Here is a 287,564-nt window from a genome sequence, read left to right on the forward strand (position 1 = left end):
TGGCTGCAACACCTCCAGGCACAGAGACTCCACCACCTCCCTGGGCAGCCCATTCCAATGCCAATCACTCTCTCTGACAACAACTTCCTAACAACATCCAGCCTAGACCTGCCCTGGCACAACTTCAGACTGTGTCCCCTTGTTCTGTTGCTGCTTGCCTGGCAGAAGAGCCCAACCCCACCTGGCTACAGCCTCCCTGCAGGCAGCTGCAGACAGCAATGAGCTCTGCCCTGAGCCTCCTCTGCTGCAGGCTGCACACCCCCAGCTCCCTCAGCCTCTCCTCACAGGGCCTCTGCTCCAGGCCCCTCCCCAGCCTTGCTGCCCTTCTCAGACACCTTCCAGCACCTCAACATCTCTCTTGAACTCAGGAGCCCAGAACTGGACACAGCACTGAAGGTCTGGCCTGAGCAGTGCTGAGCACAGGGGCAGAAGAACCTCCCTTGTCCTGCTGCCCACACTGCTCCTGAGCCAGCCCAGGATGCCAGTGGCTCTGCTGCCCACCTGGGCACATGCCTCATGCCTGCTGCCTCATGTGCACTATAATCATAGCCTTCAGGTAGTTGTAGATCACAATGAGGTCACCCCTGATCCTCTTCTTTCCTGTCTGAATTCCATAATCCTAATGGCAAGTCTGAATGTAGCCTCGAAGGCAAAGGGAAACACAAACCTCCTGCAGAAGCTTCCATCTTCTCCGTTACTGTGCATCTGCTTTCGTGTTGAGGGAACATTTGTGTTCTGCTCTGAGGAGGTTCCTATGATGCTTATAGAAGAGTTAATAGAAATGCAGGGCTGGGTAATGCCTGCTCTTCATTAGTTCCTGTCCCTCTGTGGTTTTGAAAAGCTTGTTATCTCTTACCACAAAAAGAAAACGGCCATGGCTCTGCTTAGCACTGCAGAAACACAGAACACAGCCTTTCCCCTGGGAAACTATTGAAAGCCTTTATTGGAAGCTTTGGGAGGGATAAAAATCTGGACACCACTTGAATCCAAGATTAATCTAATATGAAAAAAGCCAGGTGTAAAAAAATGTTACTATAATATCATAGTATCACAGTATCATCAGGGTTGGAAGAGACCTCACAGATCATCAAGTCCAACCCTTTAGCACAGAGCTCAAGGCCAGACCATGGCACCAAGTGCCACGTCCAGTCCTGCCTTGAACAGCTCCAGGGACGGCGACTCCACCACCTCCCCGGGCAGCCCATTCCAGTGTCCAATGACTCTCTCAGGGAAGAACTTTCTCCTCACCTCCAGCCTAAATCTCCCCTGGCACAGCTTGAGGCTGTGTCCTCTTGTTCTGGTGCTGGCCACCTGAGAGAAGAGAGCAACCTCCTCCTGGCCACAACCTCCCCTCAGGTAGTTGTAGGCAGCAATAAGGTCTCCCCTGAGCCTCCTCTTCTCCAGGCTAACCAATCCCAGCTCCCTCAGCCTCTCCTCGTAGGGCTGTGCTCAAGGCCTCTCCCCAGCCTCGTTGCCCTTCTCTGGACACGCTCAAGCATCTCAATGTCCCTCCTAAACTGGGGGGCCCAGAACTGAACACAGCACTCAAGGTGTGGTCTAACCAGTGCAGAGTACAGGGGCAGAATGACCTCCCTGCTCCTGCTGACCACACCATTCCTGATGCAGGCCAGGATGCCACTGGCTCTCTTGGCCACCTGGGCACACTGCTGGCTCATGTTCAGGCAGGTATCAATCAGCACCCCCAGATCCCTCTCTGTCTGGCTGCTCTCAGCCACTCCGACCCCAGCCTGTATCTCTGCATGGGGTTGTTGTGGCCAAAGTGCAGCACCCTGCACTTGGAGCTATTGAAGCCATCCCCTTGGACTCTGCCCATCTGTCCAGGCGGTCAAGGTCCCGCTGCAGAGCCCTTCTGCCCTCCAACCCAGCCACATCTGCCCCCAGCTTGGTGTCATCTGCAAATATGTATCAAATCCAGTAGAGGCACTTATGAGCTTGTATTTATTTGCTTGAAATTCCCTCCCAACAAGCAGCAGATTCTACCACAGATCCATGTCCAAGCACTGAGGACAGAATAAATGTCCTTAAAATACATAGGAGTAGAGTTGGCTTGGTCCTTGTGGCTGTTGTTCTGGATTTCTAGCTCAGACATCAAAGAGAATTTGGAACAGAGAAACTTAGAAGTGGAAGCTGTGAGTGGAGAAGTGAACATTGTAGGGATAGGCCTCATAATGGCAACGATGGATAAGTTAATATCATTTCATTGGAGCATCAAGAGCTTTGTGTCTGGAAGCACAGCTTGGACCTTCCCCTTGCTGCTTCTGCTGCTGTGCCTGCTGCTATCTTCCCCCATTGCTGTTTTGGCTGCTGATGCTGTTGCTGCTGTGATGGTTGAGGAGCTCCCCACCCCCACACTCTTATGAAATCACTCAGACTAGACTCAGCTCACTGGAAGCTAAGGCATGAAGCTTTATATTGACAGCTTAGCACAGACTCAGCTCACTGGAAGTTAAGGCATGAAGCTTTGTATTGACAGCTTAGCACAGACTCAGCTCACTGGAAGTTAAGGAATGAAGCTTTATATTGACAGCTTAGCACAGACTCAGCTCACTGGAAGTTAAGGCATGAAGCTTTATATTCACAGCTTAGCACAGACTCAGCTCACTGGAAGTTAAGGCATGAAGCTTTATATTGACAGCTTAGCACAGACTCAGCTCACTGGAAGTTAAGGCATGAAGCTTTATATTCACAGCTTAGCACAGACTCAGCTCACTGGAAGTTAAGGCATGAAGCTTTATATCCACAGCTTAGCACAGACTCAGCTCACTGGAAGTTAAGGCATGAAGCTTTATATTCACAGCTTAGCACAGACTCAGCTCACTGGAAGTTAAGGAATGAAGCTTTATATCCACAGCTTAGCACAGACTCAGCTCACTGGAAGTTAAGGCATGAAGCTTTATATTGACAGCTTAGCACAATGTACAAGCAGAGAGTTCAGATATAGACAGGAATAAACAAGTTAAAGGTAATACAGAAACACAACAGCCCTGCCAGAAACCACAGTGCCCAGGAGGGGCTCCCAACTACCCTTCCACCTCCTTTCCACTCCTCTCCCTTATCCCAGACTTTTCCTTATCACAGCATCACAGGCTCACAGGATGTTAGGGGTTGGAAGGGCCCCAAAAAAGATTGAGTCCAACCCCCCTGCCAGAGCAGGACCACACAATCTAGCACAGATCACAGAGGAACACATCCAGACAGGCCTGGAAAGGCTCCAGAGAAGGAGACTCCACAACCTCTCTGGGCAGCCTGTGCCAGGGCTCTGGGACCCTTACAGTAAAGAAGTTTCCCCTTGTGTTGAGCTGGAACCTCCTGTGCTGCAGCTTACACCCATTGCTGCCTTGTCCTATCCCAGGCAGCAGTGAGCAGAGCCTGTGCCCCACTCCTGGCAGCCCTCAGATACTTATAAACATTTATCAAATCCCCTCTCAGTCTTCTCTTCTCCAGACTAAGCAGCCCCAGGGCCCTCAGCCTCTCCTCATCAGCCATGCCCTCCAGTCCCCTCATCATCCTTGTAGCCCACCACTGAACCCTCTCCAGCAGATCCCTGTCCCTCTGAAACTGGGGAGCCCAAAACTGAAGGCAGTATTCAAGATGGGATCTCACCAGGGCAGAGCAGAGGGGCAGGAGAACCTCCCTTGATCTGCTGGACACACTCCTCCTAATACACCCCAGGCTCCCATTGGCCTTCTTGGCCACAAGGGCACATTGCTGTGCCATGGATGTTCTCCACCAGCACCCCCAGGTCCCTCTCCACAGGGCTGCTCTCCAGCAGTCACCTCCCAGCCTGGACTGCTGCAGTTTGTTATCCCTCCCCAGATGCAGAACCCTGCACTTGGCCTTGTTCAATCTCATCTCTAGTTATTATCTCTCTTTACATTGTTATACTTAGTCTATAAGAAAACACAATTTCATCTTTCCCTGACTTTCAAAAAAAAAAGGGTTCTGTGTTGTGCTGAGTCCACTCCTCCCCGGGGGGAACCTCCCCCAACCCGGGACACAGGTGTCCAGCAGGCTATGGGAACCAAGGTCCTTTAGCTCAAAACATAGCTAATGTTTACCTTCTACTCCTCTGAAGGAGGAATCTTCTCAGGGGCCCTGTAGCTGCTGGCACAGTTACTGGAAATATAGTTTTGATTTTGAGGTGACTTGGCCTTCGTGTGAGCCACGACCCTGTTGTATAGGGTTAACACTCCAGGGGGGGCGTAACCCTGAACCTGACCCTAGGTGGTCCTGCACTAGCAGGGGGTATGGGCTAGATCTTCAGAGGGCATAGAATCATAGAATCAACCAGGTTGGAAGAGAGCTCCAAGATAATCCAGTCCAACCTAGCACCCAGAACCATCCAATCAACCAGACCATGGCACTAAGTGCCCCAGCCAGGCTTGGCTTCAACACCTCCAGGGACGGTGACTCCACCACCTCCCTGGGCAGCCCATTCCAATGCCAATCACTCTCTCTGACAACAACTTCCTAACAACATCCAGCTTAGACCTCCCCTGGCACAGCTTGAGACTGTGTCCCCTTGTTCTGTTGCTGCTTGCCTGGCAGCAGAGCCCAACCCCACCTGGCTACAGCCTTCCTGCAGGTAGCTGCAGACAGCAATGAGCTCTGCCCTGAGCCTCCTCTGCTGCAGGCTGCACACCCCCAGCTCCCTCAGCCTCTCCTCATAGGAGAGGGACTTCTACAAGTGCCATCTTAGCACACAAATGGCTTTTAAATTATTTTGGACTGTTTATTCATACTGCCTCTTACAATGTTATGTAGTGTTAATTCATACTGCCTCCATGCCAGCTTGTACTCAGTGCCTAGCACAGGGCGAGCCACACACCAGACTGGGAAGCTGAGGCCAGAGCCTGGTTCACTCTGCCCATATGTATAGGGTTAATACTCCTGGGGGAGTAACCCTGAACCTGACCCTAGGGGTCTGGGCCCCTCCCCAGGGGTGGGCCACACTCCAGGTGATGGTTAGCTCACTCCCCCCACTTCCTGTCCTATCAAACAGAGGAGCTTCCTGCTCCTCTTCCTCTCTTTCCTTCGCTCCCTCTCAACACACACACACACTGCATATGGCACACCCCGTGGCAGCCACGAGGCAGAGACACCATAGAATCATAGAATCATAGAATCAACCAGGTTGGAAGAGACCTCCAAGCTCAGCCAGTCCAACCTAGCACCCAGCCCTAGCCACTCAACCAGACCATGGCACTAAGTGCCTCATCCAGGCTTTTCTTAAAGACCCCCAGGGACAGTGCCTCCACCACCTCCCTGGGCAGCCCATTCCAATGCCAATCACTCTCTCTGTGAAGAACTTCTTCCTAATATCCAGCCTATACCTACCCTGGCACAACTTGAGACTGTGTCCCCTTGTTCTATTGCTGCTTGCCTGGGAGAAGAGGCCACCCCCCACCTGGCTACAATGTCCCTTCAGGTAGTTGTAGACAGTAATAAGATCACCCCTGAGCCTGTATCCATCCCTTTTTGTACTTTGCTGTTTTCCCTTCCTTATCCTTTGTAAACTCCCCTACCTCCAATACCTTTTCTAAGTTATTGTTAAACTTTTCCTTTTTTAACTTCCAAATCGAGTGAGATTGATTTATTTGGGTGTGCTCACCTCTCTCTCTCTCTCCCTATCTTTGGGAAAAGGAGGGGGAAGAGGGGAGGGCACTCTATAAATTGTCATTGGGTCTATTAAATTTATTAGAGTCTCTGGGAACCTGCATTGGAACCCAAGACACCTGTGTAGAAATGAGGCCTGCTGAAGGGCTTTGCTACCTTCCGTAACAGGTGGGCAATGTCTTTCCAAATGAAGAGAGCTGAAACAACACAGAAAGAATCAGACAGTTCACCCTATCTGTGTGTATGCAAATCACAAGGGGCATCTCCAAGGGTCTAGCCTGGGTTCTTGCTGTAAATCAGGGGCAGGAGGGGCTGTCTGAAGATAACAGGTGCTGAACCCATCCTGAACTTTTGAACGTCTAGGATGGAGCACAGGCTTGTTACAAATCAGCTCAGGCACAAGCCAGTTCGTGCCTTAGCAATATGAAATTGATTTGTTAAAGAGGAAGCAAACAGCGCTGGGCACCAGGGGAGTCTTTGCTCTGCCAACTCATGCGGTGAGCGCACAACAGCCTCTGCTATTTGTGCATTCAGTTCATGCACATGGATGAAGTTATGTAACATCTCTGTGGCTGCCATGGACGGAGGCACTGAGTGCAGCCTCAGCAAGTTTGCTGATGACACCAAGCTGAGTGGTGCAGCAGCCAGGCTGGAGGGCAGGGATCCATCCAGAGGCACCTGGGCAGGCTGCAGAGGTGGGCACAAGCCAAGCTCAGGAGGTTCAACAAGACCAAGTGCAAGGTCCTGCAGCTGGGTGGAGGCAATGCCAAGCACAAATTGAGGCTGGGCAGGGACTGGCTGGAGAGCAGCCCTGAGGAGAGGGACTTGGGGTGCTGCTGGAGGAGAAGCTCAACAGGAGCCAGCAGTGTGCACTTCCAGCCCAGAAAGCCAAGCAGAGCCTGGGCTGCAGCAGCAGAAGTGTGGCCAGCAGGGCCAGGGAGGGGATTCTCCCCCTCTGCTGCACTCTGCTGAGACCCCACCTGGAGTACTGCATCCAGTTCTGGAGCCCCCATTACAAGAAGGATGTGGAGATGCTGGAGTGTGTCCAGAGCAGGGCCAGGAGGATGCTCAGAGGGCTGCAGCAGCTCTGCTGTGAGCACAGACTGAAAGAGTTGGGGCTGTGCAGGCTGGAGCAGAGGAGGCTCCCAGGGGACCTCCTTGTGGCCTTCCAGCATCTGAAGGGGGCTACAAAAAAGCTGGAGAAGGACTTTTTATGCTCTCAAGGAGTGACAGGAGTGGGGGGAATGGAGCAAAGCTGGAGGTGGGGAGAGTGAGGCTGGAGGTGAGGAGGAAGTTGTTGAGCAGGAGAGTGGTGAGAGGCTGGAATGGGTTGCCCAGGGAGGTGGTTGAGGCCCCATGGCTGGAGGTGTTTAAGGCCAGGCTGGCTGAGGCTGTGGGCAACTTGATCTAGGGTAGGGTGTCCGTGGCCATGGCAGGGGGGTTGGAACTAGATGACCCCTGAGGTCCCTTCCAACCCTGACTGATTCTGTGGTTCTACAAAACGAGCCCTTGTGAGAGGGCAGAGTCTGTTCATGCTTGCTCCGAAGTTGCACCAGGTCGATAATCACTGGGTTACTAGAGACGGGATCCAGGGCTTTTAAGTATGCACATGAGCAGCAGGGAAAGATGGTATGTAACAGATTCCAAAACCAAGGAGGAGCTCTATTCTCCTGCGTTCAGCCTTCTGGGACATCCTGGCCATACGTCACAGAGTTCTGAACCCATCCACACTGACAGCCTGGGTCGCTGGGTTGGAGCGGCAGCAGTATCACCCCCATGATGGTGCAGTTCCTGGTGGGGATGCTTACCTTAAGAAGAAAAGTGCCTCTAGCCCTGTGATATACACCTCTCAGGAGGTTTGCTGGTCAGTTGGATAGGGTGAGTATAAGCTACTCTTTGATCAATAGAGTTACTTGGCATTCCTTGTCATACACCTGTGATTTACTGTTTGAGCTATAAGCATTGTAGTTACCAGCATACCTCTCTCGTTATGGCCTTAGCATTTGAGCTATAATAAAGTGTTGAAACTGTACCCAGAAGGGTTGGTGCCCATATGTGAGAGCATTCCCTGGCCCCAGAGAACTCACTGGAACAGTCCTTGAAATTCTTGCTGCATCTGAAGTCTCCTCTGTGCCTGCCGTGTCTGGGCTGCTGGCGGTTCCCCAGGTCTCTCTGGTGGTCGTTGGAGATGAAAATCGATGTCCTCCCCCACGTGCCCTCCTGACTCTGACCCCTGGTGCATGTGCAAGAGAACCTGGCCACACAAGTCCCCCTCCCCCACAAGTGGCACAACCCCACCAGTTCCCAGGAGCTACTCCCCCAGCCCAGGGAGGCACATCCCCACCCTGGTGTTATCCCAACATGAATCATACCCCTATTTATCACAGGCTTGAGAGACTACTTAATATCAACATCTCCACTCAGAGAAGTGAAGAGCCTAATTTAAGTGAAGAGCCTAACTGAAGTGAACATATGATGTGTGATGCAGGGAGATGAGATGCAGAGGAGGGGTACGGAAAATCAGTCTGATCTAGAAGCTTGTTCACAATGGAGACAGAGGAATTGGGGCAGGTCTGGGATGGATGTTAGGAGGAAGTTGTTGGCAGAGAGAGTGATTGGCATTGGAATGGGCTGCCCAGGGAGGTGGTGGAATCACCATCCCTGGAGGTGTTCTAGCAAAGCCTGGATGAGGCACTTAGTGCCATGGTCTGGTTGACTGGCTAGGGCTGGGTGCTAGATTGGACTGGATGAGCTCAGAGGTCTCTTCCAGCCTCTTTGATTCTATGATTCTATGAGTCATGTAAAACTTCATTTGAATAAAGGGAGAGGACAAGGGACAGATCCCTGTGGGGTGTGTTAAACTGCTGGAAGGCACAGTTTCCCTTTTGTCCCATATCCATGGATGCAGGCTTCCTTCTCCTTTTCCCTATTGGCTGAGGTACTCAGGATTTAGAGTCTTCCTGATAAGCCTACTACATGTTGAGATACTGGAATATGTCAATAGAAGGGCAGCGAAGCTGGTGAGGAGCCTGGAGCAGAGCCCTGAGAGCAGAGGCTGAGGGAGCTGGGGGTGTGCAGCCTGCAGCAGAGGAGGCTCAGGGCAGAGCTCATTGCTGTCTGCAGCTACCTGAAGGGAGGCTGTAGCCAGGTGGGGTTGGGCTCTTCTGCCAGGCAAGCAGCAACAGAACAAGGGGACACAGCCTCAAGTTGTGTCAGGGCAGGTCTAGGCAGGATGTTAGAAGGAAGTTGTTGTCAGAGCCAACTAGCCAGCGTTCCCACCTGGTGGTTGTGGTGGTGGTGAGCTTTGTTACGTTGGCTCTGGTCTGAGGCAAGCTGAGAAACCAGCTCGTACTCTTTCTAAGCTGCTCTCAGAGCTTTGTGAAGATGTAGTGATTATATCAATCTCTCACCTCTGTGCTAGTTTGAAGCTAGCTAGAATGTTTTGGTGAGAAGAACTAGATTACAGGCTGTGAAAGAGAAATATGGGTGATGTGTACTTCACTCATAGGCTTGCTGAGAGGTATAAAAACAAGAATCCAAACATAGATAAGGCACTTCTGCTGCCTGGGAGCTCTGAGCTGCATTTTCTCTCTCCAGCCTCTCTGCTGTCTCTCTTACTAATTCACTTTGCTTCCTAAACCCCTGGCTGAACCTCCATTCTTCCTTAGGGCTGGGGTAAGGTTGAGAGGGGTGGGAGAAGGTGGCAGGGTGGTTGAGAGCCCCTCCTGGGGACTCAGGTTTCTGGGAGGGGAGTTGTGTTTCTGTATTACCTTTTACCTTGCATATTTCTGTCTATAACTGTCTATACTGTAACTATCTGCTTGTCTATTGAGCTAAGCTGTAAATATAAGCTTCATTCAATTTCCAGAGCTGGCTGAGTCTAGTCTGGGTAATTCCCAAAGTGTGTGGGGGTGGGGAACACCCAAACCATCACAACCTCTTAACGTTTTCCCCAACATATTGTTTAACAAAACAATAAAACCGAACTACACCTGCAGTTACCCTTTTGCCACTAGGCAAGGGAAGATGCAGTTCTGCAGACTTTTATTTGCATGTCAGTCATTGTCATTGAAGTCACAGCAACAGTGGACAAGAGAAGGGCAAGTGACATCACCTACCCGGACCTGAGTAAGGCATTTGACTCTCTGCCACAGCACATCCTGGTCACCGTGCTGGGGAAACACAGACTGCATGGGTGCAGCACTGCTGGGTAAGGAATGGGCTGGATGGTGGCAGGCAGAGAGTGGTGATCAAGGGCACAATGGCCACCTGCAGACCAGTGCCAAGTGGCTCCCTCAGGGGTCAGTGCTGGCACCAGTGCTGTTTGGCATCTTTGTCAGTGACATGGACAGAGGAATCAGTGCACCCTCAGCAAGTGTGCAGATGGCACCAAGCTGTGTGGCACAGTCGACTTGCTAGAGGGCAGGGATCCATCCAGAGGGACCTGCACAGGCTGCAGAGCTGTGCCCAGGCCAACCTCATTGTGTTTAACAAGGCCAAGTGTAAGGTCCTGCACCTGGGTGGGTGCAATCCCAAGCACTGCTCCAGGCTGAGTGGGGAATGGCTGAAAGCAGCCCTGAGGAACAGGCCCTGGGGGTCCGGGCCGATGGAAAGATCAACAGGAGCCTGCAGTGTGAGTGCAGCCCAGACACACCCCTGTGCTGGGCTGCAGCAAGAGCAGTGTGGCAGCAGGGCAAGGGAGGGGATTCTGCCCCTTGGCTCTGCTCTCCTCACACCCCACCTGCAGTCCTGGGTGCAGTTCTGGAGCCCCCAGCACAAGCAGGACATGGAAGTGTTGGAGCCAGTCCAGAGGAGGCCACCAAGATGCTGAGAGGGCTGCAGCAGCTCTGCTGTGAGGCCAGGCTGAGAGAGTTGGAGCTCTGCAGCCTGGAGAAGAGAAGGCTTTGAGGACACCTTAGAGTGGCCTTCCAGTATCTGAAGGGGGCTACAGGAAGGCTGTGGAGGGACTATTGACAAGGTCTTGTAATGCCAGGACAAGGGGGAATGGGTTTGAACTGGCAGAGGGGAGATTCAGAGTAGATGTTAGGAAAGGGTTGTTTGCAGCAAGCATGGTGAGACACTGGCACAGGTTCCCCAAGGAGGTTGTGGAGCACAGAAGCACCCAATGTGATCAAAGATCACATTGGGTGCTTCTGTGCTCCACAACCTCCCTGGAGGTGTTCAACGTTGGATGAGCTCTTGAGCAACTTGTTCTAGTGGGAGGTGTCCCTGCCTATGGCAGGGGCTTGGAACTGGCTGATCTTTGAGGTCCCTTCCAACCTAAGCCATTCTATGGTTATTAGATATGAGTGTTGTCTATACCACAGGTAAGACAGAGGGTGACCTGGAACAGAACAAAGCTATGATAGTGGATTCTGAGCTGGAGAAGATGAGGACTGCAGCCATGATGTGTTGGTTAGTTGTGCATGTCAAATGTAAGACAAAATAAAAGCATCTATCTTCTGTGTAGATGGAGCTTGTAGTTAATGTAATAAAGTCACAAGCCTCACAAGTGGATTTCTGACCCCACCCTCATTATTTAATGACTCCTCCTTTTCCACTGTAATAATTCCATAGAGGTTAGTGGGTTAAAATTCCCCAGGCAGAGAGGTGAAATGATGCAAAGTAGCTCACAATGGTTTTGTCCTTGAGTAATTTTGCAGGAGGTGCAGCTGAGGTGGCTTCTGGCCAATATCCACAGAAATCACTTGGTTTATTGCCCTGTTCCTGACCATGCTAAACCAGGGTGCACTGAATGAGCACAGGGCTCTTGTTTTTGGGATCTCAGATGCCTTCTCTATAGTGTTTTGGAAACATGCAGTTGTGTTCTAATGTAGCATAAGGTATCTTGCAAATTAGATCCTGAGCCTGAGCTCAGGCAGTCGATTTGCATGTGTGTGTGAAAGTCTCTTCTCTAAAGTTCTGTGATTCTGTGGTTACACCCATAAGGGATTCTGGCTGGGTACATATGCAGACAGTTAGAATCACAGAATCAACCAGGTTGGAAGAGACCTCCAAGCTCACCCAGTCCAACCTAACACCCAGCCCTACACAATCAAGCAGACCATGGCACCAATTGCCTCCTTCAGTCGTTTCTTCAACACCTCCAGGGATGGTGACTCCACCACCTCCCTGGGCAGCCCATTCCAATGCCAATCACTCTCTCTGACAACAACTTCCTAACAACATCCAGCCTAGACCTCCCCTGACACAACTTGAGACTGTGTCCCCTTCTTCTGTTGCTGGTTGCCTGGCACAAGAACCCAACCCCACCTGGCTACAGCCTCCCTTCAGGTAGTTGTAGACAGCAATGAGGTCTGCCCTGAGCCTCCTGTTCTGCAGGCTGCACACCCCCAGCTCCCTCAGCCTCTCCTCACAGGGCTGTGCTCCAGGCCCCTCACCAGCTTCATTGCCCTTCTCTGGACACCTTCCAGCACCTCAACATCTCTCTGGAATGGAGGAGCCCAGAACTGGACACAGCACTCAAGGGGTGGCCTGAGTAGTGCTGAGTACAGGGGCAGAGGAACCTCCCTTGTCCTGCTGCCCACACTGCTCCTGATGCAGGCCAGGATGCCATTGGCTCTCTTGGCCACCTGGGCACACTGCTGCCTCATCTTCAGCTCCTCTCTGCCAGCACCCCCAGCTCCCTTTCTGCCTGGCTGCTCTCAGCCACTCTGTCCCCAGCCTGTAGCACTGCTTGGGGTTGTTGTAGCTGAAGTGTAGAACCCTGTGCCAGTGTCTCACCACGCTCGCTGCAAACAACCCTTTCCTAACATCTACTTTGAATCTCCCCTCTGCCTCTTTAAACCCATTCCCCCTTGTCCTGCCACTACAAGACCTTGTCAATAGTCCCTCCACAGCCTTCCTGTAGCCCCCTTCAGATACTGGAAGGCCGCTCCAAGGTCTCCTCAAAGCCTTCTCTTCTCCAGGCTGCAGAGCTCCAACTCTCTCAGCCTGGCCTCATAGCAGAGCTGCTGCAGCCCTCTGAGCATCTTTGTGGATCTCCTCTGGACTGGCTCTAACAGTTCCATGTCCTTCTTGTGCTGGGGGCTCCAGAACTGCACCCAGGACTGCAGGAGTGCTCTGAGGAGAGCTGAGCTAAGGGGCAGAATGCCCTCCCTTGCCCTGCTGCCCACACTGCTCTTGCTGCAGCCCAGCACAGAGTTGCTGTCTGGGCTGCACTCACACTGCAGGCTCCTGTTGAGCTTTGCACCACCCCAGACCCCCAGGTCCTGTTCCTCAGGGCTGCTCTCAGCCATTCCCCACCCAGCCTGGAGCAGTGCTTGGGACCCAGTGCACAGACCCAGATGCAGGACTTGGATATTAGAAAGAAATTCTTTACAGTGAATATGGTGAGGTACTGGAATTGGTTGCCCAGAGAAGTTGTGGCTGCCCCCTCCATGGAAGCATTCAAGGCCAGGTAGGTTGTACAGGGTCTTCCTCGAGCAACCTGGACTAATGGGATATGGGAGGGGACTCAGAACTAGGTGATCTTTAAGGTCCCTTCCAACTCATTCTAAGACATTAGTATTTGTTTGTGTGGCTCCTGGACCTGTCTGCTGGGTGCTTCTGACCTCTGTTGTTGGTTCCATACTTCAGCATGTGGGTAATGGTTTTGAATGCCAAAGCAGATGCACGTGATCTAAATATAGCAGCCAGCTGCTTACTGATCACTTTGTCAGGTCCATGACTGTTCATCAGCTCAGAATGGCACTGCTCTGTGAGCCTTCCCATCAAAGGCAGCAGGGTTTTGGATTCTGGTTGAAATAAACATACATGATGTCTCTCTGACAAGCAGCTGCTTTGAGGGTATCCTCGATCCTTAGAAGGAGTAACAAGCGCTGGGCACCTTGCTAGCTGCGGGAAGAGGGAGATGAGGAGCCCCAGGAGGAGCGTTGTAAGATCCTATGTTTTGGGCTTCACTGAGCCAATTCAGAGTGCAGGTATTTTTAGCACTATCCTTCAGCAGGGAGCATGCTGTACACATCAACAGGATGCTATGCTGCTCCTGTGAGTTGGTGTAGCTATGTTTCCACCTCCTGGCGACTATAAGGAATAGCTCAAAAGAGACTAAAGACAATTCTGGGTTTATTTTTGCCAGGCATTAGAAGACAAAGCAGGAATTTTAAAGAGGAATTCATGTTGAGCTTGAAGACCAGCAATAGAACAAGGGGACACAGACTGAGGTTGTGCCAGGGCAGGTCTAGGCTGGATGTTAGGAGGAAGTTGTTGGCAGAGAGAGTGATTGGCATTGGAATGGGCTGCCCAGGGAGGTGGTGGAGTCACTGTGCCTGGAGGTGTTGAAGCCAAGCCTGGCTGGGGCACTTAGTGCCATGGTCTGGTTGATTGCATAGGGCTGGGTGCTAGGTTGGGCTGGATGATCTTGGAGGTCTCTTCCAACCTGGTTTATGCTATGATTCTATGATAAGAGAATTTTAACTCTTCAAAGATCAGTATTCTTTGCTACAGAGATGTTGAGATACTGCAACGTGTGCAGAGAAGGGTGACAAAGCTGGTGAAGGGCCTGGAGCACAGCCCTGTGAAGAGAGGCTGTGGGAGCTGGGGGTGTGCAGCCTGCAGCAGAGGAGGCTCAGGGCAGACCTCATTGCTTTCTACAACTGCCTGAAGGGAGGATGTAGCCAGGTGGAGTTGGTCTCTTCTGCCAAGCAAGCAGCAACAGAGCAAGGGGACACAGTCTCAAGTTGTGCAAGGGAAGGTCTAAGTTGGAGTGATTGGCATTGGAATGGGCTGCCCAGGGAGGTGGTGGAGTCTCTGTGCCTGGAGGTGTTGAAGCAAAGCCTGGCTGGGGCACTTAGTGCCATGGTCTGGTTGATTGGCCAGGGCTGGGTGCTAGGGTGACTGGGTGAGCTTGGAGGTCTCTTCCAACCTGGTTGATTCTATGATTCTATGAAAAGCCTGGGTGAGGCACTTAGTGCCATGGTCTGGTTGACTGGATAGTGCTGGGAGATAGGTTGGACTGGACGAGCTTGGACATCGCTTCCAACCTGGTTGATTCTCTGATTCAGATTCTATATCCAGGCCTCCCGTGAGGACAGGGCAGGAAGGGACCACTAGATAACATCTCCACAGCTCCCTGGTGCACAGAAGCTGTCTCATAAGCAGCCCCCAGGACCAACATCCACAAGGGCTAACATCACTCTCCTCAGCACCAGGACTGCAAGTATGAGAAGATCAGAGCACGCTCGCATTGCTGCTCTTCATCTCCCACGCTCCTGTGGCTGCAGGGCTCCTCTGCAGGCTGGTAGCTGAGTAGCTTTCCTCCAGGCTCAGCATTCACTGGGATGAATCCAAGCATGAGCAGTGCCATTCCCCAGCTGGAAGGCTGACGGAAGAGTGCAGCAGACACTGCATGCTCTGTGCCAGGCATCTCAGCCAAGGCTGACTGAAAGTTAGAATTCATTTTAATGCAGTTAGTGAAGCATTCTAATTCCATCAGAAGAAAGAACGTGACAACCTACAAATAGGCATTTGCTGCCTTTAAATGAATTTGATTTGCTGCCTTTAAATGAATTGAATTCAGCTGCGCTTGGTTTCTCCTTTCTGGTCTTCTGGCTTCAGGCAGAAGTCTTCAAGGATTCTGAACTTTGAAAAATGACAATCTAAACTCTGCATTTCCTACATGAATATTGAAACAGAGTAATAATCTATTCTGTTCTGTCTGTGTGCCCCCATTTTTAATCATAGAATAGAATCATAGAACTGTTTAGGTTGGAAGGGACTACAAAGATGCTCAGAGGGCTGGAGCAGCTCCCCTATGGAGACAGACTATGTAGAAAAGGAGGATCCAGGGAGACCTTAGAGAGGCCTTCCAGTGCCTGAAGGAGCTTGCAGGAAAGCTGGGGAATGTCTTTTTATGAGGACTTCTATGACAGGGTGAGAGGGAATGGATTGAAGCAGGAAGAAGACAGTAGCTTTAGAATCACAGAATGGTTTAGGTTGGAAGGGACCTCAAGGATCAGCCAGTTCCAACCCCCTGACATAGGCAGGGACACCTCCCACTAGAACAGGTCACTCAAGGCCTCATCCAACCTGGCCTTGAACACCTCCAGGGAGGTTGTGGAGCACAGAAGCACCCAATGTGATCACACTGGGTGCTTCTGTGCTCCACAACCTCCCTGGGCATCCTGTGCCAGTGTCTCACCACCTTCAGCCTGTGCCAGTGTCTCACCACCCTCACTGCAATGAACCCTATCCTAACACTTACTTTGTGTCTCCCCTCTGCCAGTTCAAACCCATTCCCCCTTGTCCTGGCATTACAAGACCTTGGCAATAGTCCCTCCACAGCCTACCTGTAGCCCACTTCAGATACTGGAAGGTCACTCCAAGGTCTCCTCAAAGCCTTCTCCTCTCCAGGCTGCAGAGCCCCAACTCTTTCAGTCTGTGCTCACAGCAGAGCTGCTGCAGCCCTCTCAGCATCCTCCTGGCCATGCTCTGGACACTCTCCAGCATCTCCACAGCCCTCTTGTCATACGGACACCAGAGCTGGATGCAGTACTCCAGGTGGGGTCTCAGCAGAGCAGAGCAGAGGGCTAGAATCCCCTCCCTGGCCCTGCTGGCCACACTTCTCCTGCTGCAGCCCAGGATTGATGATATTTGCCATGTTGATTTTTGTTCAATGTATTCCTTTTTCAATTAAACTTTCTGTTTGCATTGATAATGGAAGGAAAAAAAAACAACAACCCCACAGCCCAGTTTGAAATTGCACTTTATATGGAAATGAGAAGCAGCAATGAGCAATTTTCTAAGATTCACTTTAAAGTAAATGTGCAAATATTTACCTAAATGGTTTCTGCAGCTCCTTGAGTCAGTGTTTATTGACCAGTTTCTGAGAAGCTAAGATCACAGCATGGATTAGTGCCATGGTCTGGTTGATTGGACAGGGCTGGGTGCTAGGTTGGACTGGATGAGCTTGGAGGTCTCTTCCAACCTGGCTGATTCTATGAGTTACTGAGAAGTGTTAAACTGCAAAAAAATGCAGGTGCTGTGCTTGCCTAAAACAAACAAAATCCCTAAGCAAGCAATTTAGTTCTCTTCCTTCTTTTGTCCCCAAGCTAAGCTCTGGCCCCAGATTAGTTTCTAATTTCAATTTGTCAGAGTTGTCAAACCTTCCAAACACAACTAAAGCAGTAAGTATACTTAAATATGTGCTTTGCATGGCCTTTATCTGCTTGTGGCTGTAAGATGTCCCTGGAGCTGTTCAAAAAAGCCTGGAGGGAGCTCTTAGGTCTGGTTGATTGGCCAGGGCTGGGTGCTAGGTTGGACTGGATGAGCTTGGAGGTCTCTTCCAACCTGGCTGATTCTATGATTCTATGAATCTTGCAGAAAAGGGTAATAGGTTGGACTTGGTGATCCTGAGGAAGGTCTTTTTCAACCTGGATGTATCTGTGATTCCATGATCTCTGCTCCATCAGTGTTCTGAGGCAGGAGGATCTCCCAGTGCATTTTAAACACACTTTATTTTAGCATTTCTAAGCAGCCATGGCTGAGCACCTACAAATGTTGCTCAAGCCTTTTGTTGTAGTCAGAAACACAGGAACAGTGACTCTGCTTTGGTGGGAAGTGCCTAAGGAAGCAGTAAGTGTCAGTGATGGGTCGACGTCCCTGGGGTTGTTCAAGGCAAGGGTGGATGTGGCACTTGGTGCCATGGTCTGGCCTTGAGCTCTGTGGTAAAGGGTTGGACTTGATGATCTGTGAGGTCTCTTCCAACCTTGGTGATACTGTGATACTGTGATACTATCTTAGAGCTCTATGCAGCTTCTTCATGCCACCTATAAGAAAGGGATGGACCTCTTCATGTGTTAAAGCCTCTGGGAGAGAAAAGTGACCCTTTGGAATTAGTGAAAAAGGGTTTTCAGCAAAGCTATCTAGGAAAAGTATTTTGTAGCTCTAGTGAAATTCCCAGCAGTGAAGTGGTTTCACAGGGCTGAGGGCCCACTGCTGGCAAAGCATGACAGAGAGTCATAGAATGGTTTAGGTTGGAGGGGACTTCAAGGATCAGCCAGTTCCAAATCCCTGTCACAGGCAGGGACACCTCCCACTAGAACAGGTTGCTCAAGGCCTCGTCCAACCTGGCCTTGAACACCTTCAGGGAGGTTGTGGAGCACAGAAGCACCCAATGTGATCAAGATCACATTGGGTGCTTCTGTGCTCCACAACCTCCCTGGGCAACCTGTGCCAGTGTCTCACCACCCTCACTGCAAACAACCCTTTCCTGACATCTACGTTGAATCTCCCCTCTGCCAGTTCAAACCCATTCCCCCTTGTCCTGGCATTACAAGACCTTGTCAATAGTCCCTCCACAGCCTTCCTGTAGGTCCCCTTCAGATATTGGAAGGCCACTCTAAGGTCTTCTTGAAGCCTTCTCTTCTGCAGGCTGCACAGCCCCAACTCTTGTAGCCTGTCCTCAGAGCAGAGCTGCTGCAACTCTCCTGAGCATCTTGGCAGCCTCCTCTGGACTGGCTCCAACAGCTTCATGTCCTTCTTGTGCTGGGGGCTCCAGAACTGCACCCAGGACTGCAGGAGTGCTCTGAGGAGAGCAGAGCCAAGGGGCAGAATCCCCTCCCTTGCCCTGCTGCCCACAATGCTCTTGCCCTCTAGCAAGTCGACTGCCACACAGCTTGGTGCCATCTGCACACTTGCTGAGGGTGCACTGATTCCTCTGTCCATGTCACTGACAAAGATGTCACACAGCACTGGTGCCAGCACTGACCCCTGAGGGAGCCACTTGGCACTGGTCTGCAGGTGGCCATTGTGCCCTTGATCACCACCCTCTGCCTGCCACCATCCAGCCCATTCCTTACCCAGCAGTGCTGCACCCATGCAGTCTGTGTTTCCCCAGCATGGTGACCAGGATGTGCTGTGGCACAGGAAGGCAGGCTTATGCAAATCATTCCCATATTAGACACATTTGTTGGAAGCCCCCCAGGCCAATGTGCATAAGCACCAGCAGGCTTGCTCCACTGGTCGAAAGCCCCGGGAGAGTTACACATATATTCCCTACAAGGCAGTAGGCACCTGTGGGGCTGCACAACCTGGTGCTGGGGTCCTTCTCTCTTAGGGCAGGCTTACCAGAGCCAACCCTCCATTGTTTGTTTTGTGTGCTCCTCAACTCCAGGCCCCTCACCAGCTTTGTTGCCCTTCTCTGGACACCTTCCAGCACCTCAACATCTCTCTTGAATTGAGGAGCCCAGAACTGGACACAGCACTCAAGGGGTGGCCTGAGCAGTGCTGAGCACAGAGGCAGAAGAACCTCCCTTGTCCTGCTGCCCACACTGCTCCTGAGCCAGCCCAGGATGCCATTGGCTCTGCTGCCCACCTGGGCACACTGCTACCTCATCTTCAGCTCCTCTTTCCCAGCACCCCCAGCTCCCTCTCTGCCTGCCTGCTCTCAGCCACTCTGTCCCCAGCCTGTAGTGCTGCTTGGGGTTGTTGTGGCCAAAGTGCAGAACCCTGCACTTGGCCTTGTTCAGTCTCATCCCATTGGCCTCTGCCCACCTATCCAGCCTGGCCAGGTCTCTCTGCAGGGCTCTACTACCCTCCAACAGGTCCACAGCTGCTCCTAGCTCGGTGTCATGCCCTGCCAGGACAATTGTACTCTGTGGAAAGGACCCACTATGGAGCTGTTCTTGGAGAACACCTGCTCAAATAGAGGACTTGTTCTAGTGTAGTTTGGAAGGGAGTGTATCCCATAAGCAGGGGATGCATGTGAAGAAGCAGTAGAAGAGACAAAGTGTTATGAACTGACCCTGACCCTCATTCCCCATCCCTTGAGGGTGAAGAAGAATAGGTTAATTTGGGAGGAAGGCTGAGGGAAAGTGTTTTAAATTGTGAATTTATTTCTCATTATCCTACTCTGCTATTAACTGGGAGCAAATTAGATTAATTTCCTTAATTCAAATGTTTGTGGCCTGTGACACCAACTGGTGAGTGATCTCCCTGTCCTTACCTCAACCTACAAGCTTTTTCATCATGTCTTCTCCCCTTGTCCTGCTGGGGAGAGGGAGAAAGCATCTGGTTGGGCAGCTGGTGGCTAGTCAAGGTCAATCCACCATTTAAGGCTTGCTCACTAACAGAGTTATAATACAAAATAGGATGCCTCATCCAGGCTTTTCATAGAATCATAGAATCAAGCAGGTTGGAAGAGACCTCCAAGCTCATCCACTCCAACCTAGCACCCAGCCCTGTCCAATCAACCAGACCATGGCACTAAGTGCCTCATCCAGGCTTGGCTTCAACACCTCCAGGGATGCTGACTCTACCACCTCCCTGGGCAGCCCATTCCAATGCCAATCACCCTCTCTGACAACAACTTCCTCCTAGCACCCAGCCTAGACCTGCCCTGCCACAGCTTGGGACTGTGTCCCCTTCTTCTGTTGCTGCTTGCCTGGCAGAAGATATCAACCCCAAATGGCTACAGCCTCCCTTCAGGTAGTTGTAGACAGCAATGAGCTCTGCCTTGAGCTTTCTCTGCTGCAGGCTCCCTCAGCCTCTCCTCACAGAGCTCTGCTCCAGGCCCCTCCCCAGCTTCATCACCTGTCTCTAGACACCTTCCAGCACCTCAACATCTCTTTTGAAATGAGGAGCCCAGAACTGGACACAGCACTCAAGGTGTGGCCTGAGCAGTGCTGAGCACAGGGGCACAAGAACCTCCCTTGTCCTGCTGCCCACACTGCTCCTGAGCCAGCCCAGGATGCCATTGGCTCTGCTGCCCACCTGGGCACTGCTGGCTCCTCTTCAGCTCCTCTCTGCCAGCACCCCCAGCTCCCTTTCTGCCTGGCTGCTCTCAGCCACTCTGGCCCCAGTCTGTATCTCTGCTTGGGGAGGGGCCTGCAGCACAGCTTTGTCACCCTTCTCTGGACACCTTCGAGCACCTCAACATCTCTTTTGAATTGAGGAGTCCAGAACTGGACACAGCACTCAAGGTGTGGCCTGAGCAGTCCTGAGTCCAGGGGAAGAGTAACCTCCCTTGTCCTTTATCTTCAACTTTATCTTCACCTTTCTTGATGTATTCAAACCAGGAGAATCAGAACAGAATGACATCACTTAGTGTGTTGTTAGGGTTGCCTCCTAAATCAGGCAAGTTAGTGTCTGCAGAGCCATGATACCATGAGCTCTGCCCACCTCCAGGTCTGAATCTCTACAAGCTGTATCTGCTAGCACATTCTGTACTATTCTCATTCTCATGTAATCAACAGTGGCTGCCTATTTCATGCTGCTATATATAGCAAAAATAAGAATATAGACATCTCTGCAAGCTTCTTGATGATTATGTAGGTTCTTCTGTGTGTGAAAACATCAACATACACCTGAAAACATTGCCTTTTTTGTCCTTGAGATATTAATTTCTTAATAATTTCCCATCATCAGCACACCTCATTATATTACAAATGTTGTGAATGATCTCATCAGAGAGACAGAACACAGGAGGGGATACAATTAAAAGTTGCTGTGGAGAACCATAACCTGAATAATCCTTCTTCTGTGCACCTCATAAATCCCACTTTTTGTCTCCTAGTAGAATACTGTTTGCTAATCACTTCTTTCTCTAGGAGAAGAATCTGAATTGCTGTTACAGAAGTAAAAATGCCATCTGACTGTGACTGTAAAGAGCATCTCAGAGGAATGGAATTCCTCCCTCCCCTTTCCTTTCCTTTAAGTATTTTAAGCCCCTCTCTTGTCCTGGTATATTTTGGTATAAGGCAGAATAAAGTAATCTCCAGTGCCTACATAGGAGTGCTGCAGCAGTTTGTCAGAACTGTTGATTTTATTGCCTGCACTGCAGTTAATTGTGATGTAGGAAAACAGCCTCAGGTAGATGACAAGAGGAGGAAAGAAGAAAGACCAAAAAGTCTTAGAATCATAGAATCAATCACGTTGGAAGCAACCTCCAAGCTCAGCCAGTCCAACCTAGCACCCAGCCCTAGGCAGTCAACCAGACCATGGCACTAAGTGCCCCAGCCAGGCTTGGCTTCAACACCTCCAGGCACAGTGACTCCACCACCTCCCTGGTGTTATAGAGGGGTGCAGCCCATTCCAATGCCAATCACTCTCTCTGACAACAACTTCCTAACAACATCCAGCCTAGACCTGCCCTGCCACAGCTGCAGACTTTGGCCCCTTGTCCTGTTGGTTCTTGCCTGGCAGAAGAGCCCAACCCCACCTGGCTACAGCCTCCCTTCAGGTGCGTGTAGACAGCAACGAGCTCTGCCCTGAGCCTCCTCTTCTGCAGGCTGCACACTCCCAGCTCCCTCAGCCTCTCCTCACAGGGCTGTGCTCCAGGCCCCTCCCCAGCTTCATTGCCCTTCTAAGGCACGGAGGAAATATTTTGCTAAACACAAAACATTCTTTAGCTCTCAGCTGCAGCTCTCAGCATCCCTCTACTGCATGTTCTTGTAAAAAACCACATAGAATCACAAAATCAGTCAGGATGGAAGAGACCTCCAAGCTCATCCAGTCCAACCTAGCACACAGGTCTAGCCAATCAACTAGACCATGGCACTAGGGCCACAAGGATGCTGAGAGGGCTGCAGCAGCTCTGCTGTGAGCACAGACTGAATGAGTTGGGGTTGTTCAGGCTGGAGAAGAGTAGGCTCCCAGGTGACCTTCTTGTGGCCTGCCAGGATCTGAAGGGGGCTACAAAATAGCTGGGGAGGGACTTTTCAGGATATCAGGGAGTGTCAGGACTAGGGGGAATGGAGCAAAGCTGGAGGTGGGGAGATTCAGGCTGGAGGTGAGGAGGAAGTTGTTGAGCATGAGTGTGGTGAGAGGCTGGAATGGGTTGCCCAGGGAGGGGGTTGAGGCCCCATGGCTGGAGGTGTTTGAGGCCAGGCTGGCTGAGGCTGTGTGCAGCCTGCTCTAGGGTAGGGTGTCCGTGGCCATGACAGGGGGTTGGAATTAGGTGAGTCTTGTGGTCCCTTCCAACCCTGACTGATTCTAAGTGCCTCATCCAGTCTCTTCTTGTACACCTCCAGGGATGGCAACTCCACCACCTCCCTGGGCAGCCCATTCCAATGCCAATCACTCTCTCTGCCAACAATTTCCTCCTCACACCCAGCCTAGACCTCCTCCAGCACAACTTGAGACTGTGTTCCCTTGTTCTGTTGCTGCTTGTCTGGGAGAAGAGACCAACCTCCAAATTTCAAATATGGCTTGTTAAATAAGCTAAAAAGCAACTTGAGCTTTCTATGTAGCAATCCCTTTGGCACAAGGAGGCTTGGTCACACTACAGCCTGTGTCCACATTCTGTCCTTGAGATTCCTCTGTAGCTGTTGTTTACTGCAGTCGTCTGCTGGCAGATACATTCATATAGTGTTAGCCTGGGTCAGGAATAGAATCATAGCATCATAGAATGGTTTCGGTTGGAAGGGACCTCAAGGATCATTCATCTCCAACCCCCCTCTGTAGGCAGGGACACCTCCCACTAGAACAGGTCACTCAAGGCCTTATCCAACCTGGCCTTGAACACCTCCAGGGAGGGAGCAACCACAACCTCCCTGAGCAACCGGGGCCAGTTTCTCACCACTCTCACAGTAAAGAACTTTCTCCCAACATCTAGTATAAACCTCCCCTCTGCCAGTTCAAACCCATTCCCCCTTGTCCTGCCTTTACAAGACCTTGTCAATAGTTCCTCCACAGCCTTCCTGTAGGTCCCCTTCAGATACTGGAAGGCCACTATAAGGTCTCCTGGAAGCCTTCTATTCTCCAGCTGCAGAGCCCCAACTCTTGTAGCCTGTCCTCAGAGCAGAGCTGCTGCAGCCCTCTGAGCATCTTCGTGGCCTGGTCTGTGCTTGTTGTGCTGGGCTCATATAGTTAAGCAGTCTTGGAGAAGAGAGAAAACACTCTCTGAAGTCTTTTCTGAAGGCAAATCAGTCTTGTAGGGGCACCCAATGCTCTCCAGCTGCTAACAGGCATTCAGTTCACAAGGTTAGACTGTGATTAGTCCAAAGTAAAATCTGCACAAGCCGTGTCAAAACCACTCCTGCTGAGCTATGCAGCTGTGATGGTTTGGGCTCTTACCCGCCCCACACACTTTTGGAAGGTACCCCAGCTAACTCAGACGGCCTCTGGGAATATAAATGAAGCTATTTATTTTACAGCAGCAAATATACAAGCAGCTATTTACAATATATACAGAAATATACAAAGGATAAACAATACAGAAGCACAACTCCCCTCCCAGAAACCTGAGTCCCCAGGAGGGGCTCTCAAACCACCCCAACACCTCCCCTTGCCCTCTCAACCTTACCCCAGTTCCCAGGAAGAAGAGAGGTGCAGCCAAGAGGTTAGGGAGCAAGGTTAGTGGGAGCAGGGTTAATGAGATGTGACTAGGTCTGAAGGCAAAGGCAGAAATGAAAGACAAAATGGAGAAAGTTTACTTCTTCCCAGAGTTCTCAGTGTGACTGTGAGAGAAGAGACACAATTGTTTTTCATTTCACTGCCCATTATCCAGTTCTTTTACCAAAACATTCTAGCTTGCTTCAAACTAGCACAGCAGCTAGTTTGAAGATGAGATAAACATAGTTTTGGTTAAAGAAGCTCTTCCTGCACTGTGAGATTTTTAAAAAACTGGGGTTTATGCAAGAAATGAGTTGGAGCATTAAGCTCCAAGATGGCACTGAAAATGCCCATTTGTAGTGCTCGCTGTCTTGATAATTACACAAATGATATGCATGGAAAAGATAATGGATAATACTAAGTATGGCCCTGTTATCTGCCTTTCTGTCTAGGAGAAAGCATTACAGACTGATTCTTCTGCTGACCTCATTGCTGTCTATAGCTAGCTGAAGGGAGGCTGTAGCCAGGTGGGGTTGGTCTCTTCTACCAGGCAAGCAGCAACAGAAGAAGGGGACACAGTCTCAAGTTGTGCTGGGAGAGGTCTGGGCTGGATGTTGTTAGGAAGTTGTTGGCAGAGAGAGTGATTGGCATTGGAATGGGCTGCCCAGGGAGGTGGTGGAGTTGCCATCCCTGGAGGTGTTCAAGAAGAGACTGGATGAGGCATTTGGTGCCATGGTCTGGTTGACTGGATAGGGCTGGGTGCTAGGTTGGCCTGGCTGAGCTTGGAGGTCTCTTCCAACCTGGCTGATTCTATGATTCTGTGATACAAATCATTCACTACTTGCTTGGGTGTTGGAGTGCTTCTGAGTGCCTGCTGTGACCAGTAGGCAAGTGCTGTCCATTGGAGCACAGCTGCTGGTAAAATAATGCAGCTCTTATATCTGAATGAGACCTGTTAAGTTGCTGTTTAATCCTTACAGGGCTGCTAGAAGGGCTTCCTCTCACTTTTCTTGCTCCGAGAGGAGGTTAGGCTGGGTTGTGATCAGACTCTGGCTCTGCAGTTGAAAAGGCAAGCAGATCCCTTCATGCTCCTTTGGTAGGAATGGGCTGCTCAGGGAGTGGTGGAGTTGCTGTCCCTGGAGGTGTTCAAGAAAAAAATGGATGATATACAGAGAACCCTGTCCCAAGAATATGTCATGGTCTGGTTGATTGGCTAGGGCTGGGGGCTAGGTTGGCCTGGATGATCTTGGAGGTCTCTTCCAACCTGGTCGATTCTATGATTCTATGATTCTATTTTCATCACTATAAAAGGCAGTGAAGAGCTTAGACACTGCAGCAAGTAAGAGTGAATTAAATTGAACAGCTCAAAGTAGGACAAAAAACTTCTGAGAGTCCTGATGTTTAAGGCTGTACTGCTTAAATATTTCTGTCAGTTCATTGTGCCCTCTGTGACCATTAAAGGCAAGGACACCAATAACATTTGCATCTCAGTGAGTTGAAGGTCTAAATAAACCCTGCTACCCACTCCAACCTTGGTCCTACTAATACAAATGTCTTTTCATGTGTTATTCTTTGCTGTTGAAAAGAAAAGCCTGTAGAAAACCTCCACACCTCTGACATGGGAGAGTGGTGTGCACTTGTGATTTTTGTGTGCTAAAATAGGAAACAAGATCCTTGCTTTTTGTGCTGCTTGAGTTTTGTGACTATGGTGTTACAGCTTGGCCCTAGTAGTATATTTAGCAACTTAGAAAAAGAGATGAGTAGATGAGCAAGGAGGTTTCACAGTGTCACAGTATCACCAAGGTTGGAAGAGACCTCACAGATCATCAAGTCCAACCCTTTACCACAGAGCTCAAGGCCAGACCATGGCACCAAGTGCCACGTCCAACCTTGCCTTGAACTGCCCCAGGGGACTGATGTTTCATAGCACATCAGTCCCCATAGTTTTAAAGGCTGTCCACAAAAGGCAACAGGAGAATACCTTTGGATTTAATGAAAACTTCTGAGACTCCTGATGTTTAAGGCTGTATGCTTAAATATTTCTGTCAGTTCATTGTGCCCCCTGTGACCATGAAAGGCAAGGACACCAATAACATTTGCATTTCACTGAATTAAAGATCTAAATAAACCATGCTACCAACTCAAACTTCATAGAATCATAGAATCAACCAGGTTGGAAGAGACCTCCAAGATCATCCAGTCCAACCTAGCACCCTGCCCTATCTAATCAACTACACCATGGCACTAAGTGCCTCATCCAGGCTTTTCTTGAACACCTCCAGGGATGGAGACTCCACCACCTCCCTGGGCAGCCCATTCCAATGGCAATCACTCTCTCTGACAACAACTTCCTAACAACATCCAGCCTATACCTACCCTGGCGCAACTTGAGACTGTGTCCCCTTGTTCTATTGCTGGTTGCCTGGGAGAAGAGGCCAACCCCACCTGGCTACAGCCTCCCTGCAGGCAGCTGCAGACAGCAATGAGCTCTGCCCTGAGCCTCCTCTTCTGCAGGCTGCACACCCCCAGCTCCCTCAGCCTCTCCTCATAGGATTTGTGCTCCAGGCCCCTCACCAGCTTTGTTGCTCTTCTCTGGACATGTTCCAGCACCTCAACATCTTTCTTGAATTGAGGAGCCCAGAACTGGACGCAGTACTCAAGGTGTGGTCTGACCAGTGCTGAGTACAGGGGAAGAATAACCTCCCTTGTCCTGCTGGCCACACTGTTCCTGATGCAGGCCAGGATGCCATTGGCTCTCTTGGCTACCTGGGCACACTGCTGGCTCATCTTCAGCCTACTATCTATCAGTACCCCCAGGTCCCTTTCCTCCTGGCTGCTCTCCAGCCACTCAGTCCCCAGCCTATAGAGCTGCTTGGGGTTGTTGTGGCCAAAGTGTAGAACCCTGCACTTGGCCTTGTTAAATCTCATCCCATTGGCCTCTGCCCACCCTTCCAGCCTGGCCAGGTCCCTCTGCAGGGCTCTTCTACCTTCCAACAGCTCCACACCTGCTCCTAGCTTGGTGTCATCTGCAAACTTACTGATGCTGGACTCAATCCCCTGGTCAGATCATCAATAAAGATATCGAACAGGACTGGGCCCAGTACTGATCCTTGGGGCACACCACTAGTGACAGCTGCCAGCTGGATGTGACACCATTCACCACCACTCTCTGAGCTCTGCCATCCAGCCAGTTCTTGATCCAGCACAGAGTGAATCTGTCCAAACCATGAGCTGCCAGCTGTGCCAGGAGCTTCTTGTGGCAGACAGTGTCAAAGGCTTTGCTGAAGTCCAAGTAGACTACATCCACAGCCTGCCCCACATTCACCAGGCAGGTAACCTGATCATAAAAGGAGATCAGGTTGGTGAGGCAGGACCTGCCCTTCCTAAACCCATGCTTCGGCCCAACCTGGTTGATTCTATCAGTCTATGATTCTAACCCTGGACAAGAAAAGACAGGAGCCCTGGCTGCATGCAGATATTCTTCCCAGCAAAGCCTCGTGTTTTCTCCACCAATGCTGAAATACCCCAGAGGATGATGCAATGTCAGCCTGCACAAGTGTTTGCAAATGCATTGAGTCCCTTTGGACTTGCTCAGGGTTATAGCTATAAAAACATAAAGTGGCACAGAAGTTCTACTGTTCCAACAGCTGGCATTTGCAAAGCCATTGTGCTGGAGTGCAAACTGAGAATCAGCATAGCAAAAAGGAAATAATAACAAAATCCAAATGCTCAGGTACAATGTCAGCACCAATCCCAGTCTGAGAGTTCACACTCAGCAAATATCTTATAGGCAGACACTATCAGGGCCAGCAGTTTTTTTCTGCTCATTTTCAGTGCCATTGATGGAAGAGCTCAGCCCCAGTGGAATATGACTGATTTTTTTTTCCTGAACTGTGATGGTTTGGGTGTTCCCTGCCCCTCCACACTTAGGAAATCACCCAGGCTAGACTCTGGAAAATTGAATGAAGCTTATATTTATAGCTTAGCACAACAGACAAGCAGATAGTTACAGTATAGACAGAAATAGACAGAAATAGACAAGGGAAAAGGTAACACAGAAACACAACAGCCCTCCCAGACACCTGAGTCCCCAGGAGGAGCTCCCAACTGCCCCTACACCTTCCCCCTAACCCTCTCAACCTTACCCCAGTGCCAAGGAAGAATGGAGGTTCAGCCAGGGGGTTAGGAAGCAAAGAGGATTAGTCAAAGTGGCTAGAGAGAGATGCAGCAGCAGCAGCAGCAGTAGTGAGTAATCTATGTTTTGATTCTTCTTCTTGTATCTCTCAGCAAGCCTGTGAGTGAAGCAGACATCACCACTGTTGTCCTTCCACAGCCTGCAATCTAGTTCTTTTCACCAAAACATTCTAGCTAGCTTCAAACTAGCACAGTGCCAGAATGATCCTCAAAGAAGAGTATGTTATGGTGAGCTTTGGTAGAATCCTTTCAGTCCTTGGAAGGAAGTCTGAAACAGAGATAAAGTTACTGCTAGCATACTGCAGGTGATGTGCAGAGAATGTAGCTGTGAATGTGATGTTGACCACACTGAGGTGGAGTTAGCAGCAGTAATCATTGCATGGCAAGGAGCAATCATTTGGGATATTACAGTTTAAAGGCAGTGGACGCATAGAATAACAATTTAAACTTGTGAAGAAATAAGAATAAAAGTAATTACAATGTGGATAGCTTAGTTACAATCCTTCCCTAGGAAAGGGTGGCAAAGCAGACCCTTCTGGGATAGATTGAAGAGCTGAATGTGGATACCAACAAAGAAGTATTTAATGCTATTAGTGAGAGAATGCTCCTGAGATTTGCAATGCAGAAAATTCTAATTTCACAGTCATTGAGACTGAAAACTATTAGCAATCATAGACCATGGGTGACAAAAGATGTAGAATCATAGAATCAACCAGGTTGGAAGAGACCTCCAAGATCATCCAGTCCAACCTAGCACCCTGCCCTATCTAATCAACTACACCATGGCACTAAGTGCCTCATCCAGGCTTTTCTTGAACACCTCCAGGGATGGAGACTCCACCACCTCCCTGGGCAGCCCATTCCAATGCCAATCACTCTCTCTGTGAAGAACTTCTTCCTAACATCCAGCCTATACCTACCCTGGCACAACTTGAGACTGTGTCCCCTTGTTCTATTGCTGGTTGCCTGGGAGAAGAGGCCAACCCCCACCTGGCTACAATGCCCCTTCAGGTAGTTGTAGACAGTAATAAGATCACCCCTGAGCCTCCTCTTCTCCAGGCTAAACAGGCCCAGCTCCCTCAGCCTCTCCTCATAGGATTTGTGCTCCAGGCCCCTCACCAGCTTCATTGCCCTTCTGTGGACACGTTCCAGCACCTCAACATCTCTCTGAATGGAGGAGCCCAGAGCTGGACAAAGCACTCAAGGTGTGGCCTGAGCAGTGCTGAGCACAGGGGCACAAGAACCTCCCTTGTCCTGCTGTCCACACTGCTCCTGAGCCAGCCCAGGATGCCACTGGCTCTGCTGCCCACCTGGGCACTGCTGCCTCAGCTTCAGCTTACTATCTACCAGCGCCCCCAGGTCCCAAGAACCAAATGAGGGGGGACCTCATTGCTGTCTGCAGCTACCTGCAGGGAGGCTGTAGCCAGGTGGGGGTTGGGCTCTTCTGCCAGGCAAGCAGCAACAGAACAAGGGACAGAGTCTCAAGTTGTGGCAGGGGAGGTCTAGGCTGGATGTTGTTAGGAAGTTGTTGTCAGAGAGAGTGATTGGCATTGGAATGGGCTGCCCAGGGAGGTGGTGGAGTCTCTGTCCCTGGAGGTGTTGAAGCCAAGCCTGGCTGGGGCACTTAGTGCCATGGTCTGGTTGATTGGCCAGGGCTGGGTGCTAGGTTGGGCTGGCTGAGCTTGGAGCTCTCTTCCAACCTGCTTGATTCTATGACTCCATGGACATTAGGAAAATCCAGAGACCTGGGTTAAAATACCAAGAAGGTCAGGGAGAGCACAGGCATTGCCAGTGTCTGCTCTAAGAGTGAGCTTGCAAAATACTTTGAAATGCCAAACCCCCCCAGAGAAATGTTTGGATTCGTTTTGGTAACAAGGGCAGGGTGGCTGTGCAGCCAGGCGGGCTCAGTGCCGCGGGAGGCAGGCTGGAGCAGCTACGGGAGGAGAGCTGCTGAAGCGAGGCCAGGGAGGGAGCTCAGACTGCGAGGGGAGACCCTTGGTCCGCGGGCGAGCGGCCCTTGGCTCTGCGTGAGAAAGGACCCGGGGCTGCGGAGCACTCTGACCCTGCGGGACACGGCGCGGCCGCCGCCGATAGGCCAGGTGGAGGCGGGCGGAGCGGGCGGGCGGGCGGAGCGGGCGGGCGGGCGGAGCGGGCGGGGCGGGCGGGCGGGCGGAGCAGGGGGGCGAGCAGGCGTGAGGAGCAGGCGGGCGGGCGGAGCAGGGGGCCGAGCAGGCGGGAGGAGCAGGCGGGCGGAGCGGGCGGGCTGCGCTGCCGGGCCGCTAGGGGGAGCCGCCCGCCCGGGAAACACGGGCCGCCAGCCTGCTCGTCATGCGGCGGCGCCTTTCGGCTGCGGCTTGCCTGGCGGCCCGGTTGCGCCTGCCGCTTCCCGGCCAGCGGCAACGACCTAACTCAGAATCGTAGAATCATAGTCAGTCAGGGCTGGAAGGGACCACAAGGATCAGCCAGTGCCAACCCCCCTGCCATGCCCAGGGACACCCTACCCTAGAGCAGGCTGCACACAGCCTCAGCCAGCCTGGCCTCAAACACCTCCAGCCATGGGGCCTCAACCACCTCCCTGGGCAACCCAGTCCAGCCTCTCACCACTCTCCTGCTCAACAACTTCCTCCTCACCTCCAGCCTGAACCTACCCACCCTCAGCTTTGCTCCATTCCCCCCACTCCTGTCACTCCCTGACAGCCTAAAAAGTCCCTCCCCAGCCTTTTTGTAGCCCCCTTCAGATGCTGGCAGGCCACAAGAAGGTCACCTGGGAGCCTCCTCTGCTCCAGCCTGCACAGCCCCAACTCTTTCAGTCTGTGCTCACAGCAGAGCTGCTGCAGCCTCTGAGCATCCTCCTGGCCCTGCTCTGGACACTCTCCAGCATCTCCACAGCCCTCCTGTAATGGAGGCTCCAGAACTGGATGCAGGACTCCAGGTGGGCTCTCAGCAGAGCAGAGCAGAGGAGGAGAATCCCCTCCCTGGCCCTGCTGGCCACACTTCTGCTGCTGCAGCCCAGGCTCTGCTTGGCTTTCTGGGCTGCAAGTGCACACTGCTGGCTCCTGTGGAGCTTCTGCCACTGCAGCATGTCTCCTTTGAAAGGAATGGCCAGGGACAGCCAGGACCACTCAAAAACTGCCTTCTGTTTCCCCTGTTTCTAGATTCTGGCTAGTGTACGATGTGATTCCTTGCCTTCAGTTTGCACTTAATAAATGCAACTGAGCCTGAACTTCTCAGCAGCTCAAATCAGTCAGAGCTAAGTCACCTCTATAGCAGATGGCTACCACCCTGCTCATTCAGTTTAGGCTCTGTTTGTGCCTTCCCTGCTCCTGCCCAGGTGGGCAGGGGTCTGACTGCAAGAAGGATAAGGTCCAGAAGGCTGAGGCTCACGCAGCTCGCTGCACCTTGCAGTAAAGGTCTGGTGGCTGAGGGAAGGTGCTCTGGCCCTTGAGAGTGTCCCTCTACCAGGGAACAAATGCTACTCTTGGTGAAAGCCTGTTCTGCTGCTTTGGCTTTTCTGCTTGTCTCTGACACTTCTTTCATCTCTGCTGTGTTGCTCTGGCCTCAGGTTAGTCTGTTATGCATTGCTCTCCTTCATTTTAACTTGAACAGCTAAGGATGAGAGAAGGCAGAACAGGTTATGATTTCAGTAGCCTTCCTTATTCCCTTGAGGAATCTTTAAATGAGCTCTTTTGTCCAGTAATGCAAACTGAGGCAGACCTTCTACTGGAACAACTCTGACCCTTCATTCACGGCGTGCATTGTGTTGTGAGTAAGAACAGTTAAAGCAGGGAGTGGGGTGAGTGGAAGGCATCTTTGAAAGCAGTGTTAATTGTTTTCTTTTCAATTTTACCTAGACTGCTTCATTGTCTTCTATTATTTTTCCTCTTATTTTCCTGTCTTGTTTGCAGGGTGTTTCAGCTGCTTTTTGTTATTCTTCTTCAGTCAAAGAAAGAGGAGATGCGGTGGAGAAAGTTGGTTATGAAGTGCTTAACAGGGTGTTCAGTGCACTGGAGGCACGGCCAGAGGCAGGCTGGTAGGGTTTGATGTGGGTTGGCATACACCAGGGTATTTAAGAAGGAGGGACAGGCAACATGTCAGTGGTTTGAGTTTGAGTAGCTTGTATTTGTGGAGCATAAAGCAAGATAAGCAGATATCTTTGACCGTGTCTAAAGCAGGGGATGAAGTGTCTGTTCAACACTCTGCCTGTGCTCAAGGTGGCTTTTGAGGGAACAGCCTCGAAATGTAGATAAGATTTTAAAGCATTTGTTTTGATACTACTCAAGTCTTTGCTGTTTCTAGCCCTTAAAGTTTGAGTACTTGCAATTCCTCAGTCTCACTGGCTATGCATGCCTGGTGCTGACCAGTATTGCCACACTAGTCTTCAAGAAGGATCCTCTGTATTCAGATAAAGAGTGCTGTATTGACATTGTGTGGGATGGAGATGATAAAACAACCTCCTCTTCCTCTCTCAGCTCCTGGAAGGTGCCAGACAGCTTTAATGTGATCTGGCATTCCTATTAGGTGGATCTGAGCTGTGATGTGTTCAAGCATGTTTATTTCAAAGTTGCCTGGCTCTTTAAGGGGAATCACAGAATCATAGAATGAACCAGGTTGGAAAAGACCTCCAAGCTCCTGTCCAACCTAGCACCCAGCCCTGTCCAGTCAACCAGACCATGGCACTAAGTGCCCCAGCCAGTCTTTTCCTGAACACCTCCAGGGATGGCGACTCCACCACCTCCCTGGGCAGCCCATTCCAATGCCAATCACTCTTTCAGGGAAGAACTTCCTCCTAACATCCAGCCTATACCTCCCCTGACACAACTTCAGACTGTGTCCCCTTCTTCTGTTGCTGGTTGCCTGGCAGAAGGCATCAGCCCCACCGGGCTACAGCCTCCCTTCAGGTAGATATAGACAGCAATGAGGTCTGCCCTGAGCCTCCTCTGCTGCAGGCTGCACACCCCCAGCTCCCTCAGCCTCTCCTCACAGGGCTCTGCTCCAGGCTCCTCCCCAGCTTCATTACCTGTCTCTAGACACCTTCCAGCACCTCAACATCTCTCTTGAATTGAGGAGCCCAGAGGTGGACACAGCACTCAAGGTATGGCCTGCGCAGTGCTGAGCACAGAGGCAGAAGAACCTCCCTTGTCCTGCTGCCCACACTGCTCCTGAGCCAGCCCAGGATGCCATTGGCTTTGCTGCCCACCTGGGCACACTGCTGCCTCATCCTTCAGCTCCTCTTTCCCAGCACCCCCAGCTCCCTTTCTGCCTGGCTGCTCTCAGCCACTCTGGCCCCAGTCTGTAGCTCTGCCTGGGGTTATTGTGGCCAAAGAACTTGGCCTTGTTCAATCTCATCCCATTGGCCTCTGCCCCCCAGGAGAAATCTGATCAGTCTTTGTCTGATCCTCTCTTTACCGCTTTATGAAGTGCTTTATTGCACTGCTCTTGTCTTCCTTCAGGCTGTAGTATGTGATTCCTCCAAGCTTTGAAAACACAGTTTGTTCTGTTTCCTTCTTTTATATGCTTAGTAGGCACTTCCAGGATCTCACTCAAGTTGAGGTACTGGGAGCCTACTTCCTTCAACTTCTGGTTTTCCACCTCCTACCTACTTCAGATATCTTGTTAATTAATGTTATCAGTTGATTAATAATGTGGGGTGATGAAAAGCTCAACATGAGCCTGCAGTGGGAGTGCAGCCCAGACAGCAACCCTGTGCTGGGCTGCAGCAAGAGCAGTGTGGGCAGCAGGGCAAGGGAGGGGATTCTGCCCCTTGGCTCTGCTCTCCTCAGACTCCACCTGGAGTCCTGGGGGCAGTTCTGGAGCCCCCAACATGACAAGGACATGTAAGTGTTAAAGCAAGTCCAGAGGAGGTCCATGAATATGCTGAGAGGGCTGCAGCAGCTCTGCTATGAGGACAGACTACAAGAGTTGGGGTTCTGGAGCTGGAGAAGAGAAGGCTTCCAGGAGACCTTATAGTGGCCTTCCAGTATCTGAAGGGGACCTACAGGAAGGCTGTGGAGGGACTATTGACAAGGTCTTGTAATGCCAGGGTGAGAGGGAATGGGTTTGAACTGTCAGAGGGGAGATTCAAAGTAGGTGTTAGGAAAAGGTTCTTTGCAGTGAGGGTGGTGAGGCACTGGCACAGGTTAAGGGTGGTGAGACACTGGCACAGGTTGCCCAGGGAGCTTGTGGAGCACAGAAGCACCCAACATGATCAAAGATCACGTTGGGTGCTTCTGTGCTCCACAACCTCCCTGGAGGTGTTCAAGGCCAGGTTGGATGAGGCCTTGAGCAACCTGTTCTAGTGGGAGGTGTCCCTGCCTATGTCAGGGGCTTGGAACTGGCTGATCCTTGAGGTCCTTTCCAACCTAAACCATTCTGTGATTCTGTTTCCTCCACACTTCAAAAACAAAATGAGAGAAATACTTGTCAGAATGAAAAAGACTATCAGTGAATGAGGTTAGAAACAGTCCAGTGGGAATATAACTTGTATTTATGTGCATGGAAAAATAAGATCATGCTTAACTGTTATGGAGGTAGATCTTGCTTGGAAAACTGTTTTGAATGCAGCTTGCTTGCTGTCAAAGTAGATGTAGAAGACAAGCCCACAGCCTGGAAACAATTAGCTTGAATTTTTGTCATCTTAAATCCAGGATTTTGGTGTTTACCCAAGTGGAGTGATGACCTTAAGCTTCAAAGCTGAACTGTATGATGGCAGGGCATGCAAATCATGTACCGACAAGTGCAGAGTTGATGAGGTAGTTCAACACTGTCTTGTAGAAGATGCTAGAAGGGCTGAAAGAACCCCACTCAAGACAGACAAGAGGCTGCAGGAGCTGATATTAAGGGACTGTTAATATCTGGTTGAACTCCTCTTACCAGTGAAGGGGGTCAGGTGCTGGATTGCTTTTTGCTCTGTTAGTAGTTAGTACTGACTGAGTTTGCTGCTGGTGACCCCCAGAAGCACCCCCCCCTCCACCCCCCCCCCCCCCACACAATTGCATGAGTGAGGCTGTGAAGTCAAATCTTCAGTAATAAACCAGCAGTGCCTTTCTATTTGGTATTCACCCCTTCACCCCATGTACAGCTGTCAAGTTGAGGGCAGTGTGGTGGGCAGCTTGTGGTGGATGGCTCCCTCCCTCCCCACTGCCCTGCCCACCCTCGCTCTCCCAGACACAGCCCCCAGCACCTGCCAGGGACCTTTTACAGGTGCTGTTCCCCAGAGCCATCCCTGGCTGCCCCAGGGTTGAGGCCCTGTCCCTGGAGGTGTTTAAGGCCAGGCTGGATGAGGCTCTGGCCAGCCTGATGTAGGGTAGGGTGTCCCTGCCCATGTCAGGGAGGCTGGAACTAGATGATCCTTGTGGCCCCTTCCAACCCTGACTGATTCTATGACTCTATGACATTGTCTCATTTTGCATTTGGTTGGGGAATGGTGCTGATCTGTGTTGAGCCCACCTGGACATGAGTCAGTTCAGGCTGCCTCCAGGGTGCCTCCAAAATAATAGATGGACCTGAAAGACTTTGACTGTTTTAGCTGTGGATAAAGACACAGCCTGGATCCTGCTGGTTAATGGTGTATGTTTGCAGAGCAACTATCTCCTAGTGACTGCCAGACTAGAAATGACTGGGATGCAAACTGGCTGATTCCTTGTTTCATGGCTCTGGACTATTTTATACATCTTCCTACTGTGAAATACTGGAAACCAGGCTTAACCAAAACTGAGTTCCTTAGCAGACACTTGCTGTCATACAAATTAGCCACAGCTTCTGCATCTTGGACTGCTGCCAGCAGAGAGCTAGCTATTGCATCAAATGTCTGCTGCCAGTCATGATCTAAACTGAAAGTGAGAAGATTAATTGCTTTTCTTGCATGATTTTAGCATTTAGTGCTTTTTGTGCTGTTAAATGTGGTTTTCATCCTTAGACCCAAACTATAAAATACTCTGCAGAGTTTCAAATCAATGAGTGTAGGGGAGGGAGAGGAAAAAAAAGGTTAATTTAGTGAGAGAAAGTAGCACAGGTGTATAGCAACTATCTTGGCTTAAACTGGTTCACAGGATCACAAGCTCACAGGGCAGCAGGGGTTGGAAGGGGCCCAAGGAGATCACCAAGTCCAACTCCCCTGCCAGAGCAGGACCACACAATCTAGCATGGACCACAGAGGAACACATCCAGACAGGCCTTGAAAGGCTCCAGAGAAGGAGACTCCACAACCTCTCTGGAGAGCCTGTTCCAGTGTGACCCTAACAATAAAGAAGTTCCCCCTTGTGTTGAACTGGAACCTCCTGTGCTACAACTTACACCCATTACTCCTTGTCCTATCCCAGGCAGCAGTAAGCAGAGCCTGTCCCCCCTCTCCTGGCAGCCTTCAGATGCTTATAAAAGTTCATCAAATCCCCTCTTAATCTTCTCTTCTCCAGACTAAGCAGCCCCAGGTCCCTCAGCCTCTCCTCATCAGCCATGCCCTCCAGTCCCCTCATCATCCTCATAGCCCTATGCTGGACCCTCTCCAGCAGATCCCTGTCCCTCTTCAACTGGGGAGCCCAAAACTGAAGGCAGCATTCAAGATGAGGTCTCAGCAGGGCAGAGCAGAGGGGCAGGAGAACCTCCCTTGATCTGCTGGACACACTCCTCCTAATACACCCCAGGATCCCCATTGGCTTTCTTGGCCACAAGAGCACATTGCTGTGCCATGGGGAACTTGTTAGCCACCAGGACTTAATTTAATGCTGCCCATTTGGTGTATTGAAATCTATAGTTTATAAATAACTATACATCTTAAAGAATGGATACAACAGATTGGGGTTACCAGTGAATAAAAAGTAAGAGCATTCAATAAGTGTGTTCTGTGACTTTGCCTTAATCAAGATTTTAATAAATAATTATGCTAACATAGTTTAGTTTGACTACTGAATCACAGTACCTTCTCCTTGCCTAAAAAGATTTCCTTCTGAAATTTTCCTGAGTTGCAAAGTTCTTACTTAAGAAGTAACTCACTTGGACATGAAGTAGACACCCAGAATTTGGGAGGTCGGTCTCTTCTGCCAGGCAACCAGTAACAGAACAAGGGGACACAGTGCCAAGTTGTGCCAGGGGAGGTATAGACTGGAATGGGCTGCTCAGGGAGGTGGAGTCACCGTCCCTGGAGGTGTTGAAGCAAAGCCTGGCTGAGGCACTTAGTGCCATGGTCTGGTTGATTGGCCAGGGCTGGGTGCTAGGTTGGGCTGGATGAGCTTGGAGGTCTCTTCCAACCTGGCTGATTCTATGATTCTATGATACAAACCATTCACTACTTGCTTGGGTGTTGGAGTGCTTCTGAGTGCCTGCTGTGACCAGTAGGTAAGTGCTGCCCATTGGAGCACAGCTGCTGGTAAAATAATGCAGCTCTTATATCTGAATGAGACCTGTTAAGTTGCTATTTAATCCTTACAGGGCTGCTAGAAGGGCTTCCTCTCACTTTTCTTGCTCTGAGAGGAGGTTAGGGTGGGTTGTGATCAGACTGTGGCTTTGCAGTTAAAAAGGCAAGCAGATCCCTTCATGCTCCTCTGGTAGGACCACCAGAGAAGGGCAATGAAGCTGGTGAGGGGCCTGGAGCACAGCCCTATCAGGTGAGGCTGGGGGAGCTGGGGGTGTGCAGCCCGCAGAAGAGGAGGCTCAGGGCAGAGCTCATTGCTATCTGCAATTACCTGAAGGGAGGTTGTAGCCAGGTGGGGTTGGTTTCTGCTGCCAGGCAACCAGCAACAGAATGAGGAAACACAGCCTCAAGTTGTGCCAGGGGAAGTATAGGCTGGATGTTGTTAGAAAGTTGTTGTCAGAGAGAGTGATTGGCACTGGAATGGGCTGCCCAGGGAGGTGGTGGAGTTGCCATGCTTGGAGGTGTTGAAGCCAAGCCTGGCTGGGGCCATGTTCTGGTTGATTGGCTAGGGCTGGGTGCTGGGTTGGCCTGGCTGAGCTTAGAGCTCTCTTCCAACCTGGTTGATTCTATGATTCTATGATTACTACACTGACGTCTCCAAGGAAGCAGGGCTAAGACCCAGTGCAGGTTAAGTGCAGTATTTCCAGCAACAACTCAGTGATGACTGTGCGGGGCTGGCCAAGGAGACCTCATAGCTACATTGAAATATCTGAAGGGCACCTGTAGTAAGGCTGGGGAAGGACTGTTTAGAAGGGCTTGTAGCAATAGGACAAGGGACAGCTGTTTTAAGCTGGATCAGGATAGATTTATGTTGGACACAAGGAATAAGTTCATTAGAACGAGAGAGTTAACTACTGGAATAGGCTGCCCAGGGATGTGTTTGAGGCCATGTCCCTGGAGACATTCAAGATCAGGCCCAGTGTGGCCCTGAGCAGCCTGATCTATTTGTAGGTGTCCATGCTTACTGCAGGGGGGTTGGACAAGATGACCTTTGAGGGTCCCCCAATGCAATCCATGAATCTGCCATTTTGCACCAGTGGCATTGAGTGCTGCTAGCTGAGATCAGCCTGGGCCAGGGTCAGATGATGGCTTTGCAGTTAAAAAGGTGAGCAAGTCCCTGTATGCTCCTGTATCAGGACCACCAGATCTGGCAAAACCCATGAGACTGACGTGGCAGACACAGGGTAGAGCTAGGACCCGGTCCAGGCAGTTGGAACGCAACGCTTCCAGCAATGACTCAGTCAGTGTGGGACTGCCCTGTGTGATCTGTGCACCAGCTGCATGGAGCACTGTGGGCAGAGATCATGCTGGGTCCCTGGCAGCCAGTGGTGAGGTTCCTGGTGAGGTTGTGTGCCTGACTGTGAGGGTTTGGGGGCTGTGCTGGTGATTTCCTGGTGAGGTTGTGTGCCTGACTGTGAGGGTTTGGTGTCTGTACTGGTGATTTCCTGGTGAGGTTGTGTGTCTGACTGTGAGGGTTTGATGGCTGTGCTGGTGATTTCCTGGTGAGGTTGTGTGCCTGACTGTGAGGGTTTGATGGCTGTGCTGGTGATTTCCTGGTGAGGTTGTGTGCCTGACTGTGAGGGTTTGATGGCTGTGCTGGTGATTTCCTGGTGAGGTTGTGTGCCTGACTGTGAGGGTTTGATGTCTGTACTGGTGATTTCCTGGTGAGGTTGTGTGTCTGACTGTGAGGTTCTAATGGTGACATTGGTGACCTTCTGTTTCCCTCCTGCACCTCCCTGTGAGGTTCTAATAGCTACAGTGTTGATTCTGTGTTTCCCTTCTGTGCCTGCCTGTGAGGTTCTGGTCTGACTGTTTCACTTCTATGCCTGACTTTGAGATTCTAATGGCTGCAGCAGTGCAAGGGAATCTCACATGCAGTGTCTGGACTTGCGTAAGAATAATGTGCTTAGTTTGTAACAAATGGAGGGGGGAAAAAAAGACACATAGTGATTTCCATGTACCTCCCTAGCACCAGGAGCAATTAGGCACCAGCTGAAGACAGTGACTACCAAAATCACATTTGGATCATGTGGGTGTTTCTGGGTGGTACAGTCACGCATTACTGAGTTTGACTGCAGCAGTTAAACAAAAGTATGATTGCATTCCCAAGCCTTTTGTAGGGATATGCCACCCTCAGGAGGAAAGGACAACAATAAAGCATCTGGCTGGGAGGAAAGGCACAAAAATGAGTACAGGATAATGAGGTGGATTTAACTCTATGCTGTTAGCAAAAACCATCCACCTGAACTGGATGTAGTATTCACAGCTGCTTCGGGAATCATTCTCTCTGAACGCTGAAGTGGGAGCAGTTCAGCTGCTCTGCCTGAACATGAGCCAGCAGTGTGCCCAGGTGACCAAGAGAGCCAATGGCATCTTGGGCTGCATCAGGAGTGGTGTGGTCAGCAGGAGCAGGGAGGTCATTCTGCCCCTGTACTCTGCACTGGTTAGACCTCACCTTGAGTGCTGTGTTCAGTTCTGGGCCCCCCAGTTTAGGAGGGACATTGAGATGCTTGAGCGTGTCCAGAGAAGGGCAACGAGGCTGGGGAGAGGCCTTGAGCACAGCCCTACGAGGAGAGGCTGAGGGAGGTGGGATTGGTTAGCCTGGAGAAGAGGAGGCTCAGGGGAGACCTTATTGCTGTCTACAACTACCTGAGGGGTGGTTGTGGCCAGGAGGAGGTTGCTCTCTTCTCTCAGGTGGCCAGCACCAGAACAGGAGGACACAGCCTCAGGCTGTGCCAGGGGAATTTAGGCTGGAGGTGAGGAGAAAGTTCTTCCCTGAGAGAGTCATTGGACACTGGAATGGGCTGCCCAGGGAGGTGGTGGAGTCGCTCTCCCTGGAGCTGTTCAAGGCAGGACTGGACGTGGCACTTGGTGCCATGGTCTAGCCTTGAGCTCTGTGGTAAAGGGTTGGACTTGATGATCTGTGAGGTCTCTTCCAACCTCAGTGATACTGTGATACCATGAAACCCAGTTCTGAGGGTGGTAGGAGAAGTCTAAACTGATGGGTGGATGAGTGGGCAGCAAATAGGAACAGAAAGGGCAGCCGCAGTAGGAATAAGGATCCATGCAGTATCCACACAGAGTCTTCTGACAGAGACAGGAAACCAGACCTGAGGTGATTTTTTGCTTTTGCTTTTTTTGGGTGAAACTGAACTTTCACAGGGCACAGAGCTGCTTGCAAAATCTTAGCTCCAGTACGTAAAGTATCACTCACTCTCGCTCCTTGAATCCAGTGTTAAGATTCAGTGGATGTCTGTGTACTTATAAATCTTAACCTTGATGCATTTTGAAAGAGGAACTCAATGTTTTTTTTGTCACATATGACATGAGTGGGTAAATGCTAGAGATTAAATTATTGGAGTTGTGTGATAAAGTTTAACACCCTGGATTGTATTGGAGAACGAGAGATGAGCTGCGGTCAGGCACCAAAAGTGATGGTCCACAAGCTGCAAGTGCTTTTAATAGGATAACTACCCACTCCTTTGCTTAGATTTCTTGGAGCTGTATCTTCCATCACTGGGGAGTTGAAGGTGAGCAGATACAGCACAGTGAAAGTGATACAAGTGAAGCCACCCTTCATCTTGAGAAATGTTTAGCAGCTTAATTAGGTTCAGAGTATATACTGTTAGCAGTGCATAAATGACAGCTGTTTTCTGCATATCTACATAGCATTCCACTCTTTCAGCTTTCTCCATTATTAGTTGAGTATTTAGAGTATCTCTTCTTCTCAAATGCAACACCTGTTTTTGGTTCCAGTAATTTGGTTTAGCAAGATACTGTTAAACTTTGTACATGTAAGAGGATAAACAATGTACTACACCCTGCAGCAGCCATAAAGGGAGAAGGAGGGAGATAAGAAAACCTGGCCCTAGATATCTAATGTTATGACTCTGGAAACATGGGAAACAGAGGTCTTTAACCTTAAATGCTTTGGTGGGATTTTCTTTGCTGCCTTCTGCTGATCCTTTTAGAATGCTGAATGCTGTGGTCTTTCTGGAGACAGCAGAGCACAGCTGATGCTTAAAGCAGTGTTTTAACATCATGCAGCCATTGCTGAGGCTGCAGGGTCTGCAGAGGCTGTGCTCTGACTGCAGTGGTAGTAAAATGCAGTAACTGGCAGTGAGCATGAGCCAAATTCCATTCTGTCACATCCTAGTAGCTTCAAAATTTAGCTGTGCTTCTGCTGTGCTAGAGCTACATGGCATGACAAGTCAGTGTTTCATTAGATTCCTGGCTGGGGTAAAATGAACAGCAGAGCAAATGAACCATTTCTAGTACTTCTGAATAGCACCCCGCTTGGACTTGGGGGTGAAAGAAGAATACAGTAAGTTGCAAGTAACAGAAACAAATTAGTTCAGTGTCTGAAGTTTCAAACCCTGTCATCTGGGAAGAAATATCTCTAACAGCTGTTGTGTCAGCTGGTAGCTAGTGAGCAACATACAAAATTATTGAACTCCAGAGCTTCTAACACAAGAGGAAGGAAAGGGGAGGGAGGAAGGACAGTTGATGACCTTTCTGGGTTTTCTTGTGTAATGTAAATGGCTGAGTCTCTTGGGAGGAGGACTGCAGAAACCAATGATACCTTTCCCAGACTAAGAGCATGCATGGTGGTCTCATGACTCAGATACTCCCTAAGCTGCTGGCCCCTGTGCCAAATTGGAGTGCCCTTGCAGGAGACTGATGTTGCTGACAGTGGCGTTTGTAGCTCTTGTAGGGAGCTTCAGGTTCCTGCTAGACAGCATTGAATGACTGGAAATGAATTCAGAGCCGTGGTCTTAGTGACACAGTCTGACTCTGTTTGTCTCTGGGTTCTGATGTGACTCTTGGTGACTCCATCTGCACTCAGGGGTAAATGCCCACTGCTCTGTTAGTACCCTTGGCTGTTGGCAGACTTGCACTGCTGGATTTGTGGCAAGTTGTTGTTGCATTGATGAGTGGATGAGTGGCGTAGTTTGGCATCTAGAGCATGTGGATGCCTAGATGGACAATAAGGCCAATGGCATCCTGGCCTGCATGAGGAATAATGTGTCCAGCAGGACTGGAAAGACAATTGTCCCACTCTACTTGGCACTGGTGAAGCCACACCTTGAGTACTGTATTCAGTTTTGGACACCGCAGTTAAGAGAGTCGTGGAGGTGCTGGAGTGAGTCCAGACAAGGGCATCAAAGTGGGTGAAGGGTCTTGGGAAGAAGTCTTATGAAGAGTGTCTGAGGGAGTTGGGATCATTTAGTCTGAAGAAAAGGAGGCTGAGGGAAGACATTATTGCTCTCTACAACTACCTGAAAGAAAATTGCAACCTCTTTTGGTGTTGTGGTAGATGCTGATCTCTTCTCACAAGACACAAGTGACAGGACAAGAGGAAATGTCACCAGGGGAGATTTAGATTAGACATTAGGAAATCCTTCTATACCAAAAAAGGGTTATCAAAGCCTGGAACAGGCTGCCCGAGGGAGTGACTGAATCCACATCCCTGGATGCATTTTAAAGCTATCTAGATATAGGGCTTAAGAATATGGTATAGCAGTGACCCTGAACAGAGCTAGACAGTGGTTGACCTTGATGATCTGAGAGGTCTTTTCCAACCTATGAATCAGGACTGGACAAGATGCCATCAGCCTACAGAGGAGTTTGTTCATTGTGGTTGTCTTTGCCTGAACAGTGCTGGAGGGAATGACTACAAAGTCCTTTTAGCTTAGGGAGTAGATGCTCTGAGGGAAGATTTAGAGGTTCCAGCCAGTGAGCAGCCCACAGGATCCCCTGCCTAGGCATGCACTGCATACTGAGGTCACTCTCCTTGCTGGAGAAGTTGCTGCACAACTGTTTCCAGAGACCCACACTGCCAGAGTCATGGTCAGTCTCTGCCTTCTCACATGCTTGGATAGAGAGTGCACAGCCCTGTTACTTGAGGCAGCTGAAGGAAGACTTGGGGGACGTCAGGCTTCTGGAGTTGGAGCACTGAGCATGCTGAGCCAGTGCTGCCAGCCCAAGTTCTTCACTCAAACAAACCTCACTAAGCCACCTATCAATAGCAATGCTCAGGGAGTAGTGGCATAAACTATGTTTCTAGGTTTGGTGCTGAAAGTCTACAGGGTCTGTGCTTGGCCAAATGTACGAGGTAGGAATAAGGACATGAGCAAGGGAGTGTCTAATGCTTGTCTCCCTTATAACATCTCCAAGATTTGGGGGACATCAGGCTTCTGGGGTTGGAGTGTTGAGCATGCAGAGCCAGAGCTGTCAGCCCAAGTTCTTCACTCAAACAAACCTCACTAAGCCACCTATCAACAGCAATGCTCGGGGAGTAGTGGCATAAACTGTGTGTCTAGGTTTGGTGCAGCAAGTCTGCAGGGTCTGTACCTGGCCAAATGTATGAGGTAGGGATAAGAACATGAGCAAGGGAGTGTCTAATGCTTGTCTCCCTTCTAACATCTCCATAAGCAGGACCATCTGCTCTGTATGAGCTTACCCTCCTTAGTCCCTAATGAAGTGGTTTCAGAGCACTAGGCACTATGTGTACCCAGCTTGCTGTAGCTACCCCAATTATCTGGCTGTTTCTCTTGAGGATATGCCAACATCTCTTGTGGGTATGCAGTAGCAGAGGACTCACAAGACTGATTTAGTATGAAACTTATAACCCATGAAAGTGCTTTGCCAGGCAAGCAGCAACAGAACAAGGGGACACAGTCTCCAGTTGTGCCAAGGGAGGTCTAGGCTGGATGTTAGGCAGAAGTTGTTGGCAGAGAGAGTGATTGGCATTGGAATGGGCTGCCCAGGGAGGTGGTGGAGTCACCATCCCTGGAGGTGTTGAAGCCATGCCTGGCTGGGGCACTTAGTGCCATGGTCTGGTTGATTGTCTAGGGGTGGGTGCTAGGATGGCCTGGATGATTTTGGAGGTCTTTTCCAACCAATTGATTCTATGATTCTATGTTTCAAGCTGCTTCCCATTCCTGGGAATGGTTTGGCTCTGTGCTGCAGTCCTGTGCATAAGCAATGAAATCATATCTTAATTCCAAGGTTTATTTTCCATCTTCTTATTTGTGACCAGGGTTTAAAAGCCTGCTTGTTTTACTTCAAATTTCATTTGTAACTGGTGTTACTTAAAATTTGTTAGACTTAAAATTTATTTATAACTGAAAATTAAATATTGTTTTTAAAAGAATTCTTCCTTTGTCTACTTCAAATGTGCCTTTCTTTCATGTTTAAGGTAATAGCTTATGCTTCAAGCTAGACAGCTGTGCAAATCCTGACTGGATTAGAGACACAATATGCTACCTGCTTTTTTTTTTCACCCAGAGCAAAACTGATCCCAGATGATTCATCTCTTTAAAACATTTCATGCTCCCACTATTACTGAGACCAAGAGAAGTCATAATGTAACTGCAGTCTTGGTGCTTTTCCTTAAATACAACAGCTATTATCTCAGTTACAGAAACTTATACAAGTTAAAAACCAGTTAATATGTCCTCCTTATACGAAGCTCTTAAAGATATTGCCTACAATGCACAAGCTTCTGGAAGGCTTTCTTGAAGTCTTCATTAAAGATTGTGTAGATGAGAGGGTTAATAAGAGAATTGATATATCCCAGCCAGGCCAGGAAATTAGACATCTCTTCTGAAATGTGACACCTTTCACAGGTATTAACAATCACTTCTTTTACAAAGAAAGGGAGCCAACAGATGACAAACGCCCCCAAGATCAGACCCAGAGTAGTCGCTGCCTTTCGCTCCCGTGTGCTAGAGATTCTCTGTCTTTTCCACGACTTCTCATGTTTAGATTCAGACCTGGGGCTTTTTATGCTGATATTGATTTTATCACAGTCCACCAGGGCATCTGATGTTTTCTCTGTGGTGCTGGGCATTGAAGCTGATTTGGTGCTTCTTTCTCCTGCATCCAAGAGGACTTGGCCATTGACTTCCTCCCTTACAATCCGGCTGACGCTTCTCCTGTGAAACGTCTTTGCCGCCTTGTAGATCTTGTAGTAAAGGATGAGGATCAAGGCCAGAGGGATATAGAAGGCGCCAAAGGTGGAGTAAATGGTGGAGACAATGTGGTCGTGTTTGATGATGCATTCATCATCCCTGCTGGTCGTCTGGTGCCGCCAAAACAAAGGGGGCATGGAGATGAAAATCGATATGAGCCACACCACCGCGATCATGATGCCTGCGTGCTTCGGTGTCCTCTTCCTTGCGTATTCCACGGCGTCTGTGATTGCTCGGTACCGGTCCAGCGCGATGGCGGAGAGGTGCAGGATGGAGCACGTGCAGCACGTGATGTCCACGCTCAACCAGATGTCGCACACCACTTGCCCCATGATCCAAGTCTCCTTTACGATGTAGACAATGCTGAAGGGCATCACTAGGACCGCCACAAGAAAATCAGTCACTGCAAGAGAGCAGATCAGGTAGTTGGCAGGGTGGTGGAGCTTCCGAGTCACAATTATTGCAGTCATCACTAGGGAATTGATGGCTGTTGTCATTAGTGCAAGCACAGACAGAGTAATGGAAATGAGAATCTTGGATGTCACCCATTTGAATAGTTCTTCAGATGTGCTGTTTTGTTCCGTTGAGTTGATTAAATCCATGGCCTCTTTTAAAGGTGGTCTTTATCAGGAGGAGTTACCTGTTGGAAACAATAAAAAACATTCAGAAAATGTATACTTAGTCTCCAAGGTGCCTTTAGTTTTGTCATCTGAAGTGGCCCAAGACTTATAAGAACCTCAGATTTACCATTAGAAATGATTCTGGCTCAGGATAGATTTTCCTGGTCAGCACTATGTGAGATCATAGAACGTGTCCAGAGAAGGGCAATGAAGCTGGTGAGGGGCCTGGAGCACAGCCTTGTGAGGAGAGGCTGAGGGAGCTGGGGGTGTGCAGCCTGCAGAAGAGGAGGCTCAGGGCAGAGCTCATTGCTGTCTGCAACTATCTGAAGGGAGGTTGTAGCCAGGTGGGGTTGGTCTCTTCTGCCAGGCAAGCAGCAACAGAACAAGGGGACAGAGTCTCAAGTTGTGTCAGGGGAGGTCTAGGCTGGATGTAGGAGAGAGTGATTGGCATTGGAATGGTCTGCCCAGGGAGGTGGTGGAGTCGCTGTCCCTGGAGGTGTTCATGAACAGACTGAACAGGGCACTTAGTGCCATGGTCTGGTTGACTGTCTAGGGCTGGGTGCTAGGTTGGACTGGATGAGCTTGGAGATCTCTTCCAAGCTTGTAGATTCTATGATTCTGTGATCCTCTGCCTTCAGAATAGGAACTTACTCTTTCTCCTTAGTTGTGCTGTTGGGAAGTGTATGCTTGCACGGCAAGGGAGAAGGCTGTGTGACACTTGAGCTGGCACAGTGTAGGAAGCACCAGAGGGTGCTGGGCAAGCAGCTCAAAAGTGACTTATTTCTCAAATGGTGTTTGGGAGGTTTCCTGTTTTGCACCAGAGCTCTGCTGACGCATGTGTTGTGGTTGAGCAGCCAGCTGACAGGTCTTACAGTTTTCTCTGCCTACTGAGCAGGTGCTAGGTCAGTGATTTTACAGAGGGTCTCATGTGATGTGAGCCCTGAAATAGCCCTCTTGGCACACTGAGCCTGCACCAAACCGTCCCCTGACACCATGCCCACCATGCATATGCAAGAAGTTTTCTGGAGCTGGGCAGAGATCCTGGGTCTCAGAGTGTCTAAAAATGGTACCATTGGGGGACAGAAAAAGAAGAATCATCCCCCTGGAACTCTCCCACTACCAAGTCATCAGCTACAATGGAGGAGGACCTCTCTCTCCCACTAACAACAGAGAAGGACCTCCCCCCATGGAACTCATGGGGAATGCAGGGCCCACAAGATGCTGTTGGATCCTCCATGGTGGTGAATTTTCTTGCAATCTGTAAAGTCATCTTCACTCACATTTCTGTACCTTTTCTGTTATTGCTCCTTTCCTAACTTGCATGTCTGTCTTGATGGTAATCAGCTGGTGGCCAACATTTGTCTCATTTGTGTCTTAACTCTCTGTGATTGAACCATAAACAACCTTCCATGCAGACTGGAACAGGACACACAGCTCGGCAGGGTCTTGCATGTCACTACATAAGAGAACAAGCCTTGTTCCTCAAGCAGGGCAGCAGCATCTGTGTGGCTCCTGGTGTGCAGAGAGACCCTTCCTGCTAAATAGTCTTAAAAATGGTCAAATGTGGAAAATCTCACCTAGCCTTTAGGCTAAACTTGTCTACTCCACTGAGCAATGAAATGAGCCTTTACTGATGAGTGCCATGGTCTAGTTGATTGGATAGGGCTGGGTGATAGGTTGGACTAGATGATCTTGGAGGTCTCTTCCAACCTGGTTGATTCTATGATTCTATGATTCTATGATCTGGACCAGAGGATTGAGTCCAGCATCAGTAAGTTTGCAGATGACACCAAGCTAGGAGCAGCTGTGGAGCTGTTGGAGGGTTGGAGAGCCCTGCAGAGGGACCTGGCCAGGCTGGATGGGTGGGCAGAGGCCAATGGGATGAGACTGAACAAGGCCAAGTGCAGGGTTCTACACTTTGGCCACAACAACCCCAAGCAGTGCTACAGGCTGGGACCAGAGTGGCTGAGAGTAGCCAGACAGAGAGGGACCTTGGGATATTGGTAGAGATTAGCTGAAGCTGAGGCAGCAGTGCCCAGGTGGGCATCAGATCCAATGGCATCCTGGGCTGGCTCAGGAGCAGTGTGGGCAGCAGGACAAGGGAGGTTCTTGTGCCCCTGTGGGCAGCAGGACAAGGGAGGTTCTTGTGCCCCTGTGCTCAGCACTGCTCAGGCCACCCCTTGAGTGCTGTGTCCAGTTCTGGGCTCCTCAATTCAAGAGAGATGTTGAGGTGCTGGAAGGTGTCTAGAGACAGGTGATGAAGCTGGGGAGGGGCCTGGAGCAGAGCCCTGTGAGGACAGGCTGAGGGAGCTGGGGGTGTGCAGCGTGGAGAAGAGGAGGCTCAGGGCAGACCTCATTCCTGTCTGCAACTGTCTGAAGGGAGGCTGTGGCCAGGTGGGGTTGGGCTCTCTTCTGCCAGACAACCAGCAACAGAAGAAGGGGACACAGTCTCAAGTTGTGGCAGGGGAGGTCTAGGCTGGATGTTGTTAGGAAGTTGTTGTCAGAGAGAGTGATTGGCATTGGAATGGGCTGCCCAGGGAGGTGGTGGAGTTAATGTCCCTGGAGGTGTTGAAGCCAAGCCTGGTTGGGGCACTTAGTGCCATGGTCTGGTTGATTGGCTAGGGCTGGGTGCTAGGTTGGACTGGATTATCTCGGAGGTCTCTTCCAACCTGGTTGATTCTATGATTCTATGCCCTCTGAAGATCTAGCCCATACCCCCTGCTAGTGCAGGACCACCTAGAAAAACTCACGCACGAACATGCACAGGCAGAATTCTCTCCTCTAATGGACATAAATCATTGCCATTTCCTTTGGAGAACTGTGAACACAGGTCTGAATTTTTCCCTTTCTCCAGCCAAATGATCGAGTTCATAAGAGGCTCACTCTTCAGCCACCCAAGAACTGTAGATTTGGGAGGCAAGCTTATTGTTTTATGTAAACAAGTCTGCCAGCCTGTGGATGATGTCTTTCTTGCTTCCCCCCTCCCAGAAGGCTGGCCTAGTAGATGGTTTGCCTTCCTTCCCATCCCTCTGAGCTAGATTAAAACAGATGACAGAGGGACATGAAATAAAGACCAAACAATGATGAGTGACTGATTTTCCAGAAGGAGACAAAAAAACCCCCAAACCATCCACTTCAACACTAGGAGCTGTAAGGAATGCATCATTATTTTCTGAACATCATTCTTCCATATAAGCAAATGCAGCATTTGCTGCAGATACAGTGAGCAAAAGCAGGGGAACTACACTCTACCAGGCTTGACAAGCAGCACAGGACTACACTGCAGTCCAACAGATGCAAGTAGGGAATGTGGCAAAAGAGTCAAGGAGTGCATCACTGAGCTTTGTCAGTGCCATGGACAGAGGCACTGAGTGCACCCTCAGCAAACTTCTTTAGAAAAGAAGCTGTGTGGTGCAGCAGCCAGGCTGGAGGGCAGGGATCCATCCAGCAGCACCTGCACAGGCTGCAGAGGTGGGCACAAGCCAAGATCAAGAGGTTCAACAAGACCAAGTGCAAGGTCCTGCAGCTGGGTCAAGGCAATGCCAAGCACAAATCCAGGCTGGGCAGGGAGTGGCTGGAGAGCAGCCCTGAGGAGAGGAACTTGGGGGTGCTGCTGGAGGAGAAGCTCAACAGGAGCCAGCAGTGTGCACTTGCAGCCCAGAAAGCCAAGCAGAGCCTGGGCTGCAGCAGCAGAAGTGTGGCCAGCAGGGCCAGGGAGGGGATTCTTCCCCTCTGCTGCACTCTGCTGAGACCCCACCTGGAGTACTGCATCCAGTTCTGGAGCCCCTGGGATAAGAGGGCTGTGGAGATGCTGGAGCATGTCCAGAGCAGGGCCGGGAGGGTGCTCAGAGGCTGCAGCAGCTCTGCTGTGAGCACAGACTGAAAGAGTTGGGGCTGTGCAGGCTGGAGCAGAGGAGGCTCCCAGGTGACCTTCTTGTGGCCTTGCAGGGTCTGAAGAGGGCTACAAAAAAGCTGGGGAGGGACTTTTTAGGCTGTGAGGGAGTGGCAGGAGTGGGGGGAATGGAGCAAAGCTGGAGGTGGGGAGAGTGAGACTGGATGCGAGGAGGAAGTTGTTGAGCAGGAGAGTGGTGAGAGGCTGGACTGGGTTGCTCAGGGAGGTGGTTGAGGCCCCATGGCTGGAGGTGTTTGAGGCCAGGCTGGCTGAGGCTGTGTGCAGCCTGCTCTAGGGTAGGGTGTCCCTGGGCATGGCAGGGTGGTTGGAACTGGCTGCTCCTTGTGGTCCCTTCCAACCCTGACTGAGCCTATGATTCCATGACTTACCCCACCTTTGTAGCAACCCTGCTTCCCAGTCAGGGTTTGCAGAGCTCATGTGACAGCTCCCCAGGAACTGCAGGGGCACCTTTGAAATGCACCAGATAAAGCAAGAGCTGCTCCTCTGCAAGAGATGTGTGGGAAGCCTCATTATGTGGGGGGGGTTGTCATATTTGGGCTTGAAGAGTATGATATTTTGCAGAGTGGAAAACACAGAGCACTTAATAAGGCTCATGAAGTGATCAAAGAAGGACCAAAGCCTCGTGGAGAGAGATGTGTCACCAAGGGCACAGCCAGCATGCTGCAGTTTATACAGCCTCAGTAGCAACATGAAGGTGAGTTAATCACACCAGGGAGATGAGCACAGAGGCTATTTTAGTGGTTTAGTCTGCCCATTTTTTTGGCTCAAGTCCTGATGGAGGTGATGTTTCCATCTTTCCTGCTGGCATCCAGTGGAAGAGAGCAAGTTCACCTTCCCTGGCAGCTGGAGCAAGCCCTTAGGCTTTGCATTTCAACTGCTTCAGTGCATTTCAGCTGCTTCAGTGGAAGCACTACCTGCGTGCTGTTGATTTTGCTCCAGGAGCAATAACATGACAGCGCAGGCGTACGGTGTGGTACTTTTTCAGGGGAAAGTCTGTCAGGCTTTGTCATTTTAGCCATTTGGGATTATTTCTGCTTGCTGAAAGAATTTAAAGAGCCATCCAGAGAATGAAAGCAAGCATCATCTTTGTTGTGCCCCACACAAAATGTGCTGTGGCATATAGTGCTGCCAACGCAAGAGCTCTTAGAATGCAACCTGACTAAGAGAAGCCTCAAGTGCAGACTTGCTACACAACTTGCATGCCTTGCATTCGAGGCACTGAAGTGGACCTTTCTGTGTCATCTATCAGAAATCAGAGTGCCTGTGTCCAGACAATAAATGCACCTGGCAGATGTCCCTAGTGGTGTTCCCCAAGGGTCAGTGCTGGGCACAGTCCTGTTCAACATCTTTACTGATGATCTGGAGCAGTGTGGGAGAATTTCTCCCGCAGCGGGGCAGCTGTAAACATCAGACCTTGTGATGGGAAATGTCCTTCAGGCTCCCAGGAAGCTAGGCTGTGGACTGTGAGCAACCCTCGCACACCTGCTAGAGGGTGGAACCTGCTGGCCCCTGAGGCAGGCACAGCTCCAGGGGGCTGACCCCTACCAGCCCCCTGGGGTGGGAGCCACAGGTTGTTTACCACAGGGAAACCTATCTCTGCCTTACACATAACTTCGAGCCAATCTGTACCTTCCACTTGTACCAGCCCCAGGCTGGTTGTGCACATCCCCTCTGGGCACTATATAAGCCATTGTATTGCCTTAATAAATTGTACTGATGTGCTGATGCTTAGCAGCTGCTGTCTCGAGTTGTCTGTACCCCGATCTCGCCTCTCGACAGCCTCCATACCCCAACAGAGCAGGGGATTGAGCATCAGTAAGTCTGCAGATGACACCAAGCCAGGAGCAGGTGTGGAGCTGTTGGAGGGTAGGAGAGCCCTGCAGAGGGACCTGGCCAGGCTGGATGGGTGGGCAGAGGCCAAGGGGATGAGACTGAAAGAGGCCAAGTGCAGGGTCCTACACTTTGGCCACAACAACCCCAAGCAGCACTACAGGCTGGGGACAGAGTGGCTGAGAGCAGCCAGGCAGAGAGGGAGCTGGGGGTGCTGGGAGAGAGGAGCTGAAGATGAGGCAGCAGTGCCCAGGTGGGCAGCAGAGCCAACAGCATCCTGGGCTGGCTCAGGAGCAGTGTGGGCAGCAGGACAAGGGAGGTTCTTGTGCCCCTGTGCTCAGCACTGCTCAGGCCACCCCTTGAGTGCTGTGTCCAGTTCTGGGCTCCTCAATCCAAGAGAGATGTTGAGGTGCTGGCACGTGTTTTAACCATGCAGAAATGAAGAGTGGATAAGGAAACCTGGCAACTTTGAGATTTCTGCTTCACACTTCAAGCTGCTGATAGACATTTACTTTGTGTTCCAGGAGCAGCAGGTTTGCAGCAGCTGCTTTCAGCTGGCAAGCAGCTTCTCTTACAAACTTGTCTGTCACCACTGTCTTGTCCCAGACAATGGCAGGGGGTTGGAATTGGATGGTCTTTGAGGCCCCTTCCAACCTAAACCATTCTGTGATTCTGTGATTCTGAGATGCACTGTTACTTTCACAGGATCACAGAACTTTAGAGGTTCGAAGGGACCTCCAGAAATCATCCAGTCCAACCCCCCTGCCAACCCCTAGGGTACTCAGCACAGGAATGTATCCAGGTGGGTTTTGAAAGTCTCCAAAGAAGGAGACGCCACAACCTCTCTGGGCAGCCTGTGCCAGTGCTTTGTCATCCTCACTGTAAAGAAGTTTCTTCTCATGTTGAGGTGAAACCTTCTCTGTTCCAGTTTGTATCCATTGCTCCTTGGCTTATTGCTGCTGACCAGTGAAAAGAGCTTGGCCCCAGCCACTTGACACCCACCCCTTAGATATTTATAGACATTACAGAATCACAGAAGCTTTTTACTTTCAGAGCCTTAGAAGGAGTTACTGGGAGGAAAACAAATTAAGGACAGGACACTAAGAATCAAGTGAAAGCATCCCACTGCTTATCTGGATAGGATCCATCCTAGGGTGCTGAAATAGCTGGCAGATAAGCTGGCCAAGCCACTCTCCATCATTCATCAACAGTCCTGGCTCACTGGAGAGGTCCCCAAATACTGGAAGCTGCCAATGTGATCCCATCCAAAAGAAAGGTTGAAAGGAGGAACCAGAAAACTACAGAGCTGTCAGCCTGACCTCAGTGCCAGGCAAGGGCATGGAACAGGTCATCTTGAGTGCCATCACACAGCACCTACAGGATGGCCAAGGGATCAGGCCCAGCCAGCATGGGTTTAGGAAGGGCAGGTCCTGCCTCACCAACCTGAGCTCCTTTTATGATTAGGTTCCTGCCTGGTGAATGTGGGGCAGGCTGTGGATGGAGTCTGCCTGGGCTGCAGCAAAGCCTTTGACACTGTCTGCCACAACAAGCTCCTGGCACAGCTGTCAGCTCATGGCTTGGACAGATTCACTCTAATATGGCCAAGAACTGGCTGGAGGGTTGGGCCCAGAGAGTGGTGGTGAATGGTGCCACATCCAGCTGGCAGCTGTCACAAGTGGTGTACCCCAGGGATCAGTGCTGGGCATAATCCTGTTCAATGTCTTTATTGATGATCTGGACCAGGGTATTGAGTCCAGCATCAGTAAGTTTGCAGATGACACCAAGCTAGGAGCAGGTGTGGAGCCGTTGGAAGGTAGGAGAGCCCTGCAGAGGAACCTGGCCAGGCCGTCCCTGGAGCTGTTCAAGGCAGGACTGGACGTGGCACTTGGTGCCATGGTCTGGCCTTGAGCTCTGTGCTAAAGGGTTGGACTTGATGATCTGTGACGTCTCTTTCAACCTTGGTGATACTGTGGTACTGTGATACTGTGATGGACATTTCTTCAGCAGGGTTGAACATTCAGCAGAGAATACTGTATGTGCCTATCCCTTCTCTGGAAGGCAGCTAGCTATAGACTGGCAGTTACTGACCCAGGCACTAAGTGCCCCAGCCAGGCTTTTCTTGAACACCTCCAGGGACAGCGACTCCACCACCTCCCTGGGCTGCCCATTTGTGCTAGTGTGAACCTAGCTGGAATGTTTTGGTGAGAAGAATCAGATGACAGGCTGTGGAAAGGAAACAGTGGTGATGTGTGCTGCACTCATAGGCTTGCTGAGATGGCTAAGAACAAGAACTGTAGTGGTTTGGGTGTTACCTGCCCGCCCCCCCCCCCCCCCCCCCCCCCCACTTTGGAAATCACCCAGACTGGGCTCAGATACCTAAAATTGAATGAAGCTTATATTTACAGCTGGCACAATAGACAAGCAGATAGTTACAGTATATACAGTTATAGACAGAAATAGACAAGGTAAAGGTGATACAGAAACACAACAGCCCTCTCAGAAACCTGAGTCCCCAGGAGGGGCTCCCAACCACCCTGCCACTTTCTCCCACCCCTCTCTACCTTACCCCAGTCCCAAGGAAGAATGGAGGTTTGGCCAGGGGGTTAGGAAGTAAAGTGGATTAGTCAGAGAGATGGCAGAGAGGTGAGAGAGAAGTGCAGCTCAGGCATTGCCCCAGGCAGAAGAAGTGCCTTATCTATGTTTGGATTCTTCTTCTTACACCTCTCAGCAAGCCTGTGAGTGCAGCAGACATCACCACTGTTTCCCTTTCACAGCCTGTGATCTAGTTCTTCTCACCAAAACATTCTAGCTAGCTTCAAACTAGCACAGAATATAAACATAGATAACACAGCTGCTGTCTGGGCTTTGTGAGCTGCACTTCTCTCTAACCTAACCTGCCGTCTGTGTGACTAATCCAACTGCTTCCTAACTCCCCTGACCAACCCTCCAAGCTACCTTGAGCATAAGGCAAAGTCTGGGGTAAGGTACAGGGGTGGGAGGAAAGGTGGAAGGGTGGTTGGGAGCCCCTTCTGGGGACTCAGGTGTCTGGGAGGGCTGTTGTGTTTCTGTATTCCCTTTTACCTTGTCTATTCCTGTCTATAACTGTCTGTACTGTAACTATCTGCTTGTCTATTGTGCTAAGCTGTAAATATAAGCTTCATTCAATTTCCAGAGCTGCTGAGTCTAGTCTGGGTGATTTCCAAAGTATAGGGGGGCAGGGAACACTCAAACCATCACACCATTCCAAAGCCAATCACTCTCTCTCTGACAACAACTTCCTCCTAACATCCAGCCTAGGCCTGCCCTGGCACAACTTCATACTGTGTCCCCTTGTTCTGTTGCTGCTTGCCTGGGAGAAAAGAGAGACCCTTCTAACTCCTACCATTCTGTGAACTGTGATTCATTGTTTTTTCTGTTTGAGCCTGGTCTGAATCTTTAGTCCAGATTTCTCAGGACAATGGTGTGGATAGTTGCCTCTCATGTTCTGTATGGTATGAAAGATCTCCAGAGGACCAGGTCAGAGACAATAGTGCCTGTGGGGGCTGTTTCCAGCTTCTGCTGATGATATTCTGAGCTGTGTAAATAAGTATCTGTGAGAAATGAAGTATTGTGTGGGCACCCCATCCCACTCTGAGTTCTACATTAAGCATGCTGGCGTCTTCATGATGGCAAGTAGTCAGTACAGACAGTCTCACAGTCAGCATCTTGTCCTTAGAGGCATATATCCCCTAGGATGGTTGGGAGGTGAACTTACACCTTCCCTATCATCGGTGGGGCATTCATTTCCTAGCTCCATTTTGTTCATAGAATCAAGCAGGTTGGAAGAGAGCTCCAGAGCTCCATAATATACCTTGTTCTTTCAAAACAGATAAATGCCTTGTCCTGCTTTCCAGGGGAAGTATCACAGTGTCACAGTATCATCAGGGTTGAAAGAGACCTCACAGCTCATCAAGTCCAACCCTTTACCACAGAGCTCAAGGCCAGACCATGGCACCAAGTGCCACGTCCAGTCCTGCCTTGAACAGCTCCAGGGACGGCGACTCCACCACCTCCCCGGGCAGCCCATTCCAGTGTCCAATGACTCTCTCAGGGAAGAACTTTCTCCTCACCTCCAGCCTAAATCTCCCCTGGCACAGCCTGAGGCTGTGTCCTCTCGTTCTGGTGCTGGCCACCTGAGAGAAGAGAGCAACCTCCTCCTGGCCACAACCACCCCTCAGGTAGTTGTAGACAGCAATAAGGTCTGCCCTGAGCCTCCTCTTCTCCAGGCTAACCAATCCCAGCTCCCTCAGCCTCTCCTCGTAGGGCTGTGCTCAAGGCCTCTCACCAGCCTCGTCGCCCTTCTCTGGACACGCTCAAGTAGATGGGGAAGAGCCCAGAACAAACCTCTAGGTCATCTTTGTCCCTGCCTCTGTTTCCCTTCTGCTCTCAGTGGTACTCCACAGCCTGCCTTTTAACTGTGTCTTCCAGTAGAAGTGTTTACACCAGCAGGAGTGCCAAGGAGAATTCACCATCAAAAAGAGATGAAGAGAGCAGAGCAGTGCTTTCTGGAGAGTGTGCTGGCATGCTTAATGAATGGAGTTGGGGAGATAGTCTTTTATTTTTGTCCCTCTGCCAGCTTGGCCTTTCTCTCTGGTGGGCAGTAGGAGCAGCACTTGCTCCTCGTCAGGAGGTAAGGAGATCTCCAGTGTCTTTGTAGGTGCACACCTGCTGTGTGGAACAAGGAACAAGGCAACCTCCCTTGCAAGTGCACTGTCCCAGTGTGAAGTTACCCTGCTTGTGTCACTCCCTTCAGACACCATTAAAAGAAGAAGGGTTTTGCTAAAACAGAGAGATGCTGCAAGCTTCTTCTTTCTGCAGCCCACAGCCTGTGCTGTGAGGCTCAGCTCCAGAGGGATCCCTCCTTTCCCTATCCTCCTAAATACTGAAGCTCTTGCATGCTTAGGAAACTTGAACCTTCCCCTCTCATGGTGATTTTCCTCTCATCCCCAGAGAAGCTCCAGATTTCTTGCCTCCTGGAAACATCTGTGTTTCACAGCCTGGTACACTTAAGACACTGTGATTGCCTACAAGAAACAGAGAAGGGAATCAAAGAATCAAAGAATCAATTACCTTGGAAGAGAGCTCCAAGCTCAGCCAGCCCAACCTAGCACCCAGCCCTAAACAATCAACCAGACCATGGCACTAAGTGCCCCAGCCAGGCTTGGCTTCAACACCTCCAGGCACAGTGACTCCACCACCTCCCTGGGCAGCCCATTCCAATGCCAATCACTCTCTCTGACAACAACTTCCTAACAACATCCAGCCTAGACCTCCCCTGACACAACTTGAGACTGTGTCCCCTTCTTCTGTTGCTGCTTGCCTGGCAGCAGAGCCCAACCCCACCTGGCTACAGCCTCCCTTCAGGTAGCTGCAGACAGCAATGAGCTCTGCCCTGAGCCTTCTCTTCTGCAGGCTGCACACCCACAGCTCTCTCAGCCTCTCTCCTCACAGGGCTCTGCTCCAGGCCCCTCACCAGCTTCATTGCCCTTCTCTGGACACCTTCCAGCACCTCAACATCTCTCTTGAATTGAGGAGCCCAGAACTGGACACAGCACTCAAGGTGTGGCCTGAGGAGTGCTGAGCACAGGGGCAGAAGAACCTCCCTTGTCCTGCTGGCCACACTGTTCCTGAGCCAGCCCAGGATGCTCTGCTGCCCACCTGGGCACTGCTGCCTCAGCTTCAGCTCCTCTCTCCCAGCACCCCCAGCTCCCTCTCTGCCTTGCTGCTCTCAGCCACTCTGTCCACAGCCTGTAGCACTGCTTGGGGTTGTTGTATCCAAAGTGTAGAACCCTGCACTTGGCCTTGTTCAGTCTCATCCCATTGGCCTCTGCCCACCCATCCAGCCTGGCCAGGTCCCTCTGCAGGTCTCTCCTACCCTCCAACAGCTCCACACCTGCTCCTAGCTTGGTGTCATCTGCAGACTTACTGATGCTGGACTCAATCCCCTGGTCCAGATCATCAATAAAAAATATTGCACCCATCCTTAAGTTAGTTTGCACCTAACAACCTGAAATGTTCTGTTCACTCAGATTTTTTATTTTCAGCAAGAAAAGATACTTCAATCTCTTGGGTTTAGTTCTGTTGGCTTTGGTTGTTTGTTTTTATTTCAGGTTTATTTTTGGATTGGCAGTGAACCAAAGTGGCTCTCTCAGTAATTTATACAACTGATACAACATGCAGGGGTGGTTTGCTGTCATGATTAGCAACTGAGTATGTACAGACAGGTGAAAATGTGGGGTGGCTTTGCTTGTGTTTCAAGGTACTGCCTTTCAGGTACAAGTGTGAAACCTGTAGGAGTCACAAAGCAGCATTGGAGCAAGGAGATTTAGAGGTTGTTTTACTTCCTTTTAAAGGCAATAAAGCACAGCCTTGTTTCTCTCACTTCCCACTCTTCCTTATGCTTTGAGGCCATATGTTCTTTGCCAGCCCTCCGAAAACACATGCAGGCACAGTTGTAGGTCACAAACTGATACACCTACCTCTAAAACCCATTTCCAAGGAGGACTTGAACTTAAAAAAGGAGTATTTTCTGGTTAATAAGCATGTTTATGGAGCTGCTCCTATACTACTTGGCTTCTGGGATAATATGCAACAGCAGACAGCAACAGTAGACAAGGGAAGGGCAAGTGACATCACCTACCTGGACCTGAGTAAGGCATTTGACTCTGTGCCACAGCACATCCTGGTCACCACACTGGGAAAACACAGACTGCATGGGTGCAGCACTGCTGGGTAAGGAATGGGCTGGATGGTGGCAGGCAGAGAGTGGTGATCAAGGGCACAATGGCCACCTGCAGACCAGTGCCAAGTGGCTCCCTCAGGGGTCAGTGCTGGCACCAGTGCTGTGTGACATCTTTGTCAGGGACATGGACAGAGGAATCAGTGCACCCTCAGCAAGTGTGCAGATGGCACCAAGCTGTCGACTTGCCAGAGGGCAGGGATCCATCCAGAGGGAGTTAGACAGGCTGCAGTGGTGTGTCCAAGCCAACCTCATTGTGTTTAACAAGGCCAAGAGTAAGGTCCTGCACCTGGGTGAGTGCAAGCCCAAGCACAGCTCCAGGCTGAGTGGGGAATGGCTGAGAGCAGCCCTGAGGAACAGGACCTGGGGGTCTGGGGTGAGGAAAAGCTCAACAGGAGCCTGCAGTGGGAGTGCAGTCCAGACACAACCCTGTGCTGGGCTGCAGCAAGAGCAGTGTGGGCAGCAGGGCAAGGGAGGGCATTCTGCCCCTTGGCTCTGCTCTCCTCAGACCCCACCTGCAGTCCTGGGTGCAGTTCTGGAGCCCCCAGCACAAGAAGGACATGGAACTGTTGGAGCCAGTCCAGAGGAGAGCCACGAATATGCTGAGAGGGCTGCAGCAGCTCTGCTATGAGCACAGGCTGAGAGAGTTGGGGCTCTTTATCCCAGAGAAGAGATGAAGGAGACCTACAGGAAGGCAGGTTGAAACAAGGGGGAATGGGTTTGAACTGGCAGAGGGGAGATTCAAGGTAGATGTTAGGAAAGGGTTCTTTGCAGTGAGGGTGGTGAGACACTGGCACAGGTTAAGGGTAGTGAGACACTGGCACAGGTTGCCCAGGGAGGTTGTGGAGCAGAGAAGCACCCAACGTGATCAAAGATCACATTGGGTGCTTCTCTGCTCCACAACCTCCCTGGAGGTGTTCAAAGCCAGGTTGGATGAGTCCCTGAGCAACCTGTTCTAGTGGGAGGTGTCCCTGCCTATGTCATGGGGTTGGAACTGGCTGATCCTTGAGGTCCCTTCCAACCTAACCCATTCTGTGATTCAATGACCATGTACAAATAGGGTAATTTCTTTGGAGAACTATGGTGCCCAATGGTATGTGCATGTGGTGCAGTGGAAGTCAGCATTACACATGGGTGTGGTGTGGTGAAAGTCATCATTTGGGAGTTCTGAGCTGTCTGAGCAAGCTGGCATATTTAGTTGGCTGTGTGTGGGCTGAAGGAGATGCCTCTGGGCCTGGAATGGCAGCTGGGCTGGAATCCATAGAATCACAGAACATTAGGGGTAGGAAGTGACCTCAAAAGATCCAACCAAAGCAGGATCACCTAGACTAGATTTCACAGGAACACATCTAGGTGGCTTTGGAATGTCTCCAGAGGAGGAGAGTCCATGACCTTTCTGGGCAGACTGTTCCAGCATTTTGTCACTGTCACAGTGAAAAAAAATGTTCTTTGTGTTCACTTGGAACCTCCTGTGCTCCATCTTGCACCTGTAAACCATAGAATCATAGAATCAACCAGCTTGGAAGAGACCTCCAAGCTCATCCAATCTAACCTAGCACCCAGCCCTGTCCAATCAACCAGACCATGGCACTAAGTGCCTCATGCAGATTTGTCTTGAGTTGTATGTCCCTGCTTCTCTTTCCCTCCTCTTACCCTTGAGAGGAGCTCCAGCTGCTGCAGCCCATAGCACAGGTGAGAATCATAGAATCGACCAGGTTGGAAGAGACCTCCAAGCTTAGCCAGTCCAACCTAGCACCCAGCCCTGGCCAATCAACCAGACCATGGCACTAAGTGCCCCAGCCAGGCTTGGCTTCAACACCTCCAGAGATGGCAACTCCACCACCTTCCTGGGCAGCCCATCCCAATGCCAATCACTCTCTCTGCCAACAACTTCCTAACAACATCCAGCCTTGGCCTGCCCTGGCACAGCTTGATATTGTGACCTCTTGTTGTGTTGCTGCTTGCCTGGCACAAGAGCCCAACCCCACCTGGCTACAGCCTCCCTTCAGGTAGTTACAGACAGCAATGAGCTCTGCCCTGAGCCTCCTCTTCTGCAGGCTGCACACCCCCAGCTCCCTCAGCCTCTCCTCACAGGGCTCTGCTCCAGGCCCCTCAAATGGCTTTGTAACCTTTCTTTGGACACCTTCCAGCACCTCAACATCTCTCTTGAATTGAGGAATTGAATCATAGAATCAATGATGTAAGCAATCCTCCTAACAAGGCAAGCTTCTTACACACACAATACTCAAGCATACTCATAACAGCTGATCTGAAGTTCACAAACAGCTTCCCTACTTCTGTGTGTTAGCAAAAGATCCACCAGAACACCAGCTTCTTGTACTTTGAAGACAAGTCAATGTTCTCTGTCCTCCTGGGTATTTAGTAGCAACCAACATGGCAGCAAAAGAGTTCTAATTATATTAGGGTGGGGGAAAAATTGCATTATTGAGAAAACAATCAAACAATTCTTTCTTTAGAGCCTATTAAGGCTAACAGACCTTAAGCTTGGGTCTGGTAAGCATTCAAGCAGACAGTGACAAACAGTCATGCTGCTGTCAGTGGTACAGGGCAAGGAGCCCCAGCTGGACTGCATCTGTTTTTCTAGGTGGAAGGCAATCTTTGGGGAAAAAGGACTGAGAAATAACCACCCTGTGCTCAAAGGTCCTGGCATATCTGATGAATAGAATCATAGAATCAGCCAGGTTGGAAGAGACCTCCAAGATCATCAATTCCAACCTAGCACCCAGCCATAGCAAATCAACTAGACCATGGCACTAAGTGCCTCATCCTGTCTTGTCTTGGATTGTGTGTCTCTGCTTCTCTTGCCCTTGAGAGGAGCTCCAGCTGCTGTAGCCCATGGCACAGGTAAGAATCATAGAATCATCAGGTTGGAAGAGACCTCCAAGCTCAGCCAGCCCAACCTAGCACCCAGCCCTGGCCAATCAACCAGACTATGGCACTAAGTGCCCCAGACAGGCTTGTCTTGGGGAGGAAGTTCTTCACAGAGAGAGTAATTTGCCATTGGAATGGGCTGCCCAGGGAGGTGGTGGAGTTGCCGACCCTGGAGGTGTTCAAGCCAAGCCTGACTGAGGCACTTAGTGCCATGGTCTGGTTGATTGTCTAGGACTGGGTGATAGGGTGGACTGGATGAGCTTGGAAGTCTCTTCCAACCTGTTTGCTTCTATGATTCTCTGATTCTATGATTCTCTAACCCTTCTTTTACCCTGGAGAGGAGCTCCAGCTGCTGTAGCCCATAGCACAGGATAGAATCATAGAATCAAGCAGGTTGGAAGAGACCTCCAGGATCATCCAGTCCAACCCAGCACCCAGCCCTGACCAATCAACCAGACCATGACACATTCTGTGGACAGGGATCTCTGTATCACGTTTTGGCAGAAAATGATTTGTCTCTGGTCAGCTGGCATTAAAGGATGTTGAATAATTCCTGGAAACTTTTTGGTCTTGAGTATATCTTTAGGTGTACAACACTTCAAAGAAATCTGGTACCAGCAGGACAGTGTTAAAATATATCTGTGGCAGTTTGAGCTAGGTTTCTAGCTCAGACATAGGAGAGAGGTGAACATTGTAGGGACAGGCCATAGAATGGCACCAATGGATAAGTTAATATCATTTCATTGGAGCATCAAGAGCTTTGTGTCTGGAAGCACAGCTTGGATCTTCCTCTTGCTGCTTCTGCTGCTTGAGCTGCACCTGCTGCTATCTTCTGTAAGAGTTGGGGCTGTGCAGTCTGCAGAAGAGGAGGCTCCCAGGTGACCTTCTTGTGGCATTTCAGTATCTGAAGTGGGATACAAAAAAGCTGGGGAGAGACTTTTCAGTATACCAGGGAGTGGCAGGAGTGGGGGGAATGGAGCAAAGCTGGAGGTGGGGAGATTCAGGCTGGAGGTGAGGAGGAAGTTGTTGAGCAGGAGAGTGGTGAGAGGCTGGAATGGGTTGCCCAGGGAGGTGGTTGAGGCCCCATGGCTGGAGGTGTTTGAGGCCAGGCTGGCCGAGGCTGTGTGCAGCCTGCTCTAGGGTAGGGTGTCCCTGGGCATGGCAGGGGGGTTGGCACTGGCTGATCCTTGTGGTCCCTTCCAACCCTGACTGATTCTGTGATCTTCCCCTCACTGCTGTTTTGGCTGCTGCTGCTTTTGTTGCTGTGCCGCTGCTTGACCCCTTCCCCACCTTCCTTAAGGTTATGATATTTCTCTAGTAGCTTATTTTCTCCTTATACTCTTATATCTAAACTATAAGAAATGCTAATTCATTTTCCCCTGACCTTTCCAAAAAAATCCAAGTTGTGGTGAGTTTGCTCTAGCAGGGTGGGGGAATCCACCCTAACCTGGGGCTGTATCCAAACACAGAAACAAGAATTTGTCTTCCCTGGGAAGCTTTCTGGATCTGTCACATCTCCTGATGCAGATGCTGTGATTAGTAAATAAGGGTCTTAAGTTTTCTGAGGCTTTGTACTCATTTGAATTTCTGGTAGGAAAATAACAGGCTGTCACTCACAACTTTTGTTCCCTTTGCACAACTCTGATGTAGCTGTGACACTTGACATGCAGCACAGATGACTGTAAATGGCTTCTTAAATTTTAAGCAGATGATTCAGAATTAGTTTGGAGAAAAAAAAAAACCAACCCCAAACTTAATATTGTCCCAGGAGTTCAGTACAGACAGCACTTGTCTAATAAGATTATCCATGGAATCATAGAATCAGCCAGGTTGGAAGAGACCTCCAAGATCTCCTGTTTAGGTCCATTTTTTTTCGTCTGGCTTAATTTGTGATTATAGAAGAAATCTGATCATAGAATCATAGAATCACTGAATCAAGCAGGTTGGAAGAGACCTCCAAGATCATCCAAGCCAACCTCACACCGAGCCCTAGCCAATCAACCAGACCATGCCACTAAGTGCCTCAGCCAGGCTTTTCTTCAACACCTCCAGGGACAGCAACTCCACCACCTCCCTGGGCAGCCCATTCCAATGCCAATCACTCTCTATGCCAACAACTTCCTAACAACATCCAAACTAGACCTGCCCTGCCACAACTTGAGACTGTGTCCCCTTGTTCTGTTGCTGCTTGCCTGGCAGAAGAGACCAACCCCACCTGGCTACAACCTCCCTTCAGGTAGTTGCAGACAGCAATGAGCTCTGTCCTGAGCCTCCTCTTCTGCAGGCTGCACATCCCCAGCTCCCTCAGCCTCTCCTCACAGGGCTGTGCTCCAGGCCCCTCACCAGCTTTGTCACCCTTCTCTGGACACCTTCCAGCACCTCAACATCTCTCTTGAATTGAGAAGAGACCAACTCCCACCTGGCTACAACCTCCCTTCAGGTGGTTGTACACAGTAATCTACCCTAAATTGATCCTCAGAGCTTATCCTTAGTAAAGCTGCTAAAATTCTTAAATGATAAGCCTAAAATAACCTCTTTCTAAACAGAATTCCAGAGGTATTTTTACTCTTGTTGAATTTTTCCCCCCTCTTCAGAATTTATGTTTGCTTTCTAAGGTCTTCTAACACATTGGGATTCCCAAAGCCTTCAGCACTGCAGGGAAGTTTAGATATTACTTTCTCCTAGGGATGCTTGCAGATAGCATAACTCTTCTTTTCCTGCCTAAGAAAAGAGTGTGGAGTTTCAAAAGAGGGTTGAACCAAGTCATCTTTCTCACTTAGATTATAGTTCTACCATAAAGAAGAAAACGTTCCAGCAGCTCCTTTCTGTGCTGAGAAAATGACTTTTTTCTTGGAGTAGAAGAATATTTCTCTGTAAGCTTGCAATGTGCTTGCCATACACTTCAAAATACATTGCAGAAGGACTGCTTGAAAGAAGGTGTTTGACAGTGCTTCCATGTGACACTGGGAAATCATAGGATCATGGAATGGTTTAGCTTGGAAGGGACCTCAAGGATCAGCCAGTTCCAACCCCCTGCCACAGGCAGGGACACCTCCCACTAGGACAGGTTGCTCAAGGCCTCATCCAACCTGACCTTGAACACCTCCAGGGTGGTTGTGGAGCACAGAAGCACCCAACGTGATCAAAGATCATGTTGGGTGATTCTGTGCTCCACAACCTCCCTGTGGAACCTGTGCCAGTGTCTCACCACCCTTAACCTGTGCCAGTGTCTCACCATCCTCACTGCAAAGAACCCTTTCCTAACATCCAGTTTCAATCTCCCCTCTGCCAGTTCAAACCCATTCCCTCTTGTCCTGTCATTCCCAGACCTTGTCAATAGTCCCTCCCCAGCCTTCCTGTAGGAGGCATATGGAGCTGGGATTGTTTAGCCTGGAGAAGGGAGGCTCAGAGGTGACTCATTGCTGTCTACAACTACCTGAAAGGAGGCTGTAGCCAGGTGGGGTTGGGCTCTTCTGCCAGTCAACCAGCAACAGAACAAGAGGACACAGTCTCAAGTTGTGCCAGGGCAGGTCTAGGCTGGATGTTGTTAGGAAGTTGTTGCCAGAGAGAGTGATTGGCATTGGAATGGGCTGCCCAGGGAGGTGGTGGAGTCTCTGTGCCTGGAGGTGTTGAAGCCAAGCCTGGCTGGGGCACTTAGTGCCATGGTCTAGTTGATTGGATAAGGCTGGGTGCTAGGTTGGACTGGATTATCTTGGAGGTCTCTTCCAACCTGGTTGATTCTAAGATTCTATGACTTTATTAAGATTGTACCTATGTTCATACTGTTTAAAAGTTACTTTGATTTCTTTTGTATGACCTGGTCTGACTGCAGTGTTGATGGCAAATACTCTCCATTCCCTAGCAAGGATGCAGCACTACGTGGAAGAAAACCTCATCAACATAGTAGTTCAGTCATCCACTAATCTGCTGTAGGAAACAGCATAGGAGGCTTCAAAACAATATGTGCAAGTTAAAACAGTGCTGTAGGAGGGAAATAAATGCTCTCAAGTACTGAAGTCCTTTTGCTCTCCTATTATTTTTAGGTAGCAGTAGAAAAAAAATGCTGCAGATCTTTAAATGCTGTGAAGATTTCTTCTACATCTCAAATGCTGGATGTTAGGAGGAAGTTCTTCACAGAGAGAGTGATTTGCCATTGGAATGGGCTGCCCAGGAAGGTGGTGCCCTGGAAGTGTTGAAGCAAAGCCTGGCTGGGGCACTTAGTGCCATGGTCTGGTTGATTGGCCAGGGCTGGGTGCTAGGTTGGGCTGGCTGAGCTTGGAGGTCTCTTCCAACCTGGTTGATTTTATGATTCTGTGGTCTCAGTTGGAGATGTGGAAAGGAAGTGCAGGAGGATGCTGAAGAAAAAAGCCAAACAGAAGGTCACAGAATTTCTTAGGTCAGCAAAGCCCTTCAAGCTCATCAAGTCCAATCATTAGTTTCACACTGACAAGTCCTTGACTCAATCAAATCCCTCAGCACAACATCTCATCACTATGAATCACTGTGGTTGGAAAGGACCACCAGGATCATCCAGTCCAACCTTCATCCCAGCATCCTTCATCACCAGACCATAGCCTCAAGCACCACATCCACTCTCCTTTTAAACACCTCCAGGGATGGTGACTGCATCACCTCCCTGGGCAGCCTGTGCCAGTGCCTGACCACCTGCTCAGGAAACAACTTCCTCCCAACAGCCAACCTAAACCTAAACCTGCTTCATGAACAAAAGCAACACTCACCAAAAAACCCAACCCTTAATGATCAAACAACAACCCCCCAAGCAAACAGAAAGCCATACCACAACAAACCAAGCCCTGAAATAACATTTAACTACTTCTAATAACCATAACTACTTGTAATATGGGCTGAGCTCATTAGATTAACCTTCTGTTCTGATGCAAAGCATTGCTGTCAGATGTGTGCCAGCTGTATTTAATGGGATCAGTAGGTTTGTGCTCCTTATTAAGTTGAAATGGATAGATGTTAATGGGTTCCTGTCGTGCTCTGTTGTTTTGTTTTGGTTTGAGTGTTTTGTTGTTTGGGTTGTTGTTTTGTTTTTTTTTTGGTAGCATTTCTACTGCTTTTATGTTGGTTTCTGAGTTTTGTGATGATTAACAGATCATTATGTTTGCCTTGGTGAGAAGTGTTGAACTTGGATGGGAAGAAGGAAGTCTGGTCTGTGTGAAGACATTGATGCTGCAGCAACAACCACCAAGAATGGTGGGGCTGGTGTTCTTGTGGGTGATGCATGACAAAAGCAGCTGCCTCTGCCAAACACACTGAGCTTGGCTACCTTTTTGGCTGTTTGCCTCCTGTCCCAGGTTACAGGTAACAATGTCCCGGGTTAGGGTGGATCCCTCCCCCCATAGAATAAACTCACCACAACATGGATTTTTCTGGGAAGTCAGGGAAAAATGAAATTGTATACGAGAGGACACAGCCTCAGGCTAGGCCAGGGGAAATTTAGGCTGGAGGTGAGGAGAAAGTTCTTCACTGAGAGAGTCATTGGCTACTGTTGGGGTCGGGAGGCTGGCGAGATGCGGATCAGGGCACTGAAGAGTTGACTCCGTAGCTGCTATGCATCAGTACAATTTTATTAGGGTAATGCAGTGTCTTATATAGTGCTCAGAGGAGGTGTATGCAGCCAGCCTGGGGCTGGCACAAGTGGACAATACAGATTGGCCCAAAGCCACGTGCAGGGTGCAGATAGGTTACCCGGTAACAAAACAACCTGTACTCTGCACTGGTTAGACCACACCTTGAGTGCTGTGTTCAGTTCTGGGCCCCCCAGTTTAGGAGGGACTTTGAGATGCTTGAGCGTGTCCAGAGAAGGGCGACGAGGCTGGGGAGAGGCCTTGAGCACAGCCCTACGAGGAGAGGCTGAGGGAGCTGGGATTGGTTAGCCTGGAGAAGAGGAGGCTCAGGGGAGACCTTATTGCTGTCTGCAACTACCTGAGGGGAGGTTGTGGCCAGGAGGAGGTTGCTCTCTTCTCTCAGATGGCCAGCACCAGAACAAGAGGACACAGCCTCAGGCTGTGCCAGGGGAGATTTAGGCTGGAGGTGAGGAGAAAGTTCTTCCCTGAGAGAGTCATTGGGCACTGGAATGGGCTGCCCGGGGAGGTGGTGGAGTCACCGTCCCTGGAGCTGTTCAAGGCAGGATTGGACGTGGCACTTGGTGCCATGGTCTAGCCTTGAGCTCTGTGGTAAAGGGTTGGACTTGATGATCTATGAGGTCTCTTCCAACCCTGATGATACTATGATGATACTATGATGAACCTGTGGTTCCACCCCAGGGGGCTGGCAGGGTCGCCCCCTGGAGCTGTGTCCGCCCCAGGGGCCAGCAGATTCCAGCCCCCAGCAGGTGTGCGTGGGTTGCTCACAGTGCCTTCCAGCTCAAGGACTTTCTCCCATCACAAGTTCTCATGTTTACATCTCATGCCCTTCTGCAGGAGAAATTCTCCCACAGGCTACTGGAATGGGCTGCCTGGGGAGGTGGTGGAGTCGCCGTCCCTGGAGCTGTTCAAGGCAGGACTGGACGTGGCACTTGGTGCCATGGTCTAGCCTTGAGCTCTGTGGTAAAGGGTTGGACTTGATGACTTCTGTGAGGTCTCTTCCAACCTTGGTGATACTGTGAATATAACAGCATGAGGAGAAATAAACTACTAGAGAAATATAATAACCTTAATGAGGATGGGGAAGGAGTCAAGCGGCGGCGAAGCAGCAAAGCAGCAGCAGCCAAAACAGCAGTGGGGGAAGACAGCAGCAGGCACAGCTGAAGCAGCAGAAGCAGCAAGGGGAAGGTCCAAGCTGTGCTTCCAGACACAAAGCTCTTGATGCTCCAATGAAATGATATTAACTTATCCATTGGTGCCATTCTATGACCTGTCCCTACAATGTTCACCTCTCCCCTATGTCTGAGCTAGGAATCTAGCTCAAACGGACACAACCCACCCAATTTAGAGAGCTGTGGTGAAGTCTGCCTCTTCGAGCTGAAGCAATAGAGGAGTCCATCTAAACATTAGAGATCATTATTGACCTGGAAGAAATTTTTATATTTACCAGAACTCTTTTGGGGAGGTCCCTGTTAGATGGTGAGTAACAGATGCCAAGCAAGTGTGCTGCCACCTTCATGGCTCCTTGAGCTCATTTCTCTTTTCTCCACCAGGGCATCTCCTTGCTACCTTGGCACTCACTGTGCATGCCCAGGATACTACATAGAATAGAATCATAGAATCGACCAGGTTGGGAGAGAGCTCCAAGCTCAGCCAGTCCAACCTAGCACCCAGCCCTAGCCAGTCAACCAGACCATGGCACTAAGTGCCTCAGCCAGGCTTTGCAACAACACCTCCAGGCACGGCGACTCCACCACCTCCCTGGGCAGACCATTCCAATGCCAATCACTCTCTCTGACAACAACTTCCTAACAACATCCAGCCTAGACCTCCCCCACCACAATTCAAGACTGTGTCCCCTTGTTCTGCTGCTGCTTGCCTGGTAGAAGAGACCAACTCCACCTGGCTACAGCCTCCCTTCAGGTAGTTGTAGACAGCAATGAGCTCTGCCCTGAGCCTCCTCTGCTGCAGGCTGCACACCCCCAGCTCCCTCAGCCTCTCCTCACAGGGCATGGTACTTTAATTGGCTGGGATTTTTTTATTAACCTTTCAGATCACAGGATATTAGGGGCTGGAAGGGACCGCAAGGAGCAGCCAGTTCCAGCCCCCCTGCCATGCCCAGGGACACCCTACCCTAGAGCAGGCTGCCCACAGCCTCAGCCAGCCTGGCCTCAAACACCTCCAGCCATGGGGCCTCAACCACCTCCCTGGGCAACCCATTCCAGCCTCTCACCACTCTCCTGCTCAACAACTTCCTCCTCACCTCCAGCCTCACTCTCCCCACCTCCACCTTTGCTCCATTCCCCCCACTCCTGTCACTACCTGAAAGCCTAAAAAGTCCCTCCCCAGCTTTTTTGTAGCCCCCTTCAGATGCTGGCAGGCCACAAGAAGGTCACCTGGGAGCCTCCTCTGCTCCAGCCTGCACAGCCCCAACTCTTTCAGTCTGTGCCCACAGCAGAGCTGCTGCAGCCCTCTGAGCATCCTCCTGGCCCTGCTCTGGACACACTCCAGCATCTCCACAGCCCTCTTGTAACAGGGTGTAATTTCTTTGGTTTCTATTGCAAGAGAACTGACAATGAATAACTTTTTAACAGTTCAGCTGGTCAGAAGCAGGAAACTGCTCTCCAAGTAAAGGCCATGGAAAAAAAATCCTTGAATGAGTACTCTTTGATGTGTCAAAGAATAATAAGGCAGAAGGATGTCCTTGGGCTTTCTTGCATCCAAGGCTGAGCTAGAGGTCGAAGGTCTCACATAAGAAGATGTGAGTCAGATGCAGCCTTGAAGATTAATTTTACAGGATTTCTCTCCAAGTCTTATTTTTTCTAAGTGAGAAAATGAATCTTCCAGAAACAAGACTGTGCCAGAAAATAATGATGCTTTTAAGGGCCACATTCTTCTCCCTGTGAAGTTAGCTTGACTGGAAAGTTGAGCATTTTGCCATTTCATATGGCTGAAGCTAAACTGTGACACATTCTTGCTGTTGGCAAGAGGTATTGTTTGAAAGCAGTGGGAGCAGAAAAGAGTTTCTTTGCCAAGGATGGCAGATGACCCAGCACTGGATGAGGCATCATCCATGTTGCTCTGGGGCACGTTCTGCATGCCACAGAGAAAAGATGTTTTGGTTGAGTCAGATGAAGTAGAATCATAGAATCATAGGTTGGAAGAGACCTCCAAGAACATCCAGGCCAACCTAGCACCCAGCACTGGTCAACCAGACCATGGCACTAAGTGCCTCAGCCAAGCTTGGCTTCAGCACCTCCAGGCACAGCGACTCCACCACCTCCCTGGGCAGCCCATTCCAATGCCAATCACTCTCTCTGACAACAACTTCCTAACAACATCCAGCCTAGACCTGTCCTGGCACAACCTGAGACTGTGTCCCCTTGTTCTGTTGCTGCTTGCCTGGCAGCAGAGCCCAACCCCACCTGGCTACAGCCTCCCTTCAGGCAGCTGCAGACAGCAATGAGCTCTGCCCTGAGCCTCCTCTGCTGCAGGCTGCACACCCCCAGCTCCCTCAGCCTCTCCTCACAGGGCTGTGCTCCAGGCCCCTCCCCAGCCTTGCTGCCCTTCTCCAAATACCTTCCAGCACCTCAACATCTCTCTGCAATGGAGGAGCCCAGAACTGGACACAGCACTCAAGGGGTGACCTGAGCAGTGCTGAGTACAGGGACAGAATAATCTCCCTTATCCTGCTGCCCACACTGCTTCTGATGCAGGCCAGGATGCCATTGGCTATCTTGCCCCCCTGGGCACACTGCTGGCTCATCTTCAGCTACTCTCTACATGGTTGCATGGGGGCCACAATGAGATCTAACGTTAGCCTTAGTGTACTTGGCCCCTGAGCAGTCAAGCTATACACGTGAAGTCCAAGAGAAGGAAATTGGAGCTAGCTTAAAGCACATCTCATTTTGGCCCCTTCCTCTCTTTGCCTGAGTTTTATCCCCATTTTTACACTGAGTAAACTCATCTTTCTTAGGAGAAGGTCAATGAAGGGTTAAAAGCAGAAGAGAACATTTTTTTTCCTGTCAGAGAATGCTATCCCTGAGCTTGAGCTCCTGATAGTGGAGAAAACTCCAAAAGTAATATTTAGTCCAAGCCAGTGGTACCTTAATTGAGTGTATGGATAGCACACACTGTAGCTTGTCTGTCTTTGTGCTATTGACATTAAACACAATGGACCTGGGGACCGGAGAAGTCAGCTGGTTCCCAAAGCAACCACTCTGAGTCCCCTCTGCCAAATTCCCATGGAAAAGCTTGGCAGAAATGGTCTTATCAGTCACCCATGATATAAATCCCACAGGGGCAAGCTTCAGCTGGCACCTTGCCTCCTAGCCTGCCCTGCTCTGAAGGATTGAACCTAATCACTCAGCAAGTGGATGGGAATGACAGCTGCCTTGTGCGCCTCTGGCGTGGCTGGAGGCGGTGTATGTGTCATCCCCCCTTCACGTCTTCATCCATGAACTGTGGCTTGAAAGCCCCATGGGGAAGCTCAGAGAAGCTCTTCTCACAGGAGAGCTTTCTGCTGTGCTCTGAGTTAAAAGTGCACCCCACTGGAGCAGGAGCAGAGCAAGCTGGAAATAAATGAAGGCAAATCAATTAGCGGCGAGCGCCATTCGGTGAGTCCTTTGGGTTGGAATGGGCACCTCAGAGCACAAAGCATTCTGTCAGATCATTGAACTGAAGCATGGCAAATGGAAGAAGTCCCTCTTAGTACTCATGCTCAGCCACATTAATTGGAGCAGACTGATTATTTCCTTCTGTTGGGAAACATTGAGTCTGCGTTCTCCAAACAAGAGCAGTGTTTCAGAAGGCAAACTCTCCAGCGTGCTGTCATGCTCAGCTTCCCTTTATGGCTGGGTAAGAGTTCAGTAGCCATGTGTCACACCTCGTGTTGGAAGTGTGAGGGGAAAAATAATGCCTCAAAACACAACTGGTGGAATTTATTGGACTTAATGTAGTCATCTAATGCTGAACTGTCACCCTACACACAGAAGCAGACATCTTTAGGGCACAGTTATTTGCATCCAGAAGAGATGTTTTCACTGAGTCAGATGAAATAGAATCATGGAATCAACCAGGCTGGAAGAGACCTCCAAGCTCATCCAGGCCAACCTAGCACCCAGCCCTAGCCAGTCAACCAGACCATGGCACTAAGTGCCTCATCTAATCTTGTCTTGGATTGTATGTCCCTGCTTCTCTAACCCTTCTCTTACCCTTGAGAGGAGCTCCAGCTGCTGTAGCCCATAGCACAGGTGAGAATCATAGAATCAACCAGATTGGAAAAGACCTCCAAGCTCATCCAGCCCAACCTAGCACCCAGCCCTGGCCAATCAACCAGACCATGGCACTAAGTGCCTCAGCCAGGCTTTGCTTCAACACCTCCAGGGATGGCAACTCCACCACCTCCCTGGGCAGCCCATTCCAATGCCAATCACTCTCTCAGTGCCTCTGCTTCTGTGGCTGTGGGACTCTGGCCTCTCTGGGGAAGGAAACTGCTGGTGGAGCTTGGAAGTGGCCTGAGGAACACTCACACTCAAGCACACAAAACAGCCACTACAATGTTGGTGCCTTTTGCAGGACCACAGGATGTCAGGGGACCCAAAGAGATCATTGAATCCAACCCCCCTGCCAGAGCAGGACCACACAATCCAGCACAGATCACAGAGGAACACATCCAGACAGGCCTTGAAAGTCTCCAGGGAAGGAGACTCCACAACCTCTCTGAGGAGCCTGTGCCAGGGCTCTGGGACCCTTACAGTCAAGAAGTTCCCCCTTGTGATAGAATGGAATTAATTGATTAATTAACTAGAATTAAGGAACCACTAATGAAGCATCATTATGGCAAACCTGCTGGTTACTGCAGAAAGCCTTGCTCATCTATGCTGCTCTGCTCTGTCCCAGATGGTAGTCCAGAGACCTGGACTGCCCTTCAATGAAAAGAAAGTCCAGAGAGGATCTCTGTCTGTAGAGATAAACCAAGGATACTTTGTATGACAGCCCCAGAGTGGTTTGAGGTCATCCACTGAATTGTTGGCTCCTGAGCACAGCCAACTCTGAGGACATTTATGAGGCAACTAACCAGCCTAAGAAAGGTGCAGGCAGAGGACAGTGCAGAGTGGGCAAGGATATTGGAAATATATGATCCTTCCTATAGAGACTCTTAGAATTCCCTGCCAGTCATCCTCTCCAAAACACAAAACATCTGCTCAGCGATTCCCAGAGTTCCCCTTTACCACACACAATGCTGCCATTGCAAAGGAGAAGGATGAAATGTATGCAGCAGCAATTTAGGGACCCTTTTTTTCAGATCAAAGCCTTCATTTTATTACTGGAAGAAAAATCTTTTGCCTATCACAATCACCAGAACTGCTGCAATGCAGGATTCAGGTGTCTCTTGCTAAAACAATGCTTCCTGCTAGCCTAATGGCAGTATCCTTTAAATCCCAGTTTCTAGGTCAAAGGAATGAGCAGGAAATTACAGTTGTCAGACAGCACTTCAAGATTGTTCAACTGAATGCATGAGACAGCACTAATCTGATGATGAAAGGGAGAAGATCTGAGAAGTCCTTCAGATGCAGAGGTTTTCATAGACTCATAGAATGGTTTAGGTTGGAAGGGACCTCAAGGATCATTCAGAGAGGTTATTCTGCTCCTGTACTCAGCACTGCTCAGGCCACACCTGGAGTGCTGTGTCCAGTTCTGGGCTCCTCACTTCAAGAGAGATGTTGAGGTGCTGGAACATGTCCAGAGAAGGGCAACAAAGCTGGTGAGGGGCCTGGAGCAGAGCCCTGTGAGGAGAGGCTGAGGGAGCTGGGGGTGCGCAGCCTGCAGCAGAGGAGGCTCAGGGCAGAGCTCATTGCTGCCTGCAGCTGCCTGAAGGGACGTGGTAGCCAGGTGGGGTTGGGCTCTGCTGTCAGGCAGCCAGCAGCAGAACAAGGGGACAGAGTCTCAAGCTGTGCCAGGGGAGGTCTAGGCTGGATGTTAGGAGGAAGTTGTTGTCAGAGAGAGTGATTGGCATTGGAATGGGCTGCCCAGGGAGGTGGTGGAGTCACTGTCCCTGGAAGTATTGAAGCAAAGACTGGGTGGGGCACTTAGTGCCATGGTCTGGTTGCTTGGCCAGGGCTGGGTGCTAGGTTAGACTGGATGATCTTGGAGCTCTCTTCCAACCTGGTTGATTCTATAATTCTCTGATTCTGTGAATTAACTGAGCAGGAGTGAGTGTCACTGGAATGGCAGCATCTCTCTCTATTATTGGGAACTCTGGGCACACAGAGGTCCAAGACTGACTGCTGTCATCCACTGTTCAACAGTTGTGCACTCCAGAGGGATGCCATCGCTCAGCACTTTGCCTCTTGCATAACATATCACTTGATAGTGAGCTCATTACAACACAAACTTGACTTCCAGAAGCCTAAAGCTATGTGGAGGTTCAGTCCTGCTCTTTGCAGTTAGTGCAGATAAATATGTGCTGTCTGGTGAGAGCATAATATGCATGTTCAATATTTGACTCAGAGACAGATTGACTTCTAAAAGAGTGGTTTTATTCATCACTGTATAAGAAACTGCAAACCTGTTTTTCTATGATAAATAATCATGGAATCATAGAATCACAGAATGGTTTAGCTTGGAAGGGGCCTCAAAAATCAGCCAGTTCCAACCCCCTGCCACAGGCAGGGACAACTCCCACTAGAACAGGTTGCTCAAGGACTCATCCAACCTGGCTTTGAACACCTCGAGGGAGGTTGTGGAGCACAGAGGCACCCAACGTGATCTTTGATCACGTTGGGTGCCTCTGTGCTCCACAACCTCCCTGGGCAATCTGTGCCAGTGTCTCACCACCCTCACTGCAAAGAATCCTTTCCTAACATCAAATTTGAATCTCCCCTCTGCCAGTCCAAACCCATTCCCCCTTGTCCTCTCATTATACAAGACCTTGTCAATAGTCCCTCCACAGCCTTCCTGTAGCCCCCTTCAGATCCTGGAAGGCCACTCCAAGGTCTCCTCAAAGCCTTCTCCTCTCCAGGCTGCAGAGCCCCAACTCTCTCAGCCTGTCCTCACAGCAGAGCTGCTGCAGCCCTTTGAGCATCTTCGTGGCCTCCTCTGGACTGGCTCCAACACTTCCATGTCCTGCTTGTGCTGGGGGCTGCAGAACTGCCCCCAGGAGTGCAGGTGGGGTGTGAGGAGAGCAGAGCCAAGGGGCAGAATCCCCTCCCTTGCCCTGCTGCCCACACTGCTCTTGCTGCAGCCCAGCACAGGGTTGTGTCTGGGCTGCACTCCCACTGCAGGCTCCTGTGGAGCTTTTCCTCACCCCAGACCCCCAGGTCCTGTTCCTCAGGGCTGCTCTCAGCCATTCCCCACCCAGCCTGGAGCAGTGCTTGGGATTGCACCCACCCAGGTGCAGGACCTTACACTTGGCCTTGTTGAATGTCCTGAGGTTGGCCTGGGCACAGCTCTGCAGCCTGTGCAGGTCCCTCTGGATGGATCCCTGCCCTCTAGCAAGTCGACTGTGCCACACAGCTTGGTGCCATCTGCAGACTTGCTGAGGGTGCACTGATTCCTCTGTCCATGTCCCTGACAAAGATGTCACACAGCACTGGTGCCAGCACTGACCCCTGAGGGAGCCACTTGGCACTGGTCTGCAGGTGGCCATTGTGCCCTTGATCACCACTCTCTGCATGCCACCATCCAGCCCATTCCTTACCCAGCAGTGCTGCACCCATGCAGTCTGTGTTTTCCCAGTGTGGTGACCAGGATGTGCTGTGGCACAGAGTCAAATGCCTTACTCAGGTCCAGGTAGGTGATGTCACTTGCCCTTCCCTTGTCCACTCTCACTTCATCATAAAAAGCCACTAAATTCATCAGGCATGATCCTGTTCTTACCTTTTAAGCCTTTGATTTGTCAGATATCATTAATCTTGACAGAACTCAACTGCTCAAAGTAACCAGATTGTCCATCCTGAAAGGGCCTGCTGCAAGGCTTTCAGTGTTCTTATCTCTCCAAGTTATGTCATGCTGATAGCACCTTGAAAATATTAATCTCAGTTTGTAAACAATGAGTTTTGACAAATGGCAATGTGTTGGCCAATGATCAGTCTTGTACCTTGTCTTCACCTTCAGGCTGTCAGAACCAGAGATGGGACAACTGTTAGCCCTACTGGGTGTGACAGAGGGGCCTGGAGCAGAGCCCTGTGAGGAGAGGCTGAGGGAGCTGGGGGTGTGCAGCCTGCAGCAGAGGAGGCTCAGGGCAGAGCTCATTGCTGTCTGCAACTCCCTGAAGGGAGGCTGTAGCCAGGTGAGGTTGGGCTCTGCTGCCAGGCAGCCAGCAACACAACAAGGGGACACAGCCTCAAGCTGTGTCAGGGGAGGTCTAGTCTGGATGTTGTTAGGAAGTTGTTGTCAGAGAGAGTGATTGGCATTGGAATGGGCTGCCCAGGGAGGTGGTGGAGTCACCATCCCTGGAGGTGTTGAAGCAAAGCCTGGATGAGTCACTGTGATGGTTTGGGTGTTCCCTGCCCCCCTACACTGTGGAAATCACCCAGACTAGACTCAGCATCTCTGGAAATTGAATGAAACTTATATTTACAGCTTAGCTCAATATACAAGCAGATATTGACAGTATATACAGTTATAGACAGAAATAGACAAGGTAAAAGGTAATACAGAAACACAACAGCCCTCCCAGACACCTGAGTCCCCAGGAGGGGCTCCCAACCACCCCTGCACCTTCCCCCTGACCCTCTCAACCTTACCCCAGTCCCAAGGAAGAATGGAGGTTCAGCCACGGGGTTAAGAAGCAAAGGTGAGTGGCAGGTGAGGTTAGGGAGATGCAGCTCAGTCAGAAACCCAAGGCAGAGAGATACAAAATGGCCTGAGTGTTATCTAGTGTTGTCCTCTCTTCTTCAGCAAGACTCTGAGGGCAGCAGACATCACCATTGTTTTCCTTTCACAGCCTATGATCCAGTTCTTCTCACCAAAACATTCTACCCTGCTTCAAACTAGCACAGCTACTTAGTGCCATGGTCTGGTTGATTGGGCAGGGCTGGGTGCTAGGTTGGGCTGGCTGAGCTTGGAGGTCTCTTCCAACCTGCTTGATTCTGTGATTCTATGGACATTAGGAAAATCCAGAGACCTGGGTTAAAATATCAAGAAGGTCAGGGAGAGCACAGGAATTGCCAAGTGTCTGTGCTAAGAGTGAGCTTGCAAAATACTTTGAAATGCTAAACCTGTGTGCTAGGTTGGACTGGATGAGTTTGGAGGTCTCTTCCAACCTGGTTGATTCTATGATTCCATTTTGTCCCAAAGGGTAGAACTGCTACCACTTGATGTGTGGATCTGGCAGCAGTGCTGTCCATCCATGAACAAATTAAATGTGTACCATTAAGGATGATCAAAGGACTCCTGAAGTTTTCTATTACCTCCTCATAAAGCCTTTTAGAAGCTGGTTCTCAGCATGTGAGAGCTCCATAATATACCTTGTTCTTTCAAAACAGATAAAGCATAAGCAAGATAAATGCCTTGTCCTGCTTTCCAGGGGAAATAGATGGGGAAGAGCCCAGAACAAACCTCGAGATCATCTTTGTCCCTGCCTCTGCTTTGTTTGTTATCTTCCCTTCTGCTCTCAGTGGTACTCCACAGCCTGCCTTTTAAGTGTGTCTTCCAGTAGAAGTGTTTACACCAGCAGGAGTGCCAAGGAGAATTCACCATCAAAAAGAGATGAAGAGAGCAGAGCAGTGCTTTCTGGAGAGTGTGCTGGCATGCTTAATGAATGGAGTTGGGGAGATAGTCTTTTATTCTTGTCCCTCTGCCTGCTTGGCCTTTCTCTCTGGTAGGCAGTAGGAGCAGCACTTGCTCCTCGTCAGGAGGTAAGGAGATCTCCAGTGTCTTTGTAGGTGCACACCTGCTGTGTGGGACAAGGAACAAGGCAACCTCCCTTGCAAGTGCACTGTCCCAGTGTGAAGTTACCCTGCTTGTGTCACTCCCTTCAGACACCATTAAAAGAAGAAGGGTTTTGCTAAAACAGAGAGATGCTGCAAGCTTCTTCTTTCTGCAGCCCACAGCCTGTGCTATGAGGCTCAGCTCCATAGGGATCCCTCCTTTCCCTATCCTCCTAAATACTGAAGCTCTTGCATGCTTAGGAAACTTGAACCTTCCCCTCTCATGGTGATTTTCCTCCCATCCCCAGAGAAGCTCAAGATTTCTTGCCTCCTGGAAACATCTGTGTTTCACAGCCTGGTACACTTAAGACACTGTGATTGCCTACAAGAAACAGAGAAGGGAATCAAAGAATTAAAGAATCAATTACATTGGAAGAGACCTCCAAGCTCAGCCAGTCCAACCTAGCACCCAGCCCTGGCCAATCAACCAGACCATGGCACTAAGTGCCTCAGCCAGGCTTGGCTTCAACACCTCCAGGCACAGCAACTCCACCACCTCCCTGGGCAGCCCATTCCAATGCCAATCACTCTCTCTGCCAGGAACTTCCTAACAACATCCAGCCTAGACCTCCCCCAGCACAACTTGAGACTCTGTCCCCTTGTTCTGTTGTTGGCTGTCTGGCAGCAGAGCCCAACCCCACCTGGCTACAGCCTCCCTTCTGGTAGCTGCAGCCAACAATGATCTCTGCCCTGAGCCTCCCCTTCTGCAGGCTGCACACCCCCAGCTCCCTCAGCCTCTCCTCACAGGGCTGTGCTCCAGGCCCCTCCCCAGCCTTGCTGCCCTTCTCTGAACACCTTCCAGCACCTCAACATCTCTCTTGAATTGAGGAGTCCAGAAGTGGACACAGCACTCAAGGGGTGGCCTGAGCAGTGCTGAGCACAGGGGCAGAATAACCTCCCTTGTCCTGCTGCCCACACTGCTCCTGAGCCAGCCCAGGATTGCCATTGGCTCTGCTGCCCACCTGGGCACACTGCTGCCTCATCTTCAGCTCCTCTCTACCATCACCCCCAGCTCCCTCTCTGCCTGGCTGCTCTCAGCCACTCTGTCCCCAGCCTGTAGTGCTGCTTGGGGTTATTGTGGCCAAAGTGTAGAACCCTGCACTTGGCCTTGTTCAGTCTCACCCCACTGGCCTCTGCCCACCCATCCAGCCTGGCCAGGTCCCTCTGCAGGGCTTTGCTACCCTCCAACAGCTCCACAGCTGCTCCTAGCTTGGTGTCATCTGCAAACTTACTGATGCTGGACTCAATCCCCATGTCCAGATCATCAATAAAGCTATTGAACAGGTCTGTGCCCTGCAGTGATCCCTGGGGCACACCACTGGTGACAGCTGCCAGCTGGATGTGGCACTATTCACCCCTACTCTCTGGGCCCAGCCCTCCAGCCAGTTCTTGGCCATATTAGAGTGAATCTGTCCAAGCCAGGAGCTGCCAGCTGTGCCAGGAGCTTGTTGTGGCAGACAGTGTCAAAGGCTTCGCTGCAGTCCAGGCAGACTCCATCCACAGCCTGCCCCACATTCACCAGGCAGGAACCTGATCATAAAAGGAGATCAGGTTGGTGAGGCAGGACCTGCCCTTCCTAAACCCATGCTGGCTGGGCCTGATCCCTTGGCTATCCTGTAGGTGCTGTGTGATGGCACTCAAGATGACCTGTTCCATGCCCTTGCCTGGCACTGAGGTCAGGCTGACAGGTCTGAAATTTTATGGTTCCTCCTTCTGAGCCTTCCTGTGGTTGGGCATAACTGTGTTAGTTTGAGCTTAGATAGGTTGTTTTGGTGAGAAGAATTAGATGCTAGGCTGTGAGAAGGAAACACTGGTGATGTCTGCTGCACTCATAGGCTTGCCGAGATGGATAAGAACAAGAACACAAACATAGATTACAAAGTCTCTCTGGGCTTTGGGCTGCACTTCTCTTTAACCTAACCTGCTGTCTGTGTGATTAATCCATCTGCTTCCTAACCCCCCTGGCCGACCCTCCAAACTTTCCTGGAATATAAGGCAAGATCTTGGGTAAGTTTGAGAGGTGGGAGGAAGGTGGCAGGGTGGTTGGGAGCCCCTCCTGGTTTCTGGCAGGGCTGTTGTGTTTCTGTATTACCTTTACCTTGTCTATTCCTGTCTATAGCTGCAACTATTGTAACTCTCTGATCGTCTCTTGTGCTAAGCTGTAGATATAAGCTTCATTCAATTTCCAGCTGGGCTGAGTCTAGTCTGGGTGTTTTCTAAAGTGTGGGGGGGCAGAGAACACCCAAACCATCACAATCACGTTGGCCAGCTTCTGTTCAGTCCTATAAAGCACAAAGCTGTCTTCTCTTAAAGGAGAGGAATCATTTTGGCTTTTAAAACCTTTGATATGGGATAAAAAAAACCCCAAACATAAAAAACCCTCCTGCCCAAGTTCTGTGAGCTAAATCTGTTGGGAACTCAGGCAGATTCTGAAATACAGTTAAGAAATACATTGGTTGCATTACTGCCTCTGCCTCTAAGTTATTGGTATTGAAAACATCTTAAACTCCATTTACAAAGTGTTCCAAGATTTCACATTCCCATCCCATTAAATATGATTTTATTCTCTGGCCACCTACACCTCCAGTAAGAGATTTCTCCCCCAGGAATACCACAGGCTCTGTAGGGCACAGTCCCTGCTGTGGATGTGTCTGGCTCTCGTTTTACAAAGACTGATACCCAACTTGGAGTGGGTGGTGAATCCTAGCAAACTCAGCTGAGGAGTAGGTGGATTATCACTGTGATGTCTTGCTGACAGGTTTGAAAGGCTCTGATAGCAGCCTGGGTACAGCAAGAGCATCACCAGTCTGAATTAAGATGCTTGACCCAAAACTGAAGGGATCAGATAAAGATTAGTCCAGATTCATGGAGTGGTTTAGCTTGGAAGGGACCTCAAGCATCAGCCAGTTCCAACCCCCTGCCATAGGCAGGGACACCTCCCACTAGAACAGGTTGCTCAAGGACTCATCCAACCTGGCCTTCAACACCTCCAGGGAGGTTGTGGAGCACAGAATCACCCAATGTGATCTTTGATCTTTGATCACGTTGGGTGCTTCTGTGCTCCACAACCTCTCTGGGCAACCTGTGCCAGTGTCTCACCACCCTTAACCTGTGCCAGTGTCTCACCATCCTCACTGCAAAGAACCCTTGCATAACATCCAGTTTCAACCTCCCCTCTGCCAGTTCAAACCCATTCCCCCTTGTCCTGCCATTCCCAGACCTTGTCAATAGTCCCTCCACAGCCTTCCTGCAGCCCCCTTTCAGATCCTGGAAGGCCACTCCAAGGTCTCCTCAAAGCCTTCTCCTCTCCAGGCTGCAGAGCCCCAACTCTTGTAGTCTGTCCTCAGATCAGAGCTGCTGCAGCCCTCTCAGCATATTTGTGGCCCTCCTCTGGACTGGCTCCAACAATTCCATGTCCTGCTTGTGCTGGGGGCTGCAGAACTGCCCCCAGGACTGCAGGTGGGGTGTGAGGAGAGCAGAGGCAAGGGGCAGAATCCCCTCCCTTGCCCTGCTGCCCACACTGCTCTTGCTGCAGCCCAGCACAGGGTTGTGTCTGGGCTGCACTCCCACTGCAGGCTCCTGTTGAGCTTTGCACCACCCCAGACCCCCAGGGCCTGTTCCTCAGGGCTGCTCTCAGCCATTCCCCACCCAGCCTGGAGCTGTGCTTGGGATTGCACCCACCCAGGTGCAGGACCTTACACCTGGCCTTGTTGATTGCCATGAGGTTGGCCTGGGCACAGCTCTGCAGCCTGTGCAGGTCCCTCTGGATGGATCCCTGCCCTCTGGCAAGTCGACTGTGCCACACAGCTTGGTGCCATCTGCAGAATTGCTGAGGGTGCACTGATTCCTCTCTCCATGGCACTGGCAAAGATGACAAACAGGACACGTCCCTGGGGCAGTTCAAGGCAAGGTTGGATGTGGCACTTGGTGCCATGGTCTGGCCTTGGGCACTGTGGTAAAGGGTTGGACTTGATGATCTGTGAGGTCTCTTCCAACCTTGGTGATACTGTGATACTGTGATACTGTGATACCTGATGAATTCGGGGGCTCGATTATGTTATTGTTTATGTCTTACCTCTCCTGTCAGCTGGTGCCACTGTTTGCTTTTTATTTTGCCATAGCTCATGATCAGTTTATCCTGATTTAGAATCAGGAGATGGACAAAATCCAATTGTGCTCTTAAAGCCTGGCTTCAGAGCCTCATGAATTGATGATTTGTCTGATGAACAAATTTTGTCCTAGCTGTTGAGACAGGTCAATAAATACACTTGTGGAACATAATTTGGAGCAGGAAGAAACACCCTTTTGTAGTGCTTCTGTGGAATGCAAACCCTTCACATCTCTGATACCTCAACCTTTCTGTTTTTTCCAGAGGCAGACAGGTGCTTTGTGCTCTAACCTAAAAACCTTCCATGTGCCTTACTGTGCAGCATCAGCTGTCTCCTTCCACTGACTGCATCTGCAGAGAACGAGGGCATTTGCTGGCTCAGCTCTTGCAAACAGAGTGGGCTGGCTTCACCAAATGATACTTGGAGCATGGCAGCTGGGCTGTAGGGATTGTTAGGCAGACCTGAATCATGATGTTTTAGTTCAACTTCCTGCTTTTCACTGCTCAAAGGCGTTAGTAAGTTGATTGGACAGAGCTGGGTGCTAGGTTGGACTGGATGAGCTTGGAGGTCTCTTCCAACCTGGTTGATTCTATGATTCTGTGATACAGCTTCTTCTATAAGGAAAAAAAATTCTCTTCCCTACTAAATTGCTTCCTTTCAAGAATAAAACAGCCTTGCCTCTGGATCAGTTCATATAGAACCATAGAATGGTTTAGCTTGGAAGGGACCTCAAGGATCAGCCAGTTCCAACCCCATGCCATAGGCAGGGACACCTCCCACTAGAACAGGTTGCCCAAGGACTCATCCAAACTGGCCTTGAACACCTCCCTGGGCAACCTGTGCCAGTGTCTCACCACTCTCACTGCAAACAACCCTTTCCTAACATCTACTTTCAATCTCCCCTCTGCCAGTTCAAACCCATTCCCCTTGTCCTGCCATTACCAGACCTTGTCAATAGTCCCTCCTCAGCCTTCCTGTATCCCCCTTCAGACACTAGAAGGCCACTCTAAGGTCTCCTCAAAGCCTTCTCCTCTCCAGGCTGCAGAGCCCCAACTCTCTCAGCCTGTCCTCATTGGAGAGCTGCTGCAGCCCTCTGAGCATATTCGTGTCCCTCCTCTGGACAGACTCCAACACTTCCATGTCCTTCTTGTGCTGGGGGCTGCAGAACTGCCCCCAGGACAGCAGGTGGGGTGTGAGGAGAGCAGAGCCAAGGGGCAGAATCCCCTCCCTTGCCCTGTGCCCACACTGCTCTGGCTGCAGCCCAGCACAGGGTTGTGTCTGGGCTGCACTCCCACTGCAGGCTCCTGTTGAGCTTTTCATCACCCCAGACCCCCAGGGCCTGTTCCTCAGGGCTGCTCTCAGCCATTCCCCACTCAGCCTGGAGCTGTGCTTGGGATTGCACCCACCCAGGTGCAGGACCTTACACTTGGCCTTGTTGAATGTCCTGAGGTTGGCCTGGGCACACCTCTGCAGCCTTGCTATGCCTATTTCTGCTCCTTGATGAGCTACCAAGGGCACTGCAATGACCAAAGTCTTAACAGAACTCCTACAATCTAGCTACTGATTTGCCTACTGCATAGTATCCCTGAGCAGCAGCCAGGCATTGTGTGACAGCAACCATGCAGAAATCTGGACCTTTGTGCAAGAGCAGAAGTGGTTAGCAAAGGACACACAGCAGGAGGCAGGCCAAGGCAGAATAGGCAAACCATTGGTCTCTCAGGCCAGCTGTGCCCCATGAACCCAAACTAACAATCTCAGAACTAGCAAAAGTCAGTTTCTTTCTTGTCATAACCCTAAAAGAGAACACAGACTTCACCTGTCAGGTTGGCTCTCTCTTTCCTTTCTTGTGACTTCTTTATCTGTGAAATGTGAGTTAGCCATAGATAATCTGTCCTCTAGGTTTTGTAGCAGCTAGGTGAAGGTGTAGATTGTTCTAGATACATTTTGGAAGCAGGAAGTGTCCTGTCTGCCAGTCATAGAATAGAATCATAGAATCAATTACGTTGGAAGAGACTTCCAAGCTCAGCCAGTCCAACCTAGCACCCAGCCCTGGCCAATCAACCAGACCATGGCACTAAGTGCCCCAGCCAGCCTTGGCTTCAACATCTCCAGGGATGGCAACTCCACCACCTCCCTGGGCAGCCCATTCCAATGCCAATCACTCTCTCTGACAACAACTTCCTCCTAACATCCAGCCTAGACCTCCCCTGCCACAGCTTGAGACTGTGTCCCTTTGTTCTCTTGCCTGGCAGCAGAGCCCAACCCCACCTGGCTACAGCCTCCCTTCAGGTAGTTCACAAGCTCACAGGCTCACAGGATGTTAGGGGTTGGAAGGGACCCAAGGAGATCACCGAGTCCAACCTTCCTGCCAGAGCAGGACAATCCTATCTGACACAGATCACAGAGGAACACATCCAGACAGGCCTTGAAAGGCTCCAGAGAGGGAGACTCCACAACCTCTCTGGGCAGCCTGTGCCAGGGCTCTGGGACCCTTACAGTAAAGAAGTTCCCCTTGTGTTGAGCTGGAGCCTCCTGTGCTGCAGCTTACACCCATTGCTGCTTGTGCTATCCCAGGCAGCAGTGAGCAGAGCCTGTCCCCCCCTCCTGGCAGCCCTCAGATACTTATAAACATTGATCAAATCCCCTCTCAGTCTTCTCTTCTCCAGACTAAGCAGCCCCAGGGCCCTCAGCCTCTCCTCATCAGGCAGTGCCCTCCTGTCCCCTCATCATCCTCGTGGCCCTCTGTTGGACCCTCTCCAGCAGATCCCTGTCCCTCTTCAACTGGGAAGCCCAAAACTGAATGCAGACAGCAATGAGGTCTGCCCTGAGCCTCCTCTTCTGCAAGCTGCACACCCCCAGCTCCCTCAGCCTCTCCTCATAGGGTTTGAACTCCTCTCTAGTAGTACAAGTAGAAAGACTTGTTGTGACACTACAGGAGAAGGGAGACATTTCATGTCACATGCCTGCTCATCAGTTTAATCTTGCTACCTCTCAGACTTTGTCACAACTTCTCTGTTGCACTCTACAATTTTGCAAGAGTTGCCATACAAAGCCAAAAGTTCCTGCTTCAAATGAGTATTTCAAGGCTAAAGCAATACTGTGGAGCTAAACTCTGCATTCCACACTTCCTCTGTAGGCACTTGCAATCACTACTGACTCAGCACAAGGAGATGGTTAACTCATTGCAACAGCTGCTGTGCTTGCATGGCTAATTTATCCAGGCAGCTGTACTTGAAAGCAAAGACATACAGAAGGGTTGCACATTTACCTGCTCACAGACTCATAGAGTGGTTTAGATGGGAGAGGACCTCAAGGATCAGCCAGTTCCAACCCTCTGCCATAGGCAGGGACACCTCCCACTAGAACAGGTTGCTCAAGGCCTTATCCAACCTGGCTTTGAGCACCTCCTGGGAGGTGTTTTCAAACATACTGAAATGTAGCTCCTTTGGGGCTTGGCCTTCTCACAGCAGATAATAAATCCATGTAGCAAGTTGTTAGCCTGTCCCTTTAATGCCAAATACAAGCAATTGCTCATTGTGATAGGCATCATGAATTTCATCTTACCTATGGATTAGCAGATCAACAGAGCAGCTTCAAGCAATCTCCTTCTTTTGTTACCTTCTGCTGTTTAGAGGGAAAGGATCTCCAGTTCACTTCTGTTAGAGTCTCCCACTCAGCATTTCCTCAAGTGAGGGTCAGTCCTCACAGGGACATTTAAGCAAAGGCTCACAGGATGTTAGGGGTTGGAAGGGACCCAAGGAGATCACCGAGTCCAACCCCCCTGCCAGAGCAGTATCACAGTATCACACAGTATCATCAGGGTTGGAAGAGACCTCACAGATCATCAAGTCCAACCCTTTACCACAGAGCTCAAGGCCAGACCATGGCACCAAGTGCCACGTCCAGTCCTGCCTTGAACAGCTCCAGGGACGGCGACTCCACCACCTCCCCGGGCAGCCCATTCCAGTGTCCAATGACTCTCTCAGTGAAGGCAATACTGTCTGACACAGATCACAGAGGAACACATCCAGACAGGCCTTGAAAGGCTCCCGAGAAGGAGACTCCACAACCTCTCTGGGCAGCCTGTGCCAGGGCTCTGGGACCCTTACAGTAAAGAAGTTCCCCCTTGTGTTGAGCTGGAACCTCCTGTGCTGCAGCTTACACCCATTGCTGCTTGTGCTATCCCAGGCAGCAGTGAGCAGAGCCTGTCCCCTCCCTCCTGGCAGCCCTCAGATACTTATAATCCTTTATGAAATGCCCTCTCAGTCTTCTCTTCTCCAGAGTAAGCAGCCCCAGGTCCCCCAGCCACTCCTCAGCAGGCAGCACTCCAGTCCCCTCATCATCCTCGTTGCCTTCCTCTGGACCCTCTCCAGCAGATCCCTGTCCCTCTTCAACTGGGGAGCCCAAAACTAAACACAGCAGGGCAAAAGCATTTTTGTTCCACAAAAAATAAGAGGTTTCATCAGTGAAAGCATTCTTCAGTGAAACCAAAGACAGAAAAAAAAGGTAAACTCTTTTGTGAAAGCAGCTTGTTTAATTGGTATTGACCATGAAATTAAGGTGTGATCTGTGCTAGATTATGTGGTCCTGCTCTGGCAGGAGGGTTGGACTCAAGGATCTCTTTGGGTCCCTTCCAGCCCCTAACATCCTGTGAGCCTGTGGTCCTGTGAGTACTAAAACCAGTAATTAACCTTCACCTTTGTGTAATATTGGTGACCCTTTACACCGTAGCATGCTGGAAATGCTGTTGCTTAGGATGCTGAAATGTTTACAACCAGACAGGTGAGGGAAAGAGAGAGAGAAATGCCAAAAGAGATAGCTACATTTGCCAGAAAATCCAGTTAGAACAGGTGAAAAACACTTGGAGGCAATGGCCACATACATGGCCACGTCCAATGGACATCAAAGCTGGAGGGTGAAATGAGTCACACTTCCTGCCAGCTTAGAGCAGCAGCTTCTCTGGCAAACAAAATAGACCTCAGATTAGAAGGCAGCAGACAAAACCTCTCCAAAGCTCAACAACTAAATACCCCACAACGGATTGAAAATTAGAAAGAGTGTTGACTATGTTTTGCCTATGTACATAGAATCATAGAATCAACCAGGATGGAAGAGACCTCCAAGAGTATCCAGTCCCACCCAGCCCTAGCCAGTCAACCAGACCATGGCACTAAGTGCCCCAGCCAGGATTGGCTTCAACACCTCCAGGCACAGAGACTCCACCACCTCCCTGGGCAGCCCATTCCAATGCCAATCACTCTCTCTGACAACAACTTCCTCCTAACATCCAGCCTAGACCTCCCCTGGCACAACTTCAGACTGTGTCCCCTTGTTCTGCTGCTGGGTGCCTGGCAGAAGAGCCCAACCCCACCTGGCTACAGCCTCCCTGCAGGCAGCTGCAGACAGCAATGAGCTCTGCCCTGAGCCTCCTCTGCTGCAGGCTGCACACCCCCAGCTCCCTCAGCCTCTCCTCACAGGGCTCTGCTCCAGGCCCCTCACCAGCCTTGCTGCCCTTCTCTGGACACCTTCCAGCACCTCAACATATCTCTTCAATTGATGAGCCCAGACCTGGACACAGCACTCAAGGTGTGGCCTGAGCAGTGATGAGCACAGGGGCAGAAGAACCTCCCTTGTCCTGCTGCCCACACTGCTCCTGATTTTGGGTTTTTCTCCATCCTAGAGAAGAATGTAAGCACATCTGCAATGAGAGGCCTTTGCAACCTTGAATATGCCAGACCATAAACACTTGTCCAACATTTGAATAACACATATGTGATAATACTTGAAAAAGTGATAAATCTTATCTGCAACAAATGCAAAGACAATATTTCTGGGATTGCTTTTCAGCTTTTCTAAGGCTTCCTAGGATTTATAGGCATGAGTTCAGATGCAAGACATATCTAATAATGTTACCCTAGAGCTCTTGTCTGTGATAATTTACTCAGTTGAGTCCCTGTGGGACAGCATCCAAATCCTTCACAGGCATTCAAACTTCTCCAGATCTCCAGACTGATGGAAAAAACAAGTTGGCAATGTTCACAGCTTTGTACAACTCCAATCCTCATCGTCACTGGGAGCATTCAGCTTAAATTATTAAAAACATGACAAAATTCCTAGGAATTTTCTTTTCTTAGCACCCCCAGGGGACTGAGGAGTTGCTTTCTACCTGATTTGTTTCATGGCTTTCCTCTCATTGCAAATTACTTCTTTCCTCCCTTTGAGGTCTCTCTGCTCAAACACAAAATGAATGAATCACAGTATCACAGTATCATCAGGGTTGGAAGAGACCTCACAGATCATCAAGTCCAACCCTTTAGCACAGAGCTCAAGGCCAGACCATGGCACCAAGTGCCACGTCCAGTCCTGCCTTGAACAGCTCCAGGGACGGCGACTCCACCACCTCGTTCTGGTGCTGGCCACCTGAGAGAAGAGAGCAACCTCCTCCTGGCCACAACCACCCCTCAGGTAGTTGTAGACAGCAATAAGGTCTCCCCTGAGCCTCCTCTTCTCCAGGCTAAACAATCCCAGCTCCCTCAGACCAATATGATCAGAGTGATGCCACATGGACTCCACATGATTCAACATGAATCTCACCAGAGACCTTTATTATTTGTTCTCATAGCAATAATGTCATAGAATATATCATAGAATCAGCCAGGTTGGACGAGACCTCCAAGCTCATCCAGCCCAACCTAGCACCCAGCCCTAACCAATCAACCAGACCATGGCACTAAGTGCCTCATCCAGGCTTTTCTTGAAGACCCCCAGGGACGGTGCCTCCACCACCTCCCTGGGCAGCCCATTCCAATGCCAATCACTCTTTCTGGCAACAACTTCTTTCTGACTCCATTTATACAGTCTTGAGCACAGAGACCACCCCTACACATTAACATAATCTAGGCAAACACAGCCCAGTCTTTTACATCCATCACACCCTTCTTTTCTCATTAACCAGATGTCCACTGTCTCTGCTGCCCCAGATAAGGTATCCTGCAGCTGTGGGGACCAAGATCGGAGTGCTCAGCCTGCTTGTTATTATTCCTTCTCACATTGCATTCCCACAGTAACTGAAATCACTTACCTGGACCAGAGTAAGGCATTTGACTCTGTTCCAAATGACAGCCTGGTCACCCAACTGGAAAAAGTACTCTAGTTTTGCCTGTTCCCTGCATGTATAAATTTCCAACCTCTGCATTTTTGAACCTGTGAATAAGTTTTCTGGTGAGTTTTAATGTTAATAAACAGTTTTCATAGCTATCAACAATCATCACCTGGATATCAAAATTAATAAAGGGAATTAATTTTGCAGAATCCATCACAGTCAGACAGGCTGGATGTTAGGAGGAAGTTTTTCACATAGAGAGTGATTTGCCTTTGGAATGGGCTCCCCAGGGAAGTGGTGGAGAGGCAGTTCTGAGCTACTCAATTCAAGAGAGATTTTGAGGTACTGGAAGGTGTCCAGAGAAGGGCAACAAAGGTGGTGAGGGGCCTGGAGCAGAGCCCTGTGAGGAGAGGCTGAGGGAGCTGGGGGTGTGCAGCCTGCAGCAGAGGAGGCTCAGGGTAGAGCTCATTGCTGTCTGCAGTTGCCTGAAGGGAGGCTGTAGCCAGGTGGGGTTGGGCTCTGCTGCCAGGCAAGCAGCAACAGAACAAGGGGACAGAGTCTCAAGTTGTGGCAGGGGAGGTCTAGGCTGGATGTGAGGAGGAAGTTGTTGTCAGAGAGAGTGATTGGCATTGGAATGGGCTGCCCAGGGAGGTGGTGGAGTCTCTATGCCTGGAGGTGTTGAAGCCAAGCCTGGCTGAGGCACTTAGTGCCATGGTCTGGTTGATTGGCCAGGGCTAGGGCTGGGTGCTAGGTTGGACTGGCTGAGCTTGGAGGTCTCTTCCAACCTGTTTGATTCTATGATTCTATGCTATAGTGGCTATCACTTAGCATTTTCTAGGGAAGGCTCTCAGAAGAAAGAAAATTCCAATTTTCACCATGGTTATTCACAGTAGCATCTTTAGCTACAGGCTTGACTCATTCATTGATTGAATTATTGAAGGTTTTGACTTATGCACTGATGGCAAAATTAGTGTTTTTGGCTCCAACAGAAGAATAGTTGAGATCTTTTTGCTAACCCTTCAGTGCATTATCTAAAAATATATGTTCTGTGTACTGGACAAAAACAGATAGAGAAATATGATTTCTTACTTTCCTTTTAGAAGTACTTCATGGACATTAGAACTTTAGTTTAGCAACATTCCCTTTCCCCATAAATCTGAAGAAAGATCAGGATTTTATTGCAGCTGTAGATGAGCCAAACAAAATGATTTAGAAAGATGCATCATGTTGTTTTATAGAATCATAGAATGCTTTAGGTTGGAAGAGACCTCAAGGATCATCCAGTTCCAACCCTCTGCCATAGGCAGGGACACCTCCCACTAGAACAGGTTGCTCAGGGCCTTGTCCAACCTGGCCTTGAACACCTCCAGGGAGGTTGTGGAGCACAGAAGCACCCAACGTGATCTTTGATCACGTTGGGTGCTTCTGTGCTCCACAACCTCCCTGGGCAACCTGTGCCAGTGTCTCACCACCCTCAACCTGTGCCAGTGTCTCACCACCCTCAACCTGTGCCAGTGTCTCACCACCCTCACTGCAAAGAACCCTTTCCTAACATCCAGTGTCAATCTCCACTCTGCCAGTCCAAACCCATTCCCTCTTGTCCTGGCATTACCAGACCTTGTCAATAGTCCCTCCCCAGCCTTCCTGTGGCCCCCTTCAGATACTGGAAGGTCACTCTAAGGTCTCCTCAAAGCTGTCTCTTCTCCAGGCTGCAGAGCTCCAACTCTCTCAGCCTGTCCTCATAGCAGAGCTGCTGCAGCCCTCTGAGCATCCTTGTGGCATCTTCTGGACTGGCTCCAACAGTTCCATGTCTTGTGTTGGGGGCTCCAGAACTGCACCCAGTATGTGTCTATATGTGTGTGTGTGTGTGTATATATATCCATAAGTACTGTGTTGGTGGACATTCACTCACTGTTTCTGATGGCTTTCTGCATGCCTCAAGTATGGAACGTTGACAGCAGCTGAGCAGTAAGCCCTTCTGCGTTCGCATGCTGCTGCCTGCCCTGCAGTGCAATGCCTGCGGCAGTACAGTGCCCTTGTTTCCTTCCCACATCCTCCCCCAGTGGAAATGTGTGACTTGCCTCTCTCACCTCAGAGCCCTTTCCTCTCAAAAGTGTGCAGAGCCACATCCTTCTTGATAGCACGTTGCAGACACAGCTAGTCACTTTTAACTCCACAAGAAACAGTGCTACTAAGTGCTTCTGCTGGGGATTAATCTTTCTGTCCCTTACCCTTTGAGCTGCTGCCAGCTGACTGTTATTGGAAAGCAAGCTCTTTGGTGATGATGGCAATAAGCTCATAAGTTGATGCTTAGCTTTTGCTCAGGTTGCCCAAGGAGGTTGTGGATGCATCCTCCCTGGAGGTGTTCAAGGCCAGGTTAGATGAAGCCTTGGGCAGCCTGTTGTAGTGGGAGATGTCCCTGCCTACAGCAGAGGGTTGGGATTGGATGATCCTTGAGGTCCCTTCCAACCTAAACCTTTCCATGATTCTATATAAATTGATCCAGGGGCAAGGCGGTTTAGGAACTGGAAAACTACAGAGCTGTCAGCCTGACCTCAGTGCCAGGCAAGGGCATGGAAGAGGTCACCTTGAGTGCCATCACACAGCACCTACAGGATGGCCAAGGGATCAGGCCAGGAGGAGGTTGCTCTCTTCTCTCAGGTGGCCAGCACCAGAACAAGAGGACACAGTCTCAAGCTACACCAGGGGAGATTTAGGCTGGAGGTGAGGAGAAAGTTCTTCCCTGAGAGAGTCATTGGACACTGGAATGGGCTGCCCGGGGAGGTGGTGGAGTCGCCGTCCCTGGAGCTGTTCAAGGCAGGATTGGACGTGGCACTTGGTGCCATGGTCTGGCCTTGAGCTCTGTGCTAAAGGGTTGGACTTGATGATCTGTGAGGTCTCTTCCAACCTTGGTGATACTGTGATACTGTGATACTGTGATACAGGCCCAGGCAGGTTAGGAAGGGCAGGTCCTGCCTGACCAACCTGAGCTCCTTTTATGATCAGGTTCCTGCCTGGTGAATGTGGGGCAGGCTGTGGATGGAGTCTGCCTGGACTGCAGCAAAGCCTTTGACACTGCCTGCCACAAGCAGTTCCTGGCACAGCTGGCAGCTCCTGGCTTGGACAGATTCACTCTGATATGGGTCAGGAACTGGCTGGAGGGCTGGGCCCACTCCCACTTCCTGTCTAACCCCCTATAATAACAGAGGATCTGCCTGGTTTTAGCTCTCTTGCCCTGCCTCCCTGCCTGCCAGCAGCACCCTTTTGTTGCTGTTGCTCTTTGGTTTACCACATGGCCATCAGTGTGCCAGGTGGACAAAGCCATTGCCATCAGTCTAGTTGTGTGTATCTATTATCTTGTTTTTCCCTTCCCCATACCTCTTTGTATCTCCCCTACCTCAAATACCTTTTATTCATTGTTCAAGTTTTCTCTTTTAACTTCCAAATCGAAGTGAGACTCTTTATTTGGGTGTGCTTTGCCTTTTCCTCTCTGCATCTAACTCCTTCACAGAAAGGGTGGGAGAGGGAAGGGCATCCTATAAATTGTTGTTGGTTCTATTAACTATATTTGAGTCTCTGGGAAATTTTAAACTAGAACTGAGCCAATGTAGTTTTTCATTTGTCACATACAATGGTATGGATGAAAAATACAGGGCAGGAGTTACTCTGCTCTGGTCTTCAGCAAAGGTATGCAGAAATCATAGAATCATAGAATCATAGAATCAACCAGGTTGGAAGAGACCTCCAAGATCATCCAGTCCAACCTAGCACCCAGCCTTAACCAATCAACTAGACCATGGCACTAAGTGCCTCAGCCAGGCTTTTCTTGAAAACTAGGAACACTGCTACTGAAATCTCCTCCAGGAAAATGTGCTCTTGGGAGAGAAATGGGTTTTGTATTTCAGAAGTGAAGGTTGATCCTTCTGAAGGTGCTAAACCTGAGCTTTAGCAGTGTTTGCATGAAATGGCCTTTATAACTCCTTCCTTTCTTTACTTCTGAAGCTATTCTAAGATCTCATCCATGTCTATAAACATCTGAGAGGTGGGTGTCAAGTGAATGGGGCTAACTATAGAATCATAGAATCAACCAGGTTGGAAGAGACCTCCAAGATCATACAGTCCAACCCAGCCCTAACTAGACCTCTCTTTTCCTTGATATGCACTAATAAGACAAGGAACAATGGATGCAAACTTGAACATAGAAGCTTTCAACTCAACTTGAGGAGACACTTTACAGTGAGGCTGACAGAGCACTGGAACAGGCTGCCCAGAGATGTTGTGCAGTCTTCTTTTCTGGAGACTTTCAAAACCTGCCTGCATGCATTCCTGTGCAGACTATCCTAGGAGATCCTGCTTTGGCAGGGGTGTTGGATTTGTGTCCAGTTCTGGGCCCCTCAATTCAAGAAAGATGTTGAGGTGCTGGAACATGTCCAGAGAAGGGCAACAAAGCTGGTGAGGGGCCTGGAGCACAAATCCTATGAGGAGAGGCTGAGGGAGCTGGGCCTGTTTAGCCTGGAGAAGAGGAGGCTCAGGGGTGACCTCATTGCTGTCTACAACTACCTGAAGGGGCATTGTAGCCAGGTGGGGGGTGGCCTCTTCTCCCAGGCAACCAGCAATAGAACAAGGGGACACAGTCTCAAGTTGTGCCAGGGTAGGTATAGGCTGGATGTTAGGAAGAAGTTCTTCACAGAGAGAGTGATTTCCCATTGGAATGGGCTGCCCAGGGAGGTGGTGGAGGCACCATCCCTGGGGGTCTTCAAGAAAAGCCTGGATGAGGCACTTAGTGCCATGGTCTGGTTGATTGGCCAGGGCTGGGTGCTAGGTTGGACTGGCTGATCTTGGAGGTCTCTTCCAACCTGGTTGATTCTATGATTCTATGATTCTATTCTATGATGATCTCTGGAAGTCCCTTCCAACCTATAACATTCTGTGATTTCATAAGAGTGGGGGGTGGGTAAATCCTAAACCCTCACAGCCCTCCAGGAAAATCTGCTTTTGGGAGAGAAATGGGCTTTGAATTTCAGAAGTGAAGGCTGATCCTTTTGAAGGTGCTAAACCTGAGCTTTAACAGTGTTTGCATGGAATGGCTTTTATAAGTCCTTCCTTTCTTTACCTCTGAAGCTATTGCAGTCTTTCTGATAGGAACTTCATAACCCACTGCTCCTAAGAGAGCCGTGGAAGCAAGGAAAGGCATAGATCTTATTTCATCTGTGACTTGTGCCATGCTTCAGCTAGACTCCAGATGAGACATGGATGGTTAATATTGTGCTAATCACAAAGCAGTTCTGCTCAGAGAAGCCTTGACAATTTTGGCTGTTTACCCAATGAATAGTGTGCAAGTCTCTTGCAACTCTTTCTGAAGCAGCAAGCTGTCTGTGGGATGCCAACTATTGTAATTTTTACTTCAGGCTTAGTCATACACCCTGAAAAAAACACACCACACCACTTTTCCTACTATTTTGTAACATTCCTGCTCTTGATATTATTCAAGAAATGCAGAAGACAGAAATGTGGGAGAGGACTGTGCTAAACCCCAGCTGAGGGAGCTGGGGGTGTGCAGCCTGCAGAAGAGGAGGCTCAGGGCAGACCTCACTGCTCTCTGCAACTAACTACCTGCAGGGAGGCTGTAGCCAGGTGGGGTTGGGCTCTTCTACCAGGCAAGCAGCAACAGAACGAGGGGACAGAGTCTCAAGCTGTGGCAGGGGAGGTCTAGGCTGGATGTGAGGAAGAAATTGTTGTCAGGGAGAGTGACTGGCATTGGAATGGGCTACCCAGGGAGGTGGTGGAGTCTCTGTGCCTGGAGGTGTTGAAGCCAAGCCTGGCTGGGGCACTTAGTGCCATGGTCTGGTTGACTGGCCAGGGCTGGGTGCTAGGTTGGGCTGGCTGAGCTTGGAGGTCTCTTCCAACCTGGTTGATTCTATGATTCTATGATTCAAGGCAGGTAAGGGCTAGGTAAAAGGGAGCATCTTTTAATGGGAGAAAAGATGTGCAGCTACTGAGAAGGATGGCAGCAAAAAGGCATTAAGCTGACGAGCCACTGCCTTGCTCTCTCTTGGCAGTACCAATTTGTCTTCTCAGCCCATCAGGATGCTGGATGCAGACGCATGAAAAGCCCACTGCTGAGGGGGAGTGAGTGTGACATTCTCTTCAGTGGGATTCTGAGTTAAATTGGATCAGTCCTCCTCTTCCATTTTTGCCTCCATGCATTGCTGTGCTCTGGCTGTGTTAACGAAGCTCTGGTCTTGTGCAGTTTGCCTTCCTAGTGGAAAGGTTCAGCTGGAGGTTGGTAAGGCTGCCTCTGAATGTTTATTTCTCTACAATTGCAGATTGCAGTTTAAACCAAAAGCCATAATTTAATTCCTTCTACAGTGCATTGTCCTTGTTTCTTTCCTTCCTTCATGACAAGCATTAAAAGATGTCCCAGTTTTCATAAAGACAAGCCTACCCTTTCAATTTTATTGTCTCCCACTCTGTTCCAGCCAGGAGTTTACCCAAGCCAGAAGGCATCTCTGGTGGTGTTAGTGGTGAGTAGCAGTCACGGATATGATGGTTGACTGAGCTCACAGAAAGTGAACTTACAGATAATAACCTTGAAAGTTTATTGCATTATTTCACCCTCTGAAATGTGAGGTCTGGATGAAAGATGACCCAAACTGGCTGGAGGGCCGAGCCCAGAGAGTGGTGGTGAATGGTGCCACATCCAGCTGGCAGCTGTCACTAGTGGTGTCGCTCAGGGATCAGTGCTGGGCCCCATCCTCTTTAACATCTTCATAGATGATCTGGATGAGGGCATGGAGTCAGTCATCAGCAAGTTCAATAGCTCTAAGTGCCAGGTGCTGCACTTTGGCCACAACAATCCCAAGCAGCACTACAGGCTGGGGCCAGAGTGGCTGGATTGCAGCCAAGAGGACAGGGACCTGGGGGTACTGATAGATAGTAGGCTAAAGATGAGCCAGCAGTGTGCCCAGGTGGCCAAGAGAGCCAATGGCATCCTGGCCTGCATCAGGAACAGTATGGCCAGCAGGACAAGGGAGGTTATTCTTCCCCTGTGCTCAGCACTGCTCAGGCCACACCTTGAGTGCTGTGTCCAGTTCTGGCCCCCTCAATTCAAGAGAGATGTTGAGGTGCTGGAAGGTGTCCAGAGAAGGGTGACAAAGCTGGTGAGGGGCCTGGAGCACAAACCCTATGAGGAGAGGCTGAGGGAGCTGGGGGTGTGCAGCCTGCAGAAGAGGAGGCTCAGGGCAGACCTCATTGCTGTCTACAACTCCCTGAAGGGAGGCTGTAGCCAGGTGGGGTTGGGCTCTGCTGCCAGGCAACCAGCAACAGAACAAGGGGACACAGTCTCAAGTTCTGTCAGAGGAGGTCTAGGCTGGATGTTGTTAGGAAGTTGTTGTCAGAGAGAGTGATTGGCATTGGAATGGGCTGCCCAGGGAGCTGGTGGAGTCGCTGTGCCTGGAGGTGTTGAAGCCAAGCCTGGCTGGGGCACTTAGTGCCATGGTCTGGTTGGTTGGCCAGGGCTGGGTGCTAGGTTGGACTGGCTGAGCTTGGAGGTCTCTTCCAACCTGGTTGATTCTATAATTCTATGACATATAATGGCATCAATGGCTAAGTTAATATCATTGCATTGGAGCATCAAGAGCTTTATGTCTGGTAGCACAGCTTAGACCTCCCCCTTGCTGCTTCTGCTGCTGTGCCCTCTGCAATCTTCCCCCACCACTGTTTTGGCTGCTGCTGCTTTTGCTGCTTTGCCACCCCTTGACCCCTTCCCCATCCTCCTTAAGGTTATTATGTTTCTGTAGTGTTTTATTCACCTTAGGCTGTTACATTTAGTTTAAACTGTAAGAAATACAATTTCATTTTTCCTGACTTTCCAAACATTCCATGTTGCAGTGAATCTACTCTACCAGGGGAGGGATCCACCCTAACAGGGGACACTTTGGAACAAAGAAGGTAGTCAGGGACATTGGACAAATGGGCTGTGTGACACGGCAGTGGCTTACTAATCTGTGCACTGACAAGAGTTGTCTTTCCAACAGTGAGCAGGAGCAGGACTGCTTAAAAACCCCACCAGATCCCTGAGCCTTCACCTGCACATAGTGCAGATGATGGTTTTCCATGGCTCCCGTCACTGGCAGCATCACTGCACAGCTGGCTTCTGATTTTATCAACCTCTACATTGCAGTCTGAAAAATCTGGGTGGGGGAGGAATTCTTTTAGGACACTATAAAATCATCACTTTCTTGTATGCTCTTCTGCTATGATGTGAAGATTATTACACTCCCTGAAAATGCATAAACTGCTTTAATCTGAAATAAGATGTGTGTTTTTTTTCTCCTGTATAAGGAAACAAGAAGCAGGATCTAAGGACAGTGTTTATTTTTAAAGTCATAGATGAGGTTGGAAGAGGCCTCCAAGCTCATGAGGCCTCCAAGTTCATTCAGTACTTGGAATTACAAAAAAGTCTCTAATTAGCTTGACTTCTTTAGGCTTTCCTCTATATTCCTTGGGTTTTCATGGATTTGAAGATAGAATCATAGAATGGTCTAGGTTCAAAGTGACCTCAAGGACCATCCAGTTCCAACTCCCTGCAATAGGCAGGGACACCTCCCACTAGAACAGGTCTCTCAACTCTCAAAGCCTCATCCAACCTGGCCTTCAACCCCTCAAGAGAGGGAGCAGCCACAACCTCCCTGGGCAGCAGGAATGCAGATACTTCCCTATTTTCCACAAAAGTCTGACTTTTCCTTCTGTTGCATAAACTGATAAATTCTGCCACTGGTTCCTTTACTATGTGGAAGTGTGTAAGGTACCAAGAAATGTTCTTACCCTTCAAACGAGGATAGGCATTTTGTGTGTGCTGCTTTGATCACACTTAACATACCAGCAACCACTGATGGGTTTTGGCACTGCAGTTCAATGCAAATGCAGGCTGGAATCACAGCTTGCTGTCAGCAAAGAGAGCTGTGCTGGCCCATCTGCTTTGCAGACTAAAGTGAGGTTGTTCATAGTCATGCTGTTTTCAGCCTCAGGCTGCGCCAGGGGAGATTTAGGCTGGAGGTGAGGAGAAAGTTCTTCCCTGAGAGAGTCATTGGACACTGGAATGGGCTGCCCGGGGAGGTGGTGGAGTCGCCGTCCCTGGAGCTGTTCAAGGCAGGACTGGACGTGGCACTTGGTGCCATGGTCTGGCCTTGAGCTCTGTGGTAAAGGGTTGGACTTGATGATCTGTGAGGTCTCTTCCAACCTTGGTGATACTGTGATAGGTTTTGAGGCCACACTACTCAACCTGCTTCAAGTCATTACTGATGACCCAAGGGCAGCTGAGTATTGATTATATGCATGTTAGGTATAGAATAAAACCCATTCTTTCTTGTGCTACTTTGAGACAACTTGGAATACTTTAGTGAGAGAAATTAGATGATAGGCTGTGAGATGGAAATACTGGTGATGTCTGCTGCACAAAGAGGCTTGCTGAGATGTATCAAAACAGGAACATAAGCACAGGTAAGACAGTGAGTGTGTCTGTTGGAATCAGTGGCTCTGTCTCTCCGGGATTCTTCTGTGTAGCTAATCCTGCTGCTTTCTACCCTCCCCTTGCCAATCCTCCTGGGGACAGAATGGTTGGATTGCAGACAGGCAGAGAGGGACCTGGGGGTACTGGTAGATAGCAGGCTGAAGATGAGCCAGCAGTGTGCCCATGTGGCCAAGAGAGCCAATGGCATCCTGGGCTGGCTCAGGAGCAGTGTGGCCAGCAGGACAAGGGAGGTTCTTCTGCCCCTGTGCTCAGCACTGCTCAGGCCACAGCTTGAGTGCTGTGTCCAGTTCTGGGCTCCTCAATTCAAGAGAAATGTTGAGGTGCTAGAATGTGTTCAGAGAAGGGCAGCAAGGTTGGGGAGAGTCCTGGAGCACAGCCCTGTGAGGAGAGGCTGAGGGAGCTGGGGGTGTGCAGCCTGCAGCAGAGGAGGCTCAGGGCAGAGCTCATTGCTGTCTACAGCTCCCTTAAGGGAGGCTGTAGCCAGGTGGGGTTGGGCTCTTCTGCCAGGCAACCAGCAACAGAAGAAGGGGACACAGCCTCAAGTTGTGCCAGGGCAGGTCTAGGCTGGATGTTGTTAGGAAGTTGTTGTCAGAGAGAGTGATTGGCATTGGAATGGGCTGCCCAGGGAGGTGGTGGAGTCTGTGTGCCTAGAGGTGTTGAAGCCAATCCTGGCTGGGGCACTTAGTGCCATGGTCTGGTTTGATTGGCCAGGGCTGGGTGCTAGGTTGGACTGGCTGATCTTGGAGGTCTCTTCCAACCTGGCTGATTCTGTGATTCTGTGATCTTACATACAACATATGTCAATAGCCTCCAAGTCATGCTCCTTCTTTATCCTTTTGAAACATAAACTCTAAATGTCAAAGGTTGTTTATGTGTCTTTAAAACAGCAAGGAAGAAAGATAAGCAAAAACTCCAGAAACAGCACCATCACTGTACTTGTGAGCAAGAGCAGCAAAGCTGTCAAGTCTTGCCCTTTCTTCTTATGGGTCATTTCAAAAACCATCTTCCTGAGCAGCATCTGCTCATCAGGGTTGCTGCCAGATGGGCAGTTTCCTTTATTACATATATCTGCCTGCATTCACACCAAGTTTCTCAGCTGCTTCTTTATTTTAAGTAATGGATCAGCAGAACAGCTGCTAATTACTACACTCTACAAATCATTTTATGGAGGCAATGACCAAGACAACCCAGGACTTGAAATGAAAATATGGGTTTAATTTTTCCTCTTGGTCAAGCATTGCTTTTTATTAGGGTTCACAGGCTTACAGGATGTTAGGGGTTGGAAGGGACCCAAGGAGATCACTGAATCAAACCCCCCTGCCAGAGCAGGAGAATACTATCTAACTCAGACCACAGAGTTGCTTTCTTGTAAGTTGGAGTAACAAGATGTAAACTGCTTAATGACTCAATTTGCCTTGATATTAATTATATTTGAGAAGCAGTTTCTGATTTTAGGTGGGGTTTTTCCTCTATCCTGCTGCTAGGGTTTTAGATAGTTAAAGGGATAGTGGGCATGTTTGTCCAGCTTAGGAGGATATGTATTTGGAGTTTTAAAGTAAATCATAGAATCAACCAGGTTGGAAGAGAGCTTCAGGGTTATCCAGTCCAACCTAGCACCCAGCCCTGGCCAATCAACCAGATCATGGCACTAAGTGCCTCAGGCAAGCTTTGCTTCAACACCTCCAGGGATGGGTAGAGAAATGCTCATAAATGATCTCAGAGAACAGGGTATTTGTTTGCCTGGTCAAGTAAATAGAATCATAGAATCAGTCAGGGTTGGAAGGGACCACAAGGAGCAGCCAGTTCCAACTCCCCTGCCATGGGCAGGGACACCCTACCCTAGAGCAGGCTGCACACAGCCTCAGCCAGCCTGGCCTCAAACACCTCCAGCCATGGGGCCTCAACCACCTCCCTGGGCAACCCATTCCAGCCTCTCACCACTCTCCTGCTCAACAACTTCCTCCTCACATCCACTCTGAGTCTCCTCACCTCCAGCTTTGCTCCATTCCCCCCACTCCTGGCACTCCCTGAGAGCCTAAAAAGTCCCTCCCCAGCTTTTTTTGAGGCCCCCTTCAGATCCTGGAAGGCCACAAGTAGGTCCCCTGGGAGCCTCCTCTGCTCCAGCCTGCACAGCCCCAACTCTTTCAGTCTGTGCTCACAGCAGAGCTGCTGCAGCCTCTGAGCATCCTCCTGGCCCTTCTCTGGACACTCTCCAGCATCTCCACAGCCCTCTTGGAATGGAGGCTCCAGAATTGGATGCAGTACTCCAGGTGGGGTCTGAGCAGAGCAGAGCAGAGGGGGAGAATCTCCTCCCTGGCCCTGCTGGCCACACAGAATGAAATGTGTATTTCCAGCTTGATGTGGGGATAGGCAGACATCTGATTAACACTGTCTAAAAATTTCCATTCCAAAGCCCTGTTTCCTTGGCTGTTTTCTCTGCTTCTGAAGCTAACCTTAACCATCTGGATGACATTTTCTGTCTGTCTTGGGTTCTTTTATTTTAAAGTAGGAATGGAAGGAAGAAGCATTTCCAGGAAGTGTATGTTACAAAACTTTCCAGGAGTTTTGACAGTGCAAAACCTCAGTGAATATTTTTATTGACTGAGAAATTCCAGCAGACTTTTATGACCTTTGCAATTTGTCATGAAATAACCTTGCTGGTGAAAACTCAAGAATCTGACATCTCTGAGAGAGCTGAATCAAGTTTGTGTTACTTAAAAAATAATAATTAAAAATGCACAATGTATTCAGGCTTAGAACAGGCTTTGATCCTGGAGGGCAGGGATCCATCCAGAGGGACGTGGACAGGCTGCAGAGGTGGGCACAAGTCAAACTCATGAGGTTCAACAAGACCAAGACCAAGGTCCTGCAGCTGAGTTGAGGCAATGCCAAGCACAAATCCAGGCTGGGCAGCGAGTGGCTGGAGAGCAGCCCTGAGGAGAGGGACTTGGGGGTGCTGCTGGAGGAGAAGCTCAACAGGAGCCAGCAGTGTGCACTTGCAGCCCAGAAAGCCAAGCAGAGCCTGGGCTGCAGCAGCAGAAGTGTGGCCAGCAGGGCCAGGGAGGGGATTCTCCCCCTCTGCTGTGCTCTGCTGAGTCCCCACCTGGAGTACTGCATCCAGTTCTGGAGCCCCTGGGACAAGAGGGCTGTGGAGATGCTGGAGTGTGTCCAGAGCAGGGCCAGGAGGATGCTCAGAGGCTGCAGCAGCTCTGGTGGCCAGCACCAGAACGAGAGGACACAGCCTCAGGCTGTGCCAGGGGAGATTTAGGCTGGAGGTGAGGAGAAAGTTCTTCCCTGAGAGAGTCATTGGACACTGGAATGGGCTGCCCGGGGAGGTGGTGGAGTCGCCGTCCCTGGGGCTGTTCAAGGCAGGACTGGACGTGGCACTTGGTGCCATGGTCTGGCCTTGAGCTCTGTGGTAAAGGGTTGGACTTGATGATCTGTGAGGTCTCTTCCCACCTTGGTGATACTGTGATACTGTGATATTATATTTCTCTAGTGGTTTATTTCTCCCTATGCTGTTATATTTAAACCACAAGAAATACAACTTCATTTTCCCTGACTTCCCAGAAAAAAATCTGTGTTGTGGTCAGTTTATTCTACAGGGGGAAGGATCCACCCTAACCTGGGACACTGTTACCTGTATTTATCTCAGAAATAGGTTGCCTTTATAAAGCACTTTTTAAAACAAGTATTTGAAAAGGTTCTGGGTTTTGTCATTAAAATATTTATGCCTTCCTCAGAATATGGGGAACCTGCATAGAAACTGCTAATGAGACACATACTTGCCTTTCTCCAGTGTTCCCTGTTCCTCTCTGGCTTATGTTATTTCTTCTCTTCAGCATGTCAAGCCAGTATTAAACAAAAAGTGGCAGTAATACCTGTCTGATACTCCCCTGCATCCCTCCCTGCCTGTCGAGCTGTGCTGCTGCTCTTGACAAGCTGTGGGAAGTCAGGAATGCAGAGAGGGTGTACAGCAGAAGCTGACACTCTACATCCAGCCACCCAAAGACAAGTTATTATGATGCTGATATCTATCTCCATTGACTTCTGTGACTATGCCAAGACAAAAGGTCCTGCCTGGGACAAAGCAACCTTTGGTACTGCAGCAGAGATGGCACAAATGTGCATCATAAGACACAAAGGCTTAGAAAACTCCATGTGCACTCCAGTGTGCTGTCAAGACCAGCTTTCTTTTAGCTGCCAGTCTGACATTGTCTTCTTATCTTTTGTAAACCTGCATCCAGTCAGCAAACCATTTCCATTAAAATAAGGGGAAAAAAGCCTTGTTTACACTTCCCTTCCATTTCCTCCTACAATGGCATCCTGGTCTGGATCAGGAGCAGTGTGGGCAGCAGGACAAGGGAGGTTCTTGTGCCCCTGTGCTCAGCACTGCTCAGGCCACACCTTGTGTGCTGTGTCCAGTTCTGGGCTCCTCCATTCAAGAGAGATGTTGAGGTGCTGGAAGGTGTCCAAAGAAAGGTTCAAAAGCCATTTGAGGGGCCTGGAGCAGAGCCCTGTGAGGAGAGGCTGAGGGAGCTGGGGATGTGCAGCCTGCAGAAGAGGAGGCTCAGGGCAGAGCTCATTGCTGTCTACAGCTACCTGAAGGGAGGCTGTAGCCAGGTGGGGTTGGGCTCTTCTGTCAGGCAAGCAGCAACAGAAGAAGGGGACACAGTCTGAAGCTGTGCCAGGGGAGGTTTAGGCTGGATGTTGTTAGGAAGTTGTTGTCAGAGAGAGTGATTGGCATTGGAATGGGCTGCCCAGGGAGGTGGTGGAGTCACTGTGCCTGGAGGTGCTGAAGCCAAGCCTGGCTGAGGCACTTAGTGCCATGGTCTGGTTGATTGTCTAGGGCTGGGTGCTAGGTTGGACTGGCTGAGCTTGGAGGTCTCTTCCAACGTAGCTGATTCTGTGATTCTTTCTGTGCCACTGCAGGTATTGCAGTGGAATTAACAAGTAGCCAAAATTTCTCTTGTACCAGATACAAAACAATAAATAATAAGCAAGAAAATTGGTTTCAAAAATGCTAAGAGACAAACAAATGGAAGCTTTCAAACCAATTATTTTCCACACCTGAATCTGCTGAACTTCCCAGGCATGGTATAAAGCTCCTCTTTTTCTGTATTATGGGCAGAGCTGTGCTGAGAGGCACTATGCCCTACTCACAGCTGCTTCAGACACTGCTAACTTCCTTAGCTGAACCCAGTATGCACTGGAGCATATATTTCATGCAGTCCTGCACTCAGCTCATAGATTAAAACTCTCTTGCAGACAAAGCACATCATCTGCCTTGCTGTTTTAAAGAGCCTTGACAGTTATTCTGCCTTACCACATGAGTCTCATTGCAGCCTGCTCTAGGGTAGTGTCTGTGCCCATGGCAGGGGGGTTGGAACTAGATGATCCTTGTGGTCCCTTCCAACCCTGACTGATTCTGTGATTCTATGAACTCTGACCTGGCTACATAAGTTTACCTCCATATTATTATAGGCTTCTCACATTGCAGACTTTTCTCCCATCCTGGCCCACCTGGAAGAAAAGTCATCCTTGCAGAGCTCAGCAAATCTCTCTATTCAATGTCCTTTGCAGACCCAATTAAATGAATTTGATCATATTTAAATGACAAACACACATGTAAAGTCTCTGTTTATGAAGGTAGAAAGCAACTCACCATCTGCCACATTTGGAATAGCCTTGGGAAAGCTGACTCTGGAACAGGAAATCTGGGGGTGGGAGTGGAAGTAAGAACGAAATGACCCTTGGCAACACGGGATACTGCCAAAAACCTGTGGGCAAACAAAAATCATCAGTGTAAACTCTGCAAGTGAAAATGGAAGATCTCTTCTTCAGGGTAAGGAAAAGCTCTTTCAGAAGGTCTGAACTGTAATTTGCAGGATCTCTTCAGCTAACAGGTGATGATTCTTTAAAAGCTTAGAGGCCAGTGTTAGGAAAACCCTAAGAGAAGATGTTCTAGATTGAGCCTAGCTGGGATATTTTAGTGAGAAGAATTAGAATTGGAGTTGTTGTGGCCAAAGTGCAGAACCCTGCCCTTGGCCTTGTTCAGTCTCATCCCATTGGCCTCTGCCCACCCATGCAGCCTGGCCAGGTCCCTCTGCAGGGCTCTCCTACCCTCCAGCAGCTCCACAGCTGCTCCTAGCTTGGTGTCATCTACAAACTTACTGATGCTGGACTCAATCCCCTCCTCCAGATCATCAATAAAGATATAGAGCAGGGCTAGTGCAACTTTAGGAAGGTCAGGTTTCTCCATTGCTAAACAAAGCACAATAGCCTCTCTTGCAGGGGGGCATACAGCAAGTCAGACCTGTACTTGGTGAACACATCTGGAAAGGTGTAAGCTGTCATTACTTTTGTATCCATCTTCTGCTCCATACAGAGAATTAACCTCAGGAACCTAACTTATGTGCAGTAATAGTAGATTCCAAATAGTAAAATGAGTGTCCCTGCTCTCTCTTTGCCTGCCTTCCTCTACAATTCATTTCTCTAACTCTAAGTAAGGTTAGGAATGACAAAAGTTGGGGGGTGGCCTCTTCTCCCAGGCAACCAGCAATAGAACAAGGGGACACAGCCTCAAGTTGTGCCAGAGTAGGTATAGGCTGTGTGTTCTTCACAGAGGGAGTGATTGGCATTGGAATGGGCTGCCCAGGGAGGTGGTGGAGGCGCCGTCCCTGGGGGTCTTCAAGCAAAGCCTGGCTGAGGCACTTAGTGCCATGGTCTGGTTGATTGGCTAGGGCTGGGTGCTAGGTTGGACTGGCTGAGCTTGGAGGTCTCTTCCAACCTGCTTGATTCTGTGATTCTACTATGGAAATATGCAGCAATTAAGGCATGAGTGATGATGTACTTAGCTGCATCTCCTTAAGCATCCAACAGAGGATCAGTAATAACTGACCAAGGTGAGGACAGAGTAATCCTCTTGTCTGGTTCTGCTGGGAAGTTAGTATAACTGTTGTCTGTATTCTCTTCCTTCAGCACACTGCATTAGATGTGGCAAAACTATGTTCTGTGTGAGAATGCAAGAGTTCAGGTGAGCTGGGATGATTTTAGGGTGATCTTACAGTACTTGTTTTCCATCTTCAGGAGTGGAGGGAGGGGAAGCTGTCTTTAGTTCTCATTTGTGTTCTTGTATGCTGTGTTTCATTCCAAGGTTAGAAAGTGTAGCCAGCAGGTCAAGAGAGGTGATTCTCCACCTCTACACTGCTCTTGTGAGACTCCACCTGGAGTATTGTGTCCAGTTCTGGTGCCCCTATTACAGGAAGGATATGAACATTCTGGAGCATGACCAGAGAAGGGCCACGAGGATGATCAGAGGGCTGGAGCACCTCTCTTGTGGGGACAGGCTGAGAGAGTTGGGGCTGTTCAGTTTGGAGGAGAGAAGGCTCTGAGGAGACCCTGTTGTGGCCTTCCAGTATCTGAAGGGGGCCCATGAGAAATCTGCTGAAGGAATTTTTTAGATGGTCTGGTAGTGATGGAACTAGGGGGAATGGATCCAATCTAGGGGATGGTAGATTTGGATTAAATGTTAGGAATAAGTTGTTCACCATGAGGGTGGTGAGTCACTGGCTGGAACATGTCCAGAGAAGGGCAACAAAGCTGGTGAGGGGCCTGGAGCACAAACCCTATGAGGAGAGGTTGAGGGAGCTGGGGGTGTGCAGCCTGGAGAAGAGGAGGCTCAGGGGTGATCTTATTACTGTCTACAACTACCTGAAGGGGCATTGTAGCCAGGTGGGGGGGTGACCTCTTCTGCCAGGCAACCAGCAATAGAACAAGGGGACACAGTCTCAAGTTGTGCCAGGGTAGGTATAGGCTGGATATTAGGAAGAAGTTCTTCACAGAGAGAGTGATTGGCACTGGAATGGGCTGCCCAGGGAGGTGGTGGAGGCACCGTCCCTGGGGGTCTTCAAGAAAAGCCTGGCTGAGGCACTTAGTGCCATGGTCTGGTTGATTGGATAGGGCTGGGTGCTAGGTTGGACTGGCTGATCTTGGAGGTCTCTTCCAACCTGGTTGATTCTATGATTCTATGATTCTGTGGTGGAAGCCCCAATCCTGACAGTCTGTACGGCTAGGCTGGATGAGGCTCTGAGCAGCCTGATCTAGTGTGCGGTATCCCTGCCCTTGGCAGGGCAGCTGGAACTAGGGGGTCCTTGAGGTCCCTTCCAGCCCTGACAGTTCTGTGATTCTATAATTACAAGTGTCAGAATGTATAGGTAGCACCTACACACCTCAGAGATTTGGTTTGGCTTTTTTAGAGAGAAATGTCCTGATTCTTGTCAAATTCAATTCCTGTTTTGTGTATGCCTTCCCCCTACAGTCTATCCTTTTCCTGCTCTCCTTTTGTTCCACCTTCTCCACCTTTCTTCTTCCTTATCTCAGCTGTTGTTTGCAGGCAGATGACTCTTTGCACTTGGGGCCTTCCTACTTGGCACTGTCTTTTCTCTCCTGGTGCTCTAGTCTAGAACAGGCTATTTCTGAAGTGCATGTGCTTCCCCCTTTGACATGACATCCAATGCCTTCATTCTGCCTGAAATGGGGAGAGAGTGTCTTCTGAAGGGCATTAGGAAGCCACTGTTGGCACCGTTGGCACCTTGTTATCTAGCTTGGGATGTTGCCAGGCACTCATGCACAGGCACATTTCCAAACTGCCTACAAGCTCTTGTAAAGACCTTGTTAGATGGGCAGGGGAAACTGATGGGGAGCAATAATAAACTGCACCAGCACAGGTTTGGAGGTGAGCTGCTGGAGAGCAGCCCTGTAGAGAGGGACCTGGGGGTGCTGGTGGCTAACAAGTTACCCATGGCACATCAATGTGCCCTTGTGGCCAAGAAGGCCAATGGGATCCTGGGGTGTATTAGGAGGAGTGTGTCCAGCAGATCAAGGGAGGTTCTCCTCCACCTCTACTCTGCCCTGCTGAGACCTCATCTTGAATATTGTGTTCAGTTTTGGGCTCCCCAGTTGAAGAGGGACAGGGATCTGCTGGAGAGGATCCAGCAGAGGGCTACGAGGATGATGAGGGGACAGGAGGGCACTGCCTGGTGAGGAGAGGGTGAGGGACCTGGGGCTGCTTAGTCTGGAGAAGAGAAGATTTAGAGGGGATTTGATCAATGTTTGTAAGTATCTGAGGGCTGGGGGTCAGGAGCAGGGGGACAGGCTCTGCTCACTGCTCCCTGGGATAGCACAAGCAGCAATGGGTGTAAGTTGTAGCACAGGAGGTTCCAGCTCAACACAAGGGGGAACTTCTTTATTGTTAGGGTCACACTGGAGCAGGCGCTCCAGAGGGGTTGAGGAGTCTCCTTCTCTGGAGCCTTTCCAGGCCTGTCTGGATGTGTTCCTCTGTGATCTGTGCTAGATTGTGTGGTCCTGCTCTGGCAGGGGGTTGGACTCGATGATGTCTTTGAGTCCCTTCCACCCCCTAACATCCTGGGATCCTGTGGGACTCCTCACTGATGATATAGCAGTATGGATGTAGCTGTTTAGCCTTCTGTAATTTTCAGCTAAAATGAAACCTAGACCTAGAGGTTCCACACAGAAACTGAACAGGCATCTCCAAGAAGAATTCTGCATAGCCAACAGGTAAAGTTCTTAAGGAACTGTACTTTCCTTCAGCTTTCTAAGAACATCTGGGGAAAAAAAACCCTGTGAAGTTAATAATTAGCCAAGGCTGTTTTCAGAATAGCAATTTCTTTACACTGAGAAAGAAGTCATTGCAGAACCACAAAAATAAGGACTTCTCCAGTCACAGATGACTAATTCACAACCAAGGTATTTTTTTTGTCATGACAAAACATCCCCAGGCAAAGGAGATGCCCAAAATGCTATGAACTCACTCTATTGTTTAATAAACAGAAGCCAAGCTTTTAACAGATGAAGAAGGTATCACAGTATCACAGTATCACAGTATCACAGTATCATCAGGGTTGGAAGAGACCTCACAGATCATCAAGTCCAACCCTTTAGCACAGAGCTCAAGGCCAGACCATGGCACCAAGTGCCACGTCCAGTCCTGCCTTGAACAGCTCCAGGGACGGCGACTCCACCACCTCCCCGGGCAGCCCATTCCAGTGTCCAATGACTCTCTCAGGGAAGAACTTTCTCCTCACCTCCAGCCTAAATCTCCCCTGGCACAGCCTGAGGCTGTGTCCTCTTGTTCTGGTGCTGGCCACCTGAGAGAAGAGAGCAACCTCCTCCTGGCCACAACCACCCCTCAGGTAGTTGTAGACAGCAATGAGGTCACCCCTGAGCCTCCTCTTCTCCAGGCTAACCAATCCCAGCTCCCTCAGCCTCTCCTCGTAGGGCTGTGCTCAAGGCCTCTCCCCAGCCTCGTTGCCCTTCTCTGGACACGCTCAAGCATCTCAATGTCCCTCCTAAACTGGGGGGCCCAGAGCTGAACACAGGACTCAAGGTGAGGTCTAACCAGTGCAGAGTACAGGGGCAGAATGACCTCCCTGCTCCTGCTGACCACACCATTCCTGATGCAGGCCAGGATGCCACTGGCTCTCTTGGCCACCTGGGCACACTGCTGGCTCATGTTCAGGCAGGTATCAATCAGCACCCCCAGATCCCTCTCTGGTTGTCTTGTACATCTCAGGACTTAATATTTCTAAACATAGCAAATCTCTTTTTGCTCAATATTAGATAATTTCATATCTGCACTGATCGCAGTGCATTGGTCTGATTTAAGCTTCCCAGAGATTCAAGTACCTAACAGAACAATACATTAATAGGATGCTTCCCCCTCTCTCTCTTTTGGAAAGAAAGGAATTAGATGGAGAGAGGAAAAGGGGTGAAACACCCAAAGAATAATCTTGCTTCCATTTGGAAGTGAAAAGGAAAACGTTAATGATAAATAAAAAAGTATTTAAGGTAGAGGAGTTACAAAGAGGTATAGGGAAGGGAAATAAGACACAAAAATAGATATACAAGCAGATCGATGGCAATGGATGGAGGAAGATTCAGCAAGTGGTGGCCCCACCATGTGGCAGGATGGCCACATGGCAAAGTGGGAGCAGCAGGAGTGAGGGTGGTGCTCCTAGGCAGGCAGGGAGGGTGAAGAGAGAAAGAGGAAGAGCAAGAGTGGGCTAGCTTGAAGCTAGCTAGAATGTTTTGGTGAGAAGAACTAGATCACAGGCTGTGAAAGGGAAACAGTGATGATGTCTACTTCACTCATAGGCTTGCTGAGAGGTATAAGAACAAGAGTGTAAACTTAGATAAGGCACTTCTTCTGCTTGGGGCATTGCCTGAGCTGCACTTCTCTTTCCCCTCTCTGCAGTCTCTCTGACTAATCCACTTTGCTTCCTAACCCCCTGGCCAAACCTCCATTCTTCCTTGGGACTGGGATAAGGTTGAGAGAGGTGGGAGAAGGTGGAAGGGCAGTTGGGAGCCCCTCCTGGGGACTCAGGTTTCTGGGAGGGCTGTTGTGTTTCTGTATTACCTTTACCTTGTCTATTTCTGTCTATAACTGTCTATACTGTAACTATCTGCTTGTCTATTGTGCTAAGCTGTAAACATAAGCTTCATTCAATTCCCAGAGCTGCTGAGTCCAGTCTGAGTGATTTCCAAAGTGAGGGGGGGCAGGGAACACCCAAACCATCACAAAGAGGAAGAGGAGGAGAAGGAGGAGGAGAAGGAGGAGGAGGAGGAGGAGGAGGAGGAGGAGGAGGAGGAGGAGGAGGAGGAGGAGGAGGAGGAAGAGAGAGAAAGAGAGAGAGAAAGAGAAAGAGAAAGAGAAAGAGAAAGAGAAAGAGAAAGAGAAAGAGAAAGAGAAAGAGAGAGAGTAAGAGGAAGTTCCTCTGTTTTTGTAGGGGGTATAGACCAGAAGTGGGAATGAGCTAACCACTACACCTGGGGTCAGGTTGAGGCCACTCTCAGGGAGGAGTCAGGAGAACCTGGGGTAAGGTTCAGCCACTCACAGAGTGGAGTCAGGAGGACCTGAGGTCAGGTTGAGCCACCCCCAAGAAGAAGTCAGGAGGACCTGGAGTCACTTTCAGACCACCCCCAGAAGTGTTAAATCTTTACACTCAGTTTATGTGGAGCAGCAATTACCATGAGGAAGGTAGTGCAGCAGAAGTAATTCTGAACCTGCTTCCATCCCTGAAGCAGATTCATTGCTTCTCAAATCTCAGCACTCTCCCGCTTCAAGTCTCAATATTTATTACGTCAGGGAGAGTTCTGGCAGCAAGCAAAAAGGAGAAATACCACTTCCAGCCCTCCTTTCCTGGGAGAGAGCTTTAGTCTTGTGAAAAACAATGGGAAAGCTCTTGTGCAATGTGTGGAATATGAAGCCTGGGGTTTTTTTTTGTGGTGCTTTAAAATAGTATCTACAATAACTCTGCTACAAGACTAGAAGTGACTTTCTTGCTGCGTGGAGGATGCTAAATAAGACTTTTTAAATGGTATCTTGTACTAAGATAATTATGGGAACAAAACAGCTCTACATGAATCTGACAGCTGTTATAAAAGCTCAACAGGCAGCACCATTTGCTGTAATGCAGAAGACCCAGGTTCACAAGCACACACAGGTTTTTGTCTTCTCAAATGCCAGCAGGAACTGGAGGTGGTGGCATAAAGAATATGACAGCTTTGCTGCAAAGGCAAACAGAAGTCAATCTGTGCTCTTGAGCTGGGTTTGTGTGTTCCTGTATAAAAGCAGTAAGGACTTACAAACAGATGAACCTTCCTGGAATGGCTTGATGTCCACAGCTGGACTAGAACCCTCTGCTTCATCCAGAGAAGGGCAACAAGGCAGGTGAAGGGCCTGGAGCACAAACCCTATGAGGAGCTGGACTGGGTTGCCCAGGGAGGTGGTTGAGGCCCCATGGCTGGAGGTGTTTGAGGCCAGGCTGGCTGAGGCTGTGTGCAGCCTGCTCTAGGGTAGGGTGTCCCTGGGCATGGCAGGGGGTTGGAACTGGCTGCTCCTTGTGGTCCCTTCCAACCCTGAATGATTCTGTGATTCTATTCTATTCTATTCTATTCTATTCTATTCTATTCTATTCTATTCCATTCCATTCCATTCCATTCCATTCCATTCCATTCCATTCTATTCTATTCTATTCTATTCTATTCTATTCTTTTCTATTCTATTCTTTTCTATTCTGGGTTTTGTTATTGAATGTTCTTTCAAGGAAGAAGGATTTTTTTTCTTCTGAGTTTTATTTCCACTGATGTTCCCTGTGCAAAGTTGCAGTCCTCTGATAGCTGGTATGAAGAGGATTAGAACATGTCATCACTAATTGAAGACCAGGATTTAAGCAAGGGATGTGCAAGAGCAGCAGAAAGATGAGGCTCACTGACTTGTCTTAAAATCATAGAATCACAGAATCAACCAGGTTGGAAGAGACCTCCAAGCTCATCCAGTCCAACCTAGCACCCAGCCCTAGACAATCAACCAGACCATGGCACTAAGTGCCCCAGCCAAGCTTGGCTTCAACACCTCCAGGCACAGAGACTCCACCACCTCCCTGGGCAGCCCATTCCAATGCCAATCACTCTCTCTGACAACAACTTCCTCCTGACATCCAGCCTAGGCCTCCCCTGGCACAACTTGAGGCTGTGTCCCCTTGTTCTGTTGGTTCAAACCACATAGACACTGCTCCAGCAGGTTGGCCTGGCTTCCACATCTGTCCTCATCTCGTGGCAAGGGCAAACTGTCATACTGTGGAATGAGATGAAGGACTAACATTGCTGCTGGAACACTGATTTCTTTCTTCCTAAAGAGCCATTTCTACCACGAGGACTACATAAAATTAGTTGATTGATAGAAAAGAACAAAGGAAGGGCCAGCTGCAAACAGAAATCACCTCAAAACTACAAAGAAAACCTCACAGACTTCCTTTGAGGGATGGTATCTTCCTCCTCCACATTTGGTTTCATCTTGTTCTGCTTCTGTTTATCTGTAAGCTTCTGAGTGCTGTTGTTTTTGTGTCTGCACATATACCATGAAAGATTCTTCCTGTGACTGGAAATTGTGAGGTAGCATATGGAAGCCCCAACCATCTGCAAACATTACTGGTGCTTAATGTCAACAAGGGGGAGCAATTTGACTAATAAGCTTAAGGAATTACTTACTATAAGTAGCAATTGAACAAAATTATGTCAGCATGCATTTCCCCCCTCTTTTGGCTCAGGATGACTCAATTGTGAAACACAAATCATAGTAATGGATCCATGTTTATAACAATTTAGGGTCCCAGGCATTGATTAACTGCAACTGAGAGAACTTTTTGTCACAGAGGTAAATGTTGTACCTAAAAGCTCCTATGTGAGGCTATGAACTGTTAGGACAATTCTTATTAGCCCTAACATTGTTTGATGGGTTGAGGTCTAAAGAGGTAAGACACTGTGCCCAGTTCTGTGTTCAGTTCTGGGCTCCTCAAGTCAAGAGAGATGTTGAGGTGTGTGAGAGTCTGATCCTCTCTCTTGTTAATCAACAAAGATAAAGATTGCATCGTCCCTCCTCAATCAACAAAGATTGCATCATCTCTCCTTAATCTTGTTACTTCTGGGACTCAGACTGGGTGCTTGGCCCAAAAGCTCAGGGATGCAAATCAACAGACAATACCTTTGAAACTCCTGGACCTCACCCTGGCTGGACTGCCCAGGAAGCCTCCATCTTATCTCAGCTACCCCCAAGGGATGTGTATGCAGGGTGTGGACAGGTGTAGCCGATAGAGAGTGGACGCCCTCCCCCCAGCAACGCCGGACCCCTGCGAATGCATGAGAATGCACAGGAAGATGCCCTGGGGGGCTGCAGCTGGACACTGAGCAGAAAACTGTATAAAAAGGCAGGAGAAATGCCTGCCAGAGTGTGGCATTCCCATCGGACCACCCGTGGCATCCCCACCAGACCAAGAGTGGCACCTCCACCGGACCACCAGTGACATCTGCACCGCACCACCGAGGCCAGACCATCACCAGACCACCAGAGCTGCACACCACCTGAAGAACCTCTGACAAACTCTGCAGAAGATCATCCCTGGGCCACGCACCCTTCTCTCTCCCCTCCATCTGCGACTGAGGGTAATATGGTCACAGCCTTTTTCCCTTCCCTGCTCCTTCTTCTCTTCTCCATCGATCTCTTTATCTTTCTCTCTCCCCCTTCTCCCCTCTCTCCCTCCGTTTTGCCCAACCTTATCCTTTAATAAACAGTTTCATGGTGATCTATGGTCTCGTTTGCACCTTAATTTCACAACACGGAATCCATAAGAACTGGTCTCGCTCCTCTGGACAGAGATACTGCTCATCTCTGCTCCTCTGGACCTTGACAAGGTGCTGGAAGGTGTCTGGAGAAGGGTGACAAAGCTGGTGAGGGGCCTGGAGCAGAGCCCTGTGAGGAGAGGCTGAGGGAGCTGGGGGTGTGCAGCCTGCAGAAGAGGAGGCTCAGGGCAGAGCTCATTGCTGTCTACAACTCCCTGAAGGGAGGCTGTAGCCAGGTGGGGTTGGGCTCTGGTGCCAGGCAAGCAGCAACAGAAGAAGGGGACACAGTCTCAAGTTGTGCCAGGGCAGGTCTAGGCTGGATGTTAGGAGGAAGTTGTTGTCAGAGAGAGTGATTGGCATTGGAATGGGCTGCCCAGGGAGGTGGTGGAGTCTCTGTCCCTGGAGTTGTTGAAGCCAAGCCTGGCTGGGACACTTAGTGCCATGGTCTGGTTGATTGGCCAGGGCTGGGTGCTAGGTTGGACTGGCTGAGCTTGGAGGTCTCTTCCAACCTGCTTGATTCTATGATTCTATGACAACCTCAAGAAACCACTGACTGACTAGCCTAGGCTACAGTGTCAAGTAGGTGGTGCAACACACAGCTCTGTAACTATGCTCAAAACCTGCTCCTGACAGCTCTGAGCTGTAAGACCTCAGTTTAGGAGGGACACTGAGATGCTTGAGCATGTCCAGAGAAGGGCAACGAGGCTGGGGAGAGGCCTTGAGCACAGCCCTACGAGGAGAGGCTGAGGGAGCTGGGATTGGTTAGCCTGGAGAAGAGGAGGCTCAGGGCAGACCTTATTGCTGTCTACAGCTACCTGAGGGGTGGTTGTGGCCAGGAGGAGGTTGCTCTCTTCTCTCAGGTGGCCAGCACCAGAACAAGAGGACACAGCTTCAAGCTATGCCAGGGGAAATTTAGGCTGGAGGTGAGGAGAAAGTTCTTCACTGAGAGAGTCATTGGACACTGGAATGGGCTGCCCGGGGAGGTGGTGGAGTCGCCGTCCCTGGAGCTGTTCAAGGCAGGATTGGACGTGGCACTTGGTGCCATGGTCTGGCCTTGAGCTCTGTGGTAAAGGGTTAGACTTGATGATCTGTGAGGTCTCTTCCAACCCTTATGATACTGTGATACTGTGATGCTGTGGTACTGTGATGCTGTGGTACTGTGATTTGGTACCAAGTCACAGTCAGATGTTAGCAGAACTATATTCTGCATAAGCCACTATAAATGCCTCTTCTTCTGCTTTAAAAGAGATTATTTGCCTTCAAAGCCAACTTTCTTCAGGCCTTGCAATAAGTGAACCAAGTGGCTTATCAGCTCCAGAGTAATGCAAAGCTGAGACAGAGGGAATGTAATTATCTTCAGACATCGAATGGAAACTGCACACTTTTGTCTCAGTGTTCAGGACTTATCTGTCAAACCAAGACAGATGAGGGAAGTGAAAAGGACACTTTCTTGATTAAGACTGAGAAACAGCTTGAACTTCATTTTCAAGGAGAAAGGACATTGTTTAATTAATAAATACACAAGTAAAACTACCCTGTCTAACCTTCCAACAAAGTTGCAACCAGAGCTCCACATTCTGTCCCTCCTGTGTAAAATTTTAGGCTTTCATTTAGGGGGATGGAAAAATGTTTTTTCTAAGCCATTTGGGCAACAAGCTGAGATTCATTTGAGGGAGGAATGAAATGTCTCAGTCTTCTCAGAATGGAAAGAAAATGAGAGTTTCAGTTGTGTTAAAAGGACTTGTTGATGTAACATACTAATTGCTGATCATCTGTGCTAGGCTGAGGCTAATTGGAATAAGTTAATGAGAATCATTAGATGCTAGGCTGTGAAAAGGAAGCACTGATGATGGCTGCTGCACTCATAGGCTTGCTGAGATGGACAAAAGCAGGAATACAAAGACAGTGGAGACAGGGGCACTGTGGCTGTGTCTCTGTTGCAGTTGGTGCCATGAGCTGTTTCTGTGTAACTAATCCTTCTGCTTTCTAACCCGCCCCTTGCCAATCCTCCAACCTCACCTTGCATGTAAGGCAAACTTTGGGATAAGGTAAAGGGGTAGAAAGAAGATGGCAGGGTGGTTGGGAGTCCCTCCTGGGCACTCTGGTTTCTGGCAGGGCTGTTGTGTTTCTGTGTTACCTTTACCTTGTTTATTTCTGTCTATAGCTGTAAATAGAATCATAGAATCATAGAATCAGTCAGGGCTGGAAGGGAGCACAAGGAGCAGCCAGTTCCAACCCCCCTGCCATGCCCAGGGACACCCTACCCTAGAGCAGGCTGCACACAGCCTCAGCCAGCCTGGCCTCAAACACCTCCAGCCATGGGGCCTCAACCACCTCCCTGGGCAACCCATTCCAGCCTCTCACCACTCTCCTGCTCAACAGCTTCCTCCTCACCTCCAGCCTCACTCTCCCCACCTCCAGCTTTGCTCCATTCCCCCCAGTCCCTCACAGCCTAAAAAGTCCCTCTCCAGCTTTTTTGAGGCCCCCTTCAGATCCTGGCAGGCCACAAGAAGGTCCCCTGGGAGCCTCCTCTGCTCCAGCCTGCACAGCCCCAACTCTTTCAGGCTGTGCTCACAGCAGAGCTGCTGCAGCCTCTGAGCATCCTCCTGACCCTGCTCTGGACACACTCCAGCATCTCCACATCCCTCTTGTCCCAGGGGCTCCAGAGCTGAATGCAGTACTCCAGGTGGAGTCTTGCCTGACCAGAGCAGAATAGAGAGGGAGAATCACCTCCCTCACCCTGCTGGCCACACTTCTTGTAACTGTCTGCTTGTTCACTGTGCTAAGCTGTAAATCATAGAACCAACCAGGTTGATCGAAGATCACATTTGGTGATTCTGTGATCCACAACCTCTCTGGAGGTGTTCAAGGCCAGGTTGGATCAGGCCTTGAGCAACCTGTTCTAGTGGGAGGTGTCCCTGCTTATGGCAGGGGGTTGGAACTGGCTGATCCTTGAGGTCCCTTCCAACCTAAACCACTCTATGATTGTATAGTTGGGACCTGCCAAGGGTACTGACTACAAAGAAACAGCCTAGAGACCTGGCATAAGATGGTCTGCAGAAGCATTTCCATTCTTTCACTCTTTTGGGTTGCTTTCCTTAAAATATTGTTGGAAGACAAATGGCTTCAGCCAGCCTGGAAGGGGAATATTTCCATTATTGTTTAATCTGTTGCTCAGAAAAGCTGGGTTGGTATTGGAGAAAATGTCAATAGATGCTGTCAGGGAGGCACAAGGAGGAGTACATGAGCAGGATGTGACCAGAATGAAAGCTCTGCCTTATCCAAAGCAATTTCTCACCTGACTTTCCTCAAAGTGACAAGAGTGTACCAGAAAGAATCCCCACTGCATGTGTCCAGCTTAAACAGCAAATGAATCACTAAGGGCAGGTACTATTGTGAAAGGAAGATATGATCTGAGCAATCCAAGAATCTCAGCATCTCCCCAGTATTCTCAAACCTGACTGGTGTTTGTGGGGCCCTGCTGAATACAGCTCCAAGGATGCTACTTTCACAGCTACCTCCTGAAACAGATTTCTTTGATGGTGATGTGAAGTCAGAGAATTGATCTCTGTGCTGCTAAGCTGCATTTCATTTCAGGGCTCCAAACTGAAGTCATACTCTAATTTGTTAGTCAGCAACCTGGCTGAGTTTACCACTCAAACACATTGTATTTATATGTGCTGTGTATTGTATGCTGTTGGAAGGTAGGAGAGCCCTGCAGAGGGACCTGGCCAGGCTGGATGGGTGGGCAGAGGCCAATAGGATGAGACTCAACAAGTCCAAGTGCAGGGTTCTATACTTTGGCCACAACACCCCCAAGCAGCACTACAGGCTTGGGACAGAGTGGCTGAGAGCAGGCAGGCAGAGAGGGAGCTGGGGGTGAAAGGTTGGAAGAGAGCTCCAAGCTCAGCCAGCCCAACCTAGCACCCAGCCCTGGCCAATCAACCAGACCATGGCACTAAGTGCCTCATCCAGGCTTGGCTTGAACACCTCCAGGGATGGTGACTCCACCACCTCCCTGGGCAGCCCATTCCAATGCCAATCACTCTCTCTGACAACAACTTCCTCCTCACATCCAGCCTAGACCTCCCCTGACACAGTTTGAGACTCTGTCCCCTTGTTCTGTTGCTGGCTGCCTGGCAGCAGAGCCCAACCCCACCTGGCTACATCCTCCCTGCAGGCAGCTGCAGACAGCAATGAGCTCTGCCCTGAGCCTCCTCTTCTGCAGGCTGCACACCCCCAGCTCCCTCAGCCTCTCCTCACAGGGCTCTGCTCCAGGCCTCTCCCCAGCCTTGCTGCCCTTCTCTGGACACTTCCAGCACCTCAACATCTCTCTTGAATTGAGGAGCCCAGAACTGGACACAGCACTCAAGGTGTGGCCTGATCAGTGCTGAGTACAGGGGCACAAGAACCTCCCTTGTCCTGCTGCCCACACTGCTCCTGAGCCAGCCCAGGATGCCATTGGCTCTGCTGCCCACCTGGGCACACTGCTGCCTCACCTTCAGCTGCTATCTACCAGCACCCCCAGCTCCCTTTCTTCCTGGCTGCTCTCAGCCACTCTGTCCCCAGCCTGTAACGCTGCTTGGGGTTGTTGTGGCCTCTTCCTTATCATTTTCCAATCCAGGCTGGCTAACTTATCATCCTGCCTGGTTTTGATTGCAGTTGAGGTACAAATCCGATCCAGCATGGTAATTACTGTATTGCAGTGTCAATCACAAAGCAGTACTGCTATTATTTATTCTGAAATCATTCATCCCAGCAGCCACAGGCTGCAAATTTGTAATGGCTAAGCTTTTGATAGAAGTGAAAGTAGCATTATTGCTCATTCACTCCAAGCTGCTCTGGACCACCTCTCCTGTGACAACTGTACTATCTCTCTGGAAAGATGTAAAGTTTTCCACTGCTCTCTTTCACTATGGATCACTGTGCTAGTTTGAGCCTAGCTGGGATATTTTGGTGAGAAGAATTAGATGCTAGGCTGTGAAAAGGAAACAGTGGTGATGTCTGCTGCACTCATAGGCTTGCTGAGATGGATAAGAACAAGAACATAAATAAAGATAAGGGAGTTGCTTTCTGGGCTTTGGGCTGCACTTCTCTATCTAACTTAACCTGCTGTCTGTGTTACTAATCCATCTGCTTCCTAACCCCTCTGGCCAACCCTCCAAACCCACCTTGCATGTAAGGCAAAGTCTGGGATAAGGTAGAGGGGTGGGGAGAACATGGAAGGATGGTTGGGAGTCCCTCCTGGGGATGCTGGTTTCTGGGAGGGCTGCTGTGTTTCTGTATTACTTTTAGCTTGTCTATTTCTGTCCATATCACTTAGTGCCATGGTCTGGTTGATTGGATAGGGCTGGGGGTAGGTTGGACTGGATGAGCTTGGAGGTCTCTTCCAACCTGGCACCTCCAGCTCCCTCTCTCTGCCTGGCTGCTCTCAGCCACTCTGTCCCCAGCCTGTAGTGCTGCTTGGGGTTGTTGTGACCAAAGTATAGAACCCTGCACTTGGAGGTCTCTTCCAACCTGGTTGATTCTATGATTCTATTCTATGATATTGCAACTATGTGCTTGTCTATTGTGCTAAGCTGCAAGTATAAGCTTCATTCAATGTTCTAGAGTGGCTGAGTCTAGCCTGGGTGATTTCCTTAAGCATGGGGGGGCAGGTAACTCCCAAACCATCACAATCAGGAACTAGATACATTTTCAGTGTTAAGGATGGTCACTTGCACCTCATCCAGTTTCTCTCCGCTTACATCAGTGCACAGACTCTCAGTGCTGTTTGTGCCGTAGAAACCTGTGCTCCTTGTCAGAATAGCTGCAGGTATCTGTGCACACTTGAGCCTCTCTTGGCAAATTCCAAGGAAAAAAATGGATGGTAGACCAAGGAGCTTATTTAATGTCTTTTCTGAAGATTGTCCCCACCGTGATGAATCATAGAATGGTTTAAGTTGGAGAGGACCTCAAGGATCAGCCAGTTCCAACCCACTGCCATAGTCAGGGAAATCTCTCACTAGAACAGGTTGCTCAAGGCCTCATCCAACCTGACCATGAACACCTCCAGGGAGGTTGTGGAGCACAGAAGCACCCAATGTGATCACATTGGGTGCTTCTGTGCTCCACAACCTCCCTGGACAACCTGTGCCAGTGTCTCACCACCCTCACTACAAACAACCCTTGACTAACATCTGCCTTGAATCTCCTCTCTGCCAGTTTCAACCCATTACTCCTTGTCCTGTCATTACAAGACCTTGTCAGTAGTCCCTCCCCAGCCCTCCTGTAGGTCCCCTTCAGATACTGGAAGGCCACTCTGAGGTTTCCTCAAAGCCTTCTCTTCTCCAGGCTGCAGAGCCCCAACTCTTGTAGCCTGTCCTCAGAGCAGAGCTGCTGCAGCCCTCTGAGCATCATCGTGGCCCTCCTCTGGACTGGCACCAACAGTTCCATGTCCTTCTTGTGCTGGGGGCTCCAGAACTGCACCCAGGACTGCAGGTGGGGTCTGAGGAGAGCAGAGCCAAGGGAACAAGGCCAAGTGCAGGATTCTGCACTTTGGCCACAACAACTCCAAGCAGCACTACAGGCTGGGGACTGAGTGGCTGGAGAGCAGCCAGGCAGAAAGGGAGCTGGGGGTGCTGGTAGATATCAGCTGAAGATGAGGCAGCAGTGTGCCCAGGTGGCCAAGAGAGCCAATGGCATCCTGGGCTGCATCAGGAACAGTGTGGCCAGCAGGACAAGGGAGGTTCTTGTGCCCCTGTGCTCAGCACTGCTCAGGCCACCCATTGAGTGCTGTGTCCAGCTCTGGGCTCCTCAATTCAAGAGAGATGTTGAGGTGCTGGAAGGTGTCCAGAGAAGGGAGACAAAGCTGGTGAGGGGCCTGGAGCACAGCCCTGTGAGGAGAGGCTGAGGGAGCTGGGGGTGTGCAGCCTGCAGAAGAGGAGGCTCAGGGGTGACTTCTTTGCTGTCTGCAGCTACCTGAAGGGAGGCTGTAGCCAGGTGGGGTTGGGCTCTGCTGCCAGGCAAGCAGCAACAGAACAAGGGGACTCAGTCTCAAGTTGTGCCGGGGTAGGTCTAGGCTGGATGTTGTTAGGAAGTTGTTGGCAGAGAGAGTGATTGGCATTGGAATGGGCTGCCCAGGGAGGTGGTGGAGTCTGTGTGCCTGGAGGTGTTGAAGCCAAGCCTGGCTGGGGCACTTAGTGCCATGGTCTGGTTGACTGGCTAGGGCTGGGTGCTAGGTTGGACTGGATGATCTTGGAGGTCTCTTCCAAGCTGGCTGATTCTATGATTCCATGACAGAATCCCCTCCCTTGCCCTGATGGCCACACTGCTCTTGCTGCAACCTAGGACTTGGTTGCTATCTGGGCTGCATGTGCTCAGTGTCAGCTGGTGTTGAGCTTTTGAGCCTGTCTTGGCAAGTTCCAAGGGAAAAAAATAGCTGGCAGGCCAATGAGTTTGTTAAATGTCTTTTCTGAAGATTTTCCCCACGTGAGGGAAGTGAGGTCTGCTTCATTTTATACCAACCCAGAGGCTAATGTGATATGGAAGCCTATAGATAAGCATAAACCCCAAACCAGCCCCGAGCCCTCCAACTTTTTTTCTCCCAGAACTGCTTAATATAGGAAGAAGTTGAGTGTACAAAGTCACTCCATTGTGGGCTTGTGAGTCACTGCTTCCAATCTGGATTTCTTAATTTGAGGCTGACACATTTGCAGCTGAACTTTTTCAGGCTTGCCACTTCTCTGGAGCAGATGTATGTTACAGGAGAGCTGGGAATTTGCAGCTCTGTCTCACCAGTGCACCGTGTACAACGCATCTGAGAAGTGAAGCACCTGATGGGAGGGAGGGGGAGGGGAAGGGAGGGGAGGGGAGGAAAGGAAAGGGAGGGAAAGGTAGGGAAAAAGAGGGAAAGGGAGGGAAAGGGAGGGAAAAAGAGGGAAAGGGAGGGAGGGAGGGAAAGGGAAGGGAGGGAATGGAGGGAAAGGTAGGGAAAAAGATGGAAAGAGAGGGGAGGGAAAGGTAAGGAAAAAGAGGAAAAGGGAGGGAAAGAGAGGGAAAGGGAGGGAAAGAGAGGGAAAGGGAGGGAAATGGAGTGCAGGGAAAGGGAGGAGAAGGGAAGGAAAGGGAGGGAGGGAAAGGGAGTGGAGGGAAAGGGAGGGGAAGGAAAGGGAGTGGAGGGAAAGGGAGTGGAGGGAAAGGGAGGGGAGGAAAGGGAAGGAGGGAAACGGAGTGGAGGGAAAGGGAGTGGAGGGAAAGGGAGTGGAGGGAAAGGGAGGGGAGGAAAGGGAAGGAGGGAAACGGAGTGGAGGGAAAGGGAGTGGAGGGAAAGGGAGGGGAAGGAAAGGGAGTGGAGGGAAAGGGAGTGGAGGGAAAGGGAGGGAAGGAAAGGGAAGGAGGGAAACGGAGTGGGGGGAAAGGGAGGGAAAGGTATGGAAAGGGAGGGAAGGGGAATGAGGAAAAATGAGAGGAGGGAGGGAAAGCAATGAGGGGGAGGGAAGGAAAGTGAGGAGAGGGAGGGAGAGAAAGCAAAGAGAGGGAGATACTGATCACACTTCAAAGCTTGCAGAAGTGATTTCACCTTGTTAGAAAGCTTTAGGGCATAAAACCTATTAACATTTAAACACCTGCCTTGAAGAAGCTCCAGGCTTTAAGCAGCAGCATTGGGTTAAAGCATTATTATTATTCTTTGGAAGAAGTAAATCTATTGATTTGTTAATGGAAGAATCCACACAGCCTGCCACAAAGTGGTAGATGTTTTTCCAAGTAGATAAATACAGCATGAATTAATGGCATGGCTTTTCCTGCCATATCTTACTAATGAATAAAACATTAGGAAAGCAAGGATAGGTCAAAGAAGGGTGTCCCTGGAGGTGTTCAAGCAAAGCCTGGATGGGGCACTTAGTGCCATGGTCTGGTTGATTGGCTGGGACTGGGTGCTAGGTTGGACTGCACCTGGGTGGGTGCAATCCCAAGCACAGCTTCAAGCTGGGTGGGGAATGGCTGAGAGCAGCCCTGAGGAACAGGACCTGGGGGTCTGGGGTGGTGCAAAGCTCAACAGGAGCCTGCAGTGTGAGTGCAGCCCAGACACAACCCTGTGCTGGGCTGCAGCAAGAGCAGTGTGGGCAGCAGGGCAAGGGAGGGCATTCTGCCCCTTGGCTCTGCTCTCCTCACACCCCACCTGCAGTCCTGGGTGCAGTTCTGGAGCCCCCAGCACAAGAAGGACATGGAAGTGTTGGATCCAGTGCAGAGGAGGCCACCAAGATGCTGAGAGGGCTGCAGCAGCTCTGCTGTGAGGACAGGCTGAGAGAGTTGGGGCTCTGCAGCCTGGAGAAGAGAAGGCTTTGAGGAGACCTTGGAGTGGCCTTCCAGTATCTGAAGGGGGCTACAGGAAGGCTGTGGAGGGACTATTGACAAGTTCTGGGAATGCCAGGACAAGGGGGAATGGGTTTGAACTGGCAGAGGGGAGATTCAAAGTAGATGTTAGGAAAGGATTCTTTGCAGTGAGGGTGGTGAGACACTGGCACAGGTTGCCCAGGGAGGTTGTGGCTGCTCCCTTCCTGGGGCTGTTCAAGGCAGGACTGGACGTGGCACTTGGTGCCATGGTCTGGCCTTGAGCTCTGTGGTAAAGGGTTGGACTTGATGATCTGTGAGGTCTCTTCCAACCCTGATGATACTGTGATACTGTGATGCTGTGATACTGTTTATGATCTGTGCCTGAGGAGCTGGTGGAAGGTGGCCAATTCCAGAGCACCTCAGAACGCACACAGCTGGGTGAGCGTTAGTGCCAGGAAGGGTTTCTGCTGTGTGAAAGACCTTTGCAGAGGTTAGTGCCTTGGTGCAGAAGTCACCAATGAGAGAGAATATGCTCAAGATTTGTCTGTAGTGGAGACCAAGTTGAAAACTTTGACCCAAGAATGAGGGTCAGGCCTAGCTGAGGCAATGGAGAGAGGGAGGCAGAGGGGGAGATTAGTGGTAGGGAGAGTGACATTCGCTGCTGTGGCTGTTGCTGTGTGGAACAGGAAGGAAGATGGCAATTCCCTGAGCACTGTGACTGCACTGCTATGGCAGCCAAACAGGGCTCATGGGGCCCCAGCATGGGCAAACTTGGAAGTTGAGCATATAACTTACATTGGCAACTCACTGAATGCCTGTAGTTGATTTTGATCTGAAGATTTCGGTTTATTCCTGGTTGCTGCAGGACCTTTAGTGCTTGTATTGACAAAACCCATTGGTGGATGGATATCTTTGCAGAAGGAAGCTGTCATGGCACTCTGAGCTAGGCTGTGCTTCAGGCAAAGATTGCAGCTGGCAAAAGGGCTCACTAACTGTGTGGATTTCTGTGGCCAAACAGGATTCCATGGCAAGTAAAGGAAAGAACTGGAGATGAAGCTGGTGAGGGGCCTGGAGCACAGCCCTGTGAGGAGGGGCTGAGGGAGCTGGGGGTGTACAGCCTGCAGAAGAGGAGGCTCAGGGCAGACCAGGTTGGAAGAGATCTCCAAGCTCATCCAGTCCAACCTAGCAACCAGTCCTATCCAATCAACCAGACCATGGCACTAAGTGCCTCAGCCAGGCTTGGCTTCAACACCTCCAGGGACAGCAACTCCACCACCTCCCTGGGCAGCCCATTCCAATGCCAATCACTCTCTCTGACAACAACTTCCTAACAACATCCAGCCTAGACCTCCCCTGGCACAACTTCAGACTCTGTCCCCTTCCTCTGTTGCTGCTTGCCTGGCAGAAGAAACCAACCCCACCTGGCTACAGCCTCCCTTCAGGTAACTGCAGACAGCAATGAGCTCTGCCCTGAGCCTCCTCTGCTGCAGGCTGCACACCCCCAGCTCCCTCAGCCTCTCCTCACAGAGCTCTGCTCCAGGCCCCTCCCCAGCCTTGCTGCCCTTCTCTGGGCACCTTCCAGCACCTCAACATCTCTCTTGAATTGAGGAGCTCAGAACTGGACACAGCACTGAAGGTGTGGCCTAAGCAGTGCTGAGCACAGGGGCAGAAGAACCTCCCTTGTCCTGCTGGCCACACTGCTCCTGAGCCAGGCCAGGATGCCATTGGCTCTGCTGCCCACCTGGGCACTGCTGCCTCATCCTCAGCTACTCTCTCCCAGCATCCCCAGCTCCCTCTCTGCCTGGCTGCTCTCAGCCACTCTGTCCCCAGCCTGTAGTGCTGCTTGGAGTTGCTGTGGCCAAAGTGCAGAACCCTGCACTTCAGGCTATATGCTGAATTAAAGCACACCTTGTTGAGAACTGAGCACTCCAAAAGCTACACCTTTCTGTTATGTTTACAGTGAATGATCTGGTACCTGCTTAATTGAACACAGCCTCTTGCTCCCATACTTTTCAGCAGAAGACAAGACACATGATTTTTTCTGAGGGGCTTTCACTCTGAGTGTTTTATGTAGATAGTTCTATATTGTGTCTCCTCAGATCTCTGGCTGTTGGTCCTTACTGTTCACAAGAACAGGAATAATGTGTCACAGCTGCTACTGAATGAATAAAATGTATAAAGGGCTATTTTATATCTGTGTCTTTACATCTATGCCTATACTTGTGGGCAAGTGAAGGACTGAAGCACCAAGAATAGCTGACTCTAAATAAAAGCAGAATCACTTCTGGCTTGAACAAAAGAGGAAGCAAGATACTGACTGTAGGTGACATGCTACTGCAACTTGAAAACTAATTAAGGGCAGAACAGATTGTAAATAACATTTGGAAAGAACAGCAGGAAACACAGGGATCAGATGTTTAACAAGATTTCCTTAGGCTGTTTAACCTCTTCATTAATGCCAAAAGCCAAACTCTGTCAGACTTTGGCTTTGTCTTGCTTCTTTAGTTGTGCTTTTGGCTGTTCCATGCCTCAGAGGATTTCTTCTGCTGCTCATTTTTTCTAGGGATCTTTAGAATCATAGAATCAATGAATCAACCAGCGTGGAAGAGACCTCCAGTCCACCCTAGCACCCAGCCCTGGCCAGTCAACCAGACCATGGCACTAAGTGCCTCATCCAGGCTTTGCTTCAACACCTCCAGGGATGGTGACTCCACCACCTCCCTGGGCAGCCCATTCCAATGCCAATCACTCTCTCTGACAACAACTTCCACCTAACATCCAGCCTCGATCTGCCCTGGCACAACTTCACACTGTGTCCCCTTCTTCTGTTGCTGGGTGCCTGGCAGCAGAGCCCAACCCCACCTGGCTACAGCCTCCCTTCAGGGAGTTGCAGACAGCAATGAGCTCTGCCCTGAGCCTCCTCTTCTGCAGGCTGCACACCCCCAGCTCCCTCAGCCTCTCCTCACAGGGCAGTGTGCAGGAACCAAACCAGTCTCCAGGATACTGAAAGGACAAAGCAGAATTCAGAGCTGAAAGGCCCATCACTAGGTCCATTGCTAGTATCCCTAGCTCACCTTCCTCAGAGTGCTTAGCCTGAACACATTCTGTGATCTGAAGTCAAAAGTGACCTGTGACTTATGGAAATAGGGAGTCCATCAGGTGATATGATCCAAACCTTTGCAGCAGTTTACTTGAAACCAAGGTTTGGGCACCATTGCTAAACCATTGCTAAGCTCCTAGGAAGTCTGAAACCTGAGTGCATCTGCAGAACACAAAAGAGTGCATGTAGATCCTGATAGCTTCCTACCTGACAGGGTGGCTTTGAGGGGGTTAGACACAGCAGTGATTCAACCCATTAAGCAGACAGATGCTTTACAGACCTTATGTTACACCATTTCTTCCCCTAGAGAGCTGCTTCCTGTCTAACATTTCATCTTTTATCATCTTAATTAACACTAACTGGTATATGATTGCCTCTAAAAATACTCTTCTATGGGGAAAACTAATCTTTGATGGTGCAGGGGTTGGTAGCTAAGAGAAATCAGAATGTACCACAGCCCTTTGTAAATGACTAAATAGATCATCTTCCTCTGGTTTGATTTGTGTGCATCTGTCTATATATTGTTTTACCTGTATAGCTGATAATTGTAACTCCTACACCTGGAACTTGCACCATAGATTTTGAACCATTTAACAAGTAACACATGACTAGAGGATATCACAGCTTTGGAAACTGCAATGAAAAACTCTTATTAAATGAGAGAGGGAGGGGTTGTCCTCCCTCTCCCTTTTATGGTTCAGTTTGACATCCATCACCATATCATGCTGACTTTATGTAGAAGTCACTCCTGCATTCACAGGGCAGAGTGGTTTCATTTTTTGTCTGATCCTGTTTTGAGAAGAGATCCTCCTGCATACATCCCCAAGATTCATCTTCTGTCATGGGTGGAGTTGAATTTATTGATGAATGTATTCAATACCATGCTGCTGTCCTGACAGCTTCAGTGTGAAAGTGCTGGCTGGAGCAAACAATCGTGGGGCTTCAAGTGCAGATTGTAACATCAGAGGCTTCCTGTTCACAGAATCAGACTCACAGAACCTCATAGGTCTGCAAAGCCCTTCAAGCTCATCAAGCCCAACCATTAGTTTCACACTGGCAAGTCCTTGACTCAACCAAACCCCTCAGCACAACATCTCATCACTATGAATTGCTAGGGTTGGAAAGGACCACCAGGATCAGCCAGGCCAACCTTCATCCCAGCAGCCTTCATCACCAGACCATAGCCTCAAGCACTACATCCACTCTCCTTTTAAGCACCTCCAGGGATGGTGACTCCACCACCTCCCTGGGCAGCTCATTCCAATGCCAATCACTCTCTCTGGCAACAACTTCCTAACAACATCCAGACTAGACCTCCCCTGCCACAACTTAAGACTGTGTCCCCTTGTTCTGCTGCTGCTTGCCTGGCAGAAGAGCCCAACCCCACCTGGCTACAGCCTCCCTGCAGGTAGCTGTAGACAGCAATGAGCTCTACCCTGAGCCTCCTCTTCTGCAGGCTAAACACCCCCAGCTCCCTCAGCCTCTCCTCACAGGGCTCTGCTCCAGGCCCCTCCCCAGCCTTGCTGCCCTTCTCTGGACACCTTCCAGCACCTCAACATCTCTCTTGAATTGAGGAGCCCAGAACTGGACACAGCACTCAAGGGGTGGCCTGAGCAGTGCTGAGCACAGGTGCAGAAGAACCTCCCTTGTCCTGCTGCCCACACTGCTCCTGAGCCAGCCCAGGGTGCCATTGGCTCTGCTGCCCACCTGGGCACACTGCTGCCTCTTTTCAGCTCCTCTCTACCAGCACCCCCAGCTCCCTTTAAAGGAAGGTTCTGCCGAGAATACACTGCCCTGTCACTGCAGGTGAAACAAATGGCAATAGCATTACTTTGCTGATTTTGCAGCATGTTTTTTCAGTAAAACTGAGTCTAATGATGGGCTGGGGGTCAGGAGAGGGGGAACAGGCTCTGCTCACTGCTGCCTGGGACAGGACAAGGAGCAATGGGTGTAAGCTGCAGCACAGGAGGTTCCAGCTCAACACAAGGGGGAACTTCTTTACTGTGAGGGTCCCAGAGCCCTGGCACAGGCTGCCCAGAGAGTTTGTGGCGTCTCCTTCTCTGGAGCCTTTCAAGACCTATCTGAATGTGTTCCTCTGTGACCTGAGCTAGGTTGTATGGTCCTGCTCTGGCAGAGGGGGTTGGACTCGATGATCTCTTTGGGTCCCTCCCAACCTCTAATATCCTGTGAGCCTGTAAGGGCATCATAAATATTCTGAATGCCTTCCTTCTGACTTGTGGGATTGGCTCAGTTACAGAGCATTGTGGTGTAAGTCAGCCCCAGCAGAATCAGTTTGGTCCCTGTTTATGGTGGTGCACAAAGGTGGTGGAGTGGGCTTGGAGGGGGAGGGAGGCCAAGTAGCTTTTGAAGGTTATCTGGAGAAGGGGAATCATAGAATCATAGAATCAACCAGGTTGGAAGAGACCTCCAAGATCATCCAGGCCAACCTAGCACCCAGCCCTAACCAACCAACCAGACCATGGCACTAAGTGCCTCATCCAGGCTTTTCTTGAAGACCCCCAGGGACAGTGCCTCCACCACCTCCCTGGGCAGCCCATTCCAATGCCAATCACTCTCTCTGGGAAGAACTTCTTCCTAACATCCAGCCTAGACCTACCCTGGCACAACTTGAGACTGTGTCCCCTTCTTCTATTGCTGGTTACCTGGGAGAAGAGGCCACCCCCCACCTGGCTACAATGCCCCTTCAGGTAGTTGTAGACAGTAATAAGATCACCCCTGAAGTGATCTACAATGAAGCAGGGGAGATGCTGAATGTTGTAGGTAGCCTTTCAGTGGAGAAGAGAAAATACTCTGTGGTCTCTCTGTACAGTAAGTATTTGAGGATAGTCTCTGAAGTTAGTTATTGTCAACCAGAGCTGCTGATCAAGGAGGAGGTGGTAAAATCAGACTTGGGGGGTGGAGGAGTGGTAGGGATTAGATCTGACTTGAGCATTTAACTGTGTTTTAGCAATCTGAGGCTCAGAGTAAGGTTTTAGAGCTTGCTGCTGATTGTTTCAAACAGCTTCAAAAATGCTTCTGCCTAAGATAAATACCACCAGCTTCAAATAATTCAACTGCTGCTTCAGAGCACTTACATAAACATATGCTGCACATCTACAGTCACAGAACTACATTTCTTTGAAGCACTACTCATGGTCTGGAGGGATTTTGCCAGCCTTCAGCATGCACAGACTGTTTGACAACAGGTGTCTGATTGTCAGGAACTGGCTGGATGGCAGAGCCCAGGGAGTGGTGGTGAATGGTGCCACATCCAGCTGGCAGCTGTCACCAGTGGTGTGCCCCAGGGATCAGTGCTGGGCACAGTCCTGTTCAATGTCTTTATTGATGATCTGGACCAGGGTATTGAGTCCTGCATCAGTAAGTTTGCAGATGACACCAAGCTAGGAGCAGGTGTGGAGCTGTTGGAGGGTAGGAGAGCCCTGCAGAGGGACCTGGCCAGGCTGGATGGGTAGGCAGAGGCCAATGGGATGAGGTTGAACAAGGCTAAGTGCAAGGTTCTGCACTTTGGCCACAACAACTCCAAGCAGTGTCACAGGCTGGGGACAGAGTGGCTGGAGAGCATCCAGGCAGAAAGGGATCTGGGGACCTCCAATGTCATCCACTCCAACCTAGCACCCAGCCCTATCCAATCAACCAGACCATGGCACTAAGTGCCTCAGCCAGGCTTTTCTTGAATACTTCCAGGGCCAGTGACTCCACCACCTCCCTGGGCAGCCCATTCCAATGCCAATCACTCTCTCTGCCAACAACTTCCTCCTAACATCCAGCCTAAATCTCCCCTGCCACGATTTGAGACTGTGTCTCCTTGTTCTGTTTCTGGTTGCCTGGCAGAAGAGACCAACCTGACTTAACACTTTTGTGTTTCCCTTGCCTACAGTAGAAGCGTATCACATTGTAAATTCATAGAATCATAAAGTCATAGAATCAGTTTGGAAGAGACCTCCAAGCTCATCCAGTCCAACCTAGCACCCAGTCCTATCCAATCAACCAGACCATGGCACTAAATGCCTCATCCAGGCTTTGCTTAAACACCTCCAGGGATGGCAACTCCACCACCTCCCTGAGCAGCCCATTCCAATGCCAATCACTCTCCCTGCCAAGAGCAAGTGTTCTGATTTACACCAACAGCTATGACATTTGAAAACACATCAGAAAAGTATTGTTACTGTGCCTGACTTGCAACACCAAAGCACAGCTTGCCAAGAACAGAAGAGGCTCAAACAGAATGTGAAGAGTGTATTGTGAGTTCTAATCCTAACCTTTCTCTCCTTCTGAAGCTTTCTGTGTGCCATCTGCTTTCCTCAGGATGTCTGGAGTGAAAGGCACTAATGACACTTCAGAACCTTCTAAAGATGATATTTGCAAAGTGTTTTGAAGATCAAAAATAGAATCAATGAAACAACCACATTTCTGCTACTGGGACATGTAGGTGTAGGTGCACTGAGGATAGAAGGAGCTGGTCAGGTAAGCATAAGAGGAAAAGAGAGCTTTGTGAAGAAAAGTTTACCTGAAAACATAAGGCTTTTGCCAAAGCATTAGAAATTCAAATTCACAGAAAGCCAGAGAATAAATTGCTGCATAAAAACTAACATCTGAAGTGCTGACATGCAATACTTGTGCTGAAAAGAAACACTGCACAGGAGTTGTTGGGTGTGCCAAGGACTTCATACAGGGTTTTCTGAAGGGGTAACACAGCTAAAGGCCATTGGCTCTGTGACAAGGAAGGGGAGCAGCCAAGAGATTGAATTATTTTAAGGTATTCATTTAAAGAAGAGATGAAATTGATATAAAATTCAAGCACTGTGGTCAAGACAGTTCATAGAATCAAAGAAGCATAGAAAGGTTTAGGTTGGAAGGGACCTCACGAATCAGCCAGCTCCAACCTCTTGCCACAGGCAGGGACACCTCCCACTAGAGAAAGTCACTCAAGGCCTCATTCAACCTGGCCTTGAACACCTCCAGGCAGGAAGCTGCCACAACCTCCCTGGGCAACCTGTGCCAGTGTCTCACCACCCTCACTGGAAAGAACTTCCTCCTAACACCTAGTCTAAATCTCCCCTCTGCTGGTTTAAACCTATTACCCCTCATCCTGTCATTACAAGACCGTGTCAATAGTCCCTCCACAGCCTTCCTGTAGGTCCCCTTTAGATACTAGGCCACTCTAAGTTCTCCTCAAATCCTTCTCCAGACTGAAGACCTCCTACTCTCATAGCCTGTCCTCATAGCAGAGCTGCTGCAGCCCTCTGAGCATCTTCGTGGCCCTTCTCTGCACTTGTTCCAACAGTTCCATGTCCTTCTTGTGTTGGGGGTTCCAGAATTGTTCACAGTACTCCAGGTGGGGTCTGACTAGAACAGAGTAAAGGAGGAGAATCACCTCCCTTGCCCTGCTGGCCACACTGCTCTTGATGCATCCCAGGACACAGTTGCTGTCTGGGCTGCATGTGCACTGTTTCCTCATGTTGAGCTTTTCATGACCCCAGACCTCCAGGTCCTTTTCCTGAGGGCTGCTCTCAGCCATTCACCACCCAGCCTGGAGCTGTGCCTGGGACAGTGCTGACCCAGGTGCAGGACCTAGATTGCAGTTCATTTAGGTTGGAAAAGATCTTTAAGACCATAAAGTCTGACTCTCAACCTGGCATTGCCAAGTCTACCAGTAAAGCATGTCACTCAACACCACATCTACACATCTTTTAGATGCCCTCAGGGAAGATGACCCAACCACCTGCCTGGGCAAAGTGTTCCAGTGCCTTACAAACTTTTCAGTGAAGAACTTTTTCCTGATGCTCAATGGAAACCTCTCCTAGTGCAACTTGGTGTCATTTCTACACATCTTTTAGATGCCTTCAGGGAAGGTGACCCAACCACCTGCCTGAGCACAGTGTTATCCTACAATATCATGGGTGGGCAGAGGCCAGTGGGGTGAGATTTAATAAGGCCAAGTGCAGGGTTCTACACTTTGGCCACAACAACCCTAAGCAGTGCTACGGGCTGGAGACAGAGTGGCTGAGAGCAGCCAGGAAGAAAGTGACCTGGGGGGACTGGTAGAGAGTAGCTGAACATGAGCCAGCAGTGTGCCCAAGCAGGCAGGATTGTTGGTTGCCTGGGAGAAGAGCCCAACTCCTGCCTACAGACTCCCTTCAAGGGAGTTGTAGACAGCCATGAAGTCACCTCCTCTATGCCAGGCTGCACACCCCCAGCTCCCTCAGCCTCTCCTCACAGGGCTGTGCTCCAGGCCCCTCACCATCTCTGTCACCTTTCTCTGGACACGTTTCAGTACCTCAACATCTCTCTTGAATTGAGGAGCCCAGAATTGGACACAGCACTCAAAGTGTGGCCTGACCAGTGCTGAGCACAAGGGGCAAGGGAAGGTAATGATGTAGTTCAGATGCTGTAGTCTACATACTTATTCCCAGTCATATTCACCAGGTACATGACCTGCACACACACGATATTAACTAACCCATGACTGTTAAAGGCTTGTAAAATAGTACAGCATGCTGCTCAAATATGAACTAGTTAGCTGTGTAGTGGTTTGCTGAAGGCCTAATGAGAACTTTGGAATCACCTTTTGCTGATGAATTCTGTCTTCCTAGAAAAACAAATGCTCCCTTTAGTTTCAAGCCATAGTGCTGTGCCCAGCTGTAGAGGCGATGCTACTGCCATGGTGTTTCTGCCCAATCAGTTCAGGCATTCAGCTCAAATCTGCTGTTAGAATTACCTTCTATTTCTCAGTGGGTATTGCAAAAGGGCAAAGGAGAACAACAGTGACATGCAGTGCATCTGGAGAGGCTAAATAAATTTGAAGATAAGACTTCAATGAAAACACCATTACCTCAGTGCCTTTTCTCTAAGGGTTTTGTAGATGACTATCTGAGAGCTAGACACATGAAAGGCACTAATCTCCCCACCTGAATATATAGCAGCTACAGGATGGCCAAAGAATAAGGCCCAGCCAGCATAGGTTAGGAAGGACAGATCCTGCCTGACCAACCTGATCTCCTTTTATGATCAGGTTCCTGCCTGGTGAATGTGGGGCAGGCTGTGGATAGAGTCTGCCTGGACTGCAGCAAAGCCTTTGACACTGTCTGCCTTAACAAGCTCCTGGCACAGCTGGCAGCTCATGGCTTGGGCAGGGGCACTGTGAAATGGGTCAAGAACTGGCTGGAGGGACAGGCCCAGTGGTGGTGAATGGTGCCACATCCAGCTGGCAGCTGTCACCAAGGATCAGTGCTGGGCCCAGTCCTGTCCAATATCTTAATTGATAATCTGGACGAGGGGATTGAGTCCAGCATCAGTAAGTTTGCAGATGACACCAAGCTAGGAGCTGGTGTAGATCTGTTGGACAGCCTTGAAGAGGGACCTGGCCAGGCTGGATGGGTGGGCAGAGGCCAATGTGATGAGATTGAACAAGGCCAAGTGCAGGGTTCTGCACTTTGGCCACAACAATCCCAAGTAGCCTTCAGGCTGGAGATAGAGTGGCTGAGAGCAGCCAGGCAGAGACAGACCTGGGTGCGCTGATAGATAGGAGCTGAAGATGAGGCAGAAGTGTGCCCAGGTGGCCAAGAAAGCCAGTGGCATCCTGGGCTGGCTCAGGAGCAGTGTGGGCAGCAGCACAAGGGAGGCTCTTCTGACCCTGTGCTCAGCACTGCTCAGGCCACACCTGGAGTGCTGTGTCCAGTTCTGGGCTCCTCAATTCAAGAGAGATGTTGAGGTACTGGAATGTGTCCAGAGAAGGACATCAAGGCTGGGGAGGGTGCTGGAGCAGAGCCCTGTGAGGAGAGGCTGAGGGAGCTGGGGGTGTGCAGCCTGCAGAAGAGGAGGCTCAGGGCAGAGCTCATTGCTGTCTGCAACTACCTGAAGGGAGGCTGTAGCCAGGTGGGGTTGGGCTCTTCTGCCAGGCAAGCAGCAACAGAACAAGGGGACACAGTCTCAATCTGTGTCAGGGGAGATCTAGGCTGGATGTTGTTAGGAAGTTGTTGTCAGAGAGAGTGATTGGCATTGGAATGGGCTGCCCAGGGAGGTGGTGGAGTTGCTGTCCCTGGAGGTGTTGAAGCCAAGCCTGGCTGGGGCACTCAGTGCCGTGGTCTGGTTGATTGGCCAGGGCTGGGTGCTAGGTTGGGCTGGCTGAGCTTGGAGGTCTCTTCCAATCTGTTTGATTCTATGATTCTATGATAGAAAGCGCAGCTTGAATGTTCAAATAATATATTACTATAAAAAAGAGAGTAGATTCCCAAGTTTTTGTGCTAAATTTGATATATTAATTTGTTTATATTTCATATCTCTGCTGTGTGCCAGCTTCCAGTAGGCAATTTGTCTTTTATTTACTGACACATTTAGTTGTGTTCAACAGAAGGACTACAGAATTGTTTGCCCATAAATTTTACTCAAAATTATTTGCAATTTAAAAATATTCAAGAGTGAGGAAGAATATATTTAAAATGCTAACCAAAGAGCAGTTAAACATCACTCAGACTGTGCCATCTGGCACAGCTGTAAATAACAGTCATTTTGAAAGTGTCGTCTGTTGGCAATGTTAGCAAACCTTAGGACTGTTTGCTATTAACTGCAATTTAATCTTTGAGTACAGTTCTATACATGGTTTCTTGCAGATCAGTGTGCTGCTGGAAGAATCTTTGTGCAGACATATTTCATAGAATAGAGTCATAGAATCAATCAGGTTGGAAGAGACCTCCAAGCTCAGCCAGCCCAACCTAGCACCCAGCCCTGGCCAATCAACCAGACCATGGCACTAAGTGCCCCAGCCAGGCTTGGCTGCAACACCTCCAGGCACAGCCACTCCACCACCTCCCTGGGCAGCCCATTCCAATGCCAATCACTCTCTCTGACAACAACTTCCTAACAACATCCAGCCTAGACCTCCCCTGGCACAACTTAAGACTGTGTCCCCTTGTTCTGTTGCTGCTTGCCTGGGAAAAGAGCCCAACCCAACCTGGCTACAGCCTCCCTTTAGGGAGTTGCAGACAGCAATGAGCTCTGCCCTGAGCCTCCTCTTCTGCAGGCTGCACACCCCCAGCTCCCTCAGCCTCTCCTCACAGGGCTGTGCTCCAGACCCCTCCCCAGCCTTGCTGTCCTTCTCTGGACACCTTCCAGCACCTCAACATCTCTCTTGACTTGAGGGCCTCAGAACTGGACACAGCACTCAAGGTGTGGCCTGAGCAGTGCTGAGTACAGGGGCAGAATAATCTCCTGCTGGCCACACTGCTCCTGATGCAGGCCAGGATGCCATTGGCTTTCTTGGCCACCTGGGCACACTGCTGGCTCCTCTGCAGCTACTGTCTACCTGCACCTCCAGCTCCCTCTCTGCCTGGCTGCTCTCAGCCACTCTGTCCCCAGCCTGTAAAGCTGCTTGGGGTTGTCGTGGCCAAAGTGCAGAACCCTGCACTTGGCCTTGTTCAGTCTCATCCTATTGGCCTCTGCCCACCCCTCCAGCCTGGAAAGGTGCCTCTGAAGGGCTCTGCTACCCTCTAACAGCTCCACACCTGCTCCTAACTTGGTGTCATCTGCAAATTTACTGATACTGGACTCAGTCCCCTCGTCCAGATCATCAATAAAGCTATTGAACAGGACTGTGCCCAGCACTGATCCTTGGGGCACAGCACTAGTGACAGCTGCCAGCTGGATGATTCAAATACCTTCATCTTTATGTCTGAAGACACTGATATAGACAGAATTAGAGATGTTCATCACTCTCTTTACCTGGATCCCATTTACTGTAAAAAGGCAATAAGCTGGAAAATTCCATCAATAAGCTGGAAAATTCCATCAATAAGCTGGAAAAGTGAGGTAAAAATGTGCTTGGTCTCTTTCCCAAGCAATATGATTCTGTGCTTCTATGATCTCCCACTGAAAGCAATCACTTAGACATACATCATTGACTGACCTCTGGATGTGAGCAGGTACAGCATAGATGTCTTTTAGATGTCATGTGTGGCATAGTGGTCTTTCATATGGATGTTTCCTCACTACTACTGTTGGAGAATTAGCTGCTTGCTTGCTTGCTTGCCTGCAAGGATTGTGGTCAAGGTCCACATAGATCAGTGTGATCAAAGGCAATGCCACATGGACTCCAGATGATTCAATGTGAATTATGCCAGAGATATTATTGATCATTTGGCTCCCAATAAATACCCTCAGGGCATAAGGCCATGCCCACACATTAGCATAATTAGTCAAGGACAACCCACTCCAGCAGCATAAACCATGCCTTGTTTTCCTCATTAACAAGGTGTCTGTTATCTATCCCTTCTGAGATAAGTTAGCCAGCAGCTGGTGGGAACCAAGGTCAGCATCTGCTTGTTATTATCCTTCTTCACTTTGCATTCCCACAGCTCTTCTTCACTTTGCATTCCCACACTAGACCAATGGTGTATAATATGATTTCATTAATTGTTATGGAAAGCAGACAACACTACAGTCAATGGAAATAGTGGTTGATCATAGAATCATAGAATCAACCAGGTTGGAAGAGAGCTCCAAGATCATCCAGTCCAACCTAGCACCCAGCCCTAGCCAGTCAACCAGACCATGGCACTAAGTGCCTCAGCCAGGCTTTTCTTGAAGACCCCCAGGGACGGTGCCTCCACCACCTCCCTGGGCAGCCCATTCCAATGCCAATCACTCTCTCTGGGAAGAACTTCTTCCTAACATCCAGCCTAGACCTCCCCTGCCACAGCTTGAGACTGTGTCCCCTTGTTCTATTGCTGGTTACCTGGGAGAAGAGGCCACCCCCCCACCTGGCTACAATGCCCCTTCAGGTAGTTGTAGACAGTAATAAGATCACCCCTGAGCCTCCTCTTCTCCAGGCTAAACAGGCCCAGCTCCCTCAACCTCTCCTCATAGGATTTGTGCTCCAGGCCCCTCACCAGCTTTGTTGCCCTTCTCTGGACATGTTCCAGCACCTCAACATCTTTCTCGAATTGAGGGGCCCAGAACTGGACACAGTACTCAAGGTGTGGTCTGAGCAGTGCTGAGTACAGGGGAAGAAGAACCTCCCTTGTCCTACTGGCCACACTGCTCCTGATGCAGGCCAGGATGCCATTGGCTCTCTTGGTCACCTGGGCACACTGCTGCCTCATCTTCAGCCTACTATCTATCGGTACCCCCAGGTCCCTTTCCTCCTGGCTGCTCTCAGCCACTCAGTCCCCAGCCTATAGAGCTGCTTGGGTTTGTTGTGGCCAAAGTGCAGAACCCTGCACTTGGCCTTGTTCAATCTCATCCCATTGGACTCTGCCCACCCATCCAGCCTGTCCAGGTCCCTCTGCAGGGCTCTCCTACCTTCCAACAGATCCACACCTGCTCCTAGCTTGGTGTCATCTGCAAACTTACTGATGCTGGACTCAATGCCCTCGTCCAGATCGTCAATAAAGATATTGAACAGGACTGGACTCAGTACTGATCCTTGGGGAACAGCACTAGTGACAGCTGCCAGCTGGATGTGGCACCATTCACCACCACTCTCTGAGCTCTGCCATCCAGCCAGTTCTTGACCCAGCACAGAGTGAATCTGTCCAGGCCAGGAGCTGCCAGCTGTGCCAGGAGCTTCTTGTGGCAGACAGTGTCAAAGGCTTTGCTGAAGTCCAAGTAGACTACATCCACAGCCTGCCCCACATTCACCAGGCAGGAACCTGATCATAAAAGGAGCTCAGGTTGGTGAGGCAGGACCTGCCCTTCCTAACCCATGCTGGCTGGGCCTGATCCCTTGGCCATCCTGTAGGTGCTGTGTGATGGCACTCAAGATTACAGCGGACATCTGGTTCATGAGCAGAACAAGGCATGATGTATGTAAAAGGCTGGGTTGTGTTTGCCTAGATTATGCTACTGTGTAGGTGTGTGCTCTGTGCTCAAGGCTATATAAATGGAGTCAGAACAAACAATAAAGATCTCCAGTGGGATTCACACTGAATCATGTGGAGCCCATGTGGTATCCCTCACTAACAGGTTGTGACCTGCTCTGCCTTCCTGAAGGAAGATTTGCAGCTAACACTAAACTGTCTAATGATCTCTCTCCAAGCCCTGAAATCTTATTTGTCCTGGACTTTTTTTTTTGTCATGGGGTTTGATGATGTGATGTTTCCACAGATTTATTACAAAGGACAGAAGGAAACAAATCTTGGTGGCTGTGGGGAGGCCTGTGGATGTGGTCTATCTGGACTGCAGCAAGGCCTTTGACACTGTCCCCCACAGCAAACTGCTGGCTAAGCTGTCAGCCCATGGCTTAGATGGCAACACTCTGTGCTGGGTTAGGAACTGGCTGGAGGGCCAGACCCAGAGAGTGGTGGTGAATGGTGCCACATCCAGCTGGCAGCTGTCACTAGTGGTGTCCCTCAGGGATCTGTGCTGGGCCCCATCCTCTTTAACATCTTCATAGATGATCTGGATGAGGGCATGGAGTCAGTCATCAGCAAGTGTGCAGATGACACTAAACTGGGGGCAGATGTGACTGAGTTGGAGGGCAGAAGGGCTCTGCAGCAGGACCTTGACCGCCTGGACAGATGGGCAGAGTCCAAGGGGATGGCTTCAATAGCTCCAAGTGCAGGGTGCTGCACTTTGGCCACAACAACCCCATGCAGAGATACAGGCTGGGGTCGGAGTGGCTGGAGAGCAGCCAGACAGAGAGGGATCTGGGGGTGCTGATCGATACCTGCCTGAACATGAGCCAGCAGTGTGCCCAGGTGGCCAAGAGAGCCAGTGGCATCCTGGCCTGCATCAGGAATGGTGTGGCCAGCAGGAGCAGGGAGGTCATTCTGCCCCTGTACTCTGCACTGGTTAGACCACACCTTGAGTGCTGTGTTCAGTTCTGGGCCCCCCAGTTTAGGAGGGACATTGAGATGCTTGAGCGTGTCCAGAGAAGGGCGACGAGGCTGGGGAGAGGCCTTGAGCACAGCCCTACGAGGAGAGGCTGAGGGAGCTGGGATTGGTTAGCCTGGAGAAGAGGAGGCTCAGGGGTGACCTTATTGCTGTCTACAACTACCTGAGGGGTGGTTGTGGCCAGGAGGAGGTTGCTCTCTTCTCTCAGGTGGCCAGCACCAGAACAAGAGGACACAGCCTCAGGCTGTGCCAGGGGAAATTTAGGCTGGAGGTGAGGAGAAAGTTCTTCCCTGAGAGAGTCATTGGACACTGGAATGGGCTGCCCGGGGAGGTGGTGGAGTCGCCGTCCCTGGAGCTGTTCAAGGCAGGACTGGACGTGGCACTTGGTGCCATGGTCTGGCCTTGAGCTCTGTGGTAAAAGGTTGGACTTAATGATCTATGAGGTCTCTTCCAACCTTGGTGATACTGTGATACTGTGATACTGTGAAATCCAAAAGACAGCCACACTCAGTCCCAGATACATCAAAAGCTGCATTAAGAAGAGACTTTATCTAACATCTCCTACTCCAATCTAAAATTACCACCTACTCGGTATGATATTTATGTGTATTCAAAGTCATAGCTGCAAGCTTGTCTTTAAAACTGATGTTTTGAATGTTGGTTTTGTTTCTTTTTTTTCCTGATGTTTTTGGGATGGGGTCGGGGAGCGGTGTGTTCCCCTGGAAATTCATGAGGAATTAGTTCAGGACCTGCTGAGCCATCTGGACACCCACAAGTCCATGGGACCAGATGGGATCCATCCCAGGGTGCTGAGAGAGCTGGCAGCTGAGCTGGCCAAACCACTCTCCATCATTTTCCAGCAGTCCTGGCTCACCGGAGAGGTCCCAGGAGACTGGAAAATGGCCAACGTGGTCCCCATCCACAAGAAGGGTCGGATGGAGGAACCTGGGAACTACAGACCCGTCAGCCTGACCTCAGTGCCAGGGAAACTGATGGAGCAGGTTCTCTTGGGGCCAATAACTGCGCACCTGAGGGATGGCAAAGATCTCAGGTCCAGCCAGCATGGGTTTAGGAAGGGCAGATCCTGCCTTTCTAACCTGATCTCCTTCTATGATCAGGTGACCCGCTTGGTGGATGTGGGGAGGCCTGTGGATGTGGTCTATCTGGACTTCAGCAAGGCCTTTGACACTGTCCCCCACAGCAAACTGCTGGCTAAGCTGTCAGCCCGCGGCTTGGATGGTAACACTCTGTGCTGGGTTAGGAACTGGCTGGAGGGCCGGACCCAGAGAGTGGTGGTGAATGGTGCCACATCCAGCTGGCAGCTGTCACTAGTGGTGTCCCTCAGGGATCAGTGCTGGGCCCCATCCTCTTTAACATCTTCATAGATGATCTGGATGAGGGCATCGAGTCAGTCATCAGCAAGTTTGCAGATGACACTAAGCTGGGGGCAGAAGTGACTGAGCTGGAGGGCAGAAGGGCTCTGCAGCGGGACCTTGACCGCCTGGACAGATGGGCAGAGGCCAATGGGATGGGGTTCAATAGCTCAAAGTGCAGGGTGCTGCACTTTGGCCACAACAACCCCATGCAGAGATACAGGCTGGGGTCGGAGTGGCTGGAGAGCAGCCAGACAGAGAGGGATCTGGGGGTACTGATTGATACCCGCCTGAACATGAGCCAGCAGTGTGCCCAGGTGGCCAAGAGGGCCAGTGGCATCCTGGCCTGCATCAGGAATGGTGTGGTCAGCAGGAGCAGGGAGGTCATTCTGCCCCTGTACTCTGCACTGGTCAGACCACACCTCGAGTACTGCGTTCAGTTCTGGGCCCCCCAGTTTAGGAGGGACATTGAGATGCTTGAGCGTGTCCAGAGAAGGGCAACGAGGCTGGGGAGAGGCCTTGAGCACAGCCCTACGAGGAGAGGCTGAGGGAGCTGGGATTGTTTAGCCTGGAGAAGAGGAGGCTCAGGGGTGACCTTATTGCTGTCTACAACTACCTGAAGGGTGGTTGTGGCCAGGAGGAGGTTGCTCTCTTCTCTCAGGTGGCCAGCTCCAGAACAAGGGGACACAGCCTCAGGCTGCGCCAGGGGAAATTTCGGCTCGAGGTGAGGAGAAAGTTCTTCACTGAGAGAGTCATTGGGCACTGGAATGGGCTGCCTGGGGAGGTGGTGGAGTCGTCGTCCCTGGGGCAGTTCAAGGCAAGGTTGGATGTGGCACTTGGTGCCATGGTCTAGCCTTGGGCACTGTGGTAAAGGGTTGGACTTGATGATCTGTGAGGTCTCTTCCAACCTTGGTGATACTGTGATACTGTGATACTGTGATACTGTTTTTTCTTCTTTTTTTCTTTTTTTTGGGGGTGCAAGTCCAGCAGAGATGTGCTGATAATAAACTGAGTGCAACATTTTCTTGTATATCAGCATTGTTTGTTAAGCTCTGCTCTGCCCTGGCTGTATAAATAATGTTTAGAGGAAAACCAAATGTTCAAGTGTCAGTGAATCAATTTGGCCAGAAAATTCTTCTTTAAAGGTAATTATGTATGAGAAGAAGTTTGACTGATTGTCAGCTTGAGCCTGTAGAACTATCAGACTGGGGAAAACAGAACAAATTTAACTTGCAAATAGTGTATACTTTATGTGAAGTTCCTGCCTACTGCTGTTATGGTCACTTTGCTGGTAGAGCTATCCTTTGTATGGAAGCACCAAACATTGCCACCCTCTCCTGAAGACTTCACTGTGATCAAGCTTAGAATGGGAGAGTTGAGTGCAGAATTCCTTTTAAGGCAACAGGAGGGCACTGCCTGATGAGGAGAAGCTGAGGGACCTGGGGATGCTTAGTCTGGAGAAGAGAAGACTGCGAGGGGATTGGATCAATGTTTATAAGTATGTGAAGGCTGCCAGGAGAGGGGGGGGACAGGCTCTGCTCACTGCTCCCTGGGACAGCACAAGGAGTAATGGGTGTAAGCTGCAGCACAGGAGGTTCCAGCTCAGCACAAGGGGGAACTTCTTTACTGTAAGGGTCCCAGAGCCCTGGCACAGGCTGTCCAGAGAGGTTGTGGAGTCTCCTTCTGTGAAGCCTTTCAAGGCCTGTCTGGATGTGTTCCTCTGTGATCTGTGTTGGATAGGATTGTCCTGCTCTGGCAGGGGGGCTGGACTCGGTGATCTCCTTGGGTCCCTTCCAACCCCTCACACCCTGTGAGCCTGTGTGATCCTGTGATAAAAAAACTGTTGATAAATAACCTGACCCTTGTATGAAACAGACACTCAGTAAAAAAAAACATCTTTAATGGAAAGGTCTGTGAAGTTTAGTGACTGTGAAGTAGTCAGATAGACCACGGTTGGGGTTTTGGTTGTTTGGGTTTTTTTTTTGTTTGATTGGGTTGGGTTCAGGTTTTGTTGTTATTTTGATGTGTTTTGGGTTCGTTTTGTTTTGTTGTTTTTTGGTGGTTTTTTTTTGTTTGATTGTTGTGGATTTTTTTTTTTTTTTGCTAAAGTAGATACATAGAAGCAACAGTTTTCTTCTTAAAGTTGAACCTTTTTTCTTTAGTGTGCTAGTTTGAGCCTAGCTAGAATGTTTTGGTGAGAAGAATTAGATGCTAGGCTGTGAAAAGGAAACGCTGGTGATGTCTGCTGCACTCATAGGCTTGCTGAGATGGATAAGAACAAGAACATAATATAGATAACAGAGTCACTGTCTGGGCTTTGTGAGCTGCACTTCTCCTTAACCTAACCTGCTGTCTGTGTGACTAATCCATCTGCTTCCTAACCCCCATGGCTGACCCGCAAAACTACCTTAAACATAAGCCAAGACCTTGGGTAAGGTAGAGGGGTGGGAGAAGGTGGAAGGCTGGTTGGGAGTCCCTCCTGGGGACTCAGGTTTCTGGGAGGGCTGCTGTGATTCTGCATTACCTTTTAACTTGTTTATTTCTGTATATTTCTGTGTATATTGTAGCTATCTGCTTGTATATTGTACTAAGCTATCAATACAAAGCTTCATTCAATTTCCAGAGTGACTGAGTCTAGTCTGGGTGATTTTCCAAAGGTAGGAGGGGGGCAGGGGACACCCAAACCATCACATTTTGAAAAAAAAAGAACTACTGTCTTGCATAAGCAGGAAGGACTTCATTGTTGAGACTGCAAAATGTGATGGTTTGGGTGTTCCCTGCCCCCCCACATTCAGGAGAATCACCCAGACTAGACTCAGGCAAGCTGGAAATGGAAGAATGAAGCTTTCTATTTACAGCTGAGTGCAATATACAGGCAGGTATTTACAATAGATACAGCTACAGACAGAACTATACAAGTTAAAGGTAATACAGAAACACAGCAGCCCTGCCAGAAACCAGTGTCCCCAGGAGGGGCTCCCAACCACCCTTTCACCTTCTTCCCACCCCTCTACATTAATCCAGACTCTGCCTTACGTTCAAGGTGAGTTTGGAGGGTCTGCCAGGGGGGGTTACAAAGCAGAGGGTTTAGTCACACAGACAGCAGGTTAGAGAGAGAAAAGTGCAGCCCTAAAGGCAGAGAGAGACTCTGTTACCTATGTTTATGTTCTTGTTCTTATCCATCTCAGCAAGCCTATGAGTGCAGCAGACATCACCAGTGTTTCATTTTCACAGTCTATCATCTAACTCTTCTCACCAAAGTATCCCAGCTAGGCTCAAACTAGCACACAAAAGCAAAGAAAATCTCTCTTAAAACCCAGTCCCCAAACCTTCCTCCGTGTGGCATCTAAGGGTAATGATGTCCTGGCATCTCACCAGGCTCCTCCCATGCTTCAGCTGGGGAAAAAGGGGAGTGGAACCTCTGAGGCTTCACATAATCCCTGTTTCTCTTGCTTAACTGATTGGTAGAGGTGTTTTAAATACATCAAACTGATGTTTTGAGGATGAGAAATAAGTTGCTAGGGAATTTAATTTTCAGCTTTGGGGAAAAGTCTGTAATCATATTGAATTGCATAACTATATATCAATTGTTACGAGGGCAAAATGCTTTGAGAAGATTCAGCAGGAACAGAAATTGGGTTTGGGAACAAATAAATACAGGTTAGCAATGAAATTTCTTTGTTCAGTGACTAGGACAAGGAGTACAACTGAAGTGCATATTTGTTATACTTCTTTCTGTGCTTTTGAGAATAGCAGAATTTAGAGTTGACAAAAAGGCAAAATTACATAATTGGAATTTATGATGCATACATATTTGCAATTCCTACTTAATAGATACATTCAGAAGCAGAGAAAGGCTTTGTGGAAACTTTATAGTAACTGAAAGAGACCTACAGGAAGGCTGGGGAGAGCGAGTCCAAAGGAGGGCCATGAGGATGCTCAGAGGGCTGCAGCAGCTCTGCTATGAGGACAGGCTACAAGAGTTGGGGCTCAGCAACCTGCAGAAGAGAAGGCTCTGAGATCTTATAAAAGCCTTCCAGTATCTGAAGGGGGCCTACAGGAAGGCTGGGGAGGGATTATTGAGAAGCTCCTGTAATGAGAAGTTCTTGCAATGACAGGATCAGGGGTAATGGGTTTAAATGGGCAGAGGGGAGATTCAAAGTAGGTGTTAGGAAGGGGTTGTTTGCAGTGAGGGTGGTGAGACACTGGCACAGGTTACCCAGGGAGGTTGTGAGACACTGGCACAGGTTACCCAGGGAGGTTGTGGCTGCTCCCTCCCTGGAGATGTTCAAGGCCAGGTTGGATAATGCCTTGGGGGACCTCTTCTAGTAAGATGTGTCCCTGCCTATGGCAGGGTGTTGGAACTGGATGATGCTTGAGGTGTCTTCCAACCGGAACCATCCTATGATTCTAAAGTAATAGGCACTGAAAAGAGTGGACATGGAAGAAAACTGCATCAAAAAAATAATGACATTGGATTTCAAGCCATTCATTGCACAGTGGAAATAAACTTAGAAGAAGACATGGCTTGTCAAGCAGAGTAATTAGTTGAGATGGGTGTATGCATTAAAAGGTTGTGTCAACATCCACAGACAGCTGCAGTGACCTTGTCTGGAAGGAGATGGGGAAATTTGCCTTCAGACTGCTGGAGGGTAATTGGCACTGCACTCCTGTTTTCCATAAATAGAATAGCAAAGGCTATTCTTTGTTCACAGAACCCTTTTCTCTTAGACAACTGCATGGATGTTTGACAAGAAGCCTTAGAGTTTATTTCTGAAGTAAGTCAGATATTTTAACTGAGTATGCTGAAGTGAGTTTGGCAAAGAGGGTTCACCAAGGTGATGGGTCAGGGGCAAAAAGCTGCCTGAAGAGCTCACAAACGAAACACATACTCAAGTATGGCAAAATCCATGGTGGGAATATCCCATGTGCTCCACACATGAGAAACATAAAGGCTGGTACATTCCTCCCCAGTCTCATACTTTAACACTGCCAATACTTTGGTTTGACTTTGACAAACTTTCCTGGTAGGGCATAAATCCTGCCAGGTCCTTTTAACCCTTGTTCTCCTCCTCCTGTTCTGGGTCCAGGAGTAGAGTCTGATGAGGAAACAATAAGGGTTTGTTCCTGGCAAAGCCTTGAGGGCTGAGGGCTTAGCACCACGTGTCAGGTGTCTTGTGCTGCCCCTCAATGTGCCTGCGTGCTCACATGAGGCATGAAGCTTTGAATTCACTGCTCAGAACAATGATGCCAGTGCCTATTGGCCAGTTTAGTTTTCAAAATCACAGTATCACAGTATCACAGTATCATTAGGGGTTGGAAGAGACCTCACAGATCATCAAGTCCAACCCTTTAGCACAGAGCTCAAGGCCAGACCATGGCACCAAGTGCCACGTCCAGTCCTGCCTTGAACAGCTCCAGGGACGGCGACTCCACCACCTCCCCGGGCAGCCCATTCCAGTGTCCAATGACTCTCTCAGGGAAGAACTTTCTCCTCACCTCCAGCCTAAATCTCCCCTGGCATACCTTGAGGCTGTGTCCTCTTGTTCTGGTGCTGGCCACCTGAGAGAAGAGAGCAACCTCCCCCTGGCCACAACCACCCCTCAGGTAGTTGTAGACAGCAATAAGGTCTGCCCTGAGCCTCCTCTTCTCCAGGCTAACCAATCCCAGCTCCCTCAGCCTCTCCTTGTAGGGCTGTGCTCAAGGCCTCTCCCCAGCCTCGTCGCCCTTCTCTGGACACGCTCAAGCATCTCAGCGTCCCTTTTAAACTGGGGGGCCCAGAACTGAACACAGGACTCAAGGTGTTGTCTAACCAGTGCAGAGTGCAGGGGCAGAATGACCTCCCTGCTCCTGCTGGCCACACCATTCCTGATGCAGGCCATTATGTATTTCATGGTGGGGTGTGTGTGTGTGTGTGTGATTTAGAAACCACCTTTCTGCACCAAGCCTTTTTGCACTGAGCCTTTCTGCCTTCCTGCACTGACCCTCTGTATAGGGTTAACCCTCCAGGGGGAGTAACCTTGAACCTGACCCTAGGTGGTCTTGACCCCTCCCCAGGGGTGGGTCTGAACACCACCAGGTGATGGTTAGCTCACTCCCCCTTCCTGTCTAAAGAGCCATAAAAGCAGGGGGATGTCCTGTTCTCTCTCTCTCTCTGCACTCCCTGTCTCCCTGCTGACCACCATCACCATCCTGTTCCTCTTTGTTCTACCACGTGGCCATCACCCACGAGGCAGACAAAGCCATCACCAGCAAAATCTGGCTGTATTTACACAGTTTGCATTTGTATTCCCTTCCCTACACCTTTGTAGCTTCCCTACCTCAGATACCTTTTTAATTTATTGTTAAACTTCTTTTTTTAGCTTCCAAATCAGAGTGAGATTGATTTATTTGGCTGTGCTTACCTTTTCCTCTCTCTACATCTAATTCCTTTCTTTTGGGAAAGAAGGGGGAAGAGGGAAGGGCACTCTATAAACTGTTATTTGGTTCTATGAAATTTGTCTGAGTCTCTGGAAATTTAAATTAGAACTGGACACCCTCCACTGGCAGCAGCACCTGATTTGTGTCTCATTAGCTGGGAATCATGGAGCCACCTGTATGCAGCTTGCACCTGCAGCTCAGCAGCAGCATCTCAGTTCTCCTCTCCTTCCCCCTGCCTGGAATATTTTGTATTTTACCTCGGGATCATTATCGTGAGTTTTGATAGCGACTTTGCAGAGTATCACAGTATCACAGTATCACCAAGGTTGGAAGAGACCTCACAGATCATCAAGTCCAACCCTTTACCACAGAGCTCAAGGCCAGACCATGGCACCAAGTGCCACGTCCAGTCCTGCCTTGAACAGCTCCAGGGACGGCGACTCCACCACCTCCCCGGGCAGCCCATTCCAGTGCCCAATGACTCTCTCAGGGAAGAACTTTCTCCTCACCTCCAGCCTAAATCTCCCCTGGCACAGCCTGAGGCTGTGTCCTCTCATTCTGGTGCTGGCCACCTGAGAGAAGAGAGCAACCTCCCCCTGGCCACAACCACCCCTCAGGTAGTTGTAGACAGCAATAAGGTCTGCCCTGAGCCTCCTCTTCTCCAGGCTAACCAATCCCAGCTCCCTCAGCCTCTCCTCGTAGGGCTGTGCTCAAGGCCTCTCCCCAGCCTCGTTGCCCTTCTCTGGACACGCTCAAGCATCTCAATGTCCCTCCTAAACTGGGGGGCCCAGAACTGAACACAGCACTCAAGGTGAGGTCTAACCAGTGCAGAGTACAGGGGCAGAATGCCCTCCCTGCTCCTGCTGACCACACCATTCCTGATGCAGGCCAGGATGCCACTGGCTCTCTTGGCCACCTGGGCACACTGCTGGCTCATGTTCAGGCAGGTATCAATCAGCACCCCCAGATCCCTCTCTGTCTGGCTGCTCTCAGCCACTCCAACCCCAGCCTGTATCTCTGCATGGGGTTGTTGTGGCCAAAGTGCAGCACAGGAGACATACTCAGGCACAAAGCATCACGAGTACAGCTGGTGGAGTTAATGCTAAGGCTCTGTAAGCACAGTTAGAATCTTCCTGGGTTTGTGTTGCTATTTTTCCCAGTTCTGATTGTTTAAACTGTTTAATTCTGTGTTTATAAGTACCCTCTGTGCGACTGCTTCCTGTCAACTGAAAGTCAAAGAATCTCAGGGAGTTTTCCTTAGATTTTGAATAATAATAATAAAAATGAACATTCATGCAGAAATTACTACTAATAATTCATAAGATATTGTTAATTTCACAACTCAAACTTGGCACACATTCCATTAAAGCCTCAAGCTAATGACCCGAGGGCAAATACTTAATTGCTGCTGCTCAAATGTATCTCTCATCTGGGCAGCATGGGAGCAGTGGATTACATGGATGGTGTGGGATGTTGAGCCAGCCAGGGAGGTCATTCTGCCCCTGTACTCTGCACTGGTTAGCCCTCACCTTGAGTACTGTGTTCAGTTCTGGGCCCCCCAGTTTAGGAGGGACATTGAGATGCTCAAGCAGGACTTGACATTGCCATTTCCACTCTTGTCTCAAGGAAGAAGTGGCAGAACTAGAAAGCTCTGTGCTGTGTCATCACATACAACAGAAAACTGCCCTGCAGTTTTGGATGCATGTACCCTGTTTGTTGCTGGGCTGAGAGACATGCAAGATGAATGATAGTTAAGCTGGTTGTGAGAGGTAGCAAGGTAAATTATTACAGAACCATAGAATGGTTTAGGTTGGAAGGGACCTCAAGGATCAGTCAGTTCCAACTCCCTGCCATAGGCAGGGATACCTCCCACTAGAACAGGTTGCTCAAGGCCTCATCCAACCTGGCCTTCAACACCTCCAGGGAGGTTGTGGAGCACAGAATCACCCAATGTGATCTTTGATCACATTGGGTGATTCTGTGCTCCACAACCTCCCTGGGAAACCTGTGCCAGTGTCTCACCACCCTTAACCTGTGCCAGTGTCTCACCACCCTCAACCTGTGCCAGTGTCTCACAACTCTCACTGCAAAGAACCCTTTCCTAACATCTACTTTCAACCTCCCTGCTGCCACTTTAAACCCATTCTCCCTTGTCCTGGCATTACCAGACCTTGTCAATAGCACCTCCCCAGCCTTCTTGAAGGTCCCCTTCAGATACTGGAAGGCTACTCTAAGGTCTCCTCAAAGCCTTCTCTTCTGCAGTCTGCAGAGCCCCAACTCCTGTAGTCTGTCCTCATAGCAGAGCTGCTGCAGCCCTCTGAGCATCCTCATGACCCTCCTCTGGACTTGCTCCAGCAGCCCCATGTCCTCCTTGTGTTGGAGGCTCCAGAACTGCACACAAGACTCCAGGTGGGGTCTGACAAATTATTACTGAATGCTGGAATATTCTCTAGGGAACTGTGGAGAAATTACAGAGATTTGAAAATAAAGAAGCTTGCAGAAAAGAAAAGGTCCAAAAGGACTAGAAATGGTCTCCTACCTGCCTCAGGTGAACAGATCACTAAATCCATTTCCCAGATTGATCAGTCTCCATTTCTAACTAGTTTTGTGCCAGTTATTCTCACAGGAAGATTGTTCCTAAACTTTCATTGCATTGAAGGTTAGATATGGGGTTTTTTTTCTGCTTTTATGATGTGTGTCTCACATTGACATTGACCTTTAGCTAAAATAGTATATTCCCCTCACTAGATTTTACTTCAGTGATGTGTTTGTAGACAACCCCCACCCCGTTCTCATGTTGGCTGTTAGTTTGTCAAGCTCAAGCATTCTTCCAGTAACATTTTTCAGCTGTATAACCATTTAAGAATGAATTGACCTGGCAGAATTATTCAAAATACTACTTACTCTAACAGCTATGTTGCATCTGGTTCTTCCAGAATTCAGCTGGAATCGTTATTTGCTCTCAAAAGATAAAATAAGCTCCTTAGCAAGTTCCCTAACCTGATTCCTTTTAACCGTTCTGGCTTTCGTTCCATACTGAACATCATATCATAGAATCAACCAGGTTGGAAGAGACCTCCAAGCTCAGCCAGTCCAACCTAGCACCCAGCCCTAGCCAGTCAACCAGACCATGGCACTAAGTGCCCCAGCCAGGCTTGGCTTCAACACCTCCAGGGATGGCAACTCCGCCATCTCCCTGGGCAGCCCATTCCAATGCCAATCACTCTCTCTGACAACAACTTCCTAACAACATCCAGCCTAGACCTCCCTTGACACAACTTGAGACTGTGTCCCCTTGTTCTGTTGCTGCTTGCCTGAGAGAAGAGCCCAACCCCACCTGGCTACAGCCTCCCTTCAGGTAGTTGCAGACAGCAATGAGCTCTGCCCTGAGCCTCCTCTTCTGCAGGCTGCACTCCCCCAGCTCCCTCAGCCTCTCCTCATGGGGTTTGTGTTCCAGGCCTTTCACCAACTACGTCACCCTACTCATCTCCCCTGACTGAAAGGAGGCAAAGCATTAGCTCTGATTTTGGACTCTACCTACCCAGCTTATCTTTAATCTCTGTTCCATTCTTCCTGCACAGCATCTCCATCTCTCCCCCATCTGTTTTAATATCCTTTCAGTCTGTGTTGTCATTGCTTCATCCCTAATGCTCAGCTTGCTTTGCTGCTCAGTATTTTCTTGTTGTTCAATATGTTATGTATAACCAGCAGCTGTTTTTGTTGCCAACGTGCATCCTACTGGGCAAGCCTATTTACACATTTAAAATAGCAATTAAGGATCTAAATGAGAAAAGCACATTTCCTAAATGTGATACTGCACTATGCTTCACCAATTCCACGTCAAGTTACTTAGTTTAGCAGCATGGGGTGGTTTGGTGCTAAAGGAAACTCATATTGGGCAGATGCAGCCTTCTCTTTGCTTGCTTAATAATGCTGGTATGTACCATTTTGCATTTAAGTGCTGGTTTTCAAGTCTGGTTGAAATACTTATTTTTTGAGCTTTGTTCTTCATTTTCTGATCAAATGAAACTTTTCTGTTTCCTCCATGGATTACATTTATGGAATGAGTAGAAATGATGTAACATAGTGCATCAGGAATGGTGTGGCCAGCAGGACAAGGGAGGTTATTCTGCCCCTGTGCTCAGCACTGCTCAGGCCACACCTTGAGTACTGTGTCCAGTTCTGGGCGCCTCAGTTCAAGGGAGATGTTGAGGTGCTGGAAGGTGTCCAGAGAAGGGCAATGAAGCTGGTGAGGGGCCTGGAGCAGAGCCCTGTGAGGAGAGGCTGAAGGAGCTGGGGGTGTGCAGCCTGCAGAAGAGGAGGCTCAGGGCAGAGCTCATTGCTGTCTGCAACTCCCTGAAGGGAGGCTGTAGACAGGTGGGGTTGGTCTCTTCTGTCAGGCAAGCAGCAACAGAACAAGGGGACAGAGTCTCAAGCTGAGGCAGGGGAGGTCTAGGCTGGATGTTGTTAGGAAGTTGTTGTCAGAGAGAGTGATTGGCATTGGAATGGGCTGCCCAGGGAGGTGGTGGAGTGGCTGTGCCTGGAGGTGTTGAAGCCAAGCCTGGCTGGGGCACTTAGTGCCATGGTCTGGTTGATTGGCCAGGGCTGGGTGCTAGGTTGGACTGGATGATCTTGGAGGTCTCTTCCAACCGGGTTGATTCTATGATAATCTCTTTTGTAACTCATAAGAAAAACATGATGGCTATATTGATTTCCTAGCAGCAGACATATGTTTTCATATGGTGGTGCAAAATGAACACTAAACAAAATTTGACAATGAAGCCTTATAAGAGTGCATGAAGGTTTCCTATGTATTATAGCATCACACAAGTTTTCTACTCTGCCTCATACCTATGTTTTGCTAATTTCATTTTTCATATTCCCTACCTGCTCCCACACTCTTAATAACATCTCCTTCCTTAGTGTTGCCTTTTGTTGCCTCTCTTGATGCTTCTCTTTCATTTGCTTGATTTGCCTCTTTTTCCTATGGCTGCTTATTTTTAACTCTTCCTTTCAGAGTCATGTCTTGTTTCATCTGTCTGCCTTCATAATACTAAGCTGGTATTGTCTTCACTATTTTGCAATGGACAACTTTTAGCAGTGTAAAGTCTCTTGCCATCTCAGTGCTAGGGGAAGGGAAGCTGCCCGTTGCAGCATCTGTTGCCTAGCAATCTGTTTCTCAGGTGCCTTTAGCAGCAGAGCATTGTGATCACAGCTTAAAAGGCAAGCACGAGGCAAAGAGCAAATGGGCTTGAAAAACACTGCAATCAAAGCACAGCCCTTGCTGCAACATTTATGAGCTTTACGTGGTGGTGAAGAGGGCCCAGCAACACTCTGCACTATGTGCCATTACGTACAGAAGTCCTTCTGCTCAGTGCATTGTGTCTCTTAAAGGAGAGGAAGTAGTTGTCACCATCTTGCAGCTCTCCACTATTCAAGATTCAAACTAGTGTTGCTCAGACAGTTCATAGAATCATAGAATGGTTTAGGTTGGAAAGGACTTCAAGGATCAGCCAGTTCCAACTCTCTGCCATAGGCAGGGACACCTCCCACTAGAACAGGCTGCTCAAGGTCTCATCCAACCTGGCCTTGAACACCTCCAGGGAGGTTGTGGAGCTCAGAATCACCCAATCTTCGATCACATTGGGTGCTTCTGTGCTCCACAACCTCCCTGGGCAACCTGTGCCAGTGTCTCACCACCCTCACTGTAAAGAACTCTTTCCTAACATCTACTTTGAATCACACCTCTGCCAGTTTAAACCCATTCCCCGTTGTCAGTAGTCCCTCTCCATCCTCAATTCAAGAGAGATGTTGAGGTGCTGGAATGTGTCCAGAGAAGGGCAATGAAACTGGTGAGGGGCCTAGAGCACAGCCTTGTGAGGAGAGGCTGGGGAAGCAATTAAGAATATATTTGCCTATCACCATGCTTCCCATATTTGTAGACCCTAGCCATTCTATTCACCTTATCCACCTGAGTTTCAAGTTTAAAGTCATTATTTGCTACTAAGAGGATCTTTTAATAACAAGCACGTAAGAAGATAGTAGATGCTTTGTTGAGAATGCTACCTCAAAGAGCTGATTTGTAATAACATTTTCCTTAAACATCCAAGCTTCAAAACCACTTTTTCTCTCTGTATTTCTGAGGTGGGATACTTGCCTAGCTGACTGTTAGGCAGGAGGGCAAGCTGATTCATCACACTTCAGGACCAAGAGCATTTATAATCAGCAGGTGTTTGTGTCAAATGAAGAGGCACAAAACTGGCCTCCCAACAGCCAAAGGGCAGAGTCTTGTGAAGATAAGAGCCCTGCTTTGGCTAAAGCTGATGAAAGAGAGCTCAAACAATATAAAGACCCAACCTGAAAACAGAATTTCAAGAGCAGAGTACCTGAACAAAGAGCTTTGCCTAAGTGCAATTTTAACATTAAAGTTAGTGCTACTGTGTGTGCTGAAGAGCCTGTCTGGGAAAAGCCTAAGCATACATGTCTATGTTACTCAATATGAATTGGGAGGGATGATGAAAAGGTTGTGGGATGAGGGAGGCAGGGAAGAATCAAGCAAGGACAGATCATCTACTCTCCTTGACGAGATGTGCAAAAGTGAAGTCATAGAATCATAGAACCAAGCAGGTTGGAAGAGACCTCCAAGATCATCCAGGCCAACCTAGCACCCAGCCCTGGCCAATCAACCAGACCATGGCACTAAGTGCCCCAGCCAGGCTTGGCTTCAACACCTCCAGGGATGGTGACTCCACCACCTCCCTGGGCAGCCCATTCCAATGCCAATCACTCTCTCTGCCAACAACTTCCTCCTAACATCCAACCTAGACCTCCTGTGGCACAACTTCAGACTGTGTCCCCTTGTTCTGTTGCTGGCTGCCTGGCAGAAGAGCCCAACCTCACCTGTCTACAGCCTCCCTTCAGGTAGTTGTAGACAGAAATGAGGTCACCCTGAGCCTTCTCTTCTCCAGGCTAAACAACCCCAGCTCCCTCTCTGCCTGGCTGCTCTCAGCCACTCTGTCCCCAGCCTCTACTGCAGCTTGGGGTTGTTGTGGCCAAAGTGCAGAACTCTGCACTTGGCCTTGTTCAGTCTCATCCCATTGGCCTCTGCCCACCCATCCAGCCTGGCCAGGTCCCTCTGCAGGGTTCTGCTACCCTCCAACAGCTCCACACCTGCTCCTAGCTTGGTGTCATCTGCAATCTTACTGATGATGGACACATCATCACATTATCACCTTCTCAGTGCTGAGACTGTGATTAATACAAGATGAACATCTTAAAATCTGTAGACATCTTTAAGTATCTTGCCCTGGATAATCTACCTTATGAAAAGTAGAAGCAGCTGAAATCTCAGAGCATCATTCAGACTGTAGAGCAAACTACTATGTCAACTACGTTTTCTCCTATTCCTGCTATCTTGGTAACCCTGTTTGGGTTATATAATAACCCACATTCTTACATATATATATAGAATAAGCTTATACTAAGCTTCTTTTTTAACCCTTGTGCCACTATCATATTGAGTGAGAGAAGGTTCTTATTAGAATGAAGGAAAGTGTCTGATATTCTCTAAATCCAAGTATCCCAAGTCTCACTGCTTAACCACTGCTGCACCATTTGGAAAATGGCAGAGGGCAAACTTTGTCAAGGCCTGAGAAGCATCAGGAGGCAGAAGAAAATGTTAGAAAATCCTGTTGTGACAGATGGTGAGATGGTAGGCTGTTCTCAGATGGAGACATGTTGAAGAGTTTTACTTATCCAGTCTGGACAGCTTCTTGAGAACAAGCTGTGGGCAAAAACTACATGAAAGCCTGAGAAGGATTTCATCTGCAAACTTCAACTACTGGCAGGAATAAAATTAGCTAGCAACTCTGCAGGTAGCTCTGTTAAAGTTGAACATGTTCCACCAGCAGTGTTGGCTGCCCACAATGTTCTGTTGGAAGTTCTGGCTGGACATTGCCATGTCTTGGGTGAGAAATGTTAGTGCTGGCTACAAAATGGGGGAGCATAATACTGGTCTTCTTGAGAAAGCATCAGTGACATTTGAATGCATCAGGAGCAGTGTGGCCAGTAGGACAAGGGAGGTTCTTCTGCCCCTGTACTCGGCACTGCTCAGGCCACCCCTTGAGTGCTGTGTCCAGTTCCGGGCCCCTCAACTCAAGAGAGATGTTGAGGTGCTGGAAGGTGTCCAGAGAAGGTCAGCAAGGCTGGGGAGGGGCCTGGAGCACAAACCCTATGGGGAGAGGCTGAGGGAGCTGGGGGTGTGCAGCCTGCAGAAGAGGAGGCTCAGGGGTAACCTCATTGCTATGTACAACTTCCTGAAGGGAGGCTGCAGCCAGGTGGGGTTGGTCTCTTCTGCCAGGCAAGCAGCAACAGAACAAGGGGACACAGTCTCAAGTTGTGCCAGGATAGGTCTAGGCTGGATGTTAGGAGGAAGTTGTTGTCAGAGAGAGTGATTGGCATTGGAATGGGCTGCCCAGGGAGGTGGTGGAGTCACTGTCCCTGGGAGTGTTCAAGAAAAGCCTGGATGAGGCACTTAGTGCCATGGTCTAGTTGACAGTCCAGGGCTGGGTGCCAGGTTGGACTGGATGATCTTGGAGGTCTCTTCCAACCTGATTGATTCTATGATTCTATGAAGCCAAATCAGCATCTGCTGGGAGATACTTTTGTCAACAGACCTTGTCTTAGCTTGCAATAGTGAACTATCCAGATGCTCCCTTCTCAGCTAGTGGCTCTTCTGGATTTGTACCATCAGGTCTGGCACTATTTCAAATGCTAGAATGTTTCATTTGAGTAACTCTCTGTTAGCGCTTGCTTAGGTTTTGACTAGGATGATTTGCAATCTTGAGATAGGTATAGAGTTCTGCAACTGGATCAGTTGAAGGCTTTGAGAATCACAGAATTAATCAGGTTGTAAAACACCTCTAAGACCATCAAGTACAACCTATCACCTAATCCTTCTAACTAATTAAACCATGGCACTAATTGCTTCATCCAGCCTCCAGCATTTAAAGTGCAAATGGCACCTAGGCACCTGATGGGGGCAGTGAGTTTCCAGGTGAACTGAGAGTACAATGAGTAAAGCTGAAGGAGAGTTAACTCAAACTGTAGAAGTGCTTGCCTTATCACCTGATTTTGAAGATAAATTGATTTCACAAAAGTATATACTAATTGTATAGATGTTTTCCTGCAGATAAGAGGCAATTCAATTAAAAAACAAAACAAAACTGGAATGTGTCCAAAGAAGGGCAGCAAGGCTGGAGAGGGGCCTGGAGCACAGCCCTGTGAGGAAAGGCTGAGGGAGCTGGGGGTGTGCAGCCTGCAGAAGAGGAGGCTCAGGGCAGAGCTCATTGCTGTCTGCAGCTACCTGAAGGGAGGCTGTAGCCAGGTGGGGTTGGGCTCTGCTGCCAGGCAAGCAGCAACAGAACAAGGGGACACAGTCTGAAGCTGTGCCAGGGGAGGTCTAGGCTGGATGTTGTTAGGAAGTTGTTGTCAGAGAGAGTGATTGGCATTGGAATGGGCTGCCCAGGGAGGTGGTGGAGTTGCTGTGCCTGGAGGTGTTGAAGCCAAGCCTGGCTGGGGCACTTAGTGCCATGGTCTGGTTGATTGGCCAGGGCTGGGTGCTAGGTTGGACTGGACAACCTCAAAGGTCTCTTCCAACCTGGTTGATTCTATGATTCTATGGAAAGAAAAAAAACAAAAGGACTAAACCTAACCATCTTTTAATACCTGCACTCACTTCTGTCCATCCCTTCTCCCAAATTACCCAAATTAGAGACCTTCCTTTCTCCACATATTCAAAGCTTATTTGCGTACATGTAGATTCCAGAGTGCTGAGTGGGCTTGACATACCATCAGGCTGGAACGTGTTAGGAGCTAATTCTGGGATGTGTGAGTACAGGAATTGTCATGGGAACACAGCTGATAACCAAGAAAGTTAAAAGATTCAGTAGGAAAACAGGCTACAGGAGGCTTCTGTCATATGGCTCAAAACAACTTTAAAGAGATAACGATTTTGCAGTTATTCCAAAGGAGACACCATGCAGTGAAAACCTATGGCAAATCTCTGGGTATTAGCAAAGAAGACACTTTAAAAACAATGCAAAGGATATAAACCTGTCCTGCTTCTAGACCCTATGAACAATAAATAAATAATTAAATCACAGACTCACAGAATCTCTTCGATTGGCAAAGCCCTTCAAGCTCGTCGAGGCCAATCATTAGTTTCACACTGACAAGTCCTTGACTAAACCACATCCCTCAGCACAACATCTCATCACAACATCTCATCACTAGGAATCACTGTGGACCACCAGGATCAGCCAGTCCAACCTTCATCCCAGCAGCCTTCATCACCAGATCATAGCCTCAAGTACCACATCCACTCTCCTTTTAAACACCTCCTGGGATGGTGACTCCACCACCTCCCTGGGCAGCCTGTTCCAGTGCCTGACCTCCTGCTCAGGAAAGAACTTCCTCCCAACAGCCAACCTAACCCTCCCCTGACACAGGTTGAGGCCATTTCCTCTTGTCCTGTCATTAGTAATTCTGGAGAAGAGACCACACCAGCCTCACTACGACCTCCTTTTAGGTAGTTATAAAGGACAATAAGGTCCCCTCTCAGCCTCCTCTTCTCTGGACTAAACACCCCCAGCTCCCTCAGCCACTCCTCATAGGTCATATTTGCCAGACCTCTCTCCAGCCTCATTGTACTCCAGCACCTCAGTGTCTCTCCTATGCTGTGGTGACCAAAAGTGGGGAGTTAGTTCCTTCTGCCTGAAACTCTACTATAATAAACATTGTTAAAATACACCCCTTGAGTACTGTGTCCAGTTCTGGGCCCCTCAATTCAAGAAAGATGTTGAGCTGCTGGAACATGTCCAGAGAAGGGCAACAAAGCTGGTGAGGGGCCTGGAGCACAAATCCTATGAGGAGAGGTTGAGGGAGCTGGGCCTGTTTAGCCTGGAGAAGAGGAGGCTCAGGGGTGATCTTATTACTGTCTACAACTACCTGAAGGGGCATTGTAGCCAGGTGGGGGGTGGCCTCTTCTCCCAGGCAACCAGCAATAGAACAAGGGGACACAGTCTCAAGTTGTGCCAGGATAGGTATGGGCTGGATATTAGGAAGAAGTTCTTCCCAGAGAGAGTGATTGGCATTGGAATGGGCTGCCCAGGGAGGTGGTGGAGGCACCGTCCCTGGGGGTCTTCAAGAAAAGCCTGGATGAGGCACTTAGTGCCATGGTCTGGTTGATTGGATAGGGCTGGGTGCTAGGTTGGACTGGATGATCTCGGAGGTCTCTTCCAACCTGGTTGATTCTATGATTCTATGAAAAACCAAAAAATAATTCTCACATTTTGAGTTTTTTGCTGCCATCAAAGAAAGGTTTGAATTAGCAAACCACACTGCCAGGTGCCACTCATTTAATCCAATCTCCTTGGAAAATGGTGCTTATGAAATTCTGCTGCCTGTCAGTCCCCATCAGTTACTTTTGAACTCATTGCCCAGGTTTGATTGAACTTGCAAAACAATTTAGAGCCCCTGTATGGTTGATGAAAATACATTGACAAATAGAATCATAGAATCAACCAGACTGGAAAAGACCTCCAAGCTCATCCAGTCCAAACTAGCACCCAGCCCTGGCCAATCAACCAGGCCATGGCACTAAGTGCCCCAGCCAGGCTTGGCTTCAGCACCTCCAGGCACAGCAACTCCACCACCTCCCTGGGCAGCCCATTCCAATGCCAATCACTCTCTCTGACAACAACTTCCTAACAACATCCAGCCTAGACCTACCCTGCCACAACTTGAGACTGTGTCCCCTTGTTCTGTTGCTGCTTGCCTGGCAGCAGAGCCCAACCCCACCTGGCTACAGCCTCCCTTCAGGCAGTTGCAGACAGCAATGAGCTCTGCCCTGAGCCTCCTCTGCTGCAGGCTGCACACCCCCAGCTCCCTCAGCCTCTCCTCACAGGGCTCTGCTCCAGGCCCTTCAACAGATTTGTTGCCATTCTCTGGACACCTTCCAGCACCTCAACATCTCTCTTCAATTGAGGAGCCCAGAACTGGACACAGCACTCAAGGGGTGGCCTGAGCATTGCTGAGCACAGGGGCAGAAGAACCTCCCTTGTCCTGCTGGCCACACTGCTCCTGAGCCAGCCCAGGATGCCATTGGCTCTGCTGCCCACCTGGGCACTGCTGCCTCAGCTTCAGCTCCTCTCTCCCAGCACCCCCAGCTCCCTCTCTGCCTGGCTGCTCTCAGCCACTCTGTCCCCAGCCTGTAGCACTGCTTGGAGTTGTTGTGGCCAAAGTGTAGAACCCTGCATTTAGCTTTGTTAAATCTCAAGGCAAGCCCCTGTTACTAGAAAGGCTGCAGCATGTGATCAGCTTATTATTAGGTGTCAGATGAATCTCTGTGCTGGATCAGAAAGAATGAAAACTTTTGCTTTCTTGCAGCTCTTTTTTCTTATACGTTTTGAATGTTTCACTGCTCAGATAACTTGTTGAGAGTTGAGATGCTGTGCTAGTTAATTTGAGGCTAATTGGAATATTTTAATGAGAAGAATTAGATGCTAGGCTGTGAAAAGGAAACACAGGTGATGTCTGCTGCACTCATAGGCTTGCTGAGATGGATAAGAACAAGAACACAGAGATAGATAAGACAGAGGGAGACAGTGGCAATGTGCGTGGGTGTCTCTGTCGGTGTCTGTGCTTTCTCCCGGGGCCTTTTGCTGTGTACCCCAAATAATTCTGCTTTTAACCCCCCTTGCTGATCCTCGCAGCTCACCTTGCATGTAAGATATACTCTGAGGTAAGGTAGAGTGGAACGAAGGTGGCAGGGTGGTTGGGAGCCCCTCCTGGGCACTCTGGTTTCTGGCAGGGCTGTTGTGCTTCTGTATTACCTTTAACTTGTCTATGTCTGTCTACAGCTGTAACTATTGTAACTCTCTGCTTGTCTCTTGTGCTAAGCTGTGAATATAAAGCTTCATTCCTCAACTTCCAGCTCAGCTGAGTCTAGTCTGGGTGATTTCATAAGAGGGGTGGGGTGGATAACTCCCAAATCATCACAGATACTCAGTGTCATGGTTGTGGTAGTTTAGAACTAACACTTTAACTTAGTTCTTAATTATAAAGAAGAATAGGAGCTTTCTGGACATCTTTGAGTAAAGGTAAATAAAGTAAGGGATTGGATACAGAAGAACAACAAAAGATAGGTCTGTATCATTCCTTTTGGAATGCTGGATTAGGATATAATTAGCTGCACAAACTATTGTTGCTTCCTTTCCTCTGCTCAGCTCTGCTCTGGCTGCTGCTGGCTGCTGTTTTTACATGAGTTCACTGGCGTAGGCTGGGAGCCTTGTTATGGCTAAGTAGTAGCAGGGTTTTCTCCCTGTTTGCTCTCTTTTCCCTTACACATGGAGGGGATCAATACAGGGGGATCCTTATTTCTGAATTGTATATATATGTAAATGTATTTTGTGTATATTTATTGTATTTTATCCTTTTATATAGTCCACCCTTTGTAAATATAACGTTCATTTTCCTCCCAGGTTCTGAGTTTGTTTGGTTTGGAATTTATCCTCTGGATAAACTATTCTCTGGATAAATTCCTCTTTAACCTCTTTATTTGTCTTCTTCATTTATCCAGAGGATAAGTTCCAATTTGTTGGAGTCCAAATCCAACCCACTACAGTGGATGGAATAATCACCCACCTGTGAATGGAACAATCAGGAATCCCATTCCTGCTAACTGAAGTGTCAAATCTCAGTGATGATCAGTTGATATTGCTGCATGCAGGAAAGATGGGAAAGTTCTGTGCAGGTCTTCAGAACCAACTGTGAAAGCTTGCTGACACATTGCTGGGACAAGGGGTTGGAACTGAATGGTCCTTGAGGTCCCTTCCAACCTAAACCATTCTATGATTCTATGATTGTAAGTTCTACTCTGGTCTCTCACTTGTAATTATTCAAACTCTTTCTTATGGTCCATGTGTAATCTGCTGCATTTTGGATTACAAGCCTCTTTAAAACCATGTTTAATGTGTGTATTTACATTTTCAGTACTGTTCTTACTGGAATGCCTAATTCAGACTTGCTGAAATTTTTTCAGTTCATTAATGACTTTTGTTTCTCTGAACCAGAAAAGCAGGCACTGTCCAGAACCCAGCTCAGCTCCTGCCTTCTTGCTATGGAAGAACTTCTCAGCAATTCACTCAGAGAGGCTAGCATGGAGCGTTGCATAGAATAGAATGGAATCCTTGACAGGCTGGATGGGTGGGCAGAGGCCAATGGGATGAGATTGAACAAGGCCAAGTGCAGACTTGTACACTTTGGCCACAACAACCCCAAGCAGCACTACAGGCTGAGGACAAAGTGGCTGGAGAGCAGCCAGGCAGAAAGGGACCTGGGTGTGCTGGTAGACAGTAGCTGAAGATGAGTCAGCAGTGCCCAGGTGGGCAGCAGAGCCAAGGGCATCCTGGGCTGGATCAGGAATGATGTGGCCAGCAGGACAAGGGAGGTTATTCTGCCCCTGTGCTCAGCACTCCTCAGGCCACCCCTTGAGTGCTGTGTCCAGTTCTGGGCTCCTCAATTCAAGAGAGATGTTGAGGTGCTGGAATGTGCCCAGAGAAGGGCAACAAAGCTGGTGAGGGGCCTGGAGCAGAGCCCTGTGAGGAGAGGCTGAGGGAGCTGGGGGTGTGCAGCCTGCAGAAGAGGAGGCTCAGGAGTAACCTCATTGCTGTCTACAGCTACCTGAAGGGAGGCTGTAGCCAGGTGGGGTTGGTCTCTTCTGCCAGGCACCCAGCAACAGAGCAAGGGGACAGAGTCTCAAACTGTGCCAGGGGAGGTCTAGGCTGGATGTTAGGAGGAAGTTGTTGGCAGAGAGAGTGATTGGCGTTGGAATGGGCTGCCCAGGGAGGTGGTGAAGTCACCATCCCTGGAGCTGTTCAAGCAAAGCCTGGGTGGGACACTTAGTGCCATGGTCTGGTTGATTGTCTAGGGCTGGGTGCTAGGTTGGACTGGCTGAGCTTGTAGATTCCTTCCAGCCTGGTTGATTCTATGAAAATAACATAAAAAAGCAGCTAGCTGGATGACCTTTCCGAAAGCAGAAATGTGTTCTGAATTACCTCTTTATTTCTTTCCTTTAGCACGTTATCATCACTTTGATCTAAATTGAATTGACTCTAAGGCAGTTTGTTGCAATGTATGAGTTGTTTCCCTGCAGATTCTGGAGATGAGGCTCATGCCTGAAAGCCAGGCATGGCCCTGCTCAGTCTCAATGGCACCAAATGAGAGAGGCAAGAAGGAATTCTTGTAGTTCCCTGCACTACAGAGACAGAAGTAAAAATTAATCCAATTTTAGGATATGCTCTAGAAGGAGATGAAGATTCAAAGAAAGGAATAAAGGTGTTCTTCCCCCAGACTCTGCCCTCAGTCAAATCTACTCTCTCTTCCCTGCCTGGGGGCTATGCATTGAGAACAGTTCTGTTCACAGGGCCTCTTCACTCTTCCAGGATATTCTTTGTTGCCATTGTAGGCAGGAGAAGCAGAGTCTGAAGAAAGGAGATAGGGTTGACAGGTGTTGCTCCAGAAGATGGGTAACGTGAGGGCTATGGGCTTGTAATTATTACAGCAAGAAGCTTTCTGTTTCACTTAGACAAACAACTCTTTCTATTGCTTTTATTATTTATTTCTTTAATTACTTCACCAAATGATTAAAATATTTGCTGTTACCTTCCTAATATCATAGAATCATAGAATGGTTTAGGTTGGAAGGAACCTCAGGGATCAACCAGTTCATAGAATCATAGAATCATAGAATCAAGCAGGTTGGAAAAGACCTCCAAGCTCAGCCAGACCAACCTAGCACCCAGCCCTATCCAATCAACCAGACCATGGCACTAAGTGCCTCATCCAGGCTTTTCTTGAAGACCCCCAGGGACGGTGCCTCCACCACCTCCCTGAGCAGCCCATTCCAATGCCAATCACTCTCTCTGTGAAGAACTTCCTCCTAATATCCAGCCTATACCTCCCCTGGCACAACTTGAGACTGTGTCCCCTTGTTCTATTGCTGGTTACCTGGGGGAAGAGGCCACCCCCCACCTGGCTACAATGCCCCTTTAGGTACTTGTAGACAGTAATAAGATCACCCCTGAGCCTCCTCTTCTCCAGGCTAAACAGGCCCAGCTCCCTCAACCTCTCCTCATAGGGTTTGTGCTCCAGGCCCCTCACCAGCTTTGTTGCCCTTCTCTGGACATGTTCCAGCACCTCAACATCTTTCTTGAATTGAGGGGCCCAGAACTGGCCACAGTAGTTCCAACCCATTGCCATAGTCAGGGACATCTCCCACCTGAACAGATTGCTCAAAGCCTCATCAAACCTGACCTTAAGGGAGCAGGGAGGGAGCAGCCACAGTTAGACTTCAGCAGGCAGATGTACCCAGGTCTGTGCTAGTGTGAAGCTAGCTAGAATGTTCTGGTGAGAAGAACTAGATGACAGGCTGTGAAAGGGAAACACTGGTGATGTCTGCTGCACTCACAGGCTTGCTGAGATGTATAAGAACAAGAATGTAAATATAGATAACAGAGTCACTCTCTGGGTTTTGTGGTTGCACTTCTCACTCTAACCTAACCTGCCATCTGTGTGACTAATCTACCTGCTTCTTAACCTCCCTGGCTGACCCTCCAATCTTCCCTGGGCACAAGGCAGTATCTGGGGTAAGGTAGAGAGGGGTAGAAGGAAGGTGGAAGGGGAGTTGAGAGCCCCTCCTAGGGACTCAGGTGTCTGGGAGGGCTGTTGTGTGTCTGTATTACCTTTTACCTTGTCTATTTCTGTCTATAACTGTCTATACTGTAACTATCTGCTTGTCTATTGTGCTAAGCTGTAAATATAAGCTTCATTCAATTTCCAGAGCTGGCTGAGTCTAGGCTGGGTGATTTCCAAAGTGTGTGTGTGTGGGGGGTGAGAACACCCAAACCATCACAAGGTCACAGAAAAATTATTTGACTTTTCATCTTTCTGGTTTTTAAGTCCATTTGAATCAAATTTTTTTTGCCAGATAAATTCAGTCCACATCTGTTGCTCTGGTATGTCATACAAAACTTCTTCTTACAAATTTTCTGATGGAGGTGAGCATTTTCTAAACTGCTAAAATTTCCCTTTGACTGTTACCAGCAGATACATGCATTGCAGTGGCTCTGGTCACCAGTTTCTCCTCGCTTTGCAACTAAGAAGTTAGTCAATGTAATCATAGAATCATAGAACCAATCAAGTTGGAAGAGACCTCCAAGCTCAGCCGGGTCAACCTAGCACCCAGCCCTGGCCAACCAACCAGACCATGGCACTAAGTGCCTCATACAGTCTGTTCTTGAACTGACTGTTTAGCCTGGAGAAGAGGAGGCTCAGGGGAGACCTCATTGCTGTCTACAACTACCTGAGGGGTGGTTGTGGCCAGGAGGAGGTTGCTCTCTTCTCTCAGGTGGCCAGCACCAGAACAAGAGGACACAGCCTCAGGCTGTGCCAGGGGAAATTTAGGCTGGAGGTGAGGAGAAAGTTCTTCCCTGAGAGAGTCATTGGGCACTGGAATGGGCTGCCCGGGGAGGTGGTGGAGTCACCGTCCCTGGAGCTGTTCAAGGCAGGATTGGACGTGGCACTTGGTGCCATGGTCTGGCCTTGAGCTCTGTGGTAAAGGGTTGGACTTGATGATCTGTGAGGTCTCTTCCAACCGTGGTGATATTGTGATACTGTGATACCTCCAGGGATGGTGACTCCACCACTTCCCTGGGCAGCCCATTCCAATGCCAATCACTCTCTCTGCCAACAACTTCCTCCTCACATCCGGCCTAGACCTCCCCTGGCACAACTTGAGACTGTGTCCTCTTTTTCTATTGCTGCTTGCCTGGCAGAAGAGCCCAACCCCACCTGGCTACAGCCTCCCTTCAGGTAGTTGTAGACAGCAATGAGGTCACAAGAGACAAACTGATTGTCCTAGTGTACTGTCCCTGGCTTTGACCATATGCAGGAATCTGTCTTTCTGAATTGACAAAATGAATCATAGAATGGTTTAGTGTGGAAGGGACCTCAAGGATCAGCCACTTCCAACACCTTGCCATAAGGGTGCACCACCACTAGAACCAACCTCCCACTAGGACATGTTCCTCAAGGCCTCATCCAACCTGGCCTTCAACACATCCAGGGAGGTTGTGGAGCACAGAAGCACTCAATGTGACCTTTGGGTGATTCTGTGCTCCACAACCTCCCTGGGCAACCTGTGCCAGTGTCTCATCACCCTCACTGCAAAGAACCATTTCCTAACATCTACTTTCAATCTCTCCTCTGCCACTTCAAACCCATTCCCCCTTGTCCTCTCATTACAAGGCCTTGTCAATAGTCCCTCTCCAGCCTTCCTGTAGGTCCCCTTCAGATCCTGGAAGGCCACTCTAAGGTCTCCTCAAAGCCTTCTCTTCTCCAGGCTGCAGAGCCCTAACTGTTGTAGCCTGTCTTCAGAGCAGAGTTGCTGCAGCCCTCTGAGCATCTTTGTGTGTTACATCAATTAGAAGTCACAAATAGGTCTTGAGAAAGCAAAAAAAATCAATGGAATTGTCTCCAAACAGGTATTGAAAAGAGGAATGTGGTTTGTTTTTTTTTTTCATATAAGTGCAAATAAAATCCCTTCATTATATTTTTTTTTTATACACTTTTGTTCCAGCAGAGGTCAGCTCTGCCTGTTCTGGTGAAGGGGAAAGCAGTTGTAGTGCGGACACCTACACAATCAGTGACACAAAGTGTCTGTTTTTTTCCTACTCTGCCCTTGCAGCTACTAACCAAAGCTCATTGGAATGGGCTGCCCAGGGAGGTGGTGGAGTCACAGTCCCTGGAGGTGTTCAAGACAAGACTGGATGAGGCACTTAGTGCCATGGTCTGGTTGACTGGATAGGACTGGGTGCTAGGTTGGACTGGATGATCCTGGAGGTCTCTTCCAACCTGGTTGATTCTATGATTCTAAGATTCTATGATTTCTGGCCCTTATCTTAAACAGAGAAAAAGGGTCTTTGAACCAGGTGTATAGGGTTAACACTCCTGGGGGAGTAACCCTGAACCTGACCCTAGGGGTCTTGGCCCCTCCCCAGGGGTGGGCCACACTCCAGGTGATGGTTAGCCCACTCCCCCCACTTCCTGTGGTATAAAAGAGGAGCACTTCCTGCTCCTCATCCTCTTTTTCCTTCGCTACCTCTTGACCCACACACTCATACTGCATACCATCACACCCCGTGGCAGCCACGAGGCAGAGACACCATCACACTACTCGGGTTGTATCCATCCCTTTTTGTATTTTGCTGTTTTCCCTTCCTTATCCTTTATAAACTCCCCTACCTCCAATACCTTTTCTAAGTTATTGTTAAACTTTTCCTTTTTAACTTCCAAATCGAGTGAGATTGATTTATTTGGGTGTCCCTACCTTTCTCTCTCTCCCTGTCTTTTGGGGGAAGGAGGGGGAAGAGGGGAGGGCACTCTATAAATTCTATAAATTGTCATTGGGTTTATTAAATTTATTAGAGTCTCTGGGAACCTGCATTTGAACCCAAGACACCAGGTCACCTATACACTCAAGACTGCTGTGAAAAGCTGCTTAGAGAGCCATTCCTGCTTCTCTGGTGTGGCTCCAAGCCTATTTGACAACAGCCTGTAAAGTGCAGGAGGAGCAGGGAAGCCAGAGAACATGGTTCTTGATAAGGTTAAAAGTGCTGCTAGATGAGCAGCTCCCAAAGAGCAAGAAGCTAAGTCTAGAATGTGCTGTGTCATTACTGGACTACTAGGGAAACAGAAATACTGCGGTCCTGTTGCAGCTGTCTTCCTTGACTGCTTTAGCAAAACTGCTAGAGAAATTAAAGCCTCTGTGCTTCATAATGTTGGGTTTCTGGGGAAAAATCTATCCACAAACAAATTTACTGCTGCAAATGGCATCATTTTCTTGGGTGTATGGTTACAGCAGATCTTCACCATCACCTATTCAGAGCACAAGGACAGAAGGGCAACGAGGCTGGTGAGAGACCTCAAGCACAAGCCCTATGAGGAGAGGCTGAGGGAGCTGGGATTGGTTAGCCTGGAGAAGAGGAGGCTCAGGGGAGACCTTATTGCTGTCTACAACTACCTGAGGGGTGGTTGTGGCCAGGAGGAGGTTGCTCTCTTCTCTCAGGTGGCCAGCACCAGAACGAGAGGACACAGCCTCAGGCTACGCCAGGGGAAATTTAGGCTGGAGGTGAGGAGAAAGTTCTTCCCTGAGAGAGTCATTGGACACTGGAATGGGCTGCCCGGGGAGGTGGTGGAGTCGTCGTCCCTGGGGCTGTTCAAGGCAGGATTGGACGTGGCACTTGGTGCCATGGTCTGGCCTTGAGCTCCGTGGTAAAGGGTTGGACTTGATGATCTGTGAGGTCTCTTCCAACCCTGATGATACTGTGATACTGTGATACTGTGATTTTGATGCTGAAGGCAGACTATGCTTTCAAAACTATCTGGTAGTGAACTCTTTGGTTTGGTGTCCCTCAGTTAACGTTGTTCGTTTTCCAGTTTTGTGGTGAACAGTCCTAAAGGGCATAAAATGGGCTTGTGCCTGTCCTGTCTTATTTATCTGCCTGTCTACGTTGCAGCCAGGCAGGAAAACAGGACAAAAGAAAGCCAGGCAGCCTAGTCTGGTTTACTCTGGTTACCTGAGAGGGGTTTCATGGGGCCCACGTCCCTGTCACGTGCAAGACAAATGCACCCCCCAGTTTTGGAAGACAACAGCCTGTGGGTTCTGCCATTTTTGTGTCTACTTGGGTGATTGCCAGAGGTGGTTGGGTGATTGTGTGGCCAGTGAGACCAATTACCCTATAAATGGGGGTGAACAGGTGAATAAGGAGCTTGCGTGCTCGTTCATTCCTTGCTCACCTGCCGCTCGCCCGCCCATCACCTCAGCCGCCTCAGCCGCCTCAGCTGCCTCAAGCCGCCTCAGCCGCCTCAGTATCCTCAAGCTGCCTCAGCCGCCTCAAACCGCCTCAGCCACCTCAGCTGCCTCAAACCGCCTCAGCTGCCTCAAACCGCCTCAGCCGCCTCAAACTGCCTCAGCCGCCTCAGTATCCTCAAGCTGCCTCAGCTGCCTCAAACCGCCTCAGCCGCCTCAAACCGCCTCAGCCGCCTCAGTATCCTCAAGCTGCCTCAGCTGCCTCAAACCGCCTCAGCCGCCTCAGCCACCTCAAACTGCCTCAGCTGCCTCAGTATCCTCAAACCGCCTCAGCCGCCTCAAACCGCCTCAGCTGCCTCAGCTGCCTCAAACCACCTCAGCCACCTCAGTATCCTCAAGCTGCCTCAGCTGCCTCAAACCGCCTCAGCCGCCTCAGCCACCTCAAACTGCCTCAGCCGCCTCAGTATCCTCAAACCGCCTCAGCTGCCTCAAACCACCTCAGCCGCCTCAGTATCCTCAAGCTGCCTCAGCCGCCTCAAACCGCCTCAGCCGCCTCAGCTGCCTCAAACCGCCTCAGCATCCTCAAACCGCCTCAGCCGCCTCAAACCGCCTCAGCTGCCTCAGCTGCCTCAGTATCCTCAAGCTGCCTCAGCTGCCTCAAACCGCCTCAGCCGCCTCAGCTGCCTCAAACCGCCTCAGCATCCTCAAACCACCTCAGCCGCCTCAAACCGCCTCAGCCACCTCAGTATCCTCAAACCACCTCAGCTGCCTCAAACCACCTCAGCCGCCTCAACCTGCCTCAGCCGCCTCAGTATCCTCAAGCTGCCTCAGCCACCTCAAGCCACCTCAGCCGCCTCAGCCGCCTCAGCCAGCAGCTGATTTCACTTTGCAGCCCATGTGGAATTTGCCACAGGACTTCTGTTGAATATTTTCCTGCCTGTGTTTTGGGCCAGGGACATCAGGACTAGTGAGTATTCTTAACTCTGTATTCAAGTTGCTAAAGGCTTTTAATCAACCTCTGTGACAGTTTGGGTGTTCCCTGCCCCCCCACACTTTGGGAATCACCCAGACTAGACTCAGCAGCTCTGGAAATTGAATGAAGCTTATATTTACAGCTTAGCACAATAGACAAGCAGATAGTTACAGTATAGACAGTTATAGACAGAAATAGACAAGGTAAAGGTAACACAGAAACACAACAGCCCTCCCAGACACCTGAGTCCCCAGGAGGGGCTCCCAACCACCCCTGCACCTTCCCCCTACCCCTCTCAACCTTACCCCAGTCCCAAGGAAGACTGGAGGTTCAGCCAAGAGGTTAAGAAGCAAAGTGGGTTAGACCAAATGGAGGGTCAGGTTAGAGAGTAAGATGCTGCTCAGCCAGCAGCCCAAGTGAGAGTGAGAGAAAAAATGGTGAGAGTGTTGGCTAATGTTTTCATTTCTTGTTCCCATACACCTCAGCGAGACTGTGAGGGAAACAGACATCAGCACTGTCTTCCTTTTGCTGCCTCTAATCTAGTTCTTCTCACCAAAACATTCCAGCTAGCTTCAAACTGGCACAACCTCACAAGAGGGGAGTGAAGCTGCCAGACTCTCTACCAAAGACACTTTCTGAAACCTTTCAAAATTCCATTGTACAGAGACATTCTGTGGCATAGTTCTGCTAACCGCATCAAAGAGCTTGCCTGGAGAGTTGTGAATAAATTTGGGGGAATTATTTTGTGTCTATTAATAAATTATTTAATCACTTTTAAATCAGCCCCATTGTGTTTTGCCCCAAACTCAGATTTCAACTAGTCCACTTCGTAACAAGTTTCCAGGTGTCAACATTCATTTTGCACCTAAACAAAACCCTCTTACTTAGTCACTGTTGTTTGAGGGCTGCTCTTGTGAGTGACAGCTCCACTCTTCTTTCTTCCCCTCCTCTTTGGTTTCACAAGTTAGTCTTTTCCTTGTGCCTTCTCCTCTACCTTCCGCCAGCACCCAAGAAGGAAGCTGTTTAAATGCAGAGAAGTACTGCTCATGGCAGAGTTTTGTGCTACAGAGTCCTGAAAACATGCAAGACACATTCATCCTCTTTTCAAATCACTGCCATATTCAGGATGTTTGTTCATTGGCACTGATGATAGACAAGCTTTACAGACTTTTGGAGTCAGAAATGAATGGCTGCTTTGAAAGAGATTTAGTAGTTTGAAATGACTGAAAAGACTAAAAATTATCTGCTTATTTCTTACCTGTAGCCACAGATATGACAAGAAATGAATACTGTTAGTCTAACAAACAGCCAAGACAGCCAGTTTCAGTACTAGGTCAGTGGTGTGGATAAGGAACAGGAGTGGCTTCTCCCACTCTTTTATCTTCCCCTCCTCTTTGGTTTCACAAGCTAATCTTTTCCTTGTTCCTTCTCCTCTTTCTCGCACCAGTACCCAAGAAGGAAGCTGTTTAAATACTGAGAAGTACTGCTCATGGCAGAATTTTGTATGACTTAGTCCTGACAAAGTGCAAGACGCATTCATCCTCTTTTCAACTCATTGCCACATTCAGGATGTTTGTTCATTGGCACTGGGGACAGACAGGCTTTACACACTTCTGAAGTCAGAAATAAATGGCTGCTTTTAGAGAATCATAGAATCAAACAGGGTGGAAGAGACCTCCAAGATCATCCAGGCCAACCTAGCACCCAGCCCTAGACAATCAACCAGACCATGTGCCCCATCCAGGCTTTTCTTCAATGCCTCCAGGGACAGCTACTTCACCACCTCCCTGGGCAGCCCATTCCAATGCCAATCACTCTCTCTGCCAACAACTTGCAGACCAGGATGCCATTGGCTCTCATACCCACCTGGGCACACTGCTGCCTCATCTTCAGCTCCTCTCTACCAGCACCCCCAGCTCCCTCTCTGCCTGGCTGCTCTCAGCCACTCTGTCCCAAGCCTGTAGCACTGCTTGGGGTTGTTGTGGCCAAAGTGTAGATCCTTGCACTTGGCCTTGTTCAGTCTCATCCCATTGCCCTCTGCCCACCCATCCAGCCTGGCCAGGTCCCTCTGCAGGGCTCTCCTACCCTCCAACAGCTCCACACCTGCTCCTAGCTTGGTGTCATCTGCAAACTTACTGATGCTGGACTCAGTCCCCTGGTCCAGATCATCAATAAAGCTATTGAACAGGACAGAGAGCTTTAGTTGTTTGCAGTGACTGAAAAGACTAAAAATTATCTGTTTATTTCTTAAGTGTAGCCATATGATTGACAAGATGTGAGTAAAATTAGTCTAACAAACTACCAAGACAGCCAGTTTCAATACTAGGTCAGTGATGTGCCTAATGAACAGGGGACTTGGCTTGTGACCTAAGAACTGAGAGAAGAAATGTAACTACAGTAGCAAGAGATAATTAAGGCATACCATCATGGCAGAACTTGCACTCCGTGTGTGATTGTGTCGACCCAGCTGCCATGTTTTTGGAGTGTCAGATGAATGTTAATGAAAGCAAATAAAGCTAGTTCCCATTTTAGTGCTTGTTTCTCCTGATGGCATTATCTGTTATAGGTCAGCACCTACAGACAGCTTAATAGGGCATCTTAAAAGCAAGACATAGAGTCTGAGCTGTTGCTGCTGATTAGAGACCACACACCTAAGTGCAGATGACATGCCTGGCTGACATATGTGGCTGTGGTGCATTGAGAGTTCCAGTGTGAACAACAAATCATATGCACATGCCTCAAACTGCTGTGCACTAGAAACCATGCAACTGCTTCACCAAAGGGCAAGTCATCTAGAAAACTGAAGGCATTTGGAAAGCTCACATTCTTTGTTGTTTCTTGGGGGTCTGGTGTGCCAGTTTGAAACAGGGTAGAATGTTTTGGTGAGAAGAACTAGATCATAGGCTGTGAAAGGAAAACAGTGGTGATGTCTACTGCCCTCAGAGTCTTGCTGAAGAAGAAATGAAAACAATAGATAACACTCTGGCCATTTTGTCTCACTTTCTGGCTGGGCTTCTGACTGAGCTGCATCTCCCTAACCTCACCTTCCACTCACCTTTGCTTCTTAACCCCCTGGCTGAACCTCCATTCTTCCTTGGGACTGGGGTAAGCTTGAGAGGGGCAGGGGGAAGGTGCAGGGGTGGTTGAGAGCCCCTCCTGGGGACTCAGGTTTCTGGGAGGGCTGTTGTGTTTCTGTATTACCTTTTACTTGTCTATTTCTGTCTATAACTGTATATACTGTAACTATCTGCTTTTCTATTGTGCTAGCTGTAAATAAATAGCTTCATTTATATTCCCAGAACCGGCTGAGTCTAGTCTGGATGATTTCTAAACTGGGGGGGGGGGGGGGGGGGGGGGAGGGGTAGGGTACACCCAAGCCATCACATCTGGATAGCTCACCACTGAGACATACTTGCTAACAGTGCAAACAGTCATAAGCAGACTCCACGCTTAAGCCTTCTTTACTCAGCTTTCCTTAGTAGCTGTACCCAAATAAAGATATTTTTTCATGTCAAATTTATCTTTATAGATAGCTCAAAGCACCACTAACTTCTGTGCCAAAAGCTGATGGAGCTGTTCTAGGCTGCCTGTCTTGGTGTTTTATTTTGTCATCTGCCTGCTGGTAAATGGTTTGCCCTGGACTGAAGAGAACCTTTTCTACTTTCATAAAACTGCAGAATGGACCTCTGGAAATCATAGAATTATAGAATGAACCAGGTTGGAAGAGACCTCCAAGATCATCTAGTCCAACCTATGCCCCAGCCCTATCCAGTCAACCAGACCATGGCACTAAGTGCCTCATCCAATCTTTTCTTGAAGACCTCCAGGGACAGTGCCTCCACCACCTCCCTGGGCAGCCCATTCTAATGGGAAACCACTCTCTCTGTGAAGAACTTCCTCCTAAGCAACAGCATAGACATATCCATAGCTCCTTACTATTATTTGGAAATAGTTATTTAGACTAGCAATAAGCATCTGAAAATTGTAATCAAAAGAGTACAAAACCGCCCTCAAATGCTGTGCTAGTTTGAAGCAGGCCAGAATGTTTTGGTGAGAAGAACTAGATTGCAGGCTGTAAAAAAAGAAAACAATGGTGATGTCTACTTCGCTCACAGCCTTGCTGAGAGGTATAGGAACAAGAAATAAAACCATTAGAAAACGCTCTTGCCATCACTCTTGCTGGGGCTGCTGGCTGAGCTGCATCTCTCTAACCTCACCCTTCATTTTGGGCTAATCCATTTTGCTTCTTAACCTCTAGCTGAACCTCCATTCTTCCTTGGGACTGGGGTAAGGTTGAGAGGGGTAGGGGGAAGGTGCAGGGGTGGTTGAGAGCTCCTCCTGGGGACTCAGGTTTCTGGGAGGGCTGTTGTGTTTCTGTATTACCTTTTCCCTTGTCTATTTCTGTCTATAACTGTCTATACTGTAACTATCTGCTTGTCTAATGTGCTAGCTGTAAATATAAGCTTCATTCAATTTCCAGAGCTGCTGAGTCTAGTCTGGGTGATTTCTAAAGTGTGGGGGGGCAGGGAACACCCAAACCATCACAAATGCCAAACCCAAACCTCCACAATCACCCAAGACTTTTGGTCTAGATGAAAAGAAATGCACATTCTGTCTTTTCCAAAGCAGCAGAGGCCCTTTTTGCTGCTCGCGGTCTTTGTCTTTTTGCCACTTCCTCAGTCTTAAGGTACTTTCATAAGACCTGCAGTACAGTCCTTAAGAAGAATAAGCCTTGGCTGGAAGGGGGAAAAAAAAATAAAGCCCTTCAGTTAAATGCAGAGTGAGAATGAGCTTAATTTATAACCCTAATGTAAAAATAGTTTGTGTGCCAGCGATGGTAATGATGCCATTATGCTGGGCAAGCCCCATAGAGAAGATTGTTTATGTAGATTCAAGCTTTTAGAGAGGGCTGAATGGAAGTCATTTCCCTAGGAAAGAAATCAACAACCTTAAATGCATCTTTTACAGAGACCAAACTGCTATTTGATTTCTAAAGTTTGAGTTCCCTATTTTCTCCAACAGTTAATTATATTATTTGAATGTTTTGTCCAGTATATTTGGATTTCTTCCTGTGCCATTAAATAATGTCAGTGATGTTTTTTTGCTTCTGGCTGTGGCCTTGGGTTGCCCCTGACCCTGGTTCATCCTTTCAGTGTGCTGGGGATGGGTGCCCTCAGTGTTGATGGGTCCCATTACCAGCACTTTGCTGTGCTTGCCTGCACTTGTCTGTGCCCCCACTGGGGTCACCTTGTCTCTCATTATGTCACCCATTGCAGGGTAACCCTGCTCTCTCTGTTCCCTGCATGCCCAGATACATAGAATCATAGAATCAGCCAGGTTGGAAGAGAACTCCAAGATCATCCAGGCCAACCTAGCACCCAGACCCATCCAATCAACCAGACCATGGCACTAAGTGCCTCATCCAGTCTGTTCTTGAACACCTCCAGGCACAGTGACTCCACCACCTCCCTGGGTAGCCCATTCCAATGCCAATCACTCTCTCTGACAACAACTTCCTAACAACATCCAGCCTAGACCTCCCCTGGCACAACTTCAGACTGTGTCCCCTTCTTCTGTTGCTGCTTGCCTGGCAGCAGAGCCCAACCCCACCTGGCTACAGCCTCCCTTCAGGCAGCTGCAGACAGCAATGAGGTCTGCCCTGAGCCTCTTCTGCTGCAGGCTGCACACCCCCAGCTCCCTCAGCCTCTCCTCACAGGGCTGTGCTCCAGGCCCCTCACCAGGATGTGGATGGCTCATAGCAGTTTTTCAAGAAGGATCTGCTGATGATATCACCTGAAGCTCTGAAGGATATATGAATCCAGGAAGACTGAGCATGCTTCAAAAGGGAAGTCTTAAACACATAGGAGCAGGGCATTCCTGCATGCCAAAAACCAAATCTGTGGGGAAGGAGTCTGACCTGGCTAAACAGAGACCTTTGGCTGGACCCCAAGAACAGAAGGATATTCTGTGGCCTTCGGAAGAAGGGACAGGTCTATCACAAGTTGTATAAAGATGTAGTGAAGCTATGCAGGGAGGAAATCTGAAGAGCTGAAGTGCAGCCAGAGCTCACACTAGCTACAGCCATTAAGGATAATAAAAAATGTGTCTGTAAATTCATTAACAACAAAAGAAGGACTAGGAAAAAATCTCCATCCTTTATTGGATGCAGAGGGAAACACAGCGACTAAGGATGAGGAAAAGACTGAGGTGCTCAATGTCTACTTTGCCTCAGTCTTTAGCACCAGGACTAGCTGTTCTCTAGACAGCCAGACTCATGAGCTGGGAGACAATGAGGGAATGCTGAATGAGGTTGGCACAGTGAAAGAGGAAGTGGTCAGCGACCTGCTATGTGTCATAGATGCACACAAGTCTGTGGGGCCAGATTGGATACACCTGTCAACAAGCAGCTGAGTATGAGAAAACAGTGTGCCTAGGTGGCCAAGAAAGCCAGTGGCATCCTGCCTTGTACTAGAAATGTTGTGTCCAGCAGGTGCAGGGAGGTGACTGTCCCCCTATACTCTGCACTGGTGAGGCCATACCGCAAGTACTGTGTTCAGTTTTGAGCACCTCAATACAAGTGGGCTGTTGAGGTGTCAGAGCAAGTGCAGGGGAGGGCAGCAAAGCTGGGGAAGGGCCTGGAGAATAAATCTTGTGAAGAGAGACTGAAAGAACTGTTTAGTTTGGAGAAGGCTAAGGGGAGACTTCATCACTACCTACAGCTACTTGAAAGTATGTTGTAGAGAGGTTGATGCTGGTCTCTTCTCACAGGTATTTAGTGATAGAACAAGAGGTAATGGCCTCAAACTGCAACAGGACAGGTTTAGACTGGACACCAGACACCATTTTTCATGGAAAGAGTGGTCAAACATTGGAATGGGCTGCCCAGGGAGGGGGTTGAGTCACCATCCCTGGATGCATTTAAAGGTTGTTTAGATGTGGTGCTTGGGGATATGGTTTGGGGGTGAACTTTGAGGGTAGGGTCAATGCTCAGACTTAATGATCCCAGAAGTCTTTTCCAATCTGAATTATTCTATCTAACCATAAAACAGCTCTATGATAATACTGGCATATATTGGGCTGTACATCTCTGCCTGGTCTCTCATTTTTGGACTTATAGTTGCACTCTTGGCTGTTCCTGTCCAAGAGTACAATGCTGGCATATATTGGGCTGTACATCTCTGCCTGGTCTCTCATTTTTGGTCTTATAGTTGCACTCTTGGCTGTTCCTGTCCAAGAGTACAATGCTGGTATATATTGGGCTGTACATCTCTGCCTGGCCTCTCATTTTTGGTCTTATAGTTACACTCTTGGCTGTTCCTGTCCAAGAGTACAATGCTGGCATATATTGGGCTGTACATCTCTGCCTGGTCTCTCATTTTTGGTCTTATAGTTGCACTCTTGGCTGTTCCTGTCCAAGAGTACAATGCTGGCATATATTGGGCTGTACATCTCTGCCTGGCCTCTCATTTTTGGTCTTATAGTTACACTCTTGGCTGTTCCTGTCCAAGAGTACAATGCTGGCATATATTGGGCTGTACATCTCTGCCTGGTCTCTCATTTTTGGTCTTATAGTTGCACTCTTGGCTGTTCCTGTCCAAGAGTACAATGCTGGTATATATTGGGCTGTACATCTCTGCCTGGTCTCTCATTTTTGGTCTTATAGTTGCACTCTTGGCTGTTCCTGTCCAAGAGTACAATGCTGGCATATATTGGGCTGTACATCTCTGCCTGGTCTCTCATTTTTGGTCTTATAGTTGCACTCTTGGCTGTTCCTGTCCAAGAGTACAATGCTGGTATATATTGGGCTGTACATCTCTGCCTGGTCTCTCATTTTTGGTCTTACAGTTGCACTCTTGGCTGTTCCTGTCCAAGAGTACAATGCTGGCATATATTGGGCTGTACATCTCTGCCTGGCCTCTCATTTTTGGTCTTATAGTTGCACTCTTGGCTGTTCCTGTCCAAGAGTACTCTCGCTACTTGTTCTATTGATCTACTGTTTTGAAAACAATTTACAACTCAACTCTTCAACTTGTTTGCACTCTCTCTCAACCTTGTACCACTTGGTGAATGTACAAGTTACTCACTCAGCTAAGCTGCTAACGAATAATGAAGTACTAAACTATTCATCAGAACATTAGATGATGCCCAGGAGAGCTGCCTAGACAGCCACAAGCGGTGTAAGCCTCCAAACTTGACAGGTGTTACAATGAGTTATTAGACCTATTTCTGAGCAACATTTTCCAGAAAGTGGTACACATTCCTCCTTGTATTTTCACCCAAGCTACATTTATTGCTTTGCATGTGGTGGTGTTAGAAGTTTGTTCTGTGATTTACTATAAAAGCAGTTGGAAGGAAGCACTACAACTGGGCTGCACCTGCAAACAATACAGATGTGATCCAGATTGGCCTACATCCTCCAGCAGTTGAGATACTAGTAAGCCACAGCTTAAAATCTCTCCAGAAGACAATATTTTGATAATAGACCTCTGTGTTTCAGTTGTCTCTCTCTTGGTTTCAGAGCACCTCCTTCTCATCAGTGACTCAGTGAACTGCAGTCATCGCAGTGACTTAGGAAACTTGTACTCCGTGGGCTACATCACCACCCACTGCAGTAGTTTGTCCAAACCATGCTGATCTTTCATAATCTAGCACAAATCTAAGGATAAGAGAACAAGTACTGATAGCTACTCTTTTTTTTTTCCCCTATTGAATTTCATAGATAATCTTATCCCGAGTACAAATAAACTGAATAAATGTAATGCTATCAAATAAGCAGCATTTATGCTGCTATGTTCCTTTCCTCCCAGGGATCACTCTTCTTCAGCAGAAGATGCAATTATGGCCCAATGCTATGCATTCAGCAACTGACAAATGTGGTTATGCTACAAAGAAACCATCTAGACTTACAAGTGGAAAAGGCTTGGTTTTCACATACTGCAGTGATCCTTCAGCTAGCGTTGTGCACGCTGGCTTCTGGACTCGGGCTAAAACCACAGCCCACTGCTCACGCAGGAAGTTCTTCAGACAGGGCAGTGGCAGCACATTCACCTGAGTGCAATCAGTAACAATCCAGGAGGTCAAAAGACCAGGAAACTCAGACAGATGAGGATGAAAGGACGTGATTTGCCTGAAGTCTAGCTGCTGTGAGGCAAGATAGATGATGAGACTGAAAGAGGGAGGGGAGAGATGCAAAGTGATGCTGAAGCCACTCTATGGTGCTGACCTTACGAATGATTCACTGAGCATTGCATCCTGTGTCAGAAGTAGGAAGCAATAAACTGAGAACATTTTGCATTCCCATCCATGGGAAAACCCAAGCCAGCTGTTCTGCTCTCCTCATTCAGCTGTTGTAAAAACCAACTACAGATAGATTTAGGAAGAAAGTGCTACTCTGGGAAAAAAGAATGATACTTGACTAAAATAAACTTTTTATTCCATTATTGTATAAAAGGAGGAAGAGGAGCATGACTGTTATGTGCTCTTGACTGTTATTTGTTCTTAACTCTTATTTGTTCTTAACTCTTCTTGCAGCCTTGACTATCCAGTGACAGGTGTAGTAATTAAATGTTCATAAATTCAATTTTGAAGGTCAGAAGTTTCTAAAATTGTTGCATTTTGGATTATGACTCATAGCAGCAGAGTTCAGAAGTTCTCCTCTAGTCAGGAGAAGCTGCCAAATGCAACCATACCTCACTAGGTACATAGTGCCCTTTGGAGGAATTCCTGGTTTTGTGTTAATGTAAAAGGTGGATCAGATTCTAATCACCTCTCCCTACTGCACAAAGCAGGAGCTTTTCTGGGTTAGGGAAGGCAGTTCCAGTCCTTCTAGCCTAGTCTGTCCGAAATTTACACAACGGCTCAGACCTTCTTGTGACTCTTTCAGTTTTCATTTCTGTTGTCCTGCCCTGTCTTTCCAGCAGGTCACTGTAACGTTTTGTTCACTCATATTTGTTTTATAGGGGGGCTGCACTGAATTAAGTGTGCCTGCATACATACTTATTTAAGCATACACATGTATTTATGTACAGAAGAATCACAGAATCTTACCAGGTTGGAAGAGACCTCCAAGCTCAGCCAGGCCAAGCTAGCACCCAGCCCTAGCCAATCAACCAGACCATGGCACTAAGTGCCTCATCCAGTCTTTGTTTCAACACCTCCAGGGACGGCAACTCCACCACCTCCCTGGGCAGCCCATTCCAATGCCAATCACTCTCTCTGCCAACAGCTTCCTCCTGACATCCAGCCTAGACCTCCCCTGCCACAACTTGAGACTGTGTCCCCTTGTTCTGTTGCTGGTTGTCTGGAAGAAGAGACCAACCCCACCTGGGTACAGCTAGATCACAGAATCACAGAATATATTTGGTTGGAAGATCATCCAGTCCTTAACACAGCACTGCAAGCTCAACACTAAACCACATCCCTAAGCACTGGTCCATACACCATTGAAACACCTCTATGGATAGTGACTCCACCACCAGCCTGGGCAGACTATTCCAATGTTTGATAACTCTTTCAGTGACAAATCATTTCCTAATATCCAGCTTAAAACTTTCCCTGGTGTGGGCTGTTTTCATTTCACAGAATCATATCATGGTTTGTGCTGGAAGGAACCTTAAAGATCATCTAGTTTCACTCCCTCTGCCATGGGCAGGGACACCTCCCACTAGACCAAGTACTCAAAGTCTCATCCAACTTGGTCTTCAACACTTCTAGGCATGATGCATCCACAATTTCCCTGGGCAACCTGTTTCACTTTCATGCCACTCTCATTGCTTCTTCCTGATGTGCAATCTAAATGTATCTTGCTCTAGCTAAAACTATCGTCTCTCGTCCTACCACTACAAGCCCTTGTAAAATATCCCTCTCCAGCTATCCTGTAGGTCTCCTTCAAATACTGGAAAGCTGCTATGTAAACTCCCCAGAGTCTTCTCCAGGTGGAGCAGCCCCAACTCTCTCAGTCTCTCTCCATAGATAAGGTGCTTCAGCCCTCTGATCATCACCATGGCTCTCTTCTGCACTCTTCCCAGCAAATCCATATCTTGTTTTGGGGGCTCCAGAGCTGAACACAGTATGAGAATATCATCATTGCTTCTCTTTGTAACTCATTGTGGATGCTTCTTGTTGCAACTCATTGTGGATGCTTCTCTTTGCAGCTCATTGTGGTAGTCCTGCCAATAACCTATCTATGAAATCCAGTATTTTCCCTTGGGCTGAGAATAGCTTTTGAACCATTTGGCACCTAAGACATAACTTGCTGTGGTTGCAAATTTGACTTGCTCATTTTTTGTTTGGTTGGGGTGGGTTTTTTTAAAATTTGTTTGGCTTTTGTTGTTGTTGTTGTTTTGGTGGTTTTAAATCATAGAATCATAGAATCAGCCAGGTTGGAAGAGACCTCCAAGGTCATCCAGGCCAAGCTAGCACCCAGCCCTGTCCAGTCAACCAGACCATGGCACTAAGTGCCTCATCCAGGCTTTTCTTGAACACCCCCAGGGACAGTGACTCCACCACCTCCCTGGGCAGCCCATTCCAATGCCAATCACTCTCTCTGACAACAACTTCCTCACAACATCCTAGATCTCCCACCCTGGCACAGCTTCAGACTGTATCCCCTTGTTCTGTTGCTGCTTGCCTGGCAGAAGAGACCAACCCCACCTGGCTACAGCCTCCCTGCAGGCAGCTGCAGACAGCAATGAGCTCTGCCCTGAGCCTCCTCTGCTGCAGGCTGCACACCCCCAGCTCCCTCAGCCTCTCCTCATAGGGTTTGTGTTCCAGGCCCCTCACCAGCTTCGTTGCCCTTCTCTGGACACCTTCCAGCACCTCAACATCTCTCCTGAATTGAGGGGCCCAGAACTGGACAAAGCACTCAAGGTGTGGCCTGAGCAGTGCTGAGCACAGGGGCAGAAGAACCTCCCTTGTCCTGCTGCCCACACTGCTCCTGAGCCAGCCCAGGATGCCATTGGCTCTCTTGGCCAACTGGGCACACTGCTGCCTCATCTTCAGCTACTATCTACCAGTACTCCCAGGTCCCTGTCTTCCTGGCTACTCTCCAGCCACTCTGTTTTTGCCATCAAATCTTCCTGCTTTTCAGTATCAACAAAGGCCCAGATCAGCCAAAGTCAGTTCCTAGGATGTTCCAGGGCTGCATAGTTTGCTGCACTTGCATGTTCTTTTCTTCCCCAAGGAACTGCCACTTCTATGATTCTGTGAACTGTGGGAGAGCTGAGGACAGTTGGAAATGACCACCAACTGTTTTCTTGTAGTCCATCAGTAATTTGCAAGATGAAACACCAGGAAATTAACACATGGTATTCAATACATATAACACAGATTGCCAGAATTTTCTGTGGTGTGCCCTGTTTTTAACCAAAATGTAAAGTGTGTACACTGAAAGGCTTTCTCCTCTGCCAGCAGCAACTGTGCAACTTTCTCACCAAGGGCATCAAATAACAGCATTGTATTGCCTTGAAACTTAGAATCATAGAATCAGTCAGGGTTGGAAGAGACCAGAAGGATCAGCTAGTTCCAACCCCTCTGTCATGCCCAGGGACACCCTACCCTAGAGCATGCTGCACGCAGCCTCAGCCAGCCTGGCCTCAAACACCTCCAGCCATGGGGCCTCAACCACCTCCCTGGGCAACCCATTCCAGCCTCTCACCACTCTCATGTTCAACAACTTCCTCCTCACCTCCAGCCTCACTCTCCCCACCTCCAGCTTTGCTCTAATCTCCCCAGTCCTGACACTCCCTGATATCCTGAAAAGTCCCTCCCCAGCTTTTTGGTAGCCCCCTTCAGATCCTGGAAGGCCACAAGAAGGTCACCTGGAAGCCTCCTCTGCTCCAGACTGAACAACCCCAACTCTTTCAGTCTGTCCTCATAGGACTTGTCCAACTTCAATGCAGTTGCAAGCATAATGTAGTAGTAGAGGGCCACATTGTTTCAGATACACATAATTGGTTTGAAAAAACTATGAAACTGGGGGCATACTTCAGATAAAATCAGTCCTTCACAGAATAGCTGCAGAATAATTGATCACATTGACTGATCCTTCTTGCTAACTGCTTCGACAAGGTAAATGAGCAGCTGCATAAAAATGTCATAACAGTTGAAGCTTGAAATACAGAGTTTGTAACCTTTGTTTGTTATCATAAATTAGAGAGAAACCCTGCAGGCAAGAATGTCATGTACAAAAAAAAATAGAACAAGAAAAGGCAGAAAAGAAGAAGAAGAGATGCAATGGGCAGCACAGGGATGTGGTGGAGTCTTTGTCTGAGAGGTGTTCAAGAAAAGACTGGATAAAGCACTTAGTGCCATGGTCTGGTTCATTGGCTAGGGTTGGGTGCTAGGTTGGACTGGATGAGCTTGGAGGTCTCTTCCAAAATGGTTGATTCTATGATTCTATCCTGTGCTATGGGCTACAGCAACTGGAGCTCCTGTCAAGGGTAAGAGAAGCAGGGACATACAAGACAAGACTGGATGAGGCACTTAGTGCCATGGTCTGGTTGACTGGATAGGGCTGGGTGCTAGGATGGACTGGAGGTCTCTTCCAAGCTGGTTGATTCTATGATTCTATCATGATAGGTTGGATTGGATGATCTTGGAGATCTCTTCCAAGCTGGTTGATTCTATCATGATAGGTTGGACTGGATGATCTTGGAAGTCTCTTCCAACCTGGTTGAGTCTATGATTCCATGATGATAGGTTGGACTGAATGATCTTGGAGGTCTGCTCCAACCTGGTTAATTCTATGATGATAGGTTGGACTGAATGATCTTGGAGGTCTGCTCCAACCTGGTTAATTCTATGATGATAGGTTGGACTGAATGATCTTGGAGGTCTGCTCCAACCTGGTTAATTCTATGATGATAGGTTGGACTGAATAATCTTGGAGGTCTGTTCCAACCTGGTTAATTCTATGATTCTATAATAGGTTGGACTGGATGATCTTGGAGGTCTATTCCAACCTGGTTGATTCTATGTTTCTATCATGATAGGTTGGACTGGATGATCTTGGAGGTCTGTTCCAGCCTAGTTGATTCTATGTTTCTATGAACAGATCATATATATATCTATGCATTATATTGGGTACTTAATGTTAATTACTTAAGATCCTATAGTACAAATTGCCCCCAGCATTTTCTGAAGTTATCTCATAGGTTATATGGACACCCACAGGTGGAGATTAGTCATTTAAAAAGACAAAGGCATAAAAAACTGATTTCAAATACTGAAGTTTTCTTACAGTAAATTTCTCTTTTATTCTGAAGCTGTGCATTTTCCTCCCATTTCTGACTGAAGAACTAATACTAGAGGCAAGCCACTGAATCTGGCAATATATATATGGCTGTTTCCAATTCCTAAATGAAATTGGGGTAAAAAGGTATTGCTCTTTCTCATCTCATGTCTTCAGTTGTAATTTCTAACAGCTGTGAATCAGTAAGTTCTTAAAGAGATTGGGATTTTAATCACTTGTGCCCTCTTAAACATTAATATAGGGGTTTTGTCATCCTCAGGTGTGGACTTAGCACAAAATGCCGTGAGCACCTGAGAGATGTCATGTGCAGCATGAGCCCTTTTTTGCCTGTAACCTCAGCTCAAGAGGAATCTTAGTATGGGAAATTCATACTCTACAAGCAGTGAATGCATTTTGCCTGTAATAACAGTATGCTCTGTTAGCCCTTTCCTTGGCTGTCTGGGTGAAAAAAAACCACAGGTAATTTGGAGCTCACAGCAGGAAAGCATGGAAGGAGGAGGAATTCTTCCAGGAAATATGCAAGGAAAGCTTTTCTTTTTGGGTTTTACTGAAGAGATTAAGACCTGTAGAGTAAAAAATTTTTTTTTGGGGGGGGGGGGGGGGGGGGGGGGGAGGGGAAATAATTAAACCAAACCAAACCAACAGCAAAAATCCCCCACCAAAACAAACAGCAAACAACAGGCAAAGGCTTTATTACTCTCTTCTGAAGAAAGTAGAATTTCTGACTGACTTAGAGAGGAATTTTAGTATTGATATTTATATTTTAACACAGCCTTCATTTTTCTTTTTAACCCTTTTGGCACTCTCAAGCACTTCAATCTCCACAATCAAAATGAGGACATTTCCAGGTATTTATGCCAGGCTTGGCAGAAATCTGGGCTTGGCAGAAAGCATACCAAAGAAAGACAGCACCGTCGTGCTTGCTGTTAACGAAGGGCAACTGTCAAGAGGCAGCAGTAGCAAGATTACTGTTCTTACAGTGCCTAAAAACAACCCAATGCAAAGGTCACTGCGGTACCTACTGCGGTGTTCAGACAGTAATGTTCCCCAGCCTCACTAATGGTTAGAGCAATGCTGCTGACCAGTCACTTAACATTCATGTCCTAGGTGCAGAAGAAAGAACATCCCCTATTGCCATTTTCCTGTTCAATGCAACACTGGAGAAAGTGAGTGTGCAATGTCACAGGCTCACAGGATGCTAGGGGTTGGAAGGGACTCAAGGAGATTATCAAGTCCAACCTCCCCTGTCAGAGCAGGACCACACAATCTAGCACAGACAACAGAGGAACACATCCAGACAGGCCACGCTGGTGTCAGCACACACGGCTTTGTGTCTTCATGAACAAAGATTATTTTCAGCCTCTAAGCAAAATACTGGTCTCTTGGGCCAACAGATTTTAAGATTTAGCAGACTAGCAATGACCAGCACATGCATATTGTATCCCATTCTCAACAGCAACAAGCTAAAGAGTGACAGAATAGAAGTGTTTGGAAGATAATGCAAATAGAGGCATAATCACAACAAGGAGCAGTTTAGAGCAGAAGCCGATGCTAGGCACTTTGACAGGCATGTGGGGTCCCATCTCTCTTCAGCTACAGAGACCAGTCTCCAAACTAAGGCTTTTAATATATGTGCCCAAAAGTAAGTGCAAATCTCACATCGTTTTTCCTTTCCCTTGCACTGTTTGTAGTCCTCTGTGGCTCACAAACCACAATCACAAGTGCTGCACTTGGCCACTACCAGGTTGTTATGTGGGGCTGTGCACTGTGTATGCACACATAGGTACAGGTAGGTGGATCAATGCTTGTTAGGAAGGAAAGAAACAAAGTTAACAAAGAGTACCAGAGTCTTTACTAAGCTAATTTGTTTTCCTGGAAAACGTGGAAGTTTAGCTCAGATTTTACAGCAAAGCTCAGGTCAGTCCTTTTTTTTTTTTTACCAACTATGCAACTCTGATTTTCTCTTAATTTACAAGGATAAACTTTTTGTTTCTTTTTGAACTAACCTCTCATTTTTCTTCTCCTCAAAAAAGTCTGCTGGGTCGATGCTACAGGAGGAATGGCTAATAGCAGAAAGCATAAATGTCTGTGAAATGATGATATCTAGTAAAGCAAAGCCATATAAGCTGTTTCTCCCAGCTGGGTCAACACTACAAGAGGAATGGCTAATAGCAGAAAGCATAAATGTCCACGAAATGATAATATCTAGTAAAACAAAGCCATGTAATCTCCTAAAGCTCTTTCTCCCAGCTGGGTCAACACTACAGGAGGAATGGCTAATAGCAGAAAGCATAAACGTCCATGAAATGATAATATCTAGTAAAGCAAAGTCATATAATCTCCTAAAGCTGTTTCTCCCAGTGTGCAGGGCTTTCCCAGTCTTACAAAGCATCCAACCAATACAGCAACTGTGTAGTATTTATAACCTCCCAAACAAAAGCCTACTGGATGAAGAAGCTGTACAAATTGTGCAAACTGGAACATGTCTCCATCACACAAGTGGAAACGAAATAATTACAAGGCTGAGAAATACCACTTCATTAGGTTAGGGAGACCTTGCCTTGGTAGGAAGCTCGAGTTGAAAGAGGATGAAAACAGGAGGCAAGTTCACACGTTAACATCACAAACTAAAGAGATTCCAAACCTGCTTGGATTCTCAGCTGTGAATGCAAGCATACAGAATCAGCCCGGGTACAAGATTGCATGTGTGTAGCATGAACACATCCATGCTGTATTAGATAGCACTGGCAAAAATTAAACTAAGGAATAACAAACTCCAGGGGATGCTGCCACACGAAATCTCAGCCACATTCAGGTTGATCAAACAAGTAAACATATCTGCGTGCTGGTATGAACTAGGAACGTTGTCATTCCTCAGTCCAAGTTCAGGATGAAGCTGAAAGAGAGTCCTACTCTGTTGCAAACCCAAATATTCCAAGTTCTCCAGCAGTGCAAGAGAAGCTAATCAACAAACCCGAAAGGAATAGAAGCCAGAGAAGCCATAAATATCTACAGAGATAAGCACACAGCAAGCAAGACAACGAAAAGTTAGCTAGATTTACCGTTTTAATTATCCAAGTGGGCGGTTTGTTTGGGTTTGGGTGTTTTTGGGGTAACGTCGGGAGCTGTTTTCACGAGGACTTGTCCACACGCATCCGCATCGCGGCAGGCGCCGGTCCCGGGGCGCGGAGAGCAAAGCGCTTCCCTCCGCTGCCACCGCTCCCCCCGCCAAGAAGGGAAAACGAGAAGGAAACGCAACCGGGGGAAGGAAAGAAGGAAGGAAGGAGGAAGAAGGGAGGAGGCAGCAGCCGCCCGGCCAAACTCCGGCGCCGCCCCGACCGGTCCTCCGCCCCCGGGGCTGCGGGTGAGGCGGCCCGCGCCTCTCCGCGCCTCTCCGCGTTTCTCCGCGCCTCTCCGCGCCTCTCCGCGCCTCTCCGCGCCTCTCCGCCGCCTCGCAACTTGCGCGCGTCGCGGGAGCCGCCGGGGAGGGGCTGGGGAGGGCGGCGGGATGCGGCGCGGCGGTGGCCGAGGCGAAGATGCTCCTTCCGCGCTGCCCACGGCTCCCGGGTTGCCGCGGGGATGCGCCGGCCAGGCGGGCGTGACCCCCCCGCTCCGGTGCGATGTGCCATGGAGAGGGATGCCCGCCCAGCCTGGCCGCGCAGGGAGCAGCGGGGGGTCCCTTGCGGGGGCTGCCCTGCGCTGCTGACACCTTCCCGGCTCCCCCGGCAGCGTGCGGGCTGGGAGGAGCCGTGCGGGTCCCCGGTGGAGGGGAGGGACGAGACAGGCTGTATCCTAAATTGTGCGGAAAGCCTGCTGCTGAGGCGTCATTTTGGCAGCCTCTGTCTCGGCGGGGGAAGAAGGGGGAAATGTGTTTCCAACACCCGGCTTCTGTGGGATTTTGGATGCCCAGAAGGGCCTGTTCAGGGGTGAGACTGTTAGCCTCCTCCAAAACGTTACGGCTGGGCTGGGAAGAGAAAGTGCCAGGCTGTGCATGCCATGGTGCAAATGCAGACAGTACGTGCTCAGGTCTGCAAAGGGAAAGGAGCAGCGTTTGGGCCAGCAGATTTTGAAGTGATGCCTCAGTGGTGTGCTTTGGCATGGCTGGGCCTGCCATCTCTGGTGTGAGCCCCGGGCTCTGCAGCCTTCTCCCTCCCTGTTCTTATGCTCATCACTGGGCTTCAACATGTCTCAGGGGCTGCTTCTAGCCCATCGGCCAAGGAGGTTGAGTACAATACAGAGGACCTATTTGCAAGCAGTGCTTTGAGCTCCTCTTTACATACTGTGTGCGATTCATTTATCTGATGCATATCAAAGAATCATAGAATGATAGAATCAACCAGGTTGGAAGAGATCTCTGCTCATCACCCAGCCCTAGCCCATCAACTAGACCATGGCACTAAGTGACTCATCCAGGCTTCTCATAGGCTCACAGGATGTTAGGGGTTGGAAGGGACCCAAAGAGATCATCGAGTCCAACCCCCACTGCCAGAGCAGGACCACACAACCTTGCTCAGGTCACAGAGGAACACATTCAGACAGGCCTTGAAAGGCTCCAGAGAAGGAGACTCCACAACCTCTCTGGGCAGCCTGTGCCAGTGCTCTGGGACCCTTACAGTAAAGTTCCCCCTTGTGTTGAGCTGGAGCCTCCTGTGCTGCAGCTTACACCCATTGCTGCTTGTCCTATCCCAGGGAGCAGTGAGCAGAGCCTGTCCCCCACTCCTGGCAGCATTCAGATACTTATAAACATTTATCAAATCCCCTCTCAGTCTTCTCTTCTCCAGACTAAGCAGCCCCAGGCCCCTCAGCCTTTCCTCATCAGCCATGCCCTCCAGTCCCCTCATCATTCTCGTAGCCCTGTGCTGGACCATCTCCAGCAGATCCCTGTCCCTCTGAAACTGGGGAGCCCAAAACTTTTCTTGAACACCTCCAAGGATGGCTACTCCATCAGCTCCCTGGGCAGCCCAATCCAATGGCAAATCACTCTCTCTGTGAAGGACTAAGAACTATTCTGCCTTGATACTAAGTAATCCTGGGTGCTAGCTCATAAATGCTACATACCCTTTCCTTCAACCTGTGACGTCTGCTGTTTGCTTGGACCTCTATATATACAAGTCTTTCATTTTGAGGCAAGCCAAAATATGTTTCATGGAAATCAGCCCTGACATATTGTTGTAAACTTTTATTGCACAAAAGCTTTTTAAAAGATGTGATTAATTTAAAACTTTAGCTGCCCAAAAAGGCAAGGAAAACCTCTACAGATAGCATTTGTAACAGCTACTTGCATAAGAAAACCACGTTGTGGTTTCACCAGTATTTGGGACTCTCAATTCAAGAAAGATATGTAGGTGCTGGAACATGTCCAGAGAAGGGTGACAAAGCTGGTGAGGGGCCTGGAGCACAAATCCTATGAGGAGAGGTTGAGGGAGCTGGGGGTGTGCAGCCTGCAGAAGAGGAGGCTCAGGGCAGAGCTCATTGCTGCCTGCAGCTACCTGAAGGGAGGCTGTAGCCAGGTGGGGTTGGGCTCTGCTGCCAGGCAAGCAGCAACAGAATAAGGGAACGCAGCCTCAAGCTGTGCCAGGGGAGGTCTAGGCTGGATGTTGTTAGGAAGTTGTTGTCAGAGAGAGTGATTGGCATTGGAATGGGCTGCCCAGGCAGGTGGTGGACTCACTGTCCCTGGAGGTGTTCAAGCAAAGGCTGGCTGGGGCACTTAGTGCCATGGTCTGGTTGACTGGATAGGGCTGGGTGCTAGCTTGGACTGGATGATCCAACCTGGTTGATTCTATGATTCTATAACTAGAGACAGCCTCCCTAGATCACTTGGTGTCTGTTGAGTTTTCAGGTTGCTGTTTAGGACTTATTGTCTGCAGGCTTAAGTTTCAGTTTTGTATGAGCTGAGCACAGGCTTTCTTTTGCAGGTTTTGGCACTTTGTGAACACAGTCTTCTCCCCCACCTAGCAGTCCTGGGTACCTCCTGCTATTGTTCAAATTAATGAATGAAGTTTTAATCATACCACAACTGACCTTAGAAATAGCAGAGGTTAAGCAAAACAGTCCTGGTCTGTCCACTACTCCTGATGAGTAAGAGCTGACTTTATGACTAACCTGTGCTCACTTTTTGATCTGCATCTGGCTTCGGACTGATGCTGCCACACTCAGCCTAATGGCAGTGTGAAGCTACCACCCTAGAGCTGAGACTTTAGCATTATTTTTCTGTAGTGACAATACAACTTTTTAAAAGATTTTTCTCCTGGGGAATACTGCTTTTGTGACATTGATGGGCCCCTCAAGTCAGGAGAGATGTTGAGGTGCTGGAATGTGTCCAGAGAAGGGCAACAAAGTTGGTGAGGGGCCTGGAGCAGAGCCCTGTGAGGACAGGCTAAGGGAGCTGGGGGTGTGCAGCCTGCAGCAGAGGAGGCTCAGGGCAGAGCTCATTGCTGTCTGCAGCTACCTGCAGGGAGGCTGTAGCTAGGTGGGGTTGGGCTCTGCTGCCTGGCAGCCAGCAACAGGAGAATGGGACACAGTCTCAAGCTGTGGCAGGGGAGATCTAGGCTGGATGTTGTTAGGAAGTTGTTGTCAGAGAGAGTGATTGGCATATAGTAGCCACTGTTCAGTCTCTAGAGAAGACTTCTTGCATGAAGAAGTTCCTCCTTGGCACACATACTTATCAGCAACAACTCTGCAACAGAGAGGATGACTTTTTGGTTTTTACTCCTTTGTTTTTCTTAGAAGAGGTCTGGCTGATCATCTGCCTCTCTTTTAAAATCCCTCTACTCGTTTGCTCTCCTTTCTGAGCTTACTTGTTGATTGTAGATACCTTGACTAACTTTATGATGTGACATAGAGATTTGGAGCAGGCTCAGCTCAAGGACAAAACTTCAGGGCACCATGAAATGGCTCAAAGAGTGACTTTGTAGACAGGGAGGTAAGAAGGAGCTTGCTGAACCAGTGTTTGTCATCTGAGTCATCTTGGGAACTGTTGCTGAGTCCCAAGATGACCCAGGCTCTGCTGCCTCACAGTTTTGCCTTTTCTACTTTACTATAAATATCTACACTTTGAGGATAAAATATGATCTGTAGATGCCAAGCCACATTCAGCTAAATGACAAGGGTTGTGATGTTACTATTTCCATTGTGGTGTCTGGAGAGCAGGGGGTGTAACCCCATTGACTGCCTTGCATAGCTGCCATAGCAGTGGGCCTGATGTGCCCTTAACGAGGGTCAATGGAGCAGTTAACAGAGGCAGGCACAGACCATCTGTGGTATGCAACACCAGGTGCTCAGCATCTCTCAAAATCAGTCTGCATCCTTTATTCAAACCACTCAGTTATCTGAAAGCCTGGCTAATAAGTGAGAGTGGAGATTGATATTAGGAAAGCAAGATGACCATTTTTGCCTAATGAAATGTGTGTATCTCATTGCTGCATCTCTGGACAGGTGGAAATGGGTAAATGTTTGATCTGCAAAGAACATTTAACCTCCACATATTCAAAGCTGCTCTCATCACAGAGGCTGTTGCCTTAAGCCTGCAGACAAGCTCCACAGCAGCTTTAGCATGGCATATATAGGGCATGGCATGAGGTGTTACTCTTCAGCAAAATAAAGTGGAGGCTTCCTCTCGAAAAGAGGAATCATAGAATCACAGAATCAACCATGTTGGAAGAGACCTCCAAGATCATCCAGTGCAACCTAGCACCCAGCCCTAGACAATCAACTAGACCATGGCACTAAGTGCCTCATCCAGGCTTTGCTTCAACACCTCCAGGGACAGCAACTCCACCACCTACCTGGGCAGCCCATTCCAATGCCAATCACTCTCTCTGACAACAACTTCCTAACAACATCCAGCCTAGACCTGCCCTGGCACAACTTGAGACTGTGTCCCCTTGTTCTGTTGCTGGTTGCCTGGCAGAAGAGACCAACCCCACCTGGCTACAGCCTCCCTTCAGACAGTTGTAGACAGCAATGAGCTCTGCCCTGAGCCTCCTCTTCTGCAGGCTGCACACCCTCAGCTCCCTCAGCCTCTCCTCACAGGGCTGTGCTCCAGGCCCCTCCCCAGCCTTGTTGCCCTTCTCTGGACACCTTCCAGTACCTCAACATCTCTCTTGAATTGAGGAGCCCAGAACTGGACACAGTACTCAAGGTGTGGCCTGAGCAGTGCTGAGCACAGGGGCAGAAGAACCTCCCTTGTCCTGCTGCCCACACTGCTCCTGAGCCAGGCCTGATGTCATTGGCTCTGCTGCCCACCTGGGCACTGCTGCCTCATCTTCAGGTCCTCTCTCCTAGCACCCCCAGATCCCTCTCTGTCTGGCTGCTCTCAGCCACTCAGTCCCCAGCCTGTAGTGCTGCTTGGGGTTGTTGTAGCCAAAGTGTAGAACCCTGCACTTGGCCTTGTTCAGTCTCATCCCATTGGCCTCTGCCCACCCATCCAGCCTGGCCAGGTCCCTCTGCAGGGCTCTCCTACCCTCCAACAGCTCCACACCTGCTCCTAGCTTGGTGTCATCTGCAAATGTACCGATGCTGGACTCAATCCCCTGATCCAGGTCATCAATAAAGATATGGAACAGGAAACGCCTCACTTTCTATGGGCAGAAGGTGGGAAAGGGAATGTACAATATTGGGTAACCCAAGAAGTTTAAAAAGCACGAATGTTGCCTCATAATGGAGAGAAAAATAAGCATGCACTGCAAAGTCGCTCATGAGAAACACACTGCTAAATTACTAGATCACTACACTTAACAGATTACTTCTTTAGGCAGACTCTTATCTCTAGAATGTGTGCCCTTCTTTGCTGGGAAATGCATTTTCACCTTGGCTAGGTGCTGATGTTCTGTCAGCTGATGTGATCCTGATTGCACACATGCACACAGACACACAGAAGGTAATGTTATCAGGACAGCAAGCGACTGGAATAGGAGGAGTGTGAGTAACACTGAAGGGAGGCTGTAGCTAGGTGGGGAGGTGGCCTCTTCTCCCAGGCAACCAGCAATAGAACAAGGGGACACAGTCTCAAGTTGTGCCAGGGGAGATCTAGGCTGGATGTTAGGAGGAAGTTGTTGTCAGAGAGAGTGATTGGCATTGGAATGGGCTGCCCAGGGAGGTGGTGGAGTCACCATCCCTGGAGGTGTTGAAGCAAAGCCTGGCTGGGGCACTTAGTGCCATGGTCTGGTTGACTGGATAGGGCTGGGTGCTAGGTTGGACTGGTTGAGCTTGGAGGTCTCTTCCAACCTGGTTGATTCTGTCATTCTAACAGAATGAGGAAATGTTAATTTCACTGCAAAATGTTGTACAGTATGCTGATAGCTACAGGTAATAATGGCCTTACTTAGCACTACATTACAATACATTTGATAACTCCAGCAAAGTAGCAGCCTGTTGCATGTAAGCCTCTAATGCAAACAACTTCATAGAATCATAGAATCATAGAATCATAGAATCAACCAGGTTGGAAGAGACCTCCAAGATCATCGAGTCCAACCTATCACCCAGCCCTAGCCACTCAACCAGACCATGGCACTAAGTGCCTCATCCAGTCTTTTCTTGAAGACCCCCAGGGACGGTGCCTCCACCACCTCCCTGGGCAGCCCATTCCAATGCCAATCACTCTCTCTGGGAAGAACTTCTTCCTAACATCCAGCCTATACCTACCCTGGCACAACTTGAGACTGTGTCCCCTTGTTTTATTGCTGGTTACCTGGGAGAAGAGGCCAACCCCCACCTGGCTACAATGTCCCTTCAGGTAGTTGTAGACAGTAATAAGATCACCCCTGAGCCTCCTCTTCTCCAGGCTAAACAGGCCCAGCTCCCTCAACCTCTCCTCATAGGGTTTGTGTTCCAGGCTCCTCACCAGCTTCGTTGCCCTTCTCTGGACATGTTCCAGCACCTCAACATCTTTCTTGAATTGAGGGGCCCAGAACTGGACACAAGGGGCCCAGAACTGGACACAGACCTCACAGAATCATTTAGGTTGGAAATGGCCTTTAAGGTCATCTAATCCCATTGTTAACAGAATTGCCTACCAGTAAACCATGTCCCTCTTCTCAGTAATGGAAAAAAAAAACAGACAGAGAGAGTCTATTTCTTTAACTAAAGAGAAATGTTTTGCATACACATTGGTGAGTGGCTTAGAGCACAGCCCTGTGAGGAGAGGCTGAGGGAGCTGGGGGTGAGCAGCCTGGAGAGAAAGATGCTCAGGGGGGACCTCGTTGCTGCCTACAACTACCTGAAGGGAAGCTGTAGCCAGGTGGGGTTGGGCTCTGCTGCCAGGCAAGCAGCAACAGAACAGGGGGACACAGTGTGAAGCTGTGCCAGGGGAGGTCTAGGCTGGATGTTAGGAGGAAGTTGTTGTCAGAGAGAGTGATTGGCATTGGAATGGGCTGCCCAGGGAGGTGGTGGAGTCATCGTCCCTGGAGGTGTTGAAGCAAAGCCTGGCTGGGGCACTTAGTGCCATGGTCTGGTTGACTGGATAGGGCTGGGTGCTAGGTTGGACTGGATGAACTTAGAGGTCTCTTCCAACCTAGCTGATTCTATGATTCTATGGTTCCAAGTTCTGACTTCCTCTAAGACTTCTGAACTTCTCTTTGAACGTTCTCTTCTCTTATCCTTCTTAACTCAGAAAGATTTTGCTAACTTTCCAACCCATCCTGGCACTAAGTACCTCCTGCTAGTTCCCTTACACAAACGTTTGTGTATGCTTCTGATGGACTAAATAGTAACTAGAGCAGACAAGACTGATAATGTTTTATTTAAGTTAAAATTATTAAGGTTTACTCAGCTGTCTCTGAGCCTTTTTGTTTTCTGCTGCTTTGATTGATATTTAGAAAACTCAACTGGAAAATTAAAAGCCCAGGGACATATTTATTGCAAAGTTCTTGAATCTTCCATTATCAGACTTGACTGATTGCACTGTTGTCAAGCAGACTCAGCTCAGGTGAGGCTGTGGAAGAATAGATGAGATGAGTGTTCTAAATGAATGCATCTTTCCATGACAGCCTTTGCTTTTAAGAATCCCACTCTCTGACATAACTTCTTACATCATTAATGAACAGTGGTGTGCAGCTGGCTGATTGTTCACCTTGTTTTGTGCAGGAGCTTGGTGAATTTACATTGAATACAGACTATGAAATGGATGTGCTTGAAATGTTAAAAATCTCTGCTTTCTAAAATGCAGCTTTGGCACCAAACTCATGTTTGGGAATGTGGAATAATATCTTTTCCCTTGCCACATTTTTTTTGCTTGTAAAAAATGTAAATCATATTTTAGGACTCTCACCAAGCTATCTGTGTGTTTTCTTCTGCTCCTGAATACTCTTTCACAGCTCAGAGAAATCTGAAAGTGTAATTTGAAGTCCTGCTTCTCTATCCTGTTTTGTCTTAGCATAGCCTATAAGACTTAGGAACCATAGAGTCATAGAATCAACCAGGTTGGAAGAGACTTCCAAGATCATCCTGTCCTCAGTTCTTCTACAGTTCGCAGAATCACAGGAGAGGAAGTTCCTGGAAGAAGAAAAGAGCATGCAAATGTAGCAAAATATGCAGCCCTAGACATCCTAAGAACTGACTAAACACTTTTGTGCTTCCCTTGCTGTGATAGTTTGGGTGTCACCTGCTGCCCTACACTTAAGAAAACCACCCAGACTAGACTTAGCTGAGCAGGAAATTAGAATGGAGCTTTATATTCACAGCTTAGCACAGTGTACAAGCAGATAGTTTCAATAGTTACAGCTATAGACAGAAATAGACAAGTTAATAAAGAAGCACAACAGCCTTCCCAGAGACCAGAGTCCCTAGGAGGGGCTCCCAACCACCCTTCCACCTTCTCCCACCCCTCTACCCTATCCCAGAGTTTGTCTGAGATTCTAAGTGAACTTGGAGGATCAGCCAGGGGGTTAGGAAGCAGAAGGATTAGTTACACAAAGAGCAGTTTAGGGAGAAATGTGCAGGCAGCCAGAGACACAGAGCGACTGTGTTGTCTGTGTTTGTGTCCTTGGTTTTATACATCTTGGCAAGTGAGTGCAGCAGCCATCACCACTGCCTCCTTTACATAGCCTATCATCTAATTCCACTCACTAAAATATCCCAGCTAGCTTCAAACTAGCACATTTGCCTAAAGTAGAAGCATATCACATTGCAATTTCATATAATCATACTATCAACCAGGTTGGAAGAGACCTCCAAGATCATGCAGGCTAACCTAGCACCCAGCCCTGTCCAGTCAACCAAACCGTGGCACTAAGTGCCTCACTCAAGCTTTGCTTGAGTACCTCCTGGGATGGCAACTCCACCACCTCCCTGGGCATCCCATTCCAATACCAATCACTCTCTCTGACAACAACTTCCTCCTAACATCCAGCCTAGACCTGCCCTGGCACAGCTTGAGACTGTGTCCCCTTCTTCTGTTGCTGCTTGCCTGGCAAAAGAGACCAACCCCACCTGGCTACCGCCTCCTTTCAGGTGGCTTTAGAGGGAAGGAATCGTAAAATATGATTAGGAGATCTATCACATCCATAACTTTAAGATTTATTTGATACAGGGGTGACCAGTGGACCACTAGTTCAGTCCTGCCATTTAAAGTTGACTTTTTGTCTTTCCATTACACTCAGAGAGCTTGAATATACTAAACAGAACATCTGTTTATAATATATTGATGATGATCCATCATACTCAATCAAATAAAGAAGAACTTTTATGTTTGTTCTTTTTTTTCCCCTCTGAAAAGGGAAAATAAGCTGAAATGTCACAAGTTCTGCAGGATAGATCAAAGGGAATGTTGTGCAATAATTTGATGCAAAAGTCATCCAGTAGGAAACTGTCATAGTTATTTCTGGGCAATGATACACATCGGTGTACTCTGAACAATGAAAGTTGTGATTTGCTGAGGCTGTATGTAATGATATACAGAATATACTTGAAGGGAGGTGGGTTTGGGCTCTTCTGCCAGGCAAGCAGCAAGGGGACACAGTCTCAAGCTGTGCCAGAGCTGGTCCAAGTTGGATGTTGCTAGGAAGTTGTTGTCAGAGAGAGTGATTGGCATTGGAATGGGCTGCCCAGGGAGGTGGTGGAGTCACTGTGCCTGGAGGTGTTCAAGCAAAGGCTGGCTGGGGCACTTAGTGCCATGGTCTGGTTGATTGGATGGGGCTGGGTGCTAGGTTGCATTGGATGAGCTTGGAAGTCTCTTCCAAGCTGGTTGATTCTATGATTCTATGATTCTATTTTCATGGTTTATATGAAGTACCTATTTTACAAATATAGTTTCTCATACCCTTTTAATTTTATCCAGAAATCCTTGCAGTGTGAATGAAAACATGCCCCAAAATACAATTAGAAATAAAAATTAGTTGTTATAAAACCTATAAGTGTTTTAATCAAAGGTCATATGAGAATATTCAGAGATGACTGAAAGTGCACATATGTGATGGTTTGGGAGTTACTCGCCCCCCCTCCCAATGAAATCACCTAGACTAGACTCAGCCAGATGGAAGTTAAGGAATGAAGCTTTATATTCACAGCTTAGCACAACTTACAAGCAGGTAGTTACACAAATATTTACAGTTATATACCAGTTTTAAGTAATACAGAAGCACTGGGCCCCCCAGTTTAAAAGGGACATTGAGATGCTTGAGCGTGTCCAGAGAAGGGCAACGAGGCTGGGGAGAGGCCTTGAGCACAGCCCTACGAGGAGAGGCTGAGGGAGCTGGGATTGGTTAGCCTGGAGAAGAGGAGGCTCAGGGGAGACCTTATTGCTGTCTACAACTACCTGAGGGGTGGTTGTGGCCAGGAGGAGGTTGCTCTCTTCTCTCAGGTGGCCAGCGCCAGAACAAGAGGACACAGCCTCAGGCTGTGCCAGGGGAGATTTAGGCTGGAGGTGAGGAGAAAGTTCTTCCCTGAGAGAGTCATTGGACACTGGAATGGGCTGCCCGGGGAGGTGGTGGAGTCGCCGTCCCTGGAGCTGTTCAAGGCAGGACTGGACGTGGCACTTGGTGCCATGGTCTGGCCTTGAGCTCTGTGGTAAAGGGTTGGACTTGATGATCTGTGAGGTCTCTTCCAACCCTGATGATACTGTGATACTGTAAAATAGACCACGGCACTAAGTGTCTCATCCAGGCTTGAACATGTTGCACTACAAGCAAGGGTAAGCTTACTTTTCCTTCAAATCCAGAACTACCATTCCCCCAAGTTCAGACCAAGGGGGAAGTTAAGAACTGCATGGGATGTGTGTGGTGGTTTGAGGCTACTTGGAATATTTTACTGAGAGAAATTAAATTTTTGGCTGTGAGAAGGAAAGAAAAAATAAAGTACCCTATATCACTCCCTTTTCTGCTGAGAAATGCAACTAGTCAAAATATAGATAAGACACTTCTCACACACTGCTCAGCTCTCACTTCTGTTCCTCCTCTCTGGAGGTGTGGTGGAGGGCCACACAGGCCCAAATAGGCTTGTTTACAGGCCTATGCTTGCCTGGACATGTTTTCCTGATGAAAGGTGTTCTTCTGTCTAGCCCAGGGGAAAACAAATTAAGCAGACAAAGGAGCACAATAAGCCAGGCACCTTCAAGTCTGGCCTGCCCTGGCTATATAAGGTTGATGTGAACAGGCTGCATAAGCCCACGCGCTCTAGCGTGTGGCCCACCTGTGCTCTTCCCATATTTGGGGGTACCAAGCCCATGGACTCTACCTTATTTGGCATGTTTTGGCCTGCTGCCAGATGCTTATTGGAGAGGATTGTGGCCAAAGGACCATCAACCTCGGCCCACATCTCATAAATAGGGCAATTCAGGGCTCCTGCCACCCTTCTCCTCCACTTACCACTCCCAGCCTCTTCGTTGCCTGGGGCCACTACCGCTGTGTATGCCTCCATCCCATGGTACTTGGCACCGATCCAGTAGGCAATCAACCAAGGCGCTCCCAGCCGGCCGCCACTCCAGCTCGCCGTTCCCAGCCCGATCGTGCCCGTGGAGCCTTCTCAGACAGCATGCCCCAATATCCAAACTGAACTGTTTGGATCCACGAGGATCAACCACGTGGCTTTCGTTACGCATATTTGGAACCACAGAGACTGTGACTCCAACTAGTGAGTAACTGAGCAATCTCAATTCGAGCAGATAAGAAATCTCAGTGACTTTACCCGTGACACTTTTATGCCACAAGACTCTCTACCCAAAGTGACTTTACCTGTGGCACTTTTATGCCACAAGACTCTCTACCCAAAGTGACTTTACCCGTGGCACTTTTATGCCACAAGACTCTCTACCCAAAGTGACTTTACCCGTGGCACTTTTATGCCACAAGACTCTCTACCCAAAGTGACTTTACCCGTGGCACTTTTATGCCACAAGACTCTCTACCCAAAACCTTTCCAAACCTCTGCCAAATTCCTTAATCCTGCTGTAAATAGACATTCTGTAAAATAATTTCACTGACTGCATACAAAGGATTTGTGTGGGTTAACTGTAGATAAGTTTGGCTCTCTTGGCCACCTGGGCACACTGCTGCCTCATCTTCAGCCTACTGTCTACTAATACCTTCAGGTCCCTTTCTTCCTGGCTGCTCTCAGCCACTCTGTCCCCAGCCTGTAGCACTGCTTGGGGTTGTTGTGGCCAAAGTGTAGAACCCTGCACTTGGCCTTGTTCAGTCTCATCCCATTGGCCTCTGCCCACCCATCCAGCCTGGCAAAGTCCCTCTGCAGGGCTCTCCTACCCTCCAACAGATCAACACCTTGTCACCTTGATCTTTCCCACACTGTTACATCTGTGTAGACTCCTGTAATAGCAGGAATGGTATTTACAAAAATAGCAGATTGCTAAACTGCAGTGAACATCTACTGTAACCAAAATCCTCACTTATAAATGCTATCCCTTTAACTTGGGAACTATCTTGCTCACTGGATAAGTGTTTCTACTTTGTCCTCAGTCCCTCTGTGAACTACAGTTGGCTGCAATTGGATCATCTGGGGAAAACCTGGGGAAAAGAAATACATATTGGGATGGGTTTTTTTTCCTCTCATGCAATAATCACAAAATACAGCTTGACTGGTGCAGGAGGAGAGCAAACTTCTTTCCCTAGGGGGATGGATGTCATTTAGTCTAAAGATATTTGTGACAAAGCAAAGAAGTATTGCACTCTGGGGGGAGTCTGGCTTGGTTTGTTTTTTCCTTCTCCCTGGATTAGAATAAGGATATTTCTAGCAAAATCAACTCTGCCTCCTATATGGGAAGGGAAATGACAGCAAGAATTGAGCTGCTTCCTCCTCTTGACTTTAAGAAGTTTCTTCAGAGGAAACAGTAGGGCAAGAAAGATAAAAACAATGCTTGTAGAATGGAGACTCAGAGCCTTAAAAGGAAAGAATCTGAAGCACAAACAATGTTGCTGTGCAAACAGCACAGAAGCCAGTGTCAAGGAAGCAGGTTTTCTGCCATGGGTGGGAACAGTTTGTAGCTGCTTGTATGTTCATATTTAATTAGTTGCAAGGAAATGGAGGCCAGTGAGAAGCGGAGTCCTGGGACCAATCTTGTTCAACCTCTTTGTGGGCGTTGTGGACAGAGGCACTGAGTGCAGCCTCAGCAAGTTTGCTGATGATACCAAGCTGTGTGGTGCAGCAGCCAGGCTGGAGGGCAGGGATCCATCCAGAGGGACCTGGACAGGCTGCAGAGCTGGGCACAAGCCAAGCTCAGGAGGTTCAACAAGACCAAGTGCAAGGTCCTGCAGCTGGGTCGAGGCAATGCCAAGCACAAATCCAGGCTGGGCAATGAGTGGCTGGAGAGCAGCCCTGAGGAGAGGGACTTAGGGGTGCTGCCAGAGGAGAAGCTCAGCAGGAGCCAGCAGTGTGCAATTGCAGCCCAGAAAGCCAAGCAGAGCCTGAGCTGCAGCAGCAGAAGTGTGGCCAGCAGGGCCAGGGAGGGGATTCTCCCCCTCTGCTCTACTCTGCTCAGACCCCACCTGCAGTACTGCATCCAGTTCTGGAGCCTCCATGACAAGAAGGATGTGGAGATGCTGGAGTGTGTCCAGAGCAGGGCCAGGAGGATGCTGAGAGGGCTGCAGCAGCTCTGCTGTGAGCACAGACTGAAAGAGTTGGGGCTGTGCAGGCTGGAGCAGAGGAGGCTCCCAGGTGATCTTCTTGTGGCCTTCCAGTACCTGAAGGAGGCTACAAAAAAGCTGGGGAGAGACTTTTCAGGCTCTCAGGGCATTACAGAACTGGGGGGAATGGAGCAAAGGTGGAGGTGGGGAGAGTGAGGCTGGAGGTAAGGAGGAAGTTGTTGAGCAGGAGAGTGGTGAGAGGCTGGAATGGGTTGCCAGGGAGGTGGTTGAGGCCCCATGGCTGGAGGTGTTTGAGGCCAGGCTGGCTGAGGCTGTGTGCAGCCTGCTCTAGGGTAGGGTGTCCCTGGGCATGGCAGAGGGGTTGGAACTAGATAATCCTTGTGGTCCCTTCCAACCCTGACTGATTCTATGATTCTATGAAATGCATCTTGGCTTCCAGTTGGTATCAGCAGCTTCTATTTACAACAAACAGTTGTCACTTCTCTTCTTTGTCCAGCATCATTTATCTGTCAGTGAGGCAGCATCGGTGCTCATTTTCACAGTACCACAGGTGAGGATATCATAGAAGTATTTCACACCTTCATTTTCTACCTGTTTTATTATTGAAGAGGTATCTTATTTGGATTAGCAGTGGCATGAAAACAGCAACTGAAAATGTATGAAAGAGCATGAGAGGTTAGGGGAAGCTCATAGTGGCTGAAGACAGATTTATCGCTGTAATGATATTTTACAGAGTGCTCCTGAGTATGAATCAACAGGTTGTAAATAATCCAAAGAGAGGATTTGCACAAGCCCCAAAACGCTTTCTGTGTCCCAGTCCAATTTCAGGCTGTGACAAATAAACATAAATACTGCAGGCAGCGTTTTGCTCATCTCCTTAGCACTCAATCACTCGTAAAAGAGACTCGAGAGGAGCAATGCTGTGAAATCTGGCTTAACTGACCACTGGGGAGAGTGACAAAGAGGAGCAAAAATCATTACCTGGAGTGTTTTATGGAGAGCACCTTTTTGTTACAGAAATGGCTTGTTGCATAATTCTTGGTGTGTGTGAAATGTCAGGTAAGGACATTATGGCCCAGTGTTCTGACCGCTGCAAACACTTGATCAGCAGCAGTGGTATCATAGTGACCCCTTTCTTTTACTGAGGTCTGCTGGCTACATGAGGGTGCTTCAAATTAGCAACAACAGTGAACTTCACAGTGGAAATTGCTTGGAAATGTGCCGTTTCAGGTGGAACTAAGGAGGGAAAAATACCCCACTCTTGCATCCTGGATGGGATGGCTTTGTTAGGGGTCAGTTAAGCTTGTTGCACCTCCTACTAATGTATACTGGCAAATCCTGCTCAAGTACAGCAAGATCACAGGCTCACAGGATGTTAGGGGTTGGAAGGGACCCAAGGAGATCATAGAGTCCAACCCCCCTGCCAGAGCAGGACAATCCTATCTGACACAGATCACACAGGAACACAGCCTGTGCCAGGGGAAATTTAGGCTCGAGGTGAGGAGAAAGTTCTTCACTGAGAGAGTCTCTTCCAACCTTGGTGATACTGTGATACTGTGAGATTGATTTATTTGGCTGTGCTTACTTCTCTCTCTCTCCTTCTAATCCCTTTCTTTTGGGAAAGGAGGGGGAAGAGGGCAGGGCTCTCTGAAACAATTGTTATTGGTTCTATCAAATTTATTTCAGTCTCTGGAAATCTAAACTGGAACCGAGACACTCTCTAATCCACCTATCCTCTTTTTCCTCTAACCTCCTTGTTGTCTCTTTGTTTGACAGCTCACCTCAGATCTCCTGATTTATCTCATGAGATATACATGGCTTGATCTGGTTATTTCTAAAGGGAGGGAAAGACAGAGGGAGAAGAGGGTTTGGGTCGGGAGCCCTCCTGGGGACTCTGCTTGTTTCTGGGAGGGGTATTGTGTTTCTGTGTTACTTTTACTTTGCATATAACTGTATATATTTGTGTATATCTGCTTGTATATTGTGCTAAGCTGTAAATGTAAAGCTTCATTCTGACTTCCAGCTCAGCTGAGTCTAGTCTGGGTGATTTTCACAGGATTCGGGGGGCAGGTAACATCCAAACCATCACAATGAGCAATTTAAACAGTTAAGAAGGCTAGGAATATATCAACATTGTTTTGAACTGTTGAAGAGATCCTTGCAGTCAATACACTGCTTGCCCTCTGTGGGGGACTCAAGAGACTTCTTTCTGCTAAAGCAGAAGGCACAATCAGTTACAATTACAGAATCAAATCAGGACTCTAATTGCAAAGGGGCTTTTTAGAATATTCTCTCACAAACTAATGTCTCCAGATTCCCAGAGCTGCATTATAGTTCCAGACAGTACCCAAAACACGTGGAGGGGTTCTGTCAGTTGTATGGTACCAGTTGGAGGCTTTTGGAGTTTCCCCAGGACTCTTCTTGCAGGATGCTGGGGTTTTGCTCATATTCTCCCCTTTCACTCTGCTCTTGTCAGACCTCACCTGGAGTACTGTGTGTGGTTCTGGAGCCCTCAACACAAGAAGGACACAGAACTGTTAGTGTGAGTCCAGAGGAGGGTCACAAAGATGCTCAGAGGGCTGCAGCAGCTCTGCTATGAGGACAGGCTACAAGAGTTGGGGCTCTTCAGTCTGGAGAAGGGAAGGCCTCAAGGAAGCCTTGAGCATGGCACTTTGCCAAAACTGACCATATTAGGTGAAACCAGGGGCTTACTCTACTCTTATTTGGGAAAACATAGGGCATGCAGTCCTGGTAGGGCATAAATCCTGCCAGGCTGGTTTAACCCTTGCTCTTCTCCTCCTGTTGTGGGTCTGGGAGTTGAGTAGAATGAGCAAATAGAGAGTTTGGCCCCAGCAAAGCCTTGAAGGCTAAGGGCATAGCACCACATGTCAGGTGCTTTGTGCAGCCCCTCAATGTGCCTGCATGCTTACATGAGGCACGAAGCTTTGAATTCCTTGGCCAGAGCAATGATGCCAGTGCCTATTGGCCAGTTTCATTTTCAGTGATGAGGGAGGATTTCAACTACCCAAACATCTGCTGGAGGGACAACACAGCAAGGCATCAGCAATCCAGGATGTTCCTGGCTTGCATAGATGACAACTTCCTCCTCCAAATGATAGAGGAGCCAACAAGCAAAGGTGCTATGCTGGACCTCGTTCTCACCAACAGGGAAGGGCTGGTGACCAGTGTGAGGCTCAGGGACAGCCTTGGCTGCAGTGATCATGAAGCAGTTGAGTTTAAAATCCTCAGGGCACCCAGGAGGAGGTATTCTAAGCTTGCAACCCTAGACTTTAGGTGTGCAAACTTTGATTGCTTCAGGGATCTGCTGGCCAAAGTATCATGGGACAAAGCCAAGAGGGAAGAGGGGCCCAGGACAGCTGGTCAGTATTCAAGGATCACCTCCTGTGTGTCCAGGAGCAATACTAACAAAGAGGAAAGCAGGGAAGAATGCTAGGAGGCTGCCTGGCTGAGCAAGGAGCTCCTGGACAGGCTGTCACACAAAAAGAAACTCTACAAGGAGTGGAAGAAAGGTCAGCTGGAATGGGGGGATATAAGGAAGCTGCCCAAGCAGCCAGACATCTGGTTAGGAAGGCCAAGGCAGAGTTGGAATTGAGTCTAGCCAGGGAGGCCAAAGGGAACACCAAGAATTCCACTCAATATTTGTTCCTGATTTGTATGCATGATACAGTGATTTTAATGGGTTTTTAGGGTGAATTGCCATGGCTGATGTATTCTAAATTTGGAAAATATAAAATATCCTTATGGAACACTAATGCTGCTCTATGGATATAATAAATGCTGAAATATCACTTATATGAATAAATTAAACAAGACCTTTAAAACAATATGGCTCCTTCCTTGATACTGCAAGATTCTTCACATAGGAAATGTAATGCCTCAAATCTTGTTTTGAGATTGATTACTGACTTTTCTCATGATGTAACCCCAACTGGAAATTAAGCACTACATAGGCTGAACATGAGCCAATAGTGTACTGAGTTGGCCAGAAGAGCCAATGGCATCCTGGTCTGGATCAGGAGCAGTGTGGGCAGCAGGACAAGGGAGGTTCTTTTGCCCCTGGGCTCAGCACTGCTCAGGCCACACCTTCTGGGCTCCTCAATTCAAAACAGATGTTGAGGTGCTGGAAGGTGTTCAGAGAAGGGCAGCAAGGCTGGTGAGGGGCCTGGAGCAGAGCCCTGTGAGGAGAGGCTGAGGGAGCTGGGGGTGTGCAGCCTGCAGAAGAGGAGGCTGAGGTTTGATCTCATTGCTGTCTACACCTACCTGAAGAGAGGCTGTAGCCAGGTGGGATTGGTCTCTTCTCCCAGGCAACCAGCAACAGAATGAGAGGACACAGTCTCAAGTTGTGCCAGGGCAGGTTCAGGCTGGATGTTAGGAGCAAGTCCTTGCCAGAGTGATTGGCATTGGAATGGGCTGCCCAGGGAGGTGGTGGAGTCACCATCCCTGGAGGTGTTGAAGTGAAGCCTGGATGGGGCACTTAGTGCCATGGTCTGGTTGATTGGCCAGGGCTGGGTATTGGGTTGGACTGGATGATCTTGGAGGTCTCTTCCAACCTGCTTGATTCTATGATTCTATGAAAAGAAAACATTACTAGAATACACAAAGCAAGTGCTGTACAATGCCATGCTTTGTTGCCTAGCCAGTCCCTGAGGCACAGTGCCTCCTGTACGGCTTTCTCCAGTTTATAAACTGAGCATGATGTCATGCAGCTGTCCTTGGTTTTCCCCCTCTGTCTTCATTGTCAGGGCAGTAGGAGAAGCTGAGAATTCCTTGGCTTATAATTAACACTGCTTAGCAAGAACTGAAACATCAGCGTGTTGTTGACATCGTTCTTATCCTACATCAAGATCACAACCACGTTTCAGCTCCTAGAAAGAAAATGAGGTTTATTTTAGCTGAAAGGAGGACAACTTTCAATTTCAGTATAAAGACTGTGGGGTGCAAAGTGCAGAAGAGCTGTGGGAACGGAATGAAGAAGGATAATAACAAGCGGGTGCTGACCTTGGTTCCCACCAGCTGCTGGCTGCCTTATCTCAGAAGGGATAGATAACAGACACCTCGTTAATGAGAGTAACAAGGTGTGGTTTATGCTGATGGAGTGGGTTGTCCTTGACTAATTATGCTAATGTGTAGGCATGTGCTCTACTGGCTGGGTGTATATATTTGAGCTGTAACACAATAAAATGGGCTCTGGCATAATTCACATTGAATCATCTGGAGCCCTGCGTGGCAAGGCCTTGATCACACTGCTCTGCAGGCCTTTGAGCCATGGTTCTCGTGGACAAGCAATCATAACAAGCAGCACAGCCTGCAACAAAAGGCAGTCATTTTTATTTATATTCTGCTTTAGTGGATAGAACTTCTTTTGGATGATTCTTAAAGTTTGTATCTCCCCCCTGGCTTTGTTTGTGTGCGTGTGTGTATGAAATAGCCACACTGACAAGTCCTTGCTGGTGAGAACCACAGAGCTCAAGGCCAGACCATGGCACCAAGTGCCACGTCCAATCCTGCCTTGAACAGCTCCAGGGACGGTGACTCCACCACCTCCCCGGGCAGCCCATTCCAGTGTCCAATGACTCTCTCAGGGAAGAACTTTCTCCTCACCTCCAGCCTAAATTTCCCCTGGCATAGCCTGAGGCTGTGTCCTCTTGTTCTGGTGCTGGCCACCTGAGAGAAGAGAGCAACCTCCTCCTGGCCACAACCTCCCCTCAGGTAGTTGTAGACAGCAATAAGGTCTCCCCTGAGCCTCCTCTTCTCCAGGCTAACCAATCCCAGCTCCCTCAGCCTCTCCTCGTAGGGCTGTGCTCAAGGCCTCTCCCCAGCCTCGTTGCCCTTCTCTGGACATGCTCAAGCATCTCAATGTCCCTCCTAAACTGGGGGGCCCAGAACTGAACACAGCACTCAAGGTGTGATCTAAGCAGTGCAGAGTACAGGGGCAGAATGACCTCCCTGCTCCTGCTGGCCACACCATTCCTGATGCAGGCCAGGATGCCACTGGCTCTCTTGGCCACCTGGGCACACTGCTGGCTCATGTTCAGGTGGGTATCAATCAGCACCCCCAGATCCCTCTCTGTCTGGCTGCTCTCCAGCCACTCCGACCCCAGCCTGTATCTCTGCATGGGGTTGCTGTGGCCAAAGTGCAGCACCCTGCACTTGGAGCTATTGAACACCATCCCCTTGGACTCTGCCCATCTGTCCAGGCGGTCAAGGTCCCGCTGCAGAGCCCTTCTGCCCTCCAACCCAGCCACATCTGCCCCCAGCTTGGTTTATGGGGAAGATTTTGTTACCACTGGTGTTGTTTTAAATGACACTTCCATTCAGGTCTTACCAAAGGCATTACTATGTCATATTTAATACTGTTATTATTAGTTGTTGGCATAAACTGCTGCTTCTTCATGAGAAGGTAAAGCTGTGGCTATCCATTTCAACTTGGCATTTGTTACCAAATGGTTTAGTTCCAGGGCTGGCTTAGATAGAAACCAACAGGAACAAAGTTATGTGGTGATGGAGTGTTAGCAATGCTACAAAACAGGATAAAGTAGTGCCAGAATCTTCATCTTGATAAATTTAAACCTTCATCAAGGGTTTTGAAAGCACTGCATTCACAGCTTCTCAGCTCTTCATGTTTGGCACAGAATGCACTGAGCAGTACTGCAACGGGATTGGTATGAAACACTTCTGCCTCGCTAAGAAGTGTAAGACATTCTTCTACTCCACTCTATTACTACAACACTCTGGTTATAAATGATCTGAATTCTGCACTTTAGGGGAATTTGACCTCTTTTCTATAGAGAGGAAGATTTTTTCTTTCAGTGAGATCTTGCCAAGAACCTGTGCTCTTTCAATAACCTCCAAATGTTTTAAGTCTCACAGCTCTGAGATGGTGAAAAATCTGTAACTGGTGAGCCACTATTTACCTTCCTATTTTTTAGCTGTTGATTGAGTTTCAGAACTTCTGTCTTGGTTTGAAGCTAAGTGGAATATTTTACTGAGAGAAATTAAATCCTTAGCTGTGAGAAGAAAGGAAAAAAACCCAACAGTACCCTATATCACTCACTCTTCTGCTGAGAAACACAGCTACTCAAAATATAGATAAGACACTTCTCACACACTACTCAGTTCTTACTTCTGCTCCTTCACCAACCAGGTTGGAAGAGACCTCCAAGATCATCCAGTCCAACCTATCCCACAGCCCTATCCAGTCAACCAGACCATGGCACTAAGTGCCCCAGCCAGGCTTGTCTTGAACACCTCCAGGGATGGTGCCTCCACCACCTCCCTGGGCAGCCCATTCCAATGGCAATCACTCTCTCTGTGAAGAACTTCTTCCTAATATCCAGCCTAGACCTCCCCTGGCACAACTTGAGACTGTGTCCCCTTGTTCTATTGCTGGGTGCCTGGGAGAAGAGGCCACCCCCACCTGGCTACAGCCTCCCTTCAGGTAGTTGTAGACAGTAATAAGATCACCCCTGAGCCTCCTCTTCTCTAGGCTGCACACCCCCAGCTCCCTCAGCCTCTCCTCATAGGGTTTATGTTCCAGGCCCCTCACCAGCTTTGTTGCCCTTCTCTGGACATGCTCCAGCACCTCAACCTCTCTCTTGAATTGAGGGGCCCATCAATGCAAGGCATGCTTTTTCTGTCTCTAGAACAGGTGAGAGCTCCTGTGCTCCTGCTCCTAATACTTTTGAACTTTTGAAGTGTGTGTGTGAAAATCCCACTTTTGGAGATGCTAATGTGACTGGAGACTGATATCCTGGTTGGAGTCTGTTACAGACCACCCAACCATGAAGAAGAGGTTTATTTATTACTCTTTAAACAATTGGAGGCTGCCTCAAGATCACCTGCCCTTGTTCTAGTGGGCGACTTTAACCTACCAGACATCTACTGGGACTTAAACACTGCAGAGACAAAGCAGTCTAGAAGGTTTCTAGAGTGTGTGGAAGACAACTTCTTATCCCAGCTGTTATGTGAGCCTACCAGGAGGGCAGCTCTGCTTGACCTGCTGCTCACAAATAGAGAGGGGCTGGTAGGGGATGTGGTGGTTGGAGGCTGCCTGGGGTCCAGTGACCATGAAATTATAAAGAGATAGTAAAATGGTACTATGTCAATCTAAAATCTGGGTGACACTTGAACTAAAATGCCCTCTCTGGAATGGTGACTCAGTACTGCTGTGGATTGCAACCTGAGGGGTTTGAGATGGAAACTAGTTTTCTTTTCAAAGTGTGTTTATTATATGTTACTTCACTTCAGCATCACTGTCTGGTTCTGTATCTTTATCCTCTCCTCACTGCAAATGATAGGAGACAAAACTTCACCTTACTAGACTGTGGGTCTAAAGGATTCAAATCTTCACTAGTATGATTCCACTTACTGTCTCTTCCAGATGGGAAAAGAAGGGCTCCAGCCCTTCCACAGGGGAGGGCTGGAGTACCTCTCCTGTGAGGACAGACTGAAAGAGTTGGGGCTGTGCAGTCTGGAGAAGAGGAGGCTCCCAGGTGACCTTCTTGTGGCCTTCCAGCATCTGAAGGGGGCTACAAAAATGCTGGGGAGGGACTTTTTAGGCTATCAGGGAGTGCCAGGAGTGGGGCGAATGGAGTGAAGGTAGGTTCAGGCTGGATATGAGGAGGAAGTTGTTGAGCAGGAGAGTGGTGAGAGGCTGGAATGGGTTGCCCAGGGAGGTGGTTGAGGCCCCATGGCTGGAGGTGCTTGAGGCCAGGCTGGCTGAGGCTGTGTGCAGCCTGCTCTAGGGTAGGGTGTCCCTGCCCATGGCAAAGGGGTTGGAACTGGCTGATCCTTGTGCTCCCTTCCAACCCTGACTGATTCTGGACAACCTGTGCCACTGTCTCACCACCCTCAACCTGGGCCAATGTCTCACCACCCTCACTGCAAAGAACTTCTTTCTAACATCTACTTTCAATCTCCCCTCTGCTGGTTTAAACCCATTACTCCTCATCCTGTCATTGCAAGACCTTGTCAATAGTCCCTCCCCAGCCTGCCTGTAGGTCCCCTTCAGATACTGGAAGGTCACTATAAGATCTTCTCAAAGCCTTCTCCTCTCCAGACTGCAGAGCCCCAACTCTTGTAGCTTATCCTCATAGCAGAGGTAGGGTGTCCCTGGGCATGGCAGGGTGGGTTGGAACTGGCTGCTCCTTGTGGTCCCTTCCAACCCTGCCTGATTCTATGATTCTGTAACTGCATATCTTTTTTCTTGTAAAAAGATGTAGAGATATCTGTTCAACATTTTCAGCACGATAAGATAAATGTTGCTAATGCTTTCCTAGGAAATAAACCAGACTCAGGGTTGTTAGAGTATTTTGAAAGTAGTAAGGAGTAAATAAAATCCTGAGGATAGAATGAATCTCTTTCTTTATTTATTGAAATATGTTGCCTATGCAGATTGAATAACAATATGATTTTTAAGACTGAAAATCAATTTATATCTCTACATTATATTGTTTGATTTATAATTATATTACTGGAAAATCTGAAGGACTTATGGAATACCATGCAGGGAGGATGGAGCTGAGGAGTGAGATAAATGTATATGAAATGTTCCAAGCTGGAGAACCAGAACCTTCTCTTCATTTAAAGTCTTTTGTCTTTAATGAGGTCAGCTGTATCATTGAAATGAAGTAGATGCATTTGCAGTGTTTGGATATTAGCTGCAAAACCAATTTGGACTTGGGTGTTTCTACCTTCCTCACCCCCCAAATGTCTTCCTTTCTTTTCTTTTTTTTTCCTTCTATTTCCTTTTTTTTTTTTTTTAAGGGTTACATTTTCCTTTGACAAGTAATGATGATTGAAAATTTGCTTAGGGAGCTCTTTAAGTTGGCATTTCTTCACATCAAGCTTTTAAGCAAATTGAGACTGCTGTGTGACAAGTATGTGAGCAAGCCCTAGGAGGAGAGGCTGAGGGAGCTGGGGGTGTGCAGCCTCAAGAAGAAGAGGCTCAGGGCAGAGCTCATTGCTGTCTGCAACCACCTGAAGGGAGGCTGTAGCCAGGTGGGGTTGGGCTCTGCTGCCAGGCAAGCAGCAACAGAACAAGGGGACAGGGTTGCAAACTGTGCCAGGGTAGGTTTAGGCTAGATGTTAAGAAGAAATTCTTCCCAGAGAGAGTGATTGGCATTGGAATGGGCTGCCCAGGGAGGTGGTGGAGCTGCCATCCCTAGAGGTGTTCAAGCAAAGCCTGGATGAGGAACTTAGTGCCATGGTCTGGTTGATTGTCTAGGGCTGGGTGCTAGGTTGGCCTGGATGATCTTGGAGGTCTCTTCCAACCTGGTTGATTCTATGATTCTATACACTGTGCATCCTCAAAAGACTTTGGAAGATGATATTTGGACCTAAAATGATTTTCAATTCTTCATTTAGTTAGTAATGAATGAATAAGCAAAATGTTAATTTCATTAGATTTTGCTCTAAGCCAACAGAGCTGTCTGATTTGGAGGACCTTGGAGAGGTTTGGTAATTTTCCAAGGTAAGTTACATCATGTCTGGGACAAAGAAATGCTTTGATTACCATCAGTGCCTTGTGCCACTATGGACCATTTATTTTTTTGTCATTCCTACTTGTAAAATCTTGTAGTACAGTGCTTGCTGGCATGCTCACATGCAAATCAATGCAGTCCCATCTCAATTCAAAAAAGAACAGGAGCAAATTCTACTAAGGAGGGGTCTGAATCTGGGTTAGGAGTGAATTGTAATGAGGCTGATGTAAAAATTATTAAGTACTTTATTAATTACACTTATTTACAATTAACACAGAGAGATTCCATTATGTGGTTGGCAAAACTGTTTTGCAGGATGTGTCTATCCAGTCAAATTAAATGACTTAGGAAAAGATTTTAGAAGACATTTATAAGTAGAGAGCCTTGCAGCTCTCTAAGCAGCCTTACAAACTGCTGCTTAAAGGTTAAGCATAAAGTTTTACAAACTTGAGTAAAGAGAGATAGGTTCCTCACTGGTTAAGAGTCTCAGTACTTGCACTCCAAAAGCATAAGGGCAAGAAAGAGGTTCCAGGAAACTATAGAACAGCCAGCCTCACCTCCATCCCTGGAAAAATGATGGAGCAGCTCCTGCTGCAGAGCACCTCAAGGCACTTGGAAGAGAAGAAGGTTTTCAGGAGTAGTCAGCATGGATTTCCCAAGGGGAAGTCATGGTTGACTAACCTGGTAGCATTCTATGATGCCATAACTGAGTGGGTAAATTCAGGGAGAGCAGTGGATGTAGTCTGCCTTCACCTTAGCAAGGCCTTTGACACCATCTCCCATGACATTTTAGTGAGCAAGCTGAGGAAGTGTGGGATGGAGGAGCAGGCAGTGAGGTGGATTAGGAACTGGTTGCAAGAGAGAGTTCAGAGGGTGCTGATCAATGGTGCCAGGTCCAGCTGGAGAGCTGTGACCAGTGGTGTCCCCCAGGGATCAGTGCTGGGGCCAGTCCTGTTCAACATCTTCATCAGTGACATTGATGAGGGGACAGACAGACAGAGTCTGCTCAGCAAGTCTGCTGATGACACCAGGCTGGGAGGCTTGGCTGAGACAGCTGCAGGCTGTGCTGCCATCCAGAGAGCCCTGGGCAGACTGAGAGCTGGGCACAGAGGAACCAGATGAGGTTCAACAAGGACAAGTGCAGAGTCCTGCACCTGGGGAGGGATAACAAACTGCAGCAGTCCAGGCTGGGAGGTGACTGCTGGAGAGCAGCCCTGTGGAGAGGGACCTGGGGGTGCTGGTGGAGAACATCCATGGCACAGCAATGTGCCCTTGTGGCCAAGAAGGCCAATGGGATCCTGGGGTGTATTAGGCAGAGTGTGTCCAGCAGATCAAGAGAGGTTCTCCTCTTCCTCTACTCTGCCCTGGTGAGACCTCATCTTCAATGCTGAGTTCAGTTCTGGGCTCCCCAGTTTAAGAGGGACAGGGATCTCCTAGAGAGGATCCAGTGCAGGGCTATGAGGATGATGGGGGGACAGGAGGGCATGGCTGATGAGGAGAGGCTGAGGGCCCTGGGGCTGCTTAGTCTGGAGAAGAGAAGACTGAGAGGGAATTTCATAAATGTTTATAAGTATCTGAGGGCTGCCAGGAGGAGGGGACAGGCTCTGCTCACTGCTGCCTGGGACAGGACAAGGAGCAATGGGTGTAAGCTGCAGCAAAAGAGGTTCTGCCTCAACCCAAGGGGGAACTTCTTTACTGTGAGGGTCCCAGAGCCCTGGCACAGGCTGCCCAGAGAGGTTGTGGAGTCTCCTTCTCTGGAGCCTTTCCAGGCCTGTCTGGATGTGTTCCTCTGTGATCTGTGCTAGATAGGATTGTCCTGCTCTGGCAGGGGGGTTGGACTGGATGATCTCTTTGGGTCCCTTCCAACCCCTAACACCCTGTGAGCCTGTGACCTGGTATTGCACTGCATTAGTGCTCCAGGTCTGTGCAGGTGCCCTTTTTATTAAAGTAATATAACTGCAGGCTTCACCCCACATACAACCCTCTGACAAGTGATAGTATACTTCTGGGCATAATATATATTACAGCATGCCCTGGTGCTCCTTCTAGGTACATCTGGCAGCACAGACAGTATAGTCTAGCACTGGTAATTCTGCTGCTATGGGCAATATGGTCTGATAGTGGCTTACACTCTGATCACCCACCAGCTTCTAGAAGGGTTAGTTGGAGATCTCTGTGTGAAGCATCACTGAGAGCAGTGCTGAGCCAGCAGCTATTCCTCTCTTAGTGCTCCCTTGTCACTGCTAGTGTGGCTGAAAGCCAGCCAGAAATGTCTTCCTCAGTTTCATCCTGAGACTCTGGAGCTGGCTCTCAATGAAGATAAATGGCTCTCACCTTCCAGTGCAGCCATTCTGCTGTACAGAGAGAAATATTATATGTGTGCCCTCCTCTCAGAGAAGCTGGTTCTGAAACATGCACTCTGCCAGCACTCATTCTGCCCCCAGCACCTTAACTCTAGGCTGTTTGTCCCAGGATCTATTAGTGCTGCTGCACATCTTCCTGAAAACATTGCTTTGTCCCCCTTAGTCTGAACTTTTCTTGGTGCATCTTAATGAGCACATGGTTGGTTACCTTCTAACTGATCATTTTTGCTGTCCTGAGTGAGGTGAGGTGGGACATTCCTGAGGGAGAAGGACCTGTCTTTCCCTAGTGAACAGTGGGGAGCCCTCTAGCCAGGTCCCATTTTATGAAACTGACTCAGGGATTGTTTTGGGTCTCTGCCTGGATTCTGCCTTGCCTTACCTTGCCAGGTGGTTGGTTTATGTGTGACTTCTAAGTTAATTCAATGAGACTTAGTTTGTGTCTGCATCTCTTGAGCGAGAGGCTTATGTGACACAGCTCAGGCTCATTTCCTCTTTGGAATCATAGAATAGAATCAGTCAGGGTTGGAAGAGACCACGAGGAGCAGCCAGTGCCAACCCCCCTGCCATGCCCAGGGACACCCTACCCTAGAGCAGGCTGCACACAGCCTCAGCCAGCCTGGCCTCAAACACCTCCAGCCATGGGGCCTCAACCACCTCCCTGGGCAACCCATTCCAGCCTCTCACCACTCTCATGCTCAACAACTTCCTCCTCATGTCCAACCTGAATCTCCCCACCTCCAGCTTTGCTCCATTTCCCCCACTCCTGACACTACCTGATAGCCTATAAAGTCCCTCCCCAGCTTTTTTGTAGCTCACTTCAGATGCTGGAAGGCCACAAGAAGGTCACCTGGGAGCCTCCTCTGCTCCAGCCTGCACAGCCCCAACTCTTTCAGTCTGTGCTCATAGCAGAGCTGCTGCAGCCTCTGGGCATCCTCCTGGCCCTGCTCTGGACACAATCCAGCATCTCCACATCCCTCTTGTCCCAGGGGCTCCAGAAGTGGATGCAGTACTCCAGGAGCAGTCTCAGCAGCGAGCAAGGAGCATACTGCATATTGTGTGTATAACATCCAACACGTGGGAGGCAGTTTACTATCAAATTAGAAGGCTTTACAACATTACAATATGCATCTGACTTCCTAGAAAAGTGAGATAACAGCATTTGAGCTGAGCAAGAAGGAGACAGTTTTCATGTCTTGACACCATCCTCCCTGCCTCCTTTAACTCAAACCTACAACTTGGGAATTTACTGATCCTGTAAGTAAAGCTATGAGTAGTACATTTAAGCTGTAAAACAAGCTGTCCTCCTTGCCCAAAAGCCTCCTTTGCTGCAGGGGCTACTTTGCATGAAGCTTTCATGGTCTGGAAAATAACTCAATGAGGAGAGGCAAAAGCTCAGCATTATTTGTGGAGAATTTACGTGCAGAGAACAAGGGCAGAAGCAGAGTTCATTGATCCAGATCATGATGATAAAGCACAGCCTAAGTATGCTGCCTCGGAAAGAAAGGGCTAAAACTCTCAACTGTAGTCAATTCTGTGCACTACATGAGAGTTCTGTATGCAGTAGCAGGGATTTACCAGATTATCTATATGATTTTTGGAGGTAATTTTGTTTCCTTCCCCATGTGCAGTGAGTGAGTCTACCTTCCTAATCTTGTTTGCATCTAAAATTGAGATGATTTCATACTCTCTTCAGAACTGGGGGATATGGGGTTTTTTTTTTACTGAATATTTTGATGCAATCAGCTCTTAACTGGAAAATCAAGTTCCAAAGCAGCATGAAGTAGTTTGACCAAAAACCATCACCATGATATCCAAGGGGAGCTCTACATGCTCTGTATTCCCATTTTATAAAGACTGGATTGCACAGTTTGAGAGGTACATGGGGCTCTGGCCACTTGAAGAGGAGGCTCAGGGGTGATCTCATTGCTGTCTGCAACTACCTGAAGGGAGGCTGTAGCCAGGTGGGGTTGGTCTGGGCTTCTCATTTCAAGAGAGACGTTGAGGCACTGGAAAATGTCCAGAGAAGGGTGACAAAGCTGGTGAGGGGCCTGGAACACAAACCCTAGGAGGAAAGGCTGAGGGAGCTGGGGGTGTGCAGCCTGCAGCAGAGGAGGCTCAGGGCAGAGCTCATTGCTGTCTGCAACTACCTGAAGGGAGGCTGTAGCCAGGTGGGGTTGGGCTCTGCTGCCAGGCAACCAGCAACAGAACAAGGGGACACAATCTCAAGTTCTGCAAGGGGAAGGTCTAGGCTGGATGTGAGGAGAAAATTGTTGTCAGAGAGAGTGATTGGTATTGGAATGGGCTGCCCAGGGAGGTGGTGGAGTTGGCATCCCTGGAGGTGTTGAAGCAAAGCCTGGCTGGGGCACTTAGTGCCATGGTCTGGTTGATTGGCCAGGGCTGGGTGCTAGGTTGGACTGGATGAGCTTGGAGGTCTCTTCCAACCTGGTTGATTCTCTGATTCTAAGAAGATAGGTTGTATGAGGAGCCTGTGTAAGGACAAGAATGAAAGAACCTGACCTCAACTACAGTTCTCAGGACACCCTGGTCAGTCATCTGTGTGGAAGGAACTACTCTCAAATCAGGCTAGAAATGCTTTTGACTTGCCTTTTTTTTCTGTTGTTCCCCCCTTAATTATGCTTCCTGTGTGTGGCCTATGACTTTTTTCCAGACATTTGAATAATTTATATTTGCTCCTCCTGAAATCCCAGAATTTTTGACACTGTAGTGTTCTTGAAATAGGACAGGCAGAAAGATTTGCTACTGCAGGCTAAGCGCTGGAATGCAGTGATCTTGATTTATGACAGCTTCATGAACACCAACTACTGCACTTTTGAAGGAAGCTTTTCTGTTTGAAGATGAAATATGACCTCCACAGTTTAGTCTATCTGCATAAGGAAAATCTTAGCTGCAACTTCACCTTCTACATTTAGCAGCAACAATTTTAGTAACTGTCCTTGTATATGTTGCCATGGACAGATACTGCACTGCTGCTTGTGTGCTCTGTTCTGAGTTCCCTGGTGTGTGTTTTAGAGTTAGAATCACAGAATCAACCAGGTTGGAAGAGAGCTCCAAGCTCATCCAGGCCAGCCTAGCACCCAGCCCTGGCCAATCAACCAGACCATGGCACTAAGTGCCCCAGCCAGGATTTGCTTGAACACCTCCAGGGACAGTGACTCCACCACCTCCCTGGGCAGCCCATTCCAATGCCAATCACTCTCTCTGACAACAACTTCCTAACAACATCCAGCCTAGACCTGCCCTGCCACAACCTGATGCTGTGTCCCCTTGTTCTGTTGCTGCTTCCCTGGCAGAAGTGACCAACCCCACCTGGCTACAGCCTCCCTTCAGGTAGTTGTAGACAGCAATGAGCTCTGCCCTGAGCCTCCTCTTCTGCAGGCTGCACACCCCCAGCTCCCTCAGCCTCTCCTCATAGGGCTGTGCTCCAGGCCCCTCACCACCTTCGTTGCCCTTCTCTGGACACCTTCCAGCACCTCAACATCTCTCTTGAATTGAGAAGCCCAGAACCGGACACAGCACTCAAGGGGTGGCCTGACCAGTGTTAAGTACAAGGGCAGAACAACCCCCCCTGTCCTGCTGCCCACACTGCTCCTGAGCCAGCCCAGGATGCCATGTAGCAATGTATCCCTAGGTCTATGTGGAATCTTTTGCTGTAACTGTAATTTCTCTCATTAAATTGTCCCAATTTGCCTCAGACTAGCACATACTGCTACAGGGTATGTGTTTCAGGTGTAGAGTCTAATACAACCTCAGTTGAAGCATCAGTGGAGACCTGTGCTTCTGTGGGCAGATACTAACAGCTGCAATGTAGAAAACCATCTGAGAAACAACTTCCTACTATTTTACCATGCTGGGCTCTTCCCAGGCTGTTGTTTGCTTTCCAGAAGCCTGCTTTACTGCCTTTCCCTTACTTTCTGTTGGAGAATTTCTTTTTAATGTGCCACCAAGGTGCTCACACTGCAACTTGCTCAAAAAACCTGTACCTGTGTGTGCTGGAGCTGATGCTTCTTTTATTCCAGCAATTTTGAGTGTGGCTTCTCTCTCTATGTAGTGTTTCTCATGGCAGCATTCTGGTGTTTCCTTGCCTCTGTGTAACATTTCAGTGATCTAAGTGGCTTTATGGTTTGTTTTCCTTTGTGCTTTCTGAATTGCTTTCCAAACTGAACGTTTTTGGAGAGAGTGGCTAGTGCTGTAGGTGTCCCTGGTGCATTCCCAGTAATGCTTTTGGAAGGCTTCTGTCATGCAGAAAGGAGAATGACCGCCTGGACAGATGGGCAGAGTCCAAGGGGATGGGGTTCAATAGCTCCAAGTGCAGGGTGCTGCACTTTGGCCACAACAACCCCATGCAGAGATACAGGCTGGGGTCGGAGTGGCTGAGAGCAGCCAGACAGAGAGGGATCAGGGGGTGCTGATTGATACCCACCTGAACATGAGCCAGCAGTGTGCCCAGGTGGCCAAGAGAGCCAGTGGCATCCTGGCCTGCATCAGGAATGGTGTGGCCAGCAGGAGCAGGGAGGTCATTCTGCCCCTGTACTCTGCATTGGTTAGACCACACCTTGAGTATTGTGTTCAGTTCTGGGCCCCCCAGTTTAGGAGGGACATTGAGATGCTTGAGCGTGTCCAGAGAAGGGCAACGAGGCTGGGGAGAGGCCTTGAGCACAGCCCTATGAGGAGAGGCTGAGGGAGCTGGGATTGGTTAGCCTGGAGAAGAGGAGGCTCAGGGGAGACCTTATTGCTGTCTGCAACTACCTGAGGGGAGGTTGTGGCCAGGAGGAGGTTGCTCTCTTCTCTCAGGTGGCCAGCACCAGAACGAGAGGACACAGCCTCAAGCTACACCAGGGAAAATTTAGGCTTGAGGTGAGGAGAAAGTTCTTCCCTGAGAGAGTCATTGGACACTGGAATGGGCTGCCCGGGAAGGTGGTGGAGTCGCCGTCCCTGGAGCTGTTCAAGGCAGGACTGGACGTGGCACTTGGTGCCATGGTCTGGCCTTGAGCTCTGTGGTAAAGGGTTGGACTTGATGATCTATGAGGTCTCTTCCAACCCTAATGATACTGTGATACTGTGATACTGTGAATGGTTTTGCAGTGAAGCAGCTTTCCTCTTAAAAGGGCAGACCTCACATGTGCCTCTTCAGGAGGGAGTTACTAAGCTATTTGCTGACTTTGTATGTGTGTGGGGAACCCTCAGAAATAATAGCACAAACACCTAAAATTAATAGCCAGTATGTCTTCGTGCACTTTGCTACTAGGTGTTGTGCAGCAGGCATCTCTTGGTCCCTGTTATGTCTTTGCTATGTCATACAAATAGAAATTTCTGGGCCAAATTCCCTTGGCCTAATTCCCCCAAATACCTGTATTCAACACTCATGAGACCACACTTGGAGTACTGTGTCCAGTTTTGGTCACCACAGCATAGAAGGGACATTGAGGTGCTGGAGCAGGTGCAGAGAAGGACGATGAGGCAGGTGAGAGGTCTGGCAAATATGAGCTATGAGGAGAGCTGAGGGAGCTGGGGGTGTTTAGTCTGGAGAAGAGGAGGCTGAGAGGGGACCTTATTGCCCTCTACAACTACCTAAAAGGAGGTTGTAGTGAGGCTGGAGCTGGTCTCTTCCCCCAAATTACTAATGATAGGACAAGAGGAAATGGCCTCAAGTTACATCAAGGGAGGCTTAGGTTGGCTGTTGGGAGGAAGTTCTTTCCTGAGTGGGTGGTCAGGCACTGGAGCAGGCTGCCCAAGGAGGTGGTGGAGTCACCATCCCTGGAGGTGTTTAAAAGGAGAGTGGATGTGGTGCTTGAGGCTATGGTCTGGTGATGAAGGCTGCTGGGATGAAGGTTGACTGGATGCTCCTGGTGGTCCTTTCCAAGCACAGTGATTCCTAGTGATGAGATGTTGTGCTGAGGGGTTTGGTTGTGTCAAGGACTTGTCAGTGTGAAACTAATGATTGGACTCGAGGATCTTGAAGGTCTTTTCCAACCTAAGAAATCCTGTGATTCTGTGTAAACTGACATCAGTCTTGCTTACCTGGGGAACAAATGCAGAACAAGAGTCCCTGTAATTGCAGTTTCAACATTCAGAGGTTTTCAAGGGCTTTTGCAGTCTAAGAGATTCTGTGATTCTGTGCCATGCTTCTCTGTATATGCTGGCAAACCTGTCCAAGGCTCCAGTTTTATGTGGCCTCTACACCCACAGAGATAAATATACACACACAGACACATGCTATCTGTTTTTCAGCTCCTCCTCTAGAGTAAGAGAGCTGCAGGAGAAACAACTGGATCCATCCTGTTTCCTTCCTTTTACCAAGCAACTGAATTTCATTGGAGCCCCAAGGAGATGCTTCACAGCTGCAGAACAGATGCTCTGTGTGTTCACACTCTGGAATTTTTCTTCCTTAGCAATTTGATCTGACTGCTTATCCTGAAGTGTTTGCTCATTGCTGCTTCTTTAGGGGAAAAAAGGGTTTCATCCTTCCTCCAACTGAGGGAAAACATCCTTCAGCACTGGTCACAAACAGCAATTTGAGATACTGTGAGTGCAGCAGACTGGGAGGAAGTGTCAATACAGATGCTAAACTGGATTAAGTGGTGTCTGGAAATTCCTGACATTCTGCTCTTTGGCTGAGTGGTAGTTGTTGCCATGGGAAGCCATTGCAACAAACACTTCTCTTGATGCAGTTCAAAGAAATGAGGTAAAAACAAACTGTGTTTGCAGAGGGGATTTTTGTTTGTTTGTTCTGGTTTTGATTTGCTTTATTTTTGTTTCCTTTATCCTCACCATAAAGGGAAGGGAAGTAAAAAAGGAGAAAACTTTTCTAGCAGAATCTAACTATCTACAGCACAGATGAACCCTGGCTTGAATTCTCTTTCTGAAATGCAAAGACCATTGTCACTTTAACTAGGAGACTAGATAGCTGTTGGAAAAGAGAATCAATGCTGTATTGGACTGTACTTACAGGTAGTCATCTGAGGTTGTCTGCAATGGGTGAAGAACAGAACATGGTGCTCCTTGTTTTTCTGTCTGTCTCTCTGTCCCTCCTAGAGTCTCTGTCTCTGTTTCTCTCTAGTCTTTCTCACAGACCTAAGGGTTTAGAATAGAACATAATTGACCAGCTTGGAAGATCATCCAGTCCAACCTAGCACCCAGCCCTAGACAATCAATCAGACCATGGCATTAATTGCCCCAGCCAGGCTTTGTTTCAACACCTCCAGGGATGGTGACTCCACCACCTCCCTGGGCAGACCATTCCAATGCCAATCACTCTCTCTGACAACAACTTCCTAACAACATCCAGCCTAGACCTCCCCTGCCACAGCTTGAGACTGTGTCCCCTTGTTCTGTTGCTGCTTGCCTGGCAGAAGAGCCCAACCCCACCTGGCTACAGCCTCCCTGCAGGTAGCTGCAGACAGCAATGAGCTCTGCCCTGAGCCTCCTCTGCTGCAGGCTGCACACCCCCAGCTCCCTCAGCCTCTCCTCACAGGGCTCTGCTCCAGGCCCCTCACCAGCCTCATTGCCCTTCTCTGGACACCTTCCAGCACCTCAGCATCTCTCTTGAATTAAAGAGCCCAGAACTGGACACAGCACTCAAGGTGTGGCCTGAGCAGTGCTGAGCACAGGGGCAGAAGAACCTCCCTTGTCCTGCTGCCCACACTGCTCCTGAGCCAGCCCAGGTTGCCATTGGCTCTTGGCCACCTGGGCACACTGCTGCCTCATCTTCAGCTGCTCTGTACCAGTACTCCCAGGTCCCTCTCTGCCTGGCTGCTCTCAGACACTCTGGCCTCAGCCTGTACTGCTGCTTGGGGTTGTTGTGGCCAAAGTGCAGAACTCTGCACTTGGCCTTGTTCAGTCTCATCCCATTGGCCTCTGCCCACCCATCCAGTCTGGCAAAGACCCTCTGCAGGGCTCTGCTACCCTCTAACAGTTCCACACCTGCTCCTAGCTTGGTGTCATCTGCAAACTAACTGATGCTGGACTCAATCCCCTCATCCAGATGATCAATAAATGTACTGAACAGGACTGTGCCCAGCACTGACCCCTAGGGCACACCACTGGTGACAGCTGCCAGCTGGATGTGGCACCATTCACCACCACTCTCTGGTCCCAGCCCTCCAGCCAGTTCTTGATCCAGCACAGAGTGAATCTGTCCAAGCCACGAGCTGGCAGCTGTGCCAGGAATTGCTTGTGGAGAACAGTGTCAAAGGCTTTGCTGCAGTCCAGGTAGACTACAGGTAATTTTCAAATGACCTGCAGTAGAGCTGTAAATATATTTGGCTTTTGCAATCTGCTATTTGTGCAACTGAGTGTCCTGGAGTCCTGGATACCCCAAAATTCCTCTTCCTCCAAGGTTTGAATGTGAGAGGAAAGGCGTGAAAAACTGTTTCCCCCTCCTTGCCCTGCAGGTGTGAAGTGGGGGAGCAAAGGGTCCTTCTGGCATGAAGTGTGACCTGTGCAGATGCCTGTGCTGGAATCAGGCTGATGATTGGCTGTGGTCTTTGCACCTAGGAAGTGGTAAATCAACTCTTTTTCTGGGAAAGGTATAAATATTGGGGTACTTCCCACCTTAGGGTGCTTGCATTAGAGTTTTCCCCTGCCTGGATAGTTCCTGCACAGAGTCCCCTGGCACTGTGAAGAACAAGCTCCTGAGGGACAGGACCATCCCTGCTTTGGACAGCTTCTTACCATAAGCACCCTTTGTGCAAGCTCAATAGGCCTAATAAGACTCAGATGTCTTTGGAAAGAGAGAGAGAGCTGACAAGCATCTGGACTCCCCTTTCTATCAGGCAGCCCAACTCTCCTGTGAGTAGTGAGCTTTCTGCTCAGCCTGCCTGATACTGGGAAAGTTGTGTTTGTTAGCTTCGCCTTCTCCATTTCCTGACTTCTAAGGCAGCCAAATGTATCTATAGCATCCTCTGTAAGATCTTCTCAATCAAACTGAGTCTGCTAATTAAACTATGTTAATTTCTGTCTATAGTTTTGAGGGTGGGTTTCAGGACAATAAAATAATTCTATTTTCCATAGCTTCCTGACCTGGCCACATTAATTCCCTGCCTCCACAACACTGAGGCAGACACAGAATTCCTCTGAATTAAAACTTGTTTTTATCTCTGCCTGTTTCCTCATGGCAGTTTGTTCTGCTTGTTTCTCTTTTAGTAACCACAGTGTTTTACAGCTCTCCCACCTTTGCTTTTTTGTGTTCCTTTCCAAGAATTTTCATTTACATTTTTAAACTACTGAGTCATCTTGTGGAAGTGTTGCCTTAGTTCTTGTTTTCTTTGCTGCAACACCCTTACTGTGCTGCTCATTTACCTACATTCATCAGTGTGTGTTTGTTGCAGAAGTAGCTGCTTGCTTGCTCGTGGGAAACGTGGTCAAGGCCCCACAGACCAATGTGATCAAGGCAATACCACAGGGACTCCAGGTGATTCAATGTGAATTATGCCAGAGGCCTTTATGGGTCATTCAGCTCTCAATAAATACCCTCAGGGCATATGGCACATGCCCACACATTAGCATAATTAGCCAAGGACAGCCCACTCCATCAGCATAAACCATGCCTTGTTTTCCTCATTAACAAGGTGTCTGTTATCTATCCCTTCTGAGATAAGTTAGCCAGCAGCTGATGGGAACCAAGGTCAGCATCCAATTGGTATTATCCTTCTTCACTTTGTTCTCACATCCTTCTTCCCTTTGCATTCCCACACTGTTATTGATAGATAGATAGATGGAACATGGTAGCCTCAGAAATTAATTTTCTTGGAGAGATCTATTTTGGGTCCAGCCAGGCAGATTTCTTATTGTTACTTCTGGTCATACTTCCAAGTGATAAAACATGGAGTTTACTATGAAGAGCAACCAACATCCAATTGTGGGCCAACTTGACTCACACCACTGGTAACCTATTTTACAGAGAGTTTCACTGATTCCAATGCTGTAGTAATCTGCTGTCCTGTCTGTGTTTGCATCTGGATACACTTCTCTATTGAATTGAGGAGCCCAGAACTGGACACAGCACTCAAGGTGAGGCCTGACCAGTGCTGAGCACAGGGGCAGAAGAACCTCCCTTGTCCTGCTGCCCACACTGTTCCTGAGCCAGGCTAGGATACCATTGGCTCTCCTGGCCACCTGGGCACACTGCTGTCCCATCTTTGGCTACAGTCTATCATTACTGCCAGTTCTCTTTCAGTTTTCTCTCCAACCACTCAGTCCCCAGCCTGTAGTGCTGCTTGGGGTTGTTGTGGCCAAAGTGCAGAACCCTGCATTTAGCCTTGTTCAATCTCATCCCATTAGCTTCTGCCCACCCATCCAGCCTGTCAAGGTCCCTCTGCAGGGCATTGCTCAAGGATTGATCCTCCAAGAGAACTAGATCCATAGTCTGAGTTTGCAGTAGTAAGCATCAGAAGAGTGACTTTGAGTTTTGTGAAAGAGGTATAGACATCCTTGGATTTGCATTCTTTCTGCCTTCCAACTGAGCTCAAGGCCACTCCTTGAATACTGTATCCAGTTCTGGGCTCCTTAATTAAGAGACACGTTGAGGTACTGGAAGGTGTCCAGAGAAGGGTGATGAAACTGGTGAGGGGCCTGGAGCACAGCCCTGTGAGGAGAGGCTGAGGGAGCTGGGGGTGTGCAGCCTGCAGAAGAGGAGGCTCAGGGCAGAGCTCATTGCTGTCTACAACTCCCTGAAGGGAGGCTGTAGCCAGGTGGGGTTGGGCTCTTCTGCCAGGCAACCAGCAACAGAACAAGGGGACACATTCTCGAGTTGTGTTGGGGGAGGTCTAGGCTGGATGTTGTTAGGAAGTTCTTCACAGAGAGAGTGATTGGCATTGGAATGGTCTGCCCAGGGAGGTGGTGGAGTCACCATCCCTGGAGGTATTGAAGCCAAGCCTGGCTGGGGCACTTAGTGCCATGGTCTAGATGACTGGCTAGGGCTGGGTGCTAGGTTGGGCTGGCTGAGCTTGGAGGTCTCTTCCAACCTGGTTGATTCTATGACTCTATGATTCTATGGTACATGTCGAAGTTAGATGCCTGAACAACAAAGCATCTTATTTGCTCATTACTACTACAAGCACATACTACCCCAAGTGGTCCTGCAGGGAGCTGGCAAAATAAGGCAGCTGTGTTACACATGATAGGTGAAACTGAGTGTTGTATGCAAGGAACTGTATAACAGTAGGAACACTGCTTGCTGTTTACATTCTCCTTTTGCTAGTTTCAGAATTTACAGCAGTCTACAAATAAGGAAATGGTTTGGTACAGTTAAGACACAACAGTACAAGCAGGCAGTCGAAAGAACAGGGGAAATAATACTTTATGTCAGTCACCCTGACTGTGGAGTGCAGCCATCTGGAAAGCAGTGCATGCTCCTGGCTTGCTTTTGACAAAAGAGTCGAGATGGAGGTGGAAGAAGCAAAAATAATTAGAGGTATGGAAAAATCCTGCTAAGAGGAGGCGTGAAAAACTAAGAGCATTCTCCTGGAGACAAAATGAATACAAGAACCACTGAAGAAAGCTTCAAAATGGATTAAGTTGTTGTGAGAGTGGAATTGCTGGACAAGGGAAGTATGAATATACTTCTCTATTTAATATTCTTCTCTGCTTTCTCATGACTAGATAGTAGTCCTGAGGAGAAGGATCTGGGGTGATGAATACATGAACTGGCAATGTCTGCACGCAGCCCAGACACAACCCTGTGCTGGACTGCAGCAAGAGCAGTTTGGACAGCAGGGCAAGGGAGGGGATTCTGCCCCATTGCACTGCTCCTCTCAGACCCCACCTGCAGTCCTGGGTGTGCTTCCGGAGCCCCCAACACAGGAGGGACAGCAAACTGTTGGAGCAAGTCCAGAGGAGGCTATGAGGATATTCAGAGGGCTGCTGCAGCAGCTCTGCTATGAGGATAGGCTACAAGAGTTGGGGCTCTGCAGTCTGGAGAGGAGAAGGCTTTGAGAAGATCTTATAGTGACCTTCCAGTATCTGAAGGGGACCTACAGGCAGGCTGGGGAGGGACTATTGACAAGGTCTTGCAATGACAGGATGAGGAGTAATGGGTTTAAACCAGCAGAGGGAAGATTGAAAGTAGATGTTAGAAAGAAGTTCTTTGCAGTGAGGGTGGTGGGACACTGACACAGGTTGAGGGTGGTGAGACAGTGGCACAGGTTGTCCAGAATCAGTCAGGGTTGGAAGGGACCACAAGGATCAGCCAGTTCCAACCCCCCTGCCATGCCCAGGGACACCCTACCCTAGAGCAGGCTGCACACAGCCTCAGCCAGCCTGGCCTTAAACACCTCCAGCCATGGGGCCTCAATCACCTCCCTGAGCAACCCATTCCAGCCTCTCACCACTCTCCTGCTCAACAACTTCCTCCTCACCTCCAGCCTGAACCTACTCATCTCCAGCTTTACTCCATTTCCCCCACTCCTGGCACTCTCTCACAGCCTAAAAAGTCCCTCCCCAGATTTTTTGTAGCCCCCTTCAGATCCTGGAAGGCCACAAGAAGGTCCCCTGGGAGCCTCCTCTGCTCCAGCCTGCACAGCCCCAACTCTTTCAGGCTGTGCTCACAGCAGAGCTGCTGCAGCCTCTGAGCATCCTCCTGGCCCTTTTCTGGACACTCTCCAGCATCTCCACAGCCCTCTTGCAATGGAGGCTCCAGCACTGGATGCAGTACTCCAGGTGGGGTCTCAGCAGAGTAGAGGGGGAGAATCCCCTCCCTGGCCCTGCTGGCCACACTTCTGCTGCTGCAGCCCAGGCTCTGCTTGGCTTTCTGGGCTGCAAGTGCACACTGCTGGCTCCTGTTGAGCTTCTCTTCCAGCAGCACCCCCAAGTCCCTCTCCTCAGGGCTGCTCTCCAGCCACTCACTGCCCAGCCTGCACAGGTACCTCCAGGTATCAACTGGCTGAATGCCACCCCTCTGATACTTCAATCTCTTGACCTGGTGGGGACTGTCTACAACTACCTGAAGGGGCATTGTAGCCAGGTGGGGGGTGACCTCTTCTCCCAGGTAACCAGCAATAGAACAAGGGGACACAGTCTCAAGTTATGCCAGGGTAGGTCTAGGCTGGATATTAGGAAGAAGTTCTTCACAGAGAGAGTGATTGGCATTGGAATGGGCTGCCCAGGGAGGTGGTGGAGGCACCGTCCCTGGGGGTCTTCAAGAAAAGCCTGGATGAGGCACTTAGTGCCATGGTCTGGTTGACTGGCTAGGGCTGGGTGATAGGTTGGCCTGGCTGATCTTGGAGGTCTCTTCCAACCTGGTTGATTCTATGATACACTAACAACTTCTATGACTCAGGGAACTGCTTAAAGCAGGTTGAAAGCTGCAGGTGTTTTCTACCTTTCTTTTCCATTTTTCAACCTGTACATCAGAGCTCCTCACCTGGCTCATAGTGCTATATACAGCCGAGACTTTTTCACAGGAAAAAAAAATATGGCATGCTAAATTCATTTTGAATAAAGCAATTTTCAATTTAGATGTGACATTAAGTGGCATCAAAAATGGTGTCTGTGGGAGTTACTCATCAGCATTATCAGTCATTAAAAGATGATGAAGGATATTCCTACAGGTGCGTGAGCAGTTATGGGAAAGATAAGCCTGGAAGTACTTAAGGAATTGCTGACTTTCAACTTTGTTTTAAACCAGAAAGGATATGTGCTGGGAGACTTGGCTGAGACAGCTACAGGCTGTGCTGCCAGCCAGAGAGACCTGGGCAGACTGAGAGCTGGGCACAGAGGAACCAGATGAGGTTCAACAAGGACAAGTGCAGAGTCCTGCACCTGGGGAGGGATAATAAACTGCAGCAGTACAGGCTGGGAGGTGACTGCTGGAGAGCAGCCCTGTGGAGAGGGACCTGGGGGTGCTGGTGGAGAACATCCATGGCACAGCAATGTGCCCTTGTGGCCAAGAAGGCCAATGGGATCCTGGGGTGTATTAGGCAGAGTGTGTCCAGCAGATCAAGGGAGGTTCTCCTCTCCCTTTACCCTGCCCTGCTGAGACCTCATCTTGAATACTGTGTTTAGTTCTGGGCTCCCCAGTTGAAGAGGGACAGGGATCTGCTGGAGAGGATCCAGTGCAGGACTATGAGGATGATGAGGGGACTGGAGGACGTGGCTGTTGAGGAGAGGTTGAGGGACCTGGGGATGCTTAGTCTGGAGAAGATTGGGAGGGGATTTGATCAATGTTTATAAGTATCTGAGGGCTGCCAGGAGGGGGGGACAGGCTCTGCTCACTGCTGCCTGGGATAGGACAAGCAGCAATGGGTGTAAGCTGCAGCACAGGAGGTTCCAGCTCAGCACAAGGGGGAACTTCTTTACTGTAAGGGTCCCAGAGCACTGGCACAGGCTGCCCAGAGAGGTTGTGGAGTCTCCTTCTCTGGAGCCTTTCAAGGCCTGTCTGGATGTGTTCCTGTGGGATCTGTGTTAGATAGGATTGTCCTGCTCTGGCAGGGGGCTGCACCAGACGATCTCCTTGGGTCCCTTCCAACCCCTAACATCCTGTGAGCCTGTGATATATATATTATTTTTTAATGTTTTTGTGATTTATTATTTTTTTTAGTGATGTGACTTTAGGCAGATGCAATTTCGTTGAATTTAAACAGAAGAGTCAATACTTCATTGCAGACAACATAAGTCCTTGACTCAACCAAACCCCTCAGCACATCTCATCACTAGGAACTGCTGTGGTTGCAAAGGACCACCAGGATCAGCCACTCCAACCTTCATCCCAGCAGCCTTCATCACCAGACCATAGCCTCAAGTACCACATCCACTCTCCTTTTAAACACCTCCAGGGATGGTGACTCCACCACCTCCCTGGGCAGCCTGCTCCAGTGCCTGACCACCCACTCAGGAAAGAACTTCCTCCCAACAGCCAACCTAAGCCTCCCTTGATGTAACTTGAGGCCATTTCCTCTTGTCCTATCATTAGTAATTTGGGGGAAGAGACCAGCTCCAGCCTCACTACAACCTCCTTTTAGGTAGTTGTAGAGGGCAATAAGGTCCCCTCTCAGCCTCCTCTTCTCCAGACTAAACACCCCCAGCTCCCTCAGCTCTCCTCATAGGTCATATTTGCCAGACCTCTCCCCAGCCTCGTCGACCTTCTCTGCCCCTGCTCCAGCACCTTAATGTTCCTCCTACGCTGTGGTGACCAAAACTGGACACAGTACTCGAGGTGATGAATACAAGGGCATGATCACCTCCCTCCTCCCACTGGGCACACCATTTCTGATCCAGGCCAGGATGCTGTTGGCCTTCTTGGCCACCTTGGCACACTGCTGGCTCTTGTTGAGCTGGCTGGCTACCAACACCCCCAGGTCCTAGTTTTCTTTGTTTCAGATACTCATTAGCAGTACTCTAAGAGCCTTGTCTTTTGCTACCAGTCTTGTTTCCAAGGTACAAAAGACTTAACCAATCACATCATGGAACAGCACATTAACATTTCTGTGTCACAGCAGACAAATTAAATGTCAAATGGCATTAAAACTGCTTTTTATGTCCACACAAGAGGTCACTTTTATTTTTTTATTGAATAATCTGTAGTTGCTTAGAAATTTATATTCTTGGCAATGGAGTGTCCTTAATCTCACATCTGTCTGCTGTTCTGATGCATACACATTATCTGCATGGTACTGCAGAGGTGATGAAGTTAACTACCTTTACATCAATAACAATAACATTGTCAGAGCTGCTGTATTAATTAATTTGATCTACTTTTACCCATAAAACTAGCTAACAATCTGTAGCACTATGTGCTAGTTTGAGCCTAGCTGGGATATTCTGGTGAGAGAAATCAGATGCTAGGCTGTGAAAATAAAACACTGCTGATGCCTGCTGCACTCTTAGGCTTGCTGAGATGGATAAGAACAAGAACACATAGATAACACAGTTGCTGTGTGGCTCTGGCTGCCTGCACTTTTCTCCCTAACCTGGGCTGCTTCTGTGTAACTAATCCTTCTGCTTTTCTAACCCCCCCTTGCTGATCCTCCAAACTCACCTTGAACATGAGGCAAACTCTGGGATAAGGTAGAGGGATGGAAAGAAGTTGGAAGGGTGGTTGGGAGCCCCTCCTGGGGACTCTGATTTCTGGGAGAGATGTTGTATTTCTGTATTACTTTTTAACTTGTCTATTTCTCTCTATAGCTGTAAATATTGTAACTATCTGCTTGTCTATTATGCTAAGCTGTAAATATAAAGCTTCATTCCTTAACTTCCATCTTGGCTGAGTCTACTCTGGGTGATTTCATAAGGGGGGGGGGGGGGGGCAGGCAACTCTCAAACCATCACAACCTATTACATAAACACACTGATTTTCATGGTGACCTGCTGTTAACAATTCATCTAAGACAATTCTTCAGCATGAAGTGGTTTTATGTAATGCAGCTGAAAGCTGTTTTGGACCAAATATCCACTTACAATCACTTATCTTGTATTATTACTTAATGAAGAGCAGTGCAAAGAATATCTTAGAATGTGTATGGCTTGGACCATCTTCAAAAGTATAAGGACAGAGAGCTGCTTGAAAGCATCCAATACAGAGCCACAGAGATGATTAAGGGGGTGGAACATCCCTCTTATGAGGAAGGGCTGAAGGAGCTGTGCCCTTTAGCTTGGAGAAGGACACTGAGGGAGGGCCTCATTGATGTTTATAAATAGCACAGAATCAAGCAGGTTGGAAGAGAACTCCAAGATCATCCAGCCCAACCTAGCACCCAGCCATAGCCAATCAACCAGATCTCATCCCGGCTTTGTCACCTCCAGGCACGGTGACTCCACCACCTCCCTGGGCAGCCCATTCCAATGCCAATCACTCTCTCTGACAACAACTTCCTAACAACATCCACCCTAGACCTCCCCTGGCACAACTTGAGACTGTGTCTCCTTGTTCTCTTGCTGCTTGCCTGGCAGCAGAGCCCAACCCCACCTGGCTACAGCCTCCCTTCAGGTACCTGCAGACAGCAATGAGCTCTGCCCTGAGCCTCCTCTGCTGCAGGCTGCACACCCCCAGCTCCCTCAGCCTCTCCTCACAGGGCTGTGCTCCAGGCCCCTCACCAGCTTTGTCACCCTTCTCTGGACACCTTCCAGCACCTCAACATCTCTCTTCAATTGAGGAGCCCAGAACTGGACACAGCACTCAAGGTGTGGCTGAGCAGTGCAGAGGCCAGGGGCAGAAGAACCTGCCTTGTCCTGCTGGCCACACTGCTCCTGATACAGACTGTCAGTGCCATCCTTGTGCATCTTGGTGCTGACTCCAATGCAGTACCTGTGCTGGGGAGCTGGGATGGTCACTAGTCCTGCCACTTGTGGAGGTAGGTAGAGACTCTGGTCTACATTACCCCTTGGAAAAGAGGTAGAAGTTGTTAAAACCTGTCCTTCTTGCCAGGAGGCCTCCAGCCACAATTAGAGAGTAATGATGAGTAGACAAGGATAGGGTGATACCAAGGAGGAAGAGAAATCACAAGCAGAGCAAAGGGGAAGAGTGGCTTAGAGAAAAGCAAAACCACCCCACAAAGGAGACAGCCAAAACACCACCTCAAAAAGGGGACAGCCAAAACACCACCCCACAAAGAAGACAGCCAAAACACCACCCCACAAAGGGGACAGCCAAAACACCACCCCACAAAGGGGACAGCCAAAACACCACCTCACAAAGGGGACAGCCAAAACACCACCCCACAAAGGGGACAGCCAACTTACCACCGCAAAGGGCATCAGCCAAAGGCTTCTGCCTTTCCTGGGACAGCTTAAAAAGGGGAGTGGGCAGGGCTGGCAAAGTGGCCCCAGATGGGCTGGGAGGAGACTCCAACAGAGCCCAGCTGCTGTGGGGTTAGGGGAGGGGAAAGGGGGAACATGGTGCAAGGGGGGTGGAAAAGGAAAGATGTAGAGAGGAAGATGATGGGGATGTCTCTGGCATGATGACATCTGCCAGATGTGAAGCTGCATTTCACAACAGTGCTCCATCACTGCTCATGGGCAGTGCCCATTGTACATTTGTCTTTCCCTAACCTACGCCAACGCAGCACTTGGGCATTCAGTCTGCAGATCCAAAGGAAAGATCAGGCTGGAGAACCCATTCCAGAGGTTCTGAGGAAAGGGCACTGGGCAGAACTGGGACTGAGACTGTTTTTTTTCTGAGGCAATGTAATTGCCCCAGCATGGCAGAAGTCAGTGCTGGTGGGCTGAGCCAGCTGTTCTGGTGTAAGCACTCTTCTCTAGTGCTTTGTGGAACTGATATTAGCAGGAGTGGTATTTCTCAAATTGTATTCTCCTCCAGGGGAAGCAGGATCACCATAAAACGTGGGGGAGTACATGTTTGTCACACCTTTATATTTAAACCATGAAGGAATTTTATCTAGAAACCTTTTTAACCTCTTAGAAAGCAGGTTCTCACGAGAGTATTGTTGCCAGGTTTTCTAAGCCACAGCAGAGCTGTCTCAGAGGAGCACCTAAGCTATTTAGTTATGTAATTTCAAATAGGTAACGTGTAATATAACTCACAGAGCTGGAGAGCACACTATGTATGCTGTGGCTCTACTGAGCTGAATAGATCACTTGTGTTGCCTGTAGTAGATAGTTCATAGGCAGTCAAAAATACATAGACACGTTTTGCTTTGCCTGCAAAGACCCTGAGTGATTGACAAAGAGGCTACAACTCCTCAGAGAAATACAAACACCATTAAACATTTATTTGCTTGTATTAGTAACCTGTTGCCTCTTCCTCAGTAACCACAAAAGAAAAACCTTTTCATTGTTTTAAGCCTAAAGCAGAAGAGATGTCACTAGTGAACACTTAATGTGCCAGGAAGAAACAAAATAATATATGCTATGGTGTTTCCTCTGGATCCAGTGGGGAGGAGCACTAAGAGAGGTATTTTACACTGGCATTTGAATGGGGAGTGTTGCTGTATTGTGGCTCCTGCATGGTGGTGGTTGCAGTGCTGCATAGAATTGCAGAATCATAGAACAATAGAATCAACCAGGTTGGAGGAGACCTCCAAGATCATCCAGGCCAACCTAGTACTCAGCCCTGTCCAATCAACCAGATCATTGCACTAAGTGCCTCGTCCAGGCTTTTCTTCAACACCTCAAGGGTCAGTGACTCCACCACCCACCCTCTGGACAGCCCATTCCAGTGCCAATCACTCTCTCTGCCAACAACTTCCTCCTAACATCCAGCCTAGACATGCCCTGGCACAACTTGAGACTGTGTCCCCTTCTTCTGTTGCTGCTTGCCTGGCAGAAGAGACCAACCCCCACCTGGCTGCTGTGGGAATGCAAAGTGAAGAAGGATAGTAACAGGCAGATGCTGACCTTGGTTCCCACCAGCTGTTGGCTACCTCATCTCAGAAGGGATAGATAATGGACACTTCATTAATGAAGAAAACAGGGCATGGTTTATGCAGATGGACTGGGTTGTCCTTGCCTAATTATGATAACGCTTAGGTGTGTGCTCTATGCTCACAGACTATATAATGAGAGTTAGAACAATCAATAAAGTGTCTCTAGCATAATTCACATTGAATTGGTCTGGAGTCCATGTGGTGTTGCTTATAATCACACTGATCTGTGAGGGCCTTGATCCTGTCTCCTGTGGCGGCTAACAGGAAGTTGCAACAGGCTACAGCCTCCCTTCAGGTAGTTGTAGACAGCAATGAGGTCTGCCCTGAGCCTCCTCTTCTCCAGGCTGCACACCCCCAGCTCCCTCAGCCTCTCCTCACAGGGCTGTGCTCCAGGTCTCTCACCAGCTTCATCGCCCTTCTCTGGACAAGTTCCAGTATCTCAACATCTCTCTTGAATTGAGGAGCTCAGAACTGGACACAGGACTCAAGGTATGCCCTGACCAGAACTGGACACAATACTCAAGGTATGGCCTGATCAGTGCTGAGTACGGTGCTGAGTACATAGATCTTGACTTCTTTGAGGTGATGAAATTTGAGATGAGGTTGTTGGGAAGATTAAGTCCAGATGATCAAAGCCAGACATGGAATTTTGTGCTTTGAGGCCTGGAGTAGCTGTACCAGCAGAATGCATGTGCCTTTAAGAACTGTGAAAGAGATATTGTCAATGTATAAATTCAGAGTAGCGATATAGAGAGCAAGCCTGATAAGGAACAGCTGAGGGAAATGGGATTGTTTGGTCTGAAAAGAAGGAAGCTGGTGGGGGGAGACCTTGTTGCTCTATACAGCTACCTGAAAGGAGGTAGTGATGAGGAGGGTGTTGGTCTCTTCTCCTAAAGTACAAGCAGTAGGACAAGAGGAAATGGCCTCAAGTTCTGCCAGGGGAAGTTTAGATCAGATATTAGTTACATAATGCAGGCAGAGGAGATACTTGAGTGGTACTGTGGATGGCTGCCCACTAAGCTATGTGATTATTTTACATGGAAACCTATAGAAACCAAAAGCTGAGGGAATTAATGACAGTGAGAGAGACTGTCAAGGATTATATGATGAAAAACCCCACCATCACTTGTTCAGAAGATCTTTGCAGCCAACATCAGAGGTGCCTGTTCTGCAGAAGGTGGGCACAGGCATCACGCTCTTACCTAAGCAATTGTTCATGGCTAGCCATGTTGACAGGCTATGAGGTCAGGGATTCCTTACACTTGATCTGATTTAGTGTGTACAACTCCCACCTGTAAGCAAAACCAAGCTAAAAGGCCATATAGCATTATATGTTGTTTAGCTGATCAGCTGATAGCAATTCGTGCTACCAGCTGACAGATCTTTGAGTGACTCTGTCATGATAAAAAAGTGGATACTGGGATCCCATCATTGCACTGGTCTATAGAGAGATTAAATGTGTTAACTATTTAACCTCTACTAAATGACTAGATTGACTCTTCTGAATCTTTGCATTACAAGCACTGAGTTTCAGAAGATGAGGGTATGAAGTTTGTAAATAGCTCTTGTTTCTTATTCAGTTCCTTGGCATGAATTTGGCAGAATTGAGTACTCACAAGGCCCTGTTTCAGTTTTTCCTGACTCTGTGTCATGGAGGCAGGGAATTAATGTGGCTGACTCTGGAAATATAAGAAAATAGACTTATTATACTTTCCTGGAACACTGCCCCCAAAACTATATACAAAAAGTAGTTTAGTTTAGTAGCAGACTCAGTTCGATCAAGAATATCTTACAAAGGGTATTATAGACAAATGTGGCTATTTAGGAAGTCAGGAACTGGAAAAGGCTAAGCTATAACACAGCTTTACCCCACTATCAATCAGGCTGAGCAGAAGATGAAGGGAAAAACTACTCATGGGTGTAAGATATACGCTTGTCAAAGATCTCTTGCTGGATTCTTCTGCAGGAGTAGCCTGGGATGTTACTGGCAATATCCAATAATAGAGATCTGTGCCACAGAAGACTGAGATGAGTCACAGAGCTGCCAAACTCAGAAATGTCTTGAGCACTTCTTCCTGAGTGGGATGGTCACTGGACAATGCTGCCCTCACAATGGTGGGGGAGAGCCAAATACTGCTAGGGTCCCCCATCCAGGAGGCAGCCAGCAATTAGCTACTAATCAGGTCTGAGATAGGGCAGTCCAGGTGCTGCCGTCTCTCTCTAAGGATCTGAGGCTCACTAAGACTGCTGCCTTGCACAAAATAGTGCAAAGTGGGGAGAGCTATCTAAAGCAGGGATGGGATAAAACCACGAACCGTACAAAGGCAGGAGCCATCCAAAAGCGGGCATGGTCCAGTCACGGCAGAAACTTGTCCTTTGTGGTGGCAGGGGACTCTCCAAATGGGAACTATCAAGGCAGGAAGAACCCCAAGGCAGGAACCCTTGTTCTATTTATCCTTTTCTCTACACAAAGTGTCCATTTACCATTTACTAGGCATGAAAACACAGCCAATCACCAGCCTGACTTCAACACAGGCAATCTGCATAGGTCACCCCACACACAGTAAGGACTCACCAACCTGATCTCCTTTTATGATCAGGTTCCCTGCCTGGTGAATGTGGGGAAGGCTGTGGATGGAGTCTACTTGGACTTCAGCAAAGCCTTTGACACCGTCTGCCACAAGAAGCTCCTAGCCAAGCTGGCAGCTCATGATTTGGACAGATTCACTCTCTGCTGGATCAAGAACTGGCTGGATGGCAGAGCTCAGAGAGTGGTGGTGAATGGTGCCACATCCAATTGGCAGCTGTCACTAGTGGTGTTCTCCAAGGATCAGTGCTGGGCCCAGTCCTGTTCAATATCTTTATTGATGACCTGGACGAGGGGACTGAGTCCAGCATCAGTAAGTTTGCAGATGACACCAAGCTAGGAGCAGGTGTGGAGCTGCTGGAAGGTAAGAGAGCCTTGCAGAGGGACCTGGCCAGGCTGGATGGGTGGGCAGAGGCCAATGGGATGAGATTGAACAAGGCCAAGTGCAGGGTTCTGCACTTTGGCCACAACAACCCCAAGCAGCGCTATAGGCTGGGGACTGAGTGGCTGGAGAGCAGCCAGGAGGAAAGGGACCTGGGGGTACTGATAGAGAGTAGGCTGAAGATGAGCCAGCAGTGTGCCCAGGTGGCCAAGAGAGCCAATGGCATCCTGGGCTGGCTCAGGAACAGTGTGGCCAGTAGGACAAGGGAGGTTATTTTGCCCCTGTACTCAGTACTGCTCAGACCACACCTTGAGTACTGTGGCCAGTTCTGGCCCCTCAATTCAAGAAAGATGTTGAGGTGCTGGAACATGTCCAGAGAAGGGCAACAAAGCTGGTGATGGGCCTGGGGCACAAATCCTATGAGGAGAGGTTGAGGGAGCTGGGCCTGTTTAGCCTGGAGAAGAGGAGGCTCAGGGGTGATCTTATTACTGTCTACAACTACCTGAAGGGGCATTGTAGCCAGGTGGGGGGTGGCCTCTTCTGCCAGGCAACCAGCAATAGAACAAGGGGACACAGTCTCAAGTTGTGCCAGGGTAGGTCTAGGCTGGATGTTAGGAAGAAGTTCTTCCCAGAGAGAGTGATTGGCATTGGAATGGGCTGCCCAGGGAGGTGGTGGAGGCACCGTCCCTGGGGGTCTTCAAGAAAAGCCTGGCTGAGGCACTTAGTGCCATGGTCTGGTTGATTGGATAGGGCTGGGTGCTAGGTTGGGCTGGATGATCTTGGAGGTCTCTTCCAACCTGCTTGATTCTATTCTATGATTCTATGACTCTTTGCTGCCCCCCTTCAAGACAGAAAGGCTGAGGGGGAGAAACAGGTTTTCCATGTCTTTCTTTTCCCAGAGTGAGAGCAATGTGGGGTGTCCAGGACATTCTGGCAGCTGTGGAGTTACTTTTTCTCACATGGCAGCAACAAATGATGCTCTTAATTTAACAAACACAAAATGTTTAACATATCATTGTACCAAAAATATCTGCTTTGTGGTCCGTTTGACAGCTGTTTGAAGACTATGACACACTGTGTAATGTGTCAGTACATAGGACCAGGCTTGCCTGCAGCAGCTGTGCTGGATATCGAAAGGAGTCAGCACGAGGTCTATGATAGTTTGGGAAATCTGTTGGTACAATGGGAACAATGTGGGGTGTTACCTTTTTTTGTTGTTGTTGTATGTTTTTCTTTTCTCATTTCTCACTTTCCAGGATAGGCAGTTCTATACAGCTGTATTTCCATATTACTGCATTTCCGCTCTCCTCATCCAATGTTAGAGATGTCTGTCATATTTATTGTGACAACTAAAACAAGGCTTAAACAAGGGAGCTGTAAAGGATCACAGTGTCACAGTATCACAGTATCATCAGGGTTGGAAGAGACCTCATAGATCATCAAGTCCAATCCTTTACCACAGAGCTCAAGGCCAGACCATGGCACCAAGTGCCACGTCCAATCCTGCCTTGAACAGCTCCAGGGACGGCGACTCCACCACCTCCCCGGGCAGCCCATTCCAGTGCCCAATGACTCTCTCAGGGAAGAACTTTCTCATCACCTCCAGCCTAAATCTCTCCTGGCACAGCCTGAGGCTGTGTCCTCTTGTTCTGGTGCTGGCCACCTGAGAGAAGAGAGCAACCTCCTCCTGGCCACAACCTCCCCTCAGGTAGTTGTAGACAGCAATAAGGTCTGCCCTGAGCCTCCTCTTCTCCAGGCTAACCAATCCCAGCTCCCTCAGCCTCTCCTCGTAGGGCTGTGCTCAAGGCCTCTCCCCAGCCTCGTCGCCCTTCTCTGGACACGCTCAAGCATCTCAATGTCCCTCCTAAACTGGGGGGCCCAGAACTGAACACAGTACTCAAGGTGTGGTCTAACCAGTGCAGAGTACAGGGGCAGAATGACCTCCCTGCTCCTGCTGGCCACACCATTCCTGATGCAGGCCAGGATGCCACTGGCTCTCTTGGCCACCTGGGCACACTGCTGACTCATGTTCAGGTGGGTATCAATCAGTACCCCCAGATCCCTCTCTGTCTGGCTGCTCTCCAGCCACTCCCACCCCAGCCTGTATCTCTGCATGGGGTTGTTGTGGCCAAAGTGCATCACCCTGCACTTGGAGCTATTGAACACCATCCCCTTGGACTCTGCCCATCTGTCCAGGCGGTCAAGGTCCTGCTGCAGAGCCCTTCTGCCCTCCAACTCAGTCACATCTGCCCCCAGCTTAGTGTCATCTGCAAACTTGCTGATGACTGACTCCATGCCCTCATCCAGATCATCTATGAAGATGTTAAAGAGGATGGGGCCCAGCACAGATCCCTGAGGGACACCACTAGTGACAGCTGCCAGCTGGATGTGGCACCATTCACCACCACTCTCTGGGTCCGGCCCTCCAGCCTATTCCTAACCCAGCACAGAGTGTTGCCATCCAAGCCATGGGCTGACAGCTTAGCCAGCAGTTTGCTGTGGGGGACAGTGTCAAAGGCCTTGCTGAAGTCCAGATAGACCACATCCACAGGCCTCCCCACATCCACCAAGCAGGTCACCTGATCATAGAAGGAGAATTAGGATTAGGCTGGTTCGGCCACTAAATGACTGACAGATGTTCTCTACTGACCCCTTTCCCTTCTCAAAGGGAATAGGGGAGAGAGATTTATGACAATAATAATACAATATTGTCTTGGGTTGAGTTGAAAATCTGATGCTGTTATTCAAAAGCATCTTTCTGTCATGCCATCTTCAAAATTGCTGGCTGGAGTAAAGTGCTCTGGGGCTTGAAATTCAAATTGTAATATGTAAGGTTTCCTGTTCCAGTTGCTTCTTTGGTTTCCAGGTTTGGGGGTTGTTGCTCTTTTCCAGTGAGAGGGCAGTGAAGAAGAAAATTTGATGCTCACAATCCCTCCACTTGGCACTGAAAATGATGAATATGGAATCAAATACCTCACTGGTCAGTTTAGGTTTGTTATGGAGGGGCAATTAATTAATTGCAAGATGATATTTTCAAAATGAATATTGATTATTAATTTTGATATTCAAAACTCTCTCCACTCTCGACCACTAAATTTTAATAATAATCAGTTCTTTTCATGGCTATGGAAATGTTATAGAGAGGAATAACTAGATCTGGAAATAACTTGCAAAAATATATAAATATTAACTGAACTGGAAGAGAAGGTTCCTGTGGTCAAATACTGCTTGCAGTCAATATACTGCTTGCCCACCAGGTGGACTCAAGGAGCTACTTTCTGCTTATGGCAGAAGGCAGTGGTGAATTACAAGAGGCTTTAAGTATTTACTCACAAAATATTGTCTCCCAACTCGCAGGGCTAGCTAAAGCTTCAGACTACCCAAATGCTTTCAGGGAATACTGTAGTCTGCAACTACCTGAGGGGAGGTTGTGGCCAGGAGGAGGTTGCTCTCTTCTCTCAGGTGGCCAGTGCCAGAACAAGAGGACACAGCCTTAAGCTACACCAGGGGAAATTTAGGCTGGAGGTGAGGAGAAAGTTCTTCACTGAGAGAGTCATTGGACACTGGAATGGGCTGCCCGGGGAGGTGGTGGAGTCGCTGTCCCTGGAGCTGTTCAAGGCAGGATTGGACGTGGCACTTGGTGCCATGGTCTAGCCTTGAGCTCTGTGGTGAAGGGTTGGACTTGATGATCTATGAGGTCTCTTCCAACCTTGGTGATATTGTGATACACCTATGATACACCTGTGACTGTCAGCTGCTGAGGCTTCTGATTCTTCCCAGGCTTCTGGGGAAAGGAAGCAGACAATCTCTGACCTTGTCCCTTGGCTCCTCTGGATGATCTGTATATCTCCAGGACTTCCCATTTTGGCAGGAGACTTTCAGGTGTAGGCAGGATTTCTTGTGATGTGCAGTCTTAGCATGATGCCATGCTGGCTGTGCAGGCTGATTACATGAAGGCATCTAGAGCCTGTTCCTGGTGAACTTGAGTCAGGCAGTTTCCAGGCAATTCAGGATGCACTGAAGCAGTAAGCAATGGAAACAGGCAAACAGTAAGCATGAATACAACAGCAGACCATGCACTATGTTGCCTGCATATTTCTTTTATCAATGTAGCTCGAGACTAATGGTTCTTTGGACACATAATAGCAAATCAGAATGGCAGTTATCCAAGCTTGACCATATTAGGTGAAACCACAGGCTTGCTTTGCTCAAAATTGGGAAAAGCATAAGCCTTGCACAAGGCAGACACAAGCTAAGCTTATGCACCTTGTTTACCACAGAAGCAAAATGAGTCAAGGCAGGCCAGAGTCCTTAGACTCTGTGGCTCCAGATTCTTTGTCCTCTTTCCTGCAGTTGCTTCTTCCCGTAACAGAAGGAGGGAGAGCAGAAAAGCAAGCCAGGACATGTTTAAGCCTATCTTAGCCTGTCAAGCCTACCACAACAAGGTTCACCTGAAGTGTCCACTCCTCCTGGCAGGTCTGGTCTTTTACTGCTCTCCCAACATAGTACACAAGATCTAGCAGTCACCTTGGCCTGCATACTGATCCTTGGTGCTAACTATAAACATCAAGCTTGTCACTGCTAGAAGTGGGCACTGTCTGCAATAATACTCCTTTGACTCAGTGCAGTTTCTAAGAGGAGACTGATCCGAAAAGTAAAAGCTCTGAACATAATTGGTGCATCCTGCAGAACCTCCTGGCTCAGCTTCAACTGTGGGTAGGTCTCTATCTCTCCTAGATACTGTTTCACCTTGGAATAGAATCATAGAATCAACCAGGTGGGAAGAGACCTCCAAGCTCAGCCAGTCCAACCTAGCACCCAGCCCTAGCCAGTCAACCAGACCATGGCACTAAGTGTCCCAGCCAGGCTTTGCTTGAACACCTCCAGGGACACCTCTTCTGCAGGCTGCACACCCTCAGCTCCCTCAGCATCAAAAGAGGAAACTTTTGCCCTGAGAAATGTGATCGAGCCAGCTCACTTCTGCTAATTTCACAAGGAAACCAAAAAACCAAAACTGAATGAGTTTGTTTGGTTTGTTTTGGTGGTGGTTTGTTTTGGGGGGTTGTTTGTTTGTTTCTGGTATTGTAATTTGGTTTTGTTTGGTTTGGGTTTGGATTTTTTTTTGAGGAAGACAGGCTTAAAGGAACTTGCAACAGAAATTCAGAGCTCTGTTCTCCTCCTGGCTTTCTGCAGGATGCTTGCTTCTACTGAGAGAATGCCATATTGCACAGGAAATTACTCCTGATCCTTAAATGGGAAAATAATCATTTGTTTCTGTGCAGACAAATATAGCACTTGGGATTATCTTACCTGCACAGTCTCTGGGCTGAAGGCTCAGATAACAATTGTGTTTATGGCCCTGATCTTTTTAGAAGGCCTTTACAGATCATTGGTTTGAGCAAGGAGTGTTGGGAGCAGAGGAACCCTCAAGGTTTTGCCATTAAATAAAAATATATATATTGCTTAAATTCCTCAAAAACACAATATTTTTTTTTGCTCAAAATGTTCCATGCTGTTGGTTTTTATATTTTCCTTATCTGCAGTGTTATTTCATGGAAGACTGCTTTTTGCCCTAGTCTAGATCCTTTAAGTGATGTTAAAACCGTCATATGTTAGTGGAAACTGTTGTACTTTGTAGATGTCTAAATCCTCTCTCCCTTGTTCATCAACAAAGATAAAGATTGCTTTGTCTCTCCCTAGTCAACAAAGATAAAGATTGCCTCTGTTAACCTCCTGGGCTCAGCTGAGGTGCTTGGCCAAAAGCTCAGGGATGCAAATCAACAAATAGTGCCTGTGTCTAAATTCCCAGACTGCAGCCTAGCTTGAATGCCCAGGATGTGTACATCTTATGTTAGAATCATAGAATCATAGAATCAAGCAGGTTGGAAGAGACCTCCAAGCTCAGCCAGCCCAACCTAGCACCCAGCCCTGGCCAATCAACCAGACCATGGCACTAAGTGCCTCAGCCAGTCTTTTCTACAACACCCCCAGGGATGGTGACTCCACCACCTCCCTGGGCAGCCCATTCCAATGCCAATCACTCTCTCTGTGAAGAACTTCCTCCTAACATCCAGCCTATGCTTCCCTTGGCACATCTTATGCTTATGTGTATTTGGGGTACGGACAGGTGAGCAGCGCAGAGAGGGGGCAGAGACCCTCCCTGGTGCTTCTGCCAGACCCCTGCAAATGCAGGAATACTCAGGAAGATTTCCTGGGGAGCTACACCTGGACCCCCATCTAAAAAACTGTATAAAAAGACGTGAGCAATGCCTGCAAAAGTGTGGAGCTACACCAGGGTGGCACCACCAGAGCTGCACCTCCACCAGAAGAACTCCTGACAAACTCCACAGAAGACCATCCCTGGGCCATGCACTCATCTGTCTCTCCTCCCCCCATCTACGGCTGATGGTAACATAAGCCCTGCTCTTTTCCTTCCCTGCTTCTCTTCTTTTTTCTCTGTTATTCTCTCTCTTTCTCTCCCTCCTTCTCTCTCTCCCTCTGTTTTGTTCAACTTTATCCTTTAATAAATAGTTGTGTGGTGATCTGTGGTTTTTCTTGCACCTTAATTTCACCACACGGAAATCTGTCAGAACAGATCTTGCTCCTCTGGACAGAGATATTGTTAATCTCTGTTCTCTGGACCTTGACAACATTCCAGGTACTGAATGTTCTGAAAAATCATGTCTTAGTATTATTTTTTTATATTGAGTGCACAAAATGCACAAGTAGGAGGATTTCTGTGTGGTGGATGCGATGGTTTGGGAGATACCTGCCCTCCCACTCTTATGAAATCACCCAGACTAGACTCGCCAGCTGGGAGTTGAGGAATGAAGCTTTATATTCACAGCTTAGCACAAGAGACAAGCAGAGAGTTGCAATAGTTACAGCTACAGACAGAATAGACAAGATAAAAAGTAATACGCAAACACAACAGCCCTCCCAGAAATCAGAGTGCCCAGGAGGGGCTCCCAACCACCCTGCCACCTTCTTTCCACTCCTCTACTTTATCCCAGAGTTTGCCTTATGTTCAAGGTGAGTTTGGAGGATCAGCAAGGGGGGGTTAGAAAGCAGGACTAGTTACACAGAAGCAACCCAAGGAGAGAAAGCACAGGCTCCAACAGAGACACACACACACTGTCTTATCTATGTTTTTGTTCTTATCCATCTCAGCAAGCCTAGGAGTGCAGCAGACATCACCAGTGTTTCCTTTTCACAGCCTAGCATCTAATTCTTCTCACTAAAACATTCCAATTATCATCAAACTAGTATGGTTGAAGTGTATCATTCTGGTGAAGGTTTTTCTAGATGTACTGCAACACCTTTATGATGGCAAAAGGCAGGGGAACAAAAAAAGGGTACTTATTAAAGTTAGCTTTCCATCTGCTTTGAAATGTGCCAGATATGGCACAACGATGATTATAGCTTGTGAAGAAAAGCTGGCACCAGTGAAAGAGGAATCAGCTGCAAAAGTGACTGGAACACAGGAATAGGGAAAAAGCTTCATGCATATAATTCCCTTGCATGGCATTGTGTGGTGGTTTGGGTGATCCTCTCCCCCCACTTTGGAAATCACCCAGACTAGACTCAGCAGCTCTGGAAATTGAATGAAGCTTATATTTACAGCTTAGCTCAATAGACAAGCAGATAGTTACAGTATAGACAGTTATAGACAGAAATAGACAAGGGAAAAGGTAATACAGAAACACAACAGCCCTGCCAGACACCTGAGTCCCCAGGAGGGGCTCTCAAATGCCCTTCCACCTTCTCCCACCCCTCTACCTTACCTCAGATATTGCCTTGTGCCCCAAGGAAGAATGGAGGTTGGCCAGGGGGGTTAGGAAGCAGGTGGATTAATCGGAGAGATGGAGGGTGAGGTTAGAGAGAAATGCAGCTCAGAGCACAGGCTGTGATCAAACTCCCTTATCTATGTTTTTACTCTCACTCTTATACATCTCAGCAAGCCCATGAGTGAAGTAGACATCACCATTGTTTCTCTTTCACAGCCTGTGATTTAATCCTTCTCACCAAAACATTCCAGCTAGCTTCAAACCAGCACACATTGGCAGAGGGTGCATCAGTCTCTGCAGCACCAAGCTCAGTGAGTTTGTGGGTTGCCATGATCACACACAAGCAGTTGATGTGTCTTTAACCTCTACTCTTAACCTTCTGACATGTACTCCCTAAAAGAAACTGCAGCCCTTGTAGTGGTACATCACAATGCGCTGTACTGGAAGGTAGGAGAGCCCTGCAGAGGGACCTGGCCAGGCTGGATGGGTGGGCAGAGGCCAATGGGATGAGATTGAACAAGGCCAAGTGCAGGATTCTACACTTTGGCCACAACAACCCCAAGCAGCACTACAGGCTAGGGACTGAGTGGCTGGAGAGCAGCCAGGAGGAAAGGGACCTGGGGGTACTGATAGAGAGTAGGCTGAAGATGAGCCAGCAGTGTGCCCAGGTGGCCAAGAGAGCCAATGGCATCCTGGGCTGGCTCAGGAACAGTGTGGCCAGTAGGACAAGGGAGGTTATTCTGCCCCTGTGCTCAGCCCTGCTCAGACCACACCTTGAGTGCTGTGTCCAGTTCTGGGTTCCTCAATTCAAGAAAGATATTGAGGTGCTGGAAGGTGTCCAGAGAAGGGCAACAAAGCTGGTGAGGGGTCTGGAGCACAAATCCTATGAGGAGAGGCTGAGGGAGCTGGGGGTGTGCAGCCTGGAGAAGAGGAGGCTCAGGGGTGATCTTATTACTGTCTACAACTACCTGAAGGGGCATTGTAGCCAGGTGGGGGGTGGCCTCTTCTCCCAGGTAACCAGCAATAGAACAAGGGAACACAGTCTCAAGTTGTGCCAGGATAGGTATAGGCTGGATGTTAGGAAGAAGTTCTTCCCAGAGAGAGTGATTGGCATTGGAATGGGCTGCCCAGGGAGGTGGTGGAGGCACCGTCCCTGGGGGTCTTCAAGAAAAGCCTGGATGAGGCACTTAGTGCCATGGTCTGGTTGATTGGATAGGGCTGGGTGCTAGGTTGGACTGGATGATCTTGGAGGTCTCTTCCAACCTCGTTGATTCTATGATTCTATGATTGATGGCATTGGTGGGCAAATATTGACTCTCCAGGAGCTTCTGTGTTTGTGTCATTTAGCTGAAGCAATGAAGAAGTTTAGAAATTCAGTCTCTGAAGTCTGAATTTGATTAGGATAATTAGAGGGTAATTTTCATTTTTTAGCATATGCTGATCAAGGGATTGCTAATCACTGCAGGGAAAAAATGTGTGCAAGAAAGAGACTGATGCCTTTTAGATGAATGCAATGCCTTGTGCTATTTGACTGTAAACTGCTCGAAATTCAACAGAAGAAAGAAATAACCTCAAAAGATTACTCCACAGAGACATAGATTTAACTTGCCATAAGAATATGAAGTATTTCTGGTTGCAATTGCAAAATGGAACTGAAGAAATGCAGATTTCCTAATTAGATGTTAGGAAAGGGCTCTTTACAGTAAGAGTGGTTGAGAAACTGACACAAGTTGCCCAGGGAGGTTGTGGTTGCTCCCTGCCTGGAGGTGTTCAAGGCAAGGCTGGACGAGGCCTTGAGCAACCTGTTCTAGCAGGAAGTGCCCCTGCCTATTGTGGGGGGTTGGAACTGGCTGATCCTTGAGGTCCCTTTCAACCTAAACCATTCTATGATTCTATGATCCTATATCGAAGACAAAAACTGAACTAAGAGTAGTTTGCAGTCTCCAACTAGCCAAGTATTAGTGATCATTTTAAACTGAGGCACAGGCACAAGAAGGGTCGGATGGAGGAACCCTGGAACTACAGACCTGTCAGCCTGACCTCAGTGCCAGGGAAACTGATGGAGCAGGTTATCTTGGGGGCAATAACTGCGCACCTGAGGGGTGGCAAAGGGCTCAGGTCCAGCCAGCATGGGTTTAGGAAGGGCAGATCCTGCCTCTCCAACCTGATCTCCTTCTATGATCAGGTTCCCTGCTTGGTGGCTGTGGGGAGGCCTGTGGGTGTGCTCTATCTGGACTTCAGCAAGGCCTTTGACACTGTCCCCCACAGCAAACTGCTGGCTAAGCTGTCAGCCCATGGCTTGGATGGCAACACCTTGTGCTGGGTTAGGAACTGGCTGGAGGGCCGGACCCAGAGAGTGGTGGTGAATGGTGCCACATCCAGCTGGCGGCCAGTCACTAGTGGTGTCCCTCAGGGATCAGTGCTGGGCCCCATCCTCTTTAACATCTTCATAGATGATCTGGATGAGGGCATGGAGTCAGTCATCAGCAAGTTTGCAGATGACACCAAGCTGGGGGCAGATGTGGCTGGGTTGGAGGGCAGAAGGGCTCTGCAGCGGGACCTTGACCGCCTGGACAGATGGGCAGAGTCCAAGGGGATGGGGTTCAATAGCTCCAAGTGCAGGGTGCTGCACTTTGGCCACAACAACCCCATGCAGAGATACAGGCTGGGGTCAGAGTGGCTGAGAGCAGCCAAACAGAGAGGGATCTGGGGGTGCTGATTGATACCTGCCTGAACATGAGCCAGCAGTGTGCCCAGGTGGCCAAGAGAGCCAGTGGCATCCTGGCCTGCATCAGGAATGGTGTGGCCAGCAGGAGCAGGGAGGTCATTCTGCCCCTATACTCTGCACTGGTTAGACCACACCTTGAGTGCTGTGTTCAGTTCTGGGCCCCCCAGTTTAGGAGGGACATTGAGATGCTTGAGTGTGTCCAGAGAAGGGCGACGAGGCTGGGGAGAGGCCTTGAGCACAGCCCTACGAGGAGAGGCTGAGGGAGCTGGGATTGGTTAGCCTGGAGAAGAGGAGGCTCAGGGGAGACCTTATTGCTGTCTGCAACTACCTGAGGGGTGGTTGTGGCCAGGAGGAGGTTGCTCTCTTCTCTCAGGTGGCCAGCACCAGAACAAGAGGACACAGCCTCAAGCTGTGCCAGGGGAGATTTAGGCTGGAGGTGAGGAGAAAGTTCTTCCCTGAGAGAGTCATTGGACACTGGAATGGGCTGCCCGGGGAGGTGGTGGAGTCGCCGTCCCTGGAGCTGTTCAAGGCAGGACTGGACGTGGCACTTGGTGCCATGGTCTGGCCTTGAGCTCTGTGGTAAAGGGTTGGACTTGATGATCTGTGAGGTCTCTTCCAACCTTGGTGATACTGTGATACTGTGATACAATTTCATTTAAAATCTATCTTGAGTTTTATACCTCTGTTCCTACAACAGTCAATGAGGAGATTAACAAGTCCCTGTGTCCATGTGGTGTTGCTTTGTGCTTCCTACAACACTCAGTTATTCCTCTGAATGAATATCACTACATCTTCTTCAGAATATGTGCTGTAGAAACTTCAATTTGCATCTGGCAAGAGTTGCTGGGCAAGAAGGCAATTGTTACTGTGCTTGGCATCTGGGTGGAATGCTGTTTTTTTCTCAGGAGAAATAACCTTATAGCTCTGTGCTGTTCTGCAATATCTCCTGTGGGTGTTTTGTCATCTGCTGGGAATCAAAATGAATGCTCAGGCCTCTAACTGATTCGGAAGGACCCGAGCAAATGGATATGGGGATGGATGAAACACTCTGTGGCTTTGATGTTGCATCCCTTTTAAGTGTGACTGTTTACTGAGGTTTTAGGGCAGTACCAAGAAAATGACACTCTTTTACTCCAGGGAAAAAAAAATAATCCAGTGTCAGCAATTAGATTATATTTGCATGAAATTCAACAAGGCCAAGTGTAAAGTCCTGTGTCTGGGTTGCTGCAATCCCAAGCACATATCCAAGCTGGGTGGAAAATGGCTGAGAGCAGCCCTGAGGAAAAGGCCCTTTAGTGCCATGGTCCAGATGACTGGCTAGGGCTGAGTGCTAGGTTGGACTGGATGAACTTGGAGGTCTCTTCCAAACTGGTTTATTCTATGATTCTATGAGCCTGCAGTGGGAGTGCAGCCCAGACACAACCCTGTGCTGGGCTGCAGCAAGAGCAGTGTGGGCAGCAGGGCAAGGGAGGGGATTCTGCCCCTTGGCTCTGCTCTCCTCACACCCCACCTGCAGTCCTGGGGGCAGTTCTGGAGCCCCCAGCACAAGAAGCACATGGATGTGTTGGAGCCAGTCCAGAGAAGATGCCACAAATATGCTGAGAGGGCTGCAACAGCTCTGCTCTGAGGACAGTCTACAAGAGTTGGGGCTGTGTAGCCTGGAGAAGAGAAGGCTTTGAGGAGACTTTAGAGTGACCTTCCAGTATCTGAAGGGGGATGCAGGAAGGCTGTGGAGGGACTATTGACAAGGTCTTGCAAAGACAGGACAAGGAGGAATGGGTTTAAAGTGGCAGAGGGGAGACTGAAAGTAGATGTTAGGCAAGGGTTCTTTGCAGTGAGGGTGGTGAGACACTGGCACAGGTTGCCCAGGGAGGTTGTGGAGCACAGAAGCACCCAATGTGATCTTTGGTGCTTCTGTGCTCCACAACCTCCCTGAAGGTGTTCAAGGCCAGGCTGGATGAGGCCTTGAGTGACCTGTTCTAGTGGGAGGTGTCCCTGCCTGTGGCAGGGGGTTGAATCAGATGATCATTGAGGTCCCTCCCCACGTAAACCATGCTATGACTCTATGAATATATTTGCATTTTGTGTTAAATGTCCCTTCTTAATGTTTTGGGACCTGCTGCTGTCTTGATTTTACCAGGCTGTGCATGGAGTGGAGCTTTTCTCAGCAAGAATCTCTCCTGGAAGCAGCAATGTGGGAAAAATAAGCAACTCCTTGTAACTGCTTAATGGTTTCCAGTTAAGATCCTGGCTGCTGGTGCTGGAATATGACCTGGGGCAAGCAAGAGTGGGCTGGTGAGGTCACCTGGGTCAGGCAGCAAATTGCAGGGGTAGTGGGGAGCAGTGAGATGAAGGAACTCTTAGTGACTAAGACCTCCTGAATGAGGAGAGTAGAGCAGAGCAGGGCCATGAAAATCACCTGAGGGGGTAAAAAATGAGGATGGAAGCATGGGTCAACTTGTGTGGACTCAGTGGCCAAGGGGAGAGCTGTGCAGAAAAACTGGCTTCTAATGCAATCACTGTGCTTTCCCCACTGAAAAGAAACCTGATTCTCTTATTTCCTGACACCAAAAAACAATCCTCCTCTCTATTTGTATTTAAAAGTCTTTCTTGCTGCTTAGAGATCTCTCTGTAAGAAGCAGGGGGAGACTTAGCCACGTCGAGGCATCATAAACATCCTGATGTGAGTCCTGGTGCCCTAAATAAGAGTAGATGTATTAGGGGAATGTCTAGAGAATGAAGAGCAAAATCAATGTGAAAATAAAGCGATGAGGGGAGCAATTAAAGACAAATTAAATGAGAGGAATTCCACGTAATTAAGTTGGGACACTGCTTCTAGGAAGGTAAGTAGTTTAAATAGACATAATGCAATTTCCCTTGGAAGCATGGATTGCTTTCACAGAGAATTAAATTTACAGTTTCATAAGCAAAAGAGAATCCAGTGAGACTTAAGCTGTCCTAGGTACAGGTCATCAGCACTCACATGGCTGTCAGGAATAAACTTTCTCATCGTTTCCTTCTTTCTGGGGAGAGAAAAAGGAAGAATCATAGAATCAGTCAGGGTTGGAAGGGACCACAAGGATCATCTAGTTCCAACCCCCTTGCGATGGGCAGGGACACCCTACCCTAGAGCAGGCTGCCCACAGCCTCAGCCAACCTGGCCTCAAACACCTCCAGCCATGGGGCCTCAACCACCTCCCTGGGCAACCCATTCCAGCCTCTCACCACTCTCCTGCTCAACAACTTCCTTCTCACCTCCAGCCTCACTCTCCCCACCTCCAGCTTTGCTCCATTCTCCCCAGTCCTGGCACTCCCTCACAGCCTAAAAAGTCCCTCCCCAGCTTTTTTGTAGCCCCCCTTCAGATCCTGGAAGGACACAAGAAAGTCCCCTGGGAGCCTCCTCTGCTCCAGCCTGCACAGCCCCAACTCTTTCAGTCTGTCCTCATAGGACAGAAAGTGTCCCTCTTCATCCTGTGATCCTTGACCTCAGGGGCTGAATGTGACAAATATTAACTACTATTTCTATTGTGTAGTACCTAATCTCAGAATCTCAAGATGTGCCAGGGCAGGTCTAGGCTGGATGTTAGGAGGGAGTTGTTGTCATAGAGAGTGATTGGCATTGGAATGGGCTGCCCAGGGAGGTGGTGGAGTCACTGTGCCTGGAGGTGTTGAAGCCAAGCCTGGCTGGGGCACTTAGTGCCATGGTCTGGTTGGTTGGCCAGGGCTGGGTACTAGGTTGGACTGGATGATCTTGGAGATCTCTTCCAACCTGGTTGATTCTATGATTCTAAGAGTAGATGATCTTTTGAGGTGTCTTCCAACCCCTAATATTCCATGATTTTCTATGAATCTGGGTGTTTTAATGATGATAGTAGCATGGGGTTTATGCTTCATTCAGTGTAATCACCATATTTAACAGAGCTAGGTGAATCCCACTGATCGAGCTCAGCAACTCGTGGTGCCTGCATCCAAGTGTATCCTCTGTGGAATAACAGTTGTGAGTTTAAGGATCCTGCAGTTATTGTTTCTGTGTGGCTTTGTTGTGGTTTAGTTTTGTAGCTTAAAGAATTGCTGATATTGTACGTGCCTAAAATTAGACCTGGCTTTGAGATCTGAGGGTTGTTTGCAATCCCTGGTGCTTGAATGCTTGATTTTCTGCCTGTTTTGCCAAGGAGGGTCAGAAGGGGGAGAGTGTTAGGGAGGGTTGGTTTGTTTTCCCCTTGATGTATTGATGCAGATTGCTGTTGAATTGACTTCTTGAGCCTTTGGGGGAAAATGTGAGGGAGTTGCTATATGGTCAGCTCAATTTAGAATTGTAGACTGGTTTAGATTGGAAGGGATCAAAGATCAACCAGTTCCAACACCCTGCCACAGGCAGGGCCACCTCTAGAGCAGGCCATTCAAGGCCTCATCTAACCTGGCCTTCAACACCTCCAGGGATGTTGTGGAGCACAGAAGCACCCAATCTTTGATCACATTGGGTGCTTCTGTGCTCCACAACCTCCCTGGGCAACCTGTGCCACTGCCTCACCACCCCCAACCTGTGCCAGTGTCTCACCACCCTCACTGCAAAGAATCCTTTCCTAACATCCAGTTTCAGTCTCCCCTCTGCCAGTTCAAATCCATTCCCCCTTGTCCTGGCATTACAAGACCTTGTCAATAGTCCCTCCACAGCCTTTCTGTAGCTCCCTTCAGATCCTGGAAGGCCGCTCCAAGGTCTCCTCAAAGCCTTCTCTTCTCCAAGCTGCAGAGCCCCAACTCTCTCAGCCTGTCCTCATAGCAGAGCTGCTGCAGCCCTCTCAGCATCCTTGTGGCATCTTCTCTGGACTTGCTCCAACACATCCATGTCGTTCTTGTGCTGGGGGCTCCAGAACTGCCCCCAGGACTGCAGGTGGGGTGTGAGGAGAGCAGAGCCAAGGGGCAGAATCCCCTCCCTTGCCCTGCTGCCCACACTGCTCTTGCTGCAGCCCAGCACAGGGTTGCTGTCTGGGCTGCACTCACACTGCAGGCTCATGTTGAGCTTTTCTCACCCCAGACTCCCAGGTCCTTTTCCTCAGGGCTGCTCTCAGCTATTCCCCACCCAGCCTGGAACTGTGCTTGGGATTGTACCAACCCAGATGCAGGACCTTACACTTGTAAGTTGTTTAGAAACATCTTCTGCAAGATGGAGTTCATCACAAAGTGCTGGGTGTCTGTGTTGTTTCCTGCAAGTCTTGGGGAATGCTTGTGCTTGAGGCAGATGCTAAATCAAGCCACTTTTGTTCAGCATCACATACTTACAGAGTTTAAATCTGCCAGGTGTCTGTCCTCCAGAGAGCAAACTTTTGTAAGTTAGGCAGAGAGCCAGCAACTCTGAAGTGGTATTCCCACCTGTATTTGGTTTAATATTGTTTTGTCCTTATGTAAGACTTTATTATTGCTGTCATCTTCCACTTTTCTTCCTCTTTTTTCTCCCCCAGAACTAGACTATTGCCTAATCTTGCCAGTAGCACACAGTTCTCTCTTCATCTTTTGTGATTGGTTCAGATCCACAGCATTGTCAGTGCTACCATACCGATAAGTACAGCCACCTTCATAGAATCATAGAATCAAGCAGGTTGGAAGAGACCTCCAAGATCATCCAATCCAACCTAGTACCCAACTCTAGCCAGACCATGACACTAAGTGTCTCATCCAGGCTCTGCTTCAACACCTCCAAGGACGGTGACTCCACCACCTCCCTGGGCAGCCCATTCCAATGCAAATCACTCTCTCTGACAACAACTTCCTAACAACATCCAGCCTAGACCTCCCCTGGCACAACTTGAGACTGTGTCCCCTTGTTCTGTTGCTGCTGGTTGCCTGGCAGAAGAGACCAACCCCACCTGGCTACAGCCTCCCTGCAGGTAGTTGTAGACAGCAATGAGCTCTGCCCTGAGCCTCCTCTTCTGCAGGCTGCACACCCCCATCTCCCTCAGCCTCTCCTCACAGGGCTGTGCTCCAGGCCCCTCACCAGCTTTGTTGCCCTTCTCTGGACACATTCCAGTACCTCAACATCTCTTTTCTCCCTAGAGTGGGTCATTATATACCCTGGGGTCTGTTGCTGATGCTCATACTTCATATAGAAATTGCTGAGCAAATCAGGTGGTTTCTTTTCAGTCTGCTTTTTCAATAAGATACAAGTTGGATGTAACCAGTGATCCTGTAGTCAAATAGCAAGCAAAAAAATAAATCAGATATTAATTAGTTTGAAAATTGATACTGCTAAGGGAAGAAACATTTAACTGGGAGAACACCACAGCTCACTGAACCTAAACTGCCAACTGCTTCTGACAATCTTAGAATCATAGAATCAACCAGGTTGGAAGAGACCTCCAAGCTCAGCCAGTCCAACCTAGCACCCAGCCCTGGCCAGTCAACCAGACCATGGCACTAAGTGCCCCAGGCAGGCTTTTCTTAAAGACCTCAATGCATGGCGACTCCACCACCTCCCTGGGCAGCCCATTCCAATGCCAATCACTCTCTATGACAACAACTTCCTAACAACATCCAGCCCAGCACTGTACTTCCCCTAGCACAACTTGAGACTGTGTCCCCTTGTTCTATTGCTGGTTGCCTGGCAGCAGAGCCCAACCCCACCTGGCTACAATGCCCCTTCTTGTAGTTGTAGACAGCAATGAGGTCTGCCCTGAGCCTCCTCTGCTGCAGGCTGCACACCCCCAGCTCCCTCAGCCTCTCCCCATAGGGCTGTGCTCCAGGCCCCTCACCAGCTTTGTTGCCCTTCTCTGGACATGTTCCAGCACCTCAGCATTTCTCTTGGATTGAGGAGCCCAGAACTGGACACAGCACTCAAGTTGTGGCCTGACCAGTGCTCAATACAGGGACAGAATAACCTCCCTTGACCTACTGGCCACACTGCTCCTGATGCAGTCCAGGATGCCATTGGCTCTCTTGGCCACCTGGGCACACTGCTGCCTCATCTTCAGCCTACTATCTATCAGTGCCCCCAGGTCCCTTTCCTCCTGGCTGCTTTCAGCCACTCTGTCCCCAGCCTGTAGCACTGCTTGGGGTTGTTGTGGCCAAAGTGCAGAACCCTGCACTTGGCCTTTATAAATATCATCTGGTCCCATGGACTTGTGAGCATCCAAATGTCTCAGCAGATCCCTTACTTCTTATTATGGAAGTCAATTAGACATGGACATAGATGCTCTGATTTGCACTGACTATTTGGATAGTGATTTTTATTGGCACACAAAAGGATTAGTGTTGAGTTATCTGAGGTTTGCAACAGCTACAGAGTGTTCTTATGGAGTAAAGTGCAAATGTTCCTTTAGCAGGCTGTGGGGTAATTTAGTATAGCCTTGACTTTGCAGAAAGGGAGCTATGCTTCCAGTAGAACCTTAGAGGTGAGGATCCAGGCATTACTTGCAAAGCTGTGCTCTAAAATCCTAGGTTTTTTTCCCATGATAAGCTGCTGGTGGTGTGTTTTGGAAGTACTCAAGAACAATAAAGTGGCTGTAGCCTTTACCAGGAATGTTTTGGGGAATACTCAGCATTGTCCACTTTGGCTGCTATACCTTCAGAGATGAAAAAGAACAAATCTCATCTTCAAATAACAGAAAGAATATCTCTTTGTTGAGCGGTCACAAGGACAGGTGACAGCATGACATGGAGGAGAAAACTGTTTACTCATATTGCTTGAGCATGTCCAGAGAAAGGCGACGAGGCTGGGGAGAGGCCTTGAGCACAGCCCTACGAGGAGAGGCTGAGGGAGCTGGGATTGGTTAGCCTGGAGAAGAGGAGGCTCAGGGCAGACCTTATTGCTGTCTGCAACTACCTGAGGGGAGGTTGTGGCCAGGAGGAGGTTGCTCTCTTCTCTCAGGTGGCCAGCACCAGAACAAGAGGATACAGCCTCAGGCTGTGCCAGGGGAGATTTAGGCTTGAGGTGAGGAGAAAGTTCTTCCCTGAGAGAGTCATTGGACACTGGAATGGGCTGCCCGGGGAGGTGGTGGAGTCGCCGTCCCTGGAGCTGTTCAAGGCAGGACTGGACGTGGCACTTGGTGCCATGGTCTGGCCTTGAGCTCTGTGGTAAAGGGTTGGACTTGATGATCTATGAGGTCTCTTCTAACCTTGGTGATACTGTGATTTAGTTAAAGGTGAACATTGAGGAGAGAGAAACACATGTGTTTTTTTCATGATAAAGTCTTCACAGGTTTCTTCCCAGGCCTTTTCCCCTTCCATTTAGTATAGATACATCTATAACATGGTTGTTTTTCTGCCTTCAAGAAGCTGTAGGCACTTGCCAGGAAATTCCTGCAATAAGCTCACCTTCTACAGGATGTCTAATGTTGACTTCAAATTGTAGGCACCTTCACTGAAACATTAACTTGTTGGCTTTGGTTTCTAGCCTTTGGAAAGTAGATTAATAACTCCTTGATTGCCAGAATTCCTTCCCTTAGGTAGACAGGTAATGCAATCAAATCTACTGCTTTCATCCATCTTTAGGATAAACTACTACTAGACTGCACTTTGATCTGTACCTGTTATTTTGCTGATCCAGTGTATGGTGTAATCATAGAATTGTAGAATCAACCAGGTTGGAAGAGACCTCCAAGATCATCCAGTCCAACCTAGCACCCAGCCCTAGCCAATCAACCAGACCATGGCACTAAGTGCCTCATCCAGTCTGTAACACCTCCAGGCATGGTGACTCCACCACCTCCCGGGGCAGCCCATGTCACATCTCTTCTCTTTTGAATCCCAAGGTATAGGCAAAAGAATTCCTGGTTTAGTATAGGGAGTTTCTGTTCAGTTTCTTTTCCATTTTCTAGTACACACTTCGATGAGGATAAAATACCAGGATGAAGTGCTGTAACTAGTGTAAGAACTACAAAAAGTGCAATATAACCCAAATCATCTTTCCTGCCACCACCCCTTTTTTCCCACCCTCTCTATTCTTTGCTACTGAGATATAAACCCAAATCATCCTCCTGCCACCACCCCTTTTTTCCTACCCTCTCTATTCTTTGCTACTGAGATATAAACCCAAATCATCCTCCTGCCACCACCCCTTTTTTCCCACCCACTCTATTCTTTGCTACTGAGATATAAACCCAAATCATCCTCCTGCCACCACCCCTTTTTTCCCACCCTCTCTATTCTTTGCTACTGAGATATAAACCCAAATCATCCTCCTGCCACCACCCCTTTTTTCCCACCCTCTCTATTCTTTGCTACTGAGATATAACCCAAATTATCCTCCTGCCACCACCCCTTTTTTCCCACCCTCTATATTCTTTGCTACTGAGATGTACCTTGAAGCCTGGAAGAGGTAAAGTCAGTGTCATGGAAGCTGATAGGTGAGGTATAGCTACCTCCAGGTGGGTGAGGTATAACCAAGACTTCAGTTGAAGTTGCTTGTTCCCGTTAATCATGTCAACAAAGTCAGGTAAGTCTGGCATCCCAGGAGTAGCACAGCTTGTGCAAAAGCATTCCCAAGCATAAATATAAAAGTCAGAATAGTCATAAACCTTTCCACAAGCTTGGCAAAAACAAGGGAAGTGTACAGCTTGGGTGTGTGGAGTGTGGCTAAAGTACTTAACAAGAAGACAGGAGGTAAATATTTTCTGAGCTTAGCAGTATCAATTAACAGTATCACTGAGCTTAACAGATTCACCCTGTGCTGGGTCAAGAACTGGCTGGAGGGCAGAGCCCAGAGAGTGTTGGTGAATGGTGCCACATCCAGCTGGCAGCTGTCACTAGTGGTGTGCCCCAGGGATCAGTGCTGGGCCCAGTCCTGTTCAATATCTTTATTGATGATCTGGACATAGGGATTGAGTCCAGCATCAGTAAGTTTGCAGATGACACCAAGGTAGGAGCGGATTTGAATCTGTTGGAGGGTAGGAGAGCCCTGCAGAGGGACCTGGCCAGGCTGGATGGGTGGGCAGAGGCCAACGGGATGAGATTGAACAAGGCCAAGTGCAGGGTTCTGCACTTTGGCCACAACAACCCCAAGCAGCACTACAGGCTGGGGACAGAGTGGCTGAAAGCAGCCAGACAGAGAGGCACCTGGGAGCGCTGGTACAGAGTAGCTGAAGATCATCCAGCAGTGTGGCCAGGAGGCAGGAAAGCCAATGGCATCCTGGGCTGGCTCAGCAACAGTGTGGGCAGCAGGACAAGGGAGGTTCTTGTGCCCCTGTGCTCAGCACTGCTCAGGCCACACCTTGAGTACTGTGTCCAGTTCTGGGCTCCTCAATTCAAGAGAAATGTTGAGGTGCTGGAAGGTGTTGAGAGAAGGGCAGCAAGGCTGGGGAGGGGCCTGGAGCAGAGCCCTGTGAGGAGAGGTTGAGGGAGCTGGGGGTGTGCAGCCTGGAGAAGAGGAGGCTCAGGGCAGACCTCATTGCTGTCTACAACTCCCTGAAGGGAGGTTGTAGCCAGGTGGGGTTGGGCTCTTCCGCCAGGCAAACAGCAACAAAGAAAGGGGACACAGTCTCAAGTTGTGTCAGGGCAGGTCTAGGCTGGATGTTGTTAGGAAGTTGTTGTCATAGAGAGTGATTGGCATTGGAATGGGCTGCCCAGGGAGGTGGTGGAGTCACCGTCCCTGGAGGTGTTGAAGCCAAGCCTGGCTGGGGCACTTAGTGCCATGGTCTGGTTGATTGTCTAGGGCTGGGGGATAGGTTGGGCTGGCTGAGCTTGGAGGTCTCTTCCAACCTGGCTGATTCTATGATTAAATCATGGAATGGCTGCCATAATGTGAAGAGCTCTAGCAGGCCAATCTGTTTGAAGGCTATCATGTAGTATGCAAGCTAACAGAGAACACAGTTGGGTTTGTTCTGTGGGGTGTTTCAGGTATCTGTATGCAATGGGTAAGCAGTAAAAAAAGACATATGATTGTTTATCTGTCTCTGTGGAAAACTGCCTTCAGAATACCTTTAATGACCTTGGCATTCTGCTTAATGAATAAACAGAGCATTCAGCCATATCTGATAATGAAAATGAGGCATGCTTAATTGACTTAGCACCCAACTAATCAGCAGTTAATGCAGTCCTGGAAATTGCTAAGTTAATGCATCTTGAAGGGTTAGCACACAAGTGTAGGGAAGAAACCATCAGGCTTTACATCTTAAGCATGACACAAGTATAAAAGACAACCAGTAAATGATGGGACTCAGAGGCTTCAGTTGGAGGCATGGCCTTGACCCATGCACCCCTCAATCACCTGCACAATGTTTATAATTCTAGTGTGGAACCAGGTCAGCCTCAGGACATTTAACAAGGCCAAGTGTAAGGTCCTGCACCTGGGTCAGCACAATCCAAAGCACAACTCCAGGCTGGTGGGGAATGGCTGAGAGCAGCCCTGAGGAACAGGACCTGGGGGTCTGGGGAGAGGAAAAGCTCAACAGGAGCCTACAGTGGGAGTGCAGTCCAGACACAACCCTGTGCTGGGCTGCAGCAAGAGCAGTGTGGGCAGCAGGGCAAGGGAGGGGATTCTGCCCCTTGGCTCTGCTCTCCTCACACCCCACCTGCAGTCCTGGGTGCAGTTCTGGATCCCCCAGCACAAGAAGGACATGGAACTGTTGGAGCAAGTCCAGAAGATGCCACGAAGATGCTCAGAGGGCTGCAGCAGCTCTGCTATGAGGACAGGCTGAGAGAGTTGGGGCTGTGCAGCCTGGAGAAGAGAAGGCTTTGAGGAGACCTTGGAGTGGCCTTTCAGGATCTGAAGGGGACCTACAAGAAGGCTGGGAAAGGACTATTGACAAGGTGTAGTAATGAGAGAACAAGTGGGAATGGGTTTGAACTGGCAGAGGGGAGACTGAAAGCAGATGTTAGGAAAGGATTCTTTGCAGTGAGGTTGATGAGACACTGGCACAGGTTGAGAGTGGTGAAACACTGACACAGGTTGTCCAGGGAGGTTGTGGCTGCTCCCTCCCTGGAGGTGTTCAAGGCCAGGTTGGATGACGTCTTGGGCAGGCTGTTCTAGTGGAAGGTGTCCCTGCCTGTGGCAGAAGGTTGGAACTGGCTGATCCTCGAGGTCTGTTCCAACCTAAACCATTCTATGATTCTATGACTCTACAATATCCCACAGATAACTGCATTATAGGTTGTGTTGGGTTGTAAGCAAAACAGCTCTGCCATGGATGAGGCATCAAGTTAGATTGGGTAAACTTTCAGTTTTACTTTTTTAATTTTATTTTTTTTAAGGCAAAAAAGACCATTAAAAAAAATTCTTTAGTCACCACTGTGTGAAGAATATCCCAGAATAGCCTGCAGAGATTTTACTCAAAGTATATATTGAGTTACAGTGCCTGGCTTGCCACCTGCAAATATCTCTGCCCCGATTTTACTTGGCTACAGACAGCTCTTCAAAACTACATGAGATAATTTCTTCCACAATCTTTCCCTGTCAGCAGGGAGTTTTCTGTTGCTCACAGGAAGGACTTTAGCATTCAGCACCAAAAGAGTGATATTTGAGGAAGAGACCATCAATTTTGTTCCCTGCACAAGGTATAATCACCGTTGTGATCCACCATTACTTTCACTGTTTGTGTTCAGAATTCCCAGGTTGCCAAAAAAATTTAATACAGCAAGAACATTTTTCCTCCTTTTTTTGTTTTCATTTCCTATGAGCTGGCCTTTTAAACAGGTTTTCTTGATTTAAAAATATGAAATGGTTTTCATACAATGTCTTAATCAGAAATCAGTTACTATGAGAGGAATTCGTTGGGTCCCTCGATTCAAGAGAGATGTTGAGGTGCTGGAAGGTGTCCAGAGAAGGGTGACAAAGCTGGTGAGGGGCCTGGAGCACAGCCCTGTGAGGAGAGGCTGAGGGAGCTGGGGGTGTGCAGCCTGCAGAAGAGGAGGCTCAGGGGTGACTTCTTTGCTGTCTACAGCTCTCTGAAGGGAGGCTGTGGCCAAGTGGGAGTTGGTCTCTTCTGCTAGGCAACCAGCAACAGAAGAAGGGGACACAGTCTGAAGTTGTGGCAGGGGAGGTCTAGGCTGGATGTTAGGAGGAAGTTGTTGGCAGAGAGAGTGATTGGCATTGGAATGGGCTGCCCAGGGAAGTGATGGAGTCACCATCCCTGGAGGTGTTGAAGCCAAGCCTGACTGAGGCACTTAGTGCCATGGTCTGGTTGATTGTCTAGGGCTGGGTGCTAGGTTGGACTGGCTGATCTTGGAGGTCTCTTCCAACCTCCTTGATTCTATGATTCTGTCGTCGAGAGCATGTCCAGAGTAATGACATGCACCAATATGGTTAGAACATTCTACCTTTTTTGCTCCATTACAGCTCCTTTCATGCTAAAATTAGAAGAGGTGCATTCAGCTACCTTACTTAAGATTGGTTAACATAGTCTGTGTGGAAGGCACAGACAGGCTAAGGCTTGGACATAAAGAACTGTGGCACCATTCTCTTGTGGTCAGCAGACCCTGTCCTTGCACCTGGGGAGCTGTATCATTGTCTTAGTTCCTGCCTCCGAGGCAGGCTCAAAGACACTCGTCACAGCACAAGTTGCTTATGTTTATCAGATCATAGAATCATAGAATCAACCAGGTTGGAAGAGACCTCCAAGCTCAGCCAGTCCAACCTATTCCAGCAGCCCTAGCCAATCAACCAGACCATGGCACTAAGTGCCCCAGCCAGGCTTGGCTCCAACACCTCCAGGCACAGAGACTCCACCACCTCCCTGGGCAGCCCATTCCAATGCCAATCACTCTCTCTGCCAACAACTTTCTCCTAACATCCAGCCTAGACCTCCCCCAGCACAACTTGAGGCTGTGTCCCCTTGTTCTATTGCTGGTTGCTGGGAGAAGAGCCCAACCCCCTACCTGGCTACAATGTCCCTTTAGATAGTTGTAGACAGCAATGAGGTCGCCCCTGGGCCTCTTGTGGTCCTTGCACCTGGGGAGCTGTATCATTGTCTTAGTTCCTGCCTTCAAGGTGGGCTCAAGGACACTTGTCACAGCACAGGTTGCTCATGTTTATCAGATCATGTCCCTTATCAGCAAGAAATGCATCCCCATGATTCTATATTTCTTCTTGGAGTTTTTTGCTGTTGTTTGGGGGGGGGGGGGGGGGGGGCAGGGGTTGCTTGTTTGGTTTTTTTTACTTTTTAGAAGTTTTTGCACATATTTAGAACAGCAGAAGTTTAAATGTGATGAATGAAAGTGTAAGTATGTGCCCTGAATCAACAAAAATGACAGGGTGTTAATTCTACTGCCTTTGTGTTGTTCTTGTCCCTGGTTTTAGCATCAGGTGTTTTAGAGGTGTTTCAGTGAGTTCTTTGGGGACCAGGGAACATGAATGCTCTCACACATGGATACAATGCTCTGGGTACAGTTTCAATACCATATTATCACAGTGTCACAGTATCATCAAGGTTGGAAGAGACCTCACAGATCATCAAGTCCAACCCTTTACCACAGAGCTCAAGGCCAGACCATGGCACCAAGTGCCACGTCCAGTCCTGCCTTGAACAGCTCCAGGGACGGCGACTCCACCACCTCCCCGGGCAGCCCATTCCAGTGTCCAATGACTCTCTCAGGGAAGAACTTTCTCCTCACCTCCAGCCTAAATCTCCCCTGGTGCAGCCTGAGGCTGTGTCCTCTTGTTCTGGTGCTGGCCACCTGAGAGAAGAGAGCAACCTCCTCCTGGCCACAACCACCCTTCAGGTAGTTGTAGACAGCAATGAGGTCTGCCCTGAGCCTCCTCTTCTCCAGGCTAACCAATCCCAGCTCCCTCAGCCTCTCCTCGTAGGGCTGTGCTCAAGGCCTCTCCTCAGCCTCGTTGCCCTTCTCTGGACACGCTCAAGCATCTCAATGTCCCTCCTAAACTGGGGGGCCCAGAACTGAACACAGGACTCAAGGTGTGGTCTAACCAGTGCAGAGTACAGGGGCAGAATGACCTCCCTGCTCCTGCTGGCCACACCATTCCTGATGCAGGCCAGGATGCCACTGGCTCTCTTGGCCACCTGGGCACACTGCTGGCTCATGTTCAGGCAGGTATCAATCAGCACCCCCAGATCCCTCTCTGTCTGGCTGCTCTCCAGCCACTCCGACCCCAGCCTGTATCTCTGCATGGGGTTGCTGTGGCCAAAGTGCAGCACCCTGCACTTGGAGCTATTAAACACCATCCCCTTGCCCATCTGCCCAGCTTAAAGACTAAAACCATAACCAGAAAGATATTCTGGAAACCACAGTAATTTGTGAGTAAATGCTCAATGCCTCTTTGTAATTCTCCATTGCCTTCTGCCACAGAGCAGAAAGAGCTTGAGCCCAGCTACTGGGCAAGCTGCACATTGACCACAAGCTGCATTTGACCGTGGGAACCTTCTCTTCTGGTTCAATTAATGTTTGTCTATTCTGCTGGTTATTACTAGATCTAGATACCATCCCTAGAATGTTTCCATGACTGTGTGAGAACTGAAATATGATTAAAATGAGTGGTTGAGGGTGGCAGAGTTCTGAATAGCAACATTAATAACCAATATTAATTTAGGAAGAAAACCATCTCGCATCAATTGCTTTCCCCTCCCCAACACCCTTATTCTGATCCTAGTCAGTCTGATGAGCATTGCAACCCGAAGACCTGATATTGGTTTGTAAATACTGCAGTTCTGATTTTGTGTGGGGTGTGAGTGGTATTTAGTTGACTGGATGGGTGAGGCAGAGAAGAAGTTCTTTCCTGTTTAGTATTTCTCTTTAGCTTGTTGCCTCAAAGATTAATTTTTGGCATAACACGCAGGAAATTGCCCACATAATGTGCCCTATTCATGCAGAGGTACTAAATATGGATAAGACTCCCACTTCCATTGTCTCTTTTGTTCTGAAGTTGAACTTTTAATGAATTATTTCCTCCAGCTGTCAAGAGAATTTATACTACAATCCTAACTTTTGGGTTCCTAGCAACTCTCTCTGCTGCTGCTCACAAAGGAGGGTGGCTTACACATTCAATGAGTGTAATTCTAGACCACAGCCAGTGAAAAGCAAATGCTATCAAAGAGTAAGTGGTGCTCATACTTTAAACAAAGCAAAAAGTCTACATCACAACTGCTTATCTGCTTTTGCATTGCATGAGATTTTGATGAATATTTCATCGTCCTTGAATTTCAAGTTTGAATTTCCAGTTGTTGTCAGGGATGTAGATATGCCCTCCCTTGATCATTTGGCTTTGGATTAAGGATCACGAGGATGCTCAGAGGGCTGCAGCAGCTCTGCTGTGAGCACAGACTGAAAGAGTTGGGGCTGTGCACGCTGGAGAAGAGGAGGCTCCCAGGGGACCTTCTTGTGGCCTTCCAGGATCTGAAGGGGGCCTCAAAAAAAGCTGGGGAGGGATTTTTTAGGCTGTGAGGGAGTGCCAGGACTGGGGGGAATGGAGCAAAGCTGGAGGTGAGGAGACTCAGAGTGGATGTGAGGAGGAAGTTGTTGAGCAGGAGAGTGGTGAGAGGCTGGAATGGGTTGCCCAGGGAGGTGGTTGAGGCCCCATGGCTGGAGGTGTTTGAGGCCAGGCTGGCTGAGGCTGTGTGCAGCCTGCTCTAGGGTAGGGTGTCCCTGGGCATGGCAGGGGGGGTTGGAACTAGATGATGCTTGTGGTCCCTTCCAACCCTGACTGATTCTATGATTCTATGATCACTGATTATTCAAGTCTTGTGTGACAACTTGCTTTGAACATCATCAACCTATGGCTTGGAGGGTATTGGTCTTCCTTTTTATATTTCACAGTTGTTTTATTTGGCTGCCCTGCTTTGAACCTGAACCTTCTGACCTGAGCAGTGGGTCAGCAGTCCCCTGAATCTGAGGCTGGTTCCTACATTAAAAGACTTCAAAAGGGACTGCATCTCTGCTCTCCAATACTCGAGTAAAGAAACCACTGAAATACTTTTTATCAGTCCATTTATTGCAATGTTTGGTAGCATCTCTCATGGGTAAAATACCATGCTTTGAAGTTTTCCCCCCTGTTCTCTCGTTGTTCTGTTATGTCATTAGTGTTGTGAAAATGGAAGTTGATCAGGAAACCTTTGAAATCAAAGTTCCTTTCAGCCATATTACAGGCAAAACAGGGAAGGTGTCTGTGTGGGAATTCTGCTTCCTTTAGACATTTAGGCAGGGTTAAACATCTGATTGCTATCTGATGCTGACTGACTAATAAGATGGCACAGAAACAAAGTCAAAGCTAACCAGGGACTTACTATTTCATTATAGAATCATAGAATGGTTCATGTCAAAAGGGACCTCAAGGATCAGCCAGTTCCAACCCCCTGCCATAGGCAGGGACACCTCCCACTAGAACAGGTCGCTCAAGGCCTCGTCCAACCTGGCCTTGAACACTTCCAGGGAGAGAGCAGCCACAGCCTCCCTGGGCAACCTGTGCCAGTGTCTCAACACCCTCAACCTGTGCCAGTGTCTCACCACCCTCACTGCAAACAACCCCTTCCTAACATCTACTTTGAATCTCCCCTCTGCCAGTTTAAACCCATTCCCTCTTGTCCTGTAACTACAAGACCTTGTCAATTGTCCCTTCCCAGCCTTCCTGTAGGTCCCCTTCAGATCTTGGAAGGCCACTCTAAGGTCTCCTCAAAGCCTTCTCTTCTGCAGGCTGCAGAGCTCCAACTCTTGTAGCCTGTCCTCAGAGAAGAGTTGCTGCAGTCCTCAGAGCATCCTCATTGGCCTCCTCTGGTCTGGCTCCAACACTTCCATGTGCTTCTTGTGCTGGGGGCTCCAGAACTGCACCCAGGACTGCAGGTGGGGTGTGAGGAGAGCAGAGCCAAGGGGCAGAATCCCCTCCCTTGCCCTGCTGCCCACACTGCTCTTGCTGCAGCCCAGCACAGGGTTGTGTCTGGGCTGCACTCCCACTGCAGGCTCCTGTTGAGCTTTTCCTCACCCCAGACCCCCAGGTCCTTTTCCTGAGGGCTTCTCTCAGCCATTCCCCACCCAGCCTGGAGCTGTGCCTGGGATTGCACCAACCAAGGTGTAGGACCTTACTCTTGGCCTTGTTGCACGTCATGAGGTTGGTCTGAGCCTCCTTCTCCAGCCTGTCCAGGTCCCTCTGGATGGCATCCTTGCCCTTTAGCAAGTCAGCTGTGCCCCACAGCTTGGTGCCATCTGCAAACTAGCTTTTTCTCCATTTAGATACAGCCACATTACTTTGCATAGGCATTAAAGATCCTTCTGGTGCTTCGACAAACTGCGCCTTCGTTGTAAAGGTCAGCATTTTTATATACTTTCTTTCTCACCTCTGAAGTGGCCAGATGGGTTCCATTGCTTTTTGGGAAAAAAGATATTCTGAAAGAGCAAACATAAGTGAAAACATACTGCAGGAAACAAAAAAAGAAGTCATAACTGCAGAACATAGGAGCTGCTGTACTGCTTTGCATGATCACAGTATCACAGTATCACAGTATCATCAGGGCTGGAAGAGACCTCACAGATCATCAAGTCCAACCCTTCACCACAGAGCTCAAGGCCAGACCATGGCACCAAGTGCCACGTCCAGTCCTGCCTTGAACAGCTCCAGGGACGGCGACTCCACCACCTCCCCGGGCAGCCCATTCCAGTGTCCAATGACTCTCTCAGGGAAGAACTTTCTCCTCACCTCCAGCCTTAATTTCCCCTGGCACAGCTTGAGGCTGTGTCCTCTTGTTCTGGTGCTGGCCACCTGAGAGAAGAGAGCAACCTCCTCCTGGCCACAACCACCCCTCAGGTAGTTGTAGACAGCAATAAGGTCTCCCCTGAGCCTCCTCTTCTCCAGGCTAACCAATCCCAGCTCCCTCAGCCTCTCCTCGTAGGGCTGTGCTCAAGGCCTCTCCCCAGCCTCGTTGCCCTTCTCTGGACACGCTCAAGCATCTCAATGTCCCTCCTAAACTGGGGGGCCCAGAACTGAACACAGCACTCAAGGTGTGGTCTAAGCAGTGCAGAGTACAGGGGCAGAATGACCTCCCTGCTCCTGCTGACCACACCATTCCTGATGCAGGCCAGGATGCCACTGGCTCTCTTGGCCACCTGGGCACACTGCTGGCTCATGTTCAGGTGGGTATCAATCAGCACCCCCATATCTAGCCTAGATCTTCTGTTCAATAGAGACTTTCAGATGCTAAGAAAGCAGGCAAGATCCTTTTCTGGATTTTATTTGAAGTGAATGTGTGTTACTCACACTGTCATTCTGTGATAGTTTGAGCCTAGATGGGATAGTTTAGTGAGAAGAATAAGGTGATAGGCTGTGAGAAGGAAACACTGGTGATGTCTGCTGTGCTCAGAGATTTGTTGAGATGTACAAAAACAAGAACACAAGCATAGATAAAGGAGTTGCTCTCTGTAATTTGTCTGCCTGCACTTCTCTCTGTGACCTGCTGTCTAACTAATTCTTCTGCTTCCTACCCCCCCGCCATGTCCATTGTCCAAACTCACCTTGAACATAAGGCAAACTCTGGGGTAAGGTAGAGAGGTGGAAAGGAGGTAGAAAGGTGTTTGAGAGCCCCTCCTGGAGACTCTGATTTCTGGGAGGGCTGTTGTGTTTCTGTATTACCTTTAATTTGTCTATTTCTATGTATAGCTGTAAATACTGCAACTATCTGCTTGTATATTGAGCTAAGCTGTAAATATAAAGCTCCATTCCAATTTCCAGCCCGACTGAGTCTAGTCTGGGTGATTTCTTAAGTGTGGGGGGCAGGGAACACCCAAACCATCACATATTCAAATCCTTATCTGACTGCAAAGCATTTGTAATAACAATGATTTTCTGTACTGCTGTTTGCTGTGGTATTTCACAGGCTTTATCATCCCTAATACATCTATTTTCAAGGTACTCTGTAGTGAAAAGTGATAAGTTCCGATTTTACTTAAGAGAAATTGAGAGGCAGAAATGTTAGGGTCAAAAACAGTCATTTGAAGTGCTTAAAACACTAAAGGCTTGATCTTTGTGTATCTGTATGTGATGGTTTGGGTGTTCCTCACCCACCCCCACACACACACTTTGGAAATCACCCAGACTTGACTCAGCCAGCTCTGGAAATTGAATGAAGCTTATATTTACAGCTTAGCACAATAGACAAGCAGATATCACAGTATCACAGTATCATCAGAGTTGGAAGAGACCTCACAGATCATCAAGTCCAACCCTTTACCACAGAGCTCATATGCTATTATTTCAGCTGTACAGGTAGGGATATGAGACAGAGAATGAAGTTGGTTTTTACGTCTGCGTGAGAGATCTGTGGTGTGACAAAGAAGTGGTGTGAGCTCCAGAATAATATGTTAATTGAAATTACTATAGTGTGCCTTTGTTTCTGGTAGCCATGGTGTGATGGTTTGGGTGAAAAATCACCCAGACTAGACTCAACCACTGGGAATTGAATGAATGAAGTTTTATATTCAAAGCTTAGCACAATGTAGAAGCAGATAGTTACAATATATACAGAAATAGACTAGGTAAAAAGTAAAACAGAAACACAACAGCCCTGCCAGGAACCTGAGTCCCCAGGAGGGGCTCCCAACCACCCTTCCACCTCCCCAACCCTCTACCTTACCCCAGAGTTTGCCTTATGCTCAGAGTAGTTTGGAGGGTTGACCAAGGGAAGCAGATGGATTAGTCAGGCACGTTTGAGAGAGAAGTTCATGCAACCCCAAGAGACAGAGAGCAACTCCCTTATCTATATTTGTGTTCTTGTTCTTCTCCATCTCAGCAAGCCTATGAGTGCAGCAGACATCACCAGTGTTTCCTTTTCACAGCCTAGCATCTAATTCTTCTCACCCAGCTAGGCTCAAACTCGCACACATTGCTTTTCCTTTCCACCCTTGCCTACTTTCTCCCTTCCTCTGCTCATGCTCCATCCTTTTTCCGCCCTCATCATTGCTCTTGCTCCTGTCCTATCTCAGTCTCTCCAGCCTGTGTGTTGGCTCCCAGGTCACTCTGTCCCTCTCAGTTCCAGCTCCAAGCTGTCCTGAACTCAATCTTACCCAGGGACTGCAATTACCTGCCTTTAACTGTGGCGCACACCACGGTTTCAACGTTTAGCTTTCCTCAGCACGGTTCTGACATAAAGAGACACTTTCATTCACCAGTAAAACGTTCTTACCTTAATCCTTCATTTCCTGAGGAGACAGGGACACTTGCTCTTGTGCTTACTATCATTCTGCCCTTTGTATTAGTGCTATTTTATAGGCAAGATAGGGCCATAAAGGGAAGCTCATTGATGTGCAGTGCTTAATCACCTGCACGGTCACGACATGTACTTGTTGAAACTCTAAGTATTAAACCATCATTTTTGAAGACAGGAGGATTAAAATTTCTCTCCTAAGTATGGAAGTCTTAATGTTTCTGGCTGTATTTTACTGCAGTATCTTCCCCTCCCTGCCCTCACCCCCTCCTTTGGCTGAACGAAGTTTTTAAACATGACAGCTCATTGAAATGTTAACAAGATAATATAGTAGGGAAATAAGGAGGGATTGTATCTCTGGAGCTGCTGTGTTTGAGATGATAAAGACAAGCTTTTAGAAACTCTTTAAATAGGTAATGTAGGTATTTCTCCAGACACTTTCATTCTGCTCTGTGGAAACTTAGATACTTAGGGCTATGAGGATGATGAGGGGACAGGAGGGCATGGCTGATGGGGAGAGGCTGAGGGACCTGGGGGTGCTTAGTCTGGAGAAGAGAAGACTGAGAGGGGATTGGATAAATGTTTATAAGTATCTGAGGGCTGCCAGGAGGGGGGGACAGGCTCTGCTCACTGCTGCCTGGGATAGCACAAGGAGCAATGGGTGTAAGCTGCAGCACAGGAGGTTCCAGCTCAACACAAGAGGGAACTTCTTTACTGTGAGTGTCCCAGAGCACTGGCACAGGCTGCCCAGAGAGGTTGTGGAGTCTCCTTCTCTGGAGCCTTTCAAGGCCTTTCTGGATGTGTTCCTCTGTGATCTGTGTTAGATAGGATTGTCCTGCTCTGGCAGGGGGGGTTGGACTCGGTGATCTCTTTGGGTCCCTTCCAAGCCCTAACATCCTGTGAGCCTGAGACACAAATGCAGCCATACGCCCCCTGCCTTTTTTATAGGCCTTACACATTATTGCTGCAATACAAAGGTAAAGACATTGAAACATCCCATTGGTTCTGAGGCTTTCTACAGTGGAAAATTTATAGGGATAACAGAATCATAGAATCAGTCAGGGCTGGAAGGGAACACCAGATCATCTAGTTCCAACCCCCCTGCCACAGGCAGGGATACCCTACCCCAGAGCAGGCTGCCCATGGGGCCTCAACCACCTCCCTGGGCAACCCATTCCAGCCTCTCACCACTCTCCTGCTCAACAACTTCCTCCTCACCTCCAGCCTGAACATCCCCACCTCCAGCTTTGCTCCATTCCCCCCAGTCCTGTCACTCCCTGAACAACTTTACTATCATCTCAGTGCCTGCGACTTCCCATTTACATGAACTTTCACAACCCCTTACACAGTCTCTGCATGGTTATATTTGCTTTCTGTCTCAAATGGCTTGCAAAACTTCCCACTAACCAAAAAAAAAGGTGGTGTGTCTCAAAAGGGTTTTGAAAGCTCCTTGAAAAGTTTTCTCAGAAGCTGGAAGGCAGAGAGCATTGAATCAAAGACAAAATATTCTACCCAGAAGCTCCATCCCTTTGATCATCATCATCATCTCAATTTGAAGTATGGAGACAGATAGATAAATACCCATCTGATTTCCCTTACAGAGACAGAACATTCCAAGTACTTTCATTACATTTATGCTTTATTTGCTCAGCTTTCCACCCAGAGGTTTCAAAACAGTGCACACTTCGTGGTGATTCTAGTTTTGTGACTATGAAATCAAACATACACTTTTGGGGTGGCTGGTTTCTTGTTTGGCTTTGTTTTGGTTTATTTTTTTTCATGTTTCAGCTTCTCAGTCTGGTGTCCAAACAGACAGGATGTTAATCATCTAGACTCAGATATGTTCCCCAAAAGTTGAACAGTGAAGAAATTGTAGAAATCAGAGAATCAACCAGGTTGGAAGAAACCTCCAAGATCATCCAGTTCAACCTAGCACCCAGCCCTAGCCAATCAACCAGACCATGGCACTAAGTGCCTCAGCCAGGCTTGGCTTCAACACCTCCAGGGACGGCGACTCCACCACCTCCCTGGGCAGCCCATTCCAATGCCAATCACTCTCTGTGCACTTAGTTCTTTTACCAAAACATTCTAGCTTGCTTCAAACTAGCACAAAACTAAATTAGTTTCTGTATATAGTTTTGGGGGTGAGTTTTGGGAAAATAAAATAACTCTATTTTTGTATAAAAGTTCCTGACTCGGCCACATGAATTCCCTGCCTCTGCAACAGCACCGAGAAAAATACTTATAACCTAGTGAGAAAGATGTTTCTGTAGGTGCTATGTGAGCCATGGGTGGCTGAAAAGAGGACTTTTTTTTTTCCTTCCTCTTAAGAATCACAGAATGGTTTATGTTGGAAAGGATCTCCAGGGTTACCCAGTTCCAACCCCCTGCCATAGACAGGGACACCTCCCACTGGAACAGGTCCCTCAAGGCCTTGTCCAACCTGGTCTTGAAAACCTCCAGGGAAACCTGTGCCAGTGTCTCTCCACCCTCACTGCAAAGAACTCTTTCCTAACATCTACTTGGAATCTCCCCTCTGCCACTTTAAACCCATTCCCCCTTGTCCTGTCATTACAAGACCTTGTCAATAGTCCCTCCTCAGCCTTCCTGTAGGTCCTCTTCATAGAATCAACCAGGTTGGAAGAGAGCTCCAAGATCATCCAGGCCAACCTAGCACCCAGCCCTAGCCAGTCAACTAGACCATAGCACCAAGTGTGTCATCCAGTCTTTTCTTGAACACCTCCAGGGGGAAGGCCAATCTAAGGTCTCCTCAAAGCCTTCTCTCCAGGCAGAAGAGCCCCAGAATGTATCATACAATTATAGAATCAAGCAGGTTGGAAGAGACCTCCAAGGTCATCCAGTCTAACCTTGCACCCAGCCCTATCTGATCAACTAGACCATGGCACCAAGTGCCTCATCCAGGCTTTGCTTCAGTAGGATAGTATCGGAGGAGGGAGAGTTTCTAAAACTTCCCAAGTAAAATGAGTATGAGAAGAAGAATAAAGAAAACAAAGAGGTTTATTCTTAATGGATTTAAGCCAAGAGGTAGTGCTTGGCAGTTACAAAAAGTGTTGATGAACCTGAAAGGAAAAAAATATGAGTGGCAAAATTATGTTGAGAAAGGATTTGATGCTAGTGTGAAATGTTTCATTAAAAATAAAATCCAACCCCCCAAAACCACAACAACAAAAACCCTCAAACCAAGCAAACAACAGCAAAACCCACCAAAAAATCCACCACAAAAAAACAAGCAAGGAAACACACAAAAAAACTCTGGCCTGCTGCTTCATCACTTTAAGAAGATTAGATGTTGGTCATCCATCAGTAAGGCAGCTGTTTCCCTGCCTCTTCTCTTAACCTAGGTCATTCCAGTGACCTCATTTGTAGAACTCCCCTCCTGCGGAAGAGTTGCGCTGGCACAGCACTGCAATGGCAGCCCGAAAGGCAGAGGGATGGGGATGGGTGAGGAGGGTGAGCACTGCTGAGCCTATTGAAGCAAGTGCTCATGTAACCATGTGCTGCTTAGAGCTTTCCCAGGAGAAGGGTGGGAGAGGCAGGAGAGGTGAGGTCAGAGCAGTGAGTGAGAGCACAGGAAGGAAAGAGGGGATTAGAGGTTTGTGTGGGGGATCTACAAGTCAGCTTTGGTCTTGTCCCCACCCAAGTTTCTCCATTTATGTCCTCCTTCACAACACTGTCCCTTGAGATGTTACCTTCACTTGCCTCCCATAAGCCTTAGACTTGTTTGTTTGATTATCTATAATTTAGAATCATAGATTCATAGAATCAACCAGGTTGGAAGAGACCTCCAAGATCATCCAGTCCAACCTAGCACCCAGCCCTAGCCAGTCAACCAGACCATGGCACTAAGTGCCTCATCCAGGCTTTTCTTGAAGACCCCCAGGGACGGTGCCTCCACCACCTTCCTGGGCAGCCCATTCCAATGCCAATCACTCTCTCTGTGAAGAACTTCTTCCTAACATCCAGCCTATACCTACCCTGGCACACCTTGAGACTGTGTCCCCTTGTTCTATTGCTGGTTACCTGGGAGAAGAGACCAACCCCCACCTGGCTACAATGACCTTTCAGGTAGTTGTAGACAGTAATAAGATCACCCCTGAGCCTCCTCTTCTCCAGGCTAAACAGGCCCAGCTCCCTCAGCCTCTCCTCATAGGATTTGTGCTCCAGGCCCCTCACCAGCTTTGTTGCCCTTCTCTGGACATGTTCCAGCACCTCAACATCCTTCTTGAATTGAGGGGCCCAGAACTGGACACAGTACTCAAGGTGTGGCCTGACCAGTGCCTCTCACTTAAGGAATCAAATGGAGCACAGGTTTTAAAGTTAATTGCTTAATGTAGCTTGCTAATGTGTTTTTTAGGTATCCCATTGAGACTTCTCACTCAGGAGCTAATGTGATGGTTTGGGTGTTCCCTGCCCCCCCACACTTTGGAAATCACCCAGACTAGACTCAGTTGGCTCTGGAAATTGAATGAAGCTTATATTTACAGCTGGCACAATATACAAGCAGATAGTTACAGTATATACAGCTATAGACAGAAATAGACAAGGTAAAAGGTAACACAGAAACACAACAGCCCTCCCAGACACCTGAGTCCCCAGGAGGGGCTCTCAACCACCCCTGCACCTTCCCCCTGCCTCTCTCAACCTTACCCCAGTCCCAAGGAAGAATGGAGGTTCAGACAAGAGGTTATGAAGCAAAGGTGGGTTAGGCCAAATGGAAAGAGAGGTCAGGGAGTAAGATGTTGCTCAGTCAGCAGCCAGAGCAAGAGAGAGAGAAAATGGCTAGAGTGTTATCTAATGTTTTCCTTTCTTCTTCAGCAGGACTCTGAGGGGAGCAGACATCACCATTGTTTCCCTTTCACAGCCTGTGATCCAGTTCTTCTCACCAAAACATTCTAGCCTGCTTCAAACTAGCACATAGTGCTAAAGACTTGAGCCTCTGTCTTTGCTAAATGTTAGATAGGAGCTCCTAACACAAGCTCCATTTCTGCAGTTAGTGCATCCACCAGTGCCAATTCTCAATCTCTTGTGTCTTTTGCTTTAAGAGATAGAACCTGTCTATATTTCACTTTGCAAAACTGCCTTGGTAAAAAGTCCTTATTTGGGCTCTGAAAGAGACAAAAGGTTGACTTTGTTAAATGGTTTGAGTAAAGGTCCTGGAGCTCTGAGGCAAGTAAACGTCAAGATCTTACCTGTAGCATGACAGTACAAATTGGCATCAAGGCAGGGTGGCGTTACACAACAGATGGTGATGTTGGGTTGAGTCCCTCTGTCAGTAAGGAGTGAGCACTCAAAATTGTTCTGGTTAATCATATCACTCTGAAAAATCAGAGCAGCATTTTCTCTTGACATGTTCTTTTTTTTCCTGTGTGTAAGGATATATTTACTATAAATGTATATACAAACAGTATACAAGCTGTATGTACAAACATTGCTAATGGCACCAATACACTGTGGTGCAATGCAGAGAGAGTGCCAGGGCCACACTGATAAAATCCCAGGAGCAGCAAAAGAGGGAAAATTAAAAAGGAGTCAATTTCTTCGGTCTTTCTCTCACATTTTACCACTAACTCTTGTTTGTTTATTCACAGTATCACAGTCTCACAGTATCACCAAGGTTGGAAGAGACCTCACAGATCATCAAGTCCAACCCTTTACCACAGTGCCCAAGGCTAGACCATGGCATCAAGTGCCACATCCAACCTTGCCTTGAACTGCCCCAGGGACGGCGACTCCACCACCTCCCCGGGCAGCCCATTCCAGTGCCCAATGACTCTCTCAGGGAAGAACTTTCTCCTCACCTCCAGCCTAAATTTCCCCTGGCGCAGCCTGAGGCTGTGTCCTCTTGTTCTGGTGCTGGCCACCTGAGAGAAGAGAGCAACCTCCTCCTGGCCACAACCACCCCTCAGGTAGTTGTAGACAGCAATAAGGTCTGCCCTGAGCCTCCTCTTCTCCAGGCTAACCAATCCCAGCTCCCTCAGCCTCTCCTCGTAGGGCTGTGCTCAAGGCCTCTCCCCAGCCTCGTTGCCCTTCTCTGGACACGCTCAAGCATCTCAATGTCCCTCCTAAACTGGGGGGCCCAGAACTGAACACAGCACTCAAGGTGTGGTCTAAGCAGTGCAGAGTACAGGGGCAGAATGACCTCCCTGCTCCTGCTGGCCACACCATTCCTGATGCAGGCCAGGATGCCACTGGCTCTCTTGGCCACCTGGGCACACTGCTGGCTCATGTTCAGGTGGGTATCAATCAGTACCCCCAGATCCCTCTCTGTCTGGCTGCTCTCCAGCCACTCCGACCCCAGCCTGTATCTCTGCATGGGGTTGCTGTGGCCAAAGTGCAGCACCCTGCACTTGGAGCTATTGAAGCCATCCCCTTGGACTCTGCCCATCTGTCCAGGCGGTCAAGGTCCCGCTGCAGAGCCCTTCTGCCCTCCAACTCAGTCACATCTGCCCCCAGCTTAGAAAATGTGGCATACATGATTAAATGTGTCATAAAACATGAAGAGGGAAATAAGGTATCTGAACATGCTGTGCTAGTTTGAAGCAAGCTAGAATGTTTTGGTAAAAGAACTGGATAATGGGCAGTGAAATGAAAAACAATTGTGTCTCTTCTCTCACAGTCACACTGAGAACTCTGGGAAGAAGAAGTAAACTTTCTCCATTTTGTCTTTCTCTTCTGCCTTTTGCCTTCAGACCTGGTCACATCTCATTAACCTTGCTCCCACTAACCTTGCTCCCTAACCTCTTGGCTGCACCTCTATTCTTCCTGAGAATTGGGGTAAGGTTGAGAGGGCCAGGGGAGGTGTTGGGGTGGTTTGAGAGCCCCTCCTGGGGACTCAGGTTTCTGGGAGGGGAGTTGTGCTTCTGTGTTGTTTATCCTTTGTATATTTCTGTATATAACTGTATATATTGTAAATAGCTGCTTGTATATTTGCTGCTGTAAATTAAATAGCTTCTTCTATATTCCCAGAGGCCGTCTGAGCTAGCTGGGGCAAATTCAAAAGTGTGTGGGGGAGGGTAAGAGCCCAAACCATCACACATATATATAAAGAAAATGATTCATAGGTTATAGATAATGAATAATGTGTGCAGTTCTGGAGCCCCCAACACAAGCAGGACATGGGCCTGTTGCAGCCAGTCCAGAGAAGGCCATGAGGATGCTCAGACGTCTGCAGCAGCTCTGCTGTGAGGACAGGCTACAAGAGTTGGGGCTCTGCAGCCTGGGGAAGAGAAGACTTTGAGGAGACCTTAGAGTGGCCTTCCAGGATCTGAAGGGGGCTACAGGAAGGCAGGGGAGGGACTAGCGACAAGGTCTTGTAAGGACAGGACAAAGGGCTTAAAGTGGCAGAAGGGAGATTAAAAGTAGATGTTAGGAAAGGGCTCTTTGCAGTGAGGGTGGTGAGACACTGGCACAGGTTGCCTGCTACCTGTTCAGCATACTACAATACCAGCACCCCCAGCTCCCTCTCTGCCTGGCTGCTCTCAGCCACTCTGTCCCCAGCCTGTAGCGCTGCTTGGGGTTGTCGTGGCCAAAGTGCAGAACCCTGCTTTGGTCATATGAGTTAAGGGAAGAGTGAGCATCACAGCAGCACCTAGGAGCTTTTGTGAAAGTGTTCTGCTCTCTGTTTACAGTCTGAGGACTGTTCTGGATGGCTAAACCTGACTCTTATTTACTCTTGCCAGCAATTTTAGTGGAGAGATCTGGCTGTGTGCTGAGCTGTGAATACCCTGCAGACACTGAAGCCACCTGCTGAGAGAATAATAGGACAGATGTCCCTGTCACTTTGGAAGGCCCTGGCCACCACAGGTTCTGATCTGTGCTGACCAAGAGGTAGAAGGCCTTTCACAGACAATTACTCTCTGTTTTTATTTTTGCCAAAAAACTGGCCATGGATGGTAGACTTCATCTCACTCTCAGTTTTAGCCTTTTTTCTTTTGGACTGTCTTAGGGGTCTGCTAGAAGGCTGTGGGTGAAAGCATACTTTCTGTGGTGAGCATTAGCAGTGAGGTGGATAGGATTGTAGCCAAGATGGGATGACCCCCGTGGATTCCGTATGGCTGTAGTAAGGGCACATGCTGGGCTCAGCAGGGTGGCTGGAATTCTCCTGTAAGGGCAAGGGACTGCACCAGTGTGGAGGCTGCTCATATAGAATCATAAAATCATAGAATCAACCAGGTTGGAAGAGACCTCCAAGATCATCCAGGCCAACCTAGCACCCAGCCCTAGCCAGTCAACCAGACCATGGCACTAAGTGCCCCATCCAATCTTGAACACCTGCAGGGATGGCGACTCCACCACCTCCCTGGGCAGCCCATTCCAATGCCAATCACTCTCTCTGACAACAACTTCCTAACAACATCCAGCCTAGACCTCCCCCAGCACAACTTGAGACTGTGTCCCCTTGTTCTATTGCTGGTTGCTGGGAGAAGAGCCCAACCCCCTACCTGGCTACAATGTCCCTTCAGATAGTTGTAGACAGCAATGAGCTCTGCCCTGAGCCTCCTCTTCTGCAGGCTGCACACCCCCAGCTCTCCTCAGCCTCTCCTCACAGGGCTCCAGGCCCCTCCCCAGCCTTGCTGCCCTTCTCTGGACACCTTCCAGCACCTCAACATCTCTCTTGAACTGAAGGGGCCAGAACTGGACACAGCACTGAAGGTGTGGCCTGAGCAGTGCTGAGCACAGGGGCACAAGAACCTCCCTTGTCCTACTGGCCACATTGCTCCTGAGCCAGCCCAGGATGCCACTGGCTCTCTTGGCCACCTGGGCACACTGCTGCCTCATCTTCAGCCTACTATCTACCAGCACCCCCAAGTCTCTTTCTTCCTGGTTGCTCTCAGCCACTCTGTCCCCAGCCTGTGACACTGCTTGGGGTTGTTGTGGCCAAAGTGCAGAACCCTGCACTTGGCCTTGTTCAGTCTCATCCCATTGGCCTCTGCCCACCCATCCAGCCTGCCCAGATCCCTCTGCAGGGCTATCCTACCTTCCAACAGCTCCACAGCTGCTCCTAGCTTGGTGTCATCTGCAAATTTACTGATGCTGGACTCAATCCCCTCCTCCAGATCATCAGTAAAGGTTTTGAATGGGACTGGGCCCAACACTGATCCTTGGCCTAGTGAAAGGCTGCCAACTGGATGTAGCACCATGTAGTGGACACAGCAGTGGAATTCAAAAGACCTTATCTCTGTTTCCATACTAAAGTAGTGTGTCATGTTGACCTTAACTAACAGCCAAGACCCTGCCCAGTGGAGCTCTCATTCTCTACCCCTTCGCAGAGGAGAGAATTAGAAGAGCAAAAGTGAGGGAAAGTTAAGGTTGAGATAAAGCCAGCTTCAGTGAAGCAAAGCTGCATGAATAAGTGAATCAAAGCAGATCATTTGTTTACTGCTTCCCATTGGCAGGCAACTATCCAGGCACTTGCTGGTGAGCAGCGCCTCAGCACATCTAAGTGGCTTCTGTGGAAGACAAACATAACCACAGAAGTCTCTCTTCCTTCTCCTTTCTCTGACTTTTGATTGTGTTTTTAATGTGTGGTACAGGATATGCCTGTGGTCAGTTCAGGTCAGCTCTTCTCGTTGTCTTCCTTTTCAGCTTCTTGCATACCTCCAGCCTACTCCTTGAGGGTCAGAGAGGGGAGAAAAAATCTTGGACCAAACCCCCCCACACCTCCAAACCTGAGTGCAAGCTCCCAAACAGCCAAAGCACTAGTTCATTGCCAACATCTTCTTAACTATAAACCCAAAGCATAAAAGAGGAGGCTCAGGGCAGAGCACATTGTTGTCTACAGCTACCTGAAGGGAGACTGTAGCCAGGTGGGGTTAGTCTCTTCTGCCAGGCAAGCAGCAACAGAACAAGGGGACACAGCCTCAAGTTGTGTCAGGGGAGGTCTAGGCTGGATGTGAGGAGGAAGTTGCCAGAGAGAGTGATTGGCATTGGAATGGGCTGCCCAGGGAGGTGGTGGAGTCACCATCCCTGGAGGTGTTGAAGCCAAGCCTGGCTGAGCTACTTAGTGCCATGCTCTGGTTGACTGGCTAGGGCTGGGTGCTAGGTTGGACTGGATGATCTTGGAGGTCTCTTCCAACCTGGTTGATTCTGTGATTCTATGATACAGGCTGCTGTAGGAAAGGTAGCTCCCCTCCAGCCAGATCCACTACAATTAAGTCATCTAATGATGTATTTGTTTTAGTGTCTGTTGGCTACAGCCTTACTTGGTAATTTGGCTTTTCTACACTTCCTTGGTTTTCAAAGCTTAAGAACTCCTTTATCTTCCTGAAAAATCACTTGTCTGTTTCCTTGGAATCTGTCACTTAACCTGGAGTTCTCCATGCTGGTTGCTGCTTGTCTGATGAAGCTGTACCTGCCAAGAAAAGAGAGGATGTTAGATAATTCTGGACAGATGGAGTGGTCTTGCCACAGAGGCTATGGAGAGTGGCAACTAAACAGATTCAGCTTGATGAAATCATTGACAGATTTGCATAATTAACATCCTGATTCATATCTTTCTTGCTTCCATCTGTCAACGTGGCTAATTTACTTCACAACTGTGAGACTCACTTGACTTGACATTTGAGGCTGACTTCTAACATAATTCACCTGCTGTGATACTTGAACTGTTCTTGAAACAAACCTTTTGAATCAAAGCTATTTGATTAGTATGCTGTATCTTTTCATCCTTACAAGAGGTTTTGCAGGTCTTAGCACTGCAGCAGCAATAAGGTCAGAGTAGTCAGTGATTTAAAGGTATTTAATTCCTGTTAAGTATTTGTCATTATAAATCATAGAATCATAGAATCGACCAGGTTGGAAGAGACCTCCAAGATCATCCACTCCAACCTAGAACTCAGCCCTAGACAATCAACCAGACCATGGCACTAAGTGCCTCAGCCAGGCTTTGCTTCAACACCCCCAGGGACAGCAACACCACCTCCCTGGGCAGCCCATTTCAATGCCAATCACTCTCTCTGCCAACAACTTCTTCCTAACATCCAGCCTAGACCTCCCCTGACACAACTTCACACTCTGTCCCCTTGTTCTGTTGTTGCAGCCTGCCTGGCAGAAGAGATCAACCCCACCTGGCTACAACCTCCCTTCAGGTAATTGTAGACAGCAATGAGCTCTGCCCTGAGCCTCCTCTGCTGCAGGCTGCACACCCCCAGCTCCCTCAGCCTCTCCTCACAGGGCTCTGCTCCAGGCCCCTCACCAGCCTTGCTGCCCTTCCCTGGAAATGTTCCAGCACCTCAACATCTCTCTTGAATTGGGGAGCCCAGAACTGGACACAGCACTCAAGGTGTGGCCTGACCAATGCTGAGCACAGGGGCAGAAGAACCTCCCTTGTCCTGCTGGCCACACTGTTCCTGATCCAGGCCGGGATGCCATTGGCTCTCTTGGCCACCTGGGCACACTGCTGCCTCATGTCCAGCCTACTGCAATACCAGTACCCCCAAGTCCCTCTCTTTGTCACTCTTCTTGCTGATGACTTTAAGATCTTTTATCTTTTAGTTTTGAAACTACACAAGTAACAGCACTGTGAGGGCTGACTTTGCTTGTGGAACATTGACTGCTGCAAGAATTCTCTGAGCAGAGTACAGTGAACCCTGTAGCAACTTGTTACTCATATACAAGGCATATCAGGGTTGCAGCTGCTCAGAAGACTCATGACTTCTGAGGTTATGCCTGTGCATCACAGTATCACAGTATCACAGTATCATCAAGGTTGGAAGAGACCTCATAGATCATCAAGTCCAACCCTTTACCACAGAGCTCAAGGCTAGACAATGGCACCAAGTGCCACGTCCAATCCTGCCTTGAACAGCTCCAGGGATGGCAGTGAAACACAGAACTGAAGTAATACAAGAGAAATTACTTCATACAGCAGTTTTTCATCGTGTGAAAAAGTGTTTCCAGTTACTAGCTGTGGTGGTTTGGGAATGGAAATGTTTAGGGCTTAACAGTTTGCATACCTGTTCTGATGTTGGCAGCTAATAAAATCTGAACAGATGTGGAATTAGCTGTAAAGTTGTAGTCACTCCAATTTGTTTTGCTTGGATCACATGCAAAAATGTTTGGCTGAAGCTGTTTTGCTCACAGGATCTTTATGAGATCCACTGCAAAAGAAACACATTTTACTTGTGAGAGGTAATCTGATGTTTTCCACAGGTGAGACAGAGCATCTAAGGTGTTCACAGTATCACAGTATCACCAAGGTTGGAATAGACCTCACAGATCATCAAGTCCAACCCTTTAGCACAGAGCTCAAGGCCAGACCATGGCACCAAGTGCCATGTCCAGTCCTGCCTTGAACAGCTCCAGGGACGGCGACTCCACCACCTCCCCGGGCAGCCCATTCCAGTGTCCAATGACTCTCTCAGGGAAGAACTTTCTCCTCACCTCAAGCCTAAATCTCCCCTGGCACAGCCTGAGGCTGTGTCCTCTTGTTCTGGTGCTGGCCACCTGAGAGAAGAGCGCAACCTCCTCCTGGCCACAACCTCCCCTCAGGTAGCTGTAGACAGCAATAAGGTCTCCCCTGAGCCTCCTCTTCTCCAGGCTAACCAATCCCAGCTCCCTCAGCCTCTCCTCGTAGGGCTGTGCTCAAGGCCTCTCCCCAGCCTCGTCACCCTTCCATGGACACGCTCAAGCATCTCAATGTCCCTCCTAAACTGGGGGGCCCAGAACTGAACACAGCACTCAAGGTGTGGTCTGAGCAGTGCAGAGTACAGGGGCAGAATGACCTCCCTGCTCCTGCTGGCCACACCATTCCTGATGCAGGCCAGGATGCCACTGGCTCTCTTGGCCACCTGGGCACACTGCTGGCTCATGTTCAGGTGGGTATCAATCAGCACCCCCAGATCCCTCTCTGTCTGGCTGCTCTCCAGCCACTCTGACCCCAGCTTGTATCTCTGCATGGGGTTGCTGTGGCCAAGGTGCAGCACCCTGCACTTGGAGCTATTGAACACCATCCCCTTGGACTCTGCCCATCTGTCCAGGTGGTCAAGGTCCCGCTGCAGAGCCCTTCTGCCTTCCAACTCAGAAGGAGTTGATATCAGCTTTCAGATATCACAGAGGCTGTCTGTGCTGCGAGACTTGCAGAGCCATATACACAATGTGTGGGTAGCTCCTGGGTTTGGAAGACTTTGGAAAGGCAGATCCAATGCTGCTGCCAACCTGTGCGTCAGTATGGTCAACTTGAATTTCACTGATCTGTATCTACACAAAGATTTGGAGTTCCTATATTCCTTTGTTGACTAACAAAAGATATTGACTACTAAAATATGTTGATCAAGAAAATGCTTTCTAGTTTGGTAAGCCTTTTGTCGTGTCACTGCTTGGTGGCTCCTCAGGGAGCAGTGTAGCTACCAATGATGTCTCAGCAGGAGTTCACTTTCACCTGAATTAACTGAAGACCTGCAGAAAGGTCAAGCCTCTGGGAAATGTTTATCTTTACTGTGCCATTGCCTCTCTTTTGAGCTGAGCTGAGAGAAATATCTATTTTCTTACTTCACTTACTATATTTTGGTTCTTGAAATGTGTCCCCAGTAACATTAGCTTCTTTCCTAGATCCAATTGACAGGCACAAATGGTGACAGGGTTTTTTGGGGGTGGGGCAGCCTGCTGCTGTGTTGGCTCAAGATTCTTGTTAGGCTCAGGATCTCATCAAACAGGGTGGAAGCTTCTTACATGACTCTTGCCTCTTCCTTTGTTGCACTGCTGCAGGATTCTCTCTTGTAAAAGACAAAGTTTTAGGCTTGCTGACTTTCGTGCCCAGAGAGATGCTAGGAGAAGCCTGTAGGCATAGCACACTTCTATAATGAGGCAAAGGTTTCAGCCACCCTGTGTGACCCAATGCTTTGTGTCTTAGAGTCAACATTCCTGCTGGCTGCTGATTCACCTGGAGCCATTATTCCCATGGATGCTAAATTCATTGATGCTACTGACTGCAGGACTAACAGCAGGATTACCAGGATGCCTTTACTGTGGGACTGTGTCTGTTAATGGGTAGTGTGAGAGAGATAATGTCAGAATGAAAAGTGTAAAGGGCAAAATTCTCACATGCATTAAAACACACAGCTTTCATAACCTCCTCTTATGTGTTGCTAAAGAATTGAGGGTCAGGATGCATTTCTGCATCTCTTTGTAACTGGTGACTAACTTCTTGTTTATGTAGAAATTGTTTTCAAGATTATTACAACATGAGAGGAATTTTGAGCACATCCAGCAGCTGCTCACATGATTTCCCTATTCGTTTTCTTTCCTTCCTCCCTGTGCTCAAGTGCCATTGGAATGGGCTGCCCAGGGAGGTGGTGGAGTCACCATTCCTGGAGGTGTAAATCAAAGCCTGGATGAGGCATTTAGTGCCATGGTCTGGTTGATTGTCTAGGGCTGGGTGCTAGGTTGGACTGGCTGAGCTTGGAGGTCTCTTCCAACCTGCTTGATTCTATGATTCTATGATTTATGTGTTTATTTTTTATTTAAACAGATTCACTTTCTGCAGACTACTTTTGTGATCTTGGCAGTGTCTAAAAAGGGCAAGGCAAGAAATCTGGGACTGAGTCTCCTACAGCCAGGGAGAACTTTAAACTGCCATGATAATATCTATCCTGAAATTTTCCCTAATGTCAGGGTTTCTTGGAAATTGCATTAAAATCTCCATGAAAATGTACAGCTTTGTATGCTGGTGCTTTTGAATGAAAAACTTCCTACTTTCAGCGCTATCAGAGCAGATCTGCTTGAAATGCCAAGATGAAAACATGCAAATAAAAGCTTGTTCAAGTAGTCATTGTCTTTGTATGTGGAATAAAGCTGGTGACATGGCTCTGCAGAGGTTTACAAGGGCACTTTGAACTGTCTAGTTTTGCTATCATGTGTTCTATATTATAATTGTATATACATGATTATAATACATTAGAGAATCATAAAATCAATCAGTGTATAGGGTCACTCCCCCAGGAGTGTTAACCCTATACAATCAGGTTGGAAGAGACCTCCAAGATCATCCAGTCCAACCTAGCACCCAGTCCTGTCCAGTCAGCTAGACCATGGCACTAAGTGCCTCATCCAATCTTTTCTTGAACACCTCCAGGGCTGGCAACTCCACCACCTCCCTGGGCAGCCCATTCCAATGCCAATCACTCTTGCTGCCAACAACTTCCTCCTAACATCCAGGCTAGACCTCCCCCAGCACAACTTGAGACTGTGTCCCCTTGTTCTGTTGCTGCTTGCCTGGCAGCAGAGCCCAACCCCACCTGGCCACAGCCTCCCTTCAGGTAGCTGCAGACAGCAATGAGGTCTGCCCTGAGCCTCCTCTGCTGCAGGCTGTACACCCCCAGCTCCCTCAGCCTCTCCTCATAGGGTTTGTGTTCCAGGCCTTTCACCAGCTTGTAATACATTATAATGTATTACTCTTGCAACAATTATGCTCCTACTTCTTTTGCCCTTCAGTGCTGCCTTTACTCTTGTGCTAGTTTGAGGTTAATTGGAATATTTTACTGAGAGAAATTAAATCCTTAGCTGTGAGAAGAAAGAAGAAACCAACAGTAGCCTGTATCCCCCATTCTTGTGCTGAGAAACACAACTAGTCAAAATATAGGCAAGGCACTCACTGCTCACACACTGCTTAGCTCTCACTTCTGTTCTCTTCCTTCTTTCTGGTGGTCTGGTCTCTGGTTGCCTCTGCCTTAACTCTTTGCTCAACCTGATCCTTTTTCCTCTAACCTCCTTGCCATCTTTTTGACATCTCACCTCAGATCTCCCCAGATTTGTCATGTGAGATATACAGAGATTGATCTGGTTATTTCTGAAGGGAGGGAAAGAGAGAGGGGAGAGGAGGAGGAGGTTTGGGTCAGGAGCCTCCTGGGGACTCTGATTGTTTTTGGGAGGAATTTTGTGCTTCTGTACTACTTTTAACTTTTATATAACTGTAAATATTTATGTATCACAGCATCACAGTATCACAGTATCACAGCATCACAGTATCACAGTATCACCAAGGTTGGAAGAGACCTCAGAGATCATCAAGTCCAACCCTTTACCACAGAGCTCAAGGCTAGACCATGGCACCAAGTGCCACGTCCAATCCTGCCTTGAACAGCTCCAGGGACGGCGACTCCACCACCTCCCCGGGCAGCCCATTCCAGTGTCCAATGACTCTCTCAGGGAAGAACTTTCTCCTCACCTCCAGCCTAAATTTCCCCTGGTGCAGCCTGAGGCTGTGTCCTCTCGTTCTGGTGCTGGCCACCTGAGAGAAGAGAGCAACCTCCTCCTGGCCACAACCTCCCCTCAGGTAGTTGTAGACAGCAATAAGGTCTCCCCTGAGCCTCCTCTTCTCCAGGCTAACCAATCCCAGCTCCCTCAGCCTCTCCTCGTAGGGCTGTGCTCAAGGCCTCTCCCCAGCCTTGTTGCCCTTCTCTGGACACGCTCAAGCATCTCAATGTCCCTCCTAAACTGGGGGGCCCAGAACTGAACACAGGACTCAAGGTGTGGTCTGACCAGTGCAGAGTACAGGGGCAGAATGACCTCCCTGCTCCTGCTGACCACACCATTCCTGATGCAGGCCAGGATGCCACTGGCTCTCTTGGCCACCTGGGCACACTGCTGGCTCATGTTCAGGTGGGTATCAATCCGCACCCCCAGATCCCTCTGTTTGGCTGCTCTCAGCCACTCCAACCCCAGCCTGTATCTCTGCATGGGGTTGTTGTGGCCAAAGTGCAGCACCTGGCAATTGGAGCTATTTAACTGCTTGTATATTGTGCTAAGCTGTAAACATAGCTTCACTCCTTAACTTCCAGCTGGCTGAGCCTAGTCTGGGTGAATTTCTTAAGTGGGGGTGGGGGGCGAGCAGTTAACTCCCAGACCATCACAACTCTGATTGAATGAGTATGGATTATTGTACATACATCATTTTATAAAATTTGGACTCACCCCCCCCAAAAAAAAAGAGGTGAAAAAATAATGCCAGTATAAATAATTCATAGATGTTCCCCTATAATTTAGTCTCCAGACAGAATAGCTGGCTATGTTGTTACTCAGCATTCCAAGCCTTCCAGAAGCTGCACAAGCTTTATATAGGAAGAGAAAAAGGACAGAAGATATAGAACAGATGGTGGAGGAATTTGAGTAGTTATCCCAAGACAACAGTATTGTAGCTTCCACAAGCTGAGGATCTGTTATGTTTTGTCTTTTGAGCCATAATCAGGGAACATTTAGGGCAGCCTATGCATTAGATGCATTTCTAATGAGAAGGAAAAGAAGAATTTGGAGACTATTGAGGCAATTAGCATTTCATTTTTTCTCTGTTGTGTCAAATTGCAAATCTTATTCCCACAGACACTTTGGCTTCTTTCTATAGTTGCATGGCAGGACCCAAAATGTCTTTAGCATGAAACTGAGTGTTTGTACTACTGCATTTTAAGTATTTTCAAATATGCATCACAATTAGGAAGATGCTTTTTTGCTTTGGTTTGCAGACTCATGAACTATCATAGAATGGTTCAGGTTTGGAAGGGACCTCAAGGATCATTCAGTTCCAACACCCTGCCATAGGCAGGGACACCTCCCACTAGAACAGGTCACTCAAGACCTACATCCAACCTGGCCTTGAACACCTTCAGGGAGGGATCAGCCACAACCTCCCTGAGCAACCTGTGCCAGTGTCTCACCACCCTCAGTGCTAAGAACCCTTCCCTAACATCCAATTTGAATCTCCCATTTGCCAGTTTAAACCTGTTCCCCCTTGTCCTGTCATTCATTAAAAGACCTTGTTAATAGTCCCTCCACAGCCTTCCTGTGGGCCACCTTCATATACTGGAAGGTGACTCTAAGGTCTCCTCAAAGCCTTCTCTTCTGCAGGCTGCAGAGCCCCAACTCTTGTAGCCTGTCCTCAGAGCAGAGCTGTTGCAGCCCTCTGAGCATCTTCATGGCCCTCCTTTGGGCTTACTCTAAGAGTTCCATGTCCTTCTTGTGCTGGGGACTCCAGAACTGCACCCAGGAGTGCAGGTGGGGTGTGAGGAGAGCAGAGCCAAGGGGCAGAATCCCCTCCTTGCCCTGCTGCCCACACTGCTCTTGCTGCAGCCCAGCACAGGGTTGTGTCTGGGCTGCACTCCCACTGCAGGCTCCTGTTGAGCTTTACATCACCCCAGACCCCCAGGTCCTTTTCCTCAGGGCTGCTCTCAGCCATTCCCCACCCATCCTGTATCTCACAGAAGTCCCAAGATGATAAGTTGAACTCTGTAACTCTGTTCTCACCAGCAGCCTCATGTAGAAAGCCAAGTGCTGACTTTCCCTGCCCAAACACAGAGTGCGAGTACTTCTGAGTGGTTACTAAGCAGTCTTGAAGAAAAACTTGTATGAGAGAAGATTAGTTGTTAGAACTGTTCAAGTAGGTTTTTTTTCACTTATGCTCCTTGTATTTGAGGGAAAAAAGAAGCAAACCATCACAGACTGATCAAGATCAAGATTTAGTTGCTACGCTTTTGGGAGTCCTAGTGTTCTTCCAAATCATGAGATGGAAAGTCTTCCTCCTATTTTAGCACTCCTTGCCATTTGAAGTATTTATAGCACAATCTGGATCAGCTTGCAGACTTGGGTCATATTCTGGCAGAAGACCTAGTTTAGATGATCTCAAGTCTTTGAGGGGGGACTGCATAAGTAGAAGTAAACACAGAGCAAGGTGGCATTAAATCTAACACCAAACCATGCTCTCTCCGTCTCTATCCTCTCTGCTTCACTTTTGGATTACTTTACCTGTTTTGATTCCAGCTGAGACATCACTGTGCCCATATTTATAAGAGATAACCTGTCTCTGGAAGAGAGAGGCAGAGCTCAGAGGAGGGATTCATACTAACTGAATGTACTCTGTTCTTTAGAAAAGGCATAATTAGTAGTCTCTATTGGGTTTGGAGGGGATGGAGCTGGTTTTCCCTGTACCATCTTTTGCAGTGCTGTGCTGCAGTGATAGCAGGGTGCTGATGACACACCAGTGGTCTGACTGCTGCTGAGCACTGCTCACACAGCACCAAGGCTGTGCTTTTCCAACATTTCCCCTGCAGCAGTAAGCTAAAAGGTGGGCAAGATCTTGGGAGGGGATATTGCCAGGCCAGCTGACTCAAACTGACCAAATGGATAATATCACAGTATCACAGTATCACCAAGGTTGGAAGAGACCTCACAGATCATCAAGTCCAACCCTTTACCACAGAGCTCAAGGCCAGACCATGGCACCAAGTGCCACATCCAACCTTGCCTTGAACTGCCCCAGGGACGGCGACTCCACCACCTCCCCAGGCAGCCCATTCCAGTGTCCAATGACTCTCTCAGGGAAGAACTTTCTCCTCACCTCCAGCCTAAATCTCCCCTGGTGCAGCTTGAGGCTGTGTCCTCTCGTTCTGGTGCTGGCCACCTGAGAGAAGAGAGCAACCTCCTCCTGGCCACAACCACCCCTCAGGTAGTTGTAGACAGCAATAAGGTCTCCCCTGAGCCTCCTCTTCTCCAGGCTAACCAATCCCAGCTCCCTCAGCCTCTCCTCGTAGGGCTGTGCTCAAGGCCTCTCCCCAGCCTCGTTGCCCTTCTCTGGACACGCTCAAGCATCTCAATGTCCCTCCTAAACTGGGGGGCCCAGAACTGAACGCAGTACTCAAGGTGTGGTCTGACCAGTGCAGAGTACAGGGGCAGAATGACCTCCCTGCTCCTGCTGACCACATAATAGATATCTACACTATATAAAAATATATATCTACTATATATAAAATAAGACACTAGTGTAACAAATGTATGTTGCTCTCTTTCATGTCTTCATCTGGATTTAGCCTATAGAATCATAGAATCAAACAGGTTGGAAGAGACCTCCAAGCTCAGCCAGCCCAACCTAGCACCCAGCCCTGGCCAATCAATCAGACCATGGCACTAAGTGCCTCAGCCAGGCTTTGCTTCAACACCTCCAGGCACAGTGACTCCACCACCTCCCTGGGCAGCCCATTCCAATGCCAATCACTCTCTCTGCCAACAACTTCCTCCTAACATCCAGCCGAGACCTCCCCTGGCACAACTTCACACTGTGTCCCCTTCTTCTGTTGCTGGTTGCCTGGCAGAAGAGGCCAACCCCACCTGGCTACAGCCTCCCTTCAGGTAGCTGCAGACAGCAATGAGCTCTGCCCTGAGCCTCCTCTTCTGCAGGCTGCACACCCCCAGCTCCCTCAGCCTCTCCTCACAGGGCTCTGCTCCAGGCCCCTCACCAGCCTTGCTGCCCTTCTCTGGACATGTTGCAGCAGCATCTCAACATCTCTCTTGAACTGGGGAGCCCAGAATTAGACACAGCACTCAAGGTGTGGCCTGAGCAGTGCTAAGCACAGGAGCAGGATAACCTCCCTTGTCCTGCTGCCCACACTGCTCCTGAGCCAGGCCAGGATGCCATTGGCTCTCTTGGCCACCTGGGCACACTGCTGCCTCATACTATATTATTACACTAATACTGCTTGAAATCCTATCACAGAAGGGAGTCTCTCATATTCAGTGACAGAAGACAAAAATGCAGTCAAGGACAGGTT

The 287,564-nt window shown here is 48.9% G+C and overlaps 1 protein-coding gene across 1 annotated transcript; it reads right to left on the minus strand.

Moving 5' to 3' along the window:
- Positions 1 to 40,963: 40,963 nt before the first annotated feature.
- HTR1F (5-hydroxytryptamine receptor 1F) lies at positions 40,964 to 187,104 on the minus strand. Its single transcript, XM_064152282.1, has 3 exons — positions 186,300 to 187,104; positions 104,495 to 104,609; positions 40,964 to 46,147 (listed from the first exon to the last, which is right to left on the minus strand). The coding sequence occupies exon 3, from the start codon at positions 46,107 to 46,109 to the stop codon at positions 45,009 to 45,011; it is 1,101 nt and encodes a 366-aa protein (XP_064008352.1). The 5' UTR covers positions 46,110 to 46,147; positions 104,495 to 104,609; positions 186,300 to 187,104; the 3' UTR covers positions 40,964 to 45,008.
- Between the last annotated feature and the right edge of the window lie 100,460 nt (positions 187,105 to 287,564).

This window comes from Pogoniulus pusillus, chromosome 12 (assembly GCF_015220805.1).
Source record: "Pogoniulus pusillus isolate bPogPus1 chromosome 12, bPogPus1.pri, whole genome shotgun sequence".
Taxonomy (NCBI): domain Eukaryota; kingdom Metazoa; phylum Chordata; class Aves; order Piciformes; family Lybiidae; genus Pogoniulus; species Pogoniulus pusillus.

What these genes read in the sequence shown, in the direction of transcription:
- HTR1F (XM_064152282.1), bottom strand. Translation starts at nt 46,109, where the DNA reads ATGGATTTAATCAACTCAACGGAACAAAACAGCACATCTGAAGAACTA.